This window comes from Gouania willdenowi, chromosome 5 (assembly GCF_900634775.1).
Source record: "Gouania willdenowi chromosome 5, fGouWil2.1, whole genome shotgun sequence".
Classification (NCBI taxonomy): domain Eukaryota; kingdom Metazoa; phylum Chordata; class Actinopteri; order Blenniiformes; family Gobiesocidae; genus Gouania; species Gouania willdenowi.
The window spans coordinates 8,346,934-8,594,979 of record NC_041048.1 but is presented as its reverse complement, the minus strand read 5'-3'; the positions used below and the strand labels follow the sequence as shown (position 1 = coordinate 8,594,979).

At 36.7% G+C, this 248,046-nt stretch overlaps 12 protein-coding genes across 37 annotated transcripts; 5 read left to right on the top strand and 7 right to left on the bottom strand.

Annotated features, from left to right (window-relative positions):
- The first annotated feature begins 2,551 nt into the window (after positions 1–2,551).
- On the top strand, positions 2,552–15,817 carry LOC114463627 (sphingomyelin phosphodiesterase 2-like). Of its 2 annotated transcripts, none has more exons than XM_028447297.1 (11): positions 2,552–2,710; positions 7,535–7,633; positions 7,758–7,854; positions 7,964–8,040; positions 10,639–10,732; positions 12,243–12,332; positions 12,425–12,507; positions 12,597–12,729; positions 14,132–14,236; positions 14,343–14,520; positions 15,103–15,817. In XM_028447297.1, the coding sequence occupies exons 2-11, from the start codon at positions 7,584–7,586 to the stop codon at positions 15,492–15,494; spliced, it is 1,299 nt and encodes a 432-aa protein (XP_028303098.1). In that variant the 5' UTR covers positions 2,552–2,710; positions 7,535–7,583; the 3' UTR covers positions 15,495–15,817. The 2 variants fall into 2 exon arrangements, with proteins under 2 accessions (XP_028303098.1, XP_028303096.1); XM_028447295.1 differs by lacking the exon at positions 2,552–2,710 and adding an exon at positions 2,759–2,848.
- Positions 15,818–23,105: 7,288 nt separating this feature from the next.
- LOC114463784 (plakophilin-1-like) lies at positions 23,106–48,670 on the top strand. Of its 2 annotated transcripts, XM_028447569.1 has the most exons (14): positions 23,106–23,500; positions 23,615–23,683; positions 26,027–26,121; positions 27,710–28,317; positions 29,304–29,445; positions 33,943–34,150; positions 35,491–35,659; positions 38,267–38,384; positions 39,670–39,858; positions 43,980–44,150; positions 44,240–44,393; positions 45,509–45,695; positions 46,211–46,295; positions 46,722–48,670. In XM_028447569.1, exons 1-14 carry the CDS (start codon positions 23,314–23,316, stop codon positions 46,794–46,796), a joined length of 2,457 nt encoding a protein of 818 aa, XP_028303370.1. In that variant the 5' UTR covers positions 23,106–23,313; the 3' UTR covers positions 46,797–48,670. The 2 variants fall into 2 exon arrangements, with proteins under 2 accessions (XP_028303370.1, XP_028303371.1); XM_028447570.1 differs by lacking the exon at positions 23,615–23,683.
- Positions 48,671–51,076: 2,406 nt separating this feature from the next.
- LOC114463545 (troponin T, cardiac muscle isoforms-like) lies at positions 51,077–66,275 on the bottom strand. 4 transcript variants are annotated; one of them, XM_028447177.1, is made up of 13 exons: positions 66,147–66,275; positions 66,008–66,052; positions 65,908–65,915; positions 57,772–57,798; positions 57,652–57,673; positions 57,510–57,573; positions 57,300–57,416; positions 57,121–57,198; positions 55,534–55,638; positions 55,320–55,429; positions 55,147–55,237; positions 53,512–53,552; positions 51,077–52,136 (listed from the first exon to the last, which is right to left on the bottom strand). In XM_028447177.1, the coding sequence occupies exons 2-13, from the start codon at positions 66,034–66,036 to the stop codon at positions 52,100–52,102; spliced, it is 729 nt and encodes a 242-aa protein (XP_028302978.1). In that variant the 5' UTR covers positions 66,037–66,052; positions 66,147–66,275; the 3' UTR covers positions 51,077–52,099. The 4 variants fall into 4 exon arrangements, with proteins under 4 accessions (XP_028302978.1, XP_028302981.1, XP_028302979.1 ...); XM_028447180.1 differs by having other exon boundaries at positions 57,772–57,795; positions 66,147–66,271; XM_028447178.1 differs by having other exon boundaries at positions 66,143–66,262.
- A 5,784-nt stretch (positions 66,276–72,059) lies between these two features.
- On the bottom strand, positions 72,060–77,787 carry LOC114463547 (troponin I, slow skeletal muscle-like). Its single transcript, XM_028447183.1, has 8 exons — positions 77,770–77,787; positions 75,407–75,442; positions 75,215–75,221; positions 75,090–75,131; positions 74,869–75,000; positions 73,625–73,714; positions 72,469–72,645; positions 72,060–72,296 (listed from the first exon to the last, which is right to left on the bottom strand). Exons 2-8 carry the CDS (start codon positions 75,418–75,420, stop codon positions 72,192–72,194), a joined length of 567 nt encoding a protein of 188 aa, XP_028302984.1. The 5' UTR covers positions 75,421–75,442; positions 77,770–77,787; the 3' UTR covers positions 72,060–72,191.
- Positions 77,788–79,740: 1,953 nt separating this feature from the next.
- csrp1b (cysteine and glycine-rich protein 1b) lies at positions 79,741–85,346 on the bottom strand. Its single transcript, XM_028447182.1, has 6 exons — positions 85,290–85,346; positions 83,440–83,549; positions 82,827–82,995; positions 81,564–81,693; positions 81,201–81,294; positions 79,741–80,293 (listed from the first exon to the last, which is right to left on the bottom strand). The coding sequence occupies exons 2-6, from the start codon at positions 83,546–83,548 to the stop codon at positions 80,217–80,219; spliced, it is 579 nt and encodes a 192-aa protein (XP_028302983.1). The 5' UTR covers position 83,549; positions 85,290–85,346; the 3' UTR covers positions 79,741–80,216.
- A 6,470-nt stretch (positions 85,347–91,816) lies between these two features.
- nav1b (neuron navigator 1b) lies at positions 91,817–158,696 on the top strand. Of its 10 annotated transcripts, none has more exons than XM_028447171.1 (34): positions 91,817–92,050; positions 103,369–104,171; positions 104,279–104,367; positions 112,012–112,746; positions 116,924–117,026; positions 118,855–119,211; positions 130,554–130,704; positions 132,880–133,180; positions 134,034–134,793; positions 135,851–136,267; positions 137,183–137,224; positions 137,311–137,471; positions 138,678–138,851; positions 140,217–140,269; positions 140,549–140,572; positions 141,011–141,088; positions 142,063–142,071; positions 143,264–143,347; positions 144,631–144,742; positions 144,863–144,984; positions 145,748–145,756; positions 146,256–146,425; positions 146,928–147,084; positions 147,214–147,406; positions 148,697–148,791; positions 148,872–148,967; positions 149,268–149,436; positions 152,992–153,227; positions 153,308–153,462; positions 153,550–153,621; positions 154,824–155,020; positions 155,123–155,241; positions 156,000–156,197; positions 156,293–158,696. In XM_028447171.1, the coding sequence occupies exons 2-34, from the start codon at positions 103,396–103,398 to the stop codon at positions 156,374–156,376; spliced, it is 6,498 nt and encodes a 2,165-aa protein (XP_028302972.1). In that variant the 5' UTR covers positions 91,817–92,050; positions 103,369–103,395; the 3' UTR covers positions 156,377–158,696. The 10 variants fall into 10 exon arrangements, with proteins under 10 accessions (XP_028302972.1, XP_028302968.1, XP_028302971.1 ...); XM_028447167.1 differs by having other exon boundaries at positions 144,631–144,766; XM_028447170.1 differs by lacking the exon at positions 140,549–140,572 and having other exon boundaries at positions 144,631–144,766.
- A 3,735-nt stretch (positions 158,697–162,431) lies between these two features.
- Positions 162,432–178,876, top strand: mybphb (myosin binding protein Hb). Of its 8 annotated transcripts, XR_003674093.1 has the most exons (16): positions 162,432–162,754; positions 164,060–164,116; positions 165,466–165,525; positions 166,971–167,042; positions 167,235–167,303; positions 168,237–168,371; positions 168,733–168,900; positions 171,673–171,761; positions 171,843–172,038; positions 172,108–172,247; positions 172,596–172,755; positions 173,061–173,197; positions 174,757–174,943; positions 175,042–175,095; positions 178,471–178,502; positions 178,612–178,876. XR_003674093.1 is itself a non-coding variant. In XM_028446995.1 (15 exons), exons 1-14 carry the CDS (start codon positions 162,505–162,507, stop codon positions 175,071–175,073), a joined length of 1,752 nt encoding a protein of 583 aa, XP_028302796.1. In that variant the 5' UTR covers positions 162,432–162,504; the 3' UTR covers positions 175,074–175,095; positions 178,612–178,876. The 8 variants fall into 8 exon arrangements, 1 of the variants encoding a protein (XP_028302796.1); XR_003674094.1 differs by lacking the exon at positions 165,466–165,525; XM_028446995.1 differs by lacking the exon at positions 178,471–178,502.
- Positions 178,877–185,719: 6,843 nt separating this feature from the next.
- Positions 185,720–209,372, top strand: LOC114463644 (synaptotagmin-2-like). Of its 3 annotated transcripts, none has more exons than XM_028447321.1 (9): positions 185,720–185,983; positions 202,287–202,521; positions 202,616–202,776; positions 206,225–206,359; positions 206,461–206,628; positions 207,878–208,045; positions 208,329–208,446; positions 208,836–208,969; positions 209,056–209,372. In XM_028447321.1, the coding sequence occupies exons 2-9, from the start codon at positions 202,311–202,313 to the stop codon at positions 209,269–209,271; spliced, it is 1,311 nt and encodes a 436-aa protein (XP_028303122.1). In that variant the 5' UTR covers positions 185,720–185,983; positions 202,287–202,310; the 3' UTR covers positions 209,272–209,372. The 3 variants fall into 3 exon arrangements, with proteins under 3 accessions (XP_028303122.1, XP_028303123.1, XP_028303121.1); XM_028447322.1 differs by lacking the exon at positions 185,720–185,983 and adding an exon at positions 197,837–197,973 and having other exon boundaries at positions 206,234–206,359; XM_028447320.1 differs by lacking the exon at positions 185,720–185,983 and adding an exon at positions 197,837–197,973.
- A 5,499-nt stretch (positions 209,373–214,871) lies between these two features.
- On the bottom strand, positions 214,872–221,850 carry ppp1r12b (protein phosphatase 1, regulatory subunit 12B). Of its 3 annotated transcripts, none has more exons than XM_028447713.1 (7): positions 221,479–221,850; positions 218,086–218,102; positions 217,834–217,972; positions 217,142–217,243; positions 216,966–217,016; positions 216,850–216,900; positions 214,872–215,166 (listed from the first exon to the last, which is right to left on the bottom strand). In XM_028447713.1, exons 1-7 carry the CDS (start codon positions 221,566–221,568, stop codon positions 215,080–215,082), a joined length of 537 nt encoding a protein of 178 aa, XP_028303514.1. In that variant the 5' UTR covers positions 221,569–221,850; the 3' UTR covers positions 214,872–215,079. The 3 variants fall into 3 exon arrangements, with proteins under 3 accessions (XP_028303514.1, XP_028303515.1, XP_028303516.1); XM_028447714.1 differs by having other exon boundaries at positions 218,086–218,099; XM_028447715.1 differs by having other exon boundaries at positions 215,125–215,166; positions 216,966–217,012.
- A 545-nt stretch (positions 221,851–222,395) lies between these two features.
- LOC114463634 (FK506-binding protein 5-like) lies at positions 222,396–227,053 on the bottom strand. The gene is made up of 4 exons (XM_028447308.1): positions 226,678–227,053; positions 225,603–226,060; positions 224,629–224,776; positions 222,396–224,548 (listed from the first exon to the last, which is right to left on the bottom strand). Exons 1-4 carry the CDS (start codon positions 226,993–226,995, stop codon positions 224,129–224,131), a joined length of 1,344 nt encoding a protein of 447 aa, XP_028303109.1. The 5' UTR covers positions 226,996–227,053; the 3' UTR covers positions 222,396–224,128.
- A 1,154-nt stretch (positions 227,054–228,207) lies between these two features.
- On the bottom strand, positions 228,208–240,457 carry LOC114463768 (immunoglobulin-like and fibronectin type III domain-containing protein 1). The gene is made up of 16 exons (XM_028447549.1): positions 240,420–240,457; positions 240,147–240,339; positions 239,928–240,041; positions 239,686–239,848; positions 239,342–239,614; positions 237,372–237,496; positions 237,115–237,256; positions 236,730–237,023; positions 235,418–235,594; positions 235,200–235,328; positions 234,764–235,072; positions 233,582–233,667; positions 233,263–233,455; positions 229,823–230,119; positions 228,328–228,654; positions 228,208–228,245 (listed from the first exon to the last, which is right to left on the bottom strand). The coding sequence occupies exons 1-16, from the start codon at positions 240,431–240,433 to the stop codon at positions 228,241–228,243; spliced, it is 2,841 nt and encodes a 946-aa protein (XP_028303350.1). The 5' UTR covers positions 240,434–240,457; the 3' UTR covers positions 228,208–228,240.
- A 117-nt stretch (positions 240,458–240,574) lies between these two features.
- Positions 240,575–243,329, bottom strand: LOC114462922 (immunoglobulin-like and fibronectin type III domain-containing protein 1). Its single transcript, XM_028446028.1, has 5 exons — positions 243,271–243,329; positions 241,178–241,300; positions 240,969–241,108; positions 240,709–240,808; positions 240,575–240,612 (listed from the first exon to the last, which is right to left on the bottom strand). The coding sequence occupies exons 1-5, from the start codon at positions 243,293–243,295 to the stop codon at positions 240,575–240,577; spliced, it is 426 nt and encodes a 141-aa protein (XP_028301829.1). The 5' UTR covers positions 243,296–243,329.
- Between the last annotated feature and the right edge of the window lie 4,717 nt (positions 243,330–248,046).

Below are 248,046 nucleotides of genomic sequence, written 5' to 3'. Positions count from 1 at the left end.
CCCATGTTCAATTAAGATTACAGTGATCAGCATTTTTTTCCAATTTTTTTATTTTATTTTTTTACCTCAGAAAGTAAATTTCAATCATGTTCTCAATTATAAAAGTTCAATTACAATTAATCATAATGACTAAGCCTGAAATAAATAACCTAATAAAAGTGAATATTCCTCTTGTGTTAGCTTTCTGTTAGCATCTCTTATGATAATAGGTCCTAAATAAGCTGTAAAATACACTAAAAACAAATATATCATCGAACTTATTTCCTGTCTATTGATTACCTTGTTAGGCTTCCTAATCATTGGAAAATAAAGGTTTTAACATTTTTGATGTGGGCGTCTAAGCTTTTTTGTGTCAGTATACCCATAGATTAAAATTTTTTTAAATGGTAAAATGTGGGAAAGCTTGTCATGAAACATATTTTAATCATTGTTAACTACATATATGTAGAACTGTACCTAGAACTTTATCATGGTTCCCCAGTTTTGCGTTAAATTATAATTGACAATTTTTAATAGAATTTTAATGGAAATTACAATTACAAAGTCAATTATCTGAATTCAAATTGCGATTGCGACAGCAACAGGATTATAATTACGCCATAACTGTAGTGAATTATGAATTATGCGGTTACAGTTATAATTCATCCCAACCCTGGTATTTATCGTCACCCACTGGTTCCTGTTTGACATGTGCCCATTCTGTGGTTCACTGGAAAGCTCAGATTTAAGATATTGTACGATGGCATATCATAAATGTCGTATATCACAACTCTCCTCCCAATGCAGGTCTCCCAGTTAATCGTTTGTAGCAACAGTTGTTGCCATTATCAAGATTAATATTGTTTTGATTATGTTCTCCTTGACTTTTAGTGTTTGCTATATGCTTCACTGAAAAAAACGTGTGATTGTGCTGGTGTTGATAAATAATATTGAGATATCTAATGTATCATATTCTAAATGGTGTGGGCAGGTTTTGTTTTTTGTTTTTTTCTTTTGGTTTAAGGTGGTTTACTGTTGTCTTTGTTACCATTGTGCATTGCAATTTTATACTTTTAAGTAGAGGTTGGACTATATAATCAACAAATGTATCTAACAATACAAAACGCATGGTGCCTTTGGGGCAATGGACCCCCGGAAAACTCATTAAACAGTTTTCAAAATGGTTTGTCATCATTTTTACATCATGTTACCATAAAAAGAAGTTAGAAGAAGGTGTTTGAAAAGAAATCCTTTTGGAGTCACTTGAATCTAACAGTATCAGTTTACAATGCTTTGATTCTACCTCTGCTGGTATAATGTATGTGTAATCTTACTTTACCAACTACTAATGCTGTATTCCATCAACGAATTAAGTCATTTGGAAACAATAATTAAATATTACGATTAAAAATATAAAATGTGTTTGCCACAACTCATTGTGGTGACAACTTATTATAGGATTTACAATGATACCTCTCAGAAAGAAAGTTGAGTTTCTACTTTTAAAAATGTGTTAAAAAATAATTACCTATAGTCGGTCTTTGTGTTTCTTGTTATTACAGTATATATATTACTGCAAGTAAGATAGGAAAACTAAAAAGTATTTTTGTTCCAAATGCAAGTTAGTTTTGTGACAGGTTTTTGTTAACTGGTTTTAATTTTTTTTTATTATTATTTTCTATTTAACACCAATCTTAACCAAAACAACAAATCTCAGACGAATCGGGATAAAGCCATTTTTCAATCTTGGGGTCATGATCCCATGTGGGGTTGCCTAGAATTTACTGTAAATGGGATTGCCTGAAATGTCTAGTAATTAATAAAAAAAATATATATATATATTACTAAGTAAAAATATTTTTCATATTCATTTATATTATTTGCACAGTTACACAAAATAAATTACTAACAAACAAACAAAAACAATACATTTAATATAATATTTTTGCACAATGTTAAACAACAGTGTTCAGCACTTTCACTTTCTCAAATATAAATCTAGTTTAAATAAAATGGAGTATAAAGAAAAGAAGAAAGAGAGAGAAAAAAAACAAGAAATAAAAAATAAAATACCTTACAAATACAAATTGTCCCTTTGTGCACAAATTCTGGTTACTATCTGTATTTTTAACACAGTATAACAAAGATTAAAATAATAATAATAATAATAATAATAATAATAATAATAATAATAATAATAATAATAATAATAATAATAATAATAATAATACTTCTAAAAAGAAAGAGAAAACGTATTTGGAGTCGCTGGAAATTTATGATGTAAAAATGGGGTCATGATCCAAAAAAGGTTGGGAACCACTGGGATAAAGTTTTAGATTATTATTGCGCCAACATCTAATATTTCACCGTAAATTCATGATGGCTAGTTTATTAAAGAAAAAAAAAATAACTCTTGAATTAATTTACATTTGTTTCCACATAATATTTTTAGTGTGTTTAACCGAAAACCTGAAGATTTTCTGTCAATTTCCAGTTACGTCAAAGAACTTCATTTCCCATAATCCTCTTTGCCAGGAAGTTAATTCTTAAAAAAAAAAGAAAAAGAGAAAAAAAAGCGTGTAAAAAAAAAAAGTAACCCCAGCTGTGTGTAACATTGCACACTGGGTGAATCTATTAATAACTGAGCTCAGGGCTTCTGAGATGCTGAAAAATCGTCTTAGTGTGTGTTTTCTGGCTGGCTTTTTTTTTTTTAGCCCGTTTGAGCCACAGGGTAAGTTGCAAGCTAACAGGAAGTGTGTTGTTTCATTATTCAAACACATTCCTGTCTATGGTTACACACCCGTCACACTCACAGTCCGAACACACACACACACCGGTTAAACTCGGAGGACCTACACCGGCTTTGTGGGTGAGTAATGTGAATTATTGAACGATTAGCAGACCAAAGAACTACACGGTGTGTGTCTTTATATGATGACTCATTATGTTTTAAAATAATAATAAAAAAAAACAGCTTATCGGTTCACTTCTGCCACCTGACATGGGTTTACACAACTGTGCGAACCGTTTATTCATCACTTTGAATAGATATACATCCTCTGTTATCTTATATACTGCTATAAAGGGCCTGAGAAAGTCATGAAAATAACTATGCTGGTTATTTGTGTGCTTTTAGTTTATCTGAGTGCTTTAAGATATGTTGTGGAGTTTTTATCTTATGAATTAGCTCCACCTTTAAAACCAAGCACGTCATTAGGTAATGGACGCAGCTGTTTTGCAGTAACTAATGTGTTTCTGCAAATTAATGTGCGCAACTTCCGCTATGAATGTTGAGTTATCTGGTAACTACTTTGTTATAACTCCTAATATATGTTTGTGGTATTTTTTTATTTTATTTTTTTATTTTCCTGTTCAACTAAAATAGATACCTACATACAGTCATGTATACTGTTTTATTCATGCAACTAAAAACACCAAAGCAAATACATAGAGATTAGTTATTAATTAATTTCGAAGTGGAGAAATGTGCTGACATGACAGCTCAATAAAAAAGACAACAAAAGGCAACACACAGAAAAACCCGAAAGACACCCGAAAAATAGTGCGATGAAGTTAAAATGAAATATACAATACAATAATAGAAGCTATACATAAATAGAAATAGACAAAATAATCTAAAAAGAATGAAGGATACAGATGTATGCATGTTAACAGGCGGGGGCAAGAATATATACATATACACACACACACACATATATTTATAGACAGCACAATACCTCAGAATGTTTTATTGTACAATCGTACAGCGGTGGGGATGAATGACCTGCGGTAGCGCTCAATCCTACACTGTGGGTGTTTGAGTCTAAACCAGGGGTCTGCAACCTGCGGCTCTGGAGCCACATGTGGCTCTTTGACTCTTTTGCAATGGCTCCTTGTAGCGTTTAAAAAAAAATATGGTATTGATGATTAATGACAATAACTTAAAATAAAATTATGATAAAAGAATTGGTTACCCTAAAAATGAATCACATTGTGCAATACCTTTGCCACCATCCTACTTCACCTCCTGCAACATCTACAGATCATCAGCTTTCCTGCACCTGTGGCTAACCTTAAGTTTTAAATCCCTGCTAAGATAACTAAACCAACAAAAACACTATTTTGGAAGAAAATAGAGATTTTAATTGTATGGGATAAGATTTATTTAATTGCCAACATGTCGGCTTAATATGCATAATGCATGCTTGATTTGTTGCAAGAAATTAGCTATTAGCATGTGTTGACCGACATGATCACTCACATGTCATCAAATTCAAGGTATTTTTTGTAGCCCTTCAACTCCATTAACTCATAAAATTATTTTATATTATTTTAACTGTATAGAATCTTAACACTGTATTGTCTTTTTTGAGAATGTTTTTTTGTTTTTTTTTGGCTCCAGGAGGACTTTAATCCAGGCGATATTAGGCAAAATGGCTCTTTTGAGAGTAAAGGTTGCAGACCCCTGGTCTAAACCCTGCATGTGTGTTTATACAGTCCCCTCCAAAAGTATTAGAACGGCAAGGTCAATTCCTTTGTTTTTGTTGTATACTGAAGCCTTGTGAGTTTCAGATCAAAACATGAATATGAGACAAAAGTTCGGAATTCCAACTTTTATTCCATGGTATTTACATCTAGATGTGTTAAACAACTCAGGACAGAGCACCTTTTGTTTGAACCCTCCCACTTTTCAATTGAGCAAAAGTATTAGAACATGACTCCCCCCAAAAACTATTGAAGATTATATTAAGTCATCGACACACGGGGAGCAATAATTTATCCTTAACGATTTTATCAATACTTGTATAGCAAAATAATGGATGTGGTCTTGGCCGTCTGAAGCCCTAAAAAAGTAAAACAAAATATATAATGTTTGGTCACAGTAGCTCCACTGTTACCTTTGTTCTGGTTATTTTTACTAAATTGCTGATTTCCCCTTTTTATTCTGCAGAGAGCGCAGCACTGTGTCAGCACTTTGGTTGTGGCCAACATGTGGTGATGAACGCTGCTGCTTCATATCTTTGTCATTGTTTTTTAAAGGGTGTCGTTATGGTTTAGTGAGCACTCACTGTGTCGGCTCATGTATAACACCATCTGTTTCACTCGTTAAAAACAACATTTTGCTGGATTGATGAAATGGTTTGAAATCCAAAACGTGCAGCGTGCTAGACATCAGGGTTGGGGTCACTTATAATTGTAATCGCTTAATTGATAATTAATGTAATGATAGCAATCATAATTGTAACTGTTGTTGAAAAAAGCTGTTGTAATTAGAGCTGCAACTAACGATTATTTTCATAATCGATTAATCGGTCTGTAAATTAATTGATGAATCACATTTTTTAAACTCACAGATTATCCATAAAGCACATTTATACCCTGCTTAAGCTGATTAAACTGAAATAAAAGTGTCTCTCATGCACAAATGCTCGCGCACGCAAGTCACACACAAACAATGGGGCACGCACACAAACACTCGTGGGGGTGCACACACAAACACTCGTGTGCCCACCAGTGTTGTGCTAGTTACTGAAAAAAGTAACTAGTTACTGTTACTAGTTACTTCATTCACAAAGTAACTCAGTTACTATTTTGATTACTTACACCAAAAAGTAATGCGTTACTGGAAAAAGTAACTTTTGAGTTACTTAGAATTAAAGAATGTATTATTTATTTTGGGTCATTTGTGTCTATACAGCTTCATATTAGTGCAGTAATATGATAATAATCCACTGTTTATCAACTATAAAACAACCATAAATGATGTGCATATAAAGCACAAAACAGCTGCTCCAAAATTAAAACAGTAATTTTTCAGCCTTAGCACAGTAATGTAAAGTAAGCTGTGCATATTCCAGGTGCACATTCTGCTGTTGAAAATGCTTATAAAAATAAATGTGGAAAAACTAATTCACATCATTTTTCTCAGCTACACAATGCTAAACATATCAGGCTAACGAGCTGCTGTTAGCAGTGACTCAGCAGCAGCAACATGCTGCATATTTACAACATACCGTGCAATAGTTTGGCTGACCTGTCCCTGGATAACAGTCACAGTCCGTTAAAATCCAGCCACAGCGTTAGCTTAGCTTCACTGATGCATCTTTTTGAGACAAAAATAATGCATGTATTTCCACTCTGAGAAGCTCGTCCTTGGCTCGCCATGATTGCCGCACGTGATGTAAACAGAAACACGCTGACAATGCTTCTTCTTCTACTGTTACCGTGGTTGGCACGGCGTCCCGCGAAAATATGTAGCGCCACTGTAAACAGGAAGTACACTGCAGCTAGCAAAGTAAGGGACAAACGCACCATATTGTAACGGTAACTGCGTTATTTCTTTAGAAAAATATTGCGTTACAGTACTAGTTACTGTCAAAACTGACGTTGGTGACCGCCCAACACTGGTGCCCACACACAAACACTCGTGTGCCCACACACAAACACTTGTCGTGACTCGTGCGCGCACACACAAACACTTGTGGTGCACGCACACACAAAGCTCTGCAGGTGAATCAAACGGCAGCGTCCGCTGCGAAAGTAAAAGGGAGTGCATCGCTCCGCTGTAGGACACGCTCTTCTAACATGCTCATACTCGTGTGTGTGTGTTGTCCTTTAGGAAGTTTAAGGGAAAAATAAAAGATAAAACTCCAATAGATGCCTATGTGTATAGCAAACATACATTGTGTTTAATTTACAAATCAGTACGGACTACTAGTGGATCACACTGGTGTGAGCGCGTGCGGCTGCTGTTGCTGCTGCTGATGTCACGGCGAGTGTTTCCTTCTTGTCCCGTCGACGAGCTGCCGTGTGGTCACACCCGGAATAAAGGACGAGGGTCAGGGAACAGCTACCTTCGACGAACGAGTGCGTCTCTTCACTGCCTTGCACTTATGAAACTCGGACGAACAACTCGCGTTAGTTATTCTCCGGCGGTGCCATCTTTGTTTTGGTCGGACGACACATCGGCGCGCACATTTTGCGTCGACGTCATCGATTACGTCGACGCGTTGTCCCGGCCCTACCTGGAAGATATATACAACACCCTCTGTCACGAGTGAGCCCCGGTCACCACCTTTTCCAACTTCTACCCCCAGGGAGGCGTTTCAGGGCAATAAAGACAAAAACAGACTAAAAAAAACAGTTTCTACCCAAGAGCTGTTGTTGCCCTGAACGCCTCAAACCCCGAATCTGCTGTTTTAATGTCCCTCTTGTCTTGTATATACCCCTACTGTACAGTTTTTTTTTTTTTAAGATTTTCATGTCCTGCACTATTCTTTTTTTTTTTTTGCAGTTTTACAGACTTTAATTCAATGTTATTTACACTAATCACCTTTGCACTACCAAAATTTTTTCTCTTTCTGCTGTTTGCACTGTTTCTTTTACGAGAGCTGCTATTTTTTAATTTCGTCGTGCTTCTGAAAGAGGAACAGCGACAATCAAAGGATTCTGATTTGGAAATTGAATTTGAATTGTAATTGAAAAAAAATTCCCATCACCGTAATCATTGTAATTTAAGACGTAATTGTAACTTTTTTTTTTTGTGGTCCTGCAGAATTGAAGTTCTCCAAAACCCTCCTTCTCTGATCCACTGATCGGTCGACATGGATCCCACAGACTCTGACATTGTCCGAGTCTTCTCTCTAAACTGCTGGTCAGTGATCCTTGTTTGTGTTGAATGAATCCTACATTGTGTTGATTTTATCTTCAAACATACATCCATGAATAAAAACAAAATACTAATCCTTTCTTGTTTTTTTTTTTGTTTCTTTTTGCAGGGGAATCCGCTACATGAGTAAACACTGTCAACAGCGGTATGTCATGATTGGAGAGATGTTAAGTATAGAGAAGCATGACATCGTCTTACTGCAAGAGGTTGGAGGAACTCCTCATTGTTGCATTTGTTCATTCAGTGCATTACATGTTGCACACAAAAATAATAATAATTTGAAAATGTTTTTGCTTTCTGCTTTTTTTTTTTTAGGTTTGGAGTGAGAAAGATTTCCTCTTCTTAAAAAATAAACTCTCCTACACTCATCCTCACTCTCACTACTTCAAAAGGTAGTCATACGTGTAGTGAAATACTGTATATTTATGCATGAATGGCTTTGATTTTTCTGGTGCTGTCAGTGGATTACAGTTTTGCTGCTTAATTATTTCTTAACCTGCATACCAAGCCACAAGCCTGATTAATTACAACATTTGGAGAGTTTCCTAACATCTACTCTGTCAGTTACACATTTGTACAAATAATTGCTTGAAGCTACTCGGGACAATTATACGGTTTAGTAAATCAATAAATCGAACATATTTACTTGAAAAAAAGATGTAAAAAGGGTAAAATTGCAGCTCGAAAGTTTTTGTGATCTCTATTGTAAGCACTCGGGTTGTTTACAATGATCAGGGGTGTCGAACTCCTTTTTGTTCAGGGGCCAAATACGGACCAGCCTAATCTCAAGTGGGCTGCAAAACAAGCAATTTTATCATTCATGTGCCCTAGTTTGGACTTCCATGTATAATAGTTTTTAAAGTATGTTAGGCACCAGTATCCAAGCAATAAGTGACAGATATCAGTTCCTGCAGAATCTAGCATTTCCTTGATTTTGTGACCAATTTTTATTTAATTTGGGCAAATTTTGGAAAATAATTTAAGGAAAATTTTTGGATTTCAGAAAAAAATGACTGAAATCATGTGATATAGGCATGGGAAAACTGTGAGCCCTGGAAAAATGTGCAGTTTCATTGAAATTGTGTATTTGGAGGTAGTGAGAAATTTACAACTGAATTATTTGGTGATTTACACAATGAGTCATGGGTTCGCTGTCATTTTAATTTTCTCCTGCGGGCCGAATTTGGCTCCCGGGCCTTGAGTTTGACACATGTGGTTTACATTGTTGGAAAAGTTTTGTGCAGTAAGGCTGAACAATTAATTGCATTTGCGATATTATCGCAACATCATAAAACGCAATTTTTTAATCGCAAAGGCTGCAATTTTTATTTTATTTTTTATTTTTTTTGTCCTGTCTTGTACTGTCCTGTACAAGACTAACTTCTCAGAGAGAAGTTCGTTAGATATGTTGATGAGGTAAAGCCACGGATTTGTTTGATTTATTGTTGTAATCTGTGCTTTAAAGATTAAATACATTTAAAATTGTTTATTATGAAACAGATTGATTCATTCCTTGTGTTAATTGAAAAATACATGATAAGAGGCCCTTGAAAAAATAATCGCATATTAAATCACAATCGCAATATTGAGGGGAAAAAAAATCACAATTAGATTATTTTCCAAAATCGTTCAGCCCTACTGTGGAGTCCCGTCGATGGATTTTCCTTCATTCTTATGGTGATTACTTGTGTGGACTTGATATATGTATATTAGGGATGTAACGATTCACTCAACTCCCGATACGATTCGAATCACGATACTGGGTTCACGATACGATTCTCTCACGATTTATTTTACAAAATGGGACTGTAGACAAATACTCTACTATTTTCTTTTTATTTTTAATTGTCAAAAGAATTCCTTGATAAACTATTCAAAACAATGCAATTTAACTAAAAATAAATCTTGAATGAAATAAATAAAGGAATAATACAAATGAAAATGAAGCCTATTGATTTAAATTCTGGTTCTATAATAAACAATGCAAAACTGCATAATAGTTCTTTTTCTTTTAAAAGTGCAACTGAACATGTATTTTGTGCCTTATCAATTGGACTTTAAAAAAAAAAAAACGTGATTGCACTGATTTACGTCATATTTGTTTGGACCAGCAGAGGGCGCTGGTAACACAGTGGTCGGTTGGCATGCAGATATCTTGCCGTGAAGAAGAGAAGCTATGCTAGCAGACAAAGCTAATAGAAAAACGTGACTTTTACAGATATTCAAGTAATATTACAGATATTCTTTCGGTGCTAAAGGGGTAATGAATCATTTATTAACATATTTAAGAGTAGAAGGCGGCCAGAAAGAAAGTATTAGCAGACTCCGCCCGCAGCCTACACTTGTGGTTAAAAAAAGTACTGCGATTCAATTTTCAGAAAATCGATATCAACCGTGATACCTATGAATCGATTTTTAACTGCCTTACGATTAATCGTTACATCCCTAATACTAATATATATATATATATATATATATATATATATATATATATTTATAACGCTTTAGAACCACAGATGTAGTCCCCAAAGCACTTCACAATATCAGCCCATTCGCGCTCACATTCACACACCAATGGGACTGACATGCAAGGCGCTAGTCGACCAATGGGAGGAATTTAGAGTTCAGTGTCTTGCCCAAGGACATTTCGAACATAGACGGGTATAGACTGGGATCGAACCCCCATTTCTCGACAGCATTTTTGTTGTAGTTTGTTCCTAGTATTCCCTATGATATCACCTCACTCCGCGAGACATTCAATTTCGGCTGGATTCAGATCCTTCTTCTTGAAACCCCGAAACAAACATCCTCCAGTATTTGTGTTGGAAAGTCACTTTGGTAGAGTTTTTGGTGGCCAACAATATGTCTTTATTTGATTGAAAATATATCATATTGTACCGAGCAGCTTTAATGTACATTACATAAGAGGCTATTTTGTGGAATAAAACAGTAAATATTATTGACTTGTGTCCTTTGTTTTGCTCTTGCAGTGGGGTAATAGGCAGTGGACTGGCTGTTTTCACTAAGTACAGAATCCATGACACGTTTCTGTATCGGTACTCGCTCAATGGCTATCCGTACATGGTGAGTTCGGAAAATCAAGATCCTCAAAACTGGGAAAAGGAAGAATTGGGGAAAATATTAGCATTTTTTGTATCAATTAAATTGTGCCCCTTATGAGTTGGGGTGTCCTTTTTCATTTCTGATATGATATATGTTAGGGATGTAACGATGAATTGTAAGGCAGTTAAAAATTGATTCATAGGTATCACAGTTCACGATACTGTGAAAATTTAATTGCAGTACTTTTTTTAAACAGCAGAGATATATCCTCCTCTTGTCCAGAAGTGTTGGCGGCGGGCGGAATCTCCTACTACTCTCTTTCTGGCCGCTTTCTACTCTTAAACATGTTCATAAATGATTTGTTACCCCTTTAGCACTGAAAGAATATCTATAATACTACGTGAATATCTGTAAAAGTCACATTTTTCTATTAGCTCTGTCTGCTAGCATAACATCTCTTCTTCACTGCTAGAATAGCTGCATGCCAACCGACCACTGGGTTTCCAACGCCCTCTAGTGTTTCAAAACAAATATCTGACGTAAATACAGTGAAATTCCTTTTTTTTTTTTTTTTTAAAGTCCAATTGTTAAGGCACAAAATACATGTTCAGTTGCATTTTTAAAAAGAAAAAGAACTATTGTGCAGTTTTGCATTGTTTACTATAGAACCAGAATTTAAATTAATAGGCTTCTTCTTCATATGTATTGTTCCTTTATTTATTTCATTCAAGATTTATTTTTAGTTAAATTGCATTGTTTTGAATGGTTTGTCAAGGGATTCTTTTGACAATGAAAAATAAAAGGAAAATAGTACCGTATTTTCCCCAAAAAAATAAAGGCATATTTTTCATGTGTGTGTATTACAGCCTTGTGTATTGGCCGATACTGATATTGATTCGATGCGATATTGGCGGGAATCATACAGTATGGAGAAAAAAATGATCCCTTTATTATTAACCAATGGGTTACATAGATTATTGTTTTTTAACCTTAAACATTAGAATATTCAATAATTGAAAAGAATAACAAATATAGTTAAAAAAAAAAAAAATTAGAAGATGCTAAAAACAACTTTAATAGAGCCAATAAAACAGAAAAACAAGATTTTTTTTTTTAAAGCGCAAAATAACCAGTAGTTTAACTTAAACAAAAGCACATTCTGCAATTTACGTTCAATTCTGTATCGAACATTTTAGATGCAGGCAGATAGAATCCCATACTTGTTTTTTGCAGGTTTTGGACCAATATTTGATTATCAATGTTGGATCAAGACACCCTTTTTTATATTATAATTATATAATGATATAATAAATATTATATTTGTCATATGTACCATTGCAGACTGTATAGTTCCTTCTTTGTCACTTGAAAACTACTTAATAAAATACCCACACTAATGACAACAGTAGTATTGGTTGTAGTAAAGTTTGCTTTATTCCTTTGGTTATGAAGTTCACATTGTTCGCATAGAATTTGTTTTCAAACACACAAATAGTGTATGAATAATGTTAAATAACGGTTTTCTCTTCAGGCTCATCATGGAGACTGGTTTGGAGGCAAAGCTGTAGGAATGGTCATATTAACAATCGGTGGCCGGACCGCACACGTCTACGTCACACATGTACGCTGTTTGTACATCAGGTTTTTTTCCCCTATTTGTTGGTAAATTATTCTTGCTCATAGATGAGTATGTTGCGCATTTCTTGGTTTTAGTTGCACGCAGAATACTGCAGAGAGAAGGACTCGTACCTACCTCACAGAGTGGTCCAGGCCTGGGAGCTGCAGCAGTTCATTCGGTACTCTGCTTTTAACAATCACACATTTGATTATAATTTGTTTTAAAAAGGGTCCCTTTGATAAATATGGTGCTTCCTGTGTCTTCTAGCCACACATCTGCTGGAGCTGATTTGGTGATTGTTGGTGGCGACCTGAACATGCACCCACAGGACCTCGGCAACAGACTACTGAGGTCTTACACAGCCCTGAAAGACTCTTATTTAGAAACGACACTCTATGCTGTATGTATACACACCAAATAACTTTTTATTTGCATCCACAAGAGTTTATGTGACTGTTTCACTGTTTTTCATTTTTCACTTTTTACTGTATTTATTTTCGATTGCTTTGCACTGTTGCGTTTCCTCTTTTGTATTTAATTTTCATTAATTTCTCAAAAAAAAATGTCACCTCTAATTGGCGTTCATTTGTCACTACCTTCATAATATTTATACATTATTTTAAGATGAAGATAACGTATTTCTTGTGAATTCATGTCCAAGTTTGTTTACATTTTTCAGCTGGGAGTGTGGACCCTGTCATTTTACCCAGTCTAATATGCACTCCCTCTATATAATATGGACCCAAACCCTGCCCTGAAATGATCGCATAATCTTAGCAATTTCAACAACATAACTAAATATGAACAATGAAAACAAAATATACCAGGTAGTGATTTTTTTTAATTTATTATAGATAAACTCCTGAGTTATAACTGGTTCAAAGTGCATGTTCTTCAAAAAGGGGCCAGGAATGTGACATAAATATGGCATTGTTTGTGATTGATCTCCGTATAACTGTAAAAATGTCAAATGCAGTTTTGGGATACCAGTTTATATGTCGGTGCACACTGCGCGCAAGAGACAGTGGATCTTTTTACATAATTCAAGTATAAAATATAAGGATAATCTGTGTTCTTGTGCAGAAAAAGTATTGATTCAATAATAGTGGATGCTCCAAACCTGTCCAGCAGAGGACAGCACACAGCCTGCAGCGCACCACTCACTGCTCCAGCTATTAATTATGACGTCAGTATAGACTGTTCACACTGCAGTCGCATGGCAAAAGATCGGATAGGTTTTGGATTTAGGACTACATATCCAAGTTACCTGGGTCGCATTTGAAAAAATCAGATTTGGGTCGTTCAGACTGCCATAAAAAGATCAGATACAGGTCGCAAAGGGGCAAAAAAACTGGATTTGAGCGTTAAGTCTTACAGTGTGAACATAAAGTGCCTTTATTAGACACTTTGACTTAGTCGTGGTCCATGTTCTGTGGCACAGGATGTGACCCCCCCTTATATAAAAGGTACAAAAAAGACGGGGTCTAAATTTTGCTGCGGGTTCATTTAATATTTTACACTGACCCTGATAACAATTGCATGCACACAATCAATCCATCAATTAATCCTTAATTGTCATTGTCATATAAATACTGTATCACAACAACATTTTGTTCAAAACATACATACACATTGCATAGCAACAGATGTAATAAACAAAAATGTACACTAATATTTAGGTAATTTATTTGTGCTCCCAGGAAAAAGAGTGTTTTGAAGCACTTAATTTTATTTAAGTAATTTACTACATTTGATCATCAGTGCATGTACCTTGATTGAAGTTGTTGTGTTTCCTGCTGCAGGGGTGTGAGGATGGAGTGACTCTGATCGCTAACAATCCGTTCATCAATAAAAAGGAGCTTGGCCCTTTTAAGACGGGAATTCGTATCGACTACATTCTATTCAAAGTAGGTGACAGCGCAGAGTTCTTAACATTTGTTTCTCTCCGTGTCCACAATAGTACACATCGTCATCATTGTATCAACATTGTACCATTTTTCTTCTTTTCATAAGGGTTCTTCCAAAATTGACATTCATTGCGATGCAATGTCCGTCACGAAAGGAAGCGTCCCCAATCATCCTTTCCCGTACTCTGACCACGAGGCGCTCACGTCCACCCTGAGGCTAAAGTCTCATCAGCCAGATGAGAGTGGGGGGGACAAAGAAACTAAGCATCAGGATTTCACCAAAGGTTAGTTTTGCTAATTTCTCAGTTATTGCTCTTTACAGTGTGTAGACGCATTTATTAGATCTGCATTGCACAGATTTCCTGCGGACATCACAGGACAAACACAACGAGGTTAATAGTAACATTCCCACTTCCACCAGGTTATTTAAGGAGCCAGTGTAGCATGTGTCGAAGATTAAAAATGGTTAGAAACTGTAATGCCTGTTGTAGCTGGTGTTTGGTTGACCTCCAAATTCCTAAGGAGCTTAGCTTTGTTGTTCACTGAAATAAAACACATTTTGTTAATCAAACACATAGGGCCTATACTACGAATTTCCAAAATGGTAGTATTTTACTATTTATTTAAATGTCTACGATTACAATATATTACAGAAGAAATAAGGATGTGATACTAGTAAAATAAAAACCAATTAACCTTAAGGTAAACTTTTAGGCATTTTAAAGTGTTTCCTTATTTTTCCTGACGATGTCCTCTTAACTGTATACAAATTTAAACTCTATCCTAATCAATAGGGTAAAATAATACGAAGGAGACTTCGTTCTTCATTGCTGAGCGCCCTAACAGCTCTTCTGTTCTGTTCCCAGAGAAGCTGGCAGAGTTGGTTAACATAGTGACTGAGGCGCGTACAGAAGTGAAAGTAGGCCTTCACTGCACTGAGAGGATGCGCTACACAGCAGCACGTACCGGGGTGATGGGCCTGGCTCTGCTGCTGCTGCAGCTGGCCATAGCTGCAGTGCCCTGGTTGGCTCTGGGAGCGGAGCAGCCTTTCCCTAAAACCTCCTTCTACCTCCTGGCCCTGCTGTGCTTCGCCATCCTGCTCACCACCTCCCTGCTCTACGTGTTTTACACCATCGAGCTGAAGTGTCTGCAGGGGGCCGAGGACCAGATGAGGCTGTGTGTGGGGCATCTGCAGGAGAGGCTCCGGGGGTTTCCTTTGGCTCAGCCTCACAATGTCCTGCAGTGCCCTCTACCCTGAGGTATAATAACACTGCTGTGAGGTAAATCAGAAGAAGCTTTTAGAAAAAAAAAAATACATATACTGTATATTCAAGACTGATTTAAAGTGATCTGAATGTGATCTGTATCTGGGAACTAGACTAAAGAATGTATGAGAACTGTGGGCATTTCTGAAAGCAGTGCAGGACACAGGCTTTGACATGTAGTAGCTGCTAGATCAGGTGTCAAACTCAAGGTCCGGGGGCCAAATCCAGCCCTTTAAAACAACAAAAATACACAAAATGACTCAAAATAATATACAAAATTACAGAAAATGAAAAACACCAACAAATAACTGCGCAAACCCACAGTACTAACAAACAAGCAAAACGACAACCAGAAATACACAAACATTACTCCAAAAAATGCAAAATGACAGCACAAATACACAGTATGACTCCAAATAACATATGTTACAGGAAAAATACACAAAAGGACAATAGAAATGCACAAAAAGCACACAAATTTACTATAAAAACTCTTGTTGTTTCCTGTGTTAATGCTCAGATTGGTCATTATTCTAAATGCTGACATGAATGTTGATAATGTGGCCCATTGATCAAACAAACACATTATCGTGGCCCCTGCATACTATTATTTCATTTATATATGGAAATGCAAAGTAACAGTAATCTTGAAATTGTTCGATTTCCAATCTCTGCGGCCCACTTGAGACCAAACTTATCCCTATTTGGCCCCTGAACTAAAATGAGTTTGACACCTGTTATTATTATTATTATTATTTAACATTTGTGCAAAGGGTAAAATCTAGCACACAGGTGTTAAACTCATTTTAGTTCAGGGTAATAATAATTATTATTATTCTTATTATTATTATTACAAATACTGTGGAACCACTCACCCCAGAGCTCATAAATATATAGTAAATAAATATAAAATCTCATCCAGATATCATGTTTGTTTCAGAGGTTTTGAAGATTTACATGTGTCAAAATCATGGCCCAGGGGCCAAATCCGGCCCTTTTTCAGCATCCAATTCGGCCCGCAGGAGAAAATAAAAATTACATAGAAAACATGAATCATTGTGTAAATGAAACTCAACACTCCCGGTGCTTATATCTATCTATAAATCAATCAATCAATCAAACTTAGTTATATAGCACCTTTCTTACAAAGTCAATTGTAGATCAAAGTGTTTCACATAAATGTGCTTACAGTATGTGATTGACAAAAGTTAAAAAAAATGAACGGTTTGAATAAGCAGACAGAAAACAAAGCAGAGAAGGGAACAATTGCTAAAATTGAAAACATTGATATTAGCATTAAAAAAAAAGTAATAACCCTAAAAATGGACATAAAGGACTACATACAAGTCATGATATGGCAAGACTGCAGTCATTTAATGTTTAACTGTTGGAAAAACTCCAAATTCGTACAAAATCCTTAAATTTTCCTCAAATTATTACACAATATTTCCCTTTATTAAATTGAAACTGGTCACAAAATCTAGGAAATTTAAAGTAAAGATTATGCTGGGATGGATATATATCACTTATATTGGATATTGTTTGTTTCTTACATATGTATATGTAGAAGTGCAATCTAGGGCACAATAATGCTGAAATTACTCGTTTTCCCACATAAAATCTGTGGCCCTCGTGAGATCAAAGTGCTCCGTATTTGGCCCCTGAACTAAAATGTGTTTGACACCCCTGCTGTACGGTAACTCATTGCTGTGTTTATGTTGAACTGAAAACAAACGTTTTAAAAGCTGAAGGTTGTGTTAATGAGTCTGTGTCACACATTTCATTTAATGAAGGATTTTATATACGAATTTTAAAAAAGGTGCACATTTGAGTAGTTTTAGTAAATGTTTAAAACCACCTACACTCCTGTTTCTTAAGCTGATCTTAGTTTTTATTGCATTTAAACATCAGATTATTTTTGTATAAATTACTACAATGAACCAAATGAAATTATAGAGAAAGCATACGTACTTAATTTATCAAGTAGATCTTAACCTAGCAAGTACTGTCTGAATAATATGTTAAGGTTTCATTAGAAGAATACCTCTGCCTCTGAAGAATACTGGCAGTTAGCAGTTAAAGCATGTCAGGAGGTCACAGTAAATTTTCCTGAAAAACAGTTTGTCTGAATAAATAAAACCTTAACATATTAGATCTTAACATTTCAATAATGCAAGACGACTACCTTTGAAAATAGCGTGTGATTCTGTGTTTTGTTTGAAAAGTGTAACAAATGCTTATTTACATTTACACTCCCTGTCACTTAAATATTTAAGGTTTATAAATGTGTTTCACTGAAAATTCATTCCAAATGAAGACTTGTAATGGCCTTGGTTGTCATAGAAATAAAGCTGTTGTTGGGCTGATACTTGCCAACTACTGTGAGTTATTATTTTTATCTCAGGGTTCACCAACACGGTGCCCGCGGGCCCCAGGTAGCCCGCATGGACCATGTGAGAGCCCCTAATACATATGACAGGTGTAATTAGTACTTAGTGGAGTTAAATACTGCTGATAAAGTTTTAGCATTAAATTTACCATCTTTAAATGTTTATTTTCACTGAAACATTGGGGCAAATATTTTTCAGTGTTGCAGATTTGGTGCATAACCAATGGTATGTTATATATCAGTGTTTCTCAAATGGGGGTACGTTCACCCACTACAGGGGGTTCTTGAGAGAGAGAGAGAAAGAAATTAAAGTGTCATTGTTGGGAATGATAAAAACTATAGAAATAACTATCCAGGAGCCACTAAATCAGTCTTTTTCAACCTTGGGGTCAGAACTCCATGTGGGGTCACCTGAAATTTCTGAAAAGTTAAAATAGATTTTTGAAATGTTTTAATTATTACTCTTTTTTATTATTAAAACTCTTAAACAACTGTATTTCTATACTTTCACTTTGTAAAATATGAAACTAGTGCAACTAAAATGCAGTAAAAAATGTATATATATACTGTATATATATATATATATATATATATATATATATATATATATATATATATATAATCTGAGCTCAAACATGATCAAAAATGATTTCTAGAAAGAAAAAATGTCTTTGGGGTCATCAGAAATTCTTGATATCAAAATGGGGTCACGATCCAAAAAAGATTTGGAACCACTGTGTAAAATACAGTTTCTTTCCCCTTATTTACATCATGAGATTAAAATGTGTTATCGTCACTCATTCATTGCATCATTATGCTCTATAGTTTCTGAGTAAAATCTTGTAGTCAGACAAACGGGGGTACTTGGATTCAGAAATAAGAAAAAGGCGGTACTGGAGCTAAAAAGGTTTGAGATACATTGCTATTATATATAATATGATGTATTTTCAAAAACTCAAGGTGGAGTTTTATAAAAAATTAAAATTACACAATTGTGTAATTTTACATGATTAGTTAAACGTCGTTTGTGGCATTAACAGTCTTTCTTCTCCTCCTCACCTCACAGAAATAGTTCATTTAAGGTAATAGTCCATTGTTTTGTCCACCTGCTGCGTCACATTGGGTCACAAATACGTCAGATCATCCCATAAAGGTGATACAAGGTGGTGTAACAGCTACTAAAAATGGAACTGATTGTGACTGCTCACGCTGCACTGCAGGGAAGTAAACTCAACTATCAGCTGAGTCAGCGGTTTCAAACACTCACATGAGCAACTACATTGCTTACTTTTCCTATTCACCTTTTCTGATCACAAGACTAGTCCATTTAAGACGAAAAATCCATTGCTTTGTCCGACTGCTGCGTTGCATTGGGTCACAAACACATCAAATCATCCCATAAAGGTGATACGAGGTTGTGTAACAGCTACTAAAAGTGAAACTGATTGTGAGTGCTTTTCGGTTTATCTATATACTGGATTATCCTTACACTGAATGCAAATACATTAACTGTAATATCAAACCTGCTGTCGCTATGTTTGTTTTATCTGTGAGGTAGTTTGAGAGGGAGGAGCCAGGATTGTCAGAAGCAGGAGTTTCCGTGATGTGACGTCACAACGCGAGAAAAATCCAAACCTGCCCGTTTGGAGCTGACTTTTTAACAAAATGTGGAATAACAAGGGAGGGAGGAAACACAACTATTTCAATGTTGATTCTCTTAATGAGGCTAAACTAAGAGATGTATCACTGTAGCAAAACCATTATGAAGTGATGTTTAAATAATACTGCCCCTTTAAGTTACTGCGAGTCTTCCTTTTTATTAAAGTGAAACCGTGAAACGTTAGTATTTAAGAAGTGCTTTTCTAACTGGTAGCCCTTCAGACTATACAGTCAGTAGGTAGAAAAGTGAATGAGCCCTGTTTTTAGCTGATCCTCAATGATGTTCACATGTTGACCAGCAGAGGGCACTGTGAGACAGTTATTCTCCTCTGTAGCCAAATCTCATTTTTCTTTTGCATTATAATATCAATGATCTGAAGTTACCAGCTGGTACTTGTACACCCGGAGGTGGAAGAACTGATGGGTGTGGAGCATTATTATTTCCTCCTTTTTTCCCCCAGCAAAAACAAACAGATATAAGACTTTCATAATCCAGCACCTGTTGAGCTGGGACACACACACACACACACACATAATTCTCTGTAGTGACAGTAAGAGCTGATAAACACACACATTGTTATTTATATATATATAACACACCTGTTTTATCTTTCACTGTTTTTCATTTTTTTTTCTTTTTTTTTCTTTTTTTTTTTTTACAAAATCACAATAAATACCTATACTAGTAAATTGGTAGTAGTAGTAGTATTTTTTTATTCGGTCCTTTCATTCCATTAAACAAAACATTTCCATAATTTTGTGCACAGCTCTTTAGACTGAAGTTCATACTTATTATGCGTAACCCTGTTAACAAACTTCCACAAAAAAGCTTTAAATTCTTAGATAGGTACCAAATATGTAGTAACTTAGCATAAATGCACTCACTTTATTTAATTATTCGTGTCAAAATAGCCCTCAGTTTGTCTGGGCGTCAGGCTCTAAGATGAAACTAGAATCTCTCCCACTTTCTTGATTTTTTTCCTGTCTTCTCTCAATATTATTATAATGTAATTTTTTTATATCTAAATATATTGTTTCTTTCCCTCCAAGTATTTGTCTGTTTGAACTTGTTATTGTCTCCTCCCCTCATAATTATTATAATATCACACACACATGCACACACACTTATAGTATTAGTATATACTGTCTATGGTAACCTGTCAGCATTTTTTCCCCTTTCCTCGTGTATGTGGCAAAAAAAAAAAAAAGTGTCAGAATATAATGTAATGCGACTGTCTGCTGTTAAGAAAAAAATCTTTAAAATTACTCGTCTAAATGTTCTGCCCTATTTTATTTATATTAAATTGCTGTATGAGATTTCAAAGTGTTTCCATGTTTATTTCTACTATAATATTCATGCAAACCTTGCCCGATGATGCCCATTTAATGAAATATCATGGTGTGGAATCCAGTCTTACCTAAAATGTACAGTTTTTACCAAGATTCATCTAAATTGTTTAAGAAACTGAACCATTGTTCATAATTAATTGTATAAAATGTTGCTAATTTCAGTATAAATTATTGATGTTTAGGTTAAAAATGAATGTAAATATTCCAGATTAAATCTAACTGATGATCAGATATAGTATTTTAGTTATTGTTGTTAGTGATGCTACTTTTCTATTAATACACATTAGTCTTTGAGGGTATTTAGACTTAATTTAATGTTCAAATGCATCCAAATTTTTTTTTTAATTGAATTAACAGGTTTTTAGTGATTCCGTATATGAATTGGCTGCAAATCACAAAAGGCAAAAATATTTGGAAATGTGGTCAATTGATAAAAACTGGACAAAAATGTTCCCTAAACACGAAATCTACTCAGAAGTAATTTAAGTAATTTTCACAGATTGTGACGGTTTGGTGTTAAAGGTTGAGACTTGAGGAGATCCCTGACAGGCAGAAAAACAAAAATAAAAAAGATGCATTCTGCAATCGGGCCAGTGTTTAATCCTTTATGCACGCATGTATCATTGAATATTTGCTATGATTCGTTTTTCCTTTCTTTCAACCACATGTGGGAGATACTGATCCCTGCATTAGTGGGAACATCACACACACAGTGCTGTGGTTTTAGAAATGCTCTGATCCAAGTTACAGCCATACTCCTGTTTTAATTGGGATGTTTGTGCAGTGTGAATAAATGGGTCAATGGGGTTATTTTTTTTGACCAGTTTGCCACAAATTTTAAGTGGGAAAACCAGTTGTTTCAAAAATAACTGTTCCCTAGTCTGCACTTCTATGTATAAATAATAATATAAATAATAATATGTTAATATGTAAATAATAGCAGTAAACGACAGAAATCAGTCCCTGCAGAAACTTCACTTTAAATGTTCTTGATTTTGTGAGAAAGGCGGGTCACATCTTATTGTGGTGTTGCTTTGGCAGAGATGTAATCTTATCATTGTAAAGTTGCACATGATAAAATAAACAGCAACTTTTTGCAACATTTAGCAACAAACCACATTTAAAAAACTGTTTGTGAATTGTTTTATGCTACTTTTGACCAGATTTACAGCAATATTTGTGATTTTTTTTTTTCTTCTTGTAAAAATATCATGTGAAATCTAAATCTAAATATTAAATCTAAATGTCATTGCACAATCTTAGATCTTGGAAGCTAAGCAAGTCTGGGCCTGGTTAGTATTTGGATGGGAGACCGCTGAGATTCCCAGATGCCACAGTGGGGGACAGTGGCATCTGATCTGTCATTGCGTCCTTGGGCAAGGCACTTCACCCACATTGCCTAGTATGAATCTAGTGTGTGAGTGAGTGTCGGTGGTGGTTGGAGTGGCCGATGGCGCACTATGTTAGCCTTGCTTCCGTCAGTCTGCCCCAGAGCAGCTGTGGCTACAATAGTAGCTTACCACCACTAAGTGTGGAGTGAAAGAATAATCCCTTAATTCTGTTGTGTCCTAAAAAGCGCTATATGAAATTGATGTATTATTATTAAGTCTAAATCTAAATGTTACATATGTAATTTAAATGTTTGATGTAAATCTTAAATTTTGCATCTGTGAGCTTTTATTTTGGTACTTTCAGTGAATTTGCATATCAGCTAAATATTTAGTTTAACATTTAGATTTAGTATTTAACATTTAACATTTACATTTAACATTTACATTTAACATTTACATTTTAAATTCAGCATTTGATTTAGATTTAGATTAAACGTTTAGATTTAAATGTAGCACTTAGATTTAACATTTTTCATTTAGATTTAATATTTAACCTTTAGATTCAACATTGACATTATATATATATATATATATATATTTTAAATATCATACATTTCACAAATGTTGCTGTTAATCTGGTCAAAACTAATGTAAAAAAAAATAAAAAAATCACATGTTTTTTAAACGTGGTTTGTTGATAGCTGTTGCAAAAGGTTGCTGTTTATTTAGCATACGCACCTTTACGACCAGCTCACGCACATGGGGATGTAAATACATGATGTTATACATGTAAAACATGTGTTTTTATTCTCCCAGCCAATCACAGCAGCCCTGTGAACCACGTGTCTGCAGAATGTGAGTGTGTTGACAGATGAGAAAGCCATAGTCAGTCCTCCTAAGCTCAGTGAGAGTCTGGTCCTGCAGGTGTGGTCTGACCTGTCTGTGCTGGGCAAGGTGCGCGTTTATGACCTTTGATCGGATCTGAACTGATCTGATCTGATCTGCGCACCTGTGGCTGTAGCTGTGCGACTTTCTGCTTCGGATGTTATTGAGCCACTGGGACGCATTTTTTCGCTGAGAAAAATGGCGAATAATTATCATCTAAAGTCGGTGATCGCCATCGGGAACGTGGACGATACGTCGCTGGCGCTGCCGTCCGATAATCGTCAAAGAAACGCATCGCAGCGCGTGCTGGAACAAGTGGAGACCATGAGGAGGACCAGGACCAAGTCCAGCTCCAGGAATGGATCCACGTCTCTGTCCCCAACAAGTAAGAAAGTATAGGAACATTTTAAAACACGTCAAAGCAAAATATTATAATCAGCATCGAACATAACACGATTATTATTATTATTATTGTTATTGTTATTATTATTATTATTAGTGGAGACCATGAGGAGGACCAGGACCAAGTCCAGCTCCAGGAATGGATGCACGTCTCTGTCCCCAACAAGTAAGAAAGTATAGGAACATTTTAAAACACGTCAAAGCAAAATATTATAATCAGCATCTAACATAACACGATTATTATTATTATTATTATTATTATTATTATTATACATCCATCCATTTTCAGACTTGCTTGTTCCTGTTTTTCAGGGTTGCGGGGTATTATTATTATTATTATTATTATTATTATTATTATTATTACACGTACCCCCATTTGAGAAACAATGACCTTGAGTTTAGAAGCAGATAAAAACATTTTTTACCATAATTTCACATTGAAATTCTGGTTAGATTCTGTATTATTATTATTATTATTATTATTATTATTATTATTATTATTATTATTACTATTACACGTACCCGCTTCTGAGAAACACTGACCTAGAGTTAGTTTCACAGTGCAATTCTTGTTAGATTATTATTTTTATTATTACTGATTTCAGACATAATTGACTGAATTAATATATTTTGTATGTATGACTGTATTACCGAGACCAGAGGTGTCAAATTCATTTTAGTTCTGGGGTCAAATATGCAGCAGTTTGATCTCATGTGGGTCACAGATTTGAGTTTATGTAATGAAAACAAGTCATTTCAACATTATTGTGCCCGAGTTATCACTTCTACGTATACATGAAATACAAAATATGTAAGAAAGTGACAATATCCAAGCAATAAGTGATAAATATCATTCCCAACAATTTTGTGACCGATTTCTATTTAATTAGGAGGAAATATATCGTATTTTGAAGAAAATTTAAGGATTTTGTCTGAGTTTTTTCAACTGTTAAATAAGAAAAAATGATTGCAATCATGCGATATAAGCACCGGGAAAACTGCAAGCCTCTGAAAATATGAATTTTCACAGTGATTCATACTTTCTGCTCTGAGCCGAATCGGAATTTGACACATGTGACCCAGAGTTTGGAAGCACAATAACAATTTTTTTTACCATAGTTTAACAGTGCGATTCTGGTTAGATTATGGATTATTATTTATTTATTTATTCATTTTTTTTTAAAAAGGACAAGCAATCAACATAAAACACTCCCTGTGATACTTATTCAAATATGTAAAACGCTGAACAGATGTTTTGTTATACAAATAGTAGCCTAATGTATTGGATTGCATGTCTAACTCAATTATTATTGTTTTTTTGTTTTGTTTTTTGTTTTAACTTTTGCAATGAAATTGAGACTATTTTGTGATTTCCCCCCCCCACCCCCACCCCCACCCCTCAGGTTAACAATGCTTCCATTTATCTATGGTTATTGTGGGAAAAGGAATATCAGTGGATCAGTTGCTCAAAGTCAGATTATTCTAGAAAATCTAAACCCAAACTCTTACCAAAAAATGTAATTGTTAAAAAAGTGGCCACGGGCGGATGGTGGCAGATGTTTAAATGAGTTTAAAGTTCAAAGTTCCTCAGATTCAAATTATTACCGAACCCGTACAGAAATGAGTGATAAACTCTGGAATTATGCAGAGTTTTGCAAAAAAAAAAAAAAAGAAAGAAACGAAGCAACGGCGACAAACTCAATTTTCTGTTCTTGTCAGTTAAAACACGCTGAGCCGTCACAATTCGAATTTGTCATTTTGATTTTAAACTCTTATTTTGTGGCATAACTGCATAAAGGTTGTTCTATCAAAGCTATAAAGATTTAATGAATGTTATGTTTTTTTTTCATATAATAAAGAAGTTCAAGCACGTTCGTAATTATGCACAGTCAATAAATGTGCTTTTCTCTCATCATATTGCAGAGATACTTAAACTGGTACAACTTTAGTTAAAAAAAATTAAAAAATGCCCCTGTTTTCATTTCCAATGCAATATTCAGCTTTTATTCAATGACTATCTCTTTCACAAATGCAAAGCACAAATTCAAGCTTACTCTTTATCACTATTTACAAAACGCCTTCTTCCAATCAGCCTGTATCCATAAATGATTACATATACGTATACAGTACACACATGTGAGTGTAAAGATCATAACAGTTACCTGGATAGACTTACTACCATTTCACTGATTAATGATTGACCCACAGGCAGCAGATAATACACACTATAAAACGGAATGTTTGCCTTGTAATGCACGGAGCTGTGACTAAACCTATATAATAAGAATATAGCATTAGAAAATGATTTAAAGTTATCTTTTAAAAATCCGACCATACTTCTATCTATAGTAGCACATATGGGCAGTTTAATTATTAGCAGCACTACACTGAACAACAGCCTTAATGTTTATTTGGAGACATAAAGGCAATAAACCACTGACTGTAAAACTGGTTTACACATGATAACAACTGATTATTATTATTTTTTCTTTCTTTCTTCATCCCACAGGTCCAACCATTGATTCAGTCTTTTTTGAGACCGTGAAGTCGCCTCCAGTTGTTTCTAATGGAGGACCTTTCCTTGGAAACGGCCTCGCCAAATCTGTGAGCTTTTACACGATCATCTTTTGGTTACAAAGGTTTATTTTACTTTACTGTATTTTAACTAATAATATTAACCTGGCTTTACTCATTTAACATCTTCCTATAAAAATGAGTTAAAAAAACCAACACATTTATCATGTGCATGTTCCATAGAATTAAACCAGGGAAATTGCAGACGCTATTTTATTTTGCACCCACACATATACAAAAATATTGTCATTCTAAATCAGAGGTGTCAAACACATTTTAGTTCTGGGGCCAAATACAGAGCTGTTTGTCTCAAGAGGGCCACAGATTTTTTTAAGTAATTTCCACATTATTGTTGCCCTAGTTTGTACATGTACGCATAACTAAAATACAAAATATGTAAGAAACCGACAATATCCAAGCAATAAGTGATAAATATCAATCCCAACAGGATCTTTACTTTAAATTTCCTAGATTTTTGACCGATTTCCATTTAATTAAGGACATTTTTTGTAATAATTTGAGGAAATTTTAAAAGATTTTCAACAGTTTAACGTTAAAAACGATGCAATCATGCAATATAAGCACAGGGAAAATGTGTGAGCCCCTGCAAATATTGTTGAGTTTCATTTACACAATGATTCATGTTTTTTCTGTCATTTTTTCTTTCTCCTGTGGACCAAATTGGATGCTCCAATGGGCCGAATTTGGCCCCCGGTCTTTGAGTTTGACAAGTCTTCTAAATGTGTCCCAAAATGAGCAAAAAATAAAGATAAAATATCATTAAAATTTATGAAATCTACTATTTGTTTGAGACACTTTATTTGTCATACCTCTCCTTGATTTATTATATAATTTATTGATTGACATGTTGCTTTTGATTATTAAAACAAAACAATTAAAATGGAAAATAAAACAATTTTAACATATGACAGACTACATGCTTTCTTTTTCTACTTAAATACACATTGTGCGTTGCATCGTATGAAGCAGTAATTCTCAACTGGTGGGTCGGGACCCAAAAGTGGATTTGTACTGGGTGGGTCGCAGACAGCTGCTTAAGAATAAATAAAAAGGTAATGTCTCTCTTTTTGTCTTTTTGGACTTGTCTTTTATTTTGAAAGAATCTTTTCTTTTGACAGGCATGCTGTGAAATGCATGCTGCGCAGGAAAAAATGTAGATTTATGTTTTTAAAAAGATTATACAGTATATGTGTGTTTTCAACAGCTATTTTTGAAAAGCTAAATTTGGTTAGTTGAATTCTTTAAAAAAAAAAAAAAAAGAATTGCGTCACAATTTCATGACTGTGGAAAAATGTGGGTCCCAGGGTGAGACCAGTTGAGAACCCCAGTATATAGCCATGAAACAGGTGAAAATGACTGGTTTATTACACAGTATGTAAAAAAACAAAACAAAAAAAACCTAATAGTTGATTACTTTCTTACCTGGTTTGACTTTTGTCAATAACAAATACTTCAAGGTTTCTCATTAGTTGACATCAAAACTCATGTCCAACAATTTGTTTAGAAAAGTTCATGATGTTCTGCATTGTGTGAAACCTTGTTGTCTCTCATAATCGTTACTGATAACACTAACACTAAGTATCATTTTTCTCCTCAGTCTTTCACAGACAGAAGCATCTTCAGACGATCAACAAACGCCTCCAAAGGATCGTCAGTGAAAAGGAACACCATCGGTTCTGCTTATTTCTACGACAAGAGTTATCCACTCTTCAGCGCCATGACGCTGGGACAAGCCAACACCAGCCGTAGTGAGCCTGAGTTGCAGTGGCAACGTTCCATCGTCAAAAGCACCGCCCCACCTCGGCGGGCGGCCACCAGCAAAAGAATTTACCGAGCCCAACGTTCCAACAGCCAGTTCATTACCAACGCCATTGGTGGACAGATTCAACCAAAGTCTCCCTCCTTCACTAAACCTCCACCCCTGTTTCAACCTCCACCCCCCCTCGCTCATCCTCCACCCCTGTTTCAACCTCCACACCCCCTCGCTCATCCTCCACCCCCACTGTACCATCCTCCACCCCTGTTTCAATGTCCACCCCCCCTCACTCATCCTGCACCCCCACTGACCCATCCTCCACGTGCATACGCTGCCAATGGGGGTCAGTTCAAGTCAACCAGCCAAGTTAAATCCATTAAAACAGAAGTGGCTAAAACCAAAGCATTGAAGCTCATCACAGCAGAGAGTCAATCAAAAACAGATTCAGGGTGAGTTCGCCCTAACGCAGTGGTTCTCTAACTGCTTTAGCCAACAAAGAATTGAACTTAATGTTAGTATGTGCATGCGATTGTTGCCAATACCAATTGTAAATGGACAAGGGGTGAGTATTGGCAAGGACGTTGCAATACGAAAAGTATCACGATACGATATTATCACAATATCGCGATACATTGCGATATTCTACCCAGTTACTATCAAAATTAAACGTAGCGATTAAAAATCAAGTTGCTGTATATGTTCATCAGAAGATATTGATCATTCAGAGGACAAATTCAATCAAAACTGTTTGCTTCAAAACATCCTATTTATGATTTATTGTTAGTGTTTTTGCACATTTTCACTGAAAAAAAAATTAAAATGTGGTGTTACACACTGCCATCATAAAATAAAGTGCAACAAGTTTCTTTTCACTGAAACTACTGTGTAGAAGTCTCAAAGTAATTATTAATTATATATATATATATTAAATCGATTTAAAATCGGCACTCAAAAAATCACGATATATTGTGAAATATATATATATATATATTTTTTCACACCCCTAAAATGGTCCCCCTTATTAATTAGGTCTGAATCAGTCTTATCTGATGTTTTAAGCGTCCATTATTGAACTTTCTTGTAAGGCAGCAGCTTTGTCACATTTAATTCGTCCAGTGTCGACACATTGTCAGGTCGGCCTTCCAATTCTGCACATTTTGAAAATAATAAACAACATTTATCTCCGAAATTATTCACATAATAATGAAATGTGTCGCCTCAAAAATTCAATATGTACGCAAAAGTAACTATTTTATGACAATGTTTGACAAAAAAAAAAAAAACTTTAGAAACTCATCACTCTTCTTTATTTCAGGCACAATGTCACAGTGTGTGTGCTTGTACATGTGTGTGCTTGTTTTTGCCCTTTAACCATCCTGTGCTAATACACGCATGTCGTAAAAACAAAGCTTTTTTTTATTTTTGCATTTCACAGGGTCAATGGAAGCAGTGGAGTTGCTGATATCACAATGAAGGAGGCTGTGGAGTATCTCTCCAACAAGGATGAGACCTACCAGCACTGCGGCGCCTCTTACATCCAACACCAGACTTATGTCGACGAGGCGGCCAAAGAAGAGGTGCTTTTTATATCATTTTCACATAATACCATAATCTTAAAGTTTGTCTTTAGAAGATTTAGATGAATAAATCATCTGGAATGGCTTTCAAGGAAAAACCAAAAAAATCTAATTGGCCAAAAGTTTGGTTAGCTGGAATTTGACAATCTGAAGCTGGATTAACACAAGCAGATAATGAGCTAACGGTGCATGATGTCACGTTAGCTTGATAGCGGAAGAAGGTGATTGATGGCAACGAGAAGCAGAAGACACAATTTTAAAAGACTGACCTGAGTTATTAGAGATTGCTGCTATAAATTAATTTACTTTGCTGTGTTTAAGCTGGTTTGCTAAGTATTTGCCTGATTTATTATTGTAGTCAAAGTTTTTGTATCTGAATTGCTGCAAAGTACAATCTGTTTTTTTTTTTTTTTCTGTAGATAAGATGTTATCCCGATTAAGTTTTGTATTTTTGAGTGTATTCCAGAGTAGTTCAGTCGGATCTGGTGCGAAAGACACATTTTTTGACGTACAAAGAAGCTAATTTGCTACGACTAAAGAAGCTAAGAAGTTAAAATACAAGGTCAGGTGAAAAACAGAGAGGAACTGATCTTCCTCTGTAAGATCATCAACTAAATCGACTGAACGGGTGAAGACGGTGCGTTGATTTCTAGGACATTGTGGATAGTGAAAATGCTGAGTGGCTAGTAACTCTGGGAAACCACTAGCCTCAGTGGCTGGTTAACGTGTTTGAAATCGTACTACAGGTCTACTATATACTATTAGTATGATTAGGATGATGAGTGTTCCCACTGAAGTACACTTCCAAGTTTCCCAAGATGTATTTTGAACCTACAACGACAAAAACCTGAAGCACACTGAGGTTAAATAAACCTTTGAAAGTTCTGAAAGTATTTCAAGTGAGAAAGTGATCAAGTAGAATATCAACAATTTGTCATTTAATCCGTCAAACTCACGGAAACACATTCTATGCCAACGTTTTTCGGAGATTTTCGGAGACCCGCCCATTGTGCTACTGACAAAACTTCCAGTTGACTTCAAAACAAGAGCCCGACTTTACAAAAGCATTGAAAAAGTAATAGAGAGATAAAAGAGATGCTTTTGTTTTGAAAAAGGAATCTTTGATTTTTAGCTTGAAGCCGGTCCCAGGACTATTTTACTTTCCACTCACAATGCATTATGGGTCGGTTGAGTATGAGTAGTGTGTCTACTAGATATAGTATACATTCGGGTATTGCTCTCTAATGTGAACGCACTACATACCGTAATTTCCGGGCTATAAAGCGCACCGTTTTATTGGCCGCATTACAATAATTTGACAAGTTTCTAAGAAAAATCCACACAAATGCCGCAGCCTAACATAGGCCGCACTTGATTGGCTGATAAGGGTGCCCTCGGCCAATCAGAATGGGCAGGTAGGCGGGCTGCTGCACTCAAGTTAGGTTTCACGGAAATGTCCGTGTTTCAACTGATAAATTTCCTTTACTACATGACGTTTCCTCCTCACTGCCCAACGTCTACGTATCAGTACATTTACAGCTGTTTATGGTCACTTTTTACTGGAACCAGACTGATACACCGCTTCGTACGCTCTTCTTACCGTGAACTACTGCGGCGCGATCACAGCGAGTCGGACTCTGAGTCAGAATACGGACGCGATCGCTTCTGAACAAATACAATATGGTGATTTATAAACTTCTTGCTGTTATGCTACTATTACAAACTGGCTAACTTTTACTGTAGACGGAGCGGAGATCAGAACAGTTCAGAACTGTTCTGATCTCCGCTCCGTCTGTCCGTCCTCCTTAAGGAAGTGTCTCCATCAGCCTCAGAGTCCAGAGCACCCATTAATCCTGAACAAACCTAAGGTGGTGATTTAACAACTTTATGCTGTTTATTCTTCTATTACAAACTGGCTGATCCACGCTGCTGCTGCATCATGACAAAATGAGTGATCAGAATGATTATGTGCGAGCGCCAACGATTTAATGTGAACTATTTCATTGTTCCACCTGGTCTGATGTGACGGAGCTGAATTTTGTGGTGAAATGAAGCTTATAAACCCGGGAAAAATCCACAATTTAGCCGCGTCACACTTCACAGCGTGAGAAAAAAGTAGCGGCTTATAGTCCGCAAATTACGGTACACATTGTGACGTCAGACTTAGAGTAGAGTAGTATGACATTTCGATGCCCTGATTAGTATATACATATTTAAGTCAAGTCACTGGAATAAATAAAGAGAAAATTGAAATGATAAAGTAACATGGCACTCAGGACACACCCTGAGCATGTTTGTAATGTGACTCACCCTCAGAAATCCTATCAACTTTTTATGGCGAGTCAAATACTTTTATGTGCGGACTAAACCTTTATCAAATGTGATCTATACCAGTCAGAGCCAGCTTGGTGTATGCATAATTACAAGAGGACTTGTTTTACAGGCTGTTGCTGTTGGCAAATTACCGCTGCCATCTTAGATAATAAAATCTAAAAGTTCAACTCTTGGTCAATGTTACTCTCGACTGTACTATGTGCACGCTCTGTGGCAGTAACCTGTTCTTCCAGCTTGGGTGGTGGTTGTTTGGCTTCATTGATTACATTCATGGAAAACCTACAGTAACTCAGGCTGGTAAGAAACGTTTTTGTTACTGTAGATTTGATCAGAAGGGAAAGTGTTCACGTGCCCCGCCCATCTCCTGCTTTAGTCAAACAAGTGCACAATGGTAGGACTGATAACTGACTGATGGACATCACATGTTTGTCCTTCTAAAGCTCCAACAGCTCATTGTTCTCACACAGGTTCAGCTCATACATCATCATCTGGAATAGACAATAAATGATCATCAACATGAATGTGTCTGGTACCTACATTTTCTCCATTGAAGTTCAGACTTTTATAAATCAAAACCTTATTTGCAGCTTAACATGCTGAAAAGTAAAATACTGAATTCTGTATTCAACTTAAAAAAGGGTGAGTTGTTTATCACAAACTCCAAAGTTTTAATTCATTTATTTATTTAAAGTTTTATTTATTTATTTTTTTCATTTCAAATGTTTTAAGGCAGGAAATAACAACTTTGGTACTTAATAAAATGTATTCAGTGTCACTTCTGTTATTGCATAGCACAGTGGTTACCTAACTTTTTCTGATGCAACCCCCTTTGAACAATGAAAAACTCCCAGGGCCCTCCATTGCTACGAAATGTTTAAATTAAATTAATAAAATAAAATAAAACAATATATATAAAATAGAATTTGAAATATTCTACTTCAAATCTCAGAAAAATAAAATATATTTTAGAACAGTAATAAAGCTCTTTATTAATAAAGTACAAAGAAAATCTATTTTTCATTCTCAAGTTTCTATAGAAGCAGATTAGGGCCAATTTTGATGGATGAAAATTATTTTGGGCAAATTGAGAATAAAGTCGAAATGTCGAGAATGAAGTTGAAATTTCGAAAATGAACTCAAAATACAATATTGTGGAAAAGGTCAAAGGTTTGCTACTAAAGTCGATTCCACGGAAGCTGACGAGGGCCAATTCACCATATGACAACAAACAGCAGATGGTGGCCGTCTACAAAATGCTGTGTATCGATAAATGACTTTAATAACATCTTTGGGAACCACTTGCTTAGCAAATACACAACAGTATGATGTACAAAGAGAATGATGTTGGAGTAAAGAGAAGGATTAGGGCATGTTTGCTGTTACTGAGCCTATTGTAGAAAAAGGCTAAGCCAGGGATGGGTAACCCTATCAGAGCGGGGACCACAAAGATGTAATTGTATCTATCCCACGGGCCACATTATCAACATTCATGTCAGCATTTAGAATAATGACCGATCTGAGCATTAATAAAGGGGGTTTGTGGTTTTGTTGTTTTGTCATTTTATGTGTTCTTGTTGTAATTATGTGTATTTTCCTATCAGTTTTTGCATTTTTGTTGTCGATATCTGCATTTTTGGGGTCATTTTCTGTATTTTTGTTGTTGTTTTCTGTATTTTCCTGTAATTTTGTGCAATTTTGTTGACAGTTTGTGTGTCTTTGAAGGTATTCTGTAATGTGTTTTTTTGTGTTTTCGTAGTCATTTTGTTTGTTTAAGTGGTTGTTGTGTCTGTTTTGTTGTCAATTTGTGTTTTATGAGTTATTTTGGGTATTTTTGTGTACTTGGTTCATTTTGCTCTCGATTTGTGTGTTTTGGGAGTTATTTTGTGTGTTATGTAAGGCTTTATATTCCTTCCAACTTGTTGAAATACAATTTTTGGGGATTTGTTTTGGGGCCGCACAAATGCTCATGGAAATCTGGTAATTCCTGGTGTTGTTCTATCATGTTTTTATCATCTTTAGTTTTGCTCTAAAGTTTTACATAGCCTTGAGTTTGTTCTGTGTACTGAAAAACAAATATTTTGTTAAAAATAATTCAACTTGAAACATTGGAAATGAATCAGCCTATTAAGGGTCACTGATCGTGAAGCTTCTTTAATCCTGCAGGTTTTCAAACTGAACGGTGTCCGTAAACTGGTGGGTCTCCTGCACAGCTCCAGTCCACGTGTTAGCTGCACGGCCGCAGCCGCACTGCGTAACTTGTGCTTCAAAAACGACAAAAACAAAGAAGAGGTTCAGCGCTGCAGCGGCATCACAGAGGCCTCCGGCGCCCTCAAAGACACCGACTCTGTGGAGCTGCAGAAACAGCTGACAGGTGAACTCAGACTAAATGTTAAAAACATTCATTTCTCCTGTAGTTTAGTCTCTTCCTATGTGAGTTCCTACTTGTCCTTCAATCATTACTCAGAATTCCTCACATTACTCTAATGGGTCGTGACCCTGTTTAGATATCACAAATTTTTGGCGATCCCCAGAAACTTAAAAAAAAACATTATATTGTACCTTTTTTTTTATCATGTTTGTGATATATTGTTACGAGTAGCACTATAGTGACAAGATGTGCCAACTCAGATAATTTTATATATTTTCTTACTAGATTAATATTTGAGGAAGTGAAAATATAGAATACAGTTGCTTGAGATTGTGTGATGGTGTTTTTAATTTGAAAAAGAATACTAATTTTAAAAATTACAAAAATGTATTTTTATTTTACTTATTTAATTATTTATTTTTTACACTGCATTCTTTTTTTTAAACTAGATTTATATTTGAGGAAGTGGAAGTGCAAGAAAAAAGAATAGCAATCTAAAAAATTACAAAAATATAATTCTATTATTATTATTATTTGAATATTTATTTAATAATTATGTTTTTAATTTCTTACACTGTATTATCTAAATCTAGATTTATTTTTGAGGAAGTTAAAGTATAGAAATTGCTTGAGATTGTGTGTGGTGTTTTTAATTTAAAAAATAACAAAAATAGATTTTATTTTTATTATAATTTCATTATTTAATTACCAATTTAATTATTTATTTTTATACTGTATTATTTTGTACCTAGATTTATCTTTCATCTAAAAAATTTACAAAAACATAATTTTAATTACATTTTTTTTTTTTTTTAATTATCATTTATTAGACATTTTAGCTAACCCCATTTAAATTCTGGACAATCCCTATATGGTGTAATGACCCCAAGGTTGAAAAACAACTCTGAGTGCCTGTAATTGGTAGCAAAATCTAGTAATTATTAGATTAAAACTAGGGTGTACGAGCCTGTTCTGAAACAAACCCTTTTTGTTATACTGGGTGTAATGGTCCTTCCATCCTGAGAGTATTTAATACATTTTATGTTTAGAAAAAGGAGCCAAAAGAATCAGACCTCTGTAGCAGCTGGGATTCTTTAAAAGCTCTGACCAATCCCTGCCATTCAGTCCGAATGGAAAGAACCAATGAAGTTATGACGACTCCCCCTTTTGTCCCTTCCTCCCCGACACGTGCAAAGTCCAAATTGTGCTGAAATGGCTGAGTCGACTCTTGATTCTCCTGTCGAGTCCTATGCACGTGTATACACACAAACACTATATCTTTCCTGTGGGGAGTGATACATACGGTGCCTGTCTTTTGGCTAATGTTGAAGTTTTTCTTGCAGGTCTTCTGTGGAATTTGTCCTCAGCAGAGAACCTGAAGTCAGAGCTGCTGAAGAGTGCCCTCCCTGTGTTAGTGGAGCACGTCATCCTGCCTTACACCACAGGTCCAAACCGGACAGACCCCAGCTCCAGAGATCCTGATGTTTTCAACCACGCTACAGGATGTCTGAAGTAAGCACCAAAACAAACACACTGAGCTTCACACAGACAGGACTTCATGCATAGTTAAATGAACACCAGCCACGCATTATGTAAACAATACAATTCAAGCTTGAAAGGCCTAAATGTGTCTTTACTAATGACAGGTGTATTTTCTTGACTTAAAAGAACTGAATAAGTAACTCCTATTGGCCATATCAAACATTATAGCACAAAGATGGGCAGCTTTATAACATTGGGGGCCAGATAATTGTGATTGGTTGATCTGAGGGCCACATTATCAACATTCATGGCAGCCTTTAGAATAATGTCTATAGGAAACAAAGGGTTCTGTTTGTGTTTTTGTGTCTTTTTGTTGTTTTGAGTGTTTATAAATGTAATTTAATGTAGTTTTTTGTATCTCTCTTGATAGTTTTTTTCAAATTGGCAAAAAATTATATAAATCTCAATATTTTTAATTAAATAAAGTCTTACCAGAAAGACAATTCAACTAAATTTGCTGATGCAAAATGCCACACAGGCACCTTTATTAACAAACTATTGCACAACATGTGCCACTTTTGGCTTTTTCTCTTCTAAGGCAAAAGGCAAGGCAAGGCAAGGCACATTTATTTGTATAGCGCATTTCAGACACAAGGCAACTCAATGTGCTTCACAGGTTTATACACCAGCAGCAGAACTTTAAAGTCTATCCTGAGGCCGACTTGGAGCCAGTGTAAAGACTTTAAAACAATAGTCCAGTCTGCTGCAGATAAAAGCATGGACCAGTTTCTCCTGATCTTTCTGAGTTATTTAACCTTTCACTCTGGAGATGTTCTTTAGGTGGTAGAAGCTGTCTTTGTGATAGATTTGATCTGACTGCTGATCTGAGTCAATCAGAACACAAAGGTTTTTGACTTGGTCTTTAGCTTTTAAAGATCAAGACTCAAGATACTTGCTGATAGCAGTCCTCTTTTCCTTGTTACCAAAGACAATCACCTCCTTCTTATCATTTCTTAGTTGAAGGAAGTTTTCACTCATCCAGCAGTTTACTTTTTCTAAACAGTCACACAACACCTCAATGGGACCATAGTCATCTGGGTTCAGTGATAGATATAGTTGTTTGTCATCTGCGTAGCTCTGATAATCAACCTTACAGTTCTGTAAAATGTCTCCCAAAGGAAGCATATAAATGTTAAACAGAAGGGGTCCAAGAACAGAGCCCTGAGGAACCCCACAGGACATTTATTAACAGAGGTTTCACTGAATCTATTTTCAGTGATTGTGGTACGATGCCTGACTGGAATGAGGAGTTCATTATCTGACACAAATCAGTGACACTTGACTTTACAACAGTTTTAAACAAGTTTAAGGGGGTTGTGTCAAGATGACACGTTGATGGATTCAGCTGCTGAACAGTTTCCTCTATTGTTTTTGGGTTCACTGTAATAAACTCTAACATTGTAGTTGACTCATCCCTCAGTGGTTGAAGCTGTTCAAGCTTTTTGTTATTTTGCTGGTTTGTTCTGATGTTTGACCTTATTGATTGTATTTTTTCATTGAAATACACAGCAAATTCATTGCATTTTCCAGTTGACAGTAATTCAGTTATAGCGAGGGCTGCATGTGGTCCCCGGGCCATCAGTTGCGTACGTCCATAGTAGCACAATTACATGCAAAATTAGCTTGAATTTAATTGTGTTTTTGAAGGCTTTTCCATCTCGATTTTTGAAAAAAATGTGCATCGTGTCATTTTTCTTTGTAAACTACGTCAGCAAAATAAGATACAGTTCTATGCTAACACTGAACCATCCATGTTCATATTGCATGTGGTCGTTGTCCTTTTTTTGCAATACTTTTCAGAGATCCACGTCACTTTAGACCAAGGCTACTCTTATAGTTGGAAATACTTTGATCTGTTTTAGCATCACAATCTAGCCTATAAATCCATCATTCATCATTTTTCATGCTTCTGAAATGTAAAGATTGAATACCAAAAGTTGCCTGATGGTCTCTACTGTCAGTGGCCATAATGCGTTACTGATCCATGTGATATGGTGTGCACTAAAAGGACGTTTAAGTATCAAACGGACCAAGAAACAATGGACAAAGATTGAGAATAAATCGATGTTGTATAATATTTTTATTTACAGACTAAATGTCAATAAAAGATAATTTATTGGTATAATTTCCATATGTTTTGAGGTTTTTTTAGGTATCCTCAAACTAAGCCAAAACTAATTACCAGCTTATGTTTTCAACAAAGAAATGTAAGAGCTTACCGTTAAACCTTTAACTGATTTCTGACATCATCTTGTTGAATGTACAGTGATTTGAAATGTGTTAGAACAAGTTTAGTTTTCTTTTCTCTTCTTTAAGGTGTGGTTCGTCTTTGTTAAGTGTAAGATTTCTTGCTGCGAGGCCTTCTATAACAGGTTCAACCTGGTCAGCGAACACAGCATTACTTTGTATTTAGGCGTGATGCTTGCGTACAATTAAATGTTTAAGTAATTTACTTGGATTTGCTCGATTACAGCATTCTCTATGTAAACAGCACGGGTTTGCTGACAATGCGTGTCACGCTGATGCTGTAATGCATATTGCACTATAATCATAACGTTGAGTTTGTAATCTCAACAGGAACCTAAGCAGCGCAAAGCAAAGCAGCCGACAGGCCATGAGAAAGTGTCGAGGTCTGATCGATTCTCTGTCCAGTCACATCACAGAACAGTTGGACGCAGGAAAAGCAGACGATGAGGTGAGACGAAATACTAAAAAAAAAAATATATATATACAGAATCAGAATCAGCGTTTTGGTCGTCTATTCATTTTAACCATCATTGTAAGAACAAACCACCTACAGTGTGGGGTTCATTTTGCGCCATATTTCCTCATGGTTTGATGGACAACTGCGACTTAAAACAGCTGCAAATGATAATTTTTTTATCAGATAAAAACATAGTATAGGCCTTATAAATCAATACATCTAAGATCATTTGCTTGAAAAAAAAAAGATACAAATTGCCGTTTTTTTAATTTTCACTTGTCGTAGAATGTGTTGTGCTTTGCATTGTGGGATGTGGAGTTTTTTTTTGTGGAGTGCACATTTCTGGATTTTTTATGGTAAGAATGAAGTAAAAAACACTTCTACGCATTTGTCTACGGGACTCCACATCCCACAATGCAATGTGCAAAACTTGTCCTACTGTTAATAAACCAAGGCTTTGTTGAAAATGGCACACTCTGTACTATAAGCAGCTCAATGAGTATATACTGTCTACTATATACTATTAGTATGACTAGCATGATGAGTGTTCCCACTGAAGTATACTTTCAAGTTTCCCAAGATGCATTTCGAACCTACAGCGACAGAAACCTGAAGCACACTGAGACTAAATATCTTTGTTGATTTTTCTCATTTGAAAGTTCTAAAATTATTTTAAGTGAGAAGTGATCAAGTAGAATATCAACATGTGCTCATTTAATCCATAAAACTTGTGTAAACACATTTCATTCTGACATTTTAAAGATTTTCAGAGACCCGCCCATTGTGCTACTGACAAAACATCAGGTTAACTTCAAAACAAGAGCCCTATTTACAAAAGCGTTAAAAAAAAACTAATGGAAGACATGAAGAGATGCTTTTATTTTGAAAAAGGGATGTTCGATTTTTAGCTTGAAGCCGGTCCCAGGACGATTTTACGTTCCACTCGCAATGCATCATGGGGCGGTTGAGTATGAGTAGTGTGCCCACCGTGCACACTCCTTAAACCCTTTCTTTTACTTTTGTTGCTATTTTTTTTATTTCTTTTTTTCCCTGTATTCTGTAAAGCGGCATTGACTCGCCAAAAAAAGCACTATATAAATTTGATGTATTATTGTTATTATTGCTTAGATAATAATCGATATAGTATACATATGGGTATTTCTTGCGTACTCAATCTTTCCATACTATCTAATGTGAACGTACTCCATACTCATTTTGATGTCAAACATATCACGAGTAATGCGTTATCATGACATTTTGTGTGTGTTTCTGACAGTCAGTAGAAAACTGCGTGTCCATCCTGCACAATCTGACCTTCCAGCTGGAGACCGAGGCTCCAGCTTTGTTCAGTAAGATCACAGCGTTGGCCAACATTGCCCAAAAGAACGCCAGCGCCAGCGCCAGCAACAGCAGCATCAGCCCTGTTGGCTGCTTTAATCCTCAGAATAAACCCAACGGACAGGAGGTGAGTGAAGTTCCCAGCACACACAGGAATCATGTAGTCACAGATATGTGGGTATTAAAGATGACACATCACCAAAGTCTATGCCAAATCGAATCAAATTATGTTGCTATGACGCGTTCAGTGTTTTTATCAACACCATGACGATAAGCTTCCCTTCTCTTTCACATGGTTTTCTTTTGCTCCACGCTGATTGAATGACCACTACATTTGTCAAATTCAAACTTGCATTTTTCCTTTGTTTATATCTTTATATATATATATATATATATATATATATATATATTTTTTTTTATTTTATTTTTTTATTTTTTTTTATTAATAACTTTTTACATTTTCTAAAATTGTAACATTTTAATAATAGTAAATCTGAGCATATTTCAGCCAAAAAATACCTTACTTTAGCAAAGTGATGTTATTCATAAAGGCAACCAGGATAAATCAAAGAAAAAAGAAAAAGAAAGGGGGGGAAACCAAACAAAACAAAAATGAATGAATTAAAATAAATAAATAAATACATTACAAAACTAGAAACAACAAGAACCAGATATGTGGGATTGACAAGATTGGTTTGGAGGGAGTGGATTAAGATGTGGTTGGGTTCAGATCATTTTATTGCACGTTTATGGCCTCAGCAGGTTCATGCAGTCATTTTTAATTGTGAATTGTGGAAAGAACTCTCAACTTTTTCCCATAAATATTGCAATTTCTCACAAGCAATTCCACAAAATTCCTCTAAAATGCAAAAAAAAAAATTGCTACCAAAATCAAGTGAATTGAACTGATATTGAAAACTAGGGCACAATGATGTTAAAATTGTTCTTTTTTCCCCACCTAAAGTCCACGCCCCAGTTGAGGTCAAACTGCTCTGTATTTGGCCCCTGAACTAAAAGAATCCTAGCATATGACTTAATGTCTCTGTCTGTCTGTCTGTCTGTCTGTCTGTCTGTCTGTCTGTCTGTCTGTCTGTCTGTCTGTCTGTCTGTCTGTCTGTCTGGCCCTGTAATAAGAGATGGGAGTGGTGTCGGATTCAGAATGCACCATCCCTTTTGTTTTGTGTTGCCGTATTAACTTAGCAACTTCCTCACAAACCCGTTCTTAAAGAGGATCATTAGTGTGATTGATACTGTTTAATGTGCTTAGATAAATAATGCGTGCTTGGCATTCTGAGTTTTATGGCCGTTTCAGGGCCTGACGTGGTTGCGTATGTTCATAACTCACGCATACACAAATTACTGTTAAACCCTGATAATAAGATGTTTGTGTCATATAAAATAACTATGCATGCGCTTCCTTGCTTATATTTTAAGTATGTGTAGCATTGTGAAAAAATGTGTTTTAATTATGACTGGTTAACAATTTGGATACAAAAGCACGAGTGGAAGGTTGGTCAGCTACTAATGTGTGGTAGTTAGATAACCCTGGCGTCAACCCAAAAGTGGCCAAACCCATGGCCCATTAAAGGTGTAGTAATGAACACCAAGCGTTTAGAAATGGACAGTGAAATTGAATGCAACACTCTGATGTTGTCGTGCACAGCTCTGAAATGTAAAATTGTGTTTTTAACGAGGTTGCACGTTTTCAACATGTCATTTTGATCTTTTATTGCTTAAAAACAGAAGCACGTGTTAAAACTGCACATTTAAGTTGCGTACATTTGAATCAGTCAGTGCAGATGGTAACTTTGTTTTTCCTTTTAACGCTACCTTTCACTTTTTAATTTCATTCATGTTCATTCATGTTGAAATATGCTGTACTGTATTTAACCTGGATATTGCTTTTTTTTTGTATTGTTGTAATGTTTTGTACAGTGCATTTTTCCCTCCTTTCTTTAATAATAATAATAATAATAATAGTAAATTTTATTTGAAAACCAGCGCCTTTCTGGTCAACCAAGGTCACTTTACAATGCATAAAAACAGTATAAAAACAACAGTAAAAGTTAAGCTAAAACACAGAGTCAGGGCAGAGGTGATCAGGTGGGAAATGCTGTTGTAAATAAGAAGGTTTCTTATTACTTTTAACAATTTAAAAGCCCCCTGTGGACACCAGGTGTTGCAAATGGGCACATGTGCTAATACATCTAAATCAACGCTTCTTTATATTAGTTTGTAGTTGTATCAGAATTGATTATTACGTTACATTTATTTGAGTTAGCTTGGATAATAATGATAACGATAATAATAAATATAGCTCAACTGTAAATGTAATTACCATAAATAGCCGTGATGTTGGGATATACGTTGCCGTAAGTCTTTCAAATTAAGAGGAAAAGACTTTTTGGAGATTAGATCAATTCCTTTTGTCTTGCCTGGGCAGCGTTTGAACAAGGTATTCATAATTTTGGTTTATGTATAAAAAACACATATGTAGTATAAAGTATAGCTGATATTTCACATTAAAGAAATAAGTAAAGCCTCGTGAACTGTTGCTTTATACAGAAAGGTGTGTGGTAGGTAATGGTTATACTTTAGTGTCTCGTGATGCGAGTCTCAACAATGCTTCAACAGATACAACTTCTAATCCGGCCGTTATAGACAATGATGTGCTAACTTTTCAGCCCTCACTGCTCTGTTTCACACAGTACCAACTCATATCTTACCTGACTGACATCTGGTGTCGCGTCTTGCCAAATGGAAAAATACCAAACACAACAGGGAGTGGTTCAAGTTTCACCTACTTTAAAAACACAGCCTTAATATCAGTATTAAAAAAAAAAAAAAACATCTCTATAACAAAAGCCTGGTGTGGGAAACATTGAAGGGTCAATGGCCATTGTTTTTACTCCTGTAGTAGGACTTGATTTAATGGATGACCTCTACCCTAGATTATTGATAATACATTTAAATTTGTAGTAGTGACTAGACAAAATCGATACAGCCAAAAAAAACAACATTTTTTTTTTTTGACAAATGTCAAGTATAAAAACAAACATTAAATTATAATCACAGTTATGGTTTAGGCCAGGCATGGGCAACTGGCGGTCCGTGGTCCACTTGTGGCCCTTGGTCGAATTTTTTTTGTATCCCTAAAACAAATTGGCTTTACACCGATCTGATCGGCTATATCGTATCGGCCGATATTGTACATTTTGCAATTGTTGTGATCGGCTGTAACAATGTCTTAATTCGCCGATCCGATCAATGACGTCATGTCGTGATGAAACTTTCTGTAGATGTTCCCGTTGCAATGTTTTATCATCTCATTTACACCGAAGAGTTGTTTACTCTACGTGACACGACTTTATTTCAGCGAACGGTGAAAATGTTGATCGGTTTGGGAGAAGCGGCAGAGCGCCGGATTTCTTCCCCAGTCGACTGGCTCTGAAAGTGGGGGCAGCGTCTGCTGTTAGTGTGTGTGTGTGTGTTTGTATTTGTGTGTGCACTTGTTTTGTTTAGCGAGAGAATACGCTCCCGTTTACTTTCGCTTTCATACACAAACGCACACTGACAACGAATGTTATGTTCAGGTACTGCATGGAAATTCCTCAACTCTTTCACTCCCTCACAGTCACAAGGCTGCGTTTAAGTCCCAAAACATGGTACCTAAAAAAACAACCAATCAGTGATCCATAATCGTTTTTTTAAACCCAAAAATCTTGATCTTTGTCATGATTTCTTCAATATTTGAGTATAACACGGCACGTTTTGTGTTTGAACAAAAAAAACTGTCTTTGGACCGTGATGCAAAGCTTAAGTCACAGAAAGTAAAACAAAACCAAAACATAGAAAATATAGATAACGTGACTCACAAACAGTTCAGGCGCAGAATTTATGGTACATGCTCTAAAAGGAACAGTATAAACCTAGATAATTTGCGATAGTCGGTGTGCAGTTTTGGCAGTAGCATAGAATATGAATTAAGACAAAGCAAATGTCTAAATAACTAATTTGCAGATCATAGTAATGTATTTAAGACCTGCACTTTACAATTCAATATTATGTTGAAAATGTAATAAATGTTTTCTATTTTTGACTGTAAGACAATGGGAATATCATTAAAATAAGGCTAAATGAGTGCTCCTAAAGAACAAAGTGTGTTCTACAAAGTAAAGAATGTCTTGGATCATGCAAAGAACTACGGTAATAGACAAGTGGAAAGTAATCCCTTCTCTTCCTCATCAGACTCATTTTGACTTCCCCGTCATTGAAGACTCACAACCTTCCGGCGCCGGTTTGTTGATCCATTCCAAGACGTTGCAGAACTACCTGCGTCTGCTGGGCACCAGTAAGCGATTGGAAACACTGGAGGCCAGCTGTGGAGCGCTACAGAATCTCACTTCACAAAATAGCATTGTAAGAAAACGCACGATTCCACTAGCAAAGTACCAGTACTCTTCTTTGGTTTGTGTGTTTAAATCTCACATGGTTGTCTGTCTTCTCAGGTCTCTGATGTTATGAGGCAAAATATTGTCCGGAAGCTGAATGGCCTACCTGACATTAGTCCTCTAATACAGTCAAACAATGTCAACCTGCAGAGAAACATTGTGTATTTGGTGGGAAACCTGACCAAGAATCCCAACCTGCACGATGCCATTGGTAAGTGCTCGCAACACAAATTGTGAACTTTTTACTTTTATTTATTTAAAGCTACACCGCGGACTTTTTGACCTAAAGAGTTGACCCATATGAGCTCTTTTGAATGATTCCTCAGGCCAATATACAGTATCAATGCTCCAAGCGGGGTTCCCTCTTGAAATATTGACTATGTAAGTTTAGCGAGACGGACCGTCTTTGGCCAGGTCATGTGACCAGGAGAATGCCTGGAGAACGTATCACATTACGGCAGTCACGTGACCACAGGCTCGGATATGTTCATTGGGCTCAGGCTTTTTTCAGTATTTTACCGCCTGTTTGACTCCTGGTAATTGCCGAAGCAAGCAAAAAGTTTAAACCTGCTTCTGAGGAGGCTAAAAAGCCTCCGAGACATGGCCCCCTCCCCCGACCCGCCTTCCGGGTCGCCCGTCCCTTGTCCGCCCCCGCCCCGGCTGCTACGCCGACCCTCGGCGGAGGGGGCCGATGACGGCGGCGAGGCCAGGGAGAAGGGGGGAGCACCACCGACCCGGCGGAGGGCCGGGTGGCGGGGAGAAGAAGGCGGCTGCTCTTCCAGTCGTGGTGCGAGCCCAGCCTCGCTTCGTACCCCAGCCCGACCAACCCAGCCCAGAGGGCCAATCCTTATCCCAAAGTTACAGGTCAACTACTGTCTGCATACACAATTCAAAGACAAGGGAGGCTGGCCCGACTGACTGTTTGTTGATTTTTGCAACAGTGCTGCAGTCCCTGTGGCCACTAGGCGTGCTTGACATGAAAGTTTTAGCTCTAGCGCCCCTAGTGGCCAAAAGTTACAGAGCGTGCCTTTAATGAAGAGTACCATAAATGTTTTATACATTTTTTTTATTTCTCACATTATAGTATCAGTAAAAATATAATAATCATTTTTAAAAAGTTAGGTTCAGAGCAACCAGTAACAAATGTTTCCACTAAAAGGTGTCCTGAGTCAATATTGAGATCGGTTTAATATCAGAAAAATCTCTGATATGAAACCGATACGTAAAGCTGAAATATCGGTATCGTGTCGAGAGTGAAAAAGTTGTCTAATTTCCACGTGTGTTGTCAGACGATGTATTCTATTGATTTATGCTTTACTTTCCAAGTGCGTGAAGTCTTCCCTAAGCTGCTGAGCGTCCTGAGCAAAGGCACCACAGAAGGGAATGAATCTGATGACACCCTGTCCATGGCCTGCCTCACTGCCAGCTCCCTGTGTATGAAGAAACCTAACTTCTGCAAGTTCTTGTTGAAGAACAACGTGATAAAATCACTGAGCAGCCTGAGCATAAACAAGTAAGGCGTGTACAAAAAAAAACACAACACTATAGATTATTAACACTATAGACCAGGGGTGTCAGACTCATTATAGTACGGGGGCCAAATACGGAGCAATTTCATTTCTAGACTAGCCACATGAACCACTAATTTCAAAATTATTGTGCCCTAGTTTGCACTTCTACCTATACATAAAAATACAAAATATGTAAGAAACCGACCATATCCAAGCAATAAGTGACATCTATTAGTCCTTCTTTAATCACATGGCATCTTTGAGTTTTTTTACGCTTTTCTGTGAGTTGGAGACATCAGAACAAAATATACAGTATGTTTTTTTTTGGAAATTGTGTATTTTATGCAATAATAATATTCCAAGAAGTCAAACTTCTTAAATTTCTTTGCAAGGTTTAGAATTTTTTCAAAGAGGATTTCTGGAGTGGAAATCACAAACGTTACAGGAATTTTACTTAATGAGATCAACTCATCATTGAATTTAAAATTGCATGTGCTTTTGATTTCTTTTTTTGCAGGTATTTTCCTAAATCCAGCGAAGCAGCCGGTGTGTTTCTGCACAACCTCTGGTCAAACAAAGATATTCAAAACCATCTGAAAAAGGTGAGTTGTATTGTAGCGTTGAGTGCCAAGATCTGTCAGGTTTTGGGAGTGCCGTGTTGTGTGGTTTTTTTTTTTTTTTTTTTTATACCCAAGAAGTCCACACCTCTCTCAGGTATTTGTGAGAATCAGCGTGAGAATGGCAGAAGAATTATTGGCTGCAGCGCTCTCAGGAAATTCTAGTGAAAGTCAATGAGGCTTTAAACATTGATACCTCATCGGAATCTTGTTGCTCAGGTTTTGGCGGACCACTCACTGGACTTTTCTTTTAAACACTCCTGAGCGCTTATTAAGATATGAAATGTTTTTCATGCATCAGTTCCTGGACGGTTAGCTAGCTAGCTCGTCCACATGACACTCCTGTTCAGTGAGCAGATGTTAATTTCTTGACGTGAGACGCTAATTTCTGTTTAACTGTCTCTATTGCAGCAAGGAATGAATAAAGCCACCTTTGTGAATGACGTCACCATGGCAGCACACAGGTCCACTCAAGTTGTTGATTGATCAATCTCACTGAAGTAACTCTTCAGCTGCGATTCTGCCTTAAAGGATACCTGTAGTGAAAATGTATATGACAAATAATGTGTTACATGTATTACCAATAAACCAAATATGTGCACATGATTATAAAGGGAAAAAAAACACATTAAATGCCGTCGGGCATCAACTTTTGGTCAGGATATGATGCACTTGTGTTCATTGGCCCGGCCTGTCGCTTTAAATAACTGTTGCATCGTCGTAAGTGCAGCCGTGTGTAACCTCTACTTTAGTGATAAAAGTGCACCATCCAGGTTGTATGTTAGGAGAGGATTAAATACCACCTTTCTCACCAACTACCTGCTTGTTGGATGCAACCCTGTGCCGACTCAGCAGAATTAGCCCAACAGACAGAGCTGTTGTTACCAGCAGAAACGAGGCTGTGTAGTTAGGTGTTGGAAGTGCGCAAATATGGCGAGAAACTGTTATGAAAGCTGCGTGAAAGGATATCTGTCCATGGACGGGAGGTTGCACCAAGGATCAGCACCTGATGGCGCCGAAAAGAAAAGTTAAAAGCTCAACATTTAGCCACAAGGAAGTAAGAGGGAACAATCTGGTGGGGGTGACACCCGCCCATGTAAGCAGAAACGTAGTAGTGCTCTGAACAAGTACGTTTACAAGCTGCGTGGAGATTTCCTGTGAAAAAAATTCCATTGCGACCGCGTCTGATTTCAGACATAACTTTTGCTTCAAGCCCATTAGCTTAGCCCATTAGCCTTGTGCCCATTAGCTTAGCCCATTAGCTTTGTGCCCTTTAGTTTAGCCCATTAGCTTAGCCTATTAGCATAGCCCATTAGCTTTGTGCCCATTAGCTTAGCCCATTAGCTTTGTGCCCTTTAGTTTAGCCCATTAGCTTAGCCCATTAGCTTAGCCCATTAGCTTTGTGCCCATTAGCTTAGCCCGCATATCCCTCTCAGAGCAGCTCGGTTTGAAGCGATCCTCGCATATCATCGAATTTCATCTGAACGGAAACGTTTTAAGTGTGTATCCCGCACCGATATTATGGAGCCAATGTCTGGATAACCCTGACTTAAAGTCGTTATTTGGCTTTGAGATGCAAAAGAAAGGTTTTTGACTGATTTTTATCTTGTTGTTATAGCAACCATTAACTTTACACTGTAGACCAACAAAACAAACTAACAAAAGCTAAACGGAATCAACGAGCGTGCGTAACATCCCTGGTCAAAATGGCGACTCCCCATAATTGATGAACAAAGGCATAAAATCATTATAAAAAGTCCTTTTAATGTTTTTTTTTTTTTTTTTTTTTTTAATAAAAAGGTGCACATATTTGGTTTAGTGGTAATATATTAAACACATTTTTTGTTATATACATTTTCAGTACAGGTACCCTTTAACAACAAGATTTAAAGACATCTTTTTTTATTTTTTTTTAGCGATTCTTTCCATGATTTCAACATGTCACTGATTGCTTGAAATTCTGCAAGTTTCTAATTTCTTCCAAAGAACAAAGGTGAAGGTTAAATGTAGCATATTTGCAACCAAACAGACATGAACATGTTATTTTTTTTATTTTTTTGGTTTTTACAAATTTTGTTGGACAGCTTTCTGAGCTCAGCTTTTATTTTTTTAATTACCAGCTTAAAAAAAAAAAGGGTTAGGATTTTTGTTATTGCACTAATTATAAAATTACTGTTCAGTTATTTTATAATGATGTAGGAGTCATTTTATCATGCAGGAAAAACAATTGTGATAGAGAAATTGTAGATTTATAATTCTGTAATGTGTTGATATATTTGAATGTATGTTTTTTTTTAATTCAATCTACATGTTTTGTTAAAAAAAAAAATGGCAATAAAAAAAACTTCTCTGTATTTGCATTTTTGGGTTTTGTTTTTGTTGTGTGTTTTTTTTCATGCCACATCCAATACGAGTAATTTTCCCACAACTTTTCTGTCTCAAAACAAGTAAATTGCTTCTGGGCAGATTGGCAACTGGTTTCCAAATGTTTGTTTACTCCACCCTTTTAAATTAATTATTTAATGCTTCTGAAACTGGTGCTGGATCTGTGGCTATTACTGTATGTTGTGTAATTGTGCGACTTTGGTCCTCCAACGGATCCACAGCCAGCTGGCAGATCTGAGATTAGGTGTTAACATTTATGACTGGCAGAATGTTGTTGTTGTGCAAAAATCAAAGCTCGTCTGACACAAAAACAGGATTTTAGCCAAGGTAACCTGACCTCACAGTTTTGGAGAAAGCAGAATATGATTTTATTAAATGGGTGAGTGGATTATTATCATTAGGAATGACATGAATGTAGATAATTTATAAGTATTTATGATTAGAGAATGAAAGTAGAGTATTTGCATTTCCTAAAGAAAATGCAAGTGAGGATGCAGATGCTGGCCCACGACGCACTGCATTAGCTTAGCATTAGTTAGCATTAATATTAGTATTAGCTAACAATAATAATAATAATGGTTTGGATTTTATGTAGCGCTTTCTTCGAGGAGATTCAAAGCGCATTACAGAAACCATTCATTCACACCAGTCACTCACACGGTCATACCCGTGGTGGTAAGCTACAATGTAGCCACAGCTGCCATAGGGCAGACTGACAGAGGCGTGGCCTTAACTAGCATTAGCATTAATTTGCATTAGCATTAGCTAGCATTATCATTAGTTAGCCTTAACCAGCATTAGCATTCATTTGCATTAGCATTAGCTAGCATTAACATTAACTATAATTACCATTAGCTAGCATTAGCATTAAAATGAGCTAACATTAGCATTGTCAACGCTACCGAATCTTTTCACAGACTGGATCCTATCAGATCCTTTCAACGAGTGCACATAGACTACGTCACTTCCTTCACTCGCAATCCTTACAACAGAGCTGCTGGGGCGTGATATTTGAATGTAAACCAATCATAAGACAGTTGTTAAATATTTTAATAGTACACATTTAAATATGTGACTGTTTTGTGGTGTTTTTAAATTAATATAAAAAAAAGAAAAAATGATAAAAACACAATACACAACATTGACAATGAAAGACCAGATAGAAAATAAGATAAAAACCAAAATAAATTGGAATTGACTCAAAACACAAATTTGTACATTTTTTTTAAATAGCAGGGTTTCAACCTTTTAAATAGTACACAAACTGCCGTAAAATAGGCCAACCGGATGGAGACACGTTTCACGCATGTGTTACCTTCGCCAGGTTATCTCCGAACCGTGGTAAGGAGGTCTGGTATATCACTGAGTTTTACCCCAGCCGTGGCTCGTTATTACTGGTAACAACAGCGGTCCGTAATGCCGACTCTGCATACCGGGTGAGTGCAGGGAGGAAGAAGCAGGCAGGTATCTGAGGGTATGATGTACTTTAATCCTCTCTTTTTGGGTTATGAACACGCTGCATCCAAACTTTACAGAGAGCGCACATGGGACCATCTACCCCCGGACCGACCGGAAAAACTACATTTCCCACACGTAAACAACCCGGTTATGCCTTCACCTCCCACAATGCAACACCTCTCTTAAAGTGACAGGCCGTGCCTGTAACACATGTGTTGGAAGGATCCGAAACGATCATGCCCAAGTGTAGACGCATTGCGCGCATGTGTTGAAAGGATCTGAAAGGATTCGTTCCGTGAAAGGATAGGGTAGTGACAAGCAACCTAGCAATAGCACAAACCTAGCATTAGCATTAACCTAGTGTTAGCATTAGCCTAGCAATGGCATTAGCTTAGCATTAGCATTAACCTAGCATTACCACTAACTTAGCATTAGCCTTGTGTTAGCATTAGCCTAGCAATGGTATTAGCCTAACATTTGCATTTGAATAGCATGAGCATTAGCATTCACCTACCAATAGCATTAACCTAACTGTAGCATTAGCCTAACATTGGCATTAAGCTAGCATTACCATGCCTAGCATTAGCTAAGCATTAACCTAGCTATAGCATTAGCCTAGCATTGGCATTAAGCTAGCTCTACCATGCTTAGCATTAGCTAAGCATTAACCTGAAATGGGTTGAAGGTATTAGCTGAACAAAATCAGTTGAAGAATGGCTGGAGATGAAGGGCTTCAAAGTTGAAAAAGCTGAAATTTCCAATAGAAATTAATGGGGAAAAAAAATGTATTAAGTCAAAAAGTTTAAAAGTTACAAATTATAAAAATCTCAGGAACTTTCTGAATTTTTTGATAGCCTAATTGTCAAAATCAGACAAACGATGTAGGAGGAGTTAACAATGACAAAAGAAAAAATCCTCGCTAATTAAGATTTTTGTGTTCAATGTTTTATTAGTTGTTTAAATCTCAAAATCTTTCACACAGAAAGTAGCTGAATCATCCCACTGTGCTATGTGCAGGATAACAAAACGACATGATGTGGTTGAGTAACTTTGTCCTTTTCGTTACACAGCAAAAGCCTGCGACCTCCTTTAAAGCTGCTCACGTTTATCAGATAAAAACAGAGAGTAGGCCTAGATCAAAAAATGTTTGAAAAACTTTAGATTTCCTCTGTAAACACCCTTTTTTGACATCGTCGGAAAAGTTTCACGCATTGCATTGTGGGATGTGGAGTCCTACAAGTGTTGTTGCTTCATTCTTACCTCGATTGCTTGTGTTTGACCCCAAAAACTCAAAATGACTTCCCAACACATTTCTGGTGTTTTCACTGAAAGTTGTAGCAAAACAATGGCAGATGTTTATTTTTGCGGCTTACACGAAAAGTCTAAATTGAATGTCTTGCGGAGTAAAGTGATATCACTGGGAAAAATGGGAACAAACTTGAACAAAAATGGAATCAAGCCATCCACTGTCCTCCTTGTCTGGCAAAAAAAACAAGAAATCACAATAAGAATAAAGGAAAAACTCTACGCAACCGTCTACGCTACGGGACTCCATATCCCACAATGCAATGAGCAAAACTTTTCCGACAACGTCATTAAACCGAGTATTGGTATTTACAATGGAGATCTAAAAAAAAAAACAAAAAAAAAACTAAGAAACAATTTCAACCTTTCACATTTTTTTGTTTGTCAAATTATCTTGTATTTATTGATCTATGAGGCCAATGCTAGATTTTTATTTAATAAAAAATGATCATCCCGAGCAGCTTTAAGCTTTTTATAGCTAACATTTTTGAAACTACTCATATTGTTTCCTGTTATAGAATTGCGTTCTTATACGTTGAAGTATTCCTTTAAAAAAAAAAAAAAAAAAAAAAAAAGCTGCTTTCATGCTCTCAGTCACACATAAATGTCGGTCTTTGCCAGATTTCCTTCTTCTTCTTCCGTTACTTCCTCAGGCCTCGCTTGGTCCTGCCCTTTGAACTGAGAATAAAGAGAAAAATCAAGAACAGAGCCAACAGATCTAATTACATCCCACATGAACTTATTCTCCTTATGAAGATATTAGATATTATCCTCCTTTTGTTGGGAAAAAGGTTGGGTCCATGCATACTTGGACTACTGAAGCTTTTCATTGCTGTGTTTTTTTTAGAAGGGGATTTACTAAAATAAGGGAGCGCTATCTTTATCTGCTGTTGCTACACAGGTGTCCTCACTGCTGATACATACTGTAGCATCAACAGGTCCATGGGAAACTTTGTCTCTTTTTATGCGTACACATTCTTATTTGAACTTAGGGGATACAGAACGAAGTGTTTGAATATTTGGACATCATTATAGACTTAGTGGGGAGGAGGTGCCATATTTGTTGGATGCCTTCAAAAAGCACCTAAAAACTTCCATGTTTCAGCAAGTATTTTAATCCAACCTGACCTAGCATTGTGTTTTCTTATACTTTATACTATTTACTTGACTTATACTTGTCTATTTTATTTATTTTACTACTGTGAAGCACTTTCTGACTATTGTCTGTGAGAAGCGCTATACAAATACATTTTACTTGCTTATTTATTTTGCGAAAAAAAAAAAAAAAAAGGGGATTTATTTGGTTCATTTTGCCAATATAAAGTGTGGTGGCTGAGAAGTGCAAAAACACAACAACAAATTTACATTTTTGAAAACAAATATACATTTTTTTGAATTATTTTTTTTAAAGAAAAAATACAAAAACAAATATACAAATTTATCTAATATATATATAAATAGCAAAACAATTTTACAAATGCCACAACAAATTTACAATACAAATAGCAAAACACTTTTTTTTTTTACAAATGATAAAACAGATTTACAATGGTGCATTGTAAGTGTAAAAGTGTTTCCATATTTGTAAATGTGCCACCGTAACTCATATTGGCCACTTATTTAGATTTTTTTTTTATTATTTAAGGATGTTCCAGGCCTCTGTCCTTCAAACCTTATTTTCTCAACCCTGTTTGACAGGATTTGTTCTTAAAAATGTCTAAACACTTCCTGCAGACAAACAAGGTTCCTTCAAGCAAACACAGATCATAGAGAGAAACGGTGATGGTGAACTGTTGTCCAAGGTGGTGAAAACTTGATCTGGTCGTCAGTCGGACAAAAACAGATTTGTTTTAATGAGTCCCTGTGGGAGGGTGAGTTCCTGCTGTTCTACATTTCCTACGTTGTGTTTATTTTTTTATTTTTTAAACCAAGCTGCTGATGGATCTGCTACTCAGCGTGACTTTCTTTCCAGCTCTGATCGCTTCACTCAGCAAAATGTCTCTGGGTGTGAGAACTTTTTACCATCTCAGTGACCAAAACTCAATGTACTCACATTTTCTGATGATCGCTGACTCGATTTCTCAGCACAGTGACCTGCAACAAAGCAAAACACATGTTTACTTTTTTAGAAATAAAACAAGTAAAAAAAATGTAAGAAAACAATGTACAAAATTGAAGCACTGACTAAGACGTGAATATTATATCATGCAGTGTTTTAAATCCCTGGGAAGAGGGCTGGGGTTTAGTAATCCCGACTTTTTCACACTTTCAACACATCTAAACATTTTTTATGTGAAAAATGTTTCACGATAACTCATTGTCAAAAAGGTCAGGCCAAAACAAACCAAAAAAACAATCTATGTCCAAATATTGTGAAAAAAAAGTAGTTTTTCTCTACTATGGTTATCAATGAGTTAGCTATAGCTTAGCTAACAGGAGGTTGTTGGTCATTTCGTCATTTCTTCACTACATTCTGAATTTAATTTGTTACGCAACGGCCTTGAGATTCAAGTTTTTTCTTTTCTTTTTTGCATTTTCACAAGTAAAATACCATGAATTCCTTTATTCCCACATGAATGCAATGCTGTAGAAGGTGTGCACTAGTATCTGATTATCTTTAATGTTACACCAAGACATCTGAAGCAGAATATTTACATCGGGGGTGTCAAACTCAAGGCCCGCGGGACAAATCCGGCCCGCCAGAGCTTTCTATTTGGCCCGCGGGAGGATTTTGTTCAAAATGAAGATGACAAAGAAAACCTATCGTTAGCACTGGAAAACCGTTAGCATCGTTAGCACTGGATGGCTCAGTTGCAAATCATTCTGTTCTTCTAAATTCACAAATTAAATGATCTTATCTGACATATATGAAAGCCTGCAATATTTCTATGCTCATTATTTCTCACAAATAGTCATGTAGAAATCCCTCCAATTATATATTTTTGTAATTATGTAAATTCAACAATCCTTTAGGTCAAATACTGGACATGGATATTATTGCATTAATCTTAAGGATGTTATAATTAGTCCGTTACATACATTGTTCAAAGTGAAGAGTGACTTCTGGCACAATAATGATCTGATTGCACTTTTTTCCTCAAAGAAATCTGTATTTTTCTGGTTTGGCCCTCATAAGATCCAACTGGGCGGTAAATGGCCCCTGAATGGAAGTGAGTTTGACACCCTGGATGGATTAAACATCCCAAAAATAAATGGACGTCCTTCATTATATTTGCTAATGTTGTTTATTAACCTGATTTACAGTTGGCTGTTCAAGAGGTAATGTGATTGACTGACATATTTTGGGAAGCGACAAGATTATACATAAAACACACAAAAATAAGTGTATTTCCATCATGTTTATTGCTAATGTCGTATAAAAAACCTGATTTAAAGTTGGCCCTTCATGAGTTCATGTCATTGATTTATATTTTTCTTTGGAAGCTACAAGATCATACACGATGGTTTAATCGTGATGTGCCAAAACAAGCCCGCTTTTCTCCCTGTAGAGTTCTGCTTTTTTAATCCTTTGCCAGAAACTTGTGAATGAATCGTTTGGATAAAGAGTCTTGACAAACACCTCCATACATTTTTGTGACACAGTTTGTCAGTATTCTGGCATGCATCCTTAATATTGCTTGGTCCAATATGTTTTTTCAGATTTGTTCCACGACTAGTGCATTTTTACCTCATACTTCTGCTTCATGCACTTGTACTGAAAGTCGAATTTCTCAGATTCTAGCTGACGCACCCAGTCCCACAGTTCCTTTGCTTTTTCCCTAAATAAGGGCAAACCCATATGGAAAAGAGATTAAATGATCTGATTGAAACATTGTATATTCACTTATTGTGTTGTTTTACCTGAGCTTGTCTTCTTTCAAGTTATCAATATTTAGCTCTTTGTGTCGATCGTTCAGGATCTTCTTCTTTTTTTCACGTTCTGTTTGTTTTTTTGTCCCATTCTGTGACTGCTGCAAAAAAAATAAAAAGAAAGCACACACCCTGACGTGTTATTTACACACTTTCACTGCTTCTTTCAGAACAATAGTTTCAACAGTGATTACACATAAGTCACCCCTTTGTAGCCGGTGAAGCTGAGATTTGACAGAATCATCTTCTTTCGTTCACCTTCTTCAGCTTTTTTCTTGGCTTCTTCTTCTTCTCTTCTAGCTTTCTCTTCCTGGACAATAAGCACGTTACGGTAAATCGTGTACTTTATGAAAACATGCATGAATCGTATGTTTTGTCTACATTTGGTAAAAACTGGAGAACCAGCCAAAGTACATTTCATAAAATCATTTACACATTTTTAAAGCAATTAGTTGATGAGTAACTTGTACTTGTCCTGACACCAAATCTAAATAAACTTGGAGAAAATGTGACTGGAATACCCCCCAAAAATGCCATTGACCAAATTGAACCTCAACTAAAACACTTAAAATGCTACTTAAATTCCCTTTTTTTTGTATTATTTTGTTGATAGATGTCTCTTTAATTGTGGAAACATTTGCTTTACTACTTTTAAAATGTTCACTATAATGCTGGGAATCTGTGTCCCACAGCATTTGTGCAACCCTGTTAGCCTAACATTTTTAGCATGGTAGAAGAAGAATGAAACAATGGAATTGACATCATCAAACAGTTTCCAACAGCATGGGTAGAGAAAAGGGAAGTCATATCTTCTACTTTTCAGCATTTTTTAAATCTCTCAATCTACGTCACGCAACGCTGTTTTGCAAATTATCAGGATAAAACAAATGTTTTATTTGTTACTTCTTTACTTACTTACTTAAAGGTGCAGTCCGTAACTCTTGTAAAAGTGACTTTTTTGTCAAATTTGCTAAAGCTGTCACTATGTAAGCACAGCCTTACATGAAACTAGTAGTTTTGTGATAAAAAAAAAAAAAAACAAAAAAAAAACAGGCTCATTGAGTCCCCCCTGCTGCTCCTGCTGCTTTTGGCAGCAAAAAGAACCAATCAGAGCCAGGATTGTGTTTGATGGACTGTCTGACAACTGTTGCTCACAGTCCCCGCCCCCTTTCTGCCATGACCAAAACACTGCAATGCTTATAGCGAGGTAGTGCCTGGAGCGCCGTCTTTTTTACAGTGTATTGTCTGGAGGAGTAGAAGATGGAATTGGCAACTTTTCTGCTTGAAGGTATTTACTGCTGCTTGATTTATGTTATGTTTGATTTGTAATTGTTACACTAGAACTCTGTGGTGCATGTGTTGTTTGTTCATGTGCGTGCTCTGTGTGGGCGAGTAACACTGTTGTTACGCTGCTGCTAGGTTGGTGTACTGTGTGCATATTGAGAGAGAGAAGTCCTGCAGTAATATGCTTTTAACAGTGCGTTGTGTTACTGTGATGTTGCTGTTGGGCTAACGTTAGCTTGATAGCTCCTCTGAGGAAGGGACTTTGGAAAGTTTGGAGGCAGGGCAAGAGAGCAGCGGGGAGGGAGGGATTTGAAAGTTACGGACTGCACCTTTAAGTGAGTTTGTTTACTTAGTCAACAATAAAAGTAATCTAAGAAGCTAGTTTCTATTTGTTAGAAAAAGCTAACATTATCATGAATTTGCAACCCTTTGTAGATAAGGACTTGTTACTTGTTGTCCCAATATTGTAAGTATTCTTAAATCCTAATATGAAGTAATCTGATCTTACAGCTAGTCTGTTCTGTCGTTCTTTTTCTCTCTCCGCTCTGATTTTCATCTGCTCAGCCCGTTCAGATCTACGTTTCTCCTGTTACAAAAAAAAAAAAAAGAACAAGCCATTTTAATCCAAAGCAAAGCATTATAATTATCTGATGGTCATTTAGTTTGACTTTGTAACTTTTGACATACAATGCGATCTGTAAGGCTGACTAGCTCTTCTTCCTCTTTTTTCCGCTTCTCAAAATGATCTTCGATCAGAGTCTGGAGCTCAGTCAGGTCCTTTTCCTTTCTTTTTTTATGAATGTCCTGGAATTATAAAGGGAAAAACTCAAGAACTACAAACAGAAATGTAAAATAGTTTGAATTAGGAGCAAGATTTGGGTCTAAAAATTAACTCACGTCAAAGTCGACTTTTTCTCCATCAGGGATCTTGGGAGGTGCCAAACCAGGAACAAAGCCTGGCCTGTGGAAGGTGACACGTTCTAAGAACCTTTTCTACTGATATGTTTGACTTTAAGATGGTTTTATGCTTTGCTCTTACTTTATTTTGGACTTTGCCTCCTCTGCATTCCCCAAACCAGAACAATACAAAGCAAAAGATTCAGTTTATGATTGTTTCAACATGCATCATTTTTCTGATTTGCAACAAATCTATTCATACCTCCTTCATTTTCCTCTGCACCATCTGCTGAGAGATACAGGATCGATGAAGGGTCAAAATTAGAATAAGTTGAAATACATGCTTTTATGCTTTTTATACATATTTCAATCAAAATGTGATCACATTGATACATGATGAGTTAATTATTGGTGTATGTGACCTGTATTTAGGTTAAGGTTGAGCTGACCATAGAAGACTAAGTGATTTTACCTTTCATTGCCACACACAACTTGAAACTTAACATTTTAACTTGTAACCCCCATACCTGAGTGATCCAAAGATAGGAATCTTTTGTTGACTTTGCTCAACCGTATGTTAAATAATACTTTCTGTTGGAATTCCTTTTTTGTTTATGTTTAGCGAAGTGCTAATGCTGATGACTGTTGACACGAGTCGGTATTCAATAACAAGGACGGAGGGACACTAAGGCCGTTTCTCAATACTTGGTATGCATACTCCGTACTTGTGAACTCCTGGGTGCGGACTCGTGGGAGCAAACTTGGAGAACGTATTTGCAGAGTGTGCAGGACTTCACATACTCGTCGTATTAACAAACATGTAAATACAATAAACGTGTGTGTGTGTGTGTTTTGTTTAATATATTGAAAGTCCCTATAAATAGATAATCTGGTCATGGCTAATTGGATGGCCAAAAAAATCATAAGAAGCAACCAGGCAATTTGTCCAAACAAATAAAGGATCATTTACAGTGGATTGGACAGGTATGGCTGTTGTGGCTGCCCTTTACCACATAGATAATAATAACAAATAAAGGGAAAAGGAAAAACATTTTTAAAAAATAGTAATAAATAAATACAAAGAAAAATGATAATAGTTGGCTATTATGGTAGAAGGATGAAGTAGATACTGTAAATACATGTATTAATGATTATAATTGAAAAAATAATAATAAGTGAAGAAGAAAAGGAAAAAAACGAATTTACAACATGGTAATAATAATAAAGGAATCATGCATGTGTTCGAAGTGCATGCTGGGAAATATAGCTGGCGGAGTACGTGGCGTTTCCTCTGATGCATGCGCGTTAAAACGGGCGGAGGAAGTTCTCATCGGGGATTTACAGCGGACTTGCTGAGAAGCAGACTTTGAATTGACGTGAACTGACGTTTCACGAGAACGCAAGTCCACACGAGTACACAGACTGAGAAACGACACTATGTGTAACCTCAGGCACAGAGAATCATGGGAAACCAACATGGCCGACCAGCTCCTATCAGTGCTGATGGACAGCAGTGGTATGGAGGCAAAATTGTCAGAGACGCAGGCTTTAGCTTAGCTTTGTTTAGCTTATGGTAAATACCATGAAAAACAAAGCTAAGCTCACCAGCAGCGCACATCAACAAAGACATCTAGAGGGGAACCATTGGCCCATGCTTGAGTTTGACCTTCTCTTTATGCAGCTGATGGAAAAACATGTTGATCTGACTTGTACAGTGGTTGGTTTATTATTTTAGAGATACCGTATAAATACACTCCCATGTCACTCAATTACGTACCAACAAAGTGTTGGAAAACTTCTTCAAAAACATAGTTCTACCTTCAAATATCACATACTGTAGTTGCTGCAGATTTAGCGACGGCCTATTAAGGAGTCATTCCATGAGAGTCTAAAGATAATCCATTAAAGCCAGGGGACAGCAGAAGCCATTAAAACACATTGAAGCCTTTACAACATGGCCTGTTATACAGCTGGAAGTCATTAGATAGTTTTAAAGCCCCTACATCACTGTTATACTGTATGTTCAGGATCAATTTGAACTACAAAAAGTCATCTGATTTAGTGGCTTTTAAACACTTGCTGACAGTTGTGCAGGTGTATCTCACTATGGGTAATAACTATTTACCCTCATGTTGAATATTTTACTTATAAATTGATTTTTTGTGATAATGCATGCATGCAAAAAAAAAAAAAAAACAACTACAAAAAAACTAACAACTAAACTAAAGTGTCAATCAGTGTTTTTTTTTCCCAAAAAGATCAATGCTCAGATATGAATGGACTACAGACATCTCAAAAGTAAATAGACGGCCATAACAATAAACTTGTTAACACCCTCAGGTGAAACTTATAAACTTAAATTAATATTGTTCAGTAGATTATCCTGTATTGAACTATTGAAATTTTCAGGAGAATATTCATGTTATTTATATATGTATATATATATATATATAATTATTTATTTATTTACCATTTTCTAAACATACATTTTTTAATTTAAAAGTTTTGTCCCTTAACTTAAGAGATGTCTGTGTATGCAGCCTGCAGAGGAGCAATGGTATGTCACTCATTGGCAGATGGAATGCATAAGCAGCTTCACCTTCCTCCTCCTCCTCCTCCTCTATCTCTTCTGCAAACTCCTCCTCCTCCTCCTCCTCCTCCTCCTCCTCCTCTATCTCTTCTGCAAACTCCTCCTCCTCCACATCTTCTGTGCAAAGCAAGCATGAAAAGTTAGCAAGCAATTCATGCTTTAGTCCCGCAAAGCATGTACTGTAGCTCTGATTTTGTGTATTTTTGAAAGTGCCTTAGGACAGGATCATTTTGCATCAAACATTGGATGTATCTGATCTGTGGTAAAAAAAAAAAAAAAAAAAAAGTCTCCCCACTGTGTTTTTTTGATTACGTAAAATGCTAAAGTTTATTTATCATTTGAAAGAAAAGGCATGGTGATGATCAATCCACTTTAAATGCATTTAAAAAGTCTTCTGTTCTGTCACTAATTTTCTAGGTTGGCTTTGAGGTTTTGTGCTGAGCTCCAAAGAGAAGGTTTACCTGATTCTTTTAATCTCACTGGGCCTTTTGAGGGGGGAGAAAATGACACTGAATTTAGTCTGTGCACGGATGGAAACTCAACCTCTCCCTCTCTGTGAGGAGGGTAAGCCAAGCTGCATTAGGAGCACCTCTAACAGCCATGAAAAATGAAAGTGGCCTTTGTTCTTGTTCTACTGCTCTCCCCGAAGTCCTGTGTGAGAACGTAAGATGACCTACATTAACATTACCAACTAACAGTGACTGAGGTCAGCATATAAAGAGAAAAGGTGCTGCTTAATTCCAGGAGCAACCATGCTCTACTGTGGATCATTATTATAACAAAGGGTTTCCTAGTTCTCTAACAGTGACCTGTTACACCAGAGATGGGCAACTTTATTCACAGTGGGGCCACGAAACTGTGATTGTCTGATTTGAGGACCACATTATTCACATCCATGATGGCATTTAGAATAACGGATTTGTGTGTTTTTTGTATTTTTGTGTATTTCTAGTGATGTTTTCTCTATTTTTCTGTATTGTAATCGTTTTGCGGGTTTTTTGTGTAATTGCGTATGTTGTTTTTTGTAATTATTTTTCTGTAGTTTTGCTGTTGTTTTTGCATTTCTTCTGTAAATATGTGTGGTTACTTTTGGGGGCTTCAAAAACTGTTGTGCATGTCTGATTTAAATTGTGATACACGCTGGAGGTCTTCATTTTTGTTTCAGATCCCTTGCCATATTTTTTGCCATGTTTATATAAAGTAATCCAATCCCCAATCAAATATGGTGTAATATTTTTAATCTATAGGTAGTATTGTGATGTACATCTGTTAGAGCGGGGCCATGGAAATGGGAGTAAACCTAACCTGAGGGCCACTTTATCAACATTCATGTCAGCATCTAGAATATTGACCCATCAGAGCAATAACAAAGGAAAGAACAATGGATTTGTGTGTTTTTGTTTTCATTTTTGTATATTTTTCTGTTTTGAAGTCATTTGGTGTATTTTGGTATTTTTTTGGGTATTTTTGTTGATGTTTTGTACATTTTTTAGTTATGTTTGTGTGTTTTTAGTTCATTAATGGGGCCGCACAAAAATAGAACAAGGTTCCCATTTGGCCCCCGGGCCACCAGTTGCCAATGTCTGTATTACACCGTTCCATCTGTAGTGAAAGGACAGATCCACAGGGATGGTTACATAAGATGAACCGATGCCCTCAGAAGGACAGGCCTGACTGAGAGGACAAAGGTTAGTCTGTTTGAGAAGCTGAAGGACAGCAGCTGCCTCTGCGGCGGCACCATCGCTCCAAAAATACAGTAAGCTGTGCAGTGACATGACAGCTTAACAGATACAGCGTGTTAATAAACTAACCATGTTTTAGTTTAGTGCAAGAAGGCAGGGCTCAAGTGTGTAGTAGGAGATAAAGTGGATGGGAACAAAATGCATGCGGGCATGCTGTGCAATTTTTTTCAATTGTTGTACTTAGGGGTGTCACTTTAACACGTTAATTTCAATTAAATAATTACAGGAAAAAACAACACACTTTACTAAAGTAAAAATAATGCCATTAATCACTTTTTTTTATTTTCTCATTTCAAGAGTATACCCATAATACTGATGCACAGACTACAATACAAGACACAGGAAACTGCTCTGCATTAATTTTGGCTTATAAAAACACCGGATGACAACAACAACAAAAAAGCCCAGTCGTGTGCAAATTGTGCAAGAATGAGTTTATGGATCACTGGAGCTTTTGTAGCCTCCACTACTATGGAATCACAGGAGTGCCAAATATATAATGAAATAAGTGTCGAAATATAAAGAGAATCAATAATAAAATTTATATATATACAAATGTAGTCATATTCTTTTTCCATTTTGTCAATGCTTTTTCTGTTTTATCTTTGTCCACAGCAAGGGCTGTGGGTGGGTTTTTCTGTCCAGGGTGACTAGTCGATACCTGATCACACGATTCCTGCTCACAGTGGCCATGTATTACCTATGTTCAGGGTTGGGAGGATTACTTTAAAAACATAATCCGGTACAATTATAAGTTACCTGTTAAGAAAATGGAATCACTAACTTACTCTAAGTATCACTATATTAAAGTAAATGATTACTTTTGGATTACTTCGATACCGAACATGCAAAAAAAAGACACAAAAGGATAGAATATGTGTAACCTACTCACTGTATTATTTTAGATAAACACAAAATCACCTTTTACAGGCAACATTTACTGAAGGAATTGTTTCAGTTTAACACAGACTGGGAGAACCCACAGTAAATAAATAAAGTGTTGAAAGATTATCAATCAATTTACTCATTAATTATGAACAATGACATTGACCTAGACCACAAATCATTCAACCAGTGTTGAAGTTGACTTTTACTGTTCCAGTTGTACTCTGTGAGCTACTGTTGTATTTATAATTGTATTTTCATTGTCCTGTTGTACAGCACTTTGGTCAGCTGAGTTGTTTTTAGTAATGCTTTATTAATAAATTGGATTGGATTGGCTAATGATTATTGTATTTTATATAACAATAGTTATTATTACAGTTTTGTAATATATGTGAAACAAAAAAGCATCACCTGCAAGTGGTTTGTCAGGTTTTAACAGGTTCTGTAGTTATAGTTTAAAGGTTACATACACAAAAAAGTTACAAGTGTCAATAGATGTTTTAGCTATTACCGGTAACATGCTCCAGGGTAAATTATAAGTAATTCCCCTACACTGGTGTCAACCTGTCTTTCATGTGTCATGTAACGTACAGGTGCTGACTTTAATTCAATGTGTGCCAAATACAATTTGCTGAAAATGATTTCTTAGATTAACAAATGCATTTAGCCTGCAACCTTTTTGTAGAAATATTTATATTTCACTAAAACATGATTTGCTTTTGTCTTTAAACCTCCATAAAAAGAGCTTTTAAACGACTGGATGGTGATAACTGACAACACATCCATCCATCCACCCATCCATCCATCCATCCATTTTCTGACCCGCTAACTTACTTGCTGTGGGCGGGTCATTGCTTTGACATTGCTTTTACTTGACAGCTTGAGCCATCAAGTGAACAAACAGAAAAAACAGAATAAACAATACAGAAAAAGATATGATACAACGGAATAAGCAAAAGCAAAATTTTTTTCATTATTGATTCTCTTTATATTTCCACATTTATTTCCTTTTAATTTTGGCACTACTGTGATTCCATACGCTACCACCTCAATGCTAAACATGAAGCAGCTAGCATGGACACTCAGACAGTGCTAGCTGCAACAAGCTCCGAGCACACAGTGTCTCCAATCCACACTGGACAAGATGACAGGGTTTAGAGCCAAAATGAATAAGGCCATAACTGACAAATTAACGAACTCACTGGATAAATATTATTATCTGAAGGAGAGAAAAAGCAATAAATTTGGTGTTGGATAATTGTATTGCTGAGAAAAGTGTTGTTACTCTTTACGATGTGCTAACTTTATAACACTATATATTAGGGATGTAACGATTAATCGTAAGGCAGTTAAAAATCGATTCATAGGTATCACGGTTAACATCGATGCCCTGAAAATTGAACCGCAGTACTTTTTTTAAACAGCAGAGGGCCCTTTATATTTATCCTTCTTGTCTAAAAGTGTAGGTGGCGATTCTTTACCCCTTTAGCACCGAAAGAATATCTGTAATATTCACGTTTTTCTATTAGCTCTGTCTGCTAGCATAGCATCTCTTCTTCACTGCAATAATCTCTGCATGCCAACCGACCACTGGCTTACCAGCGCCCTCTGCTGGTCCAAACAAATATCTGATGTAAATACGGTGCAGACTTTTTTTAAAAAAAAATTTTTAAAGTCCAATTGTTAAGGCACAAAATACATTTTCAGTTGCACTTTTAAAAAGAAAAATAACTATTTTGTAGTTTTGCATTGTTTACTATAGAACCAGAATTTAAATTAATAAGCTTCTTCTTCATTTGTATTATTCATTTATTTATTTCATTCAATATTTATTTTTAGTTAAATTGCATTGTTTTGAATAGTTTGAATAATTAAATATAAAAGGAAAATAGTACAGTATTTCCCCCCAAACAAATAAGGAAATATTTGTCTACATTCCCATTTTGTAAAATAAATTGTGAGAAAATCGAATCGTGAACGCAGTATTGTGAATCGAATCGTATCGGGAGTTGAGTGAATCGTTACATCCCTACTACATATGGACCTGAAATTTGATTTCATTTATATTTTCAATTATTTGGAGATTTACAAAAGTTTAAAAGATTAAAAAAGGGATTAATTAGAGTAATTAATTACAGAGCATTATTAATTAATTGCTCAAGTTTTTTAATCTCTTGACATCAGTCATTGTACTCAGCCCCAGCTCAAATTTTGCTTGAGTCCGAATGTTTGCAGCTCATGATTCATGTTCTCACACTATACGGACCGACACTCTGACGCGACCTGACTGCTCACACTGTACGTCCATATACGACATGTCGGAGTCTTGTATCCAGGAAGAAGAAGAAGAAGAAGAAGAAGAAGAAGTAGAAGAAGAAGAAGAAGAAGAAGAAGAAGAAGAAGAAGAAGAAGAAGAAGAAGAAGAAGAAGAAGAAGAAGAAGAAGAAGAAGAAGAAGAAAGTGGAAACACTTGCAACGCTAAGCAAAAAGAAATTTGCTGCCTTTTTTTTGCCATTCACTGTGGCGACGTGTGATGGATCAGACGTGAGCAGTACGATCTGTCCATTCTACAGAGGTCCTATAGTGTTCGCTAATGCGCAGTGTGCGAGTTTGTGGTAAACACTGCTTCAACAGTGCAAAACCCTCATGAGGGGCAACTAGGATTTAAAACATGTTTGATTTTTTGCGACCATATGATTACTGATCGGGAGCTGGTCGTGAGGTGTCAATTGATTCTTGTGACCCCTTGTATACAACACAATGCACGACACACGATTTAGCCGAGACTCGGCCCGATTCCATAAATAGTTGCACGAGTGAAAAATCGGCTCAAAATGGGCCACACATCGCACAGTGTATGCCCGCTTTAAGCCGGTGCATTTAGAAGCAGGGTCACATTTCTTTTGTTGAATATTGTTCGTTTTTTAAGGGCAAACCAACTCTATCGTTCTTTCCTTTGCAACACATATAGAAAGCCAAGCACAGCGATGGCGATGAGCTCCAGAATTGCAGTAAAGAACACTCATGCAGCATAGATGTATTTTACATGCACATATCGCCCTATTATTCATCTATTTGTTTAATTTTGCTCTTATTTTCCAAACAACAGCATGCAGCTGCCCCCGTCTGCACAGTCGTGACTTATCTGAACCCAGTGCGAAGCTCCAATGGACGAACTTACCTTCGCGTCTGAAAGAAGAAAAACAGGCAGATCAGACATGGATGTGATCGTCATCCATGCTTTTGTGTTTCTCTTCCACGTAAATAAATAATGTACTCACTCCTGCGTTGCATCTTCTGTGTCGGACATGTTTAGTGTGAAGCACCTGTGCGTGCATGCGCAGATAAAAAGAGAAGTAGATGTCGTATTCAAGCACTAAATTCTCAATTTCTGAGTAAAAAATGGAGACACAGACCTACCCTGGTGTACAAGTGAAGTCTTCTTCAGATGTAGCCCAAAGGGAAATTACATACTGTGTTCTTCTCTGTGGGCCTTAAGCTTTTAAACCCAGTAGTGGATCACATGGCGGCAAACTGCCCACATATACAAAGGGTGGGCACATACCTGGAAACAGATGGCAGATAGCATTAACAAGAATGGGAAAACATGCACTCTCAGTGGACTCATGTTGTCTATTTTTACCTTTCCAAAATCTCCACCCCAGCAGTGTGAGATTAGTGTCCTCAAAAGGTTTTAAATGCATCAGGTCTGGTTAGGAATCATCCCTGTAACCCTACTCCTGCAGGCACAGAGGTACACAAAGGTGTGAGCCAATCACAGCTTATTTTACAGTTCGATTTGACCAGATTGTTTTTATGTCACTTCATGATTAACAATTTCTAGGATTCATGGTGGGCACCATTCAGAGACTTGAAAGGACTCTCGTACTTCAACAGCTTCATTATCTACACCCAACCTTTGTACTGAATCCCAATATTGAGCCTTTGCATGCTACATCATGTCAAACAACTCCACAGTTAATTTGTTGACTCATCAGTGTTCATTGTGAGTCACAGCTAGAATGTTAACCAGTGGGTGTGTGAGTGTGATTATATCGGAGTTCCCCCTCCACCCTAATGGCGGCTTTGTTTACAGTGGTGCTGTTTTAAAGTCTATTGGATCTAATCCATGTTTCAGTCAAGATCAGAAGTCAGGCACGTCTGAAGTTTCAAAGCAAATTCCTGTCAAAGGTAAAGTATTTGGAATCGGGGTTGCTTCGTGTGACGCTCTGTTTTAACTTTGTCGCCCAATAGCACTTTGAGATTTGGTGTCAAATGTAAAATGCATTACAAATAAAATGTATTCATATTATTATTATTATTATTTAGGTTTGACACATGAAGTCCACGTCTCTTTTAAAAAAAGCTGCATATTCTCCAACTGTCAAAAGTGGTTTTCAAACTCTGTCCTGGAGGTTTGCATTCTTGCAGGATTTAGATATCTTGTTGCTCCAATGTCTGAATCTCATGATGATGTCATCATAAAGCTCCACAGGAAATCTGAAGCGACAAGATTAATACTTGCATGGTTTACATACCCTGTAAAGTATCTGAACATGAATGAAAATGGACTTTGGGAATCATTGTCTATGCTGATGATGGTTATCTGTTCAGTGTGTTATATTTATTCAAGGTATAAGCTGTGATGTGTTTGAGACTGACCCTGTTTGAACTAAAGTTAGTTACAGGGAAAAAAGAGTGAGCTGTAACAGTGGAATGTTAGGCTTACAATTCTTAAAGGCACACCGCAGACTTTTTGATCTAAAGAGTTGACTCATATGAGTTATTTGAAATGATTCCTCAGGCCAACATACAGCGTTTGACAGTATCAATGCTCCGAGTGGGGCTTCCCTCTTGAAATACCGACTATGTAAGTTTGCAGAAGACGGACCGTCTTTGGCCAGGTCATGTGACCTGGAGAATGCCTGGAGAACGCTTCACTTTAAGGAAGTCACGTGACCACAGACTATTCTTAAATTGTCAGTGCACAGCTCAAGTTGGTTTATACAAACAGTCAATCTATACACTGTTAATAACAATAATAGCCATGACAGTAAATAGAGATGAGCAATATTGTCGGCCCATAATTGATTTTTCTGCCGATATTCTTTTATTTTAATTACATTTTTGTGTGGTTTTTATTCCCATGCTTGCATTTGTTTTCTTAGGTTAAAACGATATTTAGTGCTATAATTTCTTGACAAATATGCATGTTTTTTTTCTTGCAAAAACCACAAAACTTAAGCCTCTTCCAGCTTTTCTAAGGAAGGGTGTGAAAACCTTTAGCGCCCCCCCACCATATTTATATACTGATATGTGCTGTTGCTGGAGACATGTTTAAAATAAACATGGTATATATTTTTTTTCCATAACTAGTTAAATACTTTTTCTTATTTTTGCACTGATGAGCTTTTATGTGGAATAAATCATGTGGGGCATCACATTAAAAGTAGGCTTAATGTGTTCTTTCCATAGAGATAAATATAATATGACCTAAAATTAGTCTGTAGGAGGGCGCCCAAGTATTTAGCAGTATTGGTTAAAATCTGAAATGTATGTGTAAAGTGTTTTGCCAGAGACCAGAGGAGAATGGACGGACTGGTTTAAAAGAAAAGATGCAGGTTAGCAGAAAAGAAACTGCAAACTGGATTACACGTTGAGAAGCTGTAGCAGGAGCAAATCACAACAAGAAACCAGAAGATCCATTTACACACTGGGAACATGCGGGTCCCATTAGTTTATATGCTGCAACATTCAGATGGTTGGGCCAAACTTTGGTTTACAGGAACGTTCACATTCACATCATGCACTAAAGGGCAGCTAAAACACACAAAACAGCAAAAAAGTACATCTAAAAACACACAAAATGAATATAGAAACACGAAACAACAACAAAAATACACAAACCAGTATGGGGCGTTGATTGTAAAGTTGCGCATGCTAAAAAAAAAAAATCAACTTTTTGCAACATTTAGCGACAAACCACGTTTTTAAAATGTACTGTATGTGAATTTTGTTATGTTACTTTTGACCAGATTTACAGCAATATTTATGAAATTTGTAATAGTTTTTAGCTCATAAAAATATAATGTCAATGTTAAATCTAAATCTAAATGTTAATTCTAAATCTAAATGTTAAATCTAAATATAAATGTTAAATCTAAATATAAATGTTAAATCTAAATGTGTCATTTAAATATACATATTACGTCTAAATCTAAATGCTAAAAATTCAATCTTAATGTTAAATCTAAAGGTTAAATGTTTATTTTGGTCCCGGTGAATTTGGATATTAGCTGAATATTAAGCTTCACCCATGATATGATTAAGATTTAATATATTATATTTAACATTTAATATTTACATTAAACATTTACATTTAGATTTGATATTTAACATTTACATATAAATTTTACATTTAAATGCGGTTTGTTGCTAAATGTTCCTGAAAGTTTTTATTTTAGCAGGCACAACCCTACATAAACCAGTTCCAAAAACACCAAAAAATAACAACCAAATCAAAGAGTCCAAAAGCAGAAAAATAGGATGGAAAATTCCTAAAAAGGACAACAAAAATACACAACATTGCTCTCCAAACAACAACAAAATGACACAAAAACACACAAAATGCCAAAGACATGCAAAATGACATCAAACACATACTGTACAGCATGACTCCAAAAACACACATGGTTTGAGTTGGCAAACTTTTTACAGGTTATATTTAACTGAAACTCAACTTTTTAGATTTCATTCATTGACATTAAAGTAAACATAGTAATTCAATTCATTTGTAACCTAAATTGGATTTGTTTTTCTATTCAATAGACCTTTTAAAAGCCTATTTCATTAATACATTCAGCTTCCCTGTTCTAATAAATACACCTTTTGTACTCCACGGAATTGGGTTAGCAGGGGACAACTACCTGAGCATAAACCAGATGAACTTGTTTCTTATGACAATCATGACAAGTCATTATTTAGTACTATTTTCCCCTTTACGCCCTAAAAAGTAATGAATCTTTTCATTTACATGTTTCTGTAGATTTCTACTAGACATGTGTAACATTTGGCAAAATATTTCATTTAAGTAAACTCACTCCTACTAACCGTATTAAAACAAACTCCACCCATCTGGAAATTGTCCTTTGATCACAAGTAAACAATATGTTATGTATTTATTTTTTTCTTCTACGCTTCACACACACGTTTGTTTTTAAGGTTTTTGAAAATGTTCAGAAAGTACTTTAACTCCTGATGTTGAAACATAAATTAATTAATGATGAAAACTGGATTTTCAGTATTTCTCAGATGTTTATTCTGATTGTATTGACTCTTCTTTCGAAACTTAAAAATGAGTCGTCTAACATAATGAGTAATTTACACAAGGGCACCCACTAGTGGTCATTTCACCTCATTTCAAACTAGGATCACTGGTTTAAAATGAAAATGAATTTGTGACACCCCTGATGTAGACTGTTTTAAAGTGAACATTTTGGAAAAATATGCATTAAAATAGAAATACCTGGCAAACTTTGTTGTTATGCAAATATAAATGCAGAGTGTGAAATTAAAAGGCCAAATGTACACAGATGCAATGAGTCCACTGTATAGTCTACTATTTTCTTTAGGTTTTGTTGATTTTGATTTTAATATGAAGTGAAATGAGGCAAAAAAATACATAAACAATCATCACAATCAATTTTTGCCAGAATTAAGGGGAAACGCACACATGATTAAAAATACTTAGATTTATTTATTCCCATCCCTCTCAACCCATTATTTATTACTATTTATTCCATTACTATTGTAATGATTATTGATTGTTCCAATGTATTATCATATGATAGCAAAAACGAATTACTTAAAATAAATATATACATGTATATCCTAAAATGTATTCTATTTGAAGCTAGCACCTGGTTTAAATGCGTTTACCATTGAGCTAATATAGGCTTATATATATATATATATATTTATTATTATTATTATTATTATTATTATTATTATTATTATTATTATTATAGGCTAATAATTCAGAAAAAGAAAGGTCGAAAAAAAGGTGGAAAAATCCCTTATTCTGTTGTTTAGCTCCCCGTACAGGAAGTATAGAGATGTGGATTAATATATATATCACATATCTCCTAATTTTCCTACGGACGTAAACGCACCTGAATGAAAGCCAATCAATGACAGCTGCAGCACTTCATTCACTAAAGTTAAGGTAAAAGTTACTTTATATTGTTTCCATATTTGTAAAGAATGATGGCCAGCTTTTACATGACAGATTCTATATTATTTATTTATTCCCAGACCAAAGTTAGACCTAAATTTATACCTTTGCTCCACTTTCATTCCCACGTGGAGATACGTCGTGTTTTCAGTAATTTTCACTGCGTAGCATTAGTAAATATGTGCTGTTTGTCTTTGTCTGCTTGGCAACTTTTTTTTTTTATTTTTTTTTATTGTGAAATCTACTGAATTCCAATGTCATGTCCCCCCCCCCCCCTTTTTTTTTTTTGTTTTTTCTTTTTTTGTTTTAAATTCCTTAACTTAAAGGCATGCAATTTCATTTCTTATATACCATTTTCTTTTTACATTTTGCTGTTAATTTTGAATTTTCTATGCTTCACAGCAGGGCTCACCTTAACCTGAAAAGAACTTCTTAAATACTATATTTTTATGGTTTTACTTTAACTAGTGGGTAGAATATAATAAAGAAAGACTAGCAGTGACTTAAGCAGGTAGGAAATGTTGAGTTTATCTTTATTTATTTATTTTAACTCTTTATTTCTCTTATTTTTTCATTTTTATTATATTTAATGGAACGTTATCATATTCCTATTTTTTTTTTTTTTTACTAGCCACTAACTATCAACTTATAACATCGAAAAACAAGTAACATTTGTACAATGTATATCAATTATGTAATTTTTTTTTTTTTTTTACTAAGATCCACTTTGTTTAAAAAAAAACAAAAAAAAAAACAAACATTTGTCACAATGTTTTTGTGTAAAATAACATTTAAAGATGGGAACTTTAATCCAAAAACTTGTCTGATGCAGCAGTATTTAATTCCATAATAATAATAATAATAATAATAATAATAATAATGAATTGACTATGCATCAGTCATCTGTATTTATCTTTGTGAGTTTGAAGCCTGCCAAATACAGTAAATCAGATGTTAGATGAAGCTCATTGTTGACTATAGTGCTCCTTTTAGAACAGGCCCGATGACATACTTGCATTTTGAATTGGAAACTAATGTTCATCAATTTGTATTATTCCTTCAGTCAAAAAAAAAAAAAACAAATCAAAAGAAAACGGAAATGTTCATTCTTGGCTTTATTTCAGTGATCACTCATATCTTTTGTCAGGTGATGATTAAATATCAAAATATTCTCTTTTTGAGTGTTTCTGCTTTAGATTTTAGGCTTTGCAGGCAGAGCCAGTCACATTGTTCTACTGGTTGGGGCCTTTGGCTGCATCAAACATCTTCTTGCGACCCTCCATGCCTGACATGGCCTCCACGTTCTTCCTCCAGTCGCTCACCTCCACAGTTTTCTCCTGCGTCATAAATAGAATAAACAAAGATTTTTCTTTCCCTTCATGCCCAGAATATCTGGAGATTTGCCAAAAGCTAATAATCCAGAACTTCAGATAAAAACAACATCTTGCGTGTTGTAGGTGTAAAATAATGATAGTATCTACCGACTAGTGGTGGAAGTTAGTTTGTCACCTTTTCTGTGTCCTCTTTCTTGACAGATTTGAGGTTGGCTCTGAGGTCCAGAGAAACCTTGTGTTTGGAGCCCAGCAGGGAGCGTAGGATGGCATCAGCAGAGACCCTCACCCTCCTCAAGTTGGGCCTTTTGAACTTCCCTCGCAGGTCCAGTACCTTGATGATCAGGTCTTTGATCTTTGGGGAAGACGAGAAGGACGATGATGATGGTGATACACAACTTTGACTCATGAGGTGGGTTATGCAATGTTATGCAGTCGAATGTCTTAAAAGGAAAAACAAGTGTTTTGAAATTAGTTGCTTATTGTTTTCCATTGTCTTTTACCTTCCATAAGAATGGCTATTAATTACTGTACGATGGGGATGTTTACATGGAGAGCGGTAAGCGGAAAGGAGAGAATCTGGCTGTGTTTGTGTGCGGAATGGAGGAGCTATTGCTGCTGCTGCTCTGGTTCTTCAGCGCACACAATTTTCCGACTCAAAATCACTGCACGTTGTTTGATTGCGTCACACGCTACTATTCGGCTACTATTGCTTTTAACTCACTAAACCAAAGGCCGAATGTGGCTTTTTTTGCAATATTCAGCCGAATACATTCGGCCACCGAATATTCGGTGCATCCCTAATGTTATTAGGTAGCAGTAGTTTTACAGTAAAGCTGCCAAAAAATGCAAGAAGATGCACATTAAGTGTGCATTAACAGTATTATTTTTAGGGGTGTCCCGATACAACTCATTCACTTCAGAAAGATCCGATGTGATCTAGGAATCATACATATTTTATTACATATTTTGTATAGTGTGAATTAACATGAACACAAAATGTAATTACAACACCCTAAAAAATAACCTTAATAAATCCAATAAAAACTTTAGAAATTTTAGATGCAGGCTGATATAATCAGTCATATCCATAATATCAAGCTGATATAATCGATTATATTAATATTGGATCAGGACGCTCTTAATTATTTATGCATTTTCAGTATGTCTAGAGCCAGATCTATAACTAAAATTTCTCTACTGAAGTGTCTAAATGCAGTTTAATTTGAGGACCTCACATCAATACAACATAACTTGCAAACAAGTAAAATAACTTAAAACTGTGTTTTCTATTAGAAATAAGAGCGTGCTAGTGTTGAAATAGAAATGTTTACCTCTCTTGTGTTGTGCAAGACCTTGGCTTCAATATCATACCGCTCTTCATCAACCACATTGATTTTCTCATGCAGCTCTTTACACAGCGTCTGTATGTTGAGTAAGAAACAAAACATTAAAGAGAAAGCTTTTATGCAGTGTGGATTTTGATTCAATTTTAGACAAAATCTTTTGACTAAAATGCATCTTGGCTTTTGTCAAATTTTATTCATCAGATCTTTTTCAGTTATGGTATAGTTTTTGCCAGCTAAATAACATTAAGATTTCCAAATATGTTACAGATATCATCGACTAAAATATAAAGCATACAAGTTTATGCATTTTTCTTTTAAAGATTCAATTACCATGTATCAACCTGATGGTATTAATGAAGGCATTCTGATTGGATTTTGGCCAATGTGACGAAATTAGTTTTTTATTAGTTAACAAAAACATCAAGATTATTTGATGTAGTTCTTATTCATCACATGTACAGTATTTTTCTATCAGTCATAGTCTCGTTATTGTCAATGCAGTTGACAAAAACAATGATTAAACATTCTAGTCAATACAATTAACACTAGTTCCATGCTTGATGGTTGCAAGCTTATTATCCTCCACCACAAAGTAGAAGGGGGATATAGGTTTGAGCTCCGTTTGAGCTTTTCTTAGAAACGGTTTAAGATTGGATAACCAAATTCGGTGTGTGGCTTCAGGGTATCAATACCTTGATGGAGTTTGAAAATGAGAAGCGCTCAATTAATTTTTTCGGAGTTATTGCCCTTGTCCTGTTTTTTTTTTACTCTGTTCACGGTATCTTCAAAGGGGACAGCTTTTCTTAGAAAGTTTTTAAGATAGAATAACCAAATTTGGTGTGTGGCTCCAGGGTATCAATACCATGATGGAGTTTGAAAATGAGAAGTGCACAATTATTTTTTCTGGAGTTATTGCCCTTATTCCGTTTTTCTTTACTATGTTTGAGGTATCTTCAAAGGGGACAGCTTTTCTTAGAAACTGTTTAAAATAGTTAGTAATTTTATACTCTGATGTATAAGTTTTTGTATACATCTAAGTTTTTAGAGTTAGGACATTTAGGAAAAAGTTGAGTTATGACAACCAATCTGGTGGGGGATGTTGACTGTCTTTTTGTTTAAGTTAATTTTGTACATTTCCAGGACAAGTGAGGGTCCTTTTTTTTGTAACCATAGTCTAATCAGTTACATCAGGTAAAGATGATGTTTTTTTTTGTAGCTGTCAGTAATACCTGGAGCTCTTCCAAGGACATGCTGCTGATTTGAATAGTCGGAGCTTTTTCTTCCAGGTACTTTGCTTTCTGTTCTTCTTTCTCCATCATCTCCTGCTCCAGTTCCTCTTTGGCCCTAGCAACCATCAAGCTCTTAAACATGTGAGAAACAAAATAAGTTTTTGTATTTGGTTACCAGTCCCTTTACTATTGCAATTATGGGAATTATGCAAATGACTTGCCTTCAGCATGAGCTTGCGTGATGCTGAGATTTTAGATTTACTCTAAAAAAAAAAAAAAAAAAAAAAAATCTTTACATGATGCCAAGAGTTCATTTTTAATTGGATTTCTCTTCACTAGATCCTACCTCGAGCCTGTGGAGGTAAAAAAAAAAGACAAAAATCAGAAGTTTCCTTCAGACTTAGTTAATTATAGTTAGATTTTTGTATAACTGTTCTTAAAACTACCATCTGTGTCCGTAAATCATGTTTCTATTCATACATCCCATTTGTCTGTCCCTCATTTGGAAATGGAAAGAGTATTAGAAGAACACACTTACGCTTTCTCAGGCATGTTGGCTATATCTCAAATCCCCCTAGAAGACAAAAATAAAACGGTTTGAATCCAAAGTGCTCGACTGTGGGGACCACTTGAATCTGGAGCCCCAAAGGGTCTTAACTGGTTTCCATTTTAGCTCCCCCTACATTCATTCCACTCTCGTCAAGTGTATTGCGTTACAACCTTGAAATAAATTACATCGTCCATAGATTGTGTAAATGTCCCTGCATTTATTTGATGCTTTTGGATATTAATTTGCTGGTCATTACTTTTAACGCTTTATATGATAACGTATGCGGTAGTGTTTGCACAGCCTGTTGGAAACAATCACTCAGTGACAGACTTCTGCCCAACAGAAAAGTGATGGCAGACAAGATGTAGGCATGCACATACTGTATATATCCCCACCCCCTCAGAAAGCAGCACCTCCACATAGTTCATTTCTTGCCTTCAGTTTTACCGTTTTGTGGTTTGAAGACACAATTATAAACTAGCTGACTTGAAATGTATTTGTATAGCACACGTTTATACACAAGGCAATTCAAAGTGCATTTACATGATGACAAAGTGCAACAGAAGAACAATGAATAGGGTTAAAATTTTAAATTATCCCTCAGTCATACACAATAGAGAAAAAGAGAGCCTTTAACTTTGATTTAAAAATGTTCACATGTGATGCTGACTTCAGCTCTGCTGGCACTTTGCTCCACTTCTTTACAGCATAACAACTAAATGCAGCATCACCATGTTTACTGTGAACTCTGGGCTCCACTATCTGACCTGTGTCCATAGATCTGAGAGACCTGCTGGGTTCATACCTGACTAACATCTCACTGATGTATTCTGGACCAAACCCATTCACACATTTATACACCAGCAGCAGAACTTTAAAGTCTATTCTGAGGCTGGCTGGGAGCCAGTGTAAAGATTTCAAACTGGACTAATGTGTTCTGACCTCTTTGTTCTGGTTCAGACCTGAGCTGCAGCGTTCTGAACCAGCTGTAGATGTTTGATGATCTTTTGGGGGATTCCTGTTAGAAGACCATTACAATAGTCCAGTCTGCTGGAGATAAAAGCATGGACCAGTTTCTCCTGATCTTTCTGTCATTAAACCTTTCACTCTGGAGATGTTCTTTAGGTGGTAGAAGTTGTTTTTGTGATAGATTTGATCTGACTGCTGAATGTCAGATCTGAGTCAATCAGAACACAAAGGTTTTAGACTCATCTTGAGACTCAAGATACTCGCTGATAGCTGTCCTCTTTTCCTTGTTACCAAAGACACTCATCCTTTTCCAAGCGGTCACACATCACCTCTAGACTTAGTCTTTGCAAAGAATGTGGAAAAATGTGTATTTATTTGTCATTTATAAAATGTTTAAAAAAAAAAAAAACGACAATTATGTTTTTTTTACATTTTAGGGGAAACATGATTCAGAAAATGTAATTTAATCTGACCCAATGGTTACCATTAAATGGGAATGTTCCATTTAGTCTTATAGCTTTTTGATTATGTGCAGAAATACAATGGAAGTGAACACAGGTTATAGACAAAAGGCTTTTTATGCTTTTGCTTGCATTTTCTTGTCTGTGATCAGTCAAACTCAAAAACTAATCAATTAATTTTAATGAAATCTTCAGGAAATATCCAAAATGGGATAAGAAACAAGTGATTAGATTTTGGGGATGATCTGGATTATCATTATGAATCTGGATCGGTTTTAAAAATTAAAAATCCTTATTATTGGCAAAAATTCACATTCATAGAAATTCACATCTGGCTTCCTAATTGACGGATCATTATGAAATTTAACTCTGACATGTCGGGTTGGTTCATCTTTCAATCCACCAAGTTTCATCCAGATTGGATCCATTTTTTTATAAAATGGGGTGCCCATACATTTTGACCTAACAAACACTATTGGATAGCTGAGTTGATGCTGCATCAGAAGTGTTTCAATAGATTCTCAATATCTTTGTAACATTTAGGCGACAATGTAATATGGGGTTGCAGAGGTCTGTGGTCTCTGAGTTTTTTCTAGTTAACATCTGTAATGTCACAAATATGACTTGTGAGAATGAATTTCATATTTAAAAATATAAAAAAAAAAACACACTAAGCTTTTTTTACCCACAAACTATATGACCAAAATTTTGGTGTTAAATTGTTAGCAAATTGCATTTCATCTTCTCATTTCACAAAATGGTACATGCTGATTTAAATATTTCCAAATGCATACATTTAACAAGTTTACACTCACAAACACACAAGGGATGGTGTCAGAACCACCAGAACATCTTTCAAATGTCACTCAGAAGAAGAAATACAGAGATAATGGAAAGGTAACAGTAAAGTTGTGACCTTACCTTTGTTCTGCTGTGGACACAGACACAAAGTCAGGGAGAAGATCACAGTATTTATCTCCTGCTTTTTTTTGTCCCTCCTTTTTTTCACAAAGGGACTAAAATAGACCCATGGATGGAAGCACACACACACACACACACACACACACACACACACACACACACACACACACACACACACGCACACCCACAGTGTTGTGCTGGCCCATCACTCCTCATTTGCACTTTGATAATATCAATTTGTCAACTTTTAGGTGTGTCCCGACATAACAATTGACTTTCTCTGTCTAATTTTCTCTTGGTCATCTCAGAGTACCAGGTTAAGTCTGAACTCAAGAGTTTATCTCTCAGCCTTGACTGAAACTAGTGTAAATTAGCCATATTTCTGTTGTTCTTTGTGGCTTCTGTGAGATTCTCCTTAAAGGCTGCTGGCCTCTTGGTCTGAGTAGATAATAGCTGCAGACATTGCTAAGCCATGGTTTTAGGACAGTAATGCAGTTTGTCTGTCAAAGGCATCACAATTAAAGTAGACAAATTACATCAGCATGTGATGCTGCTATTCTTTCAGTTTGTTTGCTTAAGTGCTCATGCTTTGTGTTACTCTAATTGGTCCGTGTGTATTATTGTGTTTCTGTGGACGTGTGTGTGCGTGTGTTCCATTTGCAAACATGGAAAGTAAGTCCCTAAATTGAGCTGAGAGATCATTTGTGTCTAGCCTTGTGTTTACTTTTGAGATTTGCTCTTTGGTTTGTGTTGCAGTGACACAAATTTAGAAGTCATGTAAAATAGTGGGTCACAGTGTGTACAGTAACACATTTAAAGTTGATACAGCAGCTTTCATCTCCTATTATCCCGTAAGTGGGCAGACAGACACGGCTAACCCTCAGACTCACCTGTTGGCAGCATATGGCCAAATATTATTCTCCTACTAGTGCCTATATTTAGTATAACTTCCATTGCATTCACAAAGAAACCCTATAGCTACGGGTATTGAGATTTGTCAGAGGCCTCATTTTTGTCCTTGGGTGACAGTGGACCACAAGGTCTACAATTGAGTATTTATTTTCAATCAATTAAATAAAGTCCTTCTAACTCTTGAGGACTTTAGCCTCCTCTGCTGATGTAGGCAACAATAGCTGTTCTTTCCTTTAGGCTAACATAACCTCATCATGTAGTTTATCTTTGGCGTTTATAGTTTATGTTTCTCAGATACTTGACTCGAGACTCAACTGCCTCTCTTTAAAGATCCTATGTTAAGCTAAATCAATTTTTCTGTGCTTTAAACATCATAAAAGTGCTATTTGTGCTTCATACACATGCCCAAAGTGTTTTTTTTATTGATTCCCTCAATCGTTAGTTAGAGGGTGATTTGCTCCTTTCTTACTGCAGAGCCCAAACACCTCGCTCCAATTTAATGATGGGTTCCCATTTTGATGACAAATTTCACGCGGCACTGAGCTGGAGAAGCCGCGCCTCCAGGAAGCTCTCTGCCGTGATTGGCATGTAAACAGACACGTCCACAAAGGTGAGCATGTCAGCGTCCTTCGTGCAGTGCTATGTATGTATTTTCTACAGTCTATGTATGTACCGGCGAATGCCCCGCCCCCACGTTTCGTGTTTATAAAGCAGCATGAGCTCATCTACGGAGTGGGTGAGGGGAGGGCGGGTCGTCCTCTGGCCCTACGTCACCGTGTGAGGAGGAGGAAGTCAGTGTCCCGTCTATAGACACGCCCACTCATGAATATGCATAAGTAGGCCGGAAATCAGCCTGTTATTGACACCAACACAACTGTTGCCACATCTGCCTCATTTTGGACAATGTTCCTGCCCCTACATTGCTAGTCACAGAGCAGAACATTATGACCATGCTTGTTACCACAACAGCTGTTTGCTTTTAGTGTTTATTAGATGATGATAGTAGGGAATAACGAGTTCAGAAATGCATAAAACCTGATTTTACCAGAGATTCCCTGAAGCAACACCCAAAAAACATTTTTAATAACATGGTGTTGAAAAAACTTGATATGCTGGTTTTAATTTATGCGACAGCTAATGAGCTGAATGTATTAATAATACAATCTGTCAATATGTCAGGTGCTCGAGGGTAATGCTAACATGACAATGGGAAACATTTGCCCTTCTATTTTTTGGTAAACTTGTAAACACTCTTGTTGACATGCAGTTAACTTTTGTATATCTTGCCACACTACAGCGACATTTTTCATCAGCAACTACTAATACAAAATGCACAACCTACACAGCTGAATGTGTCTCTTCATCAACTTTGCAACAGATCCCAATGAAGCACAGAACTATTTGCGGAACAAAATGCTACAAATCAGTTACTGCTATCATTTAGCGTTGACACAGGAAAAATGGCAATTGCTAAAATGTATTTGCAATCGTTGAAATGACAGTGTTGAGTGTGAGCTGCTGGTCTCTGGTGAACTTCACTGGGAATGAGCCAGAGCTCCTGCACCCTGACCAAAGCCGAATCCCTTTGGACCAAAGTTCTTTGCATAGCAGCCTGTGGATGACATTAAAATGTAAATGACATATGCAACCATATCCACTTGGAATGCATTATTTGCAATATTGAAATTATGTTTAAGTTTATTTTTAGTCCGAATTTAGACAAAAATCCCTGCATACAGGAAAATAGCAGGGTTGTTTGGAAAACAAAACAAAAAAGGTTCTGCAAATTCAAATTAACCTCTTAGATAGATGCTCTTAACTAAAAAAGAGACAAGATTCTGTTTACGAGTTTACATATTTTTGTTTTCATTCTGCTTCATCAGCTTTTCCTGATTGAATGTCATTGCAGGCTATTTAACTTCCCAAAATTGTTCCAAACAGACTTAATATGGTTAATGGGGTTAACTATTATCATTCATTTACACAGCAGAAATCTCTCGAAAAAAGGACTTGCAAGATTTGATGTCCAGCTGTTTGCTACTTTTGCTAAAGCTAGATGTTAGACCACCCATTACAGCAAAATATATGGTGGAAATGTGATATTGTCCCAAAACGTGGCATTAAGGGTTTAGTCCATGTCCCAGGTATTTCCATTTCAGAAGGTGAAGTAATTTTGATCTCTCTGGCCACCGGTTTGTGATTTATTATTTATTCTCCCCAAGACGTGCATATAAAGGTATATTCCTCGTCTTACAATTTCTGCTTGACTTAGTTTACAGAAAACCAAAAACCAATAATGCAATTTTTGTTTCATATTTTGTCATATTTTTTTCTAATGACTTTTGCAAACTTCTTCTACAACTGATTAGGTAAAAAAAAGATTTAGAAAAATATAATCCGATGTTCAATAGGTATACATATTACTTCATGTTAAATATTTGAATGATTGAAACAGAAACAAAGAATCTGATATTCTTTTCATTGTCTGACCATCTTAGATCCAGCTGATTTTCACAGACCTTTGCAGTAGATCTCTCCGTCTCTGTCTGCCACGGTGGTAGAATCCAATCCTTTGCCACATTTAGCACAGCGAAAGCAGCCTTTGTGCCAGGACTGAAAACAGTGGAATTTCTTACTCAGGATAGGGAACACACAGTTCTGTTTGATATCACACCAAAAGTTTTTTCCTAAAGCATGATCATTGTTACAAGGATGTGCTTTTGGTATTTGATCAACATTCAAAAGACTCACCTTGTTTTTTTATTCCAAAAGAAAAATATGCAAAGCTTTAATTTTGAGTTAACAACTAAAGTAAAGTGAATTAATTTGTTGTCAAGTTTGAATTTTTTTTTGTAATTGGTTAAGGATGGATTTTTACTTACGTTGCCTGCTCCGATCACCTGCTCTGCTGCGTACACACTTTTTCCACATCGAGGACATGCGTTAGAGCCTCCTGCTTTCTGGGCAAACTTTGAAGGGTTTTGGTTATTTGTTGGACGGTGAGGAGCTTGTCTGAAATGAAGGAAATGCATTGAAATATACTGATTAGTGTTGTACTCAAGACCACACTGTCCAAGACCAAGACTTGTCCAAGACCAGAATGCACTGAGACCAAAACAAGACCAAGACTTTTGGTAGTTGTCGCGGCTTGTCTTGGTCTTGACAAGACCAAGAACAAAATAAAAATAAATTTGACAAAACATGACAAGGTTGGTCAGTTAAAGAACATTCTCTTTCATTTTAGATTATTATTATTATTATTATTTTTTTAAAGGTGCAGTCTGTAACTCTTATAAAAGTGACTTTGTGTCATATTTGCTAAAGCTGTCACTATGTAAGGACAGCTTTACATGAAACTAGTAGTTTGTGTAAAATAAACAGGCTCATTGAGTCCCCCCTGCTGCTCCTGCAGCCTTTGGAAGATTGCCAGAATGCACCGCGACCGAGCAAAAACAACCAATCAGAGCCAGAATTTGTTTGATGGACTGTCTGATAGCTGTTGCTCACAGTCCCCGCCCCTTTCCAGTGGCTGGAGCGCTGTCTTTTTTACAGTGTGCGATCTACAGTGTGTGGTCTGGAGGAGTAGAAGATGGAATTGGTGACTTTTCTGCTTGAAAGGTAATCACTGCTGCTTGATTTACATTATATTTGATTTGTAAGTGTTACACGAGAACTCTGTAGTGCATGTGTTTGTTCGTGTGCGCGCTGCTCTCACCACAGCCACCGTGTGTGCTGCTGTGAGTGACATTGTGTTGTTACACTGCTGCTGATAGATTGGTGTGTGCACATTGAGTGAAAGAAGCGCTGCAGTAATATGCTTTTAACAGAGCATGTTGTAGTACTGTGATGTTGCTGTCAGGCTAAAGTTAGCTTGTTAGCACCTCTGGGGGTGGGACTTTGGAAAGTTTGGAGGCAGGGCAAGAGAGTAGCAGGGAGGGAGCTAGGGAGAGGGTTCTGAAAGTTGTGGACTGCACACAAGTGTACTAAAATTGAAAATCAAAAGTGTGTAAAGACTAAGTGTTTTTTTTATTTAACACATAATGCACACTTTTACTACAGTGGTCAAGCTTTTCTTTCCTTCTTTTAATATCCCATCCTAAAGTCTTGATTAGTGAAATGAACAAGTAGGCTGATGTCTTGCTCACACTTCAGGTTTGATTCCAAGTCCTGCTCCTGTGTCCATGCTCAGCGTTCCAGCTCCACCTCCAAAGCCATAGCCTTTTGGCCCATACTTCTTGCCATAGCACGATTTGCAGTAGATCTCGTCATCGTGTACAGCCACTGTGGTGCTGTCCAAGTTCTTTTTACAAACCACTTTACGACAAAAATAGAGGAATAAAAACAAACCTCAGGTCAGTTTTTTTCTGTTCTTAATCAACCACAGGAAGCAAAGCCAGTCCAAACAAACAGTGGTGCACATTACACCCTATTCTGATATGAAATTAATGAGAAAATAGTGCGACACTCAGGAAAAGGCAACATCTCGACTGGTTTGTTCTTAGCTGACTCACACACACACAAATTCTGTGCTTCTGGATAGGGGGGTTGTTTTCTTTCCTCAGCCAAATAAGGACGACTAAGCTTCTGTCACTTTTCCAACCAAATAAGGAGTGAGATGTCTGAGTGAAAACCAGTAGATGCTCACTCCACTTCCCCACCCTGACGCCAAATGCTCCACATTCCTCTTTGACACGTCTTATGCTTTCAAGGAGTCCATGTACAAGTAAAGCTGATTATGTGAAGATTTTAATAACTCACTGCAGAGGAAACAGGATTTATGCCAGCTTTTGCCCTCGCACTGCACTTCCTCAGCAAAGTAGACAGTTTTCTGGCAGCAGCCGCATTTGTTTCCTCCTCCAAAAGGCATTCTGCAAATAAAGAGGAACTGCTTTGTGTACATTTTTTCATACACTGTTTATAACCTCCAGATCCAAGAGAGAAATACTCTCCTTCACTTGAGCTACGGCAATACCTCTAAAGGGAGAAATGTGAGTCTGTTCTAATACAAAGGCCTTTCCTTCCTCAAGTAAAGGAAGGAAATACATCCTTCACTTTAGGAAGAAGGGTATCAGGGATTTTTAAATTAGATTTGATTGTTAAACAAGTTAATCTGCAAAAAAAGTATCAGCTAAACCACTGGTTCTCAAGTACCCCCTTTGTCCGACTAGAACATTTTACTATGAAAAAAAAACAATGGAGCATAAAGATGGGATGAATGAGTGATAAGAAACTTTTTAAAGAATCCCATTTTGTAAAAAAAGTTTTTAGTTTTTATAATTTCCAGTCACTCCCGCCTGTTATGGAACCAAAACAGACTTTTGTATTTTTGGTTCATGTTCTAATTATGATAATTTCCATCATCATTAGTGTCATGATTTTAATTTCAAACTAAAAGTAAACATAATAAAACCCCGTATTTTTTGTTGCTTTCATTTGTTTTCTACTGTCTGTCAAGCACCCCATGTAGTGCCATCGCGAACCCCTAGGGATACACTTACCCCTTTTGAGAAACACTGATCTAAATTATATATCAGCTAATAGATCTGTTTCTTTCGTGATCATTAAACTTTTAAAGTGGAGTTAAATAAGATGCATTTTATTACCAATTAATCAGATTATAACTCAGAACTGAGTCAGACTTAAAATGTCTACAGGGAACATTTTATTTAAGCCTTATTGCCTTGGAATATTTCACCAGAGTTGCCATTATCTGAATTACTAAGCACGTATCACTAAGCAGTTTGTTTTTTGTGACAGGTTAGCACGTTGTGTTCTTGGTCCCTAATCCTGTTTTGGTTTTGCAGAAGGCCCAATATTTTCCAAGCATAGTTTGATTAAAAAGAGCTAAACAAGCCATAAGAAGGAGCATGGTTTGAATAATGAATGAGCCACTTATTGCATCAATTGTTTTTTTTTTTTTTTTTATCATTGCAAACCAAAGCTGCCAGAAATATTTTCTAGATCATTTGGATATAGCTAACTACACAACCAAATGTTGTTTGTGTAGCTGTAGCAACTAAAGATCTTTTAGTTTATTGAGAAGTAAAGAAATCTGAAGTGATTTCACTTCAGATTCCTCTGTTTCATCACTCATTTATTTTAATTCTCTGTCCATTCATCAGTGTATTGTACATTTAGGTTTAACGGGAGCCATATTACGTAATATAATTAAAGATAACCATCACGTCATTGGACACACATCTAAAATTCTCTCCTTCAAACAGGAAATTCATTTGTTTAAAATTCCACAGATGTGTAATCTTCCTTTACTGACCCTGTCCTCAGACGACTCTACAGGCTTTGATCCAGAGATGTAACATTTTTATATAATCATCCATTTTACAATATTCTGTATCATGAACATAGGTTTGAATAATCCAATCTGTTCCAGTAAGAGTTAATCTATGTTTACTATCTGGTGCTCAGGAAAAGTAGGACAATCCCAGGATATTTAGTTAACCTTGTGTTCCCACTTATGACTTTAAGTCTTTTAATCAAGTGTTTTTTTCTCCTATGTATAGGTTCATACTTTATGATTTGCCAATTTTATATCTATTTTTCAGAAAATAAATTCTTAAATCTTTACATGATTTTTCATTCTCACTTACCTAGAAATAAAGTGAAGCGCTGTCTGATGAAACCAAGAGACGACTGAGTTGAAAGAAGTTTCTTGTTGGAAAACAAGCTGACAGAGCCTGAGGGAGGAGTCGGTAGCAAGAGGGAGAGGTAGGAGGGAAGAAGGGCGACCGATGGCTGAACCACTTCTTGATCCTGGAAAATAAACCTATAGATTACCTACTGCATGTTTGTGTATTTTTAGGTTACATCAGTAATTACAATTAAAATCTTCAAATCAGAAAAATGTCTCAAAATGAGTTGGACTTACAGTTAAGAGATTAAATGTAACAAAAAAAAATACTACACATTATACACAAATAAGCAATATAAAAGCAATAATGATCTAAAGGCAGTGATAAAAAAAGAGTAAACACAAATTCCTATATATTAGTAAATATACAACCGTTGGAAATTAGCAATAACTATAAACTAACACGTTGAATTCACTGTAATGGAGTTTTTTAATATTTATTCCCAATATGTGAAGTGCAGTTTTTGCTTTTGTATCAATCCATATTTCCCCACTGTGGGATGAATATAGGATTATCTTATCTAAGGGGTGTCCCAATCCAATATTGATCCAATATTAGCCTGAAAACGAATTTCAGATATCTGATTCAAATTTCTGGATTCTCAGATTTTTTTTTTTTTCCCCAGTTCATTTTTATTTTATTTTATTCAGTTGTAGAATACTGTAGATATTATGTTGAAGGTTAAAATGTATGTAACCAATTGGTTAATAATGAATGGGTCAGTTTTTCTCATTCCTATTGTTGCTAACTATTGTTCTCTGTTTGAGTGGCATCACTTGATCAAGTCTTTTCTAACATTTCACGCTGCAAAATAAGTAATTATTATTTTTTTTATGAAAGAAAAGAAAAAGTATGTATGATTCATGCTGATATCTGATCAATATCGGTATCAGCCGATATGCAAGGCTGCAATATTGGTATCATATCAGAAATGAAAAAGTTGTATCGGGACATCCCTATCTCATCTTATCTTTTATGTTATTTTATAAAATTCTATACTATTCTATGGAAGGCCTCAGATTCAGGAGAGAAAGGTTCTGCTGGTGAACGGTTTTGTGTAAAGTTTAATTTTCAGATTTAAAGGGGTTTCTTTTTTGAGGGTCAGTATTATTTTTAATGAATAAATGATGACACCATTCTTATTTTGATGATTTTATATTGTGCTGTACTGTGTGTTTGTTATTGTATGATAAAGACGCCTTTAACTGCAGATGCCTATAAACTGGTTTGCAAGGTAAAAGGGAATGATTGTTGACATTTATCTGCTGATCTTTCACACTGTGACATTCAAGAACAGCAGAATCTGCTCAAAATGTCATACAAGTCACCTTGTATGACCTTCTGTTTAAAGCAACCTAATCCTAATAATTATAATTATAATCCATCTTAATAAAGTACACACAGTTATTTACTTATTGTTTTCTGTGTAAATGTGTGCTTGCTATATCAATCAGGTGTATCTAATAAAGAGAGAGATTGGAGAAGGAGAGATGAGCTCAGAAATAAGAGGTGCAGCTGATTGTGCTTCTTGGTCTTCTCCACAAGCCCCGCAGCCTCTTCACATTTATCGGAATGGACAATGATGAATTCAGGAAGCCTATTTTTAGCCTTCGATTGGTCAAAGCTAGCCTTCTGTTTTTGCTCCACATGCAAACTATCGCTGCCGTTAGTGGTGGAATAGCTGCACATGTGATCAAGTTAAAGGCAGAAAGGAAGAGAGGCTCAGTGGATTAGAAGAAGTGCTTGTGAGGAGGGATGCGATGAGAGGCAAGGATGGAGCTGTGGTCCATACATCAGTGTGTGCGGACATGGTGGACGGTTGCCTATAGAAGATATATGGAGGAATGCAACACAAGATGTTTTCTTTCTTAAATTTGACCTGAATTGAGGTCTGGTTTACCGTTGTTTGTTACTGGGGGAAATTTTCAACTAAGGCTTTGCCAAAAAAATCAGGTGAGCAGAAAAGTTTAAAGATTTAGTTTTTGTTGCACAGTGGTGCTGTCAGTAAATCCACAACTTTTATCTTAAACAATGTTTCTGGATACTATCAACTAGGGGTGTTGGAAAAAATTGATTCGGCGATATATCGCGATATTACGCTGTGTGATTTTCTTATCGATTAAAAATGCATCCATATCGATTTTTTATTATTATTATTTTTTTTTATATTTACCTTTATTTAACCAGGAAAGTCTTTTCCACTGCAGGAGACATTGTAGCAGCACAAAGAAATGCTGAAACCTGGGCATGTTGACCAGCTTGTGTTTTTTCAATAAAATCTAAAAAGAAAGTACAAAATTTCTGCATTTATTTGTTGTTCAAGGCAGTTAAGTGGCACTAAAGTCAAAGTTGGTTTAAAAGCCACAGGCAGATTGTATATATATATATATATATATATATATTTTTTATTTTAAATTGTTGGCACATGTTAAAGCCAATGTTTTGAGTGTAAAATATGCCAATAAAATATATTTCATACATAATGTTCCTAAGTCATATATAAGAAAAAATTGCAATAATCATCCTATACTTTAATATTGGGGTATACTGTATTGTATAGTGACCTATGTATCGGGATATGAATCGTATCGCCAGATGCCAGGCAATACACACCCCTATTATCAACATTGAACGAAACGACTTGACAAAAAAAAAAAAAATTATTTAGTTATTAAAGTCTTAATTATTTTCTTTGAAGTTAAGTTTATAAAAAAGTTTAATGTGTAAAATAAAGTTTTGAATACATCAAGGTGCTGGTTTTTAGGAGAAATTGTGGTTTTTTCGAGCTTATGTATGTAGATATTTTATTTATTTTTTATTTTTTAAAGATATACACGTTTCCTTTTACAGTCTCAACTTGTGTATTAAAGTCGGTAAATCGACTTTAACAGTGATCATCAGGATTTACGCATAGTGATTAAAAAAATGTACAGGGTCAAAAACCTTTTTTTTTTTTTTTTTTTAATATTTCATAGATCTTGATTTAAAAATAATTAGCTAACAAAGCAGCACGTCACTGCACTTTTACTTTTCTTACTGATTTGTTTACAGGATGTATTATTTTGGCTTTCAGCCATTGACACTTGACGTTTTATACATAAAGCTGACGTTACGCGATCATTATTATGACATGACACTTGTCATTAGCATGAATAATGTGTCATGAAGGCTGTCATTAACTGTCGTTCCTTACCTTAACCTCTAATCCCACTAGATCCCTCCACCTAACCCAAAAAATGTCGACATAGCTCTAAAGGTGTCATAATTTAGCAAACACCTCATTCATGATCATGACAGCATAGTGTTTTGAGACTTTATATTGTTAATTTAGTGTTTTTTAATGACTTGGAAGTACTCTACTAATTAAACTACATTCTTCCACTCACTGTTAAGTGTCTGAAATGAGCTTTATATGCAGATTGCACTAATGTTGCTTGTTCAATGGCTACTCAAGAGGAGCTCAAAGTAGAGGAACTTCTGTTTGGTATCGAGACAAACCACTTTAGTCTATTTGAGCATCAGGTTTGAATAGTCATGGATGTACTCACTTGGTTCCATGCACTGATAAATGTGATGAGAAGCCGGTTTCGGAGCTGGACCTGCAGGAGAGATGGGGAACAGGGATGTCTGGGAATCTGGCACACAACCCAATGTGGATTGCTTTCAGTCAAGCTGTGACCAAATTAGCGATTACTATTTGTGTCATCTAATTTGATTAGCTACAGGGCATAAAACCCAGCTGGTTAATTTCACGTAGATGCAATTCCAGGCTAGAATCAAGATGGTAACGTCCAGACTAAAAGCCCCTATAGCCCTCATTTAAAGAACAGCTGTTTTGATGTTTTACTGAATTCAATGTTCTTGGTTGACTGTGTGCTCTGCTGCTAACTCTGGGCTTGTATACACTGTGGATCAAATGAGAAACATAGTCCTGCAGTTCCATAAGTTGGTCAGTAGAGGTCAGATATGGGTAAAGTTCATGTTGGAGTAGTGCTGAGACACACCCTGGTATCTCCTCAGTCTGTTGGAGTGTTGCTGTGCTCCAGCTCCTGCTGATGTAAAAGGTTTGAATACTGAACCGTTTAATGCATGAGCGTTAAGACTGGGTGGAATGTGCACGATTATCAAGCTGTGAGTGTGGGGTGAACAATGATAAAGATGCTGTTAGTAGCAGCTTATGAATCCTTTAAATGCAGTATTGTGGCAAATATTGTCAGTCTTGTGTAGGAAAACTGATGTTGTTGATTCCACCGTGTGTGTGTGTGTGTGTGTGTGTGTGTGTGTGTGTGTGTGTGTGTGTGTGTGTGTGTGGATTAATTATTATTTTTTGAGTGCTTCCTTATCTTTATCTATTGTTGGTGACTAACACAGATGATGCCCACAGTGATTATCATTTCTAAACAGCCTCAGTCTAATCTTTCCTTGTTCACTTTAGTCAACATGAAAAGCAATTTCCTTTCAAATGAGCAAGGCAGTTATTGCTCACATCTCAACAATCATCTCACTCCTAAAACAAGGCAGGAATACAGTGTTTGATACCTGTGACAAATTATTTTTGTGTTTTCTTAATTTGTAAGTTGTATGCGTGTGTGAAAAATTCTTGTGGCATTAAATATATTTGTTGCCTGTACATTTCTTAAAGCTCATGCAAGGTTGTGTTTTTTATTCTCGGAATATACTTGTATTTAAGATGTCACCAAAAATAGGGTTTTTAAGCTATTTGTACCCCAGGCTTATTATGATGTGATTTCACTGGCGACCAAATGTTGGATTAAACCTCTGTAGCACCAGGACTGTAACAAGGATAAATGATGGTGCAAACTTATCTTGCTTACATGTTAGCGCTTTATTCTTTATGGTGAAACAATGTTAGTGTTGTTGTCTCTTAACTAGATCACAGTGGAGTGTGCAGGAGCATGTGGAGGGTTTCTTTAGACATTAACTTCCTCCCACAGACCAAAAAAAATAAGAAGTTAGGTTTATTTTGTTTATTGTATTGCCCAGTAAGCATGTGTTTGATCAGCTGTTTCTATGTGTGCTGGGTGACCTCTGAATTGTGAACTGAACAAGTAAAAAATATCACTTTGTCTTTCTGCATTCATGAAGTTGTAGATTGTATTACTGTCTGCAAGTCTTTTAAAAAAAAAAAATCTTGCAAAACTTTAATAATAAGTTGTACTTAGAAATAAACCTGTTGAAATATTATGTTTTTAAAATTGCTCCCTGTTTCCAGGTTAATTCCAATAAATAATTTCCATTAAAAAAATATAGTTTTTTAATATTCCCAAAATTCCAGAACTTAAGTTCTCATGGAAATTTAGTACCGAAAATGTTCCATATCTTTGCAATCCAGCCCCAAGTACAAATACATTCTAAATCTAAATATATTCATTTACCTAATTATATGCAGGGTCCCCACAGTCATGACATTTCTGGAAAAGTTATAGAATTTGAAAAACCGATTTTCCAGGCTTGAAATGTCATGGAATAATTTAGCAGTTTTGGAAATTTAAATTTCTTTTAAATTTAATCTTTTATTTTAATGTTTAAAATACAACCTTCTAAGGGACATTAAGCAAGTCCCTTAACCCAACTCCTTGTGTTGTACATTGCTTTGCATAATTGAAATTGTAATCTTATAATTAAACATGGTAGCACTTAGTTAGTCGTTGTTTAATGTTACATTCAATATCTGATGCATTGTTATTTACAAGTATTGCAAAATGGGTGACAGAGGCAATTGCACCTGTGTACGATGCTATGATAGATAAGTGATGGACTTGCATTCCCCTGTGCCACATTTTTGCTACTAACTGTGGCACACTCGCAGACCTCTTTTATACTAGAACACTGGAAAGGCTCACTCATTTTTAATGGTCTAATGGTTTTGAATTGATCTTTGTGGTTCAAAACTAAGTCATGGAAATGTAGTAATATAATATTTTGGAAAAGTTATAGAAAGGATTTGAAAAATGATTGTGAAAAGAGTGTTGGTGCTATGTATGCCACACGTTTGATTTCATCCCAGCGTATAAGCCCTACTTTAAATATTTAGAGAAAATGTAAAGTGTATTGATTAAATTCTTGCATATTGCATATCGCTGATGTTTGTGCAAAGGGAGTCCATGCCTTGTGGGCAACAAACTACAAACATGCAGTGACAATTCAAATTAGTTCAGTTCACTGGCTCTGGCTGTGACTGGGGACACAGCTTGGCTAGAGGGATGCGAACACAAGCTGCTGTGACAGAGAACAAGCATGAGCTTGCAGAAAAGAAGATGCTTATCTGAGCGTTTCACCAACAATGGTCCCAATTATTACATTTGTATTCTGTTTTTGTTAGAAGAGAGTCAGATTGGAGGAAATCCATTGCCATTTGTAAGTCAGAGAGAGAGGGAGAGCCCTGCTGGTGATATGTGTGTGTGTGTGTGTGTGTGTGTGTGTGTGTGTGTGTGGGGTAGTGTTATGCAAGCAGGAGGAGAGCAGACCTGCTTTGATCCTGCCGTCGGACGCTGCTGGGATGCTCCTGACGGCAGGCTAATGCTGCTGTTGCTGCTGCTGTTCTCTCTGCCATCTTGGGATTTGTCAACACTGTGGACGTACACGAGGCTTGGAGGAGCTTCAGTGACAGTTAGAGATTGATGAACACCTGAATTTAAAGCTCATCACTCAGCTTCCAAGCTTTGATCTCCTGCCAACTTAGTTTGACAGTCATTGGGGTAAGATTGCATTTCTTACTTGATTAGGAAGGTTAATAGTCACTTTTAATAATTTATTGCTTAATAATAACATTGATATTGCTTTTACCTTCTATTATCTGTCAGTGACCTTGTTAAAGACATCAGTTAAATGCTTCTGTTGCGTGTGAGTCGATAGCATCTACTGCCAGCAGTCTTTAGGAGGCATTTTTCATGATTTTTACACAGGAAATAAAAAGCCTACACAAGTAAATCCTGCACATCCTCTAGTTCCATGCTGGACTTTTCTAACGGTTTCAGGTGTTCCTCAGTGATGGTCTTGGATGTAGTGCTGACTCATACCAACAGAGCTACAGGCAAACACTGCATTACGCTGATCATTCCTTACCACTAATCGGCTTAGTTTACTCTGACACACAGTGGACTGTAAACATTCATGCTCTGCTGTTTGATGTTCTTATCTATGAACGAACCAATAAGCTGTTCTCTGTAAGCTAAGAGCAAATTGTGTGTTTGGACTTTTAATGTTCCCTCTTTAATATATGGTAATGATACAACTGCTGTAAGGGAATTACAATCTAACAAACCACTTCATGTTTAGCATTGCTGCATGACATTTAAAGTGTCATGGATTCAAGGCTTCTCTCTTTGGAGTTTGCATGTTCTCCCTGTGCATATGTGGGTTTGTTTTCGACGCTTTATTCCATGACTAATTTGTGACGAATTTGTAATTTGAAAAGTACAGACAACAAAACTCTCTGTTCATTATCAACTGAAGAAAAAGTGACCATCCTCAATGCCTTGGATGTTTTATTTTCTAACTAGTTAAATATCTTAATTCTATGGCACTAACAGGTCTTCAAGATATACAGGAGTTTGATCATGTAGTAGAGCTTTGTATGCTAACAGGAGGATTTTAAACTCTATTCTAGATTTTACAGGAAACCAATACTGGATCAATATGCTCTCTCCTGTTAGTACCTGTTAGTATCCTAGTTGCAGCATTCTGGATTAACTGGAGACTTTTTAGTGAGTTACTGGGACATCCTGACAGTAAAGAGTTACAATAATCTAGTCTAGATGTAACAAATGCATGGTTTGTTTTTCAGCATCACTGGGCCAAGATATTCCTGATTTTAGAGATTTTTCGGAGGTGGAAGAAGGATGTCCTTGACATCTGTTTAATATGAGAGTTAAAAGTTAAGTCAGTATCAAAGATAACGCCTAAGTTTTTTCTTTACTGTGGTGCTGGGTCACAGAGTAATGCCATCCAGAGACAATATTTGCTCTGATAGTTTGTCTCTGAGGTGTTTTGGATAAAGTCACTTTGGTTTTATCCTGGTTCAGAAGGTGAAAGTTACGGCTCATCCAGGATGTGATATCTTTAAGACAAGCCTGGAGTTTTAATAACTAATGAGTTTCATCTGATTATTGACAAATAAAGCTGTGTATCATCCGCATAGCAATGTATATTACTAGTGCAGTGCCCATAGAAAGTATGTATTGCTATAGAAAAGTGGGAGGTTAAGTAGCTGTTTCATGGATGGCCAAATGAAGGTTGTGGTTGAAGGTGGGACGTCAAGGACATTTAGGTTTGTTGTGAAATATGTAACGTGATAACTATTGTTTTTATATATTTTGGCTTTTAGCAAGGACACTGTAGGGAGTTAAACCCCATCTTTTCCAATTCCAGTTTGTTGACATCATCACTGTAGAGGTAGGACTGATGACATCACAGGACTGAGTCCGTCGACTCAGGAGGTGGGGCTTGGGCTCTCACAAATCCGACGTTGCACACCCTTGAGCCAAAGCAGCAGCCATGTTGAAACTCTCAGGTCAGTCTGATCCTGATCTGCAGAGATATTTGAGGAACACACACACAGGCAGAGATTCCTTGCTTTTATAGAGATGTTTTCTGATAATGTTACCTAGCAGAAGCATATATAATGTAACGAGTATTGGTCCTAGAACTGAACCTTGTGGAACTCCATGATTAACTCTGGCGTGCTTTGAGGAGAGATTATTAACATGACCAAAGTGGGTTTTGTCTGATAAGTAGGATTTAGATTAGCTTTATTCCTGCTGGGATTCTTCTATTAACATCAAATAATCTCAAAAAGTGGAATAATTCCACAATGTGTTAAATCGGTTTTTAACTTTTTGAAAATAGTTTTGAGTTTGTGTGTATGCGTATGAAATAAAACACTCAAACCCTTTTATACAACAAACAAAAAAATGAATCTAACAGTGAATATGCATAGTTTGTTTCTGAGTGTAGAAGTGCTGAACGATCCTGATGTTGTAAACATGTTTTTATTATTTAGAAACAGGCTCAGCTGTACAGTATGTATTTTTGTTTCTTATTGGGCACAGTATAAAACACTTTTTATTCGATACACAGGACTCAAACTAACCAAAATGGAAATGAGTTATGTTGGGATTTCCTGATGAAGGTTTTGGAGCTTGCTCTGTAAAACCTTTCCAAAAACGTGTTGTGAATTTTGCAATGGTCTCTTTGTTTGTTGTTTTACACATTGCATTTATTGAAACTGCAACTTATTTTGAAAAAAAACAAAAAACATTACATTACATATTATTAGATTACAAGCTACCATAATATTAATGTGAACATTAGAAATCAAATGTCTAATATCCATCTTCTGTTTGTTTATATACTTGGCACACATTAACGTTTGTATTTCTATATGGATTCTTCTAAAATGCATAACGGCTCCAATACTTGAACCAGACACACACTAATGCACACAATACACAGGCCATAAAGTAATTCGATTCTGCCCAGTGAGTCTACAGTACACATGGCTCTGGGATTATCGCTAATGGTGGGTGATGTCATCGCCACTAAAGCCAAGCTTGCCTTAGTAGAAGTTTCTGTACTTTGAAACTGAACTCATCTTGCTGTCACTCAGGAATTTGTTCCCGTAGGATTTACAGTGTCTTGTGTTTAAAATATGTTATGGTGGTTTCATAAAATGATGCGAAAGGCAGAATTTTGTTTCATTTTAGAAGACAAATGGCACTCTATAATCAATATACTTTGTGGTCAAATTGAGTTAAAGTGCCGCATCTCAGTTTACTGCGTGCGTTTCCTTAAAGTTGACCTTGCCAAACACAAAGATATATGCTTCTTCTTGTTAAAAACCTGATGTTTATTAGATGTAGTAAATTTAAAATCAGGTCAATGAAAGGAGATTTTAAAAAAAAAATTACTGATTTTATGAGGCACAAAGTTTAGCATTATTATATCATGCTTTTGTCTGTTTTTAAATAATGGATTCTAATTGATGCCAAATATAAAATGAGCAACTCAATAACGGTTGAGTTCTGTTTAACTTAGTGTTTTCTCTAATTTCATATAATAGTGTTTGTCTAAAGCAGTGTTTCTTAAATGGAGGTACGTGTACCCTAGGTATATGAAACAGCACTACAGTTGGTGCGAGAGAGAAATTGGAAAACTATCAAATGAAAGCGATAGGGTTTTATAATGTTTATTTTTAGTTAAAAATGATAAATATGATATTAATGATAAAATGATTCCGATTAGAACATTAACTGAAAATACAAGCGTCAGTCTTGGTCTCACATGAGGTGTGAGATGACCGGAAATGATAAAACGTATAGAAATAAATCCATTCAGGAGGCACTAAATACTGTTTCATTCCACTTATTTAAAAAATGGGATTCTTTAAAACATGTTTTATCACTCATTTATTCCATCATTATGCCATATAGCTGTTGTTTATAGAAGTTAGAGAAAGGAGGTACTTGGGCCAAAAAAAGTTTGAGAACCACTGGTTTAAAGTTAAAAAAAAAAAAAAGTCCTGAGAACATTTTCATACTCAAACATTGCTTTTGCTCCAAGCAAACTCACAGAGAACATGTTATTTTTGCTTGACTTAGCCTCATTGAAGCGTAGCTCCTTCAGTTTGAGTTCCTCAGGTTACAGTTTCCATCACAGTCGATATCTTGTCAGTTGTTGAGAAACGTGTTGCCGCCGCTCCAGCTCCTTGGAGGTCTGACATTTTGGTGCAGTTTGCCCAGACGTTAGACACTGCCGAGAGAAAACTGCTCCATGTGGTCCGCCACTTTCTGTTTCTCCCTCTTTTTGATAAAGAAGGATCGAGTGAAAAGACACATCCACCAATAGGCGATAATACATCATCATTTACTACAATCTTTAAATCTTGTTTCATGTCTTTATAGATTGCAGACAAACATGGATACACATGTATTAATTGAGTAAAAAAAAACCTTCACATTTCATCCCCGGGATGAGTTTGCCCTTTTTGTGAGACTTTGTTAAAAATCTGGCAGTGAAAATCTTTTCCTGTCGACAGCGTGACTAAAACTGCTGACAAACTCAAAAATAGATGGTACCACCAGGAAATGAGCTTAGAATTCAGATGAGAACATGCATTTAAATAATCTGTGGTAATGGGGCATCTGCTTCACAGGGAATTTTTGGCATCCAGGAAAAAAGGTCACTGCATTTATTTGATTCACTTTTATTTGGCCTTTACGTGAAAAAAAAGACAAAAATTTTAAAGGAGTTCTAATTCCTAAATAGTACATGAAACCAGGGGTGGACTGGCCATCTGGCATCGTCCCGGTGGGGCGGTCTGGTCCACTACATTTTTTTGTCTTTTTAATGATTATTTTGACATGACCCATCAGACGACTTATGCGGTGCGGTGCTTAATTTTCTAAATTACCTCCAATGTAAATCAAGTCAATTTGATGACATGTGGCAAAAACATGGCAAGAAAAGAACCAAAAGCAGTTAAGGTGGTATGTAATGGCAAAAGGTAGCTTAAATAGGCAAAATGTGGCAAACAAGGGCAAAAATATGAAACAAAGAAAGGAAAAATGTTGGAGGAAAAGGAAAGAAGTGGTATTTATTCGGCAAAAGGTAGTATTTGTGGATGAAAAGTCACAAAAATGATTTAAGAAAGGATGAAAGTGACAAAAAGACAATGAAAATGGACAATATATAGTTAAAAAAGAAAAAAATATATTTATTGGCAAAAGGTAGCTAAAATCTTAAAAAATGGGCAAAAATGGCATAAAGGAAGTTGCAAAATAGCCAAAGAAAATATGTAAAAAGGGTTAAGAAGTTTCATCCTTTTAAGGTTTTCTGGGGAAATAATAATTTAAATTAAGACATAAAGAGCCACATGTTGCGCATTATTGATTTATGTGGTGTCGCTGATCACGTAGTGGGCTGGTCTGGACAGAAAATGCTGAATTTTTCTTCCAGTCCACCCCTGCATGGCAAGGCAACATATCAAAACACATTTTTAATAGATAACTCATTGTGCATGTGGGTTCTGTAAACATACTGTAGATCAGTGTTTCCCAAAAAATACTGCTTAAAAACGATTTTTCAAAATGTTTTAATTATTAATGGTACTACACTAAACAATCTTAAACAACTCTATTCTATACTTTCACTCAAATATACATCTAGTTCAAATAAAATGCATAAAAATAGCTCTAATGTAATGTCACATACAGTGTAGCCCTACAGTGAAATTTGTCTCTGAATTTTACCTTTTTTGTTGATGAACATCAAAGCAATATATAATAAAAAAATTATAGTAATAATAATCTGTAACCATGGGTAGTCTTACATCGGCTAATGTGTAATTTCTGGCAATGCATGGAGGCTCCTGACTGCTGGTTGATTTATATTCTAGTTTACATTTTTTTTAATGTACCCCAGATAGCAATTGGCATACCCCACTTTGCCAACCTTGGCTGTAGATTAAAGTAATTTAAACACCGGCCTAGTGAGGAAGTCAATACGTGCGTATGTGCAAAAGTGTCCTAAATGTTGTCCTCTACATGCTGTGTTCGTGTGTAGTTTTTCTGGTCAATATGTGGTGATTAAATAACCCTGGTGTTAGATTCCATCTTTATACAGAAACACATCAGAAAGCTGAGTTTTTGTTGACCACATCCTCATCTTCTGGAGGCAAAGTGAAAAGACATGTTATACTTTCTTATTCATGAGCTGAATCTCTCTTTGCTATTTTAAGAGTGGCTGTAGTTCGAAGCAGGTTAAAGGGTTTTTCAGACATTTTGCTTCCCTCCTACCTGCTCTATTAACCCACTTCTAATGATGGTCAGATGCCCACACACTAATCCCAGAGCTGCTGTGTGCCTTTTTGGTCCTTTTAACAGATATAATTTACTTACTGAGTTGAGTGCCAGTTGTGTAACTGCTGTATAAATGTGGCGGCAGCGTCCACAAGGGATTCACTTACCCAAAGCCTTGGACTCCCTGCGTTTTATCACTTTTCATCGCCTGTTCAAGGCTGAATAGAAATAGTTTATGTAGTACAGCAAAAGAAGAAGAGTGTTCACCATGTGGTTAGACTTTTATTGTCCTCTCTCAAGGGCAACAGCTACAAAACCTAGAATCTGCTTTTACTGGTCATATTTTACCTTAATGTCAAAGTTATACAAAGTGTTTCAATGAAAAAAATATACCTTTCATTTATGAGCCAAAAATCTGTTATTGACTGGTTGTATTGTTTTGTTTTTTTTGTTTTCTAGTTGTGTTTTTGGTTGTTGAGCTACGCACTTCTTACTTACCGAATACTTTATTACTGTTATAACAGAATTTTTGTCCAATAAGTCATCCCCAAAATGTAATCAATTTTCACTGACCAGGGTACCCCAGGTTACACAATATCAAGGACATGCTGCTGTCTTCTGTTGTTTTCATAAAGGTTATTGATTAATTAGCAAAATTAAAATTGATCACAGCGCCTCCTGCTGTTAGCCATTAGGGTAGAGGGTTTATATGAGGTTATACTGACTCCGAGGGTTTATACCAACTCTATGAGGTTATACTGACTCCGAGGGTTTATACTGACTCTATGAGGTTATACTGACTCCGAGGGTTTATACTGACGTTATGGGATTATACTGACTCTAAGGGTTTATACTGACTCTGAGGGATTATACATGGGTATATATTGGCTCAAAAGTGTTTAACTGAGGGTTTATACTGACTCCAAGAGATTATACTGACCCCGAGGGGTAATACTGACTCTGAAGGCTTCTGCTTCTGCATCCTCACTTGCCTTTTGTTTGAAAATGCAGTTAATCTGTGTTATTTCTTTATTTTATTGTATTTTTTGCATTTTTTTTTTTTTGTCAACCCTATGATTAACCCTATTGATCGTGTGATATGAAGAATTGATGTAAGGTGGTCACATGAGGGCCTTTGTCGGGAAACCAGAGCATTAGAGAGAACTAGTTCATGCTGGGGTAGAAGATGCATGACAAAATGGAAAGATTTGTCTTCAGACATTTTGTCTACTCCTAAACGCTTTTATCTGCCTGGAGTTGTTGACTTGTGACCACTTTTGATCATTGTAAGTGCCTTATGAGCGCTAACGCTCTGTAATGAGCTAACAGATGAAGTGAATTCCTGAAATGAGTTCTCTGATCCTGTGCCACCACAGCATGTTGAAACAAGATCATATTTCTATATCACTATTTACTGCTTTGAATAAAGATCTTAATTTATTTTTAGATGCAATATCTCAACACTTAAAGTTAGCAAGTAAAAACAAAAAAAACACTCCTGCAGATTAGGTGAATTTAAGTTCAGACAAGGAACCTTTACCTGCTGTAAGAAATGGGTATAAACTGCTAAATGTCTGCGCTGCCTTATGTACTAATTTAACACACTATAGTAGGTCACATTTTCCTTCAGGATGTGGTGATAGAAATGAAATAGTTTGAGCTCATTATTTCCTCCAAAAGAAAAGAAATACCTTTTTTATTTTTGGAATTACTGCTCTTAGTACCAGAATAGATTCATGAGGTATATCTTTAACTACAGTCATTTCTCTGTGCACAGTATCTTATATAAGGATAGTTTTTAAAGGTTTAGAATGAGTTTAGAATGAATTTTTTTAATCCAAAGAACTCATGTTTGATACTTTTTCTTAAAATTTCACTTATACCTTCTTTCCTCAAATATGTTTTCTTATAACTGAACTTAAACTGGATTAATATGACACTACAGTATATAATGTTCTTTAAGTGTGATCTACAGTGTCACATTTATCCATTCTGTCATCTCGTGCTGTGCAGCGTTGGGGAATGCTGGGCTCTTTTTTTAGCTGGTTCAGGGGATCCCAGTCTATTATAGAGCTGGAGACCCTAGTTACAGGTTGACATGATTTTGGAATGTTGGAAGAAACTGGGGTTAAACCAGCACACGCTATAGGAAGAACACACCCTGGGTTTCTTAATGTCTCACACAGAGTTTCTCTTTCACTTGTAGTTTCATTCTTGTAGTTGGGACTCAAGGGCAAGGAGATAAAACCCTGGAGTCTAGGACTTGATTCTATATATATATAAACTAGATCAAGTCTCTCATAGACCAAACTGTGACATTGTTGAGGAAATGAAGCCATGGAGGTAATTGAATGATACACTTGTTCTACAATTTTAAATTGAAGAGACACGGTGTATCGAGCTAAACTCTTCAGAGTCACCTTTGCACAGAAATTCCAAAGAAATGCTTTTTGGGTGGATTAAAAATATTCTCTGACTCAGTGATGAATCTGTCTTATCTGATGTTTTAAGTGTCCATTATTGGACTCTCTAGTTGTAAGGAAGCGCAGGATTCTTGAGCAGCTTTGTCACATTGAATTAGTCCAGTGTCGACACTTTGTCGAGTTTGTGTGAGTATCTTTAGCGTCTGTGGTCCTGCCTTCTCGCTTGATTATAGGTTTTGAGGTCTAGGGCAGATTTAGCTTCCAGTGGTGTTCACTTGATGCTTGGATGATGGCACACTGGATGTCTGGTATGTTGAGAAGGAATATAAACGCACGTTCAGGCTTCGATGGAAACCTGAGCCTTAAGGGTGGGAAACGATGCATGATGTCGGTAGAGAAAGATTAAAATTGGAGTCTGGTCAGAAGGAGGGAAATGTGCTTGTGTGTGTGTGTGTGTGTGTTAGCATCTGTGTGAGGGACCTCAGGGAAGAAAAGGAAAAGTGGAGAATGCAGAGGCGTGAGAGACGTTAAGGGATGTAGTTCCACCGCTCTCTTTCGTTCAACATTGATTCTCTTTAAAGCAACATGTGGTTCCTAACTGTATTACTGTAAACTGCATCATGCTGTTAAGTTTTGCCTGTATCTATTTAGAGCACACTAACATCCATAACATCACATACTGACTCCTTGTTGTCTCAGACTGAACAATGTTGGTCATTTGTGTTTTCAAGTAGGACATAACAAATAAAAAGTGCCAAGCAGCTACATAGTGTTGTTTTGGTCAACAATTCTCATTGTTGTATTTATGTATTGTAACTTGTGACCACTGCACAGATCCCTGCACTTTCACGCAGCAGTGCAACACACGTCAAGGTTTGCAAGGATTTTCTTCTTGTCATGAATAAGATATGTGCTGGAAAAGTATTTTAGGATGAAGTGTCAATCGGGAACAAGAGCCTTTTGTTGCAAGAAAATTACATTATTTAGACCTATTCTATAAACAACTGTCACATGTACACAATCTTAGATTTTTTATTTATACTGAACCCTCAAGTGTAAATGAATGTGCTCAGGTTTTTGGTGAGTTGGGAAAGAAACGGATCAGGTTATGTAAGACCTGAATCAGATTTCATGCTCTCAGAAGATAAAATTATATGTACTGTATATTAATTTTTTGTAACTAACATCCTGAATAATTGCATTGTTGCGTGCAATGGCAAACATATTAACGTCATTGTCGAAAAAGACTCTGATTGGCTTTCGCGCCTGCGCGTCACACTAAACATTCGCTGGAGTTCAATATTTTCAATATCCCGGAGAAGACATGACTGGTTAGCTGACTAGTTGACCGGTTAGTTGACTGGTTAGCTGACTAGTTGACTGGTTAGCTGACTAGTTGACTGGTTAGCTAGCTGCAAACTGTCATAGGAGACGCTATATGGTACTCGAGAGCAGATTTGGAGGAGCAACCACCAAAGCTAATGTGCTGGATGTATTTCTACGCTTCAGCAGCAGAGGCGGGTTTATGCTAATGATGGCTGCGTTATGATTTCTGACCTGCCCATTAAATCCTGAACACAGAAATTTTAAACATGAGAAACTGGCCCATTTATTATTAATCAATATTAAACACGATTATTCTAAATTAAGTGGAAGACCCTCAACATTACCTCATAGAGCCAATAAAAACACAACTAATTATAGTTTTTATGTGCAAAAGCACTACTAGTTTAACTTAAACAAAAACGTATTCAGTTGAATAAAATACATAAAAATTTGACTCAAAGACATAAAAACCTAATTATGTATCGGAGTGCTTTATTGGAGATTTTAGATGCGGGCCAATATAAATATCTACTCTTTTTTGATATTGGACTGATATCCAATATTAATATTGTATCGGGACACCCTTAATCACAGGTAACTAGCAGGATGGTTATTTGTGCCCTCCACTTAATTCTCTGAAGGAGAAACTCTGCCTGGAGGCTGTGACGAGGACAGCCGGTGTTGGCATGGCCTAAAAGGAGCCTTTATCTCTCTGCCTGTGCCAAGAGGTGTCAGTGGGCTCCTGGCTGTCAGTGTGTCTCACACTGTAGGTTGTAGATAAATGAGCAGGAAGACATTAGGAAAAGCTGTTAAAACATATGGTGGCTTTTTTTGAGTTCATGCGAGGATTTCAATCACTCAATTTTGGCTTTTTGGATCTTTTTTTTCAAACCATTTATTGCTCACACACTTGGGGTTTGTATTCATTGTCAGAAATTGGTGGTGAATAAAGTTGCAGCTGCACAGTTTTAGTAGCAGATAATGGAGAGGTGTTGGAACGGCAGCATGATTTGTAAGTTTACTTTTCTTACTCACATGTGCAGTCACTCATGTAGTCATGTGGTCTGACACTGTGAGGCAGACGTCCTGGTATGTGCAGCTGTTTGCGACTCCAGTAATGTTAATTGAAAGCTTTCAGTTGATATTTTCCAGACTTTTTTTATAGTATTGGTTTTCTCCGGGTGTTCCGGTTTCTTCCCACAATTCCCACAAAACATGTATGCTAGATTCATTTGAGTCTGTAGATTGACCTCAGAAGTGAATATTTATGACTATAAGTTTTTTGAAATGTTTACCCAGTGATGGCCTGGTTGATGTGTCAAAGGTGTAAACTGGGATGGGCCTCAGCCCCGAACAGGTTGTACAGTAGATTAGAAGAAAGGACGAGATTGATGCTAATGGCTTTTTACGCTGGCAGCATATTATTTGAGCATGTCTGGATTAATTTCTCATTTTCTCTTTCTTTCGTAGATTTTTGTCTACGAACTGTCCACAACCATGAGCGGTGGAGTGAAATTTAAAGTCATGTCTCAGAGCCAGGGCGACACTGGCGTCAGCTCGAGTCTGTCTTTACCACGAAGCACGATGCCTGCGTCCCAGACAGACCCCAAACAGCAGTACAGCACTCTGCCCAATCCCACAGCGCAATATCAGCCCACCACCAAACGACGCTCTTCTTACTCCTCATCAAATACTTCTTCTTCAAACCCTGCAGAGCTACTGACAGGAGTAGCTCTGAGAAACCACCTGCTGCAGCATAAATTCAGTAAGGATCCTCAAAGAGTCCCAGCAGCTACGGAGAGAAGGGATGGCACATGTTCGGCATACACTAGCCCTCATTTACCAAAGAGAGAAGTCCCACGTGCAAAAGATACATTAGACCTCCAGAGCAGCACACTGATGCAGAAGGCCCTGAGAGACCTCCACCTTAGGAGAAACACTAATAAGAACTGGACTTTTGGGAGGTATCGGCTTCGGAATGTAGACAACGCACGTGAGACGGACGACTTGCACCAGCCTTCACCTGAAACCCAATCAGGACAAGGACGTCGGTTTTACAATAAAGGAGCAAATGGTAATGAAATACCAAGAGCATCTTCAGCTATGGTGGAAAATCTCAGAAAAGAAATGAGAAACATCTCCAAACAGAAACTCCGAGCTCCAGAAGAGAAAATGATTAACCAATCAAAGTCTTCTTATCCTGCTTTCAATCTGACACGAAGGGCCAGTGAGCCGACCGTCAACATGGCAGCTGTGGCTCCTTTCAGGTTCAGGTGAGGGTGGGGTTTCATTTATATGGTGATCCGGTGAATAAAAGGTTCAATAAACCAACCCACGTGTGTAATTTTTTAAAATTAATTCAATGACTGTGTCTACTTAGGTTTCAGGTCCATGAGGACCCGGATGCTACTCTGGATGATCTGAGTGACTGCTCTTCTGACTCAATGGAGGTCTGTTGTGATGAGTTTGGTGAGTCATTATTTCTTTTTTTGGTCTGGTATTTATTTATTTTGATTACGACTTTTAGTTGAGTTGTTTAAATTGATTGAATTGCTGTACAAGCAACATTTTACTCCTCGATAACAGTTATTTAAAGAGTAACTAAACCCCAAAGCCACTTTGTTCTGCTGAAAGCTTATTTGGTATTACAAAATACAAAATATTGTTTAATTTATCTTCATTGCACTATTTTTTGGATGTCTTTTGGGTTTTCTGTGTGTTGCCTTCTGTTGTGTTTTTTTATTGCACTTTATCTGACGTGAGCTGTCATGACACTAAATTTCCCCACTGCAGGATCAATAAAGATACTCAATTAAATAGTGCCGTTGATTGATCCTGGGCCATCTCTCAACATGTCAAATTATTTCAATTTGGTTTATTTTGTTATAAAATGTAAGGGTGACCGCCCTCTATGGGTTGAAACCCAGCTATTACAATTGAGTTCTGCAATTGGCTAAGAACGAGATTAAGTGACGTCATTGGACCGTCGTGTGTCACTGTTGGCTCCGCCTCTCCTATAAAAACTATCACCTGTGGACTATGCAATCTGTGGTGAGTAGGTTGGACTGAGAGAATTGTGAATAAAAAGCTATATTGAATATTAAGTAGTTAGTTAGCAAAGCATAGGTTGTTCTTTGATGATTTTTGTAGTATGGACTGGGCGTGCCTTAACTGCTCCAGGAGATAATCAAGGCCTTTTTTAAATTCCCCCCTTTGTGGCAGGTCAACAAAAACCTGGGGCTTTAGAACTGTAACCTTTTCAGTTTTCACAACTTCAGTTACAAAAGCTCTTAACAATGCCTAGTAAATTACAGATGAAAAGCTACAGAACATTGGAGCCATTATTCAGCTGGTCTGTTTACTGTTCAATTGTTTCACACCCAGGTGTTATGCAAGCGTCCATTGACACTGGAACGTGTTCAGCGTGGCAGTTGTTCTTCCCAAATCTGTGCCAATTCACAGCAAAAGCTACACACACTGGTTTTTGCACCTGTTATTTGCATTAGGATTTCCAAAAATACTCGCCTTATTTCTTTTAGTGGTTGTGGAAAACAGGATGTGGGTGAATTCTTCTCATGTCATTTTGCACTGTTAACTGGTAATTAATTAGAATATTTTTCTACATTTTTTAATCAGTCCTGAGTAAAGCTACAAAGCTAAATGTGGTGTTTGTTTTGAATGGCAACATTTGCAGTAATAAATACCTTGCTTAGTGAAAATTTTGAATACTTTTAAGTTTTGTACCAAGAGCATGTAGAAATATTAAACATGTTTAAGTATTTATTGTAGATAGTGTATTAGGAATAAAAATAGAATGATACATAATAAATATATAACTGAGAAGAAAGCCACAGTTACACCTCTGGATCAATCAAATAAAATATTATCATAAATAATTAAAAGACAGCATGACCACTGACTTCAGAGCAATGACCTTTACAAAGGAGAAGATTATAAAAACAACTGATAAATGTTTTTTCCAGAAGGGCGATTCATCCGTTCATTTTACTGCATATGTTGAGTGCTTTTACAGGAGTTGGGGCTAAAAGAGGGCAAAAATGAAGTACACCCTGGAGAGCTACAATATAATGAAAATCACATACGCAGTCACTGAATTAGTCTATATAGAAACGGCAATAAATCTAACATATATTCTTTGGAATCAAGAGGGAAACAAAAAAAAGGCTTCTGCTCGCTTTGGGAGAATATATAAACTCAGCTGGAAATATCATGAATAATAGCATAGTATAATAGTATAACACTCAGTATAAATGACTCAGCTCCAACCCCTCCCTCAATGAGCAAAACCCTAAATTATTATGACTTGGACATTGCCAAAGTCTTGTTAGTTGGCATATTTACTGTAAATGTGAAATACTTGGATCATTATTAATCATAAAGTGCTAAGTGATGTAATCAGTTTTTATTATTTACCAATCACTGACTCTTACCATGGCAACATTATGCAACAAAAAAACCGTGCTTTAAGAACAGCTTAGAATGCTGCATTTTTAACAATATTGGAAATCCCACAAACATTAAATGTAAACCATGTTTTCACAGAACAATGAAGGCTTTGTATTAAAGCTTCTTAATTATCTTAATGACTTGTTGGCTGGACAGGCTGTGCAGGCCCGGCTCCTCTGGGACAGAACAGACCACCGAGCTGAGCGTACTGCCGATGAGCGTGAACAAATGCAGGACTGAGAGTGACTGAGTGGTTCCTTTGGGGAGGATCTGCTTTCACCCCCCTGTCATGGGGAGTTGGTCTCCTTCCCATTGGTCAGACCTGAGGGACACTTGACTTTTGTTTGTGTAGGACGGTTCCCAGGGAACAATCATCTGCTTTAGCTGCTACATTTGAGATCTTTTTTGGTTTAACTTAGCAAACAAATTTTGCCCGACACAGAAATATTCACAAATTAGGCGTTTTTTAGTGTTTCCTCCAGCTTTAATTATGTGCACAGCACATGGCATTTTCAGTTGTTTGTTCTGTGATTTCATTATAAAAATAAATTATAACTAAGAATATATCTTCCTCTTTCACACTGGACACATCCCCATTACTTACATAATGATCCTATTAGAACCTAATTGACAGGATTGTCCATGCCCTTAGTGATCATATGACTTCTTCAACCTGCTATAACTTGCATGATGTTTCCTCTCCTATAACTCAAAAACAACTGTAACAATGTAACCCTAAAGCAGTGTTTCCCAACCTTTTTTGTCTCATGTACCCCCCGAGGCTTGTCTTTTGGTTAGGAGAACCCCTTCATCACTCCAATTTATAACCTTTCTTGTTTTATTTGCAAGTTGTTAATAGCTTGAAAATGTCAGTCTGTATGTTTAACGCACACTAAATATCAATTTTGTGCATTACAATTATTGTATAGCAGAGAATATATTTACCTCAGTTTTTAGTTATGTGCTTAACATGTTAGTAACAATTTAGTAGGATATTAAGACCACAATATTGTTTATTTCATTAATGCAGTTTATTGTCAACAGGTGGAAAAGCTGTTGGATGAGCCTGTACAGTGTCTGAAATAGGCTTAAAAATGACTCAGCATGTTGGAAATAGATTCATCAATGTTTCCAAGTACCACCTACAATGTGTTCAAGTACCCCTAGGGGTACACGTACCCCTGGTTGGGAACCACTGCCCTAAAAGGACACCACAGCACCAACACACTAAATCAATCATAGACACATACACATCAGTTACCTTCCATCTTGGAGGTGTTTTTGGTTGCAGGATAAAAAAAAGAAAGTTATTGTGCTTCAATTTCATTTTTTTTTTCTTTTTCTTTTATTTATGTATTTATTTATTTTTCACATTTGCTTCAATTCATTTTACCAATTCATTTTACCAATTGTTTACTTATTTGTATTTACTTGCCAAAAGGGTAATCAGACAAATAAGAATTTTTATTATTTTTGTTACAATTCTATGAACTTTCATAAAATCTAAAACTGCTCTTTATATCATTGAACACTTTCATAAATTGTTGATTTTTCCCTTGTTTTGGTTTTAAAGTTATTATAAGAGTTGGACTTACCTGTTGGATTACTGGTTGTTGGAAACTTTTTTAAAAACTCCACACAATTATATCTAACTCATAAATGAATAAGTGAACCTGAGTTATGAAATAAAGCCCAATAAAGAACTGAGTAATGTTAAATGGCTTGTTGTGAGGACTGTGGATTTTAGGACTGGGATATTTTCCAGTTAACCATTGAGTTCAAATGTAGGTGGTGATCTGAAGGAATCTGGGATCACTTACATTTCTTCATGAGGATGTGGACATTCACTGATGGTGGGTTTTCCCCATCAAACACACATTGAGGTCTCCCTGAGTCCATTGCATCATCCAAAGTTAAGCTGCCTGAAACCCATTACAGCTGCTGACACACACACACACACACACACACACACACACACACACACACACACACACACACACACACACACACACACACACACACACACACACACACACACACACACACACACACACACACACACACACACACTAACCTTTAAGACCAGGCTCCCTGTTGGGTTAAGGCAGGTTTTCTGTGTACCACTCTAGATTCCTCTCACTGTTTTTAGTAATTTCAATGAAATTTGTGATTTTAATGTAGAGATTTTGGTTTATTTGTCATGTCAACTTATGTTCTCTTCAAGTTTAACCCTAAAACTTTACTTAACTTGGTTAGGCTTCATCAATCGCTCTGCCACCCATTACTGTACAAATAGACTTTGACTATGTGTCATGTATGGTTGTATGAATTAACTTCATGCTCCTTTACAAATCAGAAAATCAATCAATGCTACATAATTCAGCTTTATTCAACATTAAGATTTCAGTTTTTTGTTTTTTACAGTGTATATTGTATTTACAAATGTATATTGTATGTATTCAACACAAACTACTTATATCGTAGCAGATACGTTAAAGCCACTCTTATTTGATTTATCTTTTTGCAGTGCTTGGATTCTGAACATATCTCTAACCAATACAAATGTGTACCCAATTATAAACTGTAATGAGAATTGGTGTAATCACCATAAACACTCCACAGATTTTTTTTTTTCAGGGATGTTGCACACCAAGTGGTTTAGATAATAATTTTCTAATATTTTTAGTCTCCCAGATCAAGGAGATACAAGAACGTATGAAGAATCAAGCTAAGAATGTATGGTGTCTTGTCCAGTCAGCTAATTTCCTCACAAAATGCAAACCTGTCACATCATTTTATGGACTCCTGTAGAGATAATCTAATGCAGGGGTGCTGGACTCCAGTCCTCGAGGGCCGGATTCCTGAGACTTTTAGATGTCTCCCTGCTTTAACACGCCTGAATCAACTCAATGGGTCGTTATCATGTTTCTGCAGAGCTTGGTGATAATACATTGGTTTCAATGAGGCAACAGAAGGTGTTTACAGTAACTCTCAAATAAAGGCGTTACTTTCTGTCGTCTATTAAAAGGAAGATCATACCAGAGGGAAAGATGGTTAGATTGTTGAAGTTTACTTATTCCAATACTGGCAAGGAGAGCCAAAGTCTGAACAATAAAGGGGAGATCAGTGATTACTGTTTTGTTCCATAACCAATGATTCAACATGACTGTTCTTATGACACACCCACTATAACCAACATTTTTCAATCCCACCTAAAACAAATCAGCTTTTCACTGCATCATAAGTATAAGAGCGCGATCACACATACGGGCTGTGGACTATCAAGAGGTGCAAAGAAAACAAGTGATGAGGAAAAACAACACTTAACACCGTTTTCAGAACCCATTTCCCAAGATGAAACAGCTTTGTTGATCCGTGAGCCACCCTATGGTGCTTTGACTACCAAATAATAAAGCATTGGAGTGTGCTGTTAGCCCGTTGTGTGAGTTAGCCTGGTGCGCAAGTGTAGACACTGTTGAAAACAAGTCAGTCATGTCCAGCGGCTTCTAGCTTGGCTTCAATTAGCCATGCTGGTTGGTTAAAAAAAAGAAAAAGAAAAAAAGCTGACTTTGTTCAGTAAGATGTACTTGGAATAAAAGCTGAGTTTGAAACATGGACAGATGTTTTTGGGATGTACCATGCAGACATCCTATATTACCATGTGTGTTGTTTCTGGCTATAGTTTATGGGAAAAAGTAACGTTTCTTTGGCAGCTGTGTTTGTGATGAGCCATGAAGTCTGGTTTAGATAACATGCAGCCGATAAAAGGGCCTTACATTCAGGAACTGTAGCCTCCATAATCCTCAGAGACAGATGTGTTTTAAATGTTTTCAAAGAAAAGGAGTATAAAAAATGACACTCAGATGTATCTGCGGCAATATGAATATAATTTGCTCAGGAAATGTCAATGCTTTTCCATGCCAGGGAATCTTTGTGTGTCTAATGTGGCTTGGGTGTGTTACTCACCCTTTAAAATGTTTTCATTCTTTCTGCTTAAAAACATCAAGTCATTAATTTGGCAGATGAACAGGTATTAAAGCCAGAGTCTTTTTGTTCATGTTGTGGGCATCACTGCCCACCTGTTTCCAACTGTCTCATGTGTTTTCTTTAACTCATTCAGTGCCAGCCATTTTCAAAATTTCTACCCCTTCAGTGGCAGCCGTTTTAGAGCAATTTGACTAATTTTTAAAGACCCACAGAATACTTGTTTCGTTCTTCTGCAAGTTTCACACAAATCGCCAGTTTGTGACAAAAAGCTGAGAAAAACGGCATTTTCTGAAAAAACCTGTTAGTGACTTTGAAGCATTTTTTTTGCTTTAGGGACACCAACATTGGTTTCCTTCTATAAAACTACAAAAACAACACTGAGACCAGGCTTTTGATAGCAAACTTATTATTAATTTGCTATCGAGGTCAGAGTTGAATGGATTTCTTACTGTATTTTGGCGTTCCTCCAAGTCTCTCCCTCCGTCAGTCTCCACACACGCAACTTCCTCTTCCTCCCGGACATGCCGAGTCTCACTGCTTGCCACGTTTTTTGATCATTTTATCTCACTATTGCCACACTCTCAATATTCCAGAAATATTTCTATTTTGGTGGTATAGAAAAATACAATAAAATATATTGCCTATATCAATATATCAATTTATAGCTTGTTTTGTTTTAAAACACTATTTTTAGGTGTCGCTGCTTTCACTGCTTCTCAGAACACCATTAAAAACACAGTTAGATGGATTTCTGAGTGCGTCCTAACCCAGACTTTCCCCTAAACAAGCCACACATGCTGTCCTTTATTGAAGAAAATGCCAAAAGTGGCACATTTTGTGCAACCGTTTGTTAATAAATGTGCCTGTGTTGCATTTCGCATCAGCAAATGTAACCCATCTGGTTAGACTTCATTAGAATAAAAATTATTGAGATTGATATTGTCATAAATATCGATGAGTTATAGTCCATATGGCCCAGCCCTAACACTGACCTGAATAAAGCTCAATTTTCATGCTATTAAATGGTAAATATAACACATGGTATAGCATATCTCAATGTGTATTGCCTCAGACACAAAAATAACACTTCCATTTCGACAAGTCATGCATCACGTTAGTGTTCTGAATGCAATACGGTGAACACTAGAGGTGAAGAGAGGGGGAGGGGAAGAACAAAGGAATCGAAGGAGCTGGTGGGAAACTATTGGTTGTTCGAGCACGACTGTCTGGTTTCAAAAGGGACGGGAAATCTTTAGTCGTGGCTTTCTTACATTTTATCTACTCTGCTGAGACACGGCAAAGCATCCTTTAATGATGGAAAAATGAAGGAAGGAGGAGGGAGGATGAGAGGGAAGGCGGAGGCGAGGTAGAGGTAGTGGGAAGCAGTGGGAGGAGGCAGCGCTGTTGCGTCTGTGGAGGGAGGGTGGGAGGGTTTGCTGAAGGGAGGAGTGTGAAGAAACGAATGAGAGGAGAACGGAGAGAAAGAGATCGCCTGGGCAGCACTGCAACAGCTGCAGCTGCAGCAGCTTGTCAGGGGAAAGACGGAAGGGATTCAGAGGAGGAAAGGAGGTACACTGCAGGATTGGCTTAAAAAAAAAGCTTTTTTTAATGCATTCAAAGTGAGAAGCTGCTGCTGTTCTTCATGATGGTCTCACACAGGAGGCATGCTTCTTGGAAGTAGTGTGAAAGCCAGAGAGGGAGACCTGAGGATGGAGAGAATGGATGGCACAAAGATGTACGGCCAAGCTGATGGCAAAGGAGTTGGAATTGCAGCTAAGAAGGCCAAGCCCGGCGTGCCTCAGAGCACTCAGCGAGGGGAGTTGAAGGTCTACCGTGCAGGCAGCTCCGAGGGCAGGATACCAGTTCCCTCCAACCTCCGCAAGCAGAGGTCGATGACAAACCTGGCTGTGCTCACTGATGCTGAGAAGAAGTTGCACCTTTACGAGCCAAAGTGGTGTGATGACATGGGCAAACCCGGAGCAGGGCATTGCAAGGCCAGCAAGCTGAAGGCAGCAGGAGGTGGCAGCAGTGCCGGAGGAGGAGCCCCTCTTTCCAGAAACCTTTCCAAATCTGAACACACGCTATTCCAGGGGAAACCCAGGCCCTTCAGTCCTCTAGCTGCTCCCTCTTCCCTCTGTAAGCAGAGCCGTATACCCCGAGGTCCTTTCGCTGAGGTGAAGCCATTGAGCAAGGCTCCTGAGGATGGAAAGTCAGATGATGAGATTCTCTCTAGCAAGGCAAAGGCCAACGCAAAGAAAACTCCTGCAGGAGCTGGAGGGGAGTCTGCCTCCAAGGGCCAGGGAGATGAAGACAAGCAATTCCTGAAGGTGGATCCGGAGCTGGTTGTGACCGTGCTCGGTGACCTGGAGCAGCTGCTCTTCAGTCAAATATTAGGTGAGTACACTAATTAAGTCATGATGCTTCAACCCCTCCACCCCCCAGCCCCCCAGAGCTTGACATGAATCCGACGCTTCAACAATGCTTCAAGTGGGCTACACACCCACTTTGAATCAGCCACCATGCAGCACCTACTCCCTGCTGCAGATCTACTATTTCCTTTCTGGCTTTTACCGCTCACTGCAATTGAGGACAAGAAAAGAAAAAAAAAAAAAAACGGGGATCCTTGTGCTTGCTAAGCATGCTGCTCTTCCTTTTCCTATTCCTCTTCATTTTCCGATTGCTGCTTTAGCTTGATTCTCTTGAATGCAGCTGAATGGTTAATGTTAATGATTCTCTTTTGTTCTTATTACCCCAGCATGTTGCTCAGGTGTGTGAGGTGTGATCCAATACTATTAATACTATTCAGTGGAATACGATTGCTTTGTCTTTTGGTTCGCGACTTATTACCTACACATTGACCTTGTGCATCTGTTTAACTGACACATGTGCCGATGGACTCGAGGGTTTAATTTCTATGCAAAATAAACGTCTAAAAGCCTAAAATGGAAATGACAGCATGTCGTAGTGAGGGCTGTTGAGGTGCAGACACATATTTAGCCTCCCCCTGCTTCATTCATGTGCTGACAGATGGTTTACACCCTGTGTGTTACTATGGTAATGATCAAGAAAATGGCTTTGTGTAGCTTTGAATATATACTGTAACAGTGTAAAAGAATAGTATTTGTTGTATATACATTACATTTGCGTCATGTTCAACTAATTTTGGATTTAATTTTTTGTTATTACCAATGGTCACATGATGAAGATGGAGTTACTATATTTGTCTTGTGTTTAGATTTATATATTTATTTTTATTAGGGCAGTCATATTCCACATTAGGTAAATTTAGCTTTTAAATGATAAAATTTGAGTGTCATTCTTTATAAGATTACTTTTCATATATTTATCATTGTTAAATCTCATCCATAGTTAACAAATTATTCATATACCATTCATAAGCTCAACGATGCTTCCTGTTGCATATAAATCAGCGCACTGGGGATATCATCTGTTATCCATGCTTCATTATCCTGTATGGACACCAATTGCTCACGTTAGTCACACTTACTGAGTTGACATCTTGCAACCAAATTTAACACTTGACATGACTCAATAAAAACATGTGCAGCATCCTTGTTTTTTTTTTTTTGTGTGTGTGTGACGAGGAGTACCACTAAACTAACTGGTAGCCCTTCTGATTTTTTTGCAATACATGTTGATTCTTCATTAACCAAATTTGCCACAGTTTGCTGGATGATATTTAAAGATCTCTAATTTTCTTATCTTTACTTTCTGAGCTGTCACTTTGATCACTTTAATGCCAGTCTGATGGCATAGGTCATTCTCCAGCACCAAATAAAGCCTGTGAAGGAGCTAATTCTAGCAATTATCAAAATCCGCTGCTAATGAAGGTGCTTTGTGGTTAGAAACTACAGTCCCTTCCCCACATGATGGCTTTAAGTATTAGTTACTCCTATGCAGTAGCTAAGGTGAAAAACATAGTAAAAATGCTTTATAAGTAGACTCCTGTTTCCCTGCTTAATAAACCAGTTTCTGATATTGTAGGAATATAGAGTACCACTGACTTTTTTATGGTAAAATAGGTTTATTTTACCATAGTCTATGCATTGTTGAAGATAAATGCTGTACTCTGCAGCTGCTCATCTCATTACTAATATTTCAATTTCTGAACACGTCTCTTTACCAATGTTAGGATCAGCTTAGTTCATAGGGTTGTTTATTAAAATACTATTGTGGGTTGTTCATTAACTTTGAAGGCATCAACGCACTTATCACATGACCTAAATTTCAGGAGTTAAAAAATTGGGTTAATTTCTTTTGGAAGGACGATTTGATGAATTCTTACAGAGTAGATTTTTTTTAGCTACAAATTTGAATCAGCTTTTGCCTCATTAAATTTACATTGTGAGAAATTGGTTACAAGCTATAGAGTTGACCAGTTGAACTCAATGAACTATATTTTCAACATGTGCAAGTTTAAAACAAAACAACAAAAAACAATTTACATAAAATAACATAAAATCAATTTGACAAATTTAAGATTTAAGCTTTCATTAGGTTGTTATTTTGTAAATTCTATTAATCGATTTCCCAAACCGTTGCTCCTTTTCAGGGCCGCGGGGGTCTGTTGGTGCCTGCCTACCTCCAGCCGTCATTGGGTGCTAGGTGGGGGAGTACCCTGGACAGGGTGATTTTGTAAATTAATTATTTTGTTTTAAACTATTTTTCACAAAAAGACACAACTTGCGCATACTGGAATTATGGAAATATTGTTCATTGTGTTAAACTGTAGCTTACGAACAGTCGACAGAATTAAAATGTTTTTGTTGACTGATAATGTTTTCTGAATCTATACTGCGCTGCTTGTGTTTTTGTTTTTGTTTTCTGGTAATAGAGGAAATTTAGTAGTTATGTTATTCAAGAAAAAAAAAAAATTTTTTAAAAGATATGATATATTAGATGATGTATAGAATAATCTTTAAAAGCATACTTGGGGGAGAACACACTAACAGACAAGATGGGAACCATCAGGAGAGCTTGAGGTTACGATTTTCATCGAGTCGTGCAAAAACCTCCCCCCCCCAAAAGAAACCCACCTGGCAAGTTTGTTTAAATCCACTGTAGCGCTGCATTCCACCATGTGCAAATATATGCATTGAATTATTTCTTCTTAACATGAAAAATGTATTCTTGAAGATACTGTTTGATACCATAAACCATTTTACCGTTAATTGTCAAGAATTCCACGCTGTAGAAACTGCCCCTAAAATATCTACCTTAAATAAGAACGCCAATCCACTCAAATAAAATTTGTTGAATTCTTGACATTTCACAGCGATTTAAACTAAGACAAAATCTGGCAACAAATAATTGGTTGAATATGTAGCACCCCTGGAGTTATATAGTCAAAGCACAGGATTGAGACTGATTCAGTATTCTGTCCAAGTTTTATTTCACTATCAAAGGCATCACTGCAATGCAGGCTGTCAGAAGCTAGGGTAGTGCATATTACTACACACAGTACACAATCACAATGTGCTTTGTGTTCAATTGACCTATTTTAGAGTTGGGTTGTTAGAAGCATCAGATAAATACATGCTGATACAGATTTTTCATGTTCACATCAGCTAAAATTCAGGGATATTGTTCAGCCTTTAAAGACAAAAAAGAAAAATGACAAATCTGCTTCTGATTCTGAGTTTTATGCATATTATTAGCCTGTATCAAGGCAGTGGAAATGAGGATAGAGTAGATTTTACATGGCAAAATAATGAATGGTATGAAATAGGGCTCGATTGCCTGGCATCTAGCAATACGATACAATACAATATATCCTGATAATAAAGTATAAGGCGATTATTGCGATTTAAAAAAGAAAATATGACTTCTTAAACAACTAAATTGTAAATGTGTACACCTTCATGAGAACATTATGTATGAAATGTATTTTATTGGCAAATTTTACACTCAAAACATTGGCTTTAACATGCCATGTGCCAACAACCTAAAATAAAAAAAAATAACATACAATCTGTCTGTGGCTTTTAAACCAACTTTGACTTTAGTGCAACATGACTTTAGTGAAATTTAACTGAGGTATATGCCTAGAACAACAAATAAATGCAGAAAGTTAGTACTTTCTTTTTAGATTTTATTGAAAAAACACAAGCTTGTCTACATGCCCAGGTTTCAGCACTTCTTTGTGCAGTTGCCATGTCTCCTGCAGTGGAAAAGACTTTCCTGGTTAAAAAAAGGTACAAAATAAATACATTTTGATTTAAAAAAAAAAAAAAAAATTGATATGGATGCATTTTGAATCGATCTGAGAATCGCGCAATGTAATATCGTTATATATCGCCGAATCTTTTTTTTTTTTCAACATCCCTAGTATGAAATGTATCTGCATAAAGTGAGCTGAGCACATCACCAGGTGTGAATTTTCATTCAAAACACCTGTCACTTCTGCAAAAACACTTTATACTTGAGAGAACAAAATCCATCTGGAGATGGTAAATGCATCCAAACATGCACTGATTACGAAAACACATTCTGCAATAAAAGTGCTTGTTTAACAATGTTTAATATCTTGTTTTCCATGATTTACCCTCAGATCCCGAATCCCAGAGGAAGAGAACTGTGCAAAATGTTCTTGATCTCCGCCAGAACTTAGAAGACACAATGTCCAGTCTTCGGGGTACCCAACTAAGCCACAGGTAACTATGATTTATCTGCACATTGCATGGATTATAAATGTGTTTCTTGTTTTTGTTCATGTACGAGATGCAACTTTTGAGGACAATTTAAAGTGAGCAGTATGACATAAGCAGCAAATAGCTGGTTGGATTGATGTGTAACATAACCATGTGTGAACAGTTGTGTTGCCACCTGGTGCACATCTGGCTTTCTTTCCGCTGAAACGGACCATGTGTGTGTAATAGTTGTACACGATAATACTTTTTTTTTTTTTGTTTTAGCTCATTGAAAAAGTAAAGAAACAAAAAAACATTTGCAGTGTCAACGAGACGTCAAAGTCAATGCTGTCACTAGTTGAGAAAATAATGGTCAACTCTGTAGCTCTTTGGATGACTAAGTTCAGCTGGAATCCTGTTTAGTTAAATGTCATTCACTTAGAGTTACAGTAAGTATTCACCAACCACCTATTTATGGACAGACCGTGGTCGACCATGGCTTTTAACCAGCGTTCTATTCCAAATGTTGGTGTTTTATGTTTTCACAAGCATCAGCCATCAGATTTAGTTGTGAAGCTATACTCAGATTAAAAATATTATGAACTCTAGATGTAGATGAATAAAACATGATATACGTTTGTGAAAGATTCTGTGTGAAAAATGTTGTATATGTACAACATTTAAAAAAGAAATCACAGCCCAAACTACTACATAATTTATTTAGCTGACCCAGTATATGCAGTTATGTAACTGGGCGATGGAAAATATTCTGTGTTATGCTGGTTTTTTTGGATGCACAACCTGATGCCTTTTCAGAAAAGAATAAACTAACAGTCAATGGGGTTATTATTAGGTTGTGGGCATACTTCTACGTTATTTTTTGTGTAGTCCAACACAGAGAGATCAGATCATCTTTCCTTTTTGTTTTTTGGGTATCAAGAACAATGTTACTATTGAAAGCACATTTTGATTTAACTTTAGTCTTTTGATTAAAATTCAACCTGGTTTTAGCTAAATTTTTATTCATCAGGCCTATTTCAGTTATTGTCTAGTTTTGGTCAACTAAATGACATTTAGAATTTAGTTGACAAAATCTGAAGTGCAAGAGTTTTTGCTTTTTTTAAAAAGCTTCAATAACCATTGATCAACCTGATATGGGAGAGTATGTTGTATGTTGTTCGTAAATAGACACAGACACATTTAATGTGATCAATGAGTAAGACAGCATGACATATCTAGCGTCTGGAAACACAATTGGCTTACTTCTTATTTGGATCACTTACTGGCTTGTCCCGCCCTCCACGCAAGTAGTATTGATTGGAAACCTTCTAAAAAAGAAACTTAATTATGGTTGAATTTCATCCCATTATGCTTTTGTTTTTATTAGTTAGCAAAAATATCTATAAATTTTTATATAGTTTTGGTTTACATAACTTTTTAAATGTTTTTTATTTGTCTTGTTAGTAATGTAGCTAAGGAAAACCTAGACAAATATTTTTAGTCAGAAGCAGAATCTAGAAAAGTTTTGTTCGTCAAGTACAGTTTAAAAGCAATACAAGAAATTTAACTTGGTGGATGTGCAAAGAACAAAAAACAAACCAGAAACACTATAATAATAATGAATATAAATATAAAGTATATATATAGATATATATATATTTATATACAAGTACTGCAGGTAACAGGTTTATAAGGTCAAAAGTGATTGCCAGGCAATGTTTCCAACATTAGTCTCTGAACACATCACAACTGTTGTATGTGGCTCAGTAATGATAAACAACCACTGCAGGTTTCTATACTTTGCTATCAAGCAAATCTCAGATTCTCTCTCTCTCTCCTCGTGTGTCTCCAGCTGTGTGGACAGCAGTAACGTGGGCTATGACAGTGATGAGACCAATGCTCGCAGCATATCAAGCATGTCCAATCGCTCCTCCCCTCTTTCCTGGCGCCACGGCCAATCCAGTCCACGCCTCCAAGCAGGAGATGCCCCATCCTCTACAGGTGGAGGGTACCAGTCAGACAAGGCTGGCTCCCAGTACACCGCCCACACCATGCCAGCGCGCTGCTCCAGTCGACTCAGCAGCGCGTCTCGCATTGAACTGATAGAAAGCCTGGACGACACCGACCTGAAGTCTGGTTACCTCAGTGATAGTGACCTTCTGGGTAAAAGCTTGCCGCACGATGACGACGACGACAACCTGGCTAATGGGTAAGGACTCTGGGGATGAGGGGGTTTGTAATTGTTGTTACCATGACGACACTAGCTAATCAGTATCTGAGGAAGGATTTTTTTCCCAAAAATCTGCAGTATTTACAGGTTCAATTTGTGCTGTTATAGACATTAAGTTGAAATGCTGTGAGAAAGGTTGTTTCTTTATCTTCTAAGTGAGCAAGCTAACGCTACTACCACTGCTACCACTGCTCCAGGCGAGCATTTAGTTAAATGGAACAGCGTTTCACCTTTTACTGGTGTTTGACTTCAGAGATACAAGCAGCATTATGTCACACCTGTTGAAAGCTTTATTTCACTCTTTTCTTCCATTCACTCTTGGTTCTGGCTATTAGTCGGTGTCTTTACATACTGTGCTTCTTAACCTACTTTCCTCTCCCAATCACTCAGCTGGAAATGAGCATCAGAAAGAAGAAATCAAGGACAGTTCCGCAGTATGCTGTGGAAGCTTTTATCACGTGCATTGGGATTTAAGATCAGCCTCTGGAGAGCTCTGAGGTCTTTAATGCCAGGTCACATTCTTACTCACTACTTTAAAAAACCTTAAAAAAACTAATAGAGGCTCTACTAATTGAAGAAGAAACTAAACCATCGAACTATAATGCAATTAATGTGTAATTATGTCCCTGTTGGATCTGAAATGTTTTGTTCAAACCTCCATGTGTAAAGATGCTGGGGTATTTTATGAACAACTAATGAAAATGAGTTATGATGGGATGGCTTGATAAAGAACTAATGGAATTGGAATCAAGTCAAATGCGTCTTTTCCTCTAAGTAACGTCAGTGTGCTGAGATTCTTTTAAAACTGCCCTGAATTTCCTTTTTCTCAGCTTATCTGTGAAACTACTATTACAAGGTGATGTCTGCATTTTAGTTTATTTGAATTGTTTTTTTGTATCAATTACTGTTTATTGAATTGTTGTTGGGGTTTTTTAGGGGGGAAACTGCCTCTGATGTGTTGTAGTGGGCCACTAGAGTAATCAAAATGGGAAAATGCCAGCACAGGGATTTTAGGTTCATCCTTGAATCTTTAATTTGTCTTCTCTACTTTGTGGATCAGGACTCTGTGGTTGTCGAGAACTTGTACTGGTTTTTTTTTTTTTGTGTGACATGAAGTAGGGATGTCCCGATACAACTTTTTCATTTTCGATATGATACCGATATTGCAGCCTTGCGTATCGCCCGATAGCAATATTAATCCGATATCAGCATGAATAATACATTTAATTTTTTTTTATTTTAATAAAAGAATAGTAATTACTTATTTTGTAGTGTGGAATGTTGGAAAAGGCTTGATCAATTGATGTTACTCAGAGAACAATGGTAAGCAACAGTAAGTATGAGAAAAACTGACCCATTTATTATTAACCAATTGGTTATACACATTTTAACCTTCAACATAATATCTACAGTATTCTACAATTGAATAAAATAAATAAAAAAATGGATTCAAAATAAATAAAAAATATTGGTAAATCCGTAAATTTGAATCCGATATTCGTTTCCAGGCTAATATCGGCCCGATATTCGATATTGATATCAGATTGGGACACCTCTAATATGAAGCCTTTATCTTAATAACTGGTGCTAAGACACTAATACTGCCAGATAAACACAAACCTTTGGTGTAAATAACTTGCCAATCTAAGCTTTAAAACAGGCGAAGCAGCACATGCTCTAATTTTCTTCTCCCAACATCTTCCTGCTGAGTCTCAGAGTCATTTGCATTTGTACTACATCCACTGTCACAATCACACAGTTCAGCTCATTGAGAGGCATTAGCTCCTAGCTCTTGAAAATAGATCAGGCTCCTTCTGTGTAACCATGGGAACCCACAGAAAACCGACTGTAACGTTGATTGCAGCGTTCCATCACTGATGGGTGAGCAGGTTTGGGGATTTTATTTCAGTAAATGTCAGCCCTGAAGTAATCAGTGACATTCGAGTGATACTTCACAACCAATGACAGCGAAGGAAAAGCTGGTCAGCTTTTCCTAGACCCACTCTCTCATTTGGCTGCGAGTCACTAACAGTAAGTAATGGAAATGAAGTAATGCAGAGCAGACGGCACTGACCATTTGGCTAAATGTGTCCATAATGTCGGTAATTTGTTTGACTCCCTCAAAATAATCTGCTCCCAGAGTTATCTAAAGTATTTTATTATTTATTTCATCATCAAATTACAAGCATTAAAACACTTCTAATGTAGGTTTTTCTAGACCCTCTGGCCAGAGTTCACATATTACGACATATCTTCTAATATTTCAATACAAATGTTTTTTGTGTAGTTTTTACTATTAAACTAATTCCCTTCATTTAAATGTATGCATGTTAAAAGCATACACCAATATTAAATATTAATGTATTTATTTTTCTATATTAGTTTAACAGTCACTGAGTCTTGCGTGAAGATGAAGTATAACATTTTACCACCAACCAGCGTGCCTCAACCAGTGACTCTCTCCGCCAATGGAAAAGAGATGTAATGACTTCACTTAACTCATAAATGTGTCATGTGGTCACATTCTTAGGAACATGTGGACAAGGTTTAACCATCGCACATATGATTTTGCTCCCTTGCAAGCAGTTTTTACAGCGTTTGGTTCATCGAGGCAGTAGTTATCACATTAGCCCGCTGGTGTATGGTTTGTTTTTCCACGTCTGGTGTTCAAGCTGCGACAACTCATCAGCGTCCAGGGACATTTAAGTGTGTTAACTGTGGCTGCTGTGTCAGCATTTTGGTTCGGGTTAACGTTACAACTATAAAAAAACAACTTATTTGATGTTGTTTAGTTTGTAGGAGGGCGATAATAATGATATGATTAAATATTAGAGTTATTAGAAAAGAGAAAGAGGTACTTCCCTGTGCATAAGGTGACTATTTTATAATTCTATTAATAAACAACTGTATCCATTATGAGTTCTTGTATGTCAGTTCAGAGGTCCTATTACCAGTTGTTAAACATCAATAAGGAAATTAAATAAAGTTTAGTCAATGCGGCTGATTAATCGGGTTAATTTTAGCTATCACTGATTAATTGACATCTGTCAATAACCCAGTCGATAATAACTGATATTGGCTTTTTAAAACCTCTGTAACCATTATTGGTATCTGGGCATCAGCCACTAGAATGTATGGTAAGAGATGAATAAAGTGGAATTAAAAGGTTGCTTAAAAGTGCCGGTAGACAGAAGCTGTGTTTCCATTATAGTTTTTCGCAAAATTAAAGCAATATTTTACAAGTTTGTTTTGGGCAGGAGCCTCGTCTCTCCAAACCTCTTTAAAAACTCCTCATTCCTTTGTTTGCTGTCTAAAGTGACAGTAATAATCTCAAAATATAATGCTAAAAATTTCTCGGTCTCCTCTTCTGTCCACATGTACCTCGCCATGTTTTCTCTGAGAGAATTGGTTTATGTGACGTGTAATTGCAGAAAAAGTCTCCATTGTGCTTTTGCGATACATCAATATCGAAACGCTTGAAAATCCTCCTCATGAAAGCGTAAAAACCTTTTCGCAATATTTGAGTGTTTTTTTTTTTTTAATTCAGGCGTTTCCATTACTAGTATTCATTTCACTATTTAGATTTTGTGCATTTCCAAGAGTAATGGAAAGTAATGCTAGAGTTGAGAGTTTGGGTATAATTTAAATGAGTTGGTCAGATAGTTTAGTTTGAATACCACTGTAAGCCAAAGACGGGTGTACCAAGCGTTTCGCCCTTCTTTGTCACGTCTTGCTTTTTGCCGATAGCTCCTTATGTCGCCTAAAGGAAGTGTTGGTCTTCTCCACAGAGTCCAACTATCTCTTGTCCGTATTCTGTCGAATTATGTGGTTTACGTCTGACAGCTCCTGGTCATTGTGGCAGTTTTAAACCGTTCTCTGACTCACGGAAGGTGGAGTTGTTTAAAATATTTCTGGCTCTAGTTGTCTCCGCTAAGGAGGTAATATTATCATCGGCGTTTATTTGTTTTTCTTTTAGCAGGATTATGTCAAGTTCTAAACAGATTTTTGCTACATTATGATAGACCTTATGTTACGGAAGATTCTATTAAATTTTGGAGTGGATCCAGATCTTTACAGATTCTGGATCAGTTTTAAGAATCAAAAAAAATTTCATCGCTGTCTCTCAACTTTCAAAAATTCACATCTCGGTTTTTAATTGACCAATTTTTATGAAATTTGACTCAGTTATGTTTGGTTGGTTCCTCAATAGTCGTGCCGTGTCTCATTGGCCTCTGAGTATTTACAAGGCCCTACTACCAGAAATACATGCTACATTGATCATTCTCTAGGCAAACTCAATCAATCAATCAATATTCTTTGTTTAACCCGGTAAAAAAACTAATTGAGATCCAAGATCCAATTAAACTTATTTCTCTTTCTTGTATAATTGTCTTGAATTCCCTCAGAGTTACAAGATGTGTTAATTTCAAGTCCTTCTGCACGTCGTTCCAGGTAGACGGGGCAGAAAATGTAAAGGCTCTCAACTTACAAAAAATCCTGTCTTGGTTTGTAATTGACCAATTTTTATGAAATTTGACTCAGTAATGTCTTGTTGGTTCATCGATAGTCCCACCAAGTCTCATTTGGCTCTGAGTACTTACAAGGCACTATTATCAGGAATGCATGCTTCATTGATGATCATTACCCAGGCAAACTAGACACAGAAACCCAATGCTTTATACAAATAAAAGCAAATAAAACATTATGCATATCCATATAGAATGACAAATATGCAAGAAAACCACATTCTGGGTTAATATTGTCAGAGCTAGCAAAGCCATGCTAGCACTGAGGCTGCAGCAGCTCTCGTCTCTGTACAGTAGCACACAGCGAGAGGAGGTGGGTTCAGCAGCATCACACCTCGGATCATGCGGCAACATGGCTCCGGATGTGCTGCCATGGCAACCGTCCTCCACTGACCCAGTGATGGGCTGCTTTGTGTGTCAGTGTGATAGCTGCTGCGCGACTGTAGAGGATGCATGTGGGTTTCTTGAGGACTGGTGGGAGTAAAATAGAAAGAAGGTTAACACAGAAAGGAAATGAGACGGATAAAAAGATAAAGAGTATAGTAGCAACAAGGGTGGAGGAATCTTTTTCGCGCATACAGCTGTTTTGTATTTTTTGCTTCATGGCTTTCTCAGAATTACTGGCATTACTAATTGTGAAAATAATTTTTGTTAACTAATTTTTTCCATCCTTTTTTTGCAAATAGAATACATGAAGTCATATTCTTTCATTTGTGATATTCTTGGGTATAGATTTGTGCAGTATAGATATGTACAGTATATACTGTATGCTAACGTACAACCTTTTTTCCACTGTGTGAGCATGACATTATTTTCACCTACATTCCTTGGTCTATATATGCCTTTGCTTACTTTCCTCCTCTGGCAATGTCGTTTCCATGGTAACCCCATTATAGATTCAATGCTAGCGCCTGTGTAAAAATAAATGAAAATACAGAAATTCCCTGCAGCACAGATGTTAATGCAGGTGTTAATGCAGTCCTTTTGTTGCTCTGAGACTGAGAAATGGATTTCAAATGTATTATATTGTATAATAATAGTGGACATGGTGTAGAATATAGAGAGGTCAGATCAGACTAGATTAGAAGGGTTTAGATATACGCTGGGCGGATAAAGTAGACATTTTAGACCAGACATGGGCAACTGGCACATGCTTTCTTCATCCTAGTTTTAGCATCCCCAGAAGTAAATGCACAAAATCACTAAAAATGCAAAATAATTATATAAAGGTACATAAAATAACCACAAAAGTACATAAAATAACCACAAAAACATACAAAATGAAGGCAAGGCACAAAAAAATGAGTGTTGTACCTCAAATAATGGAAAAATAGACAAAACGACAACAAAAGGACAGCAAAAATACACATAAGTACTCCAGGAACACACAAGACAGCTACAGAAATTACCAAAATCACAAAAACATATACCAAACAACTACAGAAAATATACTAAATGACAGAAAAATACAAATTGACGACCAAGATGCACTAAATTACTCCAAAAACATACAGAAATACACAAAGTAACAACAAAAACATGCAAAAATACACAAAATGTCAAAAGAAATAAACAAAATGACAACAAAGCTACACAAAATGACAGGAAACCTCACAGAATGACTCCAAAAGTTGATCTAAACATTTTACTCTTTCCTATATTAATGCTCAGATTGGTCATTTTTCCAAACGCTAACATTAAAGTTGATAATGTTGCCCAAGGATCAGGCAATAACATTTTTGTGACCCACGCTGTGATAAAAGTTGCCCTTCTCTTTAAAAGTGATGACATGAATAATGTGGATAAAGGGAGCCCACAAAAACGATTAATGTTTGTCATAAAAAGAATTAAGGGCTTTTTGTGATGAAAAAAGATAGATTAAGACATTAAATAGTACTTCTTTTAAAAACAAAACATTCTTTGCTGCAGATATCTGACAACACTTTATTGAATTTCAACTTTACTTCATATTTATTTTATTTCCATAAAAAAGAGGTACAAACAAACAATAAATGCAATATATTCTCATAGCACATATAGTTAAAACACATACAAACATTCCTGCTGATACTTCCAATAACATCCATAAAACATTAACTATAAATCATTAATAAAATACAACATCATCACTTTGCTTGTAATCAGATTTGCAGTTAGCTCATTCCCACAGAAAGCAACTCCTCACACATCTGGAATCTATAGTGCAGTCTCATTCCAAACAAGAATCTGTAGAAACCTGAACTGAACTATCTCCCCCAGGACTTCTTTTAGCCCTGTGGGTAATGGACCATAACACTGAAAGGAGTGTGAATCTTCTATGTATCGTGTCTGCACGTGGTAGACTCGGTATGCTCTAGTACTAGCTAGTGTGCTGTCTGCAATGCAAAAAGGATTACACCCACACAAAATGCATAAATGCATAAAACTATAAGGTAGCATAGATGTAGTATAGCTATGTTGTGGGCTGCATCGGTAAGGGGGAGGTTTACTTTCTGACATGGATGGAGACTCCACATTAATTTTCCAGTCCAGTAATCGGGCAATGAGTCCATTTGCTGAGCCCCTGAGATGTGGCGTCTACAGTCTAAGATGCAGCCTTTGATTCATCTAGAGCCCACTGACTTACCCAGTGCTTAGTCATGATTAGGCTCAGTGTAAACTGGGATGATTGAAGTTCAGAGATTTGTAGCTTTTTCATCTATGAATCCGGTGAATGAAACTGATGGGAGTCACAGAACACACTGGGCAAGATGTTTCTAAAGATATTTCTGCTTTCGTGAACTCATAAAACAAAGGGAATCCCAGTTTTTCCTCTGCATCAAGAAGTTAGAAAAAAACAAAAAAAACAGTCTTTTGTTTGAAGCTCCAAGCCCCTCACAATAAGAGAGTAATGATGCATGACTGTAGCAGACAACGGTAAAAATCTAGTGCCTCACAGTGGAATGCTAGATTAATTACAGCATATGGAAGCAACATTGAAATACTAAACAATCCAACCAGATGAGTGTTTCTCAAATGGGGGTACGTGTACCCCTAGGGATATGCGATGGCACTACAGAGGGTACTAGAGAGAGAGAGAGAAATAAATATTTTCAGGAGCCACAAAATCAGTGTTTTTCAACCTTGAGGTCAGGGCCCCATCTGGGGTCTCCTGAAACTTCTGAAAAATTAAAATAGATTTAATAGATAAATAGACAACACAATCTTTAACAACTGTATTTGTGTATGTTCACCTCGTGAAATATAAATCTAGTTCAACTTAAATGCAGTAAAACAATATCTGAGCTCAAACATGATCAAAAACTAATTCTAGAAAAATTATTGATATCAAAATGGGGCCACTATCCAAACAAGGTAAATTAAGTACTGTTTCTTTGCACTTATTTACAAAACGAGATTATTTAAAATGTACTGTATGTTATCACTAGTTCATTCCATCATTATGCACTTTAGTTGGTACTCGAATTCAGAAATAAGAGAAATGAGGTACTTGAGCCAAAACAGTTTGAGAACTACTGCCTTAGATGGTTGCCACTATAGTTCTTAAAGGTTTTCCATACTGCAAGGCCAGAATGTCATTGCACTATGGCCATTTATTTACTGAAAATATAAATAATTTTAACCTAAGCAAGAGCACAATGTTTGTGAAAATTCTCGGCTACTCAGTTTCTTACCAGGGAACCTTTATAAAGCTAATAATAGTGGCTAATTTGCTTTAATTCCTGCCTCGAAAAGTCTACTTTTGATTTTATGAAGCCCCTTTGTTGAGAGATGAAACATCTTCAAGCTGGACTTCAAGTCAAGTTGCCTCTTCCAAAGGTCAGAGTGTTACTAATACAAGATGAAGTGACTTTTCACAGATGGGCTGAGTTTTTGTTTTATGGCCTGTAAATAACCCAAACACACTGATATCACTCTAGGTTAATGGCCTAACACCAAAGCAAGCACACACAAAGAGAACTCTGCACCAAACGTCACTTGGTTTTTCATGTGGAGCAGCTGTGACTTTACAGCATCAACATGTCTTCAAGATGTTTGATGTGAGCAAGCACCGATATAAACAGGAAATGTGAGAAATACACTTTCTCTTGGTGTAAACGGTTTGGAACGTTCAGTAAACTTAGAAAACAAAGGACCATCACTACGCTGGGATTAGACCAGTGAAGTTTGGAAGAAACTAAAATAGTTTGAAGCATACATTTAATGTTGATTTAAGGCAAAACAAAGATTTAAGATGATAGACAGATTTAAAATGTCCGTGCCAGACAAAACATGGTCTTATCAAAGCTTCGTCTTGGTTTATGGAATGCCTGTATGTCTAGAGTTTGCAATGACAACAAAACGTGAAGTCTTTGAGGAGGGATATCTGGGACTGAACTCAATGTGACTGATGATGTCAGGGTGTGAGACCTCCTGACCATGTGGAGTCTCTTACCTCCTGGTTTGGTTTACACAAATTTTAATGAGATCATCAACAAAAGATTGTTCCAGTACTAATAAGACGGGGGAGGGCAGTTTTGTAAGGCTATTCATACCCCACTGGAGGTCTTTGTGTCATCTGTGGCTTTGTGGTCCATCTTACAATGATTCAGACCTTACCTTGCATCATGGTTTTTTTTTAATGATGCCCTGAAACGTGAAGAGTGGAGAGTTTTTTTGAGTAATGTTAATTCCATTTAAACTAGGAAAAACTGAGGGAAATATGAGAGATTAGAGTGGCTTCATGATAGCAAGAACTAATCCATGCAACTCTATTAGTTCATTGCCTGTTTTCCTGTTCGGAGTCAAGGAACTAAATCAGATACACACATTCACTTTGATTAATAAAGAACTTTAACAAACTGAACATCAGGAAAGGACACCTAGACTTGAACTCACAACCCACTAAATGTTAGGACTACCAAAAGAAGAGACTCTAAAATGTACAGCAAAAAAGACTTGAAATCCTACTAAGCCTGAAGATATTTGACAGCAATCTGTTTATTTATTTGAATATTTTATACCGTATTTATTTTATTTATTTATTCAGTTTATTTCCGACATGGTTGCATTCACAGAAGTTGTTATTCCTTTTTTTTTTTTTTTTTTTTTTTTACATTCATCAGTTACATTTGTGTTCTATATAAAAATGTAAAGGGTAGAAATTGGTTACATTAGTCTTTTTATAAGAACGGTGAACAAATATGACGGCTAGTCAACTGTTACATGCACGCTTTCAAACGACCCCTTTGATTCTACAAACTTTGTAATTTAATTTGTTCTAGAGTATGTGAGAAATGTGAGAAAAACGTTTTTATCTGACAGTAATACGTCATTTTGTACATTTGTTGATGAGCCCACAAGCTAGAAACTACAGGCTACACTTCGGGATAATAGCTTCCCACTTTATTTCACTGCTTATATGATTACATGATGTATTAATGGTTAACATATTGTTTCTACAATATGTTAACCATTAATACATCATGTGGGCCAGTATTTAAGAATCATCATTGAATTAATCTGAATATTGCTTTAAAATTGCTCTTTTGCTATCTTTAGAAATGCTATATTATTTCATTGAAACTATTACACACATTATCCCAATTTTTCTCTATACGGTAGTTGCTTTAGGAATAGTCCTGATCTAAGATGCTACATGCATACATTATGGCTCTTTTGCCTCCCATTTGTCCCTTTTTTGGTCAAGGGGTGTTGCCTTCACGGGAAAGCAGGGGTTGGAAGGTATTTTCTGTATAAGCTCAATAAAAGGAACAGACTTTCTCACAGAGGTTGTAGGTTTGAATATGGCAGAGATGATAAAACCTTTAATGAGTAGACGTGTTTTAAAGGGACCTCAGCTGCCATCAGGATCACCAAGGTAACCTAAGGATATTTATCTAGTGTGTTTTCATATGTTTAGAAAAAAGTGCAGGATTGTTTACCACAGTTTGTTTATTAAAGAAAGATTATGATATTCACAGCATTATACTAAATATATAATTATATAGTGTAAAGAAATTCTTTATTGTTTAAAAGACACAGGACTATCTTTACAGATTGCATTATAGGTATTGTTTGCCTTTGACTACATATGCAGACAAAGGCAGAGAAAAACTCTTAACACATAGAAACCTGAGGAGCATTAAAGACAAATGTCACTGATAATAAAGTATCTGTGCCTCAATGTATGAATAATGCACAAATGTGACTGTATCTCAGCTCCACACGTCTTTTTGCTGATATTTTTGTGCAGTTATTATTTGGTTTTTACGTCACCCCTGACAGAGGAGTTATTGTTCAAACAACATCTGCACCCAATGTTAACCATGAAGCTCCATTACTAGTGATTGTGTTTGGAATCACTGTAGGTTTCAAGCATGTATTGTTTGGTTTATTTATTGGAATGGTGACCTTGGAAATTAAAATATTTTTCTTCATACACCAACTTCTCTAAATATATTTTTTTTACTTGAACTTATGTCCAGCTGTGTGATTAAAGGAAATTGTGACCATGTCTCTGACAATCTGGTCTTTTTCCTTTTTCCTGTCCCTGCCTCTGCTAATTGTAGGATTCAGAGCCTCGAAGGACTTTTTGAGTGCTAAGGAAAAAAAACAGTGACAGGAAAAGAACTGATTCGGCATGGGCACTGACTCAGCCATGAAGGGTCACTACAATTTATCCTCCATTACACACTCACACACACCCACACACACACACGCACACGCCCACACACACTACCACCTGTCCGTACGCTGCATTTGAAGATGATGATTGTTTGGTTTTTGCCTAACACTCATCATGTCTTTTTTCAGATGGGATGAGAGCAGTTCTATCAGCAGTGGACTCAGCGATGGTGATGGCGAAGGCTCGGAGAACCTCAGCTCAGAGGAATTTAATGCCAGCTCTTCACTAAACTCCCTTCCGAGTACACCCTTGGGTTCCAGACGAAGTTCCTCTGCCATGGTAAGCCACAGTTCTATAGCATATACCATAGCATTGAAAACAGCAGATGCTAAAGCATTCCTGTCTTTCCACTCGTTGAGTTTGTCAGACCTTAAGTTCACTCCAAAGTCTTTGTTTGTGACTTAGTTTTGTTTCATAGAAGTTGTAGCAGAATGTAAATTATTAGGACTGTATATCAACTCAAACCCCAGGTTTAAAACCCACATAAAAAAAATTATAATTAGTCACAAAGTTAAGTTTAGTTTGTTGAATTTCAGGTTCTTTAGGAAGTCCCTTTCAACTAAAGCAGCAAAAATATACAGTACTTATTCTCAATTGTCATTTCCTATATTACATATTCTATGATAAACTGGTCCAATTCACATTCTACTGTAATAAAACCACTGGAATCTTTATACAAACAAGCTCAAAAAGCTCAAAAACTCTCACCTTCAAATTTCATCTTTGTCACATTTTGCAGAAGTACAAGCTGCTGAGTGGGGAAAACCTCATTAAATACAAAACATATGTCCAGTATGCAAAATCCTGCATAGTCTAGCTAATAACAACCAGAGGTGCAGCTAAAAGAGGCTACACTAAACCATCAAGAAAATCTTGCATTCGGCCAGGCTGTCTTCCCATACAAACCATCACATTAATGGAATACAGTGCCACAATCTGTAAGAGACTTCCCATCACTCATTCACATTTATTGCAAATAAATAGCTTGTTGATCATCGAAAATGCGAGCATTGAATATGTAATATTTTTTCACTGTGTATTAACTTCCTTGTTGCTTTTATAAATTATCATTTTATTCCAAATCCAAATCCAATTTACTTATAAAGCACATTTAAACACAAACAAGGTTTGACCAAAGTGCTGCACAATAAAACATAAAATATATACAAGAAATACAACAAGGAACATTAAAAAACAATATCTGTTAAACATGACATTGACTCAATTTAATTTTTACTATGTGTATTCTGTATTGTATATATGTTGTTTTTATCTATATAAAGTGCCATAATTACTTGGCAAGGGACTACCAATAAAAATTAGCCTTTCCGCTAACTTAGGCACATTTCCATTTTTGTATATTTATATTGTTATTAATGTGCACTGTCTCTCTCAAATAAAGACTTAAATCTAATACATATTCATATTATTGCTATTCTGTAGAAAATCAAGACCTCCGATACTTGGGAGCATTTTTGTCTTTATTAGGTTTGATAGTCATTCAGCATGTTGCTGTTAAATTGCTGAGGAATCTTATGATCTTGTAATTAAAGACAGAAATTCACAATTTGTTTACAGTTGAAAACTCTTGTTTTCAACTGAGATATTAAAGCTTATATAGAAAATCAAACTTTAAAAAAACTTTTTTTTTATTGAAGATCTTACAACTCTCTCTTTTTTCAAATATTTTGCTCATGTAATAACTTCTTGCTTTATAACATCAGAAGCTGAATATCAAACTGTCTTGGAAAATTAATTATTACTCTTACCAAATCAAGAGACTAATTTGTGCCCTATTTAGTCCATCTTGTCATCCACATAATGATCACATGATAAAAAGCCACATTTACTGAAAATCTCAGTTTTTTGTTTTTTTTCACTAATTACGTATTTCAAGTTTTAACCTTTCATTAATGGGCAAAAAATGATATTAGGACACATGGTTTTAGCAGATTCAGTGTTTACTTTTGATTCACTTTTCAAAAGGATCTTTATCCAACGACACTGTATTATATAAGCACGATAGAAAGTTATTGGTTGTTAGTTTGAACATGTATGGGGAAAATTCAGCATTCCAGCTGTTTTTGTTTGGTTTATTGGATTTGTCGCGGAGACCATCTCTTTGAAACACGATAGCTATGTTTTTTTCTGCACATAAAATTCTTGAAAAAAGAGCCAGGATTTATGCTACTAACTCACTCTATTCATTGTGTTGTTTTTCCCTTAATCCATGAATGCAAAAGCCACTTGTTGACATTCATTGTCCTTTATCTTAATCTTCCTTGAACATATCAATTCATCTGCTTGTCCTTTTTTGGAATGCTGCTTTGATGGTAGAAAGGTTGTAGAGGTGTACTGTACCATCAGTTCCACAGATAACAAAGACAGCTCAGATTGTTTCCCTTACCCTGCTTCTTCCCTTTGCTTTCCCACTCTCTCTATCTTTCTCTGCAGCTCCGCACTGACGCTGAAAAGCGCTCCCTGGTGGAAAGTGGACTTTCTTGGTACAGTGAGGAAACCAAAGCGGGCCATAAAATCGACAGTAGCACTTACGACACGGGAAGTCTTAAAACCGAAGCCCCGAGCAAGTGGAGGAAGAAACCGCCAAGCCTGAGTGAAGATTTTGGTTTAAAAGGGGAACTGAATAAGCCTCAAAACGTGGGCCAACCTGGCAGTTTCAAAAAGGCCAGAAACCCTCCTGTTGGTGTGACCTCCCCAATCACCCATACGTCACAGAGCATGCTCAAGGTTGCAGGTTAGTCTGATAATTTAATGAACAAATTTTGTGTTTTTGTGCCTCTACCAAGGCTGGAATATTTTCTAGCGTCTAGTGTTAATAGTATTTGTTTGTCTGACAGCAGGATTATGTCAAAAGTACTTAACAGATTTGGAGAAATATTGACCATACACAATGGAATTTTTGAGGGGATCCAGATCAATATACTAATTCTAGATCAGTTTGGAAAAAAACTAAAAAGAGCTCATCATTGGCGCATTTAAAGAATTCATATCTCAGGTTTGTAATTGACAGATCATGAAATTTGATGGGTCATATCGTCATTCATCCCATCGAGTTTTGTTTTCATAGGATACAGATTGCACATTTTAACTCGATTTAAAATAAAATAAATTAAGAGATTTGGCACTTCGCTAAGGTTTGCACTCTGAGTGTTATTTTTTTGTTACAGCTTCTGCTTTACAGCCTCCATTAAAAAGTAGTAAATAATCTTGTTACCTTCACAAATTTTAATCAACTTTCATCAAATTCAAAACAGTGTTTATTGCACAATCAATAAAAAGTAGTAATGGTCAAACTTCCGTTCGGTTTTTAATGTAAGAGTGGCTGAAATATTGAAATAATATTTTTTTTTTTATTTAGTTTTTATTGAGAATCATACAAGACAGAAAGTACTTGATGCAAGGTTGCCTTTTTTGTTTTTGCTTACACACAGATTCATCATGTATCATACAGTTTGTACAAAAATGCAATACAATAATTTGGAAAAGAAAAATTAAACAAGTTAAGATAAATAGGGAAATGAACCAAAATAAGCAAAGAAAAAAAAATCTACTCTTTTTTAAATATTGTTTCTTATTTCTTTGTCTAGCTCCAAAAAGTGAGAAACCACTGGACAAATCCAGGATTTACATGAAAACTTCTGGCCTCCAAAGATCCCGTTCAGATGCTGGAAGGGATCATCATAGAGAGCATCGTAAACCTCCCTCTGGTTTAGTTAAACCCGTGGCTGGAGCCTCTTTTGGGTACCGAAAGCCACCAACAGCCACTGGTACTGCAACTGTGATGACAGCAGGGGGCAGCACCATTTCCACTGGCTCTTCTACTGTGGGAAAACCCCCCAAGTCATCTGGTATCCCTGTGAAACCAGTCGGAGGAGGAACACCCTCAGGGAGGAAGAACAGTTTTGATGGCAGCAGTGAGCAGAGCTTCCTGGGGCTTAACGCCCGAAACAGTATTCAGTATCGCAGCCTGCCTCGACCAGCCAAGTCCAGCACGCTCAGTGTGATTGGTCGCTCTGCCGCACGGCCTGTCAGTGGCACTATTGACCCCATTATGTTGAGTTTGAAACCCGTCCCTATGGTCCCCTCAGGGTCTAGGCTTAAAGAGTCAAGTTTCTGTAGCAGTAAAGTCACCAGTCGAACCAGTTCAGGTCCAGTAAACCAAACGGACCGGGAGAAGGAAAAGGAGCGAGCCAAGGCCAAGGCTGTGGGTGCTGACATTGACTGTGGCTCTCTGAAAGGAGAGGACCCTCAGTCAGAGTCCATAGGGGAGTCATCACTGAAACTACACGGCCTGAGGCGAACAAGTAGCAGCAAATACCCTGAGCTGTCATCACCGACTACACCAAGGTCTATTATTTTCACGACCCTTCAAACGTATCAATACTCACCCCATGTATTAGCAATGCATAGTTTGGTTTACTTCCCCTAGAACAGGGTTAGGGTCAATTATAATTGTAATTGTGTAATTTGTAACTAGTGTTTAATACAGTATATTTATAGAATTTTCAGAGAAACATTGAAACATAGACCCACGCCACACTGGAACATCTTAAAACCCACTGTCACATAGAGAAAAGTAAAAAAAAAAAGCACAAATTGCAGAGGTATAATGTTTACATCTTATACAGAGAACAAAATAACAAAAATAGAGGATTTGCATCAGCCAATGTCACTTTAAAATGAGTCTTAAACCAGTGTTGATGGTGAAATTTGTAATTCATTAAAATTATGACACATCTATAACTGTAATCGTAAGTGGAAAAACATGCTTCTGTTGTAATCATAATTGAATCGTAATTCAGATAAATGACTTTGTAATTGTAATTGGCATGAACATTCTATAAAAATTTACAAATTTACAATGTAATTGAATGCAAACCTGTGGAACCCTGTTGCAGTTCTATGGCTTACACAAAAAATAATAATAAAATAAATTTATATCAAGTTTACCTATTAATTCCCTTGAGGGAACTAACAGGTAAAACAATTTTAAATTAAGGAGTATACTGACCGATAAGTTTCTGACGCCCACACCAAAAACTATTTATACCAATATTTTTATTGATTAGGAAGGCTAACAACGTAACTAAGAAATGAAAAACAAATTGATAGATCATTATTTTTTTAGATAATTTTACAGCTGATTTAAGATATGGGTCAAACTGAGCCGTTATCTTGAGAGATGCTAACAGAAAGCTAACACAAGTTACCGTAATCATAACTGATTTGTAATTGAACATAGATAATTGAAGACGTAATTATAATTTCAAAATGTAATTGACCCCAACCGTGCCCTAGGATCACTACCGGTACTTTAACTTGATGCAGAAAACACTTTAATCAAAATATAAAAGGTTGTTTTGGCAGTTTTCTGACAATAATCATTTTTCTTCTTGATTTCCAGGATGCTGAACACAAAGTCTTTAGGTCGCTCACCCAACCTGGCGTACCTGGACAAGGTCAATTCAAACAGTTTTGATTCCTGTGTCACCATCCAGGACCTTCCTCCCAAAGTTCCTCCATACTCTAAGCTTCAAGACCTTGCCAGTTCCCACACGGCTTCCCGTCTCACTCCCAGTCCAGCGCCCATCCTTCATATTGACTCCTCTACATCACACACTAGTGAAAGCCTAAGCCTTAGTGGGTCGCCCATGCTTTACCCCAAACGCTCTGGCATGCACCGCAGCATGGAGTCGCTGCCCCTGCAGATGAGTTTGCCCTCGAGCACCAGGTTTCTCCCAACAGAGATGCACAATAAGGATGAAAGGGGTATGGGAACCTGGGGGGCCAGCAGCAGGACGTCTGTGAACCTCCCAGACAGGCAAGTTCCTGAAAGAGTGACTAAACCCCAAGGTTTAGCCTGACGTGTGTCTGGAAATTCAAAAAATGCATTGATTGTAGGCGGGGCTCCTGGTGCAGTTAAGACACGGCCAGTCTACTATATAAAATCTACTAAAAACAGTCTATGTTATGCTAACTAGCTACACAATACTCACTATAGCGCTTTATTCACTATTCTCTTGCAAAGGGACAGTTTTTAATCGGAGAGGCAGAGCCTAGAGTGGTGGTTTGTGATGTAAGAAGCCACCAAAAGGTCACAAACCACCATTCTCAGCCAATGGCTAAATTAAATAGTAACGCCGGGTTTCAACCCATAGAGGGCAGTCACTCCTACATTTTTACAACAAAAAATGCCAAAGTGAAACAGTTTGACTGAAATGTCAAATTTATACCTTTATACCTGAATACATTTGTTTTCAGGAGAAAAAAAATGATTTTGGGGTTTAGTTGCTCTTTAATTAATACATGTTTACGCATTGCTTGTCATTTCTGTTTTCAGTTGTGTTCCACTTAGCTAAGGCATTTGGTCATTTTTAATAACTTGGTTAAAATGTGCCAAATAGTCAATGTCGTCCTTTCGGTTTAGCTCAAAAGGTCAAATGCTAATTTTAGAGTTTTTGTTGCCAACTGCATATTTGGGATGCGCAATCCTCCTCTTCACTTTAAGGTTAAGATAAAGAGACACTTCCTGGTTTAAACTGCCTGTGGTTTTGTCTTGTCCTTTTCTGTTTTATGACTGTTCTATTCATTGTGGTCAGGCATTTAGAGATGCACTGAATTAAGTTTGTTTATCTCATAACGTGCCCTGCAGTTAAAAGTAAAAAGTAAGAGATAGAGCCTTGTTCTTAATAGATAAACATGTTCATCACAGACATCTTCACTCGTGTCTCTACAGCTTTCAAGCAGACCGGAGTACTTTGCCGAAGAAAGGCTTAGAGTGCGTTAACACACCTGATTGTTCACGTAAACCCCTGCACTGATTACAGCTCATTGTCTGATAAGGGAATTATCTCTGTTTTCTAGACATTATGGTTCAAGCCTGTCCGACAGTGATGGGAGCAAATCAGGAAGGCGCCACTCCCACAATGTAGTCAGCATGATGGAGAGTGAAAGCCCCCCTCAGCTGCCCTCTCCCACTCGCCCCCTCTTCCCTCCATCCAACAAGGCTGCTCTCACCAACGTGGGTGAGTCTGCCTCCACTGTTTGTTTCCATGTATTACAACATAACATATCTAATATATTCAGTGTCTTTACTTATCAATAAGGCCTGGGATCTAGTCTGGTGATGGATGAAATTAGGTCACATCAGGTTATATTTATCAACCAGTCTGTTGTGGAACTAAAGTGTTACCCTGAGTCTTTAGTACTAGTAAAAGTATAGATACTTGAATAAAAAATGACTCTGGTAAGTATTGAAGTTGCTCCCTTACTTGAGTAAAAGTAAAAAAGTACATTCTACTAAACGTACTTAAATAAGAAATTAAAAAGTAGGAGAAATGTCCCTTCAATAATAAGACAGTAGATGTAGATGGAAACAAGTTAAATCTGTTACCTTTGAACACCTGGAGATTTAAGCACTCTTAATAAATACAATTTGGAAATAAAATGAAATAAAATAGTGAAATTAAAGCAGCTTTGAGTTGAACATATTTAATAACTTGTAGAGATATGGTACATGGAAATAAATGAGGTCTGTTTACCCTTTTTTTCATGAAACGTGAAGTTGGTTAGATATGTTGAAGAGGTAAAGCCACAGATTTGTTTGTTTTATTGCTGTAATCTGTGCTTTAAAATTAATATTTTGTATTGATTTAAATTGAAGAAAATAGGAAATTGTTTATTATGAAACATATTGATTTATTGCTTGTGTTCATTGAAAAATACATGACAAGAGGCCCTTGATTTTTCCAAAATCGTTCAGCCGTATTTAGCACTCATTATAGATAAAAATGTAAATAAAATGTTTAAAGAAAAAAAATGCAAATTAAATTAAATTACACCCAGAGCAGCTTTTAGTTTAACATTTTTAAAAACTTGAAAATGTTAACCATAAAACTAAGGGACCTGCCTAACAGACAAAAGCTCAAACTAGTAACATTTTTTGTGTTTTTACTTTGTGGCTTCATCTTCAAAGGTCTTAAAAGTAATGAGCTCATTTTTAAAATGTAAGGATGGAAAGGACAGATATTTGTTTAAAAAGTGAGGAGTAAAAGTAAAAAGTCATCAAAAATAAATAAATACTCAAGTAAAGTACAGTAACGAAGTATTTGTACTTTACTTGTCACCTCCGGTCATCAGAATAACAGTTTTACTAACTTGGCCTTCTTTGTCCGTCTCTTTGTTTATGCTGTGTGGAGTCTTTACAAAGTGCTTTCCCTTTTTCCTGCTAGTTGCCCCAATTTCCATCGGCACCCCGAGGATATCTCGTTCCAACAGCTCTGGTCCACCCGTTGAAGCGGCTTGTGATCTCTATGGATCTTCCCCCCTGGGCAGCAGCATGTCCTTAGCTGACCGGCCAAAAAGCATGATGCGCTCCGGGTCTTTCCGGGAACCAGGGGATGATGGTGAGCCCTTCATCTTCCCTCTCTGTGGGAGATTTCTAAATGTAGCCAAAATAACTGAAGTCTTAAAGCTGATACCCATGACATTTTTTAATTAGATTAGATTAAATGAATTGAACATTAAGTATATCTCTTAGTGTACATGAGACTAAATTAATGATTTTTAGCACAAATAACCATAGCTTCAGTCAAAATTATAGGAATTTTCTAATTGATGGAGTCAAGTTTAACATAGTAGATAAAACCACATTTTTTAGGAGTCATTGGTGAATAAAAAACACACTTGAAACCTCACTCCAAGGATGTTTGTAGGAAAATAATTAAAACAAATAGGTATTCTGGTATGGTGACTCTATATTATAGTTTGATTTTCCCATCTATTGTAATATGCCTTGGGGCAATACCTGTCAAACATATTTAGATCAAAATACATTTCTAAGAATGTTGGATTCCTCAAATAAATTGTCTTCATCTGGTCCTCTGTTTGGAAAATTACATTTTTTGTCCATTTTCAGTGTTAACATTTACAGAAATTGTTTATTCATGTATAGATATGTGCACTTGCCCACTGAGATACCAAATGGATTCTGTAATTTCTTTAAATATTCTTCCATTTTTCACAATTATTCAACAAGGCGCCTCAGGGATTTTCATCTGCCGTATTGGAGAACTTTAATGCACCAATGGACTATAAACAGTATATAGAGGCCCATCACTTTGGATCGATTTACCTCAGACTTTGAATCTATATCAACTTTGAACTCCTTTAAAACACATTTGCAGATGTTTTTAAGTTTAATTTGTTGTATTCATCTGTTGCTTTGTATACTGTATGTAAATTGGTTACTTGTAGTTGGAATTGGTGACATGGCTTTATGAGACCCTGTTGTCTTTTTAACCTCTGCCAGTGCAGTTATTTTATAATTGTTGGATGGATTTTTTTTAATATATATTATGTATGTGCAAACAAATCAATAATTAAACATATTTTACTCCAAAAAGAAAGGAAAAAGGTTGAAATTGCTACTAGAAATGTTGTTTTAATCTCCACTGTAAACAGTCTCTTATTGACTTTTTCTAGAAAAGTTTTGCGCATTGCATTGTGGGATGTGACAGATTTGAAGCCGCTTTCTATAACAAACAAGTAAACAAGTCTTGAGACATCACATTATAACGTGGACCTGCTTTTTTTACCTTCAGGCAACTGGCAAGCCCTCTAAAAACACTTTAATATTAGACCACCACCAGTGCCACTCTGTGATAATACTGTAGCTTATTTAGTTCTCCTTGTGGTTTAAATTACACTAACTCATCAAAAACATGGCGACTTCTGTGTTGAAATAATGTCTATGATTTTTCTGTTTTTAGTGCACGGCTCTATGCTCTCTCTGGCTTCTAATGCTTCATCCACTCATTCCTCAGTAAGTAGAAAATGTCATTTTGTTGTTTTTTTTTTGGTTTTGTTTGCTCTATATGAACTGCCTGTCCCTACTCATCTCATGTGAGCAACTTTAGAGGTTTTACAGAGCCGAGAAAATAAAAAAAAAAATTAAATGTTTTTTAATTGTCAAATCTCATATATCATTTTGGATTATAATGACTAAGAATCTCTTTATAAAAGCAACATTACACCCATTTAGTTGCATGTGCTCTGCTTTAATACTTTTCTTTTCCTTTTACTTGAATTATGCCTTCTTAAGAATGAGGAGAGGATACAAGGAGAGGTAAGGTTATTGTTGGGCTTTCACTGTGTCATTTAACTGTCACCACCTTTACAAACAATTCAGTTCACAGATTTTAATGTCACTGCCTCAGGAAGTCAATAAAACCCTTTTTACACAGTTCATTTTGTTTTATCGCTGTAATCTTATGTTTTCATAGATCATTGTCTACTATCCATAAAGTCACACTAAAGTTAATACAGTTTAGCATGAGATTGTGGACTCTTTTTTTTTCCAGTGTTTGTGCATTTATTTGTTGTGAAATAGATTTTTTTTTGTTTCCAGGTTGTCACTGTGACACTATTTTTGCTTGTAATAAAAAGCAAAAGTTATTGAGTTTGTAAACAGTAACAATTATCTTAATTATTTGCTGTATTATCAGTACATCAGGTGTCATATAATGTTTATACTCCTCACAGTTTATCACTAATCTGTCCACAGCAAATTCGCAAGTTGAGACGAGAGTTGGAATCCTCCCAGGAGAAAGTTGCTAATTTGACCACGCAGCTTTCTGCTAACGTATGTATGATGTTACTCCTCTGGTCTAAGCTTAGTCTCTTAATCACTTTAACTCATGACACAAATTTGATATTTCGACACAAAGTGATTTATAATATTAAGTACATGGCTATATCAAAGTTTGCTTTCTGGACATACTGATCAAATGTTCCCATAGATAAATAAGGTTGTGTAGTTTTGGGTGAATGTGAGGTGTCACGTGCAATAAATCAATCAGAAACTTTAGAAGCTTTGATTTATGTCAAGAGATTGTGTAATACTTACTTGCTTGTTTATGCGGTCATGCATATTTTATATATATATAAAACATATAATGGTATATATATTTTATATACATGAAACACCAGCATTTACTCAAGGATACTCCTGACTTTCTGTTGTATGTTAGATGTGAGAATACCAAATTACATTTAATCTATAGCCATAATAGCCATAGATTAAATAAAATATAAAAAACTGTGAACATTTAGCCGACTTATGTGTTTATTAGGGCTACCATGGACCTTATTTATTTGCCTGTGGTTACCTTCTCCTCTACTGACAACCTTTTTGTATTTTTAAGGTTGAATATTGTATAAGTCATATACACTGAAGGTTAAGTAGCACCTGAACATACATACCCATACACTACATACAGTAGATACATTTATATTGTGTGTCTGATGGGTTTTATCCAATTTAAAATGGATAAAAAGCTTTTTATATCTTCTATCAACCCCTATTTTTTTCTCTGCTTCTTCTTCTTCTTCTTCTTCTGCATAATTACTGCATTAAGGGCTTTTTGATTCACATGCGTTCTGTCATGTGTGTGCATGTGTTTCAGTTTATCTAATAACATACCTTTCCCCCCCCACCACCACTAACACAACTGTCCCACCTTTGTTTTACAACCTTGGCTATGCTGACTGCTGGACTCACTGCTGCCCCCTGCCTGCCTTCAATTGACCTGCACCTTTGGATGTTGGATGTAGCAGCTAGGCCAGGTTTGTTACCTGGATTTACAGAACACAATGTGTCACTCACTCATAAGCGTTTCTATTATTTCACGTGATGATTGTCCAACATATTAGTTCCAGTGCAGCAGTGAATGTTATGTTCCTGCTCAAAAGCCAGCAGGATTGTTCGTCTTGTCTATTATGACTTATGAGGCTATGGACAAGTTGGGGTGGGTCACCATTGGTACTTGAACCCCTAAAACTAGTGACACTAACTGCTGTTCCACTGTACAATCAAGGATTATGTTTAGTAATCATGATAAAAAGTAATGAGGTGTATGGAGATTAATATTCCATCAAAAAAAAAAAAAAAAATAATATATATATATATATATATGTATATATATTCAAAAAATCCCTTCAATCAAAAAAACCTTTTAAATCAAAAGAGTTTACTTCAATCAAAATTATATATATTTTCAAGAAAGTGTTTAAATGCAAAAAAAAAAAAAAAAAAAATTGAGACCCAAATAATTGCATTTCAACACTTTTTTTTCTTTGATTGATTTTATTTTTCTTCATGTAACTATTTTTTTAATGAAATATAAAGACACAAATGTACCACCCATAATATGGCCTTAATACAAAAAATAATTACTTCAATCAAAAAAACCTTTTCAATCAAAAAGAGTTTACGAATGTAATTATTTGGGTCTCAGATATTTTTTTGCATGTGAACACTTTTTTTCTTTGATTGAAAATGTTTTTTTGATTTTTTTTTTTAAATTTTGATTGGAAATATTTTTTTGTTTTAAATTTAAATATATATATATATATATATAAAAGAGGTGTCCCTAAAAAGAAAAAGAGCTAACCAGATTATATCATTACAAAACAAAAGTGATGCATTTATTTATTTATTTTTTAATCTTTAGGTTCTTGTCGAATTTGTCAATTGTCTTTTTTTTTTATATATAAGTGCTCCTTCAAACTTCCTATTTCGTCCTTCTATACTTCTAGGATGTATTTTAACAGTTAAACATGTGTGATGTGTTTTAATAAGTTTGTCCCTGAAGGCTTTCCATCTGTCAATCACTGCTGTTCTGCAGATGGTGAATGACACTTTTTTTGAGGCTTTGTTTTATTTCTATAACCGCTTCCCCCATAGACCCCCCCCCCCCCACACACACACACACACACTTACTTTCCATCTGTTTACACTGGTGTGTTTGTCCTGCAGGCTAATCTTGTCGCAGCATTTGAACAGAGCCTGGCACTGATGACAGCTCGTCTGCAGACATTGTCCGTGTCCTCAGATCAAAAGGTATCCAGCAGATTAGTTCTGGGAGTCATCTTTTTTCTCTTATAATCTTTATATAGTATATATTTTTTTTATTCCTTCTTGATTTTTAATATCCTGTAAGTTGCTGCCTCTTTTTCATATGTTTAAACTCTTTTTAACTCTGTTTAAGAAGAAGAAGAAAAAAAAAAAAAAAAACGCTCCATAAATAAAGTTATAAATGTCATCATTATTGAAATGTTAATTATTATCAATCATAAATTGAAACACAGCATGGGGCATTTGTGAAATTTCATGTTTTTAAATAGATGAAAATTCAGAGAATATCTTTATCAGAAAGGCTGCAATTGTAGGTAATAAACCCAACAAGCACACAACAGAAGCTGCTTCAATTGTTGTGTATAAGTTTGTGTCGCTAACAGCAGTGTTATTGTCAATTCAATTCAACTTAACTTTATTTATATAGCGCAGAATACAGCAGTCATCTCAAAGCGCTTCACAATATAAATTTAATAGTAAGAAAGAAAGAACCCAACAACATCCACATCCACATGAGTTTTTTTTTTAAGTGACAATAACTACACTATGACTAATTCAAAAACAATACGATATGAACATATATTTTTATTTTTGACAACTAATAAAAACTAAACTACAACTTTGTCACATGGAACAAAATCCACTCAGAACTCATTGATCAGATCGAATGTGTCTGTGTGTGTTTACAAACATTAACATCCCATCAGGGTAATGATGGGATGGTAATTGAATCTTAAGCAAGGCTAGGCTAATGTATTCAATTAGCGCATTTCATACACAAGGCAATTCATTGTGCTTTCTTTACATGATTAAAATGGGCTACAGAAAACAGTTTAAAAATCAATAAAAATGTGAAAATCATCAGTAACAAACATTAAATCAACGATAAAATGATTAAAAATGCATAAACTGCCTTGAGTCAACTATATCGCTAACAGATTTTGTTTATTAAAATCCAGTCATTTACCGTAGTGGATTAAAACTAACCTTAAATTGACCTGATGACAAAATTTTGACTAAAACTACATTGTTTTTCAATCAAGACTATGACTGAAACTAAATCAAAATGAACACTGACTAACAGTCGTTCTCTAAACGACATGTTGGGTCAGAGGTTTGCGTTGCAGGACTGGCGTTGTCACCCACAACTCATCACAGTCTGACATCCTTCAACATGCACAATCCTCACCTCCATGGAATCCCATTTCACTGACAGATTGTCATCAAACGCCGACACGTCGTACAGTGCTGTTATTTCTCCTCTGCAGGACTCGGAGCTCACTGAACTAAAGGAAACCATCGACATCCTCAAGGCCAAAAATACAGAAGCCCAAGAAATCATCCAGGGTGCTCTGAGCAGTCCAGAGATTACACCCAGAGGTACAGAAAGCCTTGTGAATGCAGGTTAGCATTGAAAGTCCATGTGCACCTAGCTGAGCTGTTCATTCATTATGATCTGGAAAAAAATCATTGAACTCCGACTGTCCTTGGTTTTTCCAGAGCTGCCGATCAATCGACAGAACTCCTCAGAAAGCATCTCCAGTCTCACCAGCAGCACCAGTCACTCCAGTATGGGTAGTCTGAAGGAGCAGGAGGCCAAGAAGAAGAAAAAAAAGAGCTGGGTGAGGAAATACAATCTCCATCTGACAACCCTGATTAGAAATATAATCAATCAGCTAATGACTGAATGAAACCAATCATCAGGTGGAGAAAAAAAAACAAAAGTTAAAGAAATGTACAAATTGTGGAGTTACAATCAATTCAAATTGAATTTGAAATTATTTTAAACTAAATAAACATTAATTACATTTATTAAATTATTCAAACCAAACCTTGAAAATAATTTAAATAAGGGAATCAGTGGCCTGCCTCTCCAATATATGTCAAGAAACAATAAAAGTAGCAGCAGCAGCAACCAAAACTAAAGATCTGAGACACTCACAGGGTGTAAAATCCTTCATTTAATACAGGGATGTCATGTCGACGCATTTCAATTTACAGAGTTTTCATCAGGACATAATTAAAGCAATAAAAACAGGTGCTTATGTGCTGTGCAAGACAATCTTGTGACCAAAAAGCATAAAAAAACATACATAGACAGGCAAGCATTTAACAATAAAGGTATTGTTCAGAGTTTAAAGATGGGTATCTATTTTTATCATACTGCTAGTATTATATTTATATAAAAAGATTATACACATCATTGTAGACCAAGAAGCTCATCAAGCAGTTCATATTAACGTATGTAGGATTCACATGCTTAGTGCACATGCATGTGTATCTGTGAAATTCTCTTCCTGTCTTGTTCCTTTTCTTTTATTAAATATGATTCTGGTCTTTCCCTCATGCCGCCCTGCTTTTTTGTTTCATTTATTTATGTTTTAGGTCTTTGAGGTGAGTGATGTCGCTGTATTTCGACTATACGCCCCTCATGAGTCATACTTTTGGACAACTTTGTACCATCATGTGATCATTTGGTCAAAGTTATCTCCTGTATGCATCATCATTAAATGCGGCCATCTTATTTCTACCTGCGCCCCATTATTATATCATGTTGTTTTTTCAATGCGTTTCAAACTGGAAAGCCAAAATTATTATTTTTTTCTTTTTCTTTCTTTATTTTGCATTTGTGTCTTGACCACCACTTTCATTATGGATACAGATGGAGCCTTCTGCCCATACTTTGCTTTTGTGGTTCAAAGTTCTCCTGTAGAACTGAACCTTTGTGCAGAAACAAGTGTCATATGATACAGGCTCCATTCATATCTGTTTTTACATTACATCGCCTTAACTTCTATACATTCTCGTGAATTCCACTTATGCTGCATTACATAACATTTCATATAATGTACATTTTCCTTATTTATTTATTTATTTTTTTCTCTCTCTGTAGTTGCGTAGCTCCTTCAACAAGGCCTTTAGTAAAAAGGGCGGCAAGTCGTCCGGCCCGTACGCAGACATCGAAGAGATTGCCACGCCTGAATCATCGGCTCCATCTTCCCCCAAGGTCCACCATGAAGGAGAATATCTTCAAAAACCTTCCGCTTTGGCTTCATCAGCTGGGTAAAGTTGTTTTGAACACACTTTTCATTCAAACGTCACTGATCAAAACTATCTTTCTACATTCAAATCAGAACCCACTTCATCTACAGTATATAGATGACTGCTTCTCAAATGGATGCAAAATGCAATAACATGCAAATAATAGGACACCAAATACAAAAAAAGTGGCTTATAATGATGAACTCACTCATTTAAAAAAATCCCAGATGGACCATTGCCAGTGAACTCTGTGTATCTGCTGGGGTCAACAGACTGAAGGCTGTCTTAAGAAACGTCATGTATAAGTTTATCTGTTGACTACATGAGACAACAGAGTCATTCTTATTTTAACCAACTAGTACATACAGTGCTATACGTCACTCTTCCGACATTTGGAATCACTAGAATCTATCTATCTATCTAAATAGATCAAACCATCTTTTGTGTCGGTTTTATGTACATGATCTCTGTTGTGATTTACCGTGTTGCATTGTCGTAACACATGTCGTTGCAATGTTCTCAGACTCTGCGTAGGCGACGAAGAGGGAGACGACAAAGTTGTCACAGAGCTGCGTACAGAGCTGTGGGAAAAGGAACGGAAACTGACCGACATCCGACTGGAAGCTCTAACGTCTGCACATCAGCTGGAGCAGCTGCAGGATGCCATGACCAACATGCAGGTTTGTGTCCATTTCTGCCACCTTGTTTCTCTGTTGTTGTTTTAATGAGATTGCCATCCTTTCTTCCTGGAATCTGCCTAATTTTTTTTTTTTGCCAGTTTCACATTTAAAGTCTGATTTGCTTTGCAGAGGAAAGTAGAGAACCTGAAGGCTGAGAACAGCCATCTTAAGACGGGATCCTTGTCACCCTGTCCTTCTCCTGGACCTTCCAGCTCTGTCTCACAGTCCTCAGGTCTCACCGCTTTGGGGAGTTTATCACCACGACAATCTTTGGCCATGCCTAAAAGCTACAGCAGAGGTCTGAGCGAGGGAACTAGTGCAGGTACACTCTTATCCCTGACATATCAGGTCATTTATTGATTAATCTAAAGTAAAGCAGTGCATGAAATCTGCTCAAAAATGGTTTCCACTAGATTCATAGTATAGAAATGGACAAATAAGGAAAAAATGTTAAAGTATCAAATGGAATTAAGTATTTTCAGATAGAGACACAGTGTAGGCCTTGTCAATATATCAAGGATCATTGGTAGAACAAATATGTAAAAGGTTGAAATTGCCACACGATTGTTTGTAAACTCTTGGTTTATTAATATTGTCAGAAAGGTTTTGTGCATTGCATTTTGGGATGTGGTATCCTATGGAAGAATGCATAGAATGTTTTACTCTTTCTTGTGTTTGCCCCAAAAACTCTTTCAAAGCAACTTAATCCCAACATATTTCTGGTATTTTTACAGACTGAAAGTTGTGGCAAACCTGGCAGATGTTTACTTTAGGGTTCACACTGAAAAATCTGAATCTGGCTGAAATTGAATGTCTTGCAGAGTGAGGTGATATCACACGAGATATTGGGAACAAACTGGAACAAAAATGGTGTGAAGCGAATCACTGTCTTCCGTATTCGTCAAAGAAAAACAAGAAATCAAGATAAGAATAAAGGAAAAACACTTCTATGTGTGCCTCTAAGGCCTAGGTTCCCAAAGTGAGGTATGCAAATTGTCATTGAATAACAATTTAAAACAGAATAACAAGATTGGAAACTAGAATATAAATGGTCAGGAGCCTCCATGCATTGCCACAAATGACACTTGCATAGCCCCCCAAAAAGCACAAATATTAAATTCAGCCAAACATTGCAGAGTTCTGTGCATCCTCTCAACCTCACCTGTCTCATTAAAGTTGTAGCAAGTTGTATTTCAGTTTCAGGGTGATGAATATGTTATATTACTGCTATATGTTCAATCAACAAATGTTTAGTAGGTTCATTTTCAGAAAAAAAGATTTGTTTCTCATTGAAAATACCAGTAGGCTATTAAATTAATGAAAGCCAACACGTGATAAATCTGAATAAGATGTTTTCTTGTGTGCTTACATATACACATACAATGCAAAAAAAATTTGTTTACACTGGAGATAAAAGCAAACTTTTAATGATCTTAATCTATGAGGCCATCTAGATTTTTTTTCGTCTCCAGATACTTTAAAATAAATTAACAGATGAAAACAAACTATCACTATTCAAAGGATCAATGTGAGTACCTCCACCTTGTTGATTGGGTATTTATTGTTCACAACACATTTGTCCTGTTTCTGTTTTCTGTTCCATTCTCATCAGATGTCCACACAGAGTCTCTGAGCTTCTCCTCCCAGAGAGATGATCACCGTGTCAGAGTGGTGGTTTGTGTTGCTGATTTACGTGTCCTCAAAGAGGTAAGAGTGTACCATTCCTGCCTTCTGAAATGTTCACTATGATTTGATATCGCCTCCGACATTACTCTTTTTTCCATCAGGAGGTTAAGCAGCAGGACTTCTTTATAGGAACTGTCCGCGTCAATGGCAGAATGGACTGGGTCATGCTGGATTCAGCTGTCAGCCAGGCTTTCAAGGTAAGCTGCTTTTCTTTGATGCTGTGCGTTATTGCGTCCCATTGAAGAACTGAATGTACAGTTTGAAGGTGGCCTGTTCACATTTGTGATTCAGCTGTCACAATAAATTTAGCTCGTTGTTGCTTCAAAGCGTTAATCTCTGAGGTAGAGGCATTGTTTGGGGTCAGATCTGTGCCTCATAAAACCAGCAGAAACTCAGAGGATGCTTACAGTGGCACAATTCATACACCTGAATTTATTATTTCCTCAATATTTTGTAGCAGTTTAATCACCTCTACTTTTCTCTTCTTGTCATCCCAGGTTTACATCACCAAAGTGGATCCAGCCTCTAGCCTGGGCCTATCTACAGACTCCATCTACAGTTACAACATGGGCCACATTAAGAGAGTGTTGGGAGGAGAGGTCCCCGAGACCCAGCCCTCTCGCTGCATGTCCCGGGGCCCCAGTGGGATCACAGTGGCCATCAAAGGTCTGCTGAATATTTCCACATTCAGTTTTGTATTTGAGAGTTTTCCAGATTCACAATTAGACTTATATGAAGTAGGGCTGAACGAGTTTGGAAAATAATCTAATTGCAATTTTTTTTCCTCAATATTGCGATTGCGATTTAATATGCAATAATTTTTTCAAGGGCCTCTTGACATGTATTTTTCAATGAACACAAGCAATAAATCAATCTGTTTCATAATAAAAAAATTCAGATTTTTTAAAACTTTCAATAAATAGAAATTATAAATTTTAAAGCACAGATTACAACAATAAATCTAACAAATTTGTGGCTTTACCTCCTCAACATAACTAACAAACTTCACGTTTCATGAAACATGTAAACATGTGGACTGCACTTCTTAAACACTCTCTGAACTTAACAGGACAGTCTATAAATAGATAAAAAAAAAACAGATAAAAAAAAAATAAAGCTTACTCATATCCAGTCAGTAACATCACACATACTGAAGTGCAGGAAAAATAAAGAGAACTGATATCTGCTTTAACCAATTGGACGTTTTTTAGGTATATAACTTAAGATATATTATTACAAAAAAAAAAAAAAGTGCTGCCTTTGCGATTAGAAAATTGTGTTTGGTGATGGTCACAATTGTGCAATAAAATAAATTCATTTATTTAATTACAATAACAAAACATGCATTGCTGTCTTAAAAAGATTGTAGTTCTTGTAGTGTTGACCTTTGACAGCATGTGCAGACAAAAAGAAAAGAAAATCGCGTTTTATGATCTCGCGATAATATCGCAACTGCAGTGAATCGTTCAGCCTTAATATGAGGCCAGTGTTACAGTTAGAACAACCACAAAATAAGTTAACAATAACAATGTTAATTGTCCACTCTACCAACTGGTTTGCTAAAGAAAAAAAGTTCTGTAGTGCAGCCGTGGAGAAAGGGGAGAGTTATCGGTACTTTAGGTAAAAACCATTAACAGAAATGTCGGCTTTAAAGCTAATAAGGACAATGATTTTTTTAATCAGATATAGACATAGTGTAGGCCCCATAAATCATTAAATAGAAGGTCATTTACTCTCAAACAAGAGCAAAAACTTAAAATTGAAAACTATAAACACTCAAATTTATTGACATTGTTGGAAAAGTTACGTTCATTGCATTGTGGGATGTGGAGTCCCGTAGACGATGCATTGAAGTATCTTTAGATTATTCCTACTGGGATTTCCTGCTATATTCACAGACATATGGTCTCGTGGTTGTTGTGCACTGATGGCCTAAACAGGCATAAGCATAAGTTTAAAAATATATGTATTGATAAACGTTAGCTATAAACCTGCGACAACCATTTACAGCCATGTGCCAGGCTATGGTTTATAAGCCTTCATTTATCAAAATATGTACAGATGAGCCTATAGTGTCTACATTTTTTTAAAAACGTACACTTCTGGCGGTTGACATAATAGACAAACGTGTCATAAAAGTTTTAGGTGACCCTTGAAGCCTGGGAATCAAATAGCTCAGAAATGTGTGTTAGTATTTGAAATACTTCGATTATTATTGATATTTCTTGCATATTATAGATATGTCTGCAGCACAAGTGATTTAGATAATCTATTTATGATCAGTGATACAGATTGGACTGTGAAGTATAATTTCTTCCAACCTTGCATGTAGGAATTTAGAGTACAGCGTTCCAAGTAGAGCTGGGAATGCTGTGGTAGCCAAGACTCAGAGTAACATGATCTTAGCCCAGCTGGCCTCCAAGCCTCAGACACATGGGCCCCATAGATGTGCATGCAGGAGTGGTCAGAGATATAGATATATAGAGCTCCAATGTTTGATTCAAAGCTATTTTCAGACAGATATGTTTGAGCTGGTCTTTTCTTACAAGAGGCATGAAAAATGCTAGTCATGTTTGACTTTTTCCCCCTAGTTTTGATCAAAGGTGAAAGTAACGGATTACAAGTACTCGCATTACTGTAATTGAGTAGCTTTTATGGGTACTTGTACTTTTTTTTTTAACTTGTTAAGTACAATTTAACACCTGAAATATTAACATATCCACCTGTTTTTTTTTTTTTGCTTATTTTGTCTAAAAAATGGTCAGTAAATGTCCTATGAGGAAGTGCATTTACCCTTTTTCCATAACACTTTAGATTTACATAATTGGCTGTTTTTTTACAACTCGTTGCATGTTGTTATATCAAGAAAAACACAAAAACAAAATGGATTTTATGAGATTTAGAAGAAGAAAACAATGAAAGCTCACATGAATAACATTTTTTTCAACAAATATATAAAATTTACAATGTGTAAAACTATTAACATTATAAACAAATGTTTCTATGTTTCTGAATGTGCAAAAGAGGCCATTTTATGGCAACTATTACACTAAAGCCATTTCTTTGCAGGCTTTTCTACGAGGGAGGGAACTTGATTACCGTAATGTTTGTAAGTTGTCAGTGAAGCGCAACATGTTAGCTTTCAGAAACAGTCTGCGTTTTTCCCAGTAGAGCGAGTTTTAACAGGGTTAAGGTCATTTTAATTCCTATACCAAACCCATCCAAGTAAATTATTATTTTTCCTGATAATTTTCTTTATTTCTGCACATTGAACATAATCCATTTTCTTAGTCGTGCCATTTATGATCAACCCCCAGACACTTTCTTTGGTTCAGGTTTGAGTTTCTACTTATGTTGTTACCCACATAGGGTTCATAAATGTAGCTATACTTACATACATATATATATTTATTTTTTTTAATTTATTTATTTATTTATTTTAATTTAATTTATGTACAACTCTTTTGTCAAAAAGAGTTGTACATTTTGACAAACCTTTCATTTTATACAAATGAAGTTCCAACTGTACACGATTTCATCGCTTCCTTTTTAAGTTCATACATGAGATGTTTACTATATGCAAAGGAACCGTGGCAAGATTTATTCCCAAAAATAAATGTGGGGTGGTTAAAGTAACTAGTAAAGCTACGGGTGGACACCTAGCAGCCAATTAAATGCAAAGCTCAGACTTTACTACCTTCTAACTTCTCTGCGCAGTTGATGTCACACAAAACACTGCTCAGCATTGTATCGACCCGCATTAAATGTAAAACCGACCTGTATTTCACCCTCCTGGTGAAACGGAGGAGGACAGATGAGCACGAGCTTAGAGGAGAGACTGGAAAACAAAGGACTACAGAGAAGTGCTAAGAATCTTGGGACATGAAGGATTTTAATGGAAACTAATACGTGGCGGTGTGCCCAAGTATGTGAGCTCTAAGAGTGAACAACAGTCCGTTGTGTGCAGGGTTTGCCCAAGTATGTTTGAGCCTTAACTTTCACTTCAAGTACTATTTAATTGACCTACTTTTGACTTGTACTTGAGTATTTTATGTACGACTTACTTGTGCTTGTACTTAGGTACAGTTTCAATCAAGTAACAGTATTTATACTTGAGTAGGATATATCAGAACTCTGCACCTCTGGTTTTGATAGTACCAAAAATTATCAGTGTTTATTAAATCAGTCATTATAAAAACTTCTCTTTTCCAATGTGCACAGGACTTAAGGAGAAGTGTGTGGATAGCCTGGTGTTTGAGACACTCATTCCCAAACCCATGATGCAACACTACATCAGTCTGCTTCTCAAACACCGGCGCCTCGTCCTATCTGGACCGAGCGGGACGGGGAAGTCCTACCTTGCGTCCCGGCTAGCGGAGTACTTGGTGGACCGGAGTGCACGCGAGGTCACAAACAGCATTGTTGTCACGTTCAACATGCACCGTCAGTCATGCAAGGTTAGCAGGAGCTAGAAAATCCTCATGACAGCACACGGTTGGTTAACTGCACTTGTTTTTCTCCATCTGTGTCCCCTCAGGATCTGCAACTTTATCTTTCCAACTTAGCCAACGAAATAGATCGAGAAACCAATATGTCAGAAATACCACTCGTCATAATTCTTGATGATGTTCATGACCCTGTATCCCTCAGTGAACTCGTCAACGGTGCTCTCACTTGCAAATATCACAAATGGTAAAGAGCGTCATTATATTAGTAGACTAGCCCAATGCTTTGTTCATGTTTTGTACTAACCCAAGAAATAACACTTTCTGCACTTAGTCCTTACATCATTGGAACAAGCAATCAGCCTGTGAAGATGACCGCAAACCACAGCTTGCATCTCAGCTTCAGGTAAGTAACAAAAAAGCCGTATTTGCAAAGACGTCGTGACTAGAGGTGTGCATTGCCATGAATCTGACAATACGATACGCGATTTTTATGTCACGATATGATATATCTCAGTACTAAACAATACGATATACATTGCGATATATCGCAATATCAATGATTACACATTTTCACCTTAACAGTGTAATGGCAGAATTATGTGCACAAAACATGCCTTGTTCTCACAGATATTCTCTCTGTGTCGGACAATCTCATAACAAAGTTCTTGCAGGTGTCCTGATTGGTAAAAAAACGTATTCCCTTTCTTTAACCAATAGCCGCCTTTGTGATCAGCTTTCCTTTTTACTCCGATAAGAAATGTGTGCTGTTACTGTGTTTTTTTTTCATCTGTACCTTTTTGTTCATGCCAGAGCTCTGGAATAAACTCCACAAAATATATTTTGTTCAATTTTTGACTTTATTTTATCAAACTTATAGTGTTTTCCTTGAATATTTTTATAACTACAGTTACAAAATGGTATGAAATGCAATTGATTTAATTTTTTTTAAACTTGCGAGAACAAGTGACTGCACCAGTACCAGTATCAAAATATTTAGTCTTTTTTTAATCAAACTTTCAAATTGTGTTTTGCAGAAATGTTTAACTTTGGCTTCTACGACAGATTTTGACTCTAAGTTCTTAAATTCTTAAAAAGTAATGACATCTATGAAAGTGTTCAGTATTTATGAAAATAAAGTGCAGTCAACTTCCAAGCTAAAATGCATTGAGGAGTGACATCGTTTAACAAGCTCTGATGTGGTTCACTGACACCTAGTGACTGGGTTTTTATGTGCTATGTATATGTTGGCACATTTAAATGGTCTTTTCATCAAAAAACATAATTAAAAGAATTGATTTAGATTTTTTTTTTTTTTTTTGATTGATACAATAGAGCGGCGAAATATTCCGATATATCCCCAATTCAATTCATACAGACTTTTGTTGTTAACATTATCATTGCTAAAATAGAAACAATATTATCTTATAAGTTATTATAAGTTATAATAAGGTTAAAAACAAGAGCTAGTTTGAGTCAACAATGGGTTGATAAAGGCTTTTTTTATTTTGTTTTGTCAGAATATTACAAAAAACTCTGGAATTGAAAGCACAAACAGAATTTCCTAAGATAATAGAGAATAAAAGTGATAATGATTGTGCTTCTTAGGATGGTGACGTTCTCCAACAACGTTGAGCCAGCCAATGGTTTCCTAGTGCGATATTTGCACCGAAAGATGATGGAGTCCGAAGACGAGAAGAACTTAACCAATGAAGATCTCATCAGGGTTTTAGACTGGGTTCCCAAACTGTGGTATCACCTGCACACATTCCTGGATAAACACAGCACATCGGATTTCCTTATTGGTAAATAAAACATCCAATACAGAACTAAACTAAAGGCTTCACAAGTCTTTGTTCCGTCACTTATCGTTCTTTCATTTGTGCATTTTTCTTGTTGTTTTTCAGGTCCATGCTTTTTCCTGTCCTGTCCAGTGACAGTGGATGAGTTTCGCTCATGGTTTATTGACCTTTGGAATCACTCCATAATTCCATATTTACAAGAAGGGGCCAAGGACGGCCTCAAGGTAAGATTCCAGTAAATGAAAATATTTCATGTCTGGACACAATACACGACAGCACACACACCTTTTTATTGTTCGCTTTTTGGTGTCTTTTGTCAGATTTTACAATGTGTCCTAAAAGATTAATAAAAAGCTTCTGTCGGTTCTAAGAACAGTGTAAAAATCCCTGCAATCTACAGAGAACATAAGTCAAACTCAAGGCCCGGGGGCCAAATCCAACCATTTTTATTATCCGATTTGGCGCGAATAGAAAACATACATCTTTGTGTAAATTACCACATAATTCAGTTGTAAATTGTTGTTGAAAGAACTCAAAACGTTTCCAAAATCCTGCAATTTTTCTCAAATTATTGTACAAAATTATTCTCCCCAAATTAAATAAAAATTGGTAAAAAACTAACAAATCAAAAGACATTTAAGCATCTGTCACTTATTGCTTAGATATTGTTCAGGTCTTTCATACTTTGTCTAATTTATATCTGTAAGTGCAAACTTGTACATATTAATGTTGAAATTGTTAGTTTTCCCGCTTGAAACTGATCCATATGTAGCCCCTGAACTAAAATGAGTTTGACACCCCTGCTTTAGAGCCATCATTCTTGACCAGGGCATGAATCATTTTGAGTAGCAGTAGTTTCTTGAGTTAAGTTTCAATGATTGGAAGTTGTTTTCCCTGCATTTTATCTGTATTTTAATTGTTAGAGAATAAATTCTAAATAATAATTGTCTTACTCAACGGAACACTCAAATTATTTTTATAGGTTCACGGTCAGAAGGCAGTGTGGGAAGACCCAGTGGAGTGGGTAAGAGGCACCCTGCCTTGGCCGTCTGCCCAGCAGGACCAGGCAAAACTCTTTCACCTCCCTCCACCCAGCATTGGCTCCAGTAGCCCCAGTCAGCCCAGTGAGGAAAGGCCTCACAAGGAGACTCCGCCCAGCTCCATGGAATGTGATCCTCTGGTAAGAGCTCCTCAGAGTCCAGATGAATATCTTCACAAATACTTGCACAAATACTGTTGAATGTTTGACTTGCCCACTGTTTTTTCTAATTTTAGATGGCAATGCTTTTAAAGCTTCAGGAGGCGGCCAATTACATCGAATCTCCTGACAAAGAAGACCAAAGCTGGGCTCAACTTTGATATTTATAAACTCACTAACATTTGGGGGCTGATTTACTAAGATCTCTCAAAAAAGGACAAAATCAATTGCGTGCCTAAAAATTGTCGATGCACTATTTCCTTTCCCGTTGCGGGGGATTTACCCAAGATTGCAGGGCAAATTGGTGCACATGCAGACATGGTTTGGATCGTCTTATTTAAATGAGCATTTTGCACGTGTAACATTGAGAATGTAGGAAAACCTATTGGGCAAGAGTGCAAAATTACCAGTAAATTTGAAGCTGTTAAATTGTAGGTTCAATGGAGAAGCAGGTGCAGTTCTCTCTCTGCTCTGAGCAGGACTAAACAAAAGCTCATTTATTTTAGTGGAGTCATTGAATTTATTCAACAAAATTAATATAAATGACAGTGCTATTACTTAAATCTATAATTGTCCTTGCATTTTAATGTCTTCAGAGATTTTAATGTCCATCCATCCTCTTGGCTGCCCTCAAATCTTCCCAAAACAAGCATCTTGGAAAATGCCAGAAACTGTCCAAATTGATGTTGAGTTGCTACGGCATCAAATCAGGCAGTTTCTAGCACTGGAAGATTTGCTACAGATCATTGCCCTGGAGGTCAGAGTTTATTTGAACAATCGCTACACACATCACGCAGAGGGTCAGTGCAGTTTCTGGGATGTTTTGTTTGGATTATTGAGCTGATTATTGAGCTGATATTGAGCTGCCATCAATGCTTTGGCAATGTCTTCTTTTTTTGTAGCCTTTTCTTTCTCCTGCTTCTTCTCCTTGCAACATTCACTGTAGCCTTTACTATGTGTAGAGCTGTGACAGTTAACCCTCTGCACCTAAAAATAGCTAAATAAATGCACAAAATTAGGGATAACAAACAGTTCCAGGTTTGATAAACCGAATTGCACGTGCTACATTAATCTATTTGCATTTTCCCTCCACATTTAGCGTGCCATAGCTGATCCATTGCATATTCATCAGAGGCAAAAAAGCTCAATGGATTGTGTGTGTGTGTGTTTGCTTGACTGATGCAATACATTGGGGGTAGCAGATCCACCGCAACATCCTTTTGCGCACTTAGTGACATTTGCTCACGTCTTTACAGGCACAGACATTTAGTAAATCAGCCCCTTAATTGTTTAGGTCATTTGTGTCACTTTATTAAAATAGTGTGTATTTAGAGGTAAAAAACAAACCGACAGAGGTGCTGATAGTAGATTATTAAGTCTTTGTTTTTTGTTTTTTTGCTCATACAGATTTCGCTACATAGCTTTTCACCCTCACAAAACAGGTTTTTGTGTTTTTTACACAGTTTACCGAGACTGGTGCTGGCAGATTACTATTACAGCCATCATATCTGCTATTCATGGAATCAAAACGGTCATCATACACATATATACATATCCTCTTTTGTGCTCCAAGGGCTTGTCACGTGGAGCAATTGTCAATAATGGTTACATATATTTAATTTTAAAGAGTATGACAGCATGGCGATTAGGTACCTTGGTGCATATCTACAACATCAGTCTTTAAAGTCTTAATTTTCTACAGTGCATATGCAATCCTGAACTTTTAAAACCTGCTAACTTAGGGTGTAACAGACACAATGCCTTAATTACAAAGACATCAACTCAAGCAGACCTCCTGGTGCTCGATATTAAGCTCAAATTAATTAATTTAGTCACTAAGTGTCTGTTTTTTGTTGTTGTTTTTTTAATTTAAGAGCTATTATCTTTGAAAAAATGACTTAACACTGCATGCCCATGCATCTTTACACAGACTTTTCTTATTTTCATACATAGGGTTAATAACCTGCAGTCATACTCTTTCTGCACACACCACTTTGACAACAATTATGTAGGTGTACTTACTGTTTTGTGTCCAATAGTGTCAACAAGGTTGCCACTATATATCAGGTATGAGAAAGGTACTACACAGGGATTACTATAGGCAGGCAGAGCCAATGCTCTTTAAGTCTAATTCAGATTGTTTTCCACAACAGCATTTGTACACACTACAGAGGAGTTTATTTCAGATACCTTCCCCCAAACACTCAGAGTTTTTAGCGTGTATATACTGTACATTTGAACCGTCCACATCCATTATTTTATCTACGTAATTTGGTGCACATGTCCAATAAGGCTAACCAAATACTGTACATTGATCATTGCATTGTGACTGTTGAGAGGTTTAAGTTGAACTGAATGTAAAGAAAACATGTTTATTTAAATATATCAAACATTTAGGACAGGGGTGCCCAATCCTGGTCCTCAAGGGCCACTATCCAGCATGTTTTAGATGTTTCCTTCTTCCAACACACCTGATTAAACTCATCAACTCATCAACAAGCTCTGCAGAAGCCTGATAACGATTCTGATCATTTGAATCAGGTGTGTTGGAAGAGGGAAATATCTAAAACATGCTGGATAGTGGCCCTCGAGGACCAGGATTGGGCACCCCTGATTTAGGAGGTGCTTTCAATTCCAGCCTTATTTTAAAATCCACGGTAAAACACTTACCTGAGCAGCAGAGTGAACCACTTTAGCCACTTACAAGTAAAAATCCCACATCGATGAATATTAAAGGTGCATTTATGGTGCTTTTTAACATTACCTGAACCATTTCAGTATTGAGTAGAACTCATATTGGCATCAAAGTTAGTTTAGCAAAAAGGTTTTGTGTCATTACCGTCAATCAATGAGGAAGTAGAGTTGAAAGGTAGTTTTCATATTTAGTCTGGAATGTTAGTCATACAGTGTTCGAGCAATTACAGTGATCGTGAAGGTTTTCTAGTAAACTAATGTTGATGTCGTACGGTCTTCAGTATTGAGAACATTTCGGGTCCGTGACACAGACGCACACAATGAAGAGTGCGTATTCCTTGTCTGTAAACGATCAAAGCAGAAAAGTAGAAATGTTTTAGGTTCAATGTGTGGATTTTTGTAAAAGAAATAAAATAAAAAATAATTAAACAAAAAGATCATTGTCGAGAAAATGGGCAATACAATCTGTGAAAGTGGTGTAAAGACAAATCATCGGTCATTGTTTCAGTGCAGAATGAAGTAAATGTTGTAAATGAATGTCGGACCACTTTACTGACAGCTAACTTAGAAAGTTGACGTTTTAAAACTTGAGTCCAGCTGCCTTTTTGGTTGTTTTTTTGCACAGTTTGAACACAGCTGATAGGAAACAATAAGCTGCAATTCCCACTATAGTCACCTGCAAACCTCAGAACAATAAAGGCTTTAATGACATACAAAAAAAAAAACGTTTTGTCATAGCAATGCAGTCGTTGCTATGATGAGATTAGTGAAGGCCACCATCCTGCCGGTAATCTCACTCACTGGTTGTTGTGCCTGTTGCTCTGTAGTGGCTGTTATCGTTTGTTTGCTTCTATGTACGTCTGTACTATGCAGCAACCACTGGTGTTGGGACTCAGCAATGTTTGAGATCTACTAAAGATTGCAGCGTACTTTAATATTGACTCACTTTGAGCTCCTGAATCAGATAGAAATTCAGCAGCAAACATAAGAGGGAGCTTGTTTTTGACAGCCTGATGATTCAACAGGGTTCAGGACTCACATTTCTGGTGCGTTTTATCAATGGTAGCACAAGTAATGAGACTGGGTTTGTATATGGTAAAAACCACTCCAACTAATGGTTTCAAATGAGTCCTTAAATAGCTAGTAAGAATCAGCACTTGATTCATGTCAATACTTTGGATGTGACCATAATGGATGAACTGAACTGAGTGTATTTGATATTTGAGGCTGATACAGGTTGCTGAATAGTCTTATTTTTTCAAGCGAAGCTCGCTATGGACTGGAAATGTTTAAAAACATGGTATGCTGTATCTAATGTCAATGATGTGCTACGGTGTTATAAATGCATGTAAACTTGCAGTGTGATGAGAACAAAAATGTTATCATGAATATTTTGTTTAAGAAACTCATGCTACTTAATGTTTTCCTTTTTTAATATTCCAGTATTTGATATTTCTTTTTTTTTTTCCCAAAGAAACCCTTTGTAAAACCTAATTTCTCTATTTTGTACAGAGAGACCTTGTAAAGACTGTAAATAGACCAGCGTATGGGGTGTGCAACGATCACTGAGGAAGTGGAAAACATCCTTGAGGAAGTGGGTTGGGTCCAGTAAATGGATAAAGCATGTTTCTTAATGGTTTCATCCATTTATCACTGTTTGTTGGAATCAATAAAATACATGTTATATTTAACTTGTTGTTTATTGTATGATTTACAACACATTTCTGTGGCAAGTAATTTGATTCAAACAAAGCCATCACCTTGAGTTAAAACAACTCAGGTATCGCTTGACAATGAGTCCTCGGCTGTGTCTGAATAGTTCCTCCTATCTCCTTTCCTATCCACTTTTCCATAACCCCGTGGATGAGGTCACTGGGTTAAGGAAAGATGTTAGGAGAGGAGTTAGGAAAAGGTGATTACCTTTGTTTTGACCATAGACAATCAGAGGCACTTCCACTTCCTTTTTTGAGTCTCCTTTCCTCAGCTTAAAGAAAATTTGAACGCTCTTTTATCATGGCCTCCACTTAAACACTTCCTGGGGTTAAAGAACCGTGGACAGGAGAGGAGATAGGAGGGACTATTCGGACGCAGCCCTCGTCTCAATGAGACAAAAAAAAAATGGTGGCTCAACTTTCTTCATTGCCTCATATCAACGTCTTTTGGTGTTGATATGAGGCAATATATTCACCTGTAATCAACAGATACATTTTAACTCCTGTTTACAGTCATGACTAGGGGTGTCCCGATTCGATATTGATATCAGATATTGTTCCGATATCAGCCAGAGAACTGATATCGGATTTTATCGGGCTGCATCTAAAGTTTCCGATATAAGCGCTCTAAGTTTTTGTTGTTTTTGTCCCCGCCCTCAGTTGTTCCCACCATATACTGACAGTAAAAAAAGAACTGAAGTGAACTTGAATTGTTGACTATTGTTCTCTGTTTGAATAACATCACTTGATCAAGCCTTTTCTATCATTCTATACAACAAAATATGTAATACAAGTATGTATGATTTGTACCGTGATCATTCATACTTTAAAGGCTTGGAAGAATATACTATCTCCAATAATAACCATAGGCCTACAGTAGGTCCAAATGTATGGAAATACCCATTAAAAAAACATATGGTCATGACCGAAAGAACAAGATTGCGGTTACAAATGGCCGAAATGAGCTTCCTCTTTAGGGTGGCTGGGCTCTCCCTTAGAGATAGGGTAAGGAGAGGGGAGGGGCTCGGAGTAGAGCTTCTGCTCCTCCGTATTGAGAAGAGCCAGATGAGGTGGCTCGGGCACCTAATAAGGAGGCGCATCCCACTGGAAAGAGACTTTGAGGAAGACTCAGGACACGCTGGAGATACTATTTCCGTCGGCTGACCTGGGAACACCTCGAGATCCCCTGGGAAGACCTGGACGAAGTGGCTGGGAAGAGGAAAGTCTGGGCTTCCCTGCTAAGGATGCTGCCCCCGCGACCTGACTACGGATACACGTTATAAAGGATGGATAGATGGATGAAGAAAAAAAAAACATGAAATGTGCATCTAGATCCAATCCTCATTAAACTTGATGGGGTAATTGAGCAACCAACTCTGGCGTAACTGAGTCCAATTACATCAAAATCAGTCAATTTCAAACGGAGATATACATTTTTTAAATTGATTTATTTTTCTAAAGAAATACAAAACTCTAAATATGTTTCATAGACCATTTTATTTTATTTTGAGATGACATGAGTTTAGTTTGTAGTCTCTATTTTTAATAACCTCTCTTTAATTTGTTATAAAATGTCATTAATACAAGTTTGTGCACCAAAAATAATAATCTTGGACCAAATGTATTTATTTACTGGTGTTATTTGGTAACGGGGTCATCTATTTCTGTCAACAACTCCAGGATGTTTTCAATGGTAGTTGGAGCAGAGCCAGCATGGCCTGGGTCTTAAATGGTGCTCAGCATCTATTGCATGCTCTGTGTGAAGGGGGCGGCACCCTGGGGGTCTGACAGCCCCTATAAAAGCCGGCAGCCCCTCCAGGAATGATGGCACTGGATATCATTTCAAGGACCTATTAGTTGGGGAATTAGCTGCTACCGCTACCATGCCGTCCAAGCCTGCCCCGATGAAGAAGGCAGCGAAGAAGGAACCAGCCAAGAAGGAGGAGGAGAAGGCCCCGGAACCAGCACCTGAACCCGCTCCTGTCGAGGCCCCCCCGGCTGAAGCTGCTCCTGCTGAAGCGGCCCCTGCAGTCCCCGCTGAGGCTGAGGCTGAAGCCGCTCCAGCAGAGGGAGAGGCCCCCGCTGCCCCTGTTGAGGAGGCCAAACCTGCAACCCCAGCTCCACCTGCAGACGGTAAACCCTCATTTTCCCTCTTCAACACCCCTGTTTAACTCAATCCCCAGGCCTTGAGATGAGATTTATTTTCCAAGATGTCATATTTAAACGCACGGTAAGCACGCACAGCCTTTACGCATGTGCGCCCTGGAGCGCACAGCCATTTGCTCCAGGAGATACACATGGTAAGAAGTCCCAAAAGAACTAAAGTCTCAGAGGAAGTGCACGAGTCCTGCATAAGCTGCCTGTACAAGCTGTGACATGTTAATATGTGCTTTTATATACTGTACTAAAAGCTGATTCTGTTTGGACAATCAATAGACCAAAACCCAAACATTTGTAAAAACGCATATTAATTATTAATCACAGCAGGATAAACACATATTTAACTCAATATATAATGTTATTGACTCAAGAATGTAACATCTAACATTAAATCTGCAGATCAAGCTGATCGCTTTATAGCAGAGGTGTAAAGAGAACAGATACTGTATATGCTACTCAAGTAGCAGGATTGTTACTTGATAGAAATTGTACACAAGTACAAGTAAGTTATACTTAAAATACTCAAGTACAAATACAAAGTTGTCATAGGAAAAGTTACTAGTTATTTTCACCCCCTATGTTTAGTTTTGGTGAGAAATGTTGCCCTTCAAACTGTAAACACCAGACCAAATCTTGCGCAATTTTAACTTAATTTACAGTATTTTTCCACAGACATCTGTATAAATTAAAATGTTTGTGAAAATTCCCTTTTTTTTTTTTTTTTTAATCAAATAACAAATTAAAGCAATTTCAAAATTTAAAAAAGAATTCCCAGGCTCTAAGTATAGCTAAAATAGTGCCATGCCAAATGTGCCACGTCGGTAAGAACATATTGGGTAGAAACCTGAACCCAAGACAATGGCTGGGCGTTGATGAGAAATGGCATGACTAAGAACATATGGATTATGTTCAATGTATGAAAATTAAAAAAAAAAAAAAATATCGCAAAAAATAATAATTTACTCATTAACAGTTGGGTGTAGAAATGTAACAAATTACTTATTTTAAAACGTACTTAAGTACAAGTAAAATGACTGAAAAAGTACAAGTACCCATAAAAGCAACTCAATTACAGTAAATGTGAGAACTTGTAATCCATTACTTTCACCTCTGCCTTATAGACACTTGTTTCTGCATATTTGAATGGTTTTTTTTCACCCTTAGACTTCTCATTACTTCCTATAGCACATTGAAAGTGTCCTGTGATATTTTCAAAGTGTTATATATATATATACATACATATATGTGTGTCTGACACCCTCTGACCTCTAATATCAGCTGCAGCACCTGCTCCAGAAGAAACGCCCGCCGCTGCCGCTCAGGCGCCTGTCGATGGTAATAATGACTAGCAGTGCATGGACACACTTACATTTTGGGTCTTAAACCCCTAACTGTTACCCCAAATCTACTCACTTTCAATGGAGAGATATTCATCTTAAATCTACTAACACACCCTTCTGTAAGTGACAACATTTATTACGAGACCTGTTATATGTTGCTGAAAGAGAAATTCCCCACTTTATTAACCTCTCCAAACTGCCTGCCATTCCTGCTGAGGCTTCAACTAAGATTATTAAAGTGGTTTAACTCATTTTCTAGATCAGTGATTCTCAACTGGTGGGTTGGGACCCAAAAGTGGCTCGTGGGCCTGTACTGGTTGGGTCGTGGACATCTGGTCAAAAATAAGTCGCTCATGTTGGACTTGTCTTTTATTTGGAACCAAACTTTTATTTTGACAGGCATGCTGTGAAATGCATGTTGCACAGGAACATATGTAGATTTGTGTTTCAAAAAAGATTAAATATGTGGCTATTTTTGAAAAACTAAATTTGGTTGGTTGAATTCGAAAAAAAAGTGGGTCACGATTTAATGACCGTGGCAAAATGTGGGTCCCAGGGTAAGAACCAGTTGAGAACCCCTGTTGTAGATCATGGGTGTCAAACTCATTTCACCTAGTTTAATCCCAAATCAGCTGGAGTAGAAAAATACACATTTTTGAGGGGTAAAAGGGCCATTTCATAACTTTTGTATACTTGAGTTTTGATTTTGTCTTTCTTCTAGAATTGATTTGGAATATCCAAGCAGTAAAACACAAAGTAACAGATATTATAATAACACCAGGATCTTGTACCCGAGAAGACCTTGAATTTGTAGATAATGTTTTCCCCAAAATTTGCGAATAATTTAAGGAATTAAAGGAAGAGAACTAGCAGGCTGAAATTAGTCCCAGAATGAGAAATCTGGGACTAAACTTTATGGTAATTTCCTTTTTAATTTGTGTTTTTTGTTGCGAAATGTCGTAAAAATTCAAACTTCTACCATAGGCCAAATTTGAAGCTCCAGTGGGTCATCATTCAGCCCCGGGGGTCTTGAGTTTGACACCCCTGTTCTAGAACTTTGATTTCCTCTCCCACACTTACATCTAATCACATGTAACCTCAGCTGCTGCACCTGTCAACCCTAACAACCTTTTTAGAACACTAATACAACTCAAACTCTCCTCAATATTTTACTAACAACATATATTTAGATATTTTCTAACCTTAACATCACCTGCTGCTGAAGTCCCTGAACCCAAAAAACTCGAATCGATGATTAACAAAGACTTTTTAATGAATCTTGAACCTCTGACTCTTCCTGTGACAACAACTACTAATATTCTCTAACCTCTAATATAATATCAGCTGCTGCTCCCGCCGCCGCCGAGGAATCTCCAGCTGCTCCTGCTGAAACACCAGCTGATGGTAAAAAAAGGAAGAAGTCACGTGATACACCATCATACTCTTAAAGTTCTACTAACTGGCAACACCTTTTCATAGACTTTCACAGCGACCACTTCTTTATTGTAATAGTTTACAGTTCTTATATTAATGCTTCAATGCTCTAACATTGAACAACAGCTGCTGATGCTGCTCCAGCCACAGAAGATTCTGCTCCTGCTGAAACACCAGCTGATGGTAAAAAAAAAGAAGAGTCATGTGATCCACCATCGTACTGTTAAAGCGCCACTAACTGGCAACACCTTTTCATAGACTTTCACAGCGACCACTTCTTTATTGTAATAGTTTACAGTTCTTATATTAATGCTTCAATGCTCTAACATTGAACAACAGCTGCTGTTGCTGCTCCAGCCACAGAAGACGCTGCTCCTGCTGAAACACCAGCTGATGGTAAAAACAAGAAAAAAGAGTCACGTGATCCACCATCTTACTGTTAAAGTGCCATTAACTGGCAACACCTTTTCATAGCCTTTCAAAGCAACCACTTCTTTATTGTAATAGTTTACAGTTCTTATATTAATGCTTCAATGCTCTAACATTGAACAACAGCTGCTGATGCTGCTCCAGCCACAGAAGATTCTGCTCCTGCTGAAACACCAGCTGATGGTAAAAAAAAGAAGAGTCATGTGATCCACCATCGTACTGTTAAAGCGCCACTAACTGGCAACACCTTTTCATAGACTTTCACAGCGACCACTTATTTATTGTAATAGTTTACAGTTCTTATATTAATGCTTCAATGCTCTAACATTGAACAACAGCTGCTGTTGCTGCTCCAGCCACAGAAGACGCTGCTCCTGCTGAAACACCAGCTGATGGTAAAAACAAGAAAAAAGAGTCACGTGATCCACCATCTTACTGTTAAAGTGCCATTAACTGGCAACACCTTTTCATAGACTTTCAAAGCAACCACTTCTTTATTGTAATAGTTTACAGTTCTTATATTAATGCTTCAATGCTCTAACATTGAACAACAGCTGCTGCTGCTGCTGCTGCTCCAGCCATAGAAGATGCTGCTCCTGCTGAAACACCAGTTGATGGTAAAAAAAGAAAAGAGTCACATGATCCACCATCTTACTGTTAAAGCTCCATTAAATGGCAAAACCTTTTCATAGACTTTCACAGCAACCACTTCTTTATTGTAATAGTTTACAGTTCTTATATTAATGCTTCAATGCTCTAACATTGAACAACAGCTGCTGATGCTGCTCCAGCCACAGACGACGCTGCTCCTGCTGAAACACCAGCTGATGGTAAAAAAAAAGAAGAGTCACGTGATCCACCATCGTACTGTTAATGCGCCACTAACTGGCAACACTTTTTCATAGACTTTCACAGTGACCACTTCTTTATTGTAATAGTTTACAGTTCTTATATTAATGCTTCAATGCTCTAACATTGAATAACAGCTGCTGATGCTGATGCTGCTCCAGCCACAGAAGAAGCTGCTCCGGCTGCAGACTCCGAAGCCCCCGCCGATGGTAAACCCTTCTGCAAACTGCAGCTTCTGCTCATGCTTCTGTCTGAGATTTAGAGCTAGCTACGGTAGATAAAAATCTATACAGTGCATCACCACTGTGGATTTTTATCGTCCCAGCTATAGGTGGATGATATTTGATGCTGTTATTGCTTTTCTGCTGCCGACAATCATTCAAATGCTTTTTTAACATCAGCTGAAGCTGCCGATGCACCCGCGCCCGAAGAGCCTAAAGCACCTACGCCCCCACCGCCCGAACCCAAAGGTAACCATTCGTTTGGAAAAGGGAACATGTTTCAACATACGTTTGGCAGGTGGGGTCAGCCCGTCTTAAATAACCTGTGAATAATGAAAAAGGCTGATTTTTGACTAAAATAACGAAAAAGGGAAATTTTTTACAATGTTTTTTTTAAATTTAAAGCTGTTGAGTTGAAGAATGAACCGGATGCACCAACAGGCACACGTTACACTTAGATTTTACTGAATCAAAATAATATGGATTTTTGCATTAATACAACTTTCTAGACTCTTTCTAGGGAAAAAAAAACTTCTACCTGCATTTCATCCAAAAGTTGTTCTCATGAATTATTTGATAGGGATTAACTAAACCCAATTGTCTAAGCTTGAAATTGCAAATGCAATAGTTTGTTGTCAAATGGTCGTGTCACTTGAACCTCTGAAAAGTTTCGCGCATTGCATTACAGGTTTTGGAAACGTTTCTTTTACTGTTTTTACTTTGTTCTTACAGGTCATTTATTGTATTTATTCACGATAGACAAGGAGGACAGTGATTTTGCTTTGTTTATCATGTTTCCTGTGACATGACTTTGAATTTCACTGTATTCGGGTATTACCACGAAAAGCCAAAATATCAACATCTGCCTTTGCTTTTTTCATGCACTTCACTGATTCACTTTCAACTTTTGGATGAAATACAGATACAGTTTTAAAATGTTAGATATCGGGTTAAGCAGTTGAGGTCTTCATGAACTTTAACAAGTTGCTGTACCCCATTTGAGAAAAAAATATTAATTTCTATGTGATAAATCTGAGTTGTTGTGCATCTTTGTTCAAAGTATCTCTGAGACGATATGAGTCTACTTTTGTCAGTTGTCCTCTTTGACCACAAGGGAGTATACATCTACACATGCTAGGTCTTAACCAAATCTAACAGCTAATTGTTTTCTGTTATCCTCAGAGCCCACGAGTGCGCCAGTGGATCTGTTTGTTGAGGACAAGAATGACACTTCTGTCTCCATCATTTGGAGCCAGCCAGAGATTGTCGGACCAACGGGTCTGGACGGATACATCGTTGAAACCTGCAAGGAGGGAAGTAAGTCTTTCGTCAAGGTGCGCCACACTCAGGGTCGGGAGAGCAGTATAAGTACACCTTGACAAAAAAGTTCTGCTGACCTTTGAAATATTTTTGAAAGCTTTAATTACAGCAGCTGTTTTTAGTCTTCTAAAAGAGAAGCAGTGTGTGAATGATCTTTTAAAACATACTTGATGAGAAATTTCTGTTTGAATGTGGGTCAGCGCAAGCCGCTGCAGCTGTCTCCTGAGTGTCAGTGGTAGTTATACCATGAGCTACGCAACTTCTCCCAACAAGGAACGAAGGCATTCCAAGACCTTCCCGGTGGCCTGCTTATAGAATAAGAGCACTTAGCTAATAACCTTTTGATTTTCCAATCTAGCTGAAGACTGGAAAGCAGTCAATCCAGAACCTCAGAAGTCCTGTCGCTACATTATCAAGAACCAGACCACCGGCGACCGTCTGAAGATCCGCGTTGTGGCTGTCAATGCAGGTGGACACAGCCCCCCTGTGGTCCTCCCTGAGGCCGTCCTGGTGAAGGAGGTTGCCGGTAAGATACACTTGCAGAGACGGCCAATAACCAGAAGCCATTAAAGGTTGTAAGATGTTGGGCAGTTGACACTGGCAGTACCTCGGTAACTTCTGGGTTTTATCTCACACTGGGAGACTAGAACAATCTCTGACAATAGAAAACACTCATAGCCCTGCCGTGTCTTTGATATTTACTGGTCCATCATAATAATTCCCCCACCTTCATCCACTTCATTTGGCAAGGCGAGTCAAGAGTAGAGCTTCTCGGTAAATAGAATATCAAATGCAATCTTTTTGTTTTCTTGTCCTCCATATAAAATAATCAAAAGTTTGGGTTTAATTACAACAAGATCTACATTTTCTCCTTATTTTGCACAAAAAACCGAACTGAAATTAAATTTTTTGACACCGTTGAAACTTCCCAAGAGTTTTTTTAATTATGTTTTAAGTCCCATCTTCCTCAGGCACCACCGTTTAAGTGATTGGTTGACTAATATTGTGCACCTTGCAGTGTTAATCATATACTGTGTATCTAATGTCAGTGCATGTGAAACTATTAGTAAACCAGGATTAAAAAAGACAAGCCAGCTTGCTTGCAAATGGTCAGCATGTGTAAATGGAGAGCTGGAATGAGGGAAGGGGAGCAAGGTGGAAGGGGGGGGGACCTGATCCCAACAGGATTGGCAGGGTCTCAACCTTCATACCCCCCACTGCACACAATAACAGGTGGTCCACACTTAGGAAACATTATGAATGGTTTCCGACAATAGGACGACAATGCTGTTGAAATTGCTGGGATGTCTCGTTTGTTAGCACAAGTTTTAGTGAAAGGTTTGACATTGTTTTGTGATTCCAACCTGGATTCACGCTGAGGGGAGTGTCGCGCTCAACTTTGCAAGATGGATGGTGTCAAATGATCAGACTGGAAGCCGGTGGGGGGAAAGAGATGGAGAGGTGGTAAATTCCACCGTTTTATGGCTCTGAGTGGTTGGAGGGCGTACGTATAACTGCTCAAATGTCTCGTAAAAATCCCAAGAAGCTTTGACAAAATCTGTGTTTAATTTGAAACATGCTTTAGACTTTACATGTTGAAGGTCCGTGTCATCTATTCCTCACTGTGTGAAGACGCTAAACAAATAGCTGAAAGCCAAAGTAGTCTCAATTGATTTTATGTTTTCCAGTCCTCTGCTGTTACTTTTCGTGATATCAGCTCTGATGTGAATCCATTTCGAAGGCAGCCTGAGCAACTGTGCTTGATGGAGAGATGTGATACTCTGTAGTCCGGCGGCTTTATTTAGAGTTGACAAATGTGGCTGCTCTCAGCAGATGGCTCATCCAATGTCTCATAAACAAGCCCCAGTGGGGGTTTTTCACTGTATGTTCAAAAGTCTTGCTATTCTAAAAACGCTGTTCCAAACACGTCCAGCAAATGATAACAAAAACTATAGTTAGTGCTAATATTACTCAGGTCAGGCAGTGGCTCAGGTGCAGGAGCAGGTGGTCCGGCTGCTGTAATGTGTGAATTTCCCCACTGTGGGATAAAATAAAGGATAATCTAATCTAATCTATCACTTGAAGACTACTCGTGTGGTCAAAAAGCTTTATGTGCTGTAGTTTTTTGTTTTTTTTAAGTGTTATTTTATGAACATTTCTTAATATTTAAGTTGAAACAAAACTTTTATTGTCAAACAAAATAAGGTAATGACAACTCGAAAGCACGCAAATCTCCGCCACACAAATTTCTTGAAGTTACTTGATTTCTACTACTTTTTTTTTGAGTTTTGTTTAAATGAATGAATGATGTCATAACTGAACAAATAAACAACATAAACGATGGTGAAGTACATGTTTTCTCTACCTTGAGATATTGGTCACTTCTCTGCTGATTTTAGTGTTTGCTCATTTTTACGTTCATTGAGTAGTGATAACATGCTGACATCGTCAAATTCGAATCTAGACGCTTCTATGTTGAGAAGGAAATTTAAAAAAATGTATGATTCCGATTCATTTTCGGTTCTGCTTAATAATTCGGATCTTTATCGATTCTCTTATTGATTTTCATTTGGGAAAAAAAGGATAAAAAACAGACCAATTAACACACAAGCTCACTGCTCTGTGATATTTCTCCTGGCCTGTCATTTTACTCTTTCCTGCCTCTGTGAAAGGAGAAGCTAGAGGCAAAAGATGTGAACTAGAGCAGGCCAGTCAGACTCTGTTACATCCTTTCAAATTAACGGTTAGTAATAGAAGGTTTTACAAGGAGGCAAATTGCTCTAACATGATTGGCAGTGTTAGTTAGTTAGTTAGTTAGTTAGTTACTGGCTGCAGTATTAACAGCAGGGGACGTGCTAACTTTGCCGCTGCGTCTAGACTCACTTTGGAGAGGATTGATTTTTCATATTGGTAGTATTTCTTTGATGAAATATCCATATGCTTGGCTGCACTGGTGAATGACGTTTTTGTGCACGTTGCGTAATTGCGTAAGCTACGCACCATGCAGGGTTAGGTCATTCGCGTATACTGTAATCAGGAATACAGTAAGAGGAATCATTTGCAAAGTTGGAAACGATGCTAATGAATTGAAACACTGGGAACCGGTTCTTGTTCAGAACTGGTTTTCGATTCCCATCCCTACATCCTATCGCATTTCTTCATTGCTTGGTTAGCCAGCAACAGTGTGCTAATTTGTATTGGTCACTTTTGGTAAATAATTACAATCGTATCTATACTGTTTGTGTTTTTACTGAACCTTTTTTACAGGCTAATAATCCAAAAACCTTTTTCATTGCAGACCGCCCCAAAGTTCGTTTGCCTCGTTTCCTCAGGCAGAGATATGTGGCCAACGTTGGAGACAAGATCAATCTAACCATCCCTTTCACAGTAAGCTGAAGGTTTATGTTCTTGTTGGACCTCCCCAGTAGGTAGATAATAGACGTCATCTCTAAACTCTCATTGTCCCAGGGCAAACCTAAACCCACGGTCACCTGGACGAAAGCCGGAGCTCCCCTTGACAAAAAGCGGGTAAACATCCGCAGCAGCGACAGAGACAGCATTCTCTTCATCCGTTCTGCTGAGAGAGATGACTCGGGTGTTTATGAGATGTGTGTGAAGGTGGAGGACTTTGAGGACAAGGCGCCTATTACCCTTCAGATTGTTGGTAAGTATATGTGAGGTGACATCCAAAACTGCCATATGAGACACTCAGACTGTGTCTGTTTGCTCTTAGAGCTGCCAGGGCCTCCTGCCAGCGTGAAGATTGCAGATACATGGGGCTTCAACGTGGCTTTGGAATGGACTGTACCCAAAGACAACGGAAACACGGAAATAACTGGCTACACAATCCAGAAAGCTGACAAGAAAACCGGGGTCAGTTGTCAGCTCAGGTGGTTGAGGGGTTGTCATCTGATTGAGAATTTGATCTACTCAAGCTTGTCTATGTGTGGAAGTGTCCATGGGCAAGACACGGAACCCTTAGTTCATTCCAATGGTGGACTAGCACCTTGCATGGCAGCTCTGTCCCATTGGTGTTTGAATGGTGACTGTGCTGATATTGTAAAAGACTTGTTCGGTAATGCAAAATCGCTAGAAAATCTTGTCCACTTATCATTCTCTAAAAGAAAAAAAAAGTAAAGTTATCATTCCTAGAAGGAATCAGAGGACACGTTAAAATACTTTCTTTGATAATCCGCCATCATGTGTGGTATCTGATTCCAGGATTGGTTCACTGTGTTGGAGCATTACCACAGACTGAATGCTACCATCTCTGACCTCATCATGGGCAACACCTACAAGTTCAGAGTGTTTTCTGAGAACAAGTGTGGGATGAGTGAGAATGCAGCTGTAACAAAGGAGGAGGCCAAGATCCTGAAGACAGGTACCGGTACTCCTCCAAGTCCTTTGCATGATTCTGTGAGTGTGTGTCAGATTAAAGCATTATTTGCAATATTTGGAGGTGAAACATTCATGATTAACCTTTTAAAGACATTTTATTCAGCTTTATTGCATCATTTCAGAAAAAAAGTACTACCTGGAATTTGTGCTGGCATTATTTATAAAGGAATTGTCTTAACAACTTGTTATCTCCAACAAGAGGATGCCACTAACCCCGAGGATGATATATATACATATATATATGTGTGTCTTTAACCTAAAAATCTACTGATATTGTTACTCTTTCAGGCATCGAATACAAGCCACCAGAGTACCACGAGCGCGACTTCACTGAGCCACCAAAGTTCACCACAAACCTGAGCGACAGATCCACCACCGTGGGCTACAGCGCTAAGCTGCTGTGCTCCGTCAGGGGATTCCCAAAAGTAATGCTAACATTTATTTCTCTTTGTAACTACATAGTCATTACAAAGGCATAATCTTAAAAAACAAAACAAAAAAAAAAATTCTTATTTTTGTCTGTGCAATAACCTTAAGTTTATTAAACTTTCCCTTAAACTTGATAACACTTCATTCACCTCAGTGAAGATATTAATTAATGTTGGACCCTATTTACATCTTTAAAACTGAAACGAAAATAGCTTGGCAGCATGACGCCTGCTCACATCGTCCCGCCCCCATCGCCCATGCTCGTTGGCTGTGACAATGTGAAGATCTTCTCTCGATCCTGTTGGCCTGCTCTTTGGGCTCATAATCCCCCGTCTTATCAACAGGACTAAACATCTCTGACCTTTATGCAAACGCTCAGAGAAGTGCTCTATGTTTTTTTTTTTTATTCTGATATTTTGAAGAGGAGACCTCTGGGACTGGCAGCTCTTCAGGGTAACAGGGTCATGGGTGTGACATTCCCTCATGGGGCCCTAGAAAGTCCTCAGCACGTTGGTCCCATTAAAAGTCCCAAAGCAGCTGTGCCCTGTGTCCACTTCAATCAAAATGTTTGTGCTTGCCAAGTAACACCAACTTAAATAGATTCAGCGGTAAAATAGTCGAAAAAATATTTTCTTTTTCCATAAATGATTCTTTATTCTGGGTATGAAGGACTAAATGCAAACAAAGGAGGAAAAAAGCTAAGGCAACATAGGTAATGATGGAACATTTTCTTAAAGACTAAATATATTTACTGGCTAATTTTACTGGGCTAATAATTTTAAGTGGGTGGCAGGAAAATTATGCAAGTTAAAAGTTAACATTTTTTGATATTACTTTATGTATTCTTACATTTATTCAGACAATAAATAACGTTTGTGTTCTCATTTTTTAGGGAGAATATATAAGTATTTCCTTGATTGTTTAGTCAAAAAAAAAAAAAAGGACTTCACGTCACTAAATAAGACAAAAATGTCATTACATTTTAATTCACAGACCAGAGGTAAAAGTAATGGATACTCACGTTACTGTAACTGAGTTTCTTTTATGGGTACTTGTACTTTTTTTGAGTATATTTCTAAATCAGTAGTTTTACTTGTACTTAAGTAAGTTTTAAAAGAAGTAAAGTAATTAGTTACATTTCTACACCTAACCGTTACTGAGTACATCATTATATTTTGTTTTAAAACGATTAACGGACATTGTGAAACTACAAAAGATGAAATGACCAGACAACAACTAAATGTATCACATCATAGCTGACCAACCAGATTAAAAGTAATGCACGGCACTAAAACAGCATTGAATGGAGGGTTTTTTTTTCAGTTTTTAGGGTTCATAAATGTAGTTATACTTAAAACCTGATCATTTATTTATTTTGAATTGAATGTATTGGTGTTATTTTATTTGAAAAATAATTGCACATTTTGACAAACCTTTTATAAGTTTATTCTGTCTTTATTCTGTCAAAATGATCATTAATTCCTTGCTCATTGTTATGTACGTATGTATGACTAATGCATGATGCATTCCATTAAAAGATATGTTCTCTCCACAGCCAAAGATCCAATGGATGAAAAACCAAATGATTATTGGCGACGACCCCAAGTTTCGGCAGCTCTGCGTCCAGGGTATCTGCTCTCTGGAGATCCGTAAGCCCGGTAACTTTGATGGAGGTGTGTATACCTGCAAAGCCAAGAACGATCTTGGAGAGGCAGTGGTCACCTGCAAGCTAGAGGTCAAACGTAAGTGCAGATATTAGCTTTCACATATTCAATGTGTTTCTGATCTATACGATAAAAATGAGTTGGTGAGATAGGTCGTCTTTATCTATGTTGAATAGAGCCAGCGGTTCCAGAAGCTGAGAAGAAATAAATCACCATTCTGAACACTACCGGTGAGGAACGATTCTGTTTCACGTCTTTGTCACAAATCACGTCTGTTCAATCTAGCCTCATATTTTCCAACAGGTTCAAAATAATCCTAAAATTGTTCTTAAAGGGGACATATCATGCTAAATCCACTGTTTTAGCCCTTAAATGCATTATGTTGTATATTTAGAGTGTTTAGAAGTACAGAAAAGTTCAAATTAGTCTCTTCAGGTGCTCCGTAGATATCTTCATATTCTGTTTTGGTCATATTTTTCAATCTGTTTCGATTTTTCGAATCTCTATTACGTTTTTTTAACAATAACGTCACAGTATTTGCAGCGGAACTGCCACATTAGGACATCGACTCCAGGCCCAACACTTCGAGCAATCCGCCATTTGTATTTCTCGCTTTTATTTTGTAGTCCAAGCTCAAGGATGCTGAAGTTATGAGAGGAGAAGTCAAAATGTTCAGTTGTTGGATGTAGTAACCCACACGCTTCATTACACCGTCTCCCAGCATCAGAACCTTTTCAAAGTGCCTGGTTGAGTTTTATTTTTCACGGAAATGTACCCACATCTGTGGGTAAGGTCATTTTTGTGTGCGCGAAGCACTTCAAGGATGACTGCTTCAGCAACCTCCACCAGTATAAAGAAGGATTTACAGAAAGACTTTGTCTGATTGAGGGTTCAATTCCTTCGATCTTTGGAGATGACGAACAGAGCACTTCGGTAAGCTGTATATAACGCTAAAAAGTGTGATGATAAGACGTCCCTGTCATTGTTTTGTTAGCATTAGCAGTTGCACCGTCTTCATATGTTAGCGCTGTGTGCTCGTTTTAGATCCTTGATGATATGGCCTACGTGATTTAATTTAAGTCTAAAGTTTTCATTAGTCATTTAATTTTGCCGTTTTTGTCTCCGAAAAGACTGTATTAAAATACATTTTGTGACGTTAGCGCGGCGCTAGCGTTAGCTCGGTGCTTGTGTTAGCTCACTTGTTAACATCCATATGAAGACGTTGTTCTGCAGGTTCATCTTCATCTTCATCTCGCTCCGCCGGGTCCGACTCTGGCTCGAACATGTAAAGCTGGATGGACAAGTCTTCCATTGTTGACATTTTGTAAATAACGTGTGAATAAACAGTTTCTGTGCCGCTACATAGCCGTATCTCTTCTATCAAACTACAAAAATGGCCGAACAGGGTGGAGTTGAACCGTGTCACCTCTGCAACCTGGAGAGGGGGCGGGGTATGAAGTGTCTTATTTGCATTTAAAGAGACAGCACCAAAACGAGTTGCTCTCTGAAGCACATCAGAAAAGGGCCTGTGGAGCTATAATAATGAGGAATTCAGACCCAAGCATTGCAGTTCTGCTTTATATAGACCACAACTGTATGATTTATATGTAAAAATGCATGATATGTCTCCTTTAATACAAATAAATAGCACAGAAGACAAGTACATGAAAAACCATGAAAAGTACAGTCAAAGAGTAATTTATTTATTTATTTTGAATGAATGAATGAATAAAAATGGATGAAAATGAAAACAAATAAACAAATCTCAACAGAAATCTCTATGAAATAAAAAAGTCATTTACAATATAATACACTGTTGATTAGTTTGACAAGGGATAGATAGAAGCCTAGGCTTGTCAAGTCCTCCCCCGTTGTTCATCATTAACAACCGGAAAATTCACTGAAATAAACTAAATTGACAAAAACAAATAAATACTCCAATCAAGCAAAAACTGAACAAAACAAGCAAAATGCACAGGCGCCATTAACGTCTGTGAGATTTACATTGTCCTTCTTAGTTTCTCTACTTTTCAAAGATATATCTTTTGTAAAAAAAAAATACATATTAAAACTGCATTATATTCATACTTAGTTTAATTGTTTCATCAAGATCGTTCCACAAAACCACCCCACAAATGGAAATACACATACTGTTTAAATTAGCCCGAGCATACTTTTGTTTCAAGTTTAGTTTCCCTTTAAAGTTATAATATAACCCCCTTGTGTCTGTGAGCAGTTTATTTTTTTGCTTTATACATTATCTGTGCAGTCTTAAATTGTACCAGATCTCCAAACTTTAATGCAGCGGTAGGCAACTTTAATCATAACGGGGCCACTAAAATGTATTTGTTTGATTGATTATCAGCATTCATGTCAGTGTTTACAACAATGAGCAATCTGAGCATGAATACAGGAAAGAACAAAGTGTGTGTGTGTTTTTCTGTCAGTTTGTGTATGTTTGTTGTTGTCTTGCTCGTGGTGAGGCATTTTGTGCATTTCTGTAGTCCTTTTGTGTATTTTACTGTAAAATATATGTTTTTTGGAGTCATATTGTGTATTTGTGCTGTAATTTTGCATTTTATTTCTGTTGTTGTTTTGCTTGTTTGTTAGTACTGTGGGTTTGAGTTATTTTTTATGTTTTTCTTGTCATTTTCTCTAATTTTGTAAATTAGTAATGTTGTGTGTTACTGTTGTAGTTTTGTGTGTTTTTCTCTTGTTCTTTACTCTATTTTCCTGCAATGTTGTAATTCTTTGTATTTTTGAATGTATTGTTGCTCTTGTTTTGTGTATTTTTCTGTCGTTTTGTACATTTACTTTGGGGGATGCCGAAAATGAGACCCTTAGTTGCCTATGTCTGCTTTAAGGTGTGTGATTTTAAAAGCAGTATATATCATAATATCTGACATTGTTTAAGAGCTTATGAAAGGTAAAACTATAAATGCCACCAAATAGTTAAAAATAAATGAGCTAAAACAAGAACATGGTGACGTTTTTGTTACAAGGTGCTGTAAAAGGGCCCTAAACTCTCCCAGTGAGACCAGCTCTGAGTTTAAAGTCATTGTGCAAAGCATTTCATGAACATGGAGCAGAACACATGAAGACTTATTTTGCTCCGTTCAGTGTAGACATTTGCAACCATGCGTAAAATCAAGTCTTTGACTTATCTGAGTTAGTTTGACTGTTGGATGTTTTGTTGTCCTTCTTTGCTGAATAGTTTAGAAAAGTTGTGTCTAAATAAGTCCTTAGGTCTCTTCGGCTTTCTTCCCATACATGGAGGGCACTAAACTTGGAAAAGGTGGCCTCTGCTCTGCTGCCGAAAGGGTCCAAGCACTCATAAATTAAAGCTGCAATGACTCCTCGTGTACAGGACTTGATTACATTTCCTTGAGTCAGCAGTAGCACTTCTTTCCTTTAAGACACAACCTTATATAATGTAGGCTGGTTTTGAAACCCAGTGGAAAGCATTTAAAGCTCAGATTTGAGGTGTTTTTGCAGTTTTTGTCTGATCTTTAAACACGTTTTATTCTTCTAAGTTGGTCTCATGCTTCTCTGACTTCCTCTTACCAGCTGTTGTTGTTTGTTCATGTGTGGTTTTCCTAATTTAGGAGCAGAAGGAAGGAGGCCTTTAGAGCTTAAGGTGAATGACACGTTTTATGGGTTTCTAAAATGGTTCCGTACAACGATGGGAAAAAAAAGGTTCAAACACTCCAGGGTTTGAGGTTAAAACAGTTTCTTAATCTCCGTAGGAATGGGACTGAATTCCTGGAGGAACGTGTATATATGGCGGGTGAACACACTACCTACCACTGTGTTGGAGCTTGTGACTGTGTGCAAGTGTTTCTGAAGAACTCCAGCTACACGATGAAGCTTTTTTCTCCAACTACAAACTCACGATCCAGTCTGCACACTTTAATACTTTAATACTTCCACAATATTCACCAAGACTTCTGCAGCATGAATGTACTGTTCTTTATCACATAATGATATCAATAAACCAATTAGTTTCTGGTTTGCTTTCTATTTGGTACAATGTTGTGTGGAAACTCAGAATGCTCTGCCTAAAATATAACAAGTGATTGTCTACAGAAGATTCTGTTACATTTCTAAATTATCTGTCATAAATGGTAAAAAAAAAAAAAAGAGACTGTTTGTATTTGTTCTATGGCATGTTTTCCTCCCAGTTTTGGCTGTCTGGATTTTTTTTTTTTTTTTTACATGTTTTTTTCATTTATTTATTATTCAAACGTTAACTTTATTATCAGACATTTATCAAGTATGGCGTAATTTTGTTTTAGAAACGAATACAAGTTAAAAGTTTTCAACTGAAATCGAAAATTGTTGCAATGCTAGTGCTACCTGAAGACTACATTTTGATTATCGTCAAATTCTGCAGATGAAAGCATTAGAATATTTTTACAATTATTATCTATTTATTTATTTAAAAAGAAAAAAAAAAGGGTGTAAAATTAAAAACAGCATAGTGCTGTTTCTATTTAAAATGTAAGTAAAATTTTGAAAAGTCATCAGTTAATTTGGCTTTCAGGATATAAAAAAAAAGAAGAAAATAATAAACCATAGCGTGCCAGGACGTCATCATAATATTAGACTGGAGATAATATCTAAAGCACTGCCCATGTGATATTCAGTTTCAGAGTTGCTTGCATAGTGCAAAGAGAAATCCATGTCAGAGAAATCCAGAACACATGGTTTCTCTTTTCCATGTGATTCTTTAAATAGGACGCCCTCGAGTGCTGCACTAAAGCAATAGCAGCTGTAAGCATGGAGATAAAAAGCTGACTGCTTTGACAAACTTTTAGTATTAACGCTCTCCTTAGTTTGAGTTTGTAAATGGATGTTGTTGTTTTTTATGAACATTTGATTTAGTTTGTGTTCAACATGTGCCCTACCATCCAAAATGTCCACCAGGTCTCCTTCTTTTGGGTCCCCGGGAGCTGTTGTGAGACACAAGCCACTTGTAATTTAATCTAGAGCCTACTCTAAATAAAAACATTGGAACAAAGTCAATGACTTGCAATATTTCTACTAAAAAACCTCTGCTGACAGCAGAGATTAAGCCTTTATTTCAACCAGAATTTCAACACTTGCTTCAGATTTCATGGTGAAACCAAATATATATGTACACACACATGTATGCTGTACTTCTAGTTATGCTTATAATTGGATGTTTTTCCCCAAAGAATACCGAAGTGGTAGATGTTTCATCATAACAGTAATCAAGAGGTACTGGTACTTATACCATGGCTACGTAATAGATCATTCTTAATAATGCACTGAATCCTAAGACTCCCAAAGCAGGACGTCTGTAGCCATTAGTGAATGTGGCTGATATAAAGAACTTTAAAACTACACAAGGAGTGACAAACCAACTCTAAGTACATGTACTATTTATGGCTAACAGTGCGGGCCAACCTGGACAGGACACGTTTGTGAAAGGGCTAAAGATCAACACCACTCTTTTTTTCTTTACATTTAATTTAGAAACTTCAAATAACTTAAAGTTGATATATGGAGTTTCTGAGAAATCTATGTTTATGTATGATTCTTTTGAAATGCGAAAAAATACGTAACTGGTCTTTTACTGTGGTCTACTGCCAGTGGTCATTCATATACATGAATGTATATAAGTCTCTCCTTCGTCCTATAGACCCCTATACAAATGGAAACGATAGCCGAGTGCACCCAGCCAATAGGCTTCGACTTCCTGTTTTTCAGACTGTCAATCAAAGTGAATGCAGAAATGTGCACAAAAACAAGGCCGCACGTCACAACAGCAAACAGGTAAATATGATTCATCTCTTACCTGAAGCATAGACATATATCAATGTGATACAAAAAAGTAGAGGCGTGGCTTCTGGTAGATTGGCAGAGGTAGTAGGAGGAAGTGAGTCTGTTTAGGGCGGGACATCAAGACGTTCCTCAGAAACTTTGGATAGCAGTTTTAAACGACTGTCAGCGTATAACTTTTAATGCTGGTGTTTCAAATGACCTGGATATCAGTCAATTTCTTTCTTTCATCATCACACGCGGATGACTAGATTTACAAACTCGATCGAGATTCTCTGCTTCATTCACAGCATTCTAGATGCAAAGACCTCTTTCTCGCTCCGACTCCCTTGTTCTTCTGGTGCTTTTCCACCTACAGTTCAGAGTACAGGGGTGGGGGGTCTTGGGATAAGAGCATGACATCTAGGATCTTTTGTTTCCTCAGTTTGTTTCCTAGAATCATTATCTTCATCTCTCGTAAACTTCTTTTTACATTGCTCTGTGTGTGTGTGTGTGTGTGTGTGTGTGTGTGTGTGTGTTCACACATTTACTAAGTCTAGTTCCCCCAATAATGTTTCTAGCATTCAGGTTAGAAGCTAACATTCTGACCCCACTCATAGAATCAGTGAACAGAATCTGACATTACATTTTTATGTAACATGAGAGGAAACAGTGATGGAGGGAAAAACCAACCAGAGAACGTGCTAACTCCACTATGGAACCCGTCCAGGCCATCTCTAAACCCCATGACCCAAGACATGCTAATCTTAGATCAGAGGAGCTCAGCGGTTCTACTACAAAAAACAAACAAAACTAGTTTTAATTACCTGAAGGTCAATAAACCGAACTAAAAGCAGACAGTGTGCGATTTTTCCAATCGGTGTACTCCAGCTCAAACTGTGCGATTCAATTGTCGGAATGTGTGCAATTCACGATTCATGTTCTCACACTGTACGGACCGACACTCTGACACAATCTCGGGGGGGGGTGAGCTTTTCTGTAATTGAAAGCCCCTGAATTACTGTCAGCTGGAAAATGCAATGAATTTGCTGTATATTTCAATGAAAAAATACAATCAATAAGGTTAAACATCAGAACAAACCAGCAAAATAACAAAAAGCTTGAACAGCTTCAGCCACTGAGGGATGAGTCAACTACAATGTTAGAGTTTATCACAGTGAACCCAAAAACAATAGAGGAAACTGTTCAACAGCTGAATCCATCAACGTGTTGCCTTGACACAATACCCTCAAACTTCTTTAAAACTGTTGTAAAGTCAATTGTCACTGATTTGTGTCAGATAATTAACTGCTCATTCCAATCAGGCACCGTACCAAAATCCCTGAAAGTAGCTGCTGTGAAACCTCTGTTAAAAAAGAGAACAATGGATGCCTCTATACTGGCTAACTATAGACCAATCAGCAACCTTCCATTCATGGCCAAGATCATTGAGAAGGTGGTCTTCAACCAACTGAGTCAATTCTTAACATTCAACAAAATATTTGATAAATTTCAGTCAGGTTTTTGTTCTCATCACAGCACAGAAACTGCTCTTATCAAAGTGATCAATGACATAAGGTTGAACACTGATTCAGGAAAAGTATCTGTTCTCATTCTATTGGATCTAAGTGCTGCATTTGACACTGTAGATCATACAATTTTGTTGCACAGATTGCAAACATGGGTTGGACTAAATGGAAAAGTAATGCAATGGTTAAAGTCATACTTGGAGGAGCGAAGTTATTTTGTAAGCATTGGAAACTTTGAATCTGACAGATTACCAATGTCCTGTGGGGTTCCTCAGGGATCTGTTCTTGGACCTCTTCTGTTTAGCCTATATATGCTTCCTTTAGGACAAATTTTACAGAACTGTAAGGTTGATTATCAGAGCTACGCGGATGACACACAACTATATCTATCACTGAACCCAGATGACTATGGTCCCATTGAGGTGTTGTGTGACTGCTTAAAAAAAGTAAACTGCTGGATGAGTGAAAACTTCCTTCAACTAAACCATGACAAGATGGAGGTGATTGTCTTTGGCAACAAGGAAAAGAGGACTGCTATCAGCAAGTCGGGAGCTGGTCGTGAGGTGTCAATCGCTTCTTGTCACCCCATGTATACGACACGACGCACGACACACGATCTAGCAGAGACTCGCACAATCCCAAAAAATGAACGAGTCAAAAATAGGCTCTAAAGGGGCCAAAAATCACACAGTGTATGCCTGCCTTTAGGCTAACCACTTTGATTTACAAGCAAAACAGCAGCAAAAAAAAAAAAAAAAAACCATAGCATAGCTCAAATAGCACTAGCAGTAGGCGTATTACTTTTCTATATAAGTTACAAAATGGTAGTTATTCCTAGCAGTAGTAGCATAGACTGTACTCGGTTAGCTCGCTGCTGGAGTCAGCTTCATCTGTACAGCAGCTATAGAACAGACTGCATCGCTGCAGTTTGTCTTGCTTCGCTGCCACATTGTCATTAACGGGTGAAGCTTATTAGACTCTGTGAAACCAGCTCAGCTCTGTTTGCCTCAGGTCCACAGCCTGTATCAGCTCATTGCCATTGCCTCTCCTGCATCCATTGAACACCAGTCACAAAATGTCCTCTGGCTATGAAAAATAGATCCAATCAGAATGATGTGTTTTGTCACCCTCTCCGCTCTTAAACAGAAGGCCAGCAGGATGTGAAGTCGTAAAGGCTTCTCATCAGCTGCTGTTCATACACATAGACCTGCTTGGGCATGGGCCTGAGCGTCAAAGGCAATGAAAAGTGTGTGTGTGTCACTTTCAGAGAGCCGCTGTGCGTTTCCACTGCAGTGAAAGGTTTTCTCTTTTGGCTCAGATCCCAGAATGTTTAATAAGTGTAATGGTGAAACTGGCTCTGGCAGCGATGCCGTGTCATGCTCATTTATTAACAACTGCTCTAATACTAAATCAGAAGGACGGCCAACAGATTGATGGTCATTCTCTAGTCTCTGTGTTTTCTAGAGACGTCTCAGAAAACACAGTGAGGTGACAGTGATGTTCTCTCAATAGCTTATACAGGGGAAGTACAGTATTTGAATAGAATATTGATTCTAGAAATTGATTCTTGAGTTCTTTTAAACCTTTACTAAATGGCAGCATTTAAAAAAAGAAGGCCTGAAGCAGCTGAAAATGACTGATAGGTAAACAAACCACATTATTTATTCCTGTTGGATTCAAACCAAGAGGCAGAAATAAAGAATAAGACCAAACATTGCTTATTATACTGGTGATATTACTAGTTTTAAATTGGCTTTGTCAGCTGACAACCATTGATTTCTTTAATTTGACTAAACGCTTTTTCACTAATAAAGATGAATAGAGCTGCAGCTGTCTTTTTCCCCCCTTGTATTTGAGCAATCTATTAATTATTTTAACATATGAATCCAAAGTAAGCAAATGGGAAATATGCTGCGGGAACTGTTTTGTGTTTTTGGCCTGAACCTCTTTAACAGGTCAGAAAAACAATTAGAGAATTCAAACTAATAGTCAGATTTTTTACCATTTATTTATCAAGACAATTCATTTCGGAGCAGTTATAAAACTGTACAATTATATACAACTGTATATATATTACGATTTACACACAACCTCCACATTGCAGAAGTTTAAAGCCTCTTTTTTCCTCATGGCACAACTTTTCAAAATACTATTGAATATTTTTTTTTCTCTTTGTGCATCTTAAAAGCTCCACATGTTCCGAAACATTCCATCTCACACTATTCATTGTTGCTGAATTATTTTATTATTTAAGAAATTAATGTAAAAAAGCTGTTTTTTTTTTAAAAAAAAAAAAAAAAAAAAAAATGCAGTTAAACTAATATCTGAATTAATGTAAGTCAAACTTTGATGAACACTTTAATGTAAAATAATGCTTTTTTTTTTTCTCCACAAGGCCACAAACGAAAGACAATTACCATTGTAAGCTTTTCTTAAACCTATGAATTCAAAGAAAACAAATGGGAAATATAAAGCTGGTACTGTTTTTTGTGTTTTTGGCTTCAACCAATTGACAGGTCAGAAAAAAAATGAAAAAAGACAAACCAGTATAGTACTAAAGTCTGATTTTTTAAAAAAACATTCATTTATTAAAATGAATCATTTTGGAGCTGTTCTAAAAGTGTGCAATTACAGTATATATAATATATAGTTGGTACTAAATTACAATTCACACCATACATTTTACGCACACTCTCCACATTGCAGAAGTTTAAAGCCTATTTTTTCCTCATGGCATAACTTTTCAAAATACTATTAAATATTTGGGTTTTTTTTTCTCTTTCCTGCATCTTAAAAGCTCCACATGTTCCTAAACTTTCCATCTCACACTAATCACTGTTGCTCCATCAAGTCTTCTTTTAAATAATAAATGATTCAGCATCTTTGTGCCAGTGAAGCAGGGATGGCTGGACTATAGTTGAACAGAAAAGAATATCTATGTCCCATCTGTGTTTGGCCTGCCTCTACTGCAGCAAAAGCTCCCTCAGCAGACTGGTTACACCCCCCATCCCCCTACCTACCTACCTACCCACCACCACCTGCCTATCCCCTCTACCGCTCACATCCCATCCTGTCTACACTAGTACACACTGTACAGGACCCCAACTCTAGCTCCAGCTTTGTGAGGTCCACTGCAGATGAGTGTCTGTAGGCCTCCATCCTCACCTCCACTTTCATGACCCATCAATTCCTTTGCTAACACCCCCCCCCCTTCTTCCTCCTTTTCCTTTCTGCATCTGATTCTCAAAGCTCAGCACTCCCTGTCGGCCTGCGCTGAGGTGGAAAAACTAATAGAGCAATGAGGGAAAAAAGGAGGAGAGAGAGAGTGAGTGTGTGTGTGTGTGCGCGTGTGTGTGTGCGTGTGTGTGTGTGTGCGTGTGTGTGTGTTAGTGCGTCTTCTAATCTCCTCCCTGCCCAATTGATGGTAGGCAGGGTTTTTTTTTTTTTTTTTTTTTATACTGAGTACCTCGTCATCAGCCAATAGGAGGATAGATAGTGCCGGGAAACCCAGCAGTGGAGCATCATAGGCTCAAGATGCTGGTGCTGATCTCAGTTTGTAAGATCATGTCAATCTGAGTAAGTGCTCCATCCTGTCTGAGCTAAGAGTGCATCCTCCTGGAGGGACCCCTCCCTTCCCCCCCCACACACTATAGGACCAATACCGGATGCTTTTTTAAACATTTTCTTTATTCTCTATCAAATTGTCTTGAAACTGAGATGATCCCAAGTGCAGATCTGTAGGATGTTCTTCCTCCTTTAAAGACCAAATCTCACTTCAATCTGGCTATTCACATCTCACTGTAAGGTAAGCGTTGTTTTTCTATACCAAACATCTCTTTCTGAGCCTTTGCAACCGTTGTCACAGAGGTACCCAGCCTCATTATAGAAATCCATCCTGAATGTGGAGGAAAAGAAGAAAGAAAAAGAGTGACTTAATGACTCTGAACTAATTAGAGCAATTGGAGTCATCGTTCAATCTAATGCAGAGACAGTCTGACAGTAATAGGAAAATATGTCAGAGAGGAACTTTAAAAAGCATGCCGGTATAAAGTCAAAGCTAACTGCAGCGTAGCGTGGTGTGGTGCTGCTGCAGTATCACATTACATAATAAACAAACGTGTGCGAGGGCTCAGAAGGCAATGTCTGACTCTGCAGTGGAAATCACCCTTTCATACCTTATTTAATAAGTCCCAGTGATTTAAACTGACTCATAATGTGACACATTCTTGATATAGAGGTGTCAAAGTGAGGCTGATTTGTATTTTTATTTTTTAAACATGAATTTTCCAAATAAGTATCAGTTCTAAATCAATAGAAAAATCAGCAAATACGAGATGTTTTACAAAGATTTAGCCTGAGTTCATAGGACTTGTCATTTTTAAGTGGTTGTATTTGTATATTTAAATGGGATATAAGAGTTTGTTGGTATTAAATGGTTATGGGAGCCTGTCGCATACACTAAAACCAAAGAGGGAATGCATGCAAAGGCAATTCTGCTGAGCCAGCAAGACTGAATGATTTGAGTGGCCTCATCTGCAGAGCCCATCTCGTTAACCACTATATTGATTCACTACATTCAAAATAATTACAAGTTATTTAAGATAAATCGTATTTTGCTATAGTAGAACTTTTTTTTTTTTACACTGGTGAGCGAAGTACAAAGACCTCACTGTTGTAAAAAGCATGGGAATGTTGGTGCATTAGAGTCTGTGTGTTTTAATGATGAGAAAATGTTCAGATGCAGCAATGCCTTTGGTCCCCAAAGAGGTAAAGTGAAGTGTGCATGACTGGGACACTTGCCAAATAAGGACTTCCTTCTATAGCTGCAATAAGCCAATGTCAGGTTATACAAAATGAAGTGACATCATATTGACTTTGAGTATTCATCCGCAGAACTGGCTCGTTTTATATCATTGATATAATTAATAAAAAAGAATAACTATCAGAGGAAAAAGTAGAATAAGTATCTAAATTTCAACCAAGGTATGCGGTCAGCTTTAGGCTTGACTCAGAGAAGAGGACGCCCTCTGCCTTGCATAGTCCCAATGAAACAACCAGGCTTCTCATGGTTGGGCATGTTACAGGTGTGCACCTGTGGTTGGGAAAACATAACATCACTTCAGGGCCTGAGAATCCACCAAGGAAAGAGAGGATGTTTCAGAGAGCAGAGGCAAGGGAATCGCATTGACCAGTACTTCTTAGAGAACATCAAAGAGATCAAATAGCAGAACTTCAAAGTTATGAATCAAAGAGCAGAACTTCAAAGTTATGAATCAAAGAGCAGAACTTCAAAGTAATGAATCAAAGAGCAGACACTTCAGAGGGAGAAAAAAGACCAAAAGGGCACATTGGCCTAAAGCTGCAGATAGGAGAGAGTGGGAAACAGTTATGGGACGCAAGCTCAGGCTTGATCACCCTGTAGCTGGCCACCTTTGATGAGGATGTCTAGTGTTAAAAAAGCCAAAACATCCCCTGATTCAAAGGGACACTACTCTACTGATGTGTCCTGAATGTACATCCTTCCCATATCTGAGACACAGCTCCCACACCACTCAAAAATGGTAAACCTTATGTGACTACCATTTTATAGCACAAAGGACAGTTTAACATTACGTTGTTTAATGATTTGTTTAAATCTGTCCCATGACTTTTACAACTTCTGTCTTCTGATGAACTTCCTTTGCATGTTGGTCTTTATTGGACCAACATGCAACACTTTGAAGCCAAATATAAGCTCACACAGTCACTCACTCAGTTACATACTCACCATGATAAATAATACGTGATTGTTTGATTTCCCTTACATGTCGTGATCTTTGTAATCTCTCTCTCTTTGATCTAATTTGGCCCGCGTAAGAAAGTAAAAACGAAAGCGAAAACATGAATCATTTTGCAGGGGTTCACATTTTTCCTGGTGCTTCTATCGCATGTTGCAGTCTTTTTTAATAGTTAACATTTGAAAAAACTCAAAATTCAAAATTTGCCTCAAATTATGACAAAACTTTAAAACTGCAATAAATCAAACACTAATCTATAACTTAATTCAAACCCAGTGCAATAACTCAGCACTTTATCACGGTTTTAAATGTGTGTTTTATACCATTTCATTGTGTGTTTTTATGCTTTTATTTTTAAAGCCTAAAGTCGAGCCTTGTTGTGTATGAATGACAATAAACTATATTTCTATTTCTATCTGCAAGTGCAAGCTAGGGCGCAATAATGTTGAAATGACTCGTTTTTCTGCTTAAAATTTGTGGCCCACTTGAGATCAAACTGCTCCATATTTGGCCCCTGAATTAAAATGAGTTTGACACCCCTGCCTTAAACTTTCAATGGCTTAAAACTGACCTTGCCCTGTTGTAAACATGTAGTTTTCAATAGTTCTGGAGGCTTTTTTTGACTTTCTATTTTACAGCTCCCACAGGGGGGCGTGAATACTTCCAGCTCGATGGTTCGTGAAATGGAAAACTCCCACCTCCACTGTTAGATGTCATTCACAGGCATTTGGGTGCACCATATGTACAAGATGCACCATATAATGAATGAAGAAGAAGTAGAAAAATCAACTTTATTTGTCATTGAGTTTCATCCCATCCAAGAAAAACATGATAAGACAATCACATATATAACACTTATAACGTGGAGAGTCAGGAGCGGGAGAACTGTGGGTCGCCACAAGAGCGGCGCCCCGTATTTAGATAAAAATAGGGTAACAACAGATGATGCTTTTTATTCACGTACATATAGAGAAATATAACTGGGTGACTCCATGCGAGAGCGGGTTTCCCTTTCACTGTGTGTGGCCGATGCCACTATGAGATGTGCTGCAATAATGAAAAACTAACAAGATGAGCAATTTATGAAAATTGAACCTGCTTTTGTTGACAGATTTCGTGGAGCACTAAGGAAAATGATGTTAGAGCATGCAGAGTGTGTTCTTAATAGGAAAACATTAGCTTGTTTTTATTCTCAGAAAAATCCAAGTAATCCACCGTAATCAAATTTAGTCACAACATAAGGGTTTTATTTTTTTTACTCATCCCAAATCGTTACATCCTCTTTTAACTTTGGCAACCCATTAGATCATTATAGTGAAGCAGGCCTAAAAAAAGGACTTTTGAAATTGGATCAATATGTGCTCTATATAGAGATCAATTCTAGGTAGATCAAGCCAGAAATACTTTACTTAAGTATGACATTGAGCAGCCACGATTGGTTGCTTGGTTATTATGCCATATGTGTGGGTTTCACATGGAGTTTGGCCAAAAAATTGACTCTTTAATACCTTACGAGAAACTAGTATTTGTAGGTAAAGAGAAAAAAGAAGACAATATTCGATTTCAAACAGAAAAATAATGAAAATTCAAAAGTAATTACACAGGTTGTGAGTGTGATGTGCACCTTGTCAAACATTTTGTATATTTCATACAAAAAAGGAAATAATAGGTGGGAACGGAAAATTCTTTTCTGAGAAGCTATGATTTAATTATTTTTCATTTATTCTTTTATAGCGATTTTTACTAGTGACTATGTTCTATCAAAGGGGTTCTCAACCTTTTCAGCCCGCGACCCCCAAAATAAAGGTGCCAGAGACCGAGGGACCCCCACTGTACCTGAAGGTGGTTGAACACAGAAGGAAGTTTATATTATTTGCGTCATAGTTGTATATATATATATAAATCTTTGTTTTAATCAGAAATATAATCAGTTAAAAGTGACCATAAATGGTGGAAAAGGTGGTGAAATGGGATTTTAAAAACCACAGAAATTGGTCAAAAGTTGCAAAATAGAGTGGGCAAAAATGGACAGAAAAAGTGTTAAAAGGAGTCAATATTGGAAAAAAAATGTATTTAAACTGACAAATAATGGGCATGACAAATCGTGAATATGGTTGAATTTTAAAAAAAAATAGGCATGACGTGGTAAAAAAAAGGTAAAAGGTGACAATAATGGGTCAGCATATGCGATATTAGGTGGGAAAAGTGGTGGAAAGGGTTTATAAGTGCAAAAATTGTCTTGAAAGTGTAAAAAATGTGTAGAAAATGCATTGAAATTTGATGAGAAGTGGCAGAAATGGGAGTAATGTAGCAAAAGTTAATTAAAATGAGAAAAGATATGGCAAGAAAAAGTGATTAGAATTGGTTAAAATATGGCAAGTATGGGCTCAAAGTGTTCGTTTTTTAAGGCATCTGGCGACCCCCTCCCAGTGTCTCACGCCCCCAAATGGGGGGTTGAGAACCGCTGTTTTATCTGATGCAAAGGTTTGAACAAACTAGAGGATCATCTGCATCTGTAGTTCTATCATCAAGCTGCTCTCTTCCATCAGCTTGTAAAACAGATTAACGGCTGATAGGATCTGCTTTCTCCTCAACATGTTGAAGTGCATGCTTTGCTGATTAAGGTCTTTCCTAATGATACCCATTTGTCTTTCTCTCTCACAGCATGACACTAGTGACAAATTTGAAAATGTGCCGAGGCAGGAAATGGAGGATGCCCAAAGCCCAAAATGACACAGCTGCTGTGTCATTTCTATGCAGGCTTTTATATTTTGAGTTTTATAGCTTTAAAATATCCTCCTTCTATTTGACGACAGTCCACTTTACTAAAACACAAGCTGCACAAGCACAACTTCTAGAGTTAGAGTTTACAGTAGCAGCCAGAGGAACAGATCATTGAAAGCATATACAGTATTACTGACTGAAGCCTCTTTCAATTGGTTCAATTTGTCCTGTTTTCCCAGATACAGTAGACATTTAATCCATCACTAGTTTAGAATTGTTGGCTTTCTTCTCTTTCTGTCTCTAAATGTCACTACCATTCTTCTTTCTCTTACAAAGTCACAGCTGCTAAAACCATAGATGTTCTGTATATTAAGCTTAACACAGAACACGTTGCTCACAATTGTACAGAACATGTAATAATAATAATAATAATAATAATAATAATAATAATAATAATAATAATGTGCAAAGAAGCAGTGTAAATGTAACCCAACCCAATTCCTTCAATTCTTATTTGCACATTGTTGTGTTTTTTATGTTTTGTTCTGTTTTTTTCCCAATTTGTGTCTGATCTACAATTCTTACATTTGCACTATTATCTTATGTTAATATTTCTTTTTGTTTCTTACTGTCTTTTTATTGTGTTGCTGTAAAAGGGAAAAAATGAACCTCTGGGGATCAATAAAGCCGTATTCTATTCAATTTTATTCTATTCTATTCTAAATACTGTTTCACCAAGTGTTTTTGGCTATATGCAAACATCAAATGCAAATACACAATACAGCTAGAAAAGAAACTCCAAGAAGATACAAGTTTTGCGGACAGTAAACAAAGCTGAAAACTGCATTGAATTTACTTCATTACAAGTTGCAGAAACACTAGATTTTTTGGTTGTGAAATTATATTTTAATTTTATTTTACACAGATTTTGCAATAAAATTAATTTTCCCCCTTCATTTACTTCTCAAGATCTGCATTTTAAAATATATATATAAAATTTCAAATATTTTTCAGTTTTATTCATATTTTATGTGTATGTATAATTCACTGTGCATTTTTCATATTGTCTGCATTATTTGGAATCAGTGTTTCATGTTGTTTCTATTGTTTTTTTTCCCACATCCATTTCTCAAGATCTCCAGTTGAAAAAAAATATAGCCTTTTGAACTCTCACAATCTCACAAATGTTGCGGGGATGTTGTTGACATTGAATGAATTGTTGCACCTCTATTGTCCTTCGTTATGAAGATTGATGTGGTGGTGTCACCTCACCGTGACAGAAACTCAGCTTGAGTGAAAAGCTGCTGTCAAAACAACGAGGGATTCCTCCTCTACCGATCGCCAACCAATCACACTCCTTTAAAACAATCTATAGGGTGTTGTATGCAAGGTTCACATTTAGGGTTAGGGAGAAACGGCTTCAGACATTTAGAACAAAAAACACATCCATTTTACAATAAGGGAGGGATGTGGGAAATGTATCATCACGGGCCTTTGCTTGTTTTCCATCAGTTTGTATTTCTCCATCACACCCCTGCATTGCAGCAGTCCCTGCAGGAGCTGAGAGGAGTGCAGTGTTTCCAACCTTTTGCCTTCTCAGTAGAGGCGACTTGACTCAAACTATAAACGCCCTGGGATAAGTCAGCCGTTCTGTGCATATGGTCCATATCTCAAGCTCTGACACTGATCTCCTGACACAGCAAAGTCCCCTTTATCTCTGATATTAAGGAAAAGAAAAGAGAAAGTTGTTCATTCCATTGGGGGACAGTCGCTCCAGTGGTATCTGTCATTGTGTCCTTGGGCAAGGCACTTCACCCACATTGCCTAGTATGAATGTAGCGTGTGACTGAGTGTTGGTGGTGGTTGGAGGGGTCGATGGCGCACTATGGCAGCCTCGCTTCCGTCAGTCTGCCCCAGAGCAGCTGTGGCTACAATAGTAGCTTACCACCTCTAAGTGTGGAGTGAATGATGCCTTAATTCTGTAAAGCGCTTTGAGTGTCTATGATAAGGCGCTATATAAAATCCAATGCATTATTATTATTATTCCCTAGCACATTTCATACACAAGGCTACTCATTGTGATTTACATGATCAAAAAGTGCAACAGAAAACATTCAACAACTTTAAAATCAATAAGAACATTAAAAAAAATCAGTAAAAACATTTAAAATCAGCAACAAACACATTACATCAACAACAACATGACCAAAAATCTCACTCATACACAGTAGAGAAAAGGAGTTGCCTTTAACTTTGATTTAAAAACGTTAACATTGGATGCTGACTTCAGCTCTGCTGGCAGTTTGTTCGACTTCTTTTTGCTAAGAGCAAACAAGTCAATTTTGCTACATGTAGTAAATACATATTTCACAATGAGAAGCACAGTCTGGACAAACCTTTTTACAGAGGTGAAAGTAATTGCAAGTACTCACGTTACTGTAATTGAGTTGCTTTTGAGTATATTTCAAAACCAATAAGTATGTTTTTAAAGAAAAAAAGTAATGGGTTACATTTCTACACCCAAATGTTACTGAGTTTTTTTGTTTGTTTATGTTTTGTTTTAAAATGATCAAAGGACATTGTGAAACTACAAATAAATTAAACAAATAGACAACAGTCAAATGCATCACATCATAGCCAATCAGATTAAACGCAATGCACAGCACCAAAACATTATTGAATGCTGGTGTTTTTTATTTTGAATTGAATTCATTTGTGTTATTTTCTTTTTTTTTTTTAAATGTACATTTTGACAAACCTTTTATTTTATACAGATGCCTTTGTAGAAAATACATTAAGTTCCAACTGTGCACGATTTCATCTCTTCCTTTTTAAGTTTATACATGAGATGTTTACTGTACGCATTTTCTTTAAGTCGGAGGTTTTGACTGCTATGATAGTGGTCTGTGGCATGAGTACAGGACATATTTTATCATTTAGTTTAACTTTGTTTGGCTATGTATAATTAAAATAGAAACACAAATATATAAAACGTATAAAGAATATAGATATACAGTGGTGTGAAAAAGTGTTTGCCTCCTTCCAGATTTCTGACTTTTGTTTTCCACACTCAAATGTTTCAGATCATCAAACTAATTTAAACATTAGTCAAAGATAACACAAGTAAACACAAAATGCAGTTTTTAAATGACGGGTTTTATTAAGGAGGAAGAGAAAATCCAAAGCTACATGGCCCTGCGCGAAAAAGTGTTTGTCCCCCAGCTCCTGTTAAAACATTAGTACTGTAGCCACACCCAGGCCTGATTACTGCACACCTGTTCTCAACCTAGAAATCACCTTCATAGCACCTACCTGACAAAGTGAAATAAACCAAAAGATCCTCAAAAGCTATAGACATCATGCTGAGATCCAAAGACGTTCAGGAACAAATGAGAAAAAAGAGATTGAAATCCATCAGTCTGGAAAAAGTTATAAAGCCATTTCTAAAGCTTTGGGACTCCAGCGAACCACAGTGAGAGCCATTATCCACGAATGGCAAAAACACGGAACAGTGGTGAACTTTCCCAGGAGTGGCCAGCCGTGCATAATTACCCCAAAAGCACAGTGACGACTCATCCAAGAGGTGACATAGGACCCCCCCCCAACAACATCTTAAGAAATGCAGGCAAAAAATTAAGGCTCGTCTCTTTTTTGCCAAAAAACATCTTGATGATTTTTGGGAAAATATTTTGTGGACTGACAAGACAAAAGCTGAACTTTTTGGAAGGTCTGTGTCCCATTACATCTTGTGTAAAAGTAACACCACATTTCAGAAATAGAACATCATACCAACAGTGAAATATGGTGGTGGCAGAGTAAGTAATAAGTAAGTACATTTCATTTGTAAAGTGCTTTTCACAGATAAAAATCACAAAGTGCTGTACAAACATTTCAGTTACATCCCGTCTAAAGAAACATGACAAGACAGTCACATATTACGTGGGAGGACAAGAACGGGAGAACTGGGGGTTGCATGGGCAAGGGAGGTGCCCCGTATTTAGATGAAAAATGGGAGAACAACAGGAGGAGTGGTGAGGGGGAAAAGCAGGTTTTAAACTGACTTCTGGGAGAAAAGTATAAAACTAGGAAAAAACCTCCTCGGCGTACGTGCACCAAAAACAGAACACAGTCACAAAACTTGACAACATAGCATGTGTGCAGTGGCGTGGTGGTTGGGGTGATGGGGAGTGGGAAGGGGAAGGGGTAGGTCGGGGTTGGGGGTTGGGGATTTAGGGTGGAGAAAGGAACGACTGCGTGGAGGAGAAAAGAAAGGATTGCGTGCCCCCCAGCGGCTGGCAATCCTGAGTGTTTTCCCTCTGAAACAGTCGGATGGTCTGTGACGACTTTGGCAGCCTTCCCAAAACAGCTACCAACGTAATACAGACTTTGTGATAGATCAGAAAGCTTCCCGCTCCAATCAGCAGCATCCCTGCTGCCATAAATCCAATCATGTAGATGTCCTCCGCGTCCTCCACTGAAAGCATGGACAGACACATGACCTTCCACTTATCACAGGAATTCATCGTGTGTCCGGCGGCAAACGTTCTGTCCGTACACTCGGGCTCACCCCTGCCTGGTCTTTTTGTCGAAAAAATTTGATCAATTGCATTAAGAGACCAGCTGACCAATTCCATAATTTCGGTTTTTGGATAAAGTGCAGTGAGTCTCCTATTAGATCCACAAGACAGAAGACAAACCAAGCAGCAAGGGCAAATAGGGAGGAGAGTGGGAGTGAGAAGAATGCGACCGCCTTCACTGAGTAGCAGAAGAGAAGTGAGAAGTGTGATGGTCTGGGGTTGTTTTGCTGCTTCAGGACCTGAAAAACTTGCTGTGATAAATGGAAGCATGAATTCTGCTGAGTGAAGCTGAGTGTCCGGTCATCTGTTTGTGACCTCAAGCTCAAACGAACTTGGGTTTAACAGCAGGACAATGATCCAAAACAAACCACCAAGTCGACCTCTGAATGGATGAAGAAAAACAAAATAAAGACTTTGGAGTGGACTAGTCAAAGTCCGGACCTCAGTCCTATTGAGATGCTGTGGCATGACCTTAAAAAGGCAGTTCATGCTCGAAAACCCTCTAATGTGGCTGAATTCTGAAAAGATGAGTTGGCCAAAATTCCTTCACAGTGTTGTAACAGACTCGCTAACGCTTGATTGCAGTAGTTGCTGCTAATGGTGGCCCAAACAGTTATTAGGTTTAGGGGGCAAATACTTTTTCACACAGGGCCATGTAGCTTTGGATTTTTTTCTTCCTCATTAATAAAACCCTTCATTCAAAAACTGCAGTTTGTGTTTACTTTTGGTCTTTGACTAATGTTTACATTTGTTTTATGATCTGAAACATTTAAGTGTGGAAAACGTGCAAAAAATGAAGAAATCAGGAAGGGGGCAAGCACTTTTTTACACTACTGTATACATATTTACAGACCATGCAAGATGCCTCAGACTGTTTTCTTGTAGAGTCTGACAGAGGTAGGGATGAATGACCTGCAGTAGCGCTCAGTCCTACAGTAGCTGCATTTCCATTACCCTTGGAAATTTTGCAAAATCTAAATAGCGCAATAAAAACTGGTAATGGAAACACCTGAATTTTGAAAAAGCACTCAAATATTGCTAAAAAGTTTTGACGTTTTCATGAGGAGGTATTTCAGATGTTTCAATATTGAAATGTGTCACACAAGCACTATGGAAACACTTTTTTCTCAATGACACATCACAGAACGTGATGTACCTAGTGACATGACGTGAGGTACCTGGTCGCATGACCACTGCTCTCAGAAAAAACATGACGCGGTACGTGTAAAGTTTAACAGAAGAGGAGACCAGGACATTTGTAAGCATCATACTAAAATTATTACTGCCACATTAGACGTGAGACAACAAAGGAATATTGTTATAAGGAGGTTCTGAGCGTCTGTCTTTCTGCAGCAAAGTCCTGCAGGACGAGATTTCACGGGAGTTACAAGGCTCCTGATCAAAACAAAGTTCAATGGAAACACATTCAAAGCACAATTATACTTTGTCAAATTTTAGAATTATTGCTTTCATTTTACAACAATCTGTAATGGAAACACAGCTACTGTAAGTGTTTCAGTCTGCAAAACCAACTAGAAACTCGAGTTCCTAAGACTGAACCTTGTGGAACTCAATTATTGTCTCTGGTTTGCACTAAGGAGTCCAAACTAGATTTGATAAAAAAAATACGTTACATGAGTTTTAACAAACTAGCTCTTTCTTCAATGAAATGGTTAGTAACACTGCATCAAGTCCAGGTCACATTGGACCCCATTACTGCAGATGAAAAGATACACCCATACCGTAAGTCTCCCAATGTCTTAACTACCACTGAAACTCTTAGTGGTTGCTTGGTGTGTAAACTTTAATGTTTCAATGTCTGTCAAGTCCGAATTTGATTCTTTGTAAGTTTATCCGATACATGAAAACTGAAAGAAAGACTTTTTTGAAGAGAAACATCTCTTGGGCTGCATCTTTGCAGCACACGCTTAAACGTTCGATGATTTGTCTTGCAGCAGTTTACTAAGCATGTTCTGTTCTGACATTAGTTGTGAATTCCCTTCTAGCCTCCTTGAAGAAAACATGTGAACCTGTAAAGTTATTTTCCCCCCAAAAAGGGGATTCCTTTCAATTATGAATCTTCCTGACTGTCATTTGTTACGAGTTCATCACAGAGTAAACACAAGATATTGCTACAAAGATAGCAGCATTTTTTTCAGGTCGAAGTACCTAACTTATGCAGTATTTGTGTTTTGTCAGCACATCATCAGTTTGTCAGCCATTTTGTAGCATTCCCCTGCTCCTTTACCATCTCATCTGTGCAGAGTGTGGCTTTCTACTATTGGCCTTTTGCTCACAGATTGTGCATATTCATCGTATACAAATGCATCGACAATAGCAGGCCAGAGGCAGCATGCTGCAATCAGCTGTGTGAGCAGCATCATAAATGAGGCTGGAGGTGGAAGGAAAGTGGGGAGAAAGAAAGAGGTACCAAGGTTGAGTGCAGTACATTGAGAAGAAAACAGACTGGTATTGGAAGGTGTGCTATGGGCGGGCAGAAAAGGGAGGGGTGGTGGTGTGCATTGGACAGAGAAGCCGTGGGAGGAGGAGGATGAGGAAGAGGAGGAGGAGGAGGGGTGTAGTGCTGCAGTGGAGAGAAGTGAGACAAGACTGCAGTCTCTGCCTGTATGGGAGACCAGACCATGTTCCCACTGTTCTCAACTGCTTTGTAGATCCTGGATGGGCCACCCCACAAGGGGGAACACCACATCTGACTGGTGAGTTCCTAAAAAGCGATTGTAGATTAAACCACTGTTTTGTGAGGAAGATGTAACGAAAATGGGAAATGATTTGAAACTCACTGAGTGGAAAGCAACTGCATTAGTGTCAATGACTGTTTTCTTTTCTGCTAAATGATGAGAATATGTTGGAGAATGCGTATTCTCCCATGTTGTGACAGAATGCTGTTTCAGAAAATCAAAGATATTGGCCTGAGTGCCAATGCCATGGTTAAAAGTAGGGAGCACTTACAGTATCTGCAAAGGATAATGACACAATCTGTTGATTTATGAAAGTTGCAGCATTATGTTGTGTGTCACGTTTTGGATTTCCTAAAGTTTACACAAATGTCAGTGGACAAGCTGATGGACATATTTTATTGGTTATATTCAGAAGCAGTGAAACTCTCCCTGATGGTGGCAGTGTTATTGCAATCATGTCCAGTCCTGTAGGATGATGCAGCAAAGTGTTAAATTGGACACCATCTGTAGACATTGTAAACATATGTAAATAGTGGATAGTTGATGTAAACGATCAGAAATGCTGCAGAAAACACAGCACATCAGCCTGGACTGTAAAGTCAAATCAAAGTGGAAACAATAACTACAATACATACAAATTTTGTTCATCCCCATTCAGTTTGTTCATGCCTGAAACACCTCCAGTGCCAAACCAGCATCAGGAGCAGCAGCTCTACTTTAGGCTCCTCCCAGTTGCTGAACTTCTCCGTCATAAGGGGTCCTCCCCACATTCAATCATTTATCAGAGGGGAAAGAGTAGGTTGACTCATCCGTCCTTCACTTTCATGATGACTTCATAGATACAATGTTTTTGTCTTTTTGTTTTTCCTGAATCTGCCTAAGGGTATTCTTTCTCTGTAGCCTAGCAACAATGTTAATATTACTGCTTTTTGTTGTATATTAAAGCTGCAGTATGTAAAACCCATAATCACCTTAGAGCATATTGTTATTCATAGTATTCTGAGAGGACAATGGACCTCTGCTCCTTTTAATGGCTCTGTATATGTAATTCAACTTTATTCATATAGCGCAATTTACAACAAAGTCATCTCGAAGCGCTATCAAAATATAAAATTAATAATAAGAAAGAAAACACCCAACAAGATCCACATGAACAAGCATTTAGCGACAGTGGGAAGAAACAACTCCCTTTTAACAGAACTAAATCTCCTGCAGAACCAGGTTCAGAGGTGGCAGCCATCTGCTTTGACTGGTTGGGGTTAGTGGACAGAAAGAGGAGAACAGAACAGGATAGAGAGATAGAACATCACAGTGTCCCAGACTAGTTGAGCTGGTTCCAAAGGCGAGGAGCCTGGTAGCTGACTCAAAGCGGACGTCCGCGAATGCGGGGGGGTCCACAACTATTATTAGTGTCAGACGTAGAGTGATAACAGAAGGAAGAAATCACGTGTAAACCTAAGAGAAGGATATCCAAGGTGAAGTGAACAGACACAATTAGCCTGGATGTGGAGTGGTGTGGGTCTGCTCTGACCTGCAGCTGGGATCATTGTAACCACCTGTGAGATTTGAAACAGGGTAGGGGCTCACAGCAGCAGCCACTTCAAATTTAGAAAAGTAACCAGAGGGTGAAACGTGCATTTATGTCTGTCTCTAAAGTAACAGAAAACTCTTCAATAACACAAGATAAAGTCCCGACATTTTTCTCCAGTTGTAATTGAGAAAAAAATTTGCGATAAGCAACACAGTTGTGTGCGTTCATGAGGATGCTGGTGAATTTGAAACAGGGAGGGGAGGTGGGAGCGTCACTGATTTCATTCCGGTCTCACAATAAGCCAAATCAGCATTATCAGTACGCATGCGCGATTCCCGGGTCAATATATCCGGGTCAGAGTTCACGACTACCCAGCGTGTCAACAAAGCCCCTGTCTAGCGGAACAACCGGCTACTTATACGGACTTTTAGGCATTTACTTTGCTTAAGGTCGTTTTAAGGCAATATGCCAGGGTCCCATTGTTCAGTGCGTGGCTGTTCCAACGGTACACGTGGGCTTAATACGTGGATGAAAGAGTTTTGCCCCGTTCACGAGTGCAATAAAGGAACCTCACGATGTATATGCGACCCGCCATACGTACTCATCCCATTTCCTACTGAAAGAAAAGATCCAGAACGTCGTGCCGAATGGATTAAATCAGTAAGTTTGACATATACTGTACTACATTAAAGCTAACTAGTATATAAATATTATATTGTGGTGTACATGTTAGAGAGGTGTCTCTCACCCAGCAGGTTTCGGGGGTTTGTTGGCGTCCTTTTCTTTCTCGCCACAATATGCCCGATCCCCCCAGGATCAACTGTCAACATCGATCTCGAGCAGAGATTTATAATCAAGGTTGACAGCCTCTCGTTCCTGCTGTTTTGTCAAAACTATAGGCGCTTTTTGAAATGACAATGCCCAAGCGAGGGCCACCAGTTCTTTCTTCCTCTTCCCAGTAACAACGTGTCCACGTCTCTTACAATATTCTTTTAAAACATCCACTTTACAACGCTCAAAATATTCAATATCTTTGTCAGACTCGGCCATGTTTACGTTTTATGATACGAGCTAGGCGGGAGCTGGGTAGTCCTGACCTTTGACCCGGACCAGCATGCTTTGCGCGCAGCGAGATGCCGAATCCGCTTATTATACATACTGCAGCTTTAAAGGGATCCTCTACTGTTTTTACAAATGTGGCCTAAAACCTTTGAAATGTCCTTAGAAGATCTATGCCTAACGAAACACATTATTTTGCACCATATTTGTTTTATTAACTTTTAAAAATGACATCATTGATGACGCGAATCGCTCCTTTCAGTCCATTGACTTCTATAGAAGGTGAAGCATTCAGGATCAATTAGCTACTTTTTCAGTCAAAATGACAACTTGTGCTGCTTTGGGTTGCTCTAAAAATCAGTTAAAGTAATTAAAAAAAAGCGATGTAAACCTCTTTTGTTCACCGAAATTTTATAAACAAAATCCGTGCCCCGGAAAAATCTGTGATCGCAGGGGGTGATAGTTCAAACTCTGCTGTTTCGTAGACGGCATGAAGAAGAGAAGAAGAGCAAAACATCCGGACTTGAACCATATAACCATACCTTCAACCATTTCTGACAAGTTCTTTGCAGCAGACAAATTCAACTTGGGTCGGCATTAATAAGTAGCAGTCGATCCTGGTTGCCTGTATTTACATGCACGGAGCTCTTCTTCTCTTCTTCATGAGTTGGAACTGTGCCCCCACAGATTTTTTCCGGTCACGGATTTTTACTTTTACTGATTTTTAGAGCAACCCAAAGCAGCACAAGTTGTCATTTTGACTGAAAAAGCTGCTAAATGATCCTGAATGCTCCACTCCTATTGAACTCAGTGGACTAAAAGGGATGCACAGACTCTCAAATGGTAAACTAGTCCCATTTTTAAGTTAACAAATATGGTGAAAAATAATGCATTTTGTTAGGCATAGATCTTCTAATAAAGACATTTCAAAGGTTTTAGTTTTTAAAGTCAGGCTGTCTTCTGACAAATATCTCTTTACCTGGAATCTAAACAAGGATACATTGGTTGTATTAATATTAATGGCTGAGCATTTGCCTGTTGGTCCATAATCTAATACCAATACCTGCTCTATCGAGGCACTTTGTTCATCAGTCGCTGATTCTAGTTTAGTTCCATTTCTTGCATCATTTTTTTGGCGACCCATTAATGAACTTCTCAGTCATTACAGCATCACTTACTGAAGAGTTCTAACTGTGCAATCACCCAAAATTGCATTATTATAATTCATAATATGATATTCTTTTGTCATTTCAATCTAGATTGGTTTCCCTGCACAGATGTCGTATATAACACACTCACAATACTTATTGGTGTAATATGGCTCACTGTTTGTTACACACAATAGTTTAGCTGCGTCTTATGCATTTTTGTTGGTTTTGAAAGTGTTTTCTTATGTTTGAAAGAAATTTATTTTCTTCTCTCTTCAAAATGAATGGGCCAAATTAAAACCATTTTAGGCTGACATGTTTTAAGAAGAGAGTTGTGGATTTTAGGAAGCTTTTTCAATTACCATGGAGATGATTCTAAATGTAGAAATTTAGATGATCTAGAATTGTGTTGCTGCAAGCTATAAGTCAGTTCCATTTGTAATAGAAACAAAGTATAATTAATTAGTTAATAATTCATCAGTAAATGCAAAATCATGTTGTGTTTACTTCATTTTAAATGTTTTGTCCTACAAATGTGTTGTTCAATTTGTGTTGCTCATTATCCTTTCACGTCTGACCTTTCTGTGACTCAGGAATACTTTACCTCATCTTTGGAAATGAAGTTCAACCTGTTCAGAAAGGCTGAGAGCGTGGCGGCTGCTGAGCCGACCACTGCTTCGCCCACGACCCTAACCGCAGCTACAAACCCAGTGATCCTCACCACCACAGCTGCTGACACATCTGGCTCCAACGGCACAGAAATCAGCAAGAATGACATGTTTGAGGAGATCAAGAGTAAATTTATGAATGAGATTGATAAAATTCCCTGTGAGTATTGGTGGCAAACCAACAAAAATGAACGAAAACTTGATTAAACCTTAACTTTCTTTGCTTTTTTTTTTTTTTTTTTTACATCTAACAGTGCCACCCTGGGCTCTAATTGCCATTGCTGTAGTGGCTGCGTTGCTCATCCTCACATGCTGTTTCTGCATCATCAAGAAATGCTGCTGCAAGAAGAAGAAAAATAAAAAAGGGAAGAAGGGCAAAGATGGTTTCAACATGAAGAACATGCAGGGCGACGAGGTATGACGCCTTGTGCTTCCTACGCTGAAATGTTTGTGTAAAAACGCGTGTGATGAAAAGCTTCGTCTTTTCTACAAAATCAAAGAAAGAATTGACAAATAATGACATTTATTGCATTGTTTTTGTTTTGCTGCTAACTGAATTTGGTCTTTTACCAGCAGCTCCTTTAGCCCAGGCTGTAGAGGACACAAGGAGAGCGCTCTTCCACTTCATTTATTTGATGTTGTTGTGGTCATTACAACGTGTGAAGTACTCCATTTTAGCCCCTTTTGATTAACGACACACTTTGTTGAAAGGTGGCGATGAATAATGTGTAAAAGATTTAAACTGATGAATCAAAGTGTGACTGGGGTTGCTATAAGCAGGTTATGCACAAAAAATTTTAATTATTATTTTCCCAGAAAATCTTAAAAGGGGGACATTTTTACCCCTTTTTTTGTACCTATTTCATTTGGCCATTTTGCAACTTCCTTTCTCATTTTTGCTCCTTTTAAAAAATTCTGGCACTTTTTTTCAGATTTTAGCTCCTTTTGCCAATAAATATCCCTTTTTTCAAATTTTTTGTACATTTTTGCAAATTCGTTTTGACACTTTCCTTTCTTTACATTTTTTGGCCACTTTTCATCCAAATAAGCTAACTTTTGCCCAAAACATACCACTTCTTTCCTTTTTACCCAACATTTTGCCATTTTTTTTTTTTTTTGCCCTTGTTCACTGTTGTTTGTCACCTTTTGCTGATTTAAGCTACCTTTAGCCATTACATACCACCTGGTGGTTCCTCTTTATTTGACCATTTTTTTGGCTACTCTTGACTGATTTTGCATTTTAGTCACTTTACATTCTTTTCATGCCACTTTTTTGCCACTATTGGACCATTTTTGGCCACCTGTTCCCATATTTGCTTGCACTAACTCAGAAACAAACAAACCAAACTGGACCAGCCCATTTCGGGTCAACAGCCCACAGGGACAATGCCCGGTATGCCTGGTGGCCATTCCACTCTTGAACATATACAATATTGCAAAAATGATTAGTAACAAAATTGACAATTGTTGACTACAAAAATGTGCTTCGACGCGTCATTTAATATTGTAAATTAATGATAAAATCAGGCCAATTTCTGCTTAATTTTTTCTGCAGTACCTTACATGAACTGCTGGGAGCAGTATCGCTTCACCATTTACAATGTGAAGAAGAATTTCGCAACAGAAGAAGAACCAACCTAAAGTCTCAAACGTTTGGGATCATTTCACTGAAAACTTATACTAGTACTTTTTAAAAAAACAACAAATGAATTCATAGACATTTTGTACAGTCACTGTGTTTTATGGCACTTAAAATATTTGTATGTTATGTTATGTGCATTATATGTACACCCCGCAAACTCCGCATATGAGATACTGAATATTAGAAAGTTATGAATTAGAAAAGTAAGTTTGCATTCTTCCAGATTCCACTTTTTCTGAACTGGATGATAAAATCATGGTGAGTTTCGAGGCCAAAACCTTGAACCAAGTGTGTCCCATCTCATTATAATCGTGGTGTTGTGCTTTCGTTGTGTGTTTGGTGTCTCGTGAGTTGAATCTCTCCCTCTCTCTGCTCTTCTTCTTTTTTCCGCTTTGTGTCTGTCTTGTGTGTGCCTCATGTTTCTTGACTGTGGTGGACTCCCACTCTACGGTAGGTGGATAGCTCACACTGATGATGCTCTCTGGCCTCCCGGGGCAGAGAGGGGTTTCATGGGGTAAAATCATAGTTTTCTTTGCCTTTTTTTTTTCTTCCTCAGTGATGTCTTTGTTTTTGGATCCTATTTGTTCTTATAACTTTACAATGTAACAATGGAAAGCTATGAAGCGCTCCATAAACCCCAGAGAGGAGAGTCTGACCATCAAATACATTGTTCACAGGACAATGTAACTGTAACCCACACACATTTAGAAGAACTCAATTAAAAGGGGTGACATCTAAGACATGGTTGATATAATGATCAGTGCATGAATGAAGGGCATGGTTGTTTGTGTCCAAGACGGTGAAATTAATTTGCATGTTTAGCCAAATCTTTTGTTTTGGATTATAATGCTTAACAATTAGAGAAGATTTGGAGACACTGGATGACAATGTAAGGGTCACTCTGACCAAAAGACCACTAATTATTTTATTAACCCTACAGCAATGAGGTGCAAATAAGGCAGGCTGAACACTGTAATCTGGCATGGTTTGCTAATTCACTAAGATTTTTGTTTATTAAGCATTTGAATAGAAATGTAGAGATTATTCTGATGTAACCCATTGTGCTTTATAAATGCTTTGTTCAAATGGATCTACCGGAACAAACCTTAATATGCCAGTAATTTTAATTTTTGTTCTCAATTGGCAACATAGGTCCCCTTTTAAAGGTCTTTGGAGAAATGTATCAGTTTTTTTTCGTTTTTTGTTTTTTATGCACCTAAGCCATCTCTTGCTAGATCTAAAGCACAACAGTTTTTTTTTTTTTAGGTACACGTCATATTAACCTATAGTCGAGAAAAGAAGAGTATCACAATAACGCAGGTTGCAAATAGATATTTGTGACCTATGATGATATGATGACACGGATTAAAAAAAAAAAGACTACAAATTGATTCTGGGGTGAAATATTGATCAATATCCTCACTAATAAACCAAACGTGTGGTATATCATAAATCAATATTTTGCCCATTCCTACTATGTATTATAACGGTTATTGCTGGTTCATAAAGGCTTCCCAGATAACAGTTTTAGTGGGTGCCTATTCATCTTTTTTGGGATTTATAAAATATGATCTAATGTAAACTAATCTAATCTAATAGAAAACTAACAAAGACATTCCTGTTGACTATTTTAGTCTCTAGTATTGAAATCACATCTACGTTTTGCATTTCACATTGGTCTTCATAAGATATTTTGATCTGGGTTGTCATTCAAACATGTGCCTCTTCTAATTAAAAATGACCTCATTCAAAAATATTGGATTTTGCCCAATAATTTCTTATGTTTTTTTTCTTTCTTTCCCTTCTGTGCAACTAGCATGCAATGCCTCTTTCTGACACAGGATGCAAGTCTGGCTGGCATGTTGTAGGAATTTGCACGCTGGGAGGTCACTTGACCCCTTTTTTTTAACAAAAATAAAAGTGAAAAAAAAAAATAAAAAATACCTAACAAAAAGAGAGAAGAAAGCAATTCATACCAGTCAGTGTTTACTGGTGATATGATAGACAGAGATAATACTAAAATATTGGGGTTATGTTATCAAGTAGCAGGTAAGCAATATCCAAAACACTAACCTGTAGTATTCGTATCCAACCTGGACATTCTTGGAGCTCCAGTGTCTGTGGCATGCTGACTGTTACAGAGTGTCCTGACATGCACGCCTGCCAATATTCTGACCTTTAACGCCGTCTTTTGTTTTGTGTGGTTACGTTTACTCCATAGAAACACCAGGATGACGACGATGATGAAGGGGAGACTGGACTAACTGAAGAGGAGGAGAAGGAGGAAGAGGAGAAAGAACAGGAGAAATTGGGGAAGCTGCAGTATTCAATAGATTATGACTTTGAGAATACCAAGGTGTGTGGCTATCTCATGCATTTTCTTTTTCCTTTTAAGAACTTTTAATTTGGTGAATGTTGAAATGAACCAATGAATATGTTTCCCATCTTTGCTCACAGCTCACTGTTGGCATCCTACAAGCTGCAGACCTCATATCCATGGACTCTGGTGGAACCTCCGATCCTTATGTCAAAGTCTTTATCCTTCCTGACAAGAAGAAGAAGTACGACACGAAAGTGCACAAGAAAACACTGAACCCTGTCTTCAATGAGACGTTTGTGTTTAAGGTGCTTTTGTTGTTCCTTTAGTCTAACTTAAGAGAAACTTCTCTTCAAAAAGAATGTGTTTTTACTAAGTGATCATTCTAGACTCAAATCCAAGTCACCCATAGAGTATGAAGGCAAAGACGAGGTCTGCACAACAGGGGAGATGAGAAAACTATCTCAAAATAGGAGATATAAAAAGTTTAAAGGCTAAAAAAATATAATGAGCAAGTGGAGGAGAAAAACTGACATGTAATCATCCTGACTCCACGCGTCTCTCTCACAGCATGTTGAATGTAATTGGACGGACTATTTTTTTCTGGTTTTGTCTGAATCTGTGTTTTTCTTCTTCCTATTAATGAGACCTGCAGAGACTGTGTTGAGATGAAGACTCTGAAAATGTTAAAAATGAAATGTTGAGTCTTAAACTTCTGTGTAAATGTTAGAAGAAACAAATAATGAACTGTCTAGTATGAGTTTCAGTTTGATATTAGATTACCAGATTACTGTAATCAGTAGTAAAATGTGGTTGTGGAATATAATCTATAAATTACTCACACATTATCTAACCCCTAACACATATTTAATTGGACAATTTTTACAGTAAATTGTTATTAATTATGATCACAAGAAACTATTAATTCATTCGATTAAAATGTATTACAGAAAATACATTTCATTAGATTGGATTAAAATAGATTAGATTAACATATATTGTATATATATGATATTACTTTAGCATTAAATAGACAAATTATATTACATTACATTCAAATATATTAGATTTTGATTAAATTTTGTAACACGACATTAGATTGCATTGAAATAGATTAAATTACATTTGATCAGATTATGTTAAAAGAGATTGCATTAGATTTGATTAAAATAGATCAGATTTGATAGATACTAGATAAATGCTGCACCTTTAATCATGTAAAGCACAATTAATTGCCTTGTGTATGAAATGCACTGTATTATTATTATTATTATTATTATTATTATTATTATTATTATTATTATTTTCTATTGCATTAACATTTTTGGAAATTATCACAAATAAACCTATTTGCCATGTTGAGGCTTATTGGCCTGTCAGAATAGTCTGATGTTGTCTATCACCAATAATATAGACCCAGAAACTTAAGGTAAACTTATGATATTTATTGATACATCTTTTCAGAATAGTGATTTATTTCGTGGAGTCAGATTTGTAAATGACCATGAGTGCTTAGGTTCAGCTAAAAACCAAAAAATGATTGTGTCTGTTTATCAGATTGCCTATGAAGAGCTTGGTGGAAAGACCCTGTGTATGTCTGTTTACGACTACGACCGATTCTCCAAACATGACGTGATTGGAGAGGTAAAGTTGCCCATGAACACCATTGACCTCGGACGCCCCATCGAGGAATGGAGGGACCTGGAAAGTGCAGATCAAGAAGAGGTGCTGTTCACAAACTAACTGCTCTGTGTTGTACTTTTTGATACTGTATGTTTTTGTCATCTCATGCATTTATTAATCTATGCAACATAACACTCTGAAAGTCAGAAAACACTTAAAAAAGATGCAACATTCCTGCCAAATACATTGTCAGGGTTGGTACAAGTTCAACAACTTTTTAACAAAAGAGGAATTTAAACATCAATCCAGGTATTGTGTGGCTTTCTGATGAACATGTGTAACCGACCATCATTTTATGTCTCTTCTTTTTGGGCTGTGTGTCCAGCCTGAGAAACTTGGCGACATCTGCATCTCCCTCCGTTACGTCCCTACGGCCGGGAAGCTCACTGTTTGCATTCTTGAGGCAAAAAACCTGAAGAAAATGGACGCCTGCGGCTTATCAGGTCGATAAATAACAATTTTAAACTTGATTTTTATAAAAGTATTGCATTTAAAGGACAGATGTTTTGGTTTTGTAAAGATTACAGTTGAAAAAGTCACTGAGGCCTGGACACCTCTGGCCCTATCCAAGCTGTTTGACGAATGGGTTGAAATATCCACCGTTGGGTTGGTTTGGGGCTTGTTTGATGTGGATTGACAAAAACCATAGTTGCTGTCTCTATACTTGGACCTAGTTTGGGAAAAATGAAAGTTTTTCCTCATCAGTAACTGTGGCCCCTTGTTTGCTCACCATGCAACCACTAATTTCCTTGAAGTCTAGTTCAATTATTGTTATAATATTGACACAACTAACCAAGGGTCTTAATTATAATCTTTTTGATATCTTTTCAAGACCCTTATGTCAAGATTCAGTTGCTGCAGGGAGGTAAACGTTTGAAGAAAAAGAAGACAACAGTGAAGAAGAACACCCTGAACCCATATTATAATGAGTCATTCAGTTTTGAAATTCCCCTGGAACAAATGCAGGTACAGTACAAATCAATCTTGATCTAATGAACTGCGAAAGTTGTTAGTGACTGGACGGTAATAAATTATCTCACTCTTCTTCCCAGAAAATTTTGGTGGCAGTCACAGTTTTTGATTATGACAAGATCGGCAAGAATGACGCTATTGGGAAGATCTTCGTGGGCAGCAAGGCCACGGGCTTGGGCCTGAAACATTGGTCCGACATGCTGTCCAACCCTCGCCGCCCCATTGCCCAGTGGCATCCGTTGCAACCAGAGGAAGATATTGATGGTGAACTGGCAAAATTGAATGCAAAGAAGTAACACGTTCCATCAACCAGCTAATGCACTATCTCAAACACCCCTACTTTGCATGAATCCCTTGACTTACCACATGACTGTGTCATGGTTTTTGCTCAGCAAAAGAAGACTTCTTAGAAAATCTAATCATTCATTGTAAAAGAAAAGAAAAACAGAGAAAAGTTCACACATTGGTCTAAGTTATAGAGGATGGTGACAAGTTGTTGAGTGACTGGTTCACAAATGTCCATCCTTTGGTCTTTCTCTCATGTGAAGAAACTGATTCTTAGGGTGCTGCTACAGAATGAGAGTCTCAGTGAAAACATTGCTGGATAAAAAGCTTTAGTTTAGCTTATAGAGCATGCTTTACTTACTTCCATGACAGATCTGCCCTTGTAATGCCCCATACCGTATCTTGCGATGTACAACTTGCAAGTCAAATCACTACAATACTGAAATAGTTCGTTTTCATTTAAATCTTGCTGGTTTAACGCTTCCATATTGTAGGTCCTTGTGTTGATCTCGACACATCTAGTTTAGGCTGTTACTTGACAGATCTTTCATCAATGATCCAGTCAGCAATAAGGCTCTTGTGCTATTGACTGGAAAGCAAGCAACATGTACTGTCGCACCAATTAGAGATTTTCAACATGAACCAAATGTAATGACAGATTACTCAGATCAGGATTAGAGGTAGTTTTGATCAAACTTGAAGTGTAATTAGGTTGCGGCTGATGTGCGTCTAGGCTGAAAATTCATGCGTGGGGCTCTTGGAGCATTTAAGACACGCCCAATTTCTTTCTAACAGGAGGAACAGTGATGGTTCATGACGAAAGCTGCCTCCAAAATGTCATCGGCCAATAGGAAAATGTTAATTGTAATAGCCAGGTTTCAACCCATAGAGGGCAGTCATTCTTACAACGAAATACTCAAATTAAAATACCTTGACTAAAATGTCAAGAGTTGGACAAGAATCAGATCAGTAACATTTATACCCAAATACTTTTTATTTTCAGCAGGAAAAAGTGTTTTTTGGAGTTTAGTTACATTGTGACTGAAGAATGTTGATATGAAGAAACATTGGCCATTGTTTCGTTTTTACTTTGTGCACCAATTGCTGACTGAGAAAACAGTTCCCAGGTCCTGAGAGGAACCTGCAGGAGTCAAGTATCATTTCAAGGACAGAGATTTACCGTATACACAACATTGACTTGGAAAAAAAACTAATTCTTGATGCTGTGTGGGACTTTAAGCTTTATTGGTTGGTCATAGCTTTGCAATTTGTTAGTATAATGTCAGTACAGTGTGTACATGTAGGCACGTATGTGATCTCTGATGAGCTCTTCAGCTTGTATTTCGCCCCATGGAGAGTTGGTGATGATAATGTACCATATAAAGCTGAGGTTTCCACCTGACTCATTTCAAGCTTGCTACAAAAATGACAGTTTGTGGATGATGCCAGCATATTTTAGGCAAAGGAGCACATGGGGCTTAAAATAAGGTGGATAATGCTGCATTATTATCCATTTTCATTTCCTATGCATCACAGTGAGGATGGCAGCTCACTGGCTTCTCAGTGCTTAATTTTCTTGCAATGAAGGGACATCTATGAATCTGGCTTCGCTGTGTCTTCTTGTGAAAGCTGTAAAATATGACAGGAATACATGGGTGCCTTCCTGATACAACAGAGATACACAATATTTACCGTAATTGTGTTCGAAAGAAGGGTTAAATGTCATTTAGAAGCAGTTTGGAAAAATGTGAAAGTGTCATCCAGGGTTGGGGTCAATTATAATTGTAATTGCATAATTGATAATTAATTACAATTATGGCATTTACAATTGTAATTGTATTATTTTTTTTAATTTGTCACCGGTTTAATTGTAATTGAATTGTAATTGAGTTAAGATTATTGACTTTGTAATTGTAATTGGCATGGAAATGAACTAAAAACTGTCAATTACAGTGTATAGCTATTGCTAAATTCCAACTCTTGTCCCTAGTTGAGCTTTTACATAAGATATTATATACAATGCATTAAAATATAAATGTAAAGATGCTAAAATGATATCATACACAAAAAACATGAAAAACCACATACAATCATCACAACGCTATATGAATAAAAGTTAGTAAAATTGTAATTGAACGTTAATAATTGGAGAAAATCATAATAATCATAATTGATTTTTCATTGAACACGGATAATTGAAAACGTAATTGACCCCAACCCTGGTGCCATCTAAGATTTGGTTTGGTTTGACGTATCAATTGAGATCATGTTAAAAGCTGCTTCTCCTAGACTTCCCTGTAGAGAAAATACCAGGCCATCTAACTCGTCTTAAGATGATATCCTATAAAATGTTCAAGTTTGACAAAAGTTGGAGTTTACACTACACAAAAAAATAAATAGTTTGTGGTTAAAACCAGGTGAGGGATATCTGTTTATTATGACGGGATTTAGTAGAGATTGGACTTTGAAATGTAGGCTGTAGCTTGACTTTTGAAATGTCAATGTTAACAAATATAAATCTGCAGGTTTGTAAAATAAAACAAATAATAAAAAATGCAGCTACAATCCACTATGAGCTTTTGCTTGAACCTAAAGAGATATGCAAAATTCAGCATGGTTGTTGTTTAAATCCTCCAGTCATGTCACAAGATGTGTAACTCCCAAAGTGCTTGGAAGTTTTTAGTGTTGCAACTTTATCATGATTTTAAATGTAAGAGCCAAAAAGAAGAAAAACAAAAAAACAAACAAAGAAAAAAAATATATAATTTTTGAACAGAAGTGAATTACCGGATAATTTACTTTTAATTTGAAAAGATTCAGCATTTCTGATAATGAATTTTGATGAAAGCGTCGTTTTTTTAAGCATTACGCTATAGTTTATCTTTCTGTTGGACTGCTATTGTCTGAATTGTGAAAAAGTTTCAAAGTCTCGCTCTAGCCGTTAGAAAGTAAACAGAAAAAGTTATTTGAATTAAAACTCAAGTTTGAATCTAGGTATTGGAAAACTGAACTTTATTTGATCCGAAGCTGTTTGAGTTAAGCTATTACTTGATTTCTTTTGGCGGAGTATGAACTGTGTGGGAAGGAGGTTATTCACTCCTCGTGTTTCTACAAAAATGTCAATGCCTTTAATGAAGATTTCAGTGGGAGTGAATGACTGAGCCAGTGTGTGATAGCCCTCAGATATAAAGACATTCTTACCCTGCAGATATTTTTCCAGAAATAAATACCCAGTTAGTTAATAAACGAAAGCATTTCAGTAGATTTATAAATGATAATGTGTTTCTTTCAAACCTTTCTTCTCTTTCTTCTCAGTGACAGCGACTAGATGCACTCATCTGCAACAGGCTACATTTCTTTCTCGTTGCTAAGTTCATGCATTGCTCAAACTTGTTAATATGCTACAGCATGTATTTCCGAATTAATGTAAATAGCATGTTTTAAAGAGGAATCCACGTTAAACTGTGTCTGTGTGTGTGTGTGTGTGTGTTTTCTGTGTCAGGTTTTTATAATAAAACAGAGAATCAAAAATGAATGCACTGATTGTAAAGTGTATGTATTTTTACTGGATGGGACTGGACGTATGTATGTGTGAGAATGCTCCACTATGGGAATCACCCTAAACAAAGTGTTGTGTGAAAATCTGCTTTAGTGATGTTGCATGATTGTTTCAATGTGTTTGTTCCGTCACTGGTTCCAGTGTTTTCAGGCTAGGGGTTGTGCATTATTGCTCATTTCTGTTTGGTTTTTCAACCAACAGCTTTAATGGAGATGTAAACCCAAGTGCAGACTCCTGTTTTATTTTCACGGTTCATCGCGTCTTTTTCTTTTAGTTCACCCGTGTCAAACTCATGGCCCGGGGGCCAAATTTGGCCCTTTGGAGCATCCATTTTGGCCCTCAGAAGAAAGTAAAAATGACAAAGAAAACTCAACAATATTTGTAGAGGCTCACAGTTTGTCATTTTTAATGTTAAACAGTTGAAAAAACTCTAAATTCTTACAAAACCCTTCAATTTTCCTCAAATTATGACATAATATTTTGCTTAAATAGAAGTTGGTCACAAAAACTAGGAAGATTCCTGACTTATTGCTTAGATATGGTCGCTTTCTTATATTTTGTATTTAATGTATACGTAGAAGTGCAAACTGGAGCACAATAATAATGTTGAAATCACTCATTTTCCGACATAAAAATCTATGTTCCACTTGAGATCAAACTGCTCCACATTTGGCCCCTGAATGAAAATGAGTATGACACCCCTGCTTTAGTTCATTAAATTAATATTAAGTATTTTGAATGCAATAAACACATAATTTAAAAAATAAATAATTTGCAATTCCATTAGGTTAAACTGAAACCTGAATATGTTTCAGTTAAAACTTTTCTTTATTGTAATTTAAATGTATATATTAATACAATATTATATTATAATTTATAATAATACATTATTTAATTAATTACATATCATATTATTTATACAACCAATTCTATTTCTAAACCAAAAAGCAATCTTTTTGGCAGCTCAAGCCCTTTAATAAAGCCAATACTAACACATTCAATGCACGTTTGAGTTTGTGAATAAAACATATAGTATGAAGTGATAAACTGCAATTCAGATAAGCCTCTGTGTTTCACTTGTGCATGTGGTTTGTCATGTTGATGGTGTACCTGTCACAGCATAAACCTAAACTTCAGAGTCGTATTTGTTCAGTCAGCTGCTTGTCTCTTTCGTCTGCAAACCAAGATAGAAAACATCCTGTGTTTAACGATAAATCATCCTGGTCTTATTGACAAACAGGCCATATTTTAGCTTGTTCATGCGTTCTATGTGTTTAATGGAAACATTCAGATTTTTTTTACACATTTTGAGAACATTTTTAAAGTATTTTGTCATGAAGCATTTTAATATTCCTTCTCTACTTGTGTTTCATGGGTGCATTATGAGATCATTTAATTGTTTTTTGAATACAATCCAAACCTAATGACGTAAATTGAACCACATCATTGTCTTGCTGACAGACCCTATAAAAGCCTTGCAGATTAACTCATGTAATGCAATACTGCCTTTTCTGCCTCTTCACTGATGATTCCTCCCCACGTCACAGCATTTACAGTAATAATAATTATAAAAGAAGATGCAAAATTTAGATTTATATGTTCTTTACTTGCTCACACACTGACACGCTCAAATGTCTTTCTTCTGTCCACTTGTTTTGTCTTGTTGTAAAAGAAAAGTTTGTCTGTAGTTTTGTGAACTGCATGATTTCATTCTTCATGTTTTCCAGCAAAAAAACCCAAAACAAAACAAAATGAAAACTTTAATCTTGTGCTTAGACATTACTCAGTGTAGGGTTGGAATATTCAAGGAATCAATAATGTGGGGAAGTGTGTCTTTTCGTTATTAAGATGTAATCATCGGTAATAAATGCATTTTAAGTAGTTTTTGTTAATTGTGTTTTTGTAATTATTTTCTGTATTTCCACATATAACCAGTAGGGGATGCTGTTGCACATAAAAGAAAACACCTTGAATCATGCACAGCACTTTTATAGTGAAAAGTTACAGTCACTTGCAACAAAAACACTAAAATATTTAACTCCAGAGTGATAATGATATGGCATTTTTTTTTAATATAATTATCGTCAAACAACAAAATGCAAGCAATTATCAACTGATATCTGCTAAATGATGTTGTTGCTTTTACTGTTAAAGTATGATTGTCTCTGTTTTAATATTAAATCTACAAAATGTTTTTTTTTTTCGAGGTACAAAACACTTTTTTTTTTTGTCTTTCATTCCACTTTTATTGTTTTCCATCTCATTTGGAGAGTTTAGTAATTACACGAATTAATGCCCCATTCTCATCCTTTAGCCTCTGGTTCTCCATTTTAAGCTCTTCTTTAGCCTGAGGAAAGAAAGAAAGACACACAATGCTTACATATATTCATACTATACACTTTTTATATTGTAAAACAATCTTAATCCATGTAGGCATTTATAAAAAAAATGAAGATAGCTGGTTTTATTTTTGGATAATCATAATTTACTGAAGTTGCTTTTGAAAATCTGACTTTGTTTTTTGAGTTTTCTTTTATTATTCATAATATTAAGTTTACATTCTAGACAGGTTATTTATCAATCCATTACAGAGACCATATAACAAGCAAAATGTACGGTACAAACATTCTCATTCAGTGTCTTTTATTTGTTTGTTTTTTAAATGCCTGGTCTGCAAAACAGGCATTTAATAACTTATTTTTAAATTACTAAATAATATTTTTATTCATGTGTAAGGCAGGTGAGTCCAACTCGAGGGCCACAAAAAACTAGTTTAATCTCAAGTGGGAGGGAGCAGAAAAATACATTTTTGTGATTAAAAGAGCAATTTGAACGTTTCAGTACTTAAGTTTGAATTTTTGCATTTAAAATGTCTATGATTCACTTAGAATATCAATATATTTGTAAAGTCATTGTAATTCTAATACTTCAGAAGTCATCATATTTTTAACGTAATGTGAGGAATAGTTTTGGTGATTTTGCAGGGTTAACAAAAAAGTCCCTGTATATATTGGCGAGTGTAATTTTTTAAATAATTTTTTTTTAACTTTGGAAGTAAACTTTATGGTGATTTACATAATGATTCATGTTTTTGTTATATTTTTGTAAAACTTAACGTACAAAAATACAAACAAATTGCTCTGGCTGCCTGTCAGTCTAATGCAGGCTATTGTACGGCATAAACCATATAGTGACTCAATGAACTTATTCATTAGATTACATCAGAAATAGTATTTTAAATACTTTAATTCTTGTCTTAGGTTAATCTTAGATGATCGAGGGTTTTGGTTTTTACAGAAATTGTTCTGTAAAACAGGAATCTATGTAAGATTGCGTATTTGTATATTCTTGGAAAAGTGCAGACATATTTTATTTAACTAAAAGACAAAAAACAAATGACAATTGTTTACTAATGAAAATGAACTGTAAATAAACTCCACAATTATATCAAATTAGGTTTGATGTTAGTTGCTCCCGTTTGAAGACAGATTATTTATTTATTATTTATTTATTATAATTTCTGTTTACTCTCGTTCATGCTATTTTTTTTTTTTTTTTTCCAAATAACTAATAGGATCACTTTATTTTATATTATGTAAACCTATTGTATAATTTTGGAAACAATAAATATATAAAATCAATATGATAACCCAATGGACGAACATTGGCTGTATTTGCTACAGGTTGTTTAACACAATTGTCTTCAACCCTGGATGATAAATATATGTTTACTGACAAATGTTTAGTTTTATTGACCACTAATGACCAGTCTATGTCACAAAGGGCCTTTTGTAGCATCTCATGTTTATTCCAACCTCTTTTGGAGAGCTAACAGTGCAGTTTTGTTTGTATTGTACACTGCAGACACATGATGTCAGAGCTTAGTCCTGAGCAAACTACGTAGTGTTAAAGGAGAAACACGACTATTGTTCACCAACACAACCAAAGACTAACACACACACGCACACACACACACACACACACTTTTCAAACTTACTGAGACACTAAAGAAAACACAAGTCAACGATACCTTTAACTGGTCCTCCATATCTGATATCTTCTTTTTAAGACTCCAACTTTCCTATAATGAACATTTAACACCATTATTTTTTTTAATCAAACACAAGTTTAATGATGAATCCATACCTTTTGTTCAGCTTCCAACATGTCGGAGCTACAATCTCCCGATCTTCCTTTCTAAATCAATTAAAAAAGAAGTTTATATGTGTTGTGTTTAGTAACTGCATGAAAAAAAGAGACTTTTTATGGTTAGTTTTCAACAACTAAAGTTCAAAAAATGTTTTATTTCATCAAGTCTCCACCTGTGCTCTTTGAAGTTGGTCTTCAATCATACTCAGCTCCTGTTTACTTGTTTCTAAACGGGACTTTAGACGTTGATTTGTACCCACAGCTTTTTCATACATCTGCAGAATAGATACACGTTACAGGTTTTCAAAGGATTGCTGTCAACATGTTTTGTCCTTGTTAAGTTGAATATTCATTTATTCAGACAAGGTTTTTAAGGATTTTTTTTTTTTTTAAAAAAAATGTTTTTATTTCCTGACATGCTTCGACTGTCAACTGCCAGTCTTCGTCAGAGATATTCTGCTGATTGCCTTTGACGGTTTCTTTGACGTTTCACTTGACTTTTATGTAATAGTTCCAGCAAGATTAATTTTGTCTTCTTTTTTAATAGTATGTTAAGTTGAGGTTTTGTTTATTCAGACAAGATAACAAATTGCCTGAAAAACCTTCTCTGGAACTGGAATTATTACATGGAAGTCAAGTAAAACTTCAAAGAAACCATCAAAGGCAATCAGCAGAACTCCTCTGAAACATGTCAGGAGATACAAATTTCCTGAAAAACCTTGTCTGAATAAACAAAACCTCAACTTAACATACTGTTCAAAAAGAAGAGAAAATGAATCTCGTTGGAACTATGTTTTCTCCTTGCCAGAGCACCTTAGACATTTCTGCAAACTTGAGTTTAGAATCTACAAAACCACTTCCCTACCCTTTGATAGTCATTATTCAGTGTTTCTTCTTCGGCCTTCTTCTTTGCTGAAAGCCTGTTTTCCCTCCGTAGGAAGTAGGACTCAGCATGGTTTGATGATGTGTTGTTGGAGACGTCAGATGGTCCATTAGAGAACAGTCTAGAGACATAAAACTAGTATGAACCATTCAAACGCTGTTGTTTCTGCAGTTTATTTGCAATGACGCCATTTACTTAAATTTTCAAGATTTCAAATAGCTTAGAAGAGCTTACCTGGAGCGTTTCTCCTGCTGAAACACAAACAAAATACACGATTTTTGTAGTTTTTCAGACTTTAGTTTACAATCCTGATCACTCATGTTTATTAATTTGACCTTCACTTATTATAAGGTGCTGATTGTTGAGTTTCGCATGCTAAAATACACAACTTTTTACAACATTTAGCATCAAACCACGTTTAAAAATCATGTGTGAATTTTCTTTTATGTTACTTTTGACCAGATTTACAGCAATATTTGTGAAATTTGAGACAAAGTTTTTCTTTTCTTGTAAAAAAATACAGTCAATGTTGATTCTAAATCTTAAATATTAAATCTAAATATGAATGTTAAATATAAATGATAAATCTAAATGATTAATGTTAATGCTAAGTGTTAAATCTAAATGTTAAATCTTAATCTAAATGTTGAATCTAAATGATGTGGGTGAAACAAAATATTTTTAGATTTAGATTTTAACATTTACATTTAACATTGACATTATAATTTAATGAGAAAAAAAAAATCACAAATTTCACAAGTACTGCTGTAAATCTGGTCAAAAGTAATTAAATGTTTTAAAAAGTTGCTGTTTATTTTACCATTCACAACTTTACAATTGGCGCCCCATACACTTATTCCCAACTTTACTATTTCGTTGTTTCAACTGACTGTCCAATCCCCCAGGGACAATGACAGGCTGTTTGGTGAGATGTTTAGTCCATAACAGAGACAATTACCATGCTAACTTTCTTTTGTTCCCTGTCAAACTAAGCATGCAAATTGTTTTTAGGCACGTACTTCATCAGCATCCTTAGGCTACAAAAATTACATTTCCAAGAAATAAAAACAACACATCACATTCAGGAATGTGCTGCGGCCTTTTGAAATACCAAAAAAAAAAACTAACACGCCAAAGAAGGACAGAGGAAACGATTCCTTACATAAACTGACGTGAACAGATAACTAAACACATCCAAAAAAGGTAATAACTTTGGCAGTGACTGGTGCAACTTGTTCATTAAAGCCTGCTTGAGTTAAAAGGACTGTTCCCCCTGCACAGAGAGCAGAAAGAACTTGACTAGAAGCAGAGTTTTACTGCGATGAAAGCAATGAGAAACAGAAAAGAAGAGAAAAGTGAGAAAAAATGAGCGAGGTGGATCAAAGGTTATGTGAACCCTCTTACAGTGGCCATAGAACAGCTGGTGATAATCAGAAATGACAGGAAGATGGATAAAAACAAGGTGAAAGAGCGGCCTGTTTGCTAGTTGAAGTACTTTAATACAATAAAGAAAATATAGGATTACTTTGAAAATCTCCCTTTATCATCGTCAAACCATCTTTGCTTAAAGAGTGCTTTCCTCTATTCTAATTGACATTTCTTTGTATTATTCACAGGTATTACTCCGATCTACCTCTTTCTTAGATCAGTTTTTGATGACTTGTGTAAGTTAAATAAAGGTTCAACATCTTTTTATTAAAGGAACTTCACTTCAGAATTGAAAAACAGTAGAAGGACCTGTAGTTGTTTGGTAAAATGTTACTATTTTTGATGGAGATTGTAAGTCTTTAGAGAAAAACACATGGTTTTAAACTACAGACAGTTGTAAACACAGGGATATTTCTCCCTGATCTTTAAAATCTCTGGATAATCTCTAGACTTTGATGCTCTTTTCTTGAAGGCTCTCTCTGGACACATGAATACTTTTGTCGATCATGAGTAATAACGTAGCAGGCGGAAAACAAAAAGCTCTGCTTCACATAAGAAAAGTTGTCAATATAAACAATAGAAAAGCAGGATTTGGGGACATTTTACTTAAAAACAGTGTCTCCATTCCTAAACCGTCTACCAGCTGCTACAAATCCCATTAATAACTTTTTTTTCTTTCAGAACACTTATTCCCGAATGGAAAAAGTGAGTGTCCCGTAGGACCAGCTGAGAGATAAACATCCATAAATACTCTGTCTGCGTTCCCACCAGTCAACTAAGCACTATGTTCCTCTTTTCTGTCATCTTGTCCTCGACCTCCTTGAGTATTACTTCTTTCTGATACCAGAGAAGTCTTTGGTAATTGTGTATTGCAACTCATTTTTCAGGATTCTGCTTTGGCACGACAAAGAAATTATGCAAGATATAATTGCAGCTCCCGAAATAATATTTATTCTTAATTTGTGTTTTCAACTAAAGCCTTTATTTGATTTTTGTGAAATAACTCCATATAAATAGCATTATTTGGTAACGCTTTACTTGAAGTTGTATACATAAGACTGACATTAACATGAATGCACATTTGTACAATTATTTAAATTTTTTTCTACTGTAATGTGTGCACTTGTATTTTATCCTTATTCAATGAACAGTCTTTTACTTAATTATGTACATTTTTCTTTCTCTTTCTTTCTTTGTTTAGTGCTTTTTATTTGAAATATTTTTCTAGCCTCTGTAACACAAGTAATTTCCCACTGATAAAGTATTTCTGCATCTGAATAAGGTGTCATAAAGTCTGTTATTAAGTGTCTTTCACTAAATCTTTACACTTTTCGCTAAATTATGACAGCTTTGGAGCTATGTTAGCATTTTTCGGGTTAGGTGGTGGGATCTAGTGGGGTTAGGTAGGGTTAGGGGTTAGGGTAACGAATGATTAGGGTTAGGGTTAGGTAGAGTTATGTTAGGTAGGGTTAGGGGTTAGGGTAACAGAGGGTTGGGGTAGCAAAGCGTTAGGGTTAAGGTTAGGGCTAGAGTAACGGAGGGTTAGGGTTAGGTAATGAAGGGTTAGGGTTAAGGTTAGGTAGGGTTAGGGTAACGGAGGGTTAGGGTTAGGTAAGGTTAGGGTTAGGGGTTAGGGTAATGAAGGGTTAGGGTTAAGGTTAGGTAGGGTTAGGGGTTAGTGTAACGGAGGGTTAGGGTTTGGGGTTAGAGTTAGAGTTAGGGTAACAGAGGGTTAGGGTTATGGTTGAGTAGGTTTAGTGTTAGGGGTTAGGGTAATGGAGGGTTAGGGTTCGGTAGGGTTAGGGGTTAGAGTTAGGGTAACGGAGGGTTAGAGTAATGAACAACACTTAATGACAGCCTTCTCGACACCTTATTCATGCTAATAACAGGTGTCATGTCATTATAATGACAGCATAATGTCAGCCCTATGTATAAAACTTCAAGTAAAGTGTAACCCATTATCTATTATTATTATTATTATTATTATTACTGCTATTATGAATGTCAGATCAGATTGTAATCATCTTTAGACAATTGCCTTTGTTTCTTGCTAAGGAAACAACCGTGACCAATAATCTTCCATATTAGTGTGTGGGTGTGTGCGTGTGTGTGTGTGTGTGTGTGCGTGCGTGTGTGTGTGTAACCTGTCCACAGCAGTCTCTCTTCCTGTTCAACAAACACTGACAGACAAAGCCTTACCCTCAGGCTCTTAGTGGGAGCAGCTGCGGTTGAAGACTGGATGGAGTTTGTGATGCGAGGCTGGTCTTTGCTGTGAGGAAGTAAAGACATCGCTCCTGCAATGGAGTAGAAGCTGTTTGTGTTGTGTGGTTTAGACTACTTAAAACACACACACAAAACCACCGAGTGTTTCTTTCAATAAAAAAGTGCCTAAAAAGAATGAGAATGAGATAAAGAGGTGATATTTGTAGAATTCCAATCAGAAATATTCCTTAGCTGAATGAATTGTAATCTTCATCTGATGGAGACGAACGGTGTATCAGGTGTAAGTGGAAGAATCTCACAAATATGAGAGCTGGAGCAGAAACAGTGGGAGGAGGCAGTCGTGTGTGTGTGTGTGTGTGTGTGTGTGTGTGTGTGTGTGTGTGTGTGTGTGTGTGTGTGTGTGTGTGTGTGTGTGTGTGTGTGTGTGTGTGTGTGTGTGTGTGTGTGTGTGTGGGAACAGAAGTAGTACGTTACTTAAGTTCATGAGCAACAGCCCAGTGTTGGACAAATGTAGTTATTACACCTCTTTAGAGTGAGACTGGGTTGTAAAAAAAAATGGTGGCTTACATTTGTGTCATGGCTACTCATTTGTTTATTAAAGGCACACCGTGAATTTTTTGACCTAAAGAGTTGACCCATATGAGTTATTTTAAATGATCCCTCAGGCCAATATACAGCGCTTGACAGTATCAATACTCCGAGCTTGAAATACCGACCATGTAAGTTTGGAAAGACGGACCGTCTTTCCAAACTGTGCCAAAACAACTGTGGATTTTGATATCGTGGCATTTTCCAGAGATTCCTGAAATCAACGGAAACTTAATGTCTAGCAGGGTGACATCATATCATGGGGAACACCTTAAAAGGAAAAACACAGAAAAAATGACATTAAGTGAATCGCTTCATTTTATGGCAAAGAAACACAAGACACTACAGCATATGAAGTAGAAACGTTTCCGCTTCAGCATCATTTAAGCATTTTTGTACAGAATTTCCCAATCCCACAATGCAATGCACAAAACCTTCTCCGAAGTTAAGATCACATGACAACTTGTCAACAAACCCATTGTTTGTGATGGAGTCAAAAATTATCTTGAGACCGACAATTTCAACCTTTGACACTAGTTATGAGCAATTTATCCAGTTTTCCGGAAGAAATACCTTTGTTTTATTGATTCATGTGGCCACAAGATAAACATACTAGAAAACACAAGTTTTCCATCAGCTGATTGTATTTTTGCTATGTTTTTGTGTTTGTTTTTACCCCGTAATTTTACAAGTGTTTTTTTTGGTGCATTTTAGTTATTGCTTCCTATATTGTCCTGTATTTTTGTGTGTTTTTGTAGTCTTTTCTTGTGTTTTGAGGGTTATTTTTGCCTATTTTTTTGCTGTTGTTTTGAGTATTTTGGTCATACATTTAGGTTGCAGGCTGCACAAACTTAGACAAAGAGCCGTATGTGGCCCATGGGCCGCCAGTTGCCCATGGCTGATCTACTGTATCTTGACCCTTTCACAATAATGCAGCAGTAAGCAAGCACCATCTGCTGGCAGAAAATAGCAATCTGCACAAAGGAACTACATGACCATGACCACAGATGTGTACGGCATGTACCAGTGGGAATCACATGTACTCTCATGTACAGCATGCACACTTTCCATAAATAACTTGACAGGAATTGGCACATGTCCTGTCAATGTCTTACTGTAATCCAGAAAAAAAAGAAGAGGAAAAAAAAACACTTCAAGTTCATTCAATGGTAAGCACATCTTTGGTGAAACCTAAAAAGCAAGACTGATCCAATGTAATGATTAAAAAGTTAAAACTCTATCATATCAAACAAAACACTGTAATGCAATGATTAACTCCATAATCTAAAAAATAAAAAATTCACCCCACCCCCCCACTCCCTGGCGGCAAGGCCACCGACTCGGCGAGGAGGGCCGAGCGCCAGGCCTCCGGCGGCGGGGAGAGGAGGGCGGCGGCTGCTCCACCAGCCGCGGCGCAAGCTCAGCCCCGCTTTTCACCACAGCCCGACCGACCCAGCCCTGAGAACCGATCCTTATCCCGAAGTTACAGGTCAACTACTTTCTGCGTACACATTCAAAAGACAAGGGAGGCTGGCCCGACTGACTGTTTGTTGGTTGTTGCTTCAGTGCTGCGGGGCTTGTGGTCACGAGGGGCGCTTGACGTGAAAGTTTCAAGTCTTGTGCCCCCTAGTGGCCAAAAGTTACAATGTGTGCCTTTAAGCATGAAATTATCAGGAATTTTTCAATGTGCTGAACACGAATAATATTTGAGGATAATAGGAGGGTTACCCTCCTGTACACTCATAAAGGTATTTCTTACTGTTTGCATGTTGAATGACTTCAATAAGTCTTTTGACTTTAAATCAAGGAATTCAAGTACCGCCACCAGTTTGGAATGAAACCCAAGTCATTTTGAGTGACTCACAGTAAATAAGTTGGATCACATTGGATAAATTGGTAAAATAGGACTTTCTGTTCCTAACCAAGTTTATAGTTTAAAAAAAAATGTGTTTTAAAACTAGTTAAACATGTATATGTAATCTAATCTTCTTCTTTCTAAAACAACACGACTCTGTACTTTAGACTCTGATGATGAATCTCAGTAATACACAGCTTCATTATGAATGTCCTCCAAAGTATGAACTTCTACTTCTTCTTCTTCTTCTTCTTCTTCTTCTTCTTCTTCTTCTTCTTCTTCTTCTTGTTCTTGTTCTTCTTCTTCTTCTTCTTCTTGTTCTTGTTCTTGTTCTTGTTCTTGTTCTTGTTCTTGTTCTTGTTCTTGTTCTTCTTTATGCCCCGTATCTTCTCCTGTACCTTCATTTTCCTTTTCTTTATCCTCTGCCTCAAATTCCTGGTCAAGTGATGATTTTTCCAGATGTATTTCCTTCTCACTGTTGTGTTTTTCACACTTACGGTGAAGACCATCCACTTGCGTTTGCTCTGTGGGAACATGTGACGTCATCGAGACCAGCTTTTTATCTGAAATGCCTTTTAAAGACCAAGAAAGCCTATATGACAGCTGGAAAAAGAGAGATAGATAGGCCTTGATTAGTATCTATTATTACTAGCATTTGATCAGACAGGTTAGAACAGTTGTACCTTTGATTCATAACTCTGCAGCTGAGCCATGACGGTGCTGCGAAGGGTCTGTGAGGTGAAAAACTGCTCATCGAGAGCGACACGGACAGAACTGAGTAAATCCTTTAAGGCCTGGGTACGGATGGCCAGCTTGGCTTCAACAGCCTTCCTAAAAAATAATCCAACAATTAGCAACAAGCTTTTTTTATAAAGTCAATGATGCAAACAGTGAAAACGCCCAGATCTCACCCAACTCAAAACTGTCAGAACGATGTATAAAGCAAGCAAAGGTACACTTCCAAAAGGGTTGCAGAAAAGATGTTTAGAGAGAGAAAGGGAATACAATTTAAATTTCAAAATACAATATGCTAGAATGACACAGAAAAGAATGAGTATAACAATATGGAACTGCCTAAAGGATGAAATAAAGCAAAGCAACAACGCACATAACTTAAAAAAAACCATTTTAAATCATATATTGTTTGTAAATATAAGAAAGAAGCACAATAATTTTACCTGGGACAGCAATAATATATATGTATAAATAGGTATTCAATATATCAATACTTAATAAACATAAAAAAGGTATATATTGTGATAGAAAATATTTTTTTGAAATATTGCCACACTATATTCTATATTTAAAATGTAATTAATGAAATTTGTGTCATAAATAATAAATAGTATATTATCAATATTATGTACATGCATGTGTATGTAATATGTAAATGTGTGAACGTATATGTATATACTGTATGTTTGATGTGCATGTATCAACTGTATATATAAAACTTTGTGCAGAATATAGTACTGAATGTAACATTCCTAATTATTATAATATATTTCTTATATTATTTGGAGAGCCTTGTTTTGTTTTTGTAATGGGTAGGTGTGGATTAGCTTCAACCTACACTCTTGGCTGATTAGTTGGACAGTTGACTGTTGTTTTGTTTATTCTGAAGACTGACTAAAATTCAAATTCAAATAATACTCACCTTACTGCTGCCATATCCCGATTATGTACGCAAAGTGCCACTTTATGAAGGTACAGTAGCCCTTGTAGCTCCCTGAGTTTGGATGCTTGATCTTTTATTTGTGCATTTATCATTTCCAATGATGTGGGCTGATCAACCAATGTACTTGTCAGAACATCCACCTTTTCTGACAGCCGAGTGTTTACGTTTAAACCAGCCTCTGCTCTCTCCCTGAAGCCTTTAAACTCCTCACTCTGGTTCTTAAACATTGTTTGGAGAGTTGTGACATAAAGAGTCGCCTGCTGTATTTCATCCTCTCTGATGTTCATCTCAGTTTGAAGTGGCAACAGTGGTGAAAGAAGGTCAGAGTTCTGGAAATCTTGTGATGTGACCAAGGCAACCTCAGCTTGCTCCTGCACTTGTTTATGGGCCTCATTCAAAGCCAGGATCCTTTGTTCCAAAGACAGATCCTTGTTGGTCTAAAAGGAGAAAATATGAGGTCATGGTTTAATGATTAGAAATAAATTTAAAAAAAAAAAAGATGAAAATTATCCTTTAAAAATTACCACAAACAGTAAGTACATGAAGGTATAGATAACATGTTCAAATTATGATGGATAGATAGATAGATAGATAGATAGATAGATAGATAGATAGATAGATAGATAGATAGATAGATAGATAGATAGATAGATAGATATGGATAGGTCTATTTTTTAAACACGATGCTTGTTTTACTTATTCAGTTTAGTTTGAAACAGGGACGTGCAGGTGCCACAAATGTAACAATAATTAAATATCTAAACTCAGTGGTCAAGCTACCTTAGTTGCAATATGTTGAAATTGAGGATTTTTTAAAAAAAAAAAAAAGCATCATGCAGAAATATCTATTTGACACTTAAATAGATAGCACTAAAAAATAAAATAAATACTGACAAATAGAAATAGTTAGGCATGCATTCACATAAACCAAAATACAAGAAAAAGCCTTTATTTTTCTACTCTCCCCTGCTTGTCATCATGTTGTTGACAGAGTTGCTTGAAAAGGAAAGACAGCTACAAACGTAGATTATTATTATTATCCAATAATGGTTACCTGCTGTGTGACCCCTATCCCCGCCCCCTGCCGTTGCAGGTTGATCACTCTCTGTTGCATTGCAGTAAACGTCTCCACCAGTTCATTGATGTTGTGCTGCTGCTGCACACAGAACCAGGCCAGAACACAGGCTGCAATGGTAATGGAGGCAAAAATCAACCAAGGCGGAGATAAATGGGAGCGCGGCCTTCTGTTAGACGTTAGAACCGGACTGTCCCACACAACAGGCTCCTCTTCTGGGTTCAGCTTCTTGGACTTTCGCCTGGCCATGGCAGCAGCTGGAGGGTCAGAGGGTGACTGAGAGACTTCTCCACTCATTGCTTTGCCAAGGGATCAAGTTCTATTCAGTCAATGCACTCTGCCTCACTTTTCCATTGGTCCCCCAGATACCCAAAGCAACTGTTACTCTGTGTGTGTGTATGTGGTCTGTGTGTGTGTGTGTGTACGTACGATTATGTAACTGCACTGGTGCAAGAGGTATCATTTACTATTTGAAAGAAAGATCACAGCTGAAAGACAAGTGCTCGCCCTGCAATATTGAAGTTATTCAAACATTTGCACACTGGAAAATTAATCTAAACTAATGTCAATTCAACGTACCATTCAATATTACAATATAATACATTAAAACGTATTTATTATTTTATATTAGTTCATAATATGACAAATGTATATTCATTCATCCATTTTCCGACCAACTTGCTCCTTTTAAGATTTGCGGGAAAATTGAATATACTGTATATCTTAATTAAATCGATCATTTAAGTTTTAATTTACACAGTGCATGTGTAAATGCAGTCATATACAAAAATTGGTTTTTCTGAATTGTTTTATCCAATAGTTCTCAAACTTCTCCTCTTGCGCTCCCTTTTGAAAAATGAGCATTTTGGCAGCCTCCCCCCTCCTCATTACTAAAAAATGTTCTACAAAATGGGTAAAAATTTGTTTTACCTTTATTGAAAATGCTAAACAGTGTGACTATACTTTATCGGTCACTAACAAAACCTAATATGTGCAATCACACATTTTAAAATAGTAATAATATAGTTTTTTGAGCGCAAAGGAAACATGTTTTTTCCCTTTTTTCATGCTCAATTGTCCTGTTGTCATGGCAGCCACCCTTATTCATCATTTGAAAAAAAGTCACACAAATATGATAAAGGCAACTGTACACAAGTGCATCAGATCATTCACTTTATTTCAAGGATTTATTCCAAAAAGTCAAACTTCTTGAACAGAATCAGAACATTTTCAGTGATTTGATTGACATCAAGTGTTTTCCTCAGACTGTTATTATTACATGTAAACATTGAAATACACACGTCAACTTGTTAAATAAAGATGTCTGACATCTGTTCACATGATTACTTTTTAAATTATTTAAATTTTCCAGTAAATTGATTGCACAATGACACAAGTTTTTCCATTTGCTGGTTTTCAAGTACAGTAAGCTACATGTTTTAATGCCAGTTTGCAGCAGTCGTGTGTATAGGAAAATTCAGTGTGTTGGATTTTACATTAATAAGTTGGTTTCCATTTTTTTCTTGCATCTTCACCTTTTCATCACTCTGCCAAAAAATAAAAACAAGGAAAAAAAAACTTTTTAATCCTTTCATCCAAACACTGGTATTAAAAACAAAGCTACTGTACCTCTGACGTTCAGCATCATTGATGACTCTGCTGCTCCATGTTTATTCTCGATGACAACTTTATATTCCACGTTGTCTGTGGGTCCCACTCTTAAGATGAGCAAAGAGCAGACGCCACACACGTTAGTGATGTGGTAGTTAGTGTTTGTGTTGAGACTGATGTTGTTGCGGTACCACGTCACACGTGGAGTTGGATTCCCCTTAACGGCACAACTCATGTAGCACTCGTAACCCTTTGGGGATGTTCGCATCTTCAGGGGAACAATGAATGATGGAGGAGATTCTAAGTCAATTGTTTTATGTTCTGGTATGTAGACATTGAATTTTTCTGTAACAGAGAAAAAAGTATACTGTCAAGTTTCATTAATGTTATTCATAATATTGTTGTGTAACCTATAATGCATGGGACATGGATTATGAAGTTGTACATGCTAAAAGAAACAGAAATGTTTTGCAACTTTTAGCAACAAACCACATTTAAAAAACATATGTACATTTTTTTATTTTTTGTGAAATTTGTGATATTATTTCTTGTCAAAATATAATGTAAATGTTAAATGTGAATCTAAATATTAAATCGAAATTTAAATGTTAAATCTAAATCTCACTGTTAAATATGAAATCTAAATGTGAAATCTAAATCAAAATGTAAAATCTAAATCTCAATGTTAAATATTAAATCTTAATGTTAAATCTAAATCTTAATGTGAAATCTAAATCAAATTGTTAAATCTAAATGAAATTGTTAAATCTAAATATCATTGTTAAAAATTAAATCTAAATGTTAAATATAAATCTCAATGTTAATTATTAAATCTAAATGTGAAATCTAAATCTAAATGTCAAATATCAAATCTAAATCTAATTGTTGAATATAAATGTTGATTTCAAATTCTAAATGTTGAATCTAAATCTAACTGTTAAATATTAAATCTAAATGTTGAATCTAAATCTCAATGTTAAATTTTACATCTAAATGTGAAATCTAAATATACGAGAAAAAAAATCACAATTTTTACTAATATTGCTAATATAACCCCCCCCCCCCAAAAAAAAAAAAAAAAAACGAAAAACAAAAAAACATGGTTTGTTGCTAAATGTTGCTAAATGCACAACTTTACTAATTGGCACCCCATAATAATGTCCCTTAAAAGGAGTGGTAGATTTTGATCGATGGGGACTTGTGACCATTCTTCCAAAAACGCATTTGTGAGATATAGATATATAATAAAACAAAAATAAAAACTGGTCCAACTAGTAAAATTATTATAAAATTATTTCAGTGTGCTAAAACAAATGTTGTTTCTGTCCCTGAAGTGAATTTTAATTGCGAGCTATATATCAAAAGATGGTGTACAATAGTTTACCAAGGTTAAGTTAGTCAAAAATGCCTGTGAAGCAGCCAAGATTATTAGGAATGTAACTTTTTGGAGAGCTATGTTAACAATCGAAATAGCATTTTTACACTTGTCCAATGGAAATGATGTGTCCAGAACCTTTTTCCTTTTTGCTTCCAAACACTGCAGATTCAGAGGGTGGAGATACGCCCATGTCGTTTTTAGCAAACACCCTGAAGGTGTACTCTCGTCCAGGAAAAAGGTTGATGACTGTAAACTTGTTGTTGAAGAGATTGTCGGCCACTATCCTCCATGTTTGTTTGAAGGAGTCCCGTTTGGACACCATGTAGTGCAGCCTGTCGTCCCTTTTCTCATCTGAAGAGGGAATCCAGCTCAGAGTCACTGTTCCTGGGATTTTCTCATCCATCTCCACTGGACCTGGAGGCCTGGGATCATCTACGAAAATATTAAAGATACAGACAATTACACGCATTCCATTACAGCCACATTTGATATGGAATTCACTTCCTCCTCATCTGATCTAACTTTCCCCGTGTTCATTTTGAAATTCAATTAAAAAATCTGCTCCTTAATGAATAACTAAACAATGGTTTTTTCTGCTTCATTTAAATGTTTCGCTGTCTTGGCGTTCTATTATTTTGTCTTGACTTTATTATTAATTAAAAAAAAGGACTGTTTTTCATTACATGTATTTGTCTTTTGAAGTCCAGGACATTATCTATTTTAATATGATATACTTTTATTCTACATAAAAATATTTAAATTTGATATTTATCATAACATTGTTTTTTTTATTAAATGTATTCATTATAAATAAAAATATACAGCATACATTTGCTATATGAAAATCCTCTTCTTATCCAATAGTGCAAAGTATTAAATGTAGTAATGTGGGTGAATAGCTCAGCCAATCAGAGGGAGGCACCAGCATTGATAAGGAAGTGCTGTTCACTGCTGAAGGAAGCATGTGCTTTAGAGTAAAACAAACACCACTGACTTCTACAATCGTCTAATTGTTCCACCAGTGCTGCATTATTGGCCTTCATTGGAGTTGGTGAGTGTTGCTTTTTTGTTAGCTATTACTAGATTTAATGATGGCCTAAAGGTTCAGAAATAGTTCATTTCTTGACGCTTTATGTGCACACGACACCACCTACTGGCCACATGTATAATTACAGGCAGCTGTAGCTTAACAAAAGTGTGTGAGTAATTAAAATGTTGTCTGTTATGGCTCTTGTGAATGAATATAAATTACTAAAAATGTGTGAATAAGATATTCCTATAGATACATATTTTATATTTATGTAGAGCAATATTTTATGTCTATGTATATAAATGTTATATATTTATGTCGAAAAGATGGACATTTCAAAGCGCTTGCATTTGGAAGAATTTACTGAATATGTGTAACTTGGACAACGATGTAGAGAACGGAAGATTTAAATGAGTAACAACAGTGCTGAATGAAACGCAAGAATCTCTCTTTCATGAGAAGTAGGGCCCGAACGATTTTGGAAAATAATCTAATTGCAATTTTTTTTTTTTCTCTCATTATTGCGATTGCGATTTAATATGCGATTATTTTTTCCAGGGCCTCTTGTCATGTATTTTTCTATGAACACAAGCAATAAATCAATCTGTTTCATAATAAACAATTTCAGATTTATTTAAATTTTAAATAAATATAGAATGTAAATTTTAAAGCACAGATTACAAACAAATCTGTGGCTTTACCTCTTCAACATATCTAACTTAACTTCACGTTTCATGAAACATGTAAACATGTGGACTGCACTTCTTAAACACTCTAAACTTAACAGGACAAGAAAAAAAATTAAAAATTGCAGCCATTGAGATGAGAAAATTGCGTTCTATGATATCGCGATAATACCGCAAATGCAATTAATCGTTCAGCCTTAATGAGGAGTGCATCTATACTCGTATCTCAAAAATCTTCAAACACTCTCTCTCTCTCCCTCTAAACTTTATAAACTATATCTGAATTATCAAAACACTAGGGGTGGGAACCTCTGGGTACCTCACGATACGATACGTGATACAAAGCTTGCGATAACGATTATCTGACGATATGACGACACTGCAATTATCGATATATTGGTCAGAAATCAATCTACGATAACTTATGACATAAGAAAGAAAAAAAAGATTAAGTGAAAAAATACTGTTTTTATTTTAAATCTCCGAAAGAAAATAAATAGAAAAAGTGTCCTATGAACAGTGACACTATTTTAGTGCAACATTTCTGTAAATAAATGTCAACATACCAATGCAAATGAATAAGTATCTCCAATAGTGCTTTCTGTAAACAAAAAATAGGGTCTTTCTTACCAGTGACATCATTATAGTGCAATACTCCAGTAAACAAAATATTGGTTCCTTCAACAAACAGTGACAAAATTTCTGTGAAGACCTACTTGCACATTTTAGTGAAAAAGCAGAAAAAGTTTTGTAAAAACAAAAAATAAATAAATAATAAATCGATACTCGGCGCGAACATATCGATAATCGATCGTGCGGAAAAAAAAAAAAACAATCGCGATATATCGCCGTATTGAGATATCGTCACACTCCGACAAAACACCATCCATACTCTAATAACCCAAATATATAAAGTGTATCCAAACTGAACTAAGGTGACCATATTTGCTTCTCTAAAAAAGAGGACACTTGGGACGACCTCGGCATTCTCAAATTAATCGACGTTTTCTTGAATCTACCATATACTGACAAACTACACTATAGTAGTTAATACGTTGTTCATAAGTTTTAAAAATGTATTTCTCTCTTTATAACAGTGACTGAAGTCAATCACCTTTATTATGCATTAGAATAATTTCTCCTTGAAACATCTGATATAAACCATAAAGTCTCTCAATCATTAAAACAACGAGAAACATCTCCTAGAAATTAAAAGACATTTAAAAATAATTATAAAAAAAGAAAAAGTAATGTCTGGACGTATTGTCCCCTATCTGAACTAACTGCAGTTCTCTATCAAACACTCACATTCTGAACGGAGCCTGAGGGTTTATGATCCTGTCAAATCACCCAAGAAACTCTCAATCACGTCCTGAAACAGTTGCGTGGTACAGCCGGGCAGCGAGACTTTGCTCATCATCATTTTTGGCTCCTTTCTTAAATGACGCAAGCCTTGATGTGCGCCTTGCCAAACGCCCCCTTCCATTACTCGACACGCTTCATAGCCTTGCCACATTTCAGAACATCACTACACTAAAGAACTAAATAATTTTGGTGAATCATACCTTCCCCCAACCATTTTTCTTTAAAAAATAAAATAAAAATAGCAAAAGCTTCTTTTGTCTTTTTTTATTTGTGGTTATAAACCTTTCTTTCTACAAAATTCTACAAAAGTCATATTTTAAAACATTTTACATATACATATTTGGGTGTGAGATATAGCAATTTGCACCAGTTAATTAACTTGATTAAAAATACTTGCATATTGCATAAAACAGACTTAAAAGCAGACAAGAGAAACAAATAAATGGTTCAATCTATAGTCACTTGAAGGTTTGTCCATCCCTGCTGGTGTTTACCTGTTACTCTGACTTCAATGCTGACACTTTCCTGGCCAACAATGTTCTTGACGATGATGGTGTAGATGCCGGTGTCTGAGTGCTCAGAGGTGGGGATTAGTAGCTGAGAGCCTTTATCAGAGTTGGTAATAGTTGCATGTTTTGAAATGGGGACACTATCCTTCAGCCAGGAAACCTCAGGCAGAGGGGAGGCCTGTAGAAAACAACGGTTGATTATGAATACTTTAGAGAGGGTAAAGGTGCTTTAGAGAGTTTGCAAACTTGGTAATAATACCAATGAATCCAGATAAAGGAATTTGTTTGATCAAGTTAAGACTACCTCAAATGTGATGTTGAGGCGGACGGTGTTTCCACATTTCACCAAAACAAAAGTCTTCATGTTTCGGTCTTTGAATTTTGGTTTCACTGTGAGGATAAAAATGAAGAAGGTTAAATGCAATACAAACATTACCATTCAGCTCCATTTTGTTCCATGGGCTGTTACAGGCATCAGCATTATGATGACGTGACAAAATAACCTTAACTACAGTTGAAGTACAAATCCAGACCCATCCAGAACGTATAGGGAAACATAAATCTCTCCCTCCTTTTTTTATACCTTCTAATCCCTGCCTATTGGTCATAAGGCGGGGTACACCCTGTACAGGACACTAGTCCATCGAAGGGTGACACAATTAGACATGCAGCAATTTACACTCTTATTCACTATACTACTCTCCGCGATTTCTTCTTGTCCAATCAACCTAACACACTGAACATATTTACGGATTGTGGGAGAAAGCCAGAGTACCCGAAGAAAGATCTAAAGGTGTGTTCACACCGAACACCACTTCAGTCCGTATTGTTGCTTTTAAATCACCCATGAGGAATTGCTTGAACATAGTTAAGCTTTTTTCTCACTTCATCGCTTCTTCTACCCCAGTGACGTGACGACCAGGGGAGTGACGTAGGGAGAATCTCATTGCTGATTGGAGGTCGCGACACAGTGCCACTCAAAGTCGCTTGAAAAGTTTAAAATTTTGCGCGATTGAGTTGCTGGATATGCGTGAGTCGTGTCGCTTGACGTTGCGTCTTTCGCATTGAGTTTGAATGTATTCTTGTCGCCAGAGTTGCTGAAGTCACGTTCGACATGAAGGCACCTTTAGGAAGGCTTCCCCACCAAGGGAATAAACCCGGGCCTTGCTGTAAAACAGAAGTTTTCAGCAGTATTCAGATGTTACCTCTGTCCAAACAATGTGAATGAAAGGTCCACTTTCCACAAGAGACTAGTCTATGGAGGTTAGACTCGCCTCGGATGTTAGACAACATACTGTGCTTGTGTAACTTATCTATTTTAGTCTCTTCTTCATGACGAGAAGTAAAAAACATACTTTTACAGTCAACTTATGACCTATGAAGGATTAAATCAACACTTTTTTTTTTTTTTTTAAATGTCATGAAATCTTTGTATAGATTTGTTTCTATTCAAAGCACAGTTCAAATATAACAAACAATAACTTACCAGGAGGAGGCATGGCAATGATATAATTGTCAAAGCTGCAAGGGTATCCATCACCTCCGTAATTGGTAGCAATTACTCTCACCCAGTATGCAGCCATTGTCTTCAGGCCAAGCACGGTGTAAGACGTGGGAGTAATTGGGATCGCATTGCAGCGAGTCCATTCAAGACTTTCTATTGGTCTGACCTCTACATAGTAGCCCTGGGCTTCATCCTCTACTCCTTTCACTTCTTTGGGTTTGGCCCAAGCCAGTGAGAGTGAAGTATAATTAGAAGACGTTAGTTTTAAGTCTATGACTTTGCCTGGAGGTTCTGCAATGACAGTAGTGCAATTTTAAATCTCCACACAATCATCAGTATCTTCTCTTGAAAGCACGAATTTAACATTAAATGTACAAGCTGTTAAAAAAAATGCTGCCATGCCTTGTGATTAGCTTACTCATTGGATTTCTTGCAATAACAGTGTCAGAAGGAAGGCTGGGATCTCCAGCTCCAGACAAGTTGATAGCAGACACTCGAAATTCATATGCTGCTCCCTCAAAAACATCTTTTACAGCGTACTTTGTGTCTATTAAGAAAAACAGACATAAGACTAGCACTAAATTGGATTAGGTCAATGCATAGTTTTTGTGAGTATTATTGCAGACAGTTGGATACCTGTAATCGGCCCTTGTTGGTTGACAAGGCTCCAGTAATTAGTCCCCTTCTTGTTTTTTTCTAGGTTGTATCCAACTATTTTACTGCCTCCAGTGTCACATGGTGGACACCATGACAAATTAATACAGTCTTTAAAGGCACTGACCACTTTGGGTGCTGTTGGTGATCCGGGATAACCTGCAGAGAGAACAGCTTGCAATAATTAAAAGATAAACAATATCCATGTTTTAGAACGCAATTTCATTGTTACAATAGCTATATGTAATGTACTTCCTCAAAGCTTGTTGTTGTCCTTACATGTGCTTTGTCCAGTGTTGAAGATACTACCCCAGATTTATTTTATTAGACAAAATAATAGTATGCCTCATAGATCAATGAGTCAAACATCATTAACTACAACAAGATAGAAAAAAGGTAGAAATTGCTGCTTGAAAGTTTGTTTTAATTTCTCACTCTGTTGACATTTTTGGCCATTACATTGTGGGATGTGGAGTAACATTACCAGATGCTTGCATTCTTTCAGTGATTCGCTTGACACCATTTTTTTCTAGTGATATCAGAATAAAGTAAAAACACTATGATGCATCCGTCTCTTCACGACTTCACATCCCACAATGCAACGTGCCAAAATTTCAACAAAGCGTTTTTGGTGGAGATGAAAATAAACTTTCAATACAACTTATTACCAGTCATACTTAGAATGTGTCATATTGGATCAGTGTCAAAGAAATCCATCGATGTTCACACCTAGCCCAAAAATGCTTCAACTAATCTATATTAGCTATTCTTGCTAGGTCAACCTACCATGCATACATATCAATTTCCCAGCTTTTGATTGGATGATCAAAGAGTAACATTATTTAATGACACTTTTGTAAGTTCAAATTAATCTCACTTGTCTGGTTGCTAAAACCTTACGTAAAACACCAGCAGGTATGTCTTCTGTCTGCAGAGGGTTACTGATGCCCTCTGCGTTCTTGGCTCTGATGCGGTAACAATATCTTCGTCCTGGATCCACATCAGTGTCTTTGTAACTTGGGTTGCTGCCCGCAATCTCACCAAGATTTGTCCATTTATTTCTCCCGACCTGTTGCCGCTCTATTATGTAGTTTGTGATCGGACATCCTCCATTGTCTTTTGGTGGCTTCCATTTGAACTCAACTGATGTTACAGCACTTTCCATGATGGTGACGGGGCCTTGTGGTGGTGTTGGTTTGTCTGTTTTCAAGATTAGAATCAAATCTATAGTCACAGAGAATGTCATTGATACTTATATACACTGATTCAGTGTTGTATATTCTTTTCAACTTACCCAGTACAATCAGTTCAGAAACAGCCTCTATTGTTCCAAATTCATTTTTGATTTTGATTTTGATCTCCCCACCATCTTTTCTCTGACACTTCGTAAGGCGAAGGTGACTTCCAGTGTTTGACGTGTCAATCTTCACATTGAGCCCAGGCACCAGCTCATCATCATTCTTGTACCAGTGTATGTTCATTGGTGCTCCACCCAAAAAAGGCAGCTTCCATTCAGCACTTTCACCCGCCTTTATGACGACGGGTTTTGTGAATTTTCCAAGAAGGTCAGGGTCGATATTTGGTGGGTCTGTAACAGGACATCAGAGAAAATGAGAAATTCAGTCGTGAAGGGTCATAAAACTTCTGCCAAGTTTAAAACCCAAGGATGTGAATCTGACCTTGAATGGTCAAAATTGCTTCTGATTTTCTTCCTTCGGCTTCGAAGCGGTAAACAGCCGCGTCGTCTTTTTGACAACAATCAATTATCAACCTGTGACAAGCTCCGTCTTTGATAATCCTGACCCCGTCCTCATTTGTTAACTTGAAAAAATGTGAAAACGCAATAGTAAGACATTAAGCACATAGTTTACTCAATTATTAGATTGGTAGATTTGTATTTATTTACAACCTGACCCTTCTAATATAATGGACTTACCAGCTTGCCGTTTTTGTACCATCGGCCTTCTGCTGTCTCACTGCTTAGTTTGCAACTCAGCTCTGCCTGTTGACCTACATTGGCAAGTGTGTCAGAGAGCCCGCTGACGAACTGCACACCTCGCTCTGTATGAGGAAAGAACACATTAAACAGGTTATGTATCTGTTTTCTAAAAAATCAGCCAATAGAGGTTTTAGCTCTGTATTTAAAAAATGCTTTTAATTTGTTGCCTTCTTGTGTTTGAATATCTGAAGAGGATGTACTGTATATATACCATATACTATATATAATTAACTCAAAGGTGTTAATTAGATATTGACCTCCTGGAGGAACCAAAATGGTATTTATGGTTTTTCTTTCTTTCTTTTTGTGTGTAGAATAACAAGGACTTTTGTGTCATTACACTTAACTAAGATATGTTGGTAAAATGCTGTATATTTCTTCTTCTGATGGTACTTTTTTTTCTTTCTTTCAGTTGTCCATTCTTCGCAATCTAATTTTTCTAGTCAAGGTTCTAGAGAAATTTAAAGTAATCCAAATGAAATCTCTATTCCTTAATTTGAGCTGTACTTTTCCTTGCAGTTTCCTTTTTTCTCATTTTTATTTTTAAACAACCTAAAATAACACTTAAAGGTCCAGTGTTGTGCTATTTTTCACCCATCTCCAATTGTTCTAAGAACCCCAACAGCATAGTATTTGAGTATTTTCCCAAACGTGCCAGTTTTCTGGAGTGCTAGCCCTGTAAAAAGTCACTTTCAGACCGCTCCTAAAAACAGGTCGTTTTTTGAGCACTTCATGCACATGCATGAGTGGGCGTAAACACACACTGCTTCAGTGTGTTTGTGTTTGTCACAGAAACAGCATTAGTAAATCATAACAGTCTTCCTTCTCCTCCTTACCTCACAAGAATAGTCTATTTAAGACGATAGTCCATTGTTTTATCCTACTGCTGCATTGCAATGGGTCACAAACACATCAGATCAACCCATAAAGTTGATACGATGCGATATAATGGCTACTAAACGTGAAACTCATTGTCAGAGCTCTTTGGTTTATCTATATACTGGATATACTGTATTGAACATAAAGGTATTAGCTGTAATATCAACCTGCATTTGCTATGTTTTACCTGTGAGGTAGTTTGAGGGGTAGGAGCTCACATTCTTATGTAGGGTAGGAGGAGCCAGGATTGTCAGGAGGAGGAGTTTCCATGTTGTTAAGTCATAACTGACTTTTTACAAAATGTGGAATAACAAGGGAGGGAGGACGCTATTTCAATTTTGGCCCTCTGAAAGAGACTAAAGGAATTTATATCACTCTAGAAAAACCATTATAAAGTGAATTTTTCATTATACTGCCACTTTAAATTCTATGAAGTTTGAATAGTTTTCTTTATAGTGACAAATTCCCACTGATACATTTGAGATTTTTCTCAGGACTACCTTAATTTCTAATGCACATCATTATATAAAATAAATTTTACAATATCATTTGTATAAGTAGAGTCTTGCAGGAGAGTTGCTGAAATACCATTGTAACATTGTAGTTTTTATATATCTTCTGCACATGTTTCAGTCTTCAATACAAAGCTTGTTTGGAATTTTACCTGTAATGGTGTCAGGAACCAAAGGGCCTTTGCGTGAGCCTGCCTTTTTCTTCATGCCTTCAAGTTCATCATCTTTGGTTTGATTGTTTCCTTCTCCCAGAAAATGATTGTTCTTGTTTTCGTCATCATGCTTATCTTTACCGCTTCCATCACCAAAACCAATCTCACCATCTCCTCCATCTTCCAACATGCCTTTCAAGGCCATATCAAGGCCCGTTTTGGTGACTTTGTGCTTTTTATGGCCGTTTGGATCAGCTGAGCAACAAGAGGGACCAATAAACCCTTACATATGTTTTTTTTTTTATGAAGTACAAGATATTACAGTTTATCTGCAATTAGAATGAATAACTGCCTAAAGTCTCACCTTCCACTATCAGAGAGGCATTGCTTAATCTAAGCCCAGCAATGGCATAGATAATACCTTGATCATCCATCTCACAATCTTTTACTCTCAAAGTGTGGTTGAGTTTGTCCTCTGAGACACTTATTTCATACTTTTCTCCATGTTCAATGGAAGAATTCCCCTTTGACCAAGAGATCCGATTAAGGGAAGATGACAAAACACACTTGAAGACCGCGTCCTCGCCCTCTACGACTGTGACACTCTTAATCTCTGCCACAAAATCAACAGAAGGGACTGGGAGAGAACAGAAATGAGAGGATTAGAAACACTAAACAAATTTAGTGAAAATCTAGTGTAACTCATACCTTGAAAGTCTGTTGAAAGAACATTTGTGTCTTCCACATCAACCTGATAAAATCCAGCATCTTCAGGCTGAGGGTCTTTGATGCTGAAGACGTACTTTATCCCTGTTTGCATTAAGCTGTGCTTTGAATTTTCATTATCGTCATAGGGCACCTGTGTTCCATCCTTTTGAGACACCAGTTATTAATTATAATGCTTTACATTCAGTCATTCTACATATTTTTTGGAAGAGATTTTTGTTCACCTTGTACAAATCAATTTTGCTATTGGAATCCCGTAGCTTCATGTCCATGCTGAATTCTGCTCTTCCATTTGGTTTCATTTCGATTTGTTGTACGTTCTCCACCTTCTCCACAACCTACAGAACGGAAAGAAACCATAAACTATTTCATGTGACAAGAGGTTCATTGAATTATAAAATATACACCAGTATGAATGAGATTATAAATTATACATGGCATACCTTTGCCTGTTCATCCTCCCTTTCCTTCTTCAGCTGTTTCAGCCTCTTTAGCATCCAACGAAAGTCAGTGACACCAAAGTCAAAACAAATTTTTTCGTAGTCTTTCTTCGGTGCGCTGAGAAGAAGTTCCCAAAGACGGGGATCGATTTCACCTTCCTTTTTTGGTGGAAGTGGTTTTTTTTTGGTAACTACACTGAGAGTGAAAATAACAATAGTTATACTTTGGCATAAAAGTTAATTATTGGATTTATTAGGACTTTAACATTAACTTACGTTTTCTTCAGCATTGACCTGAAATCCTGCGGTGGCTGTCCATTTTCTGTGGGAAAAATAATCATGTGTAGAAAAAAATCTCTTGAGATCTTTATATTATCGTCTTTCATTGGATTCAACATTGTCATACAGTGTAGCCTAAGCATTAGTTGTATTTATTTATTACCCCCCTGGTTGTCCTTCTTAAGGTGAGCTGCAAAAGCACACAAAGAACAAGAAAAAGAAAATGATGGTTCAGTAATTGATGGTCGACATGACAGTAGAACAGAATGTTCATATTAAATCTCACCTTCAGTAACACTCAATGTAACCGTACAAAAGGCGTGTCCATAAATATTGGTAGCAATGCACTTGTAGATGTCGGCTTGCTCCGTCTTTACACTGGGAATCTGATAAAGCATTGTTATATGATGTTTGCTCATTGAAAGAATGAAATCACACCTTTTTAGAACATTTGTTACACCATAGAAAAGCAGAGTGAGTTGTCTGCCGCCTCTACAAATCTTGTATTGACTCTTGCTAAAATTGAAACCAATTCCTTTTGCTCACCTCTAAGATGTGCTCTCGAGTCCTGCCATCGTATCTGGTCCTATATTTATTAGGGTCATCCAAATTGTCTTTATTCCGCTCCCATGTGACTGTTGGTACAGGCGTACCACAAACCATAGCTTTAAATGTTGCCTTCTTCCCTGGAAAGTCATAAAGTGTCACAAACCCTCTTTTGTGGCAGTTGTCAGGCTGCTTTGTTGCGTTTGTACCTTCTGGAACAGTTACAGCCATGGGTTTTCTGGTGAAGTCTGGGGTTGAATTACCCAAAGGAAGTCTCTCCACAGTCTGAATGATCACAACCCCAAGGACTTTAGATGTTTTCTTGATAGCCACTGTAAAGAGATTTCAAAACCAAATCTGTACTGGAAGGCCAAATAAATCTGTCACCATGGTGGAAAGACTTAAAAAAAAATGCAACTTTCCTAAACTAAAGTTTTCTTCATTTATTTCATAAAAGACTTAAACTTTAATAAAGACTAACTTCACTGGTATCTTCCTTACTTTTCTGAAGTTGCAATTCAGTGTGTAAATCCACAAGAGGTCGCTGGTACCTTTCTTTTTGCCAATGACTTTACCTCAAGAAGATTCATGTAAACAGAGTGAATACTTGATTTACTGAAGAATAGATTTTTCAGAAAAGTTTTAACATTTTTGTACAGTACTTTAATCCTTCACATTTTATATAACATGTCTTCCAAAATTATTACTTATTATTAATTATTACAAAATTGTACTTCTACAGTAGTCACAGATTTATTTGTCATAAATTGGTAATTGCAATTTAAAAAGTGGTAAATTCATACTGCAAAAACTAAAAAAAGCAACAAAACATTGTTATATTTGGACTCAAGGAAATAAATATTCAAAGCAGTGTTGTCTTACGCTCAAAATCTTATTGGTCACTGAAATCAGATGGTGTTAAACACCAATATGGATATAATTTTTCTTTAAAAAGGCGTTTCTTTACCTGCAAATGTGCATTTTAGGGCTTCATATCATCATTGATTAATCAGACTTATTTTACTTTAGAGAAGAAAACTAATAAACTGAAAACAGCACACTTAAAATTAGAATTTTGAATATGATGACTAAGTGATGTGTGGTTATAGCCAGAAATCGAAGCGTCAACAAAAATTTGGCCAAACAGATATGGTTTCTGTTTGTTATTAAATAGCATGTGCATGTGAGACAGCTCAGAGCTAGTTGACTTGTGGAAAATAAGACAGTTGTGCAATTATACATTTGTGTGCTGGTTATTGGTGATGAGATCCAACACAGAGCATGTTCAAAACACGTTGCTACTGATGATCCTTCACACAAACCTTTTAAACCACACTAGGAAATCATCTCTTTAAAATAATTTATTTTACCACCAGCCCTAATTCACAAAGCCCATGATACTCGCCAACAGCCCCGACAATGATAATGAAAAAATAAATAAATCTGTTAATGGAAAGGACAATGTACAAAAGCATTTAATTCAGAAAAATATGATGTTTTATCCAGATTATAGCTTGATGGCTATTTACCATCTACATTGCCTTAAACAGTTTGGAAACAAATTATAGGGTTTGTTAAAGAAGTAAAAGAAAAGAAAACAATTGAAAGAAACATTTGGTTAAATTAATCAAGTACTCTTACTTTCTCCATGCTGTTAACTGGACTTCATACCTGGCCAAAATCACTTTATTCTTTTTCATTTTAAACATGTTATTTAAGGTCAATTTAATTCAAACGTACTCTTTTACTCTGATTTTCATTCTGTTAATAGAGGACAATAGCTTTTAGCATACAGGACAATACGTTGTTAGCATACTGGACAGCTAGCTGTTAGCATACAGTACTTTACGCTGTTAGCATACAGTACTTTACGCTGTTAGCATACAGGACAGTAGCTGTTAGCATGCAGGACAGTACATTGTTAGCATACAGGACAGTACGCTGTTAGCATACAGGAGAACAGTAGCAAAGGGAAACAAGCTAGCATTTAGCACAGTAGCAAAGGGAAATGAGCTAGCACCGAGCATCTTGCTGTGTTTGTTCTACTTATACCACTAATCTTTGGTTGAAAAATATTTGTGTAAAAAAGGCTTTTTAAAAGAAAAAACACTTAAGATAAAGAAGTTTATTTTATTTTATTTTTAAAGATGGATAGATGTGTCAAGAAAAGGAGGAGGAAGAAAAGTATTAGCTACTTATCTACTACAGCTGCCATTGGCCACTAGCTATCAACTACTAATTGCATTACAAAGGATGGTAACTATCTGAAATTACATTTATCTTGGTTTTCTGCATCATTTACCAAGTACTTCTTGTGATGAAAGCATGAGAGCGATGTTGCGTCACCATGTCCCTCAGCCCCATCACCTTCATTGGCATGTTCAGTGTTGGATGAATCACAACACAAAGCAAAGTTCATCCAACAGCTGTTGAATCCATAAACTCTAACCCACCATCTGTTAGCTTTTTTCTAGTATCCACAGCATACCTCATAGTGACTTAGAGCTGTTTCATCCACCCTAACACTCATGCTTTTACTATTACTTTTCTGCATGTATAGGTCAAACAAGAAATTAACATTCCAATGCAGAATCCAATGTTTCTTTTGAAATTCCAGCTGTCAAGAGACTTTTCAATGTTAGCGGCTGCCAGAAAAGACTGAATTTTAGTCATTTTAAGCAAACAATGTATTTTCCTTTTTTACAGCATGGCCAAGATGAGGGTGAAAAAAGGAACAGAGAACCATAAATAAAAACAAAAGCACGAAAACTGTTGCGTAATATACATATTACTTCGAGTTAATCAGAACCAGGTTAGTGCTTACAATGTTTTTGTGAAGATGATAAAGAGGATTAAAATGTTACCAAGTTTCGGAATTCATTTTGCTCATTTTAAACCGGCCAAAAACTGGCGCGTTGAAAGGTCAACAGAGAGGCTGACATTTAGAATAATTAAGAGAAAGTTAGCGATAGTATTCTAGATGTTGAATAAATTAAAGGAATAGAGAAATTTAACTATAGGGCTTATGGAATAATTTTCGGACAGAATATGTTGCTATGGTGTACTGTATGTAGTTATTCCAGTCGTTGGAGGAATTGATTATATATCGCTTCAGTTAAGTCAAGTCTCAGTCTAGCTACTCTAATTTTACACTACTGGTCCACGTGTTGGACACGTCTTACCATTTAATATAAATTGGGGTGGGTCTAAGAAATCTCGGTTGGGGGGCACTGCAGGTGCACAGACTCGGATTATGGTGGCATACAAAATTTCAAATAATAAAACAACCAATTACAATCCCACAGAATAATACCGTTTACCTGAAATTATATAATGATTTGCAAGATGGGCAAAAAACAAATGCTGCCAGCTCCGAAAGTTCCTACTCAGTAGAAAGGTTTAAATCTCCATGCGATTAGAGGGATTTATTTTAAAAGCATAAAAAAAGTTTATCCTGACTATATACAGGTATATATATATATATTCCAAAAAAATTACAAGCGCCAATTTCATTTTTCTTTTGTGGATCTCGTTGGGGTCAGATTTTAGGGGCAACCCCTTTGTCCTCGCCCATTAATATATTATAGATTTTATATGAGAAAGTGTGTCTAAACGTTTGACTGGTAGCATACATTCACATAGTTAACAGTTTGGCCAGAAAAACACCTCGTAATGCATCATTTTGTATGATTTTGTCTTTAAAAAAAAAAAAAAAAAAAAAAAAAAACTCTAGTTTTATAAACTTCTTGCTTATTTTCTTACACTTCCACATTGTACAGAAAAACAAATACCCAAAGGTGAACGGGTCTAAAGATAAGATTATACAACTGCTCTCACTGATTCGACAAAAGAAACACACACAAGCTTGTTCACCTGTGCATTTCATTAAGACTTTACTTAATGTTTAATGCTCATTTCTAGTGAGATTAAAATAGAGCGGAAGCACTCATGCACTGCTGAAGCATTCTATATCAAATAAAAAATGTTTTAAAATAAGCCAATAGTGCAGAGTCATGGTCATCTTGAGTGAAGGATTCTATTTCCCTAACTATGCAATTTTTTCCAAGCCACATTTCATGTATCTATTCAGTATTCTTCCAGTGTAAAGGCTTGTTTCAAATATTCATGAAGTTGTGTGTGTGTGTTCTCCTCAGTGCTTGACTCTTGCTCTAGTATCATCTAAATGCAGGCTGGATTACTGTAGACTTGTTCCTCAAGCATTGATTGTCACATAATCCCAGTCTGCATGGTGTGCGATCATACATTTCCTGTTTCTAAAATCCAAATGCTTTCGTAAGAACCGTTGGATTTTGGTGGTTAAAAAAAAAAAAAAGAGATCAGTCTTAGTAAGAATGCATTGGTTTTAAGAGCCAGATATAAAACACTCTGGGACAACTCTTTGCCTAGAGAATGAGTATGAATTATTTTTTGACACAGGGGGAAGTGTTTCTAGGATATCAAATGGTTAAAGCTCTAATCCGGAGTTTCTGAGAAATCTATGTTTATGTATCATTCTTTTGAGATGCGAAAAACTAGTCTTTCACTATGGTCTACTGCCGGTGGTCATTCATATACGTCATTGTATATAAGTCCCGCCTTTGTCTATAGACCCCTATACAAATTGCCAATTGCGCCGCGATCGCCCAGCCAATAGGCTTCAACTTCCTGTAGCGGAGACCGTCAATCAAAGTGAATGCGCGTGCGTAAACTGTGCACAGAAACAAGGCCGCATGTCACAACAGCAGGTAAATATGATTTTGGCTCTTACCTCAGAAATGTCCATCGCCAAAAGAATAACGATGACCTATATCAATGCGACCGTGTTATGTATGTTCCGCTATGCCGCAAAAGTAGACGCGTGGCTTCTGGTAGATTGTCTTTTCTTATTAGGTGGCTTGCAAGCCTTTCCTTCTACTTTTACACAAAACTAGGCCTGAGAAATTAAAGTCAATCGATTTCATACATAGAAGACAAAAATGAGCACCTCAGACTTTTGAGTAACAGTATATCAGCCCCTTATTCTTGTGCAAACAGTAATTGCAAACATTTATGTGGTTTCATAGTTCATAAAATGTGTTTCCACAGTAAAACAAACTTAATCTGTTGCTCCTTTTCAAGGCAGCAAAAAAAACTAATTCTTTGCACCAAACTATTTGCAGATTCACATCAACAAACAGTGGTTCTCAGCCTTCTTGGAGGTACTGAACCCAGCAAGTTACAATTTTTTTTTTTTTTTAAAAGAAAAGGATCACCGAACCCTTTATTTAGAAAAAAATAAAATGTGATTTCTTCAAAACACAGGAGCCTATAGATTTTATCTGGACACACACCAAGTCTGGGCCGATTTTTTTGCTTTGTTAAAAACACTTTTAACTTCAATTTTTAGAAATGATTGTTTAAAATAAAAATGGGAATTTAAATTACCTAGTTGTGCTTTTTCTTTCAAGTGCAGGTAAGTGACCCAGGGGCCAGAGCAAGCAGAAATGAAGGTGGTGTAACACTTTACTTGAAGTTTTATACATAAGGCTGACTTTACACGGTCATTATCTGTCATTAGCAATGATAATGTGTCATTAACCTTGTGTCTAAGGCTGTAGGGCAAGGCACACCTCCATTCCAGTCGTATGCTAATCATTGCTATGTGCTAACAGGCTAACAGAAATAAAGGAGTGGTTTCAGAGCCAGTGGCGCTAGTCAATGCACCTCTAAGTGTGTCCCAAACCAGTCTTCATTAGTTAGTGAAGATAAATGACTCGTTTTGATGTAAATCAGCTGATTAATCTTCGACCACTATGACCATTGTATTTCAGTAAAGTAATGGGGTGTTAGAGATAACTACAGAAAAGTACTTACTAAAAGAAATGCTCTGCTTCGCTCTTCTTTAGAATGTTTGAAGTTACAGCGTTCAGTTTATATGGCAACATAATTATTATTATTTTTTAAATCAAACCCAGATTGTCCCGTCATTATTTAAATATACATTATTTCAAACCCAGTGAATATAAAAAAAAATCTATTATCATAATAATGCATTAGATTTTATATAGCGCTATATCATAGATACTCAAAAGTTAACGCTTTACAGAATTAAGGCATTATTCTTTCACTCCACACTTAGTGGTGGTAAGCTACTATTGTAGCCACAGCTGCCCTGGGTTAGACTGACGGAAGCGATGCTGCCATAGCGCGCCATCGACCCCTCCAACCACCACCAACACTCACTCACACACTACATTCATACTAGGCAATGTGGGTGAAGTGCCTTGCCCAAGGACACAATGACAGATACCACTGGAGCGACTGTCCCCCACTGTGGCACCTGGAGTTCTCAGTGGTCTCCCATTTAACTACTAACCAGGCCCAGACCTGCTTAGCTTACTAGACCACAACTACACCTTTTCTGGTAAATTTGGGTTATCACAACTGGCTGACTATAATACTGAATTTGACACATACAATGAAAAAAATTAAATAAATAAATAAATAAGAATTACTTTGAATCAGAGACTTACCTGAGGCTTTTGGGTCTCCCTGAGTGTTGGAGCTCATGGTTACGTTTGGCTCTCAATCGAATCAAATTTGTGAATTTTGGCTGCCTGTTACAAAGAAGTTACAGGTTGTAAACACGTTATATTATTAAAATAAACATGGTATTTTATAACCTGACATTTGGAAAAAAAAAATCTTAAAGGAAGAAAAACCGAGAACTTAAAACAAATATCATTATTATTTTCATAAATAAACATATAATTTGGCCTGCACATGTAGTGTTTTTATAATTTATTACAATTTACAACTAGAAAATGTTGGAATATTTACCAAAGGTGTTTTAGTTCAACTCAATAACATAATGTTTATTGTGCTATTAAAATATTTTTATTCCATTTTAATAGAAGATAACAGAGGACAATGCTTCATAAATACCAAAACGTCTCTGATGTGCCAGCAGCTGTAGTAACACATTTGCATAAGTAACATGTGTTTGTATTTTTTAATAATAACTAAAATATGAAATTGCACACACAATTTATTGATTTAATTCCTTCACTCCATCATATGGTCGTTTTTTCTGTCTTTC

Bases quoted from the DNA above. Each gene is read 5' to 3' on its own strand.
- csrp1b (XM_028447182.1), bottom strand. From the start codon at position 83,548: ATGCCTTTTGGAGGAGGAAACAAATGCGGCTGCTGCCAGAAAACTGTC. The intron at 81,694-82,826 runs GTGAGCAAGACA...CCTTCATTTCAG, and splicing joins CTTGGAATCAAACCTGAAGT to ACAAGCTCCTCACCGTCCAA. The intron at 80,294-81,200 runs GTCTGTGAAAAT...TGTCATCCACAG, and splicing joins CGGAGAGATCTACTGCAAAG to GCTGCTATGCAAAGAACTTT.
- LOC114463545 (XM_028447177.1), bottom strand. From the start codon at position 66,036: ATGTCCGACACAGAAGATGCAACGCAGGA. The intron at 57,674-57,771 runs GTATGAATAGAT...TGGGGAATGCAG, and splicing joins TGCAGAGGAAAATGAAGGAG to AGGAGGCAAAGTCCAAAATA. The intron at 55,238-55,319 runs GTAAAACAACAC...GCCCTTATTTAG, and splicing joins TTGAAAGAAGACAAGCTCAG to GGAAAAAGCAAAGGAACTGT.
- nav1b (XM_028447167.1), top strand. From the start codon at position 103,396: ATGAGCGGTGGAGTGAAATTTAAAGTCATGTCTCAGAGCCAGGGCGAC. The intron at 117,027-118,854 runs GTAACTATGATT...GTGTGTCTCCAG, and splicing joins GGTACCCAACTAAGCCACAG to CTGTGTGGACAGCAGTAACG. The intron at 147,407-148,696 runs GTACACTCTTAT...CATTCTCATCAG, and splicing joins GAGCGAGGGAACTAGTGCAG to ATGTCCACACAGAGTCTCTG.
- LOC114463627 (XM_028447297.1), top strand. From the start codon at position 7,584: ATGGATCCCACAGACTCTGACATTGTCCGAGTCTTCTCTCTAAACTGC. The intron at 7,634-7,757 runs GTCAGTGATCCT...TTCTTTTTGCAG, and splicing joins GTCTTCTCTCTAAACTGCTG to GGGAATCCGCTACATGAGTA. The intron at 10,733-12,242 runs GTGAGTTCGGAA...TTTTCTCTTCAG, and splicing joins TCAATGGCTATCCGTACATG to GCTCATCATGGAGACTGGTT.
- LOC114463644 (XM_028447321.1), top strand. From the start codon at position 202,311: ATGAAGTTCAACCTGTTCAGAAAGGCTGAGAGCGTGGCGGCTGCTGAG. The intron at 202,777-206,224 runs GTATGACGCCTT...TTTACTCCATAG, and splicing joins AGAACATGCAGGGCGACGAG to AAACACCAGGATGACGACGA. The intron at 206,629-207,877 runs GTGCTTTTGTTG...TCTGTTTATCAG, and splicing joins ATGAGACGTTTGTGTTTAAG to ATTGCCTATGAAGAGCTTGG.
- LOC114463768 (XM_028447549.1), bottom strand. The intron at 235,595-236,729 runs GTAAGTTGAAAA...TTCTCTCTGCAG, and splicing joins TTCTGAACTGATTGTACTGG to GTTATCCCGGATCACCAACA. The intron at 235,329-235,417 runs GTATCCAACTGT...TTTTCTTAATAG, and splicing joins CCAACAAGGGCCGATTACAG to ACACAAAGTACGCTGTAAAA.
- LOC114463547 (XM_028447183.1), bottom strand. The intron at 73,715-74,868 runs GTATTACTGACA...CTCAACATACAG, and splicing joins TGTCCTTGGAAGAGCTCCAG to ACGCTGTGTAAAGAGCTGCA. The intron at 72,297-72,468 runs GTGACAAACTAA...TTTATGACGCAG, and splicing joins AGAAAGAGGACACAGAAAAG to GAGAAAACTGTGGAGGTGAG.
- LOC114462922 (XM_028446028.1), bottom strand. From the start codon at position 243,295: ATGCTTTCATCACAAGAAGTACTTG. The intron at 240,809-240,968 runs GTGAGCAAAAGG...ATGCTTTATCAG, and splicing joins CTCGAGAGCACATCTTAGAG to ATTCCCAGTGTAAAGACGGA. The intron at 240,613-240,708 runs GTGAGATTTAAT...GTGCTTTTGCAG, and splicing joins TACATTGAGTGTTACTGAAG to CTCACCTTAAGAAGGACAAC.
- LOC114463784 (XM_028447569.1), top strand. From the start codon at position 23,314: ATGGCGAATAATTATCATCTAAAGTCGGTGATCGCCATCGGGAACGTG. The intron at 23,501-23,614 runs GTAAGAAAGTAT...TATTATTATTAG, and splicing joins CACGTCTCTGTCCCCAACAA to TGGAGACCATGAGGAGGACC. The intron at 29,446-33,942 runs GTGCTTTTTATA...TTAATCCTGCAG, and splicing joins ACGAGGCGGCCAAAGAAGAG to GTTTTCAAACTGAACGGTGT.
- LOC114463634 (XM_028447308.1), bottom strand. From the start codon at position 226,995: ATGAGTGGAGAAGTCTCTCAGTCACCCTCTGACCCTCCAGCTGCTGCC. The intron at 224,777-225,602 runs GTGAGTATTATT...ATTATTTTTTAG, and splicing joins CGGGATATGGCAGCAGTAAG to GAAGGCTGTTGAAGCCAAGC. The intron at 224,549-224,628 runs GTACAACTGTTC...CTCTTTTTCCAG, and splicing joins TGCAGAGTTATGAATCAAAG to CTGTCATATAGGCTTTCTTG.
- mybphb (XM_028446995.1), top strand. From the start codon at position 162,505: ATGCCGTCCAAGCCTGCCCCGATGAAGAAGGCAGCGAAGAAGGAACCA. The intron at 167,043-167,234 runs GTAAACCCTTCT...TTTTAACATCAG, and splicing joins CTCCGAAGCCCCCGCCGATG to CTGAAGCTGCCGATGCACCC. The intron at 168,901-171,672 runs GTAAGATACACT...TTTTCATTGCAG, and splicing joins CCTGGTGAAGGAGGTTGCCG to ACCGCCCCAAAGTTCGTTTG.
- ppp1r12b (XM_028447713.1), bottom strand. From the start codon at position 221,568: ATGTCTTTACTTCCTCACAGCAAAGACCAGCCTCGCATCACAAACTCC. The intron at 217,244-217,833 runs GTAGGGAAGTGG...TCTATTCTGCAG, and splicing joins TGAATAATGACTATCAAAGG to ATGTATGAAAAAGCTGTGGG. The intron at 217,017-217,141 runs GTGGAGACTTGA...TAATTGATTTAG, and splicing joins ACCAACTTCAAAGAGCACAG to AAAGGAAGATCGGGAGATTG.